The sequence below is a fragment of the Cyprinodon tularosa genome, unplaced genomic scaffold, assembly GCF_016077235.1.
Source record: "Cyprinodon tularosa strain WSP-4 unplaced genomic scaffold, ASM1607723v1 ctg637, whole genome shotgun sequence".
NCBI lineage: Eukaryota > Metazoa > Chordata > Actinopteri > Cyprinodontiformes > Cyprinodontidae > Cyprinodon > Cyprinodon tularosa.
In genome coordinates this window covers 432,616-636,987 of record NW_024039382.1, presented here as the reverse complement: position 1 = coordinate 636,987, position 204,372 = coordinate 432,616, and the positions used below count along the sequence as shown (strand labels likewise).

At 40.9% G+C, this 204,372-nt stretch overlaps 7 protein-coding genes across 12 annotated transcripts; 2 read left to right on the top strand and 5 right to left on the bottom strand.

Moving 5' to 3' along the window:
• Nucleotides 1–3,326: 3,326 nt before the first annotated feature.
• Nucleotides 3,327–6,669, bottom strand: LOC119798799 (acidic leucine-rich nuclear phosphoprotein 32 family member E-like). The gene is made up of 3 exons (XM_038308413.1): nt 6,575–6,669; nt 3,977–4,633; nt 3,327–3,885 (listed from the first exon to the last, which is right to left on the bottom strand). The coding sequence occupies exons 1-2, from the start codon at nt 6,621–6,623 to the stop codon at nt 4,128–4,130; spliced, it is 555 nt and encodes a 184-aa protein (XP_038164341.1). The 5' UTR covers nt 6,624–6,669; the 3' UTR covers nt 3,327–3,885; nt 3,977–4,127.
• A 5,612-nt stretch (nt 6,670–12,281) lies between these two features.
• On the top strand, nt 12,282–27,336 carry LOC119798817 (SWI/SNF-related matrix-associated actin-dependent regulator of chromatin subfamily E member 1-like). Of its 4 annotated transcripts, none has more exons than XM_038308443.1 (11): nt 12,282–12,383; nt 12,927–12,985; nt 16,115–16,158; nt 16,603–16,701; nt 20,012–20,092; nt 22,631–22,762; nt 25,174–25,345; nt 25,455–25,627; nt 25,708–25,809; nt 26,657–26,888; nt 26,959–27,336. In XM_038308443.1, exons 2-11 carry the CDS (start codon nt 12,979–12,981, stop codon nt 27,291–27,293), a joined length of 1,377 nt encoding a protein of 458 aa, XP_038164371.1. In that variant the 5' UTR covers nt 12,282–12,383; nt 12,927–12,978; the 3' UTR covers nt 27,294–27,336. The 4 variants fall into 4 exon arrangements, with proteins under 4 accessions (XP_038164371.1, XP_038164370.1, XP_038164368.1 ...); XM_038308442.1 differs by having other exon boundaries at nt 20,012–20,104; nt 26,962–27,336; XM_038308440.1 differs by having other exon boundaries at nt 20,012–20,104.
• Nucleotides 27,337–34,055: 6,719 nt separating this feature from the next.
• On the top strand, nt 34,056–49,030 carry si:dkey-283b1.7 (von Willebrand factor C domain-containing protein 2-like). Its single transcript, XM_038308427.1, has 3 exons — nt 34,056–34,427; nt 41,251–41,380; nt 48,320–49,030. Exons 1-3 carry the CDS (start codon nt 34,056–34,058, stop codon nt 48,547–48,549), a joined length of 732 nt encoding a protein of 243 aa, XP_038164355.1. The 3' UTR covers nt 48,550–49,030.
• A 1,396-nt stretch (nt 49,031–50,426) lies between these two features.
• Nucleotides 50,427–54,448, bottom strand: rpl23 (ribosomal protein L23). The gene is made up of 5 exons (XM_038308420.1): nt 54,318–54,448; nt 53,576–53,659; nt 52,702–52,830; nt 50,816–50,929; nt 50,427–50,543 (listed from the first exon to the last, which is right to left on the bottom strand). Exons 1-5 carry the CDS (start codon nt 54,328–54,330, stop codon nt 50,461–50,463), a joined length of 423 nt encoding a protein of 140 aa, XP_038164348.1. The 5' UTR covers nt 54,331–54,448; the 3' UTR covers nt 50,427–50,460.
• Nucleotides 54,449–64,544: 10,096 nt separating this feature from the next.
• Nucleotides 64,545–88,654, bottom strand: LOC119798801 (all-trans-retinol 13,14-reductase-like). The gene is made up of 13 exons (XM_038308418.1): nt 88,398–88,654; nt 83,255–83,437; nt 82,545–82,683; nt 81,591–81,693; nt 79,453–79,648; nt 79,177–79,374; nt 77,840–77,959; nt 77,619–77,757; nt 71,576–71,685; nt 71,231–71,397; nt 66,943–67,102; nt 64,825–65,001; nt 64,545–64,726 (listed from the first exon to the last, which is right to left on the bottom strand). Exons 1-12 carry the CDS (start codon nt 88,573–88,575, stop codon nt 64,829–64,831), a joined length of 1,866 nt encoding a protein of 621 aa, XP_038164346.1. The 5' UTR covers nt 88,576–88,654; the 3' UTR covers nt 64,545–64,726; nt 64,825–64,828.
• A 7,384-nt stretch (nt 88,655–96,038) lies between these two features.
• Nucleotides 96,039–135,659, bottom strand: mpp2a (membrane protein, palmitoylated 2a (MAGUK p55 subfamily member 2)). 3 transcript variants are annotated; one of them, XM_038308448.1, is made up of 14 exons: nt 135,428–135,659; nt 118,343–118,391; nt 118,096–118,196; nt 117,827–117,982; nt 113,138–113,308; nt 110,534–110,641; nt 108,086–108,205; nt 107,812–107,943; nt 105,149–105,251; nt 101,711–101,779; nt 101,466–101,627; nt 101,061–101,263; nt 96,975–97,103; nt 96,039–96,893 (listed from the first exon to the last, which is right to left on the bottom strand). In XM_038308448.1, the coding sequence occupies exons 2-14, from the start codon at nt 118,371–118,373 to the stop codon at nt 96,717–96,719; spliced, it is 1,662 nt and encodes a 553-aa protein (XP_038164376.1). In that variant the 5' UTR covers nt 118,374–118,391; nt 135,428–135,659; the 3' UTR covers nt 96,039–96,716. The 3 variants fall into 3 exon arrangements, with proteins under 3 accessions (XP_038164376.1, XP_038164378.1, XP_038164377.1); XM_038308450.1 differs by lacking the exon at nt 135,428–135,659 and adding an exon at nt 135,283–135,304; XM_038308449.1 differs by lacking the exon at nt 135,428–135,659 and adding an exon at nt 135,208–135,286.
• Nucleotides 135,660–148,588: 12,929 nt separating this feature from the next.
• On the bottom strand, nt 148,589–154,782 carry pyya (peptide YYa). Its single transcript, XM_038308445.1, has 4 exons — nt 154,674–154,782; nt 152,079–152,257; nt 149,033–149,113; nt 148,589–148,957 (listed from the first exon to the last, which is right to left on the bottom strand). Exons 2-4 carry the CDS (start codon nt 152,255–152,257, stop codon nt 148,933–148,935), a joined length of 285 nt encoding a protein of 94 aa, XP_038164373.1. The 5' UTR covers nt 154,674–154,782; the 3' UTR covers nt 148,589–148,932.
• Between the last annotated feature and the right edge of the window lie 49,590 nt (nt 154,783–204,372).

Sequence of the window (204,372 nt, the reverse complement as noted above, 5' to 3'; positions counted from 1 at the left end):
GAAACATAAAAGAATTCAACACAAACATCCAGTTAGATCCTATTTACAACACGGTGAAGATAAATTCAGTTTTTATGGCGTTTAGAGAAACATCTTCAATCCAGTTTCTTCAGTTTGGTTCTGGTCGGTTTGTCGGAAGCATCTTGCTAACCAGTTAGCAACTTAGTGCTAGCCGGTTCCTAATGGGAAATTCCATTGGGACCAAGTAGCACTAAATTGGTGACTTAGAAACGACACTGTCAAGGAACGCTATGGAGAGTGGAAACATGCAAGAGGAGGAAAGTTTAGTGTCGGAGGTCGTGGATGAGTCTCCTCCGTCATCCATTTTTTATTTAGAGGAGGAAAGCGGGGACGAAGATGTTGTGGAAGAGGACGCCAGGGTGGCAGAAGCTTGGTTTGGTGTTAATCCAGGATTAAAGGACTAATGTCTCAGCATGATCTGTAAAAACTAATCCATGCGTTTATTTTTAGTCGAATTGATTACTGCAACGGTGTTTTCAAGGGTCTGCCTAAAAAGTGGATCAGACAGCTGCAGCTGATCCAGAACGCTGCTGCCCGTGTCCTCACTAAGACTAAGAAAGTAGAGCACATCACCCCAGTTCTAAAGTCCTTCCACTGGCTCCCTGTATCTCAGAGAATAGACTTTAAAATACTTCTGTTAGTCTATAAACCTCTGAATGGCTTAGTACCTAAATACATCACAGACTTGCTATCAGTGTATCAACCCTCCAGACCACTCAGGTCTTCTGGCTCCAGCCTGCTCTGCATACCTAGAACCAGAACTAAACATGGAGAAGCAGCATTTAGTTCCTATGCTCCACTTATCTGGAACAAACTTCCAGAAAACTGTAAAAGTGCAGAAAGCCTGAGTTCCTTTAAATCAAGACTAAAAACACATTTGTTTAGGATTGCCTTCGACGGTTCTAGTTAAACAGTTCAACTAAAACATATTTTCTTTAGTCCAACTGTTTTTAATATTCTTTTTTGTTTCAGCATTTTGTATTTTATTTTATTTATTTTTTTATTTTTTCCTACTTGCTTTGATTCTGTTTTATCTTCCTGTATTTTAATCATGTAAAGCACTTTGCATTGTCTGTGTACTGAATTGTGCTATACAAATAAATTGCCTTGCCTTGACTAGAAGGCTTCCAGCCGTCCATGTTTGAGCCCTTGCCTCGCAACGCTGCCAGTTCTGTTAGCTCTACGCCTGCCGAAGACACAGACGTCCATCCCCGTGAACACTGGGACGCAACTCAATGGGAAAGGAAAGGATTCTGATTTCAACCGTTACATATTAGCTGCGACATGAATCAAGATGCTATGACCAAAAACATTTCATTGACAGACTGTTGATATATGATTGGTTGATTTTAGGTGTTCAGGCTGACGTAGAACTAACTGGTCTGCAGAAGATAACGAAAAAAAACACAGATTTTAAGACAGGATTTTTTTTTTAATAGAAGTTTTCTAACTTTTGGGACAATTTAATCTGATAAAGAGAAGATTTATATTAGTGTTTAAGCAAGAATGATTTGACATGTAAACATAACTTCCCTACCACTTTAAAGTTAACAGCTTTGATAATTGTAGACAACGGATGCTTGGAAAAAATGCCTGAAAATGCTGCATTTGTTGGAGTCTTCAGTCAGTTTCATCAGGGTAATTTCTCTGCTTTAATAATAATAATAATAATAAATTTTAAAAAATTAAATAAACCTCAGAGATCAACCAGGGGGAAATTCTCCCATATTGGATCAGAAGCTGCTCCTTAACCGTTTATCTGTGGTCTAATGGAAAAGTAAGAACCTTCTGGTTCTGGTAAAGGTTTGTTTCCAGAGATAAACACTGAGGAGAACATCCATTCATGATGGAAAGATAACGATTAAAGGTTAGAGCGCCTTGTTGTGGCTTTTGAATCTGTTTGTTCTGGATCGGTTTTAGTATCTTCACCAATACTGATGAGCTTCTGGAAGCAATAAAAGTTTGTTACCTTCTCTGACTGGATGTAGCAGACTGATGGTTTAGCTGCAGGGTCTTCAACGTTTTTCAGTCCAGGACTCCAGAATGTTGGAGAGACGAGCAGGGGAGCCATGTTTCTCCTCCTTAGTGGTCTGTGTGCTCCAACCTCTGCTTCAGCTCCTTCATCAATCAAAGCAAAGCGTCCTCAGAGTCTGAAACTGTCTGCTTGTGATGCCTCTCTAGTCAAAAATCAACCAACATTCCTCCAAACATATGTGGATGGACCTATTTAAATGTGGCACAGGATGTTGTTTTTATAGTAATCTTGGTCTTTCTATGTTTCAATGACTGTTAGCCTTGAATCAGGCCTGGGAAGCTTGAGTTGTCGGTTTGTCAAGTTCATAAAATCTGACTCACCTTTTTTGTCCTGTCCCAGTCTTTCTCTGTCGTCTCCTCAGGTGAAGCCGGGGAAGCTCCTCGCCATCCTTGATGTCCCGGGTTCCTCACAGCAGTTCTGCTTTTGGACGTCTACAGAGTCTGAACAAACAGAAAATGAAGTGAGGCCACCTGAAATGTTGACTTAATATTTAAATGATGGATTCTTGTTGCTCCTTACTGAACATGCTCTCACTCTTTGTAAAAGTCAGCAGCTCAGATCTTGCTCCTCTGGTTTGGTCGCTGTAGATCTAGTCAGCATCTTCTGAAGGCCAAAAACTTGTGGAGGCTCGATCAAAAGAGACAGAAGAGATCGGCTGCGGTCAGAACAGGCCTAGATCATATGGAGAGAGTTTCTGCAGAGGGTTCTTTCCCTCAAACTAGGCCTGAGAACAAGTTAACCAGAGGAACATCTAGAACCAGATCAAGTCACAGCTGAAAGCGGTTTCTAACAGTCTGCGCCATTCACCACCCAAATCCCTACATCAGTCCTGTCCTCTGCCTCAAAGTGATCTGGAATCAATGAGTCCCTCCAAGCCTTGTCTCTTTACCTTCTCACCAACATCCCAGAGACCAGTTCAACTGATGACCACCACAAGCTGTCACTCTTCCATTCTAGGTCCAGTTTGTCGCCAGCAGCATCGTCTAGATCAGGGCTTTCCAACTCCACTCCTCCAGAGCTGCTATGCTGCAGCTTTTAGCCATCTCTTCTCCATCAGACCTGAATATAATGGCTGAATTCCCTCATCAGTCATTCAGCTCTGCAGAGGACTGGTAAGAGGTTTTTAGTTTGATCCTGGTGTGTTGGAGGAGAGATGCATCTGAAAGCTACAGAAACACTGGAGTTAGGAAGCTCTGCTCTAGGGGGCGTCTAATCGGTCCAAACCACAGCCTTGTCCCTCTGCTGTCCCTCTGCTCTAGACTTTAAGGTGTCCTCAGCTCCACGTTTAGACCTTTAGGATTTTAGTCTGACCTCCTGCATTTTAGTCCTAAGCAGTGCCGCCTCACTCCTTATTGGTTTTGATGCGTCCCCAGCAGCGATGTCCATCTATTGCCTTGGTTTGCCTCCTTGTGGTTCGTCTGTTTGTTGTTCGTTTGCTTCCATTCTGTGTTTCTTCTTCTTCTTCTCTGTTCTTTAATCAAGCCTTGGATTGTTTGGGTTGCCTTTTGTTGCTAGGAGATTGTCTCGTGTTTCACATTAGATGTAGAGCATGTTAGGATTGTTTCTGCCTTAACCAGCTCTCTTGTTCCACACCATTTAAAGTTGATAGCATGTCCTCAGTCTCTGCTCAGATGTTTGTGCTGAAGGCAAATTCTTAAAATCTAAAACTTAAAACCAAATCTAGCAGCGGGGTAAAGAAAAGCCACGGTGCAAGTCGCTACCTAAGGCATCCCTAGACCTGCCAGACTCCTTAACATCTAGAAAACCAAATCTAGCAGCGGGGAAAAGAAAAGCCACGGTGCAAGTCGCTACCTAAGGCATCCCTAGACCTGCCAGACTCCTTAACATCTAGAAAACCAAATCTAGCAGCGGGGGAAAGAAAAGCCACGGTGCAAGTCGCTACCTAAGGCATCCCTAGACCTGCCAGATATAAAAACAATCAATAAATTCTATCTACATTCTGTGACTGTTTCCAGTCTTTCAGCCTTTCCACCTCCAATTGTCATCAAGTACATCTAGATTTTCCCGGAAGATGATCCAAAGGAAGATGGGAAGGGTTTGGTTCTTCTGCTTAATCCTCAGCTTCTCTTCTACGACAAGGCCTCTTCCCAGACGGCTCCTCTTCATCATCTTCCTCTCTCGTCCTTCTCCTGGAGACAGAGCCGGTCCCTCCAGGTGGGTGGTCTTCTTGGCCTTCCGGGGATTCCTCTGGCTGCTCTTGGTTCGATGGGGGTCTGCAGTTGGGGGGATTCCTCTGGGTGAACCGAAGGCGTAGTGAAAGGAGGACATCGTCTTCATCGTCTTCTTCCTCAGAGGTCACGGTATCATACCCAGAGAACTCACTAGACACCTCAAGAGACTCCCCAGAAAAAGAGCTGACATCCTCATCCTCTTCATACTCAACCTCCTGTACCGCTTCGACGTCTACCTCCCCCTCCTCATCTTCATCAGTAAAATCATCCTCATCATCAGTAGAGTACAGCTCTATGGTAATATTAAAATAATGGAAATGAACCTGATCCTCCGTCTGGACCCGGGGCTCCGGGGCAGGATCAGATGGAAGCGGGGCGTCTGAAGCTGTGAGGAGAACAATCATTAGACCAGGAGCGTTAATTAAGGAGCATTAAATGACAAAACTAAAAGCTTTAATTTAGGTTGCTGGATGTGAATTTGACAGTTTTAAGCTGATTCAATAAGAACATCAATCTGTGAGCTAAAACTACTCATTAAAAACATAGAAACAATGCTAGTGGTTTGGTTAGTGTTAAAAGAAAAACTGATACATACATCAATATATACATACAAAAATACACACGCAAGAATAATCACAACATTACCATTTCACTTTAGCTTTATTCTAAATGTAAATGTTTATTTTACTGCTTTATAGGGTTTAGAATTTATTTCCAGAATGTTATCAAAACAAAAAATAGACTTAAAATGGTCGATTTATTTATTTCTATCAGTTCTCTAATTTCTCAGAATCAGAGGCTCAGCTTATCAGAGCCCTTCATCAGAGCATCCAAGAGTAGAAATAAAGACCTTCATTAAGACACAGAGAAAGCAAAGAGCAGAAATGGACATTAGCAAACTTAATTAAAAAACTATTTAGAGGAAATTGTATTCTTCTTCCTAAAACTCTAACAAAGAGGTGTCCTATAGAAAACTTTTAAAGGTTTAGGGGAAACCATCCAGTGTTGAATGTTTTGAAGATCTAGAACATGATAGAGTCCTCTATGAACTAATATTACTACTGGTGACAGATGGGATGAAATAATTTACATTCACCTGAAATTCAAACAAGGGCTTCAGAAAAATTCAGATTCAGCTCAGAAAAACCTTTAAATAATGGATTGTTCCAATTGTTTTAATTCTACCTCGTCCCTGTTAAATAAACGTATCATCCTCCTTTCTAAAATCTAAATAAAACATTTATTCTTTATTCTTTCGTCACACGATCAGTTCCTCAGTCAGTTCTAAACATGTTACAGCCTAAAAATGTAAAGGATCTGATTTTTAATCAACTGCTAAATATTTTGGGTTCATTTCATTTATATAACCTCTGACCGAAGGGGCCAGATCCCACCTTGTTTTCCAAGGATTGAACATCAAACTCACCTAAAACTGACCAGAAAGTCACTGAAACATTTTAACACCTTTGACCTTCCATTAAAATAAAAATATATGCCCTCTTTAAAAAGTCCTAAAGTTGTTTAATGCGTTCTACTGAAGTATCCATGGAGACCAAAATGTTTGCACCTGCATGTTTTAAAAATACCTGCCTTTAAGTTCAGGTGTATTTAACAGAATCTGTTTTATCCTTAAACTATTTATTTTGCATTTCTTTAACCATTTCCACATTAAATTCATCAAACAATTTTTTTATATTTTGCATGATTACATCTCTGTTATCATTCCTCCCTTTTCCAACCAATGAAAATCAATTTAATACATAATACCCCTTATAAACTTTATTTAATAAACTAAAATATAACAAAGAATTTCCTAAATCCATTTACTAAACTAATAAACCTGAGAATCCTCATCTCCTTTTTTTCCAGTTGTAAAATTCAGTCAACTTCCAAAATACTCAAAATTATCTTTTTTTTTTTATTAAATGGGGAAAAATAAACATTTTCTTTCAAAAATATCCTATGTTAAATGTCCTTTAAATGTCTTTTTTATATTTATTTAATGTAATTTCACCAACATATCCATAAAAAACAAACATATTTTGGGGCATTTTTTAAAAATAGTAGACCTATTGCCACCAAGTTTTTAAATATTTCACATCAAATTCAACAAAAGTTTTTCTCTCAAACAGAAATAAGTTTTTTTCCCCAAATTATTAAATAACTTTTAACATTCCTGACCAATTTCATTGACTAAGAAAAACTTTAATCTCTGACATGTCAAAGATGCTAGATGCTAGCTGACACAACTTCATGACGAAAACAGGAAATTAATAATTTTCATGCAACATTTTTTTCAATAACATTGCAAAAGAGGGATATAAACCTTCCGGATGATTCCCCAACAAGTTGTCGTCTTCCGATCCGATGTTCATCTTTGGCGGGTCAGCAAAGCACAGACTGCAGCAACTTCAATCTTCAATGTCCAGGTTAGAAAGTTAGAAAGACCAACTGCAACTTCTAGACGGTGACCGTTTCCATGGCAGCGCGCGAGCGTGCACACTAAAATAAATTAGGAAGAGGGGACTAACTGAAATTCATCCAATAAATCGGACAATTTATTCGCTGTAAGGTTTTGCATAACGACATTTATGGATATAATATTTGGTTATAATCATCAAAGTATTAACTAACAATTCCACCTTTTTTTCATTAATATATAAACCAAACTGAATTAGTTGTAAGGAATTAAAGTCCACATTTATAGATCTAGAAGATAGAAAGATCTAAAGTAGATCCCATAGGTTTTTAACTTCTTTACATCCATAAAACAAATGATTAGTAGTTTCCAATTGAAACCACAATTCCCAACATTGAGTTTAAATCTCTCTCTTAAGTACTCATTTGAAGGATATATGTCATTTATTATTTTAAATTGTAATTCTTTATATTTAGGAGGAATTGGGAATTTCAAATAATTTGTCCTAATTTTGATTATTGTAGATTTGTTAAAATGTTGTAAGAGAAATGTACGTTTAGTTCCACCAGGGTACATATTATATATAAAATATTGATTCAAGAACCTATTGGTGCATTTATTATCTCTAATGTCCACATGCTCAATTTGAAGCTAACGGAGTCTTGGAATTGAGAAATTAGATATACTGTTTTTAACTGACATAAGGAGAACATTAGGTATACAACGCAGTGGTGGCCGGTCCATAGGGGGCGCTGGGGCACCGCCCTCCCTGATAAGAAGAGAGAAACGTAAAATATATTTTTACAAACTAACTCATAAATGTCAGTTTTACTCTCTAGAGCAGGGGTCTTCAATGTTTTCGAGGCCAATGACCCCCAAACTGATTGCGAGATGGAGCGGGGACCCCCTAATTATATATATTGTATGAAATTGTGTTATATAAAACAGGTCCTATAGTCACATATGGAGTCCTGTAACGAAAGTAATTTCTCCCTGGGATTATTAAACTATTTCTGATTCTGATTCCTGGTTGATGGGACAGGTGTTGTCAATGAAACGGTGCCCAGGTTTGAAAGAGCTCCTGTGTGTCGCTGAATGTGTGCATTGATGACTGAAAGACATCTTCTGCTTTCATTTATCTGTTTACTACAGTGTGTTGAATTCATGTTAATGTGTATTTAAAGACATTTTAATTAGTGCAAAAAATTGCAGGAGGGAATGTTAAAAAAAAGTAATCAACCAAGACTTTCGCGACCACCATGCAGTACCTCCGCGGACCCCCTTGGGGTCGCAGACCCCCTGTTGAAGACCTCTGCTCTAGAGTGTGTACCTATAAGCAAAACAAATTATATAAACTACATTTCCTTATCTACTGTCATTCATTTGTGGATTTCCACAGACAGACTCCTACCTTCTCTGTCTTGGGGTGCTGCCCCCCAAGTGCAGAGAATCTGCCAATCATGTACTATTTCTAGGTCAATTTAATAATTTAATGGCCAATCAGCGTCTCAGAATTGTATGGTCTTGGGGCTCTGAAAATACTGCCCTTTAACAGGCTTCTGCACCCAATGTGCAGGTGCAGACAATTAGAGGGACGATGGCGAACGTAACGAGCGAGGTGCAGCTTCCACCAAATTCGGTGAGATCCTTATTTATCTACCCGTTTGCCAGAAGAACATCCCTGTTGAAGGATATGAAAATTTCATGTCATGGTTATTGTGACTGTGACAAATCCACCTCGTCACTTAAAACAACCTCTCTAACTCTTACATTACAAACTTTGCCTCCTCACTCACCAGTGCATACATGGAACTGCCCCTGCTTACCTCAAGGAACTCCTCACACCGCCTCCAGAACCCTCCGCTCCACCACCTCCACCCACCGACTGCACCAGCCAAGAGTCAAGCTCTGCACAATGGGAGATAGGGCAGTTGCCCCACAACTCTGGAATGGCCTCCCAGAGTCCCTTAGGGTCCCACAGAGTGTGGAGGCGTTCAAGAAAGGCCTCAAGACATTTTTATTCAAAATGGCCTTTGAACATTAGTTAGTATTTTATCCGTGTGGTTTTATGGTTATTTTACTGTTTTGTTTTTACTACGTATGTTATTTTATTGTAATGTCTCGTTTTAACTATGTATACTGTTTTTATTGTACGGTTTTGTTTTAACTAGGAATTTTGTAGCCCTTTGAGATTTTTTTTTTAAATGTAAAGTGCAATACAAATAAAATGTATTATTATTATTTTTAACTTTGTGTGCCACACACACATTCCTGTTATACTGTGCTTGTGAGGACCAATACACTCGCGCTGAGCCCAGTAGCTCCATTAACTGAAAACACACAAGCTGTTGCTGGTTACCTGCTGGCGCATTGAGGGTGCACACTTAATATTTCAGTGGGGTTAGCCGTGTGTGTGTGTGTGTGTGTGTGTGTGTGTACGTGTTTATGCTACGGGGACTTGTCATCTTCAGTCTGGTGGCGTCTTTGCTGGGTTCAAACCTGAGGCAACGCTCAGTAAGCGGTTAAAACGCCAGAGTTGTTGGAATGCGGAAGTGACGTCACCAACACGTGACTCGCTAAATGTTTGTCAGATTATATATTTTTTATTTTATGTTTAAAAGTTTGGTGTAATTGAATAAGTCAATTAATCTTTGTAAAGGAATTAAGTTGTAAAAATTATTTGTTTTTGTACATCAATTGTTTGTGGAGGTAATATATGGACAAAACTGATTAATGAGAAGAAATCAGAAATAAGAGAGCCTGAGGGGAGGGGCTTAAACTATTTAATGAGGGCTGTGGGAAGAAGAGCGGCCATTTTTGTTTTCTGTTTCTTTGTTACATTGCTGGTAACTGGAGGGAGGCTGAGGCCCAGAGTATCTTGTACATGTTTAGTTTCTTTTGCACCCTGTTTTGAGTTTTTTAGCACAATAAATCACCAACACCGGTAACCCGACTGAGCCTGGATTCTTGGAGGCCAAAGAACCCCGTCACAGTGACCCAAATCATCACTGTTACTGTTATTATATAGTAAATTAAATCATTACTGTTAAATTGTATTTATTGTCCAATTGTTTATTTGAATTCTTATTCTGGATTAGTTGGAGACATACACTAGGCTATATCAGCCCCACCAAAAATATTTTTCACCAGCCGCCACTGCTCCTTATCCTACTTGAAATTTGGCATCACTTTTGTGAAGGGAATGAAAAATCTGATTGAAAAAACTATAACAGCTCTGTTGAATTGATATATGGTACAGCTCAGAGATGTCTGAATTTACATCTTCCTAGTAGTTGCCCAAACCATGAACTATTAAATATTAAAAACTTCTTTCACTGGAATTTGTGTTTTTGACAAAGAAAAACCAAAATTTCCCAGTTAGCAGATGATTCTACTTCATTCTGCAAAAGATAAATAAGTTCCTCTAGAAACTACAGACCTAAACATTCTTCCAATGATCGAATTCATTCATTCTGTGTTCAGTTGTTGATCAAAATCTTTCATTAATTAGAAAGCAGTCCTGCCACTTGTCATTCCAAATTAATATTAGCTAGTCAGTCCCAAATGATGGTCTATAAAGGTGTCTCTGGGATCAAACAACAAACATCTCATGATGGGTAAAATTTAAGAGTTTTCTCATCATCATGATGGCATTGGTTACAAAAAGGATTTCTATACTTCTGAATGTTCCAGTGAGCACAATAGGGCTATAATCCAGAAGTGGAAGGAACAGAATTTCACCATAAGCCGACCACCGCCAGGGGCTCCTCCTAAGAGTTCTGACAGAGGAATGAAAAGAATTATCAGAGGATTTTTCCAAGAATCAAGGACCACTAGTGGAGAGTTTCAGAAAGACATGGAAATAACATATACAATCTTTTCAAAGAAAACAATAAGTAATGCACTCAACCTCCATGGCCTGTATGCACGCTCACCACAAAAGACTCCATTGCTGAAGAAACAGCAATGTTAAAGCTTGTTTAAAATTTGCTGTGCAACATTTAGACAAGCCTGTGAAACAGTGGGAGAATATAGTCTGGTCAAATGAAAACAAAACTGAAGTCTTTTGATGCCATAATATACATCATGTTTGGAGATCAAATGGCACTGCACATTACCTCAAAAACACCATAGCAACAGTGAAGTTTGGAGGTGGGATTATCATGGCGTGAGAGTGTTTTTCAGCATACGGTACTGGCACACCTCAAGTAATTAAAAGAAGGATGAAAGAAAAAATGTACAGAGACATTCTTGATAAAAGTGTGCTGCCATCTACCAGGATGATGACGATAAACGCACAGCCAAGGAAATGCTCAATTGGTTTCAGAGAAAGAAAATAAAGCTGGAAATAAACATGTTTTTTTCTTAGCAAATTAGTATTTTATTGTCAATAATTGGAATTTTTGCAATCATTTAAGTATAATTTTATCAAATATTATCTCAATGAAATTATTTGGCAAAAAAAAAAACATACCCTACTGTTATATCTTTAAAATAAAAGATCTTAAAATATATTGGAATGCCATTATAAAACTAGAAAAAAAATATAAATCAATCATTTCATCCGTTTTCCATCACACGGATGCTGGTGTCTATCTCCAGCTGTCTAAAGGCGGGAGGCGGGGTCCACCCTCGACAGGTCTCCAGTCCATCGCAGGGAAACACAGAGAAGAAAAGGACAAACAACCATTAACAGTCACACTCACACCTAAGGGAACTTTAGAGATGCCAATTAACTTAACAGTCATGCTTTTGGACTGTGGGAGGAAGCCGGAGTACCCGGAGAGAACCCAACTATGCTCAGGGAGAACATGGAAACTCCATGCAGAAAGACCCTGGGCCAGGAATCAAACCCAGAACCTTCTTGCTGCAAGGCAGCAGTGCTACCCACTGCACAACTGAGTAGCACTAATAAAAAAATAAAATAATAATTGTATTGTTTTCATTGAATAAATCAATCGAAATAAAACAATTATTTAATCATTTTAATTTACATGTAGCAGACCTGTAGGTGTTCTTTTTTGTTTTGTTCTTATATTTTATTTTGTTCTTGCATTTGTTCCCTATAGTTGTGTTTCCTGTAAAGTGTACAATCAATCATCAACTTATATTATCTAAATTGTATTTCATTTAAAAAAACACTCAACAAAGTTCCATACTATATAAAAAAAACAAATCCCTCTTTTCTTTTAGAAAATTGTATATATGTGTGTGTGTGTGTTTTTGATTTGTTTTTTTATCTGGTAAGTGATTATTACCTATCTCAAGATATCACATCATTAAAAATAAAGCGACTTCTAGACGTACGAAGGAGTATTAGGGTCAGGCTAAAGATTTTTTTTAATATATATTTTGAGAATTAAGTAAATAAATTACGAGAATAAAGTCATAAAATTATGAGAATAAAGTCATAAAATTATGACAATAAAGTCATAATATTACGAGAATAAAGTAATAAAATTATGAGAATAAAGTCATAAAATTACGAGAATAAATTCATAAAATCTATTATAATAAACTCATAATATAATAATAAAGCCATAAAATTATGAGAATAAAGTCTGAAACTCCAACCAAACATGATTGTCTAGTTTCCCAGCTCTTATTCTGAAAGGGTCGTTTCCCTTCTAGGAGAAAAACTAAACACTTCCGGTTTGTGTGTGATAGGGAAAAAGGCGGAACAGGAGGCCTCTCAGAGGGAACAAAGGCTGCCGGGGTGAGCGGTTTAGGAATTTATTTATATTTATTGAATAATATATTTTATATTATAATATGCTATTGTAAACATATTTTAAATTGCAGTCGCCTTGTTTTGTGTCGGTAGTTTAGCATGACAGTTAGTTACTTAGCCATCTGGGGTGGATACTTTCTGCTAACTGCTAGCTTAGCATTCTAACAAAATGACTGCATTCTTCTGAGGTTGGACTGTACGTCTGCAAGGAGTTTGTTAAGATTATGTTTGTGTTTCTGTTCATAAGTAGTGTTGTGTCAATGAGTTTAGACGGTTAGTGTCACAGAGGTGTAATATTCCTCTGCTTTAGTGTTATCTTTTCATCTTGTAGGCCAGGCCTGTTAGCGTTAGCCTACATTGCTAGAACTCGGTCGTTGTTCATTGATGCTTTCCAAAGATTTTGATACCATCTTTCAGTCCATATTTCGTTTTGTATTTTCGCATTTAAACATTTTTACTTTTAAATGTTGACTTTTAGTGGTTGCTAAAATAATCTGTGTTTTTTTATTTTATTATTATTATTTGTAGATATTAACCAACATGGAAACAGTCTGATCTTTGTAATCCAGTGTCCAGCAAGATGTCAAGTAAGTATGAGTATGTGTAAATAAAAGTACCTGGTTCATGTTTTATATAGTAACTTTAGCTAGTTTTCCTTATCTTGCCGCTGTAATGAAATTTTGTTTTGCATCATTGGTGCAGTTAATAACAAGGTTTAAAGTTTTGTATGATAAACTCTCTCTGGTCCCCCTCAATGCTAAAGCAATGAGGTTATGCAATATCTCCTTGGTGTTATTTCAATACAGGACAGTTTTTAAAGCTCAGATAAAATCGACAAATTATTGATAATAACCTGATAATAATTGACCCATAATTGGACTGTGAACTAAAAAGGAGCAAAAAAAAATTTAAGCTTCACTAAGTGTTCACCGCTGTTACCTGGATCTATTGTCGTCTTGATTAAAAACAAAAATCACTGCCTTCAGACACACTTGATATTAGAATTTTTTAATTGGCTATCAATATTCTTAAGTATTCTATAATATAAATATTCAATATTCTTTCAGCTTTAATAGCTATTTTCTCCTTTTTCTTTTAATTCCCTAAAATAATGGGGGTGATATGCATTACTTCCACACTGTTGCTCGGGTAGATGGCACCTCTGAGCCCTTTGTCATACTGTGGTGTCTGTAGTAGAGGCAGACGTGGAATGACTCAAACCCAAAACAACATGGTTTCTAAAACTTACATATACATATATACAGCACTTGCTATTTTATCTTTACTTTTCATTGTGATATTAGCTGGGTAGAATAGCCCAACATATTATAATAATGTTGTATCTCATCCCAAGTATTATGATGCGTATCGTGTCACAACTTGCCAATACTCACCCCATGTCAAAATAATTGGGATCAACCTCATATAACCCTCCATAATTTGAAGCTTTGGATTATTATATGTAATCCAGACAACCCTGCTCTTTTTGTTCAACAATCTGGAGTCTTTCTGCGTTTTAGTTTTCCATTTGATGAGTATCTTTCTTTTTTTGCTTTGATAAAACGATATAGTTGCTCCACACAGGCCATGAATAAAAAACAAAACAAAAACTAAATAATAGATCAGCAACCTCTTGCTTCTTTTAGGAATACGATCAATTTCAGTGGAATTCACAAATTTGACATGAGAAATGAAGATGATTATAATAAAACGTTTCAATAGAGCAATACGGAGATTATCAGCTGCCTCCTGTGATTAGTTATAAATAGACTGAGAGAGAAAAGCTGTTGTTACGAAGCAGTACGATAAAAATGCTGTTTCTGGTAATTCAAACAAAGTGCAGTTATGGAACCGAAGCTGCTTTGAGTCTAAGCAGGCCATTGGCTGGGCCTGGGACAGAATTGATGAGTCGGGCGCATTAAATTCAGAATTTGTATGTAGTGTATTTAGATACGGACACGCACATATATGAGGTCTCAATTTTTTTAAATAAGCTTTTCTGGAAGCAAGAGAAACATTTAATAGTTAAATAAGTGAAAAATATTTATTGATTTATTAAGGGTAAAAACATGTATTTATTTAATTGAAGTGTGTCAGGTAAAATTTTAATGTTTACAAATAGAGATCTTTCCAGTTTTTAATTTATGAAATATGCGGCACGTTTGGCTTTCCATTATTGTCATCCGCGCTTGTCGGCTACCATTCATTCTTCCTGTCCGCTGAACTGCTGCTAGTTTTCCTCACATGCCTGGAAGATGTCTAGTGCTGCTACCACAGATGATCTCGCTCTCCAAATGGAATTGAACGATTCAGATTAGTTAGAATGAATAGAAGGGGTAGAGCGTAGCCGCCTGTGGCCCGGGCTGCCTGTCACAACTCCATTCCAGCGCTCGGATGACGTCATACACACTCCGCTTTGTTTAAAAAATATAAATATAACAAATATAACCGCGGATGTCTGGGGGACAGTGATTGGCCTACATGTTCTGAATGCTGGCGTACCATAAAGAATAAATGATGAACAGTTTAGTTTGTGCCTTCAAGTCGTTGCCCATAGGAAGACGTTACTGGATATAACCTAACGGAATATCTTCAGGACGGCTCCAAATGACACAAAACTTATATAGGTGAGTAGAACATGATGGAATAACGTAAAATCAAAGGGCCAATGTAAAAAAAAACAAAAAAAAACTGATCCTCTTCAACTTAAAGCTGTACGGCAGGATTGTCTATTTTTCATGTGCACATCAGCAATGTTGCAGCTGCGGACGCGCCATGCAGTCACCTTAGTCAAATTAAAAACTTCTCAATCTCTTAAAAATACCCATTGGACCGGGCTTAATTATAACTTTATCCAGCAAAGATGGGGAACAAACCCTTGACAGAATCTGTAAGGAACAGAAGGTGAAAATCAGAGCGCTTATAAGGTGTGACTGCCTTCTCAGGCTTTAGCAGATGAGGGCGATCTAGAGCTGTTCCAGCAGCTTCTTCAGCGGAGAGCTGCTGTACCCTTCATGTTAAAGTGATGGAGCTGCTGCCTGATGGTGTACGCAGGGGAAGATTGAGCTTCTGTATTTTCCTGTCTCCACTTTATGTATAGCAGCTTGACAAACTTCAGTGGCACTGTGTCAGCAGCATAACCAGTTAGAAGGAACGGCTGGTGGGGGTGTTTCCCAGTACTGCAGTGGATAATCGAAAGATAGTAATAATAGGAACAGATTTTATGAAACTTAAGAATAAAGTTCCGATTTCCTTGCAAACATTTTTAAGAACATCAGCCGGCGTGATCCTAAGTGTGGTTAGCACCATTAGCATGACAATTAGCGGTCAGGTATATCCCTGTATCTTTAGATGAATACGATTTCCAAAAGACCTCATGTTAAAGTGATGATGGTCGTGGTGTCATAGCAACAGTCTCCTCCAGGCTCATCTGGTCCCCGTTCCTTTATTATGGATATTTTTGCCTCAGAAACCTTTGAAAACAGATGAAACGGAGGGCTAATGGGTTCAGGGTTCTGTTGAGCTTCTCTGTTTATGTTACAGGGCTTTGCTCTGTAGCAAATAATCTAGAAACCTCCAAACATCTAACTGATGCTAATATAAATTCCTATGTTGGCTTTTTGTTCTGAATTTTATTTTTTCAAACCAGCTGGAATTTAGAGCACTGTGATCATAACGCAGGTTGTCTTGCTTTTCTTCTGTTTTTTTCCCTGCAGAGCGCCCATCCTACGCTCCACCTCCCCCCCCTGCCCCAACCGCAGTAAGTATTTCAGTGATGGTCTCAGCTCCGTTGTTTCTACTCTGAGGCCAACAGCTGTGCTGCTTTTCCACTCTGCCCTTTGCTTTTCCATTTCTCCTTCTCTGTCTAAAGTTGCCACCAATTTCCATCACCGCTTTCTCTCCTGCTTCTCCATCATAAAACTATTTAGGTGCTCAAACAGAAATGAGCATAATCCTGATGGGGGTGTAGTTAAGCCTGGAAGTTCTCCGCTGTAGCGTTAGCAGACCCGAGTGCTTGTTTTAGACTTTCTTTTCCTTGCTTGCTCGTTGGCTAGTCGTGTCTTTTTGCTCTGCATGATGAGGTCATCAGAAACAATGGCTCATGTTTTCCACTCCTTTTTTATTTCACCTCGTTTGTTCCTCTTCCTCCTCTTGTTTGTGAGCCATTTCTCATTCGTGTTTTGTCTCATTTGTCTTCCATCAGCAAATGCCTTCCACCCCAGGGTTTGTGGGCTACAACCCTTACAGCCATCTGGCCTACAACAACCTCCGGCTGGGAGGGAGCTCCGGAGGCTCCAGCAGGGTAATGAACGGATGGAGGATCTGAGTTTGGGAGGGAGGGAGGGTGGGGTAGGATGCTGTATTTCTTTTTAAGGAATAAAACATTCAGGGAGTTTCAGGGAACATGCTAAAGAGGTTGTTGTTGCTTCTCTCTACATGATTCATTGTTGTTGTAGGCAGTCCTTCCATTCATTTTACGCCGTTATTCCAGACTAGCTGACCTGGTAAAAAAGCTGTTAATCGCAGCAATGAAGCTTTTTAAAAAGCTTACTGTTTTTGTGTAATTTGTTTTTCCTGCTGTACGGATGAGGCATGGGCCGCTGTGAACTTCTCTACATATTTATTTAGTATTGCTTTGGTAATAAAAATCTTTTAAACTGATAGGAAACTTCTAATTGTTTTTATTAAAAGCACCAAATGGCTTATCAACGCCTAGGTCACTAACGCTTAAAGTGTTTCAACTTTAACACAGAAAGTCTGAGACAGAAGATGAGTGTGTGACATTATTAGTTCCCCTTGGAATACGCTGAAACACGCCGCTTGCATCCGATTCCTCCTGCTTCAATTAAAAACAAATAAAAATAAATTGGCAGGTGGAGGCTCGGTCTACGGATCACTGATCTTTGTTATTTTCTATTAGGGCTGGGCGATATAGAAAAAAAGCTTATCGATAAAAAAAAAATGGATATTGATCGATATCGATAATTATTGAAAAGATTTGAAACCATATTTTATGTGCAACTCTGCCTGGACTTTTTATAATATTGCTAAATGATTTAATTTTAATAAAACACACAAACACAGACTTTGAATTAAATCTTTATTTAACCAACTTTTTTAACCATAACAGAATTGTTTTAAAGAAAAATAACTTAAGAGACCTGAGTTATGTTATTAAATACTGACAAAGCATAAACTAAAGGGACCAGAAAAGTGACCAAAATAAATATAACAAATAAATAAATGCCCCCCCACCGCCGCCCCCGTTTCCTGCTTTAACCTGAGTTATTACTTTGAAGTTTCTGGCCCCTCAGCATTTTTATCTCAATTGTTAGAACTACGTGGGAAACTGCCCAGAACTGAAAATATATATATATTTTCCCGAAATTCCCGAAGATTCCTCGGAGGAGAGCCGCGTCGGGGCCTACACAGCTCGTACTCCTGCGGCTGTGAGCGGCTGAGATGATAAAAAAAAAAAAAAGTTGGTTTCGTTATCAGACTTGGTTTTCACTGGTTCCCTACGCATTTTCCAGATGACTGTGGTTTGTTTTTGGTCCGACTTGCCATAACCGAAATACTGCCAAACTGGCGAACTACAAAAACCTTTCTTTAAAACAATTTCCTCTGCCTCTCCTTGCTGCACAGCTTCATGTGCTCTGTGTTGTGGTTTGAGAGGGCGGCGCTTGGTGACAGCGTGCCTGGGTCCGCGATTGTGATTGGTTGAGAGGAAGCAGTGACTAGCATAAACCTACATGCTAGGCTACAATGAGAAGGAAGGAAAACTGCGTTTCTTTTTTATCGAACTTTTATCGACCCTCTTTTTTTCTATTGCGCCACACGTCTATTGATCGATATATATCGTTATTGAATTATCGCCCAGCCCTATTTTGTATATCTTGTGGAGCTGGGAAATAACATGATGGGTTAAATCAGCGTTTCTGGGAGCATCCTGTAGTTCTACTGAATTTCTGGCTTCAGGATTGTCAATTTTAACCTTGAACCTCCAACCACAATTAAGCCATTGTATTAAAAATAGCTTGAAAAGGTTGTTTAGGGGAGGCAAAAGTTTAGATTTGCTCAGAAACTATTTTAAAACTCAGTGAATCATTGAAAAAGCTGAAAGAAGATCACTCTTTGATTTTCCTCTGGTTAAACTCACTGTTTTTTTTCTCTCAAATGCCTATTGGTTGTAAATGTCATCACCGTCTGCCCCACTTAAACACCATGTGGTTCCAGACGGGGCGAACGTAGCAGGTTTAGGTTTTCCTCCAAAGCCGATGCTTTTTACTTGGTCATCATGTTTATCTCTTGTTAGTTTTCTTGAAATCATGCAAGCCTACATGAAGGATTTATCTGCCCAGTGGAGCTGGCAATCGGTTTTTAAATTGAGCTAGCTAATTTAAAAGCAATCCACTGGACTTTGTTTCCAAGTCTGAAGATGTTTCTCTTCCCATCAGGTTTTCAAAAACCTACAATGCAGCAATTAAGTTGATCTCTTACTGCTATCATTGCAACCCCAACCCCCTTTACAGGCGAACTGAAGACTTGGCCTATTCATTCAGGCCAGCAATTCCCTTTAAAAAAACCCTTTCAAAGACAGGTATGGGGCATGGTATGGGGCGACCCCCATTCCTAAGGGGTGGACCCGTTCGTCCATTTAACTTGCATGTTTTCTAAGCAAAAGATTCGAACCAGGCGCTTGCAACCTTCATAGAGCACTGCTCTAACTCAGTAGGCTAACTCCCCATGAGCCACAATAGAACCTCATATTTCACCCTTTCAATGTGTGATGATAATATAGAAAGAAATGGGAAATACTGGATGCAGTCAAGGTTTACTGGATGTGCAGAAAAATTTTATTTTTGCCAAATAACACAAAACTTCAGAAACATTCAGGTTCTGCTGAAAAGATCTTGATTTAAATAATTTCTTCCATTCCTCATTCAGTAGCAGATATTTCCTCAGATAGCTCACGTGCTTTAACTTCATGTCTCGCTTTAAAGTTGAAGTGGACATGGCTGATGTACGGACTATTTTTAGTCCCGGGGCCACAGTTTGCACTTAAAGCTAACTTTTTTCCTGTCCCAGTCTTCCTTTGATCAAACTCTGCTAAACTAGCATCAGAAATCCCAGCAGCTGAGTCTGAATGGAGCAGACTGGTACTAGCAGTAGACACGCTGCTCTGTCAGGCTGTTTGCTGTAATAGGTGCCGTAAAACCTGATGTTATCCAATCAAAAGTGACCAATTGAGCGCCTATGTGGGCTGTGTTTGTCGCTCCATATTCTCAGTGAACTTCGCTTTCGCTCGTGTTCATTACTTTAAAACTGAACGCCGTTCATGCGCAGAACTGACATACACACAGCTTCCTAACTGCTCATTATTAGCTTGATGTAAGTATGGGGGGTTCAGGAATCATTTCAGCAGTTCCTCTGCCATCCTAGGTAAAGTTTAGTTTTTTTTCCCCTTTCATAGCAGACACCGGCCCATTCCTGGTTCCAACCAATGAGCTACCTTTTTACGGTGTTTTTGTCTGCCCTCTTCCCCTCCCTGTCATGCTGTCCCATCTGAAATACCATCCTCCTCTCTTCCTTCCTGTGTTTTTTTCCCACAGAACTCCTCAGGGATCACCGTCCCAAAGCCTCCCAAACCTCCAGACAAGCCTCTGATGCCATACATGCGGTACAGCCGGAAGGTAAGCAGGAAGGTAAGACACCCATCTACGGTGTCTGCTTTTACTGCTTGTCCTCCCCTCCCCTGAAAGGTCTGCAGGGGGATGAGGGCGGGAAACAGCCAAGCCATGACGCCTCACCGCCACCTCCACCCAGTGGAGCTTCTTCACTCTCCTGTTCTGTCAACTACAGTCCCTTGCTCTGCTGCCTCTTCTCTGGTTTCCTCATGTCTGACCTGTGGGGTCAGAAAACCACTAGCTGCAAATTTCATTTTACGAGTGGATCTCAGTAAATTAGAACATCAGTCAAATGAACCAGCTAATTAAAAGCCGACTTGAATAACTTTATAAGGGTTTTTTCTGTGTGCTGGAATTTATTTCCACACTGGGCTCCTTTGGCACGCACTGTGACACCAAGGAGATCCTTCTCTGGTTCTGCTGAGGTGTTAAGCAGCCCAGGTGGGTTCAGCTCATCTGCCATGTTGCTTCTGATCTCTCTTATAACAACTCTAATGCTACATTCAGACCGCACGTAGCAAAAACGCTCCTTCGGTTTTGATGCTTGTACAAGTTTATCTCTGGCGCGCCGCTGAAGCATCTTTGCTTCTCTATCTGCGCGGTCGAAAAGTGGGTCTGATGCGCATTGTGAGGAGCTACTGTTTGCCTGTAACAATGGCAGCTATATATTTGCTGTGATCAGTGGGTAAAAAGTAGTTTTAATGTGTTTTTAATTGGAAAAAATCCACCTGAAAACATTGAATCTGCAGTCAGTTAATCAGGATTACCATTCTGCCTTCAAATGTTATTTCACTGTCAGAGCAGCTCAGACCCCCGTACACCGGCGGTGCGCTGTCACTGGGAGTCCCGTTCTACAGCAGCCCCTTGCACAGTCCGCTACTGTTGGTGGCGGCTGGAAGTAGAGGTTAGTTATGTTTGCTGGAAGGTTTTGACATTTTAAGTCAATTTAGGTCAGCTTCTTTGATTGGTTGATGTGGCGCGTCGAGCAGCATAAGTACAATTCTTCCAAATCCAGCTGCTGCTGCTTCCAAAGAGCCTCAGATGCTCAGAAGCTCATGCAGGACCTTTAGCTGTGCCTTGATGCTCGTCAACCACTGACTTTGCTTTTCTGCAAAGCGGTCTGAACATAGCATAAAGGCTGATTTATACTTCGAAACTAGGTCGTCTGCGTGTGTGTCGCAGTGAACGCAAAGTAACCGCAGACAGTGCTGCAGACAGGAGGCATCTGATTGGTCAAATCTACATCTGCTTTCCGGTTTGTTTTGTTTGTATGACCGCAATTACGGAAAACAACTCGTGAAAGTTGGACCAGCTAGAAGAGCGGGGTGCGCGATTCCCGCTGTTTTTCGCCCTCATGTCCCTCCTTTGTCGGACAAACTTGCCCCCACTTCCTCACCCCCTCGGCCGCATCTAGACCCACAGCTAGTCTGTGACTGCTCTCTTACGTTGTGGCGTGGAATAACAGCACAGACCACGCTTCAATATTGAGCATAAATCAAAATGTCTGCATCAAGCTCACTGCGACACACTGCTGCAGGAGGATAACCAGCCCTTAAGGCTTCGCCTTCGGGCAAGTGACTTTAACATTTCATTTGCCCAGAAACAATTTTTACTTGCCCAGTATAATGTTTGATAAATATAGTTCCTAATTTTTATTTTTGTATCTATATCAATGAAACATGTTTGTTTTTTTTTAATGTTTTTTGTAATTCAGTATTTTTTAAGCTTCCAGGTTCCTGGTGTGTATCTGCATGCATCAGATAATGAACTCAAGCCTACATTACCGTGTTAACATGCTTTTCAATCCTTCCTGCACATTCTTTTCAAACTAAACTTTGCTTTAAACTGTTGTGTGCTTGGAAATATATAAATTGTAATGTTAGAAATCTAAAAAAACTTGACAGGTTAAAAACTTAAGATAAATCACAAGACAGAAGTCAATGTCACAAATGAATAACTTTTATTTTAGAGTCACGTTTATATAAGATGATACTATTAATATAATGTGACTTTTCTAGAGAATGATTATAAATAGTTATTTTATTCAGGGTTTCCACAGTCTGACATCATTTCAGAATTCCCTGACTTTTAACTGACTCAGGATTAGTTTTCCCTGACAAAATAAATGCAGCTGTATTGTCGTTTTGGTTACTACATCAAAATTACCGCCATCTGGTGGAAAATCTCCCGGCTTTTTCAAATCATGGGCCTTTTCAAATTACGCGAGAATGTGTACAAAACCACAAAAATGGTGCTGGCAACGCTTCTGCGTCGTTTTCATCGAATGTCGGTGATTTTAAAATAATTTTGAGTGATAAATATTTTATTTTGCATTTGGCCGGCGGGCAATTTCTGATGAAATTGTAATTTATTGAGATCAACTTGTAGATCTATTTACTTGGACAGATCTTTCAGCAGAGATTTAGAATAAAAACACTAGTTTAGTTCCTTTCCTTGGTTTTCCTCCTGTGTTTTTCTCGCTTCCATGTAAGCTGCTGTGATCTGATGGTCTGTGTTTGTCTGCATCTTTCATACCGACTGAAGGTATGGGACCAGGTGAAGGCCTCCAACCCAGACCTGAAGCTGTGGGAGATCGGGAAGATCATTGGAGGAATGTGGCGGGACCTGACCGACGAGGAGAAGCAGGACTACCTGAATGAGTACGAAGCTGAAAAGGTGAGCTGCTGCTGCCAGGAGGCCGTGCACAGCGTGGGAAACGTTTAGGGTCACATGATCGCCTGACCGAACTGGAACAGAACTGCTGCGTTTTCTCATGTTTGGATTGTTTTATAGATATTCTTTAAATCAGCAATCTGCTTCCAATCCTTGAAGCAACGCTGTGTAACCTCTTAACCAAATGTTTAAGATGCATTACATGAGTTTTAGGTTAGTAGTCATGACCTGATCTTCTCTAAACCTCAGAGGGTCGATCTGGTCTGAGCTCCCCCTAAAAACCAGAGCTAACTAAGCTAATAGGTGTTAGCCGATCAAACAGCTCTGACCCTTGACTAATCTGACATATTCCCGATGCAGGATTTAATCCAGAGGGGTGAATGTTTCCTCGTCTGTTGCTTTGACTTTTGGATTCCTGCAGATCCGGATACTTTCTGTTTGTTGTAACGTTATCAAACTCCTCTATAAGCCAGTTTATGTAGGAATCCAAACATGTAAATCCCTAAAGGTGATTGAGGCTAGAAGATCAGAAAGGAAATCACATCGAGTCAAAAACAATTATGCAGCTGTAAGCTGCGAGGTTTTCTGTATTTAATAATCAAAAACGGATGACTATAAAGAGTTAAACTCTTGCAGCTGTTTGAAAGATTTTAAACTTTGCTTAAAATAATAGACATAGACTGAATAGAATTGCCTCTAGGAGAGAAATTCAGGAACTAGCTGTGGGTCTAGATGCGGCCGAGGCGGTGAGGAAGTGGGGGCAAGTTTGTGTGACAATGAAGGAACATGAGGGTGAAAAGGAGCGGGGATCCAGGTGGGAAAATGGTCGCAGCGTTCTCGCGCACTTCGCTCTTCTAGCTGGTCCATCGTCACGAGTCGTTTTCCACAATGGCGATCATACAAACAAAACAAGTCGGTAAGGAACCAAACAGGAAATTAGGGCTGGGTATTGTTAAAAAAATTTCGGTTCCGGTACCAATACCGATACCTTCACTTCGATACCGGTTCCTGAACGATACTTTTTTCGATACCAGGTTTATAATATCAATTCGGAAAAAAAGAAAATTACACAACATAAAAAAGTACAAATCTTGAGTTTTATTTTAAGCTCTGATTTTTCCATTTACATTTTTCCTCTTACATAAAAAAAAAAATTCAGTATCTAATATTCACTGTTACATTGTGAGGACCTTTTTACTTAGCAGTTTTCCTTTAGAAAAATTACCATGTCTGACAAACAAGCCTGTTGAATGGGATCCTACTGACAGCGCACCGCTGGTATGTGTTGGTCTGAGCGGCTCCCACAGAAATATTGGAAGGCAGGATGAACTGACTGCACTGATTAAGTTTTCAGGTGGATTTTCCCACTTAAAAACATAATAAAACTACTTTATTCCCACTGATCACAGCAAATATAGCTGCAAGGCAAATAAAGGATAGAGTAGCTCCGCCCAACGCGCGTCAGACACACTTTTTGACCGCGCAGCCAGAGCAGCAAAGCTGCTTCAGCCGCGCGTCAGAAGCTGGTACAAGCAGCAAAAAAGGAAGCAGCAGACGTGATTTTGCTGCTCCTGCTGCGTCCAGTTTGAAAGCAGCATTCTCCAAGAGTGTCTCGCATGATTCACTCCGCTCTGGCTTTGCTCCGCCCACGGGCTGCTGAGAGGAGGATGGTCGCGCCGGCTGCGGTCCGCTCTTCTTGCAGTCAAACACTGGGCGACTTTCTGCTCTTAAATAGTTTCCGTGCACGATATATTGCATTGCGCACTATTAGCATCAGTCTTAATAAAGTGAAGCCGCACTTTTGACCTGGGGGGCATTTTAAAGGGGTTCTGCGACGCTCACAACCAGTTCACATGAACCCTGGCTGTAGGCGTGACGACCTGTGTATTTTTCCTGGATGACGCAATCACGTTAAGTGTTACAGCCAATCACCGAAACTTGGTACCGAAAGACGAGGCATGTTTCGATACCCTGTAGAACCGAAGCATTTCGGTCGGTACCATAAAAGTACCGAAGTTCGGTACCCAGCCCTACAGGACATACGCATAGAGTAGAGCGGATGTAGATTTGACCAATCAGAGGCCTCCTGTCTGCGGTCACCTACAATTGTGGAGAGGTGCAGCAAAGTGTCTGCGGGAGGGGCGGGGCATATCTGCGTTCACTGCGACACCTACGCAGACGACCTATAGTACGAATCAGCCTTAAGCTTTCCTTTCACTGGTTCTGTTTGTTATTCAGGCTAATAGTCTAAGTCTTTGAAATCTAGACTGTTCAAAGTTGTCAGATCTTTCTGTTTAGCCTTTCGGATCGTTCTCAGCGTCTGTATCGCTGCGTTATCCGAATGGAAACATCTTTTAAGTTGTCCGATTTGACAGGTTTGAGTTAGGCTCTTTCTTTATCCTTCCTGTTTGCAGATCGAGTACACGGACTCTCTGAAAGCTTATCACAACTCTCCAGCTTACTTAGCTTATGTAAACGCTAAGAACCGTGCCGAGGCGGCCATGGAGGAGGAGAGCCGGCAGAGGCAGAGCCGTTTGGACAAAGGGGAGCCATACATGAGCATTCAGCCGGCTGAAGACCCTGATGGCAAGTTCATCTTCAAAACGCAGAACCGAGGGATCCGGCTGATGAACCAACATGCTGAGAGCTGAGCTGGATGGTGTGACCTGAATGAATCTAGTCTTTGTCTCTGCAGACTACGACGACGGCTTTTCAGTGAAGCACTCTGCAGCCGCTCGCTTCCAGAGGAACCATCGGCTCATCAGCGACATCCTCAGCGAGATCGTCGTCCCCGACGTCCGCTCTGTGGTCACCACCGCCCGCATGCAGGTCCTCAAGAGACAGGTCCAGTCGCTGATGGTGCATCAGGTTGGTTGCCGTTCAGCAGCTGTGTGACTGGGCGGATGATGATGGCTGCCGCTGAGCTCTTCGTCTCTGGATCTTTTCAGAGGAAGCTGGAAGCAGAACTTTTGCAGATTGAAGACCGCCACCAAGAAAAGAAACGCCGCTTCCTGGAAACTACTGATTCCTTCAACACTGAGCTGAAGAGGGTAAGAAGCGTCTCACATCGATGCATGGCTTAGTTTAGTGGAAGGGAAGGCATATTTAATTGTCAAATCATTCTGGTATGGAATTAAATCTGTGTCGCTGGGATTTGAATTAAAAATGCCACTGAAATTTAAATGTTGTATGTTTGTACTTACTGTTTTAGCGTTAGAATATATTCAGAACAATTTTTTGACCTAAACAAAAAGTTCATTGTCATTATTTCTACAGCTGAAATTTCATTTATTTTCTCTTCAAGTTAAAAATTTGCATTACTATTTCAAAGTGATTACATTTTCAATACTTATTTTTCAGTTTAATTTTTCTGTGTTAAAAAAATCTGCATATAAAAAAATTCAATGGTGAGTTTATTACTTTAACTTTTCTGTAGTTGAGTTAGCGTTAGCTTGCGCGACCAAGTTGCTAACTGGTTAGCAAGATGCTTCCGACACACCAGCCACAATCGAACTTGCTTGCGAACGTTCCGCCACAACATTCGCACTTCTAGATAATTGACCAATCACATTCACTTTATCTGGAATTCAGAAATGCAACGGTTGGAACAGCCGCTTCCCTACGACTTAAAAGAAATGTTTCCTGGTGTTGATTCAGGGCAGGAAAATATGTCGAGGTTATAAAAATATAAAAATCTTTTCTTTGTTTCATTAGAATATTACTTCTTTCAGCCATGTTTATCTATAGATGTTTGTTAATAAAAAACTTTCTAACTCCTGGATTTGTTTCCACTCTTCCCAATGATGAGACGGAGTGGAATCAAGTCCAAACTGGGATTTGACTCAGATGTTCCTCTGAGGAGGAGTTTGGCTGCTGCTGACCGTTCCTTGTCTCCAGCTGTGCAGCCTGAAGGTGGAGGTGGACATGGAGAAGCTGGCAGCAGAGATGGCCGCTGCAGAGGAGGCTGCGAGGCGGCGAGCCGAGGAGCGGGAGCGCGAGGCCGCCGAGCAGGCGGAGAAAGCGGCGCAGCAACAACAGGAAGCCGCTGCTAACAAAGCTGCCGAGCAGAGCGGCGCGGACTCCGCCTCAGGGACCAAAGAGGAAGACAAGCCCACGCCGATGGAGACGGGTACGGTTCTCTGCACTGGAGCTAAATGTTTGCTTTTATCTGGGAAGTTTCATGTTTTTCTTCTGCCCAGCAGACGAAGCGGCGCCTGCAGAGACCCTCTCGGACCAACAGTCCGCTCCCCCTCCTCCATCAGACCCCCCCTCCCCCCCTTCCGATAACGCAGGCCTCCTCCCGGAGCCCCCAAGGGAGAGCAGCACTCCTGTGAGCAGCGCCCCCAGTGACGACAGCAACAGCATGCCCCCTCCGGTGGATGGAAACCCCGCAGCTACGGCGCCGTCGGACCCCTCAGGGGGACAGGAAGCGGCTAACCCTGGAGCTGCAGCGCCCCCTCCTTCTTTGGATGACGTGGTCCCCCCACCACCACTACTTCTCCCTAACCAGAGCAGCCAGCAGTACGACATGTGAGAGTTTAGTTAGAGCCTGAGTGTAGCTGTAGAGGTGGAGCCTGTAGCCATGGGCTCCCGGGGGTCCGGTTCAGCTGCTCTGAGTCCCCCCCCCCACCCTGCAAACCAAAGGGGCTCATTTACTGCCTGGATCAGCCAATAGAAATGCTCCCATCCTTCTAGTTTCTTTAAGACGCAGAGCTGCTGCTGTTGCTTTTGTTTTGACGGATCTGCAGGAGGCGACGATCAAACCCTAAACCTGCCGTTTACTGAAATCTCATTTTTCTAAATGACTCAGCCGATCAGAGGAAACTCTGAGGTGTTTGATCCGTTTCATTGGCATTACCTCCTAACCTTCTGCATGCAGCAACCATCCTCCTGTATTAATGCAAATGAGTAGAAACCTTCAGAATGTGGAATAAATCGGCCTCCCTGGAATCTTCTTCCTTTTACCTCTAAAGCTGCCGTAGATGTTTGCTCACCTCTGCTGATTGTTTTTTTGTTGCAGAATGACCACATATGTGCTCCATTATTTACACCCACTACCTTTTATTTGCCCGTTTCTGCTGACATCACCACGTCAGAGAAATCAGTTCATTTATACAACTAAGGACTGATTTCCTACTTCAAATGGACCTTTTTAGTAATATGCCTCTTTTTTTGTACCGTCTGATCTTATTCAAATAAATTAGCTTTTCCCAATGTGTGGATTTTTTTTTTTTTCATCTGAAAGTCTAATTATTCTGGATTGTTTGCTGCTGTAAAGCACTGATGTTTTCAGGGTTTCCACGGGTCATTAAAAATAATTAAAAGTCATTAAATTATTTTTTAAATTAAGGCCTTAATTGGCATTAAAATTCATTAAATGTGTTTATTGTGGCATTTAAAATGCTTTCTTTAAAAAACATTTATAAAAACAATATCGTCAGAGATATTCTATCACAATATATTTGCGTGGAACTGCTTCCAGTTGATCGCAAAGACGCATGTTCGGAAAGGAAGCTTAAGATGGAGAAAAGCTAGAGGATGGGGAAGAATGCCAATTTCAACAAAAGGAATTCGGGCAATGGCTGCAGCCTGTCAACAGGTACCTTTTGGTGGCATTAAAATTATTTCTAAGAGCATTAAAAGAAATAAAAAGCATTAAATTAGAGTTATTCATTCCTGTATAAACCCTGGTTTTAGTGTTTGTAGAAATGGGGCTTTGTGTAACTGGTCTGGGCTTAATGGGGGGGGCAGGAAATGAGAGTATGGGGAGAAATGGATTTCAAAATTGTATAAATTCTATGTCAAAAGCTTTTTACATGAGCCTCCTTTTGACTAACCTTAAACGTTTGTCGCTTTGGGACGAACACCTGGTCAATGCCAGTCTGAAAAATGGGATTTTTTTTACTTTAATTATATTTGTAGGCCTTACAGTGCCGCTAACTGAGAGAAAAGGGGTTTTTCTAACTCATTTTTTTCATCAGGTTGATTAACATTAAGGAGAAATATTTAGCTATTAAATGATTCCAGTATCACAATAAACCCATGGATAGATCTGAGCGTTTGTCTTCAAACTATTACTACAGATTCAGTTTAATACTGAATAATTTGGATAATGAACGTTTTTGAGAATTTTCTAACTCCAGAGGCGCTGATTTTTATTCACGCTATAAACTAACAAGAATAGGACTAAACTTCTCCAGCCCTTTAGGTGGCGCCACAAAGAAAGGTAGAATTGCAGCAGATCTATGAAACACTTTTTTACATAAAGTCCTGTAATGATGGACTCCAGGAAAGCAAGCTTTGAAATAAAGCCTAGAGTGAAACATCTACATGTTTGGGGTTAGTGCGAAGAAAAACTGAAATAAAATTGTTCAGCCCTAAACCTCCAAATGGTAATTAAGACAACCCAGGTTGTGTTAATAGTACAAAGATCAATAGAGAAGTACAAACCATTTTAAAATCATAGCCTGGGAATTTTTCGAGGCACCGCTTCCTCTGATTCAAGACATTGCAGAAAGTTACTGCCTGATCAGAGGAATATAGTCAGCAGGTTCAGAACCAGGACCTGTTTAGCTTCTGAGGTCAAAGAAGGAACTACAGCGAGTCTGTAGAGAAAAACTGTTTAAGTTTCTGAGATGCAGTAATTGAGTTGATTCCTTCCCGCTATCATCGCAACCATCACCTCCTCACAGGGAAACAAAAGACCTCACCTGTTCAGCCAGGCCAACAATTCCCTTTAACAACCCCCACTTTAGAGACAGACAGGTATGGAGCATTGCAGGCTAACAAAGAAGCCAAACGACCCCCATTCCAAAGGGATGAACACATTCGTCCGTTTCAATTTGCATGTTTTCCAACCCAAAATAAGACTTTGTTGGGCTACTGTATAAAACCTCGAACTCACCACTATTTTTGACATTTTCAATTGAAAAAGCTTCCTGGATGGGAAGCGAAACGTCTTCAGTGGATTATTTTTAAACTTCTTTAGAATGACTATGACCTGGAAGACTGAGTATCTTCACCAGCATACTTCCTTAGACCAGCCTTCATCATCTTCATCCTCCACCTGCTGGAAGTACTACATGTTTGTATTTTGTATTAATCTCAGATTTCATTGAAGACTTTAATTATTTTCTCTTTACCGCGTGAAACACAAAAGCTAATTGTGAAAAGAGCTTTCATTCTGTATTTGTCATCTTTAATATTAGTATATTGATGTGATTAATAAACCAAAGTATGCCTAATGTTGGTTTGTTGTTAATACATGAAAAACTGAAATATTAAATAAATTAGAACATTCCACCTGAAAGTATTACTGCTGCCATGGTCTGTATTAGAGAGGAAAAATGGCAGCGGGGGCCAGTGATTGACCATGGCCACCCCTGCCCTCCCATCTAGATCCGCCCCTGAATAGGTTGAGAGCTGAGATGCATGTGAGGTTGACAAATGTCAAATATGTGGCAAAAACAAGGGAAAAATCAGGTATAAATGCAACTAATATCTCCCATTTTGCATTAAGGAATGAATGTATGATGACTAACGAGATAAAACAGCTCTGTGTATTCAGATGGAAACAGCTCAGCTCAGGATTGCTGTATGGTTCATACAAAAAGATGACAGAAAATAAATGAATACAAATCAAAACATTTACACTAATTCATTTTTTATCCTGAACATGTAAAATAAAACCCATAAAATTAAATCCTTACATTTAGTTTAGTGTTGGACTGTTTGGTGCTTTGAATCTGAATTATTCCCCAACATTTATTTCACAAAAAAAGGAGGCAGATAGATGACTTTGGATTTAGTTTGAACATGCTGGTGAAGATTCTCAGTCATCCGGGTCACTGTCATTACAAAAGAGTTATAAAACAATCTACTGGACTTTGTTTCCAAGTTTGAAGATTTTTCAATTCAAAATGTCAGAAATAACTTTGAATTTGAGGCTTTATAGATTGGGCCAAAAACAAAGCCTTGTTTTGGTTTAGAAAGCATGCAAATTGAACCGGATGAGGGTCCGCCCCTTTGGGATGGGGAGTCATTTAAGGGCTAACAAAGAACCCAAACCTGGTCTATGCCCCAGAGGCATAGACGGATATTGCAGGTCAACAAAGAACATATATACACTATATTGCCAAAAGTATTTGCTCACCCATCCAAATTATTGGAATCAGGTGTTCCAATCACTTCCATGGCCACAGGTGTATAAATTCAAGCACCTAGGCATGCAGACTGTTTTTACAAACATTTGTGAAAGAATGGGTCGCTCTCAGGAGCTCAGTGAATTCCAGCGTGGAACTGTGATAGGATGCCACCTGTGCAACAAATCCAGTCGTGAAATTTCCTCGCTCCTAAATATTCCACAGTCAACTGTCAGCTGTATTATAAGAAAATGGAAGTGTTTGGGAACGACAGCAACTCAGCCACGAAGTGGTAGGCCACGTAAACTGACGGAGCGGGGTCAGCGGATGCTGACGCGCATAGTGCGAAGAGGTCGCCAACTTTCTGCAGAGTCAATCACTACAGACCTCCAAACTTCATGTGGCCTTCAGATTAGCTCAAGAACAGTGCGCAGAGAGCTTCATGGAATGGGTTTCCATGGTCGAGCAGCTGCATCCAAGCCATACATCACCAAGTGCAATGCAAAGCGTCGGATGCGGTGGTGTAAAGCACGCCGCCACTGGACTCTAGAGCAGTGGAGACGCGTTCTCTGGAGTGACGAATCGCGCTTCTCCATCTGGCAATCTGATGGACGGGTCTGGGTTTGGCGGTTGCCAGGAGAACGGTACTTGTCTGACTGCATTGTGCCAAGTGTAAAGTTTGGTGGAGGGGGGATTATGGTGTGGGGTTGTTTTTCAGGAGCTGGGCTTGGCCCCTTAGTTCCAGTGAAAGGAACTCTGAATGCTTCAGCATACCAAGACATTTTGGACAATTCCATGCTCCCAACTTTGTGGGAACAGTTTGGAGCTGGCCCCTTCCTCTTCCAACATGACTGTGCACCAGTGCACAAAGCAAGGTCCATAAAGACATGGATGACAGAGTCTGGTGTGGATGAACTTGACTGGCCTGCACAGAGTCCTGACCTCAACCCGATAGAACACCTTTGGGATGAATTAGAGCGGAGACTGAGAGCCAGGCCTTCTCGTCCAACATCAGTGTGCGACCTCACAAATGCGCTTCTGGAAGAATGGTCAAAAATTCCCATAAACACACTCCTAAACCTTGTGGACAGCCTTCCCAGAAGAGTTGAAGCTGTTCTAGCTGCAAAGGGTGGACCGACGTCATATTGAACCCTATGGATTAGGAACGGGATGTCACTTAAGCTCATATGTGAGTCAAGGCAGGTGAGCAAATACTTTTGGCAATATAGTGTATATACAAAGAGGCCCATGAGACAATCCGCCACATAACTGCAGGGAAAGATGCAATGAGCGCCATAACCAAAAGGCTGGAATAGTGTACAGGAACATCTGTGCAGAGTGTGGGCTGGAAACCGCAAGGTCAAAGTGGGAAACACCTCCAAAGATGGTAGAGAATGACAGAGCATAGATCCTGTGGGACTTCCAGATACAGACGGACTGAATGGAAATGGCAAACCAAAAGGAACATGATAAACTAGAGAAATACCAGGGGTTGAGAGAAGAGCTGGAGAAAACATGGAAGGTCAGGCATCAGTGGTACCCGTGGTCATGGGGCCCTCGAGGCAGTGACCCCCAAACTGGAGGAGTGGTTACAGCAGATCCCTGGAAATGCATCAGACATCTTGGTCCGTAGGAGTGCAGTTCTAGGAACAGCTAAGATGCTGGCAGAACCCTCAAGCTCCCAGGCCTCTGGTAAAAAAAACAGTTTTCTCACCCCTCGTGGGGTGGTATGTGTCATCCTCAAGCTCGGGTCCTCTACCAGAGGCCTGGGAGTTTGAGGGTTCTGCGCAGTATCTTAGCTGTTCCTAGGACGGCGCTCTTCTGGACAGAGACCTCTGATGTTTTACCTGGAATCTGCTGTAGCCACTCTCCCAGTTTGGGGGTCACAGCCCCCAGTGCTCCAATTACCACTGGCACCACTGCCGCTCTCACTTTCCACATCTTTTCTAGCTCCTCCTTCAGTCCTTGGTATTTCTCAAGCTTCTCGTGTTCTTTCTTCTTGATGTTGCTGTCGCTTGGGATTGCCACATCTATCACTACTGCCTTCTTCTGCTGTTTGTCGATCAACACGATGTCTGGTTGGTTAGCCATCACCTGTTTGTCAGTCTGGATCTTGAAGTCCCATAGGATCTTAGCTCGGTCATTCTCAACTACCTTAGGAGGTGTCTTCCATTTTGACCTTGGGACTTCCAGCCCATACTCACGGCAGATGCTACCTGGTTGTGGCGTTCCATGTATGCACTTCCTGCCTGCATTTTACACCCTGCTGTTATGTGCTGTATTGTTTCAGAGGCATCTTTGCACAGTCTGCATCGGGGGTCCTGCCTGGTGTAGTAGACCCTGGCCTCTATTGATCTTGTACTGAGTGCCTGTTCTTGTGCTGCCATGATTAGTGCCTCTGTGCTGTCCTTCAGTCCAGCCTTTTCCAGCCACTGGTAGGATTTTTTGATATCAGCCACTTCTTCTATTTGTCTGTGGTACACGCCGTGCAGCGGCTTGTCCCTCCATGATGGTTCTCTCCTTCCTCTTTCTTGTCCTCACTTTCGGTTTTCTCCTGCCTGAGGTATTTACCAAGCCATTTGTCTTTGGGGGCCATCTTTCTGATGTACTCCTGGATCTTAGTTGTTTCATCCTGGACAGTGGTCTTGACACTCACTAGCCCTCGGCCTTCTTTGGCATATATATATATATATATATATATATATATATATATATATATATATATATATATATATATATATATATATATGCAGGTTAATTGGGAACAAGCTCTGATCAAAACTATAAATATTTGAGTCATTTTTCTTCAGTTTCTCAACTGTGAACTAGACCCATTTTGTTAACGAGAAAATCTGACAAACTTTGTCAGATTTGTCCAACTTGTGGTCTGAACCTGACAAATTAAGAAGAAAGTTGAAACAATAATATTCATTTATTTTTATTTACTTGATCAGCAGATTGTTTCAAACGTCACAGAAGAAGTCAATTTCCTTCTAAGTTTAGTTGGATCTTCATCCAGTGGATCCATCCTTCAGCAGGACGCGGCGCGACAGTGACGCGCACATGGGCGTCACCGCCGCCCTAATGATGGGAGGAGACGCTGGCGGCATCTAAGCAGCGGAACAAGCCGCTAACTTCAGAGGAAACTGGTCACCATGGTGAATCGCGCGCTCTCTGGCCTCTCCATCGCGCTCGCGGCGCTGCTGCTTGTTCCGCCGCTGCGCGAGCTCGCGGCAGAGTTCTCCACCAAAAGCGAGCCGGACTACGAGTTCGGAGACTACAGAGGCAAGTGGTGCATTGACGACCACGGGTTCGTGTACAGCATCGGAGAGGTTTACTACCCGAGCCCCACGGCGTGCCCGTGCACGTGCACAGTGGATGGCCCCGTGTGCGTCCGGCCACGGTGTCCCCGCATCCACCCGCGCTGCACGCGGATCAAGTATAAGGAATGCTGCCCCGTGTGTGAGGCCGTGGCCAGGGTCTGCGTCTACGGAGGGAGAACCTACAGACTGCTGGAGGAGTTCAGGGTGAGACGGTCACTAACTTCTCCATCCCTGCAGCTCAGCATCCTGCCAGGGCGCGCGCCTCTCCATCTCCTTACCTGTTGACATCAGCAGTAAAGTCTTCCCAGAATCTAATCTAACCTCTTGGATTAAAAACACTTTGTGGCATTTCATTCATGGGTTCACACATGATTTTGAAGCGTTTTTATATTGAGACCACAAAAGATTAATCAAAAAAGAAAAGAAAAAAAGAAGTTGTATTTGCCATTTTAATAACAACAGAAAATCAAAATTATTTACACAGACTGTACAGAGATAGTTGTTAAATTATTTTCGTACAGATTAAGTTTGCTTTGACTAGGCCACATCAATCTGCTTTGATCTAAACCATCTTATTTTAGCTGGAAGTTTTGGTGTGTTCTCAGGTTTTTGTGCAGCTTTTCTTCCATGGTGGTCTATAAATGATCTCTGTCATCCTCCTCTAAGCTTTGACCAGCTTCCCTGTATAAGGAGACAACAACTGTCCAGGCTGGGTGGTAATGCTGGACCTAAATCTCTCACATAAACCAAACATCCAAAAAATAGCAGTGATTTCAGCCGTCAGTTTCAGCAGCTCCTATTGCTGAGCTGACGCAAAACGTCTCAATCACATATTAAAATCTAACATCTGCAATATATGCAGAGAATAAACACTTATCAGAAGGGTTCAGTTGGAAAAACCTCCTTCTCCTTCATCACTTTCCTATTCATTGTCTTCTCTCTCAGACTGAAATATTCGTATCTTCACGACTCGTACCAATATTTTTTTTCCTCATCCTCACTCATATCCTTACCTGTTGCACACTCACTGGTCACCTTCACACAACGTGACAGCCTCCTGTCACGTTGTGTGAAGGTTTGTTGAGGACCCAAATGCAGAGACAGAAGCCGAGGTGATTTCTTGCAGATTTAATATTTAATTGGGGCAACAGAAGCATAATAACTGATCAGAAATAACTGATCAAGGAATACAGAAAGCAGAAAAAAAGGGGAACACATCGGTCAATGACCCCTCACACCGCCAATATGGGCAGTTCTTCCTGCTATTTAATTCATTCTGCAACAGCTTCTTCCCCACCGCCATCAGACATCTTAACTGTTGAAAAAACTCTAAATCATGTCACAGACTCTGCATCACACTGATAACACCAAACCAAAATACTGCTTATTTGCACCATATATATTAATGCTCTGAAATTCCATATCAATGCATTTTTTGCAACATGTTTTTTCTCCCACACTGTTTACATTTGATCACTGCAGTACTTTATGGAATGGAAATGTTCATTTATTATCTGGAAAGCTGTACTAAACGAAATTTTGTTTTGTATGCACTTATGTATACAAAATCACAATAAAAGTTGTCTAAGGCTATGTTCACAATGCAGCCTGAAGTGACCCAAATCTGATTTTTTAGCCCAAATGCGACCTGGATCTGATGTTTTCATGGCAGTCTGAAAAACACAGATCCGATTTTTTCCAATGCGACCCAGGCCACTTGGCTCTGTGGTCCTGAATCCGATACGAATCTGATCTTTTCAAATGTGACCAGTGTGTGAGGTCGCATTCATTCGACCTGAACGCCATTAATACTCGACAAAGTGTCATGATGTATTTAAAGCTGAAGTCTGTAAGTTTTTAAAAATCCCTTTTTTGTCATATTGGCTAAAACTGTCCCTATGCCCAGACAGCAGTACATGTGATATGTAACCTGTGAAAAAAACTGCTTCAATTGGTCCCGCATACTGCCTGTATTTCAATCTGGAGATAATAATCGGGACGAGTCAAAACAACCAATCACAGCCAGAGGAGCGTCTGATGGAGTGTCAATCACAGCTCACACACTCTGATTCCCCCACCCTCACCGCTTAACCTGCCGCTGCTGCAGTCAGGAGGACGCGCGTGGAAGTCATGGCGGAGCGACAGCCACCAGCGAAAGACAAACTGCCCTTACTGCCCCTGCCGACAACTGCTTACACGGCAAACTTCGGTATAACCAGCATCTTATATCTAGCTGCTTGGAGGTGAGTATTATCGCTCTTACCGGTTCACAGTCCATGCCGCGCAGATGCTGTGAGAGGGGTGGAGCTTGGAGGTGGGGCATGAGTGAAGCAGAGAGGGTGGGGGAGTGGCTTGAAACCTGTTTTTCTTCAAATTTTCAGTCGAAGTCTGCTCTCTTCTCAATGTTACAGACTGCAGCTTTAAGAGATCTGACCCACATGCAGAAAACCACTCAGGGAAACCAGAGTACAAGTTCAAAAGGTTTATTGAGGAGCTCAAATGGGTTGGATGCAGGGGAACTCAGAGAGCTGGTGTACAGGAACTAGAAAGTCTGGAGAGGATATCACAAAGATTAGTTCATGGACCGTGGGAATGTTGGATGCCACAAGGTTAATGCTAGTGAGGGACTCAAGTCTGGAGGGGTTCTTCTCTCACTTTGAAATCCAGTCAGTGTGGGTTGATCCAGAGAAGAAGGGAGTCGTTGGAGCAATAGAGCGGACTGCAACTTGGAATTCCAGAACTTGAATGAGACGTGTGGAGGTTAATCCCCTGCTCAGTGTGAAACACAAAACAAGCCTTCCAGGGGAAGAAGGCCAAACATCCAGCTTGCAGGATGGCTTCCTGCCGAAAGGCAAAGACAAAAACAAAGTTAGGCTCAGTGAAACAAAGACTCAGGTTAGACTCAGCTAATCTCAGCATGGCTAGAGTACCCAAACTGGCAAACACTCTGGCCTCGAGGTAGTGACAGTCCATGGCTTAAGTACTCCTCCAGATAATGATCCAACGAGACGCAGGTGTGCAGGGAGGACCAACGAGGACAGGGCGCCACCTGGTGGTGAAGGGGGAGACAAACACAAACAACAGACCACACAAACTGGATTCCTGACACAAAGGTCACTATTCTGTGTCTTGCTACACAGAAGCAGCAAGAAAAACAACAACCATGGCGGACGATAAGTCAGAGGGCAGCATTCATGTTTAACCATATTGAAAAGATTGAGTTTTTATGGTTGGAAAAGATCGCTAGATGCGCGCTGGCACTACCATCCATGTTTACTTCCACCAAGGCCTGCAGTGTGAACGTAGCCAATGTCTAAGTAGGCAATAAGGAGAATCCAGAAACTGTAACTGCAGGATTGAGTATGTCAACAGAACATAGAATGGCCTAATCAACTGATTGGGAGCAGGTGTGGACAGAAGGATCTAGACAGGAGCTAGGAAAGAAGACTGACACAAGGGTGCGACAGAGAGTAAACAAGAAATACATAAGAACTCAAAAATACAACCAGAAAACATCTAAAATGACACAAAATTAAAATGAAACCATTGACCAGGAAACACAGAATGACATGAATCTAGGTGTATCTGAAAACTCAAAACAACATTTAAACAGAACAAACTTGATTAGAGTTTCAACAGTTCAACTGTCTGATGGCGGTTGGGAAGAAGCCGTTGCAGAATCTGCTGGACCTGCATTGAATGCTGTGAAGCTTCTTCCCAGAGGGCAGCAGGGAGAACAGTCCATGGTGGGGGGGTGAGGGGTCATTGATGATGTCACGGGCTCGGGACATGCAGCGCTGGGATGAAATGTCTTTATGGGAGGGAAGAGGAGCCCCCATGATCCTCTCTGCTGTTCTCACCTTCTTCCAGTCTGAGGCACTGCAGCCTCCACACCACACAGTGAGACAGCTGGTCGGAACGCTCTCTATGGTGCTTCTGTAGAAGGTGGGGAGGAGGTGGTGTTCACAGATCAGGTGAGGCTGTTATCTCTGCACCAGCGAACCAGCTGCTCCACCTCCTCTCTGTAGTTCTGGTCGTTGTCGTCTCTGATGAGGCCCACCACCGTGGTGTCGTCTGCAAACTTCACCATGTGATTGGTGGTGAACCTGGGGACGCAGTCATGTGTCTTCAGGGTGAACATCAGGGGGGTCAGGACTGAGGGGAGCCTGTGCTTAGGATGATGACATCAGAGGTTTCTGACCTGTACCGACTGAGGTCTGTTGGTGAGGAAGTTTAACAGCCAATTGCAAAGGGGTGTATTGAATTGAAGCCCAGCTGTTCCAGTTTACCCATCAGATGCTGTGGAATGATGGTGTTGAAAGCTGAACTAGAACCCAGGAACAGCATCTGCATGTCGGTTTTTTCTTCTCCTCCAGGTGTGCCAGGCTCATGTGGAGAGCAGAGGAGATGGCGTCCTCAGTGGAGCGGTTTCATTGGTAGGTAAATTGGTAGAGGTCGAATGTTTGGGGGAGACTGGAGATGGTGTGTTCTTTAACCAGCCTTTGGAAGCACTTCATCATGATGGGAGTCAGTGCGACAGGCCGGTAATCATTTAGTGAGGTGACCTGAGGCTTCTTTGGGACTGGAATAATAGTGGCAGACTTGAAGCATGTTGGCACTATGGATTGGTCCAGCGAGGTGTTAAAGATGTCTGTAAGGACACCAGCCGGTAGATCTGCACACTCCTTATACACCCGCCCAGGTAAGTTATCGAGGCCTGGGGCCTTCCATGGTTTGACTCTCCACAGAGTATCACATGTTCGATGTGTCAGGGTTGAGTGCTTCCTCTCCCTGACGTGGAACGGCTTTCATTGCTGCAGTGCCGTTTAGTGCCACAAATCCTTCCAAAGAAGTTATTTAGTCCATTTAGGAAGCCAGCATCAGCTACACCCACCGGGGGGAGGGTATGATGCAGTCACTAATCACCTGTATGCCTTGCCACATGCTGCTGGTGTTGTGAAAAATATCCTGGATCTTCTTTCTGTGGTTCTGTTTCACTGATCTGGTGGTATGGTTTAAGTTGGCTCTCGCTGTCCTCAATGCCTCTTTGTCACCAGACTTAAAGGCAGATTTTTTTCAGTTCTGTTATCAATCAGGTAACGCGGACATTGTGTGATGTTATTATCGTTGTCTGAGAAACCACATCATCATGTGGCAACGTTCAGCCAATCATGTAGCGAACGTAACTGGCATGAAGCAGGACCCCAGCAGATCTGGTAGCTACACCGGATCATGCTAAAGATCTCAGTGTTGCATCAGAACCAGAGAGAGAGGAAAATATGAACTTATATCCAGAGGTGATTATAAACAGCAGTAAAAGTTGTCCTGCTATTTGTGATAATGTCTCCTTTCAGCTGCCTTCAAACAGTTTGAAGCTGCCTCTTTTTCACTTTTAAGGACTGCGAGGAAATATCTGAAACTTATAAGCCATTCAAACACTTTCCTCAACTTTATTTCATTCTAAATATTGATCAATTTGACTGTGTGATCTGGTTGAGTTGTAAAGTGCCTTGAGATGACATGTTTTGTGAATTGGTGCTAAAGAAATAAACTGAATTGAATTGATTTGTAATAAAACCTTTGCTCCGTTCAGGTTGTGTCCAAACGGCCTCATGATGTGGTGCCGCTCATAGCATGAAAGGTTCAGAGCTTCTACTGTTTGTTTTCACATTTCAGGCCTTTTATCCTTGAACATTTCCACAAAGTTTATAACTTTACATAATAAACAAAATTTCATTCTTACTTTGGTAACGACCTAACCCCCAAAACTGTGCTTGGAAGACCTTTAAACAATCCTATTTCAATTGCTGACTGGCAGCCATCTTGCTTGTCTAAGGTCTGAGTTTGTAGATGGACACAAAAAAGTATATAATGTCCTGATGGCTGGAACATTTGATGGATAATTGATTATTAAAACTTTTTATTTTTACAGTGGTTTAAATCTTAATGGACCGTAGGAAACTTGACTGAGGCTTGAAAACTGATGGAGTGGGACTCAAGTCTGAGGGGGTTCTTGTTAATCCTTGAATCCAGTCAGTTTGGGTTTATCCAGAGAAGAGAGAACTCGTTGGAGAGCGGACAGGTAGACATTTGTTGGACCCGGAGGAGCAATGGAGCGGACTGTCACTTGGATCTCCGAAAGGGACTTGAATGGCACATGTGGATGTTTTCCCCTGCTCAGTGTGAACTCAGTTAATCCTTCCAGGGGGAGAAGGCCAGGCATCCAGTTACACAGGAAGGCTTCCTGCCGAAGAGCAAAGACAAAAACAATGTTAGACTCAGAGAAATAAAGGCTCAGGTTAGACTCAGCTAATCCCCGCTTGGCTAGAGTACCTAAAACTGGCAAACACTTTGGCGCTGAGGTACTTCTTTTACTTCTGGTGAAGTTTTATGGTGGTTGGCAAACTAGTGAGAAGTGCATTACCGCCACCAACTGATATGGAGTGAAACAGGAAACGACTCTGGTGCCGAGGTAGTGACAGTCCCCTGCTCAAATACTCCTCAGGTGTGAAGGAGGGCCAACGAGGACAGGGCACCACCTGGTGGTGGAGAGAGAAAAACACACAAACAACCCACACAAACTGGATTCCTAACACAAAGAAAATACCTTCATTAATAGAAGTTTAAGAAAGAATGTTTGATGTTATAAAAAAAATAAGGAATAAAGATTTTTTTTTTTTTTTAGAATTTACCAAAACTAAGCAAATCTGAAAATATCGAGAAGTAATTAGGATATTTTATAAATGACGAGGATGTTAAAACCAATCCTGTTTTTGATGTGAAAATATAAAACCAGGATATAATGCAAACCAAGCTGTTTGCAATTTTTTTTCCATCACATAAAAATGCTTGAATAATGGCGACACCAAAGGTGAGAAACAAATGAATGAAGGAATTAATTATTTAATAATTATAAGAAGAGTAACAATTATTCAAACTCGTCCCTCAAAACAACCAAGGTTGGAGTTTATATGCTATATAACCTTAAAATAAAGTTAACATTGATGAAATGTTTAATTCCTTTCAGGTATCGTGGTGTGAGTGGTGCCGCTGCGAGGCCAACAGAGAGGTTTACTGCAGCATTTCTGAGTGCCCGGCTCCTCACTGCGTTAACCCCACCTATGAGCCCAACCACTGCTGTCCCATCTGTAAGACTGGTAAGACTCGTTCAGCACAAAGTGTCGCAAGTCTTTAGGAAATGCTACGGGCAGCCCGGAGTTTGTTCGACTCGCTGCCAACAAAACCAAATGATTCTCAAGGGAAACAAGGGATTAAACAATTAGACAATAAACATAGAAGCCGTTTTACAAAAATAGTTTGCTTTCCCATGAATAACCTGAAGAGGCTTCATCCTCCATGGAGGATATTTTATGTTGCGCAAAATAGCGTTGATCATTCATTTCAGTTAACTTTTCTCATTACTGCCAAATGGGAAAAGAAATGTTGTTTCTTCTGATCCAAATTTCCTCATAGAGCCATTATAGTTCCTGTAGGCTTAAGGCAGGAAGGATTTCAGGTAGTTCTCTGTCTTGCAGTGGATCTGGGGCCTCTAACTGAATACAATGATGCGCCGAATGCTCTGGGATTTCTGGAATTTTTTTTACTCTCTGAAGAATTCTTTCTTTCCTGTTTCAACTGAAACAATTTTGAATGACTTTTAATCTTTGATTCAATTTTTTCCATGTTACACTGACTGCACTGTGAATAGAGACTCTGACTACGCAGGGTGAGCAGATCCTGATCTGTGCAGATTTTCTTTACTCCTGTCTCTGTGCTTAATGAATGTAAACAATTTCCCAAATTTTACTTGGACAGATTATGAAAAGTCATTTAAAAAGAAAAACAACCTGCTCAGCTGAAAAACATAGCTGCAAAGCTGCTGATTGCTGATTCTTAGCCACAGCCGACTGAAAAAGAAAATGTGAGGGTTTCCCTTTTAACAATAATTTATTGCAAATACTGTTTTCATTTTATGATGAACCTTTGAGGCAGTTCAGCTATAAATAGCAGGTGTTATTTCTTTTATAGAGTATAACAAAACGAGATGGCTCCTAAACCTCTGCTATTTTTTGTTTAGAAAGCATAATTACTGTTCCACATAATGTTGATATTTCTTTGAGTATTTCTACTTTTAAAAATAGGATAAAGCCAATAACAAACAGAGGAACACTATTTACATTGATTTTATTTTACATAGATTTCCAAACAGTCCATAAGTTAATTAGTACAAACATTAGTGTTTGGTAAAAATGCTTGAATCCGGCTGTTCATTAAGGATATTATTACATTACAGACAAGATGGTGTTATATTTTCCTTTAATAATTGTTAAAAGTGATTTTATATTGGAATAAATTTAGTCTCGTTCTTAGTCTTGTGTTTTTAGATGATGCCACTAAATGTAAATACAATAAATGTATTTGCATCCCTTGAATGTGTTATTTTGCATTGGTTCATGATACGGAGAGCATTTAAAAAAATAAGAGTGTGTTTCACCTGTTTACCTTTGCACAATTATATATCTTTAAAAGAAAATACAGGATAAATCCACATATAAAATTGGTTAAACTGGCACATATTTACCTACTGTCTTAGTCACTGCTTAGTTTAAATGCAAACCTTTTCAAAGTGGAAAAAAGTCCTAATTCCACATTGATCAGAGCCAGTGATGTTTTAAACATTGATGAACAGCATCTAGTGCGTGTAGTGCTTATAAAATTAGTATAAATGTAGCAAGAAATGCTGCTTTTCTCTTTAAACGAAATGCTTGATGCTTACTTCAAGCATAAAAAAGCATGCATATTTCTGCATATTTAAAATGACATTAATGAATCTTAGGACCAATAGTGTCCCTACCAAAGTGGAAATCAATCCTACGCCCTTGCCGCTGCATGGCCATTTAAAATGATCCTAACACTTGAATTAAGTGATTATACATCCAGAAAGAGTTGCAGTTTAATAAGAAGTGAATATTAAAAAAATTCATTGCATCATTATCTCTAAAGTAAATAACAACAGACTCCCAATCCCTAAAAAATTCAAATAATTACTTCACACTATATGTATTTATATATATAAAACTTAGTAATAAAATTTTACTATAGTTACTGATTTGATTAATCTATTAAATGTATTCTTTATAATTGTACTGGGACATTTCATTGTTTAGTTGTTTATTTTGAAATTTAACAGAATGTTTATTACCTGAATCACGTATTAGATAAATAAATAAACACACAAATTATTATTTCATGATACACCAATTTATTTTATAGCACATTAATATTTATGTATTTTGATGCTTTATTTACCTCAGGGGTCATATTATAATGTTTTTAAAAATAATCCTGGGATCACTTGGTGACGCCCCCCAGGGTGTGTCGACCCCCACTTTGAGAGTGTTGCCCTGTGAATAAGCCTAAACCTCAGGGGTAAAATAAATTGGTGTATCATTACCAGTGCAGACCCACACTAAACTAGCAGTGTATCTAGTTTAGAACAGAACATGTTGATCAGAACCAGCTGGAAATGATCCGTTATTACCTCTAATGACTTTCATAGTTTCCTTTAAAGTGACTTTATTCTTTAAAATGTCGCACTCCTTGTGCTAAACAACGCTTTCATGTCTTCATTGCATCCTGCGTTTGTGAGAAAATTGAGATTTTATTTCGATTTCTCTTCACACTAACCCAAAGCTTGTAGGTGTTTCTTTGCGGACTTTCAGTTTTTGAGAGCCTACTTGAAAGGACCCATTGTTGCATGATTTTAATGTAACGTTTGTGTAAAAAAAGTGCTTACTTCTATTCAATGCAATTCAGTTTATTTCTATATGGCCAATTCACAACACAAGTCATCTCAAGGCACTTTACAGTTCACCAGATCATCCAGTCAGATTGATTCAAAGTTTCCTTCTAAGGAAAACCAGTTGATTGCACTGATTCATTGACTCAAATACAATCCCTCACACTAAGCATGCTTGTAGCGACAGTGGAGAGGAAAAACTCCCCTTTAACAGGAAGAAACCTCCAGCAGAACCAGGCTCAGTGTGAGCGGCCATCTGCTGAGGCCGACTGGGGTTCAAGGAGACAGAAGCAGACAGAAAAAGAAGCAGCTGTAAAAGGCGGCCCCGTCCAGGAAACACACAGCCAGGCAGACGAGCTCCGAGCCAGCTCCCATGTCAGAGGATGAAGAGAGCACATCCAGTTAGTCACAGTCAGAGAAACAGGACTACACTGAAAAACAGGTTGATCTCCAACATCTATAAACAAAGGTGTTGATGGCAGCAGCACAGCTGACATTTCTCTCCAGGATGGAGTCACAGCCAAACGGAACAGACGAGGCAAAGCTACTATGAGCTACTTCTAGTTGCATGGATGGATCTGCATGGGAGCTGCTCCTCTGTCGGCCTTTCTGTGTGGCTTCGACCCCCATTAAGTATTTTACTGCTACCTAAAGACCTGGAGTGAGACATTTTGAGTTTTATTTTTGTTAAGTGTAATGAGGCTAAAATTGAGTCTCTGCAATTTAAAAATTGCATCTTATTAAATTGTTATTTTATTGCAAATGCAATTCATTGCCCAACCCTACTCCTTTGTCCTGAATATAACTGTTAGCAGAAAAAGCAAATGAAAACCAGCAAAATAGTCAAACAGTTCTCACTCTGATGCCAAAGCAGGAGCCCCCGCCTCTTGTTAGTTTGCTGCTGTTGTGTGAGTGTTCACCCTGCAGCACTGCCTACGTCACTTTCCTCTCCCTGCAGCTTACAGAAGCTTCCCTGTTATGTCATTTATGCTCCAGCAGCCTTTAAGTCCCTCTTAGATATTGGTGGAATTAGTGTGTGTCTGTTGCAAAGCAGGAGCTGAAATGTAAGCATTTTGCACTGTTGCATTCCCATTTTTCTAATTTCAGTTTGCAGAAAACTGAATTATGACCTCTCTGCTGGATCACGGACCGTAAATGTTGTTTTCATTTGTTTTGGACAGATTGAATTTGTAACCTCTAGTTACCCCTGGACAGACAGAGTAACAGATGGTTTAGTTTGTTGCGTCATTATTTTTTTTGCTTGTTTTGTCATTGCTCCAGTTTCCCTTGTGTCAGCTGTGTCTTAGTGCACGCAGTGGGATTTGGCATCAGACCCGCTGAGCTTCCTGTCCTCCCTCTGGCTGCTGCTGATAATTGTTTCAAAGGTAGCTGCCAAAAAAGGAATCTCTACCTGTGAGGGAGAGATGCAAATGATAAAAAAGATTTGATCCACGCTTTAAATCTACAGATTTGTTCTGATTTTGCTTTTCTGTCAAAGCTGTGGTTATGTTCAGCAAACAAATGTTCATATCAAAGAGAACCAGAGGAAATACAGAAAGTGCTGATCAGATGGTCATTTCATTTATTATCAGAAAACAGAAACCTCTTAAACCAACCGAGGCTAAGGAAAAGTAAATACAGTAACAGTAACAAAATACACACAAAAACAGGACAAATTTTATGAAAGAAAAACTCACAATAGTCACTAAAAGAACCCTGATCTGACAAAAGCAACAATAGATACAAATTCTATGATAAAAAAAAATGAAACTGAGAAATTGCTCTTCAACCACGTTTCAAAAAGATGGCATTATCCCAGGAAATTACTCAAAATAATGTGACCAAATGGTCATGTTGCTTCAAGGTGTGTGCACTGTTAACATCACAAGTGTCTGCAATCTTGTAATCAGTTAGTGGGTCATTATATAGATCTACAGGTAGACAGTGTGCTGTTTGGTGACATGACGGCTCTGTTATACTCTGGGCCTGCTGTGCTTCATCTGCTACAGGGTGTCTAGAATCTCTGCAGTGCCCAATGGATTCTCGGGTCTATGCCTAAAGTCAGAAAGCTTGGTCTTAGTTGCAGGTCATGGGTCTTTAACGGGATAATGGGCTGAAACACACAGCTAGAAACAGAAACATTGGACTGTGCTGAAGTGGCCTCTAGGAGCCCTGACATAGATCCTACTGAGCATCTGTGGAAGAATCTGAAACAGGCCGTCTGGAGAAGACAGCCTTCAATCCTGAAACACTTGGAGCAGTTTACTGATGAGGAGTGAGGCAGAAAACCTGCGAAGAGGAGCAAAGGTCTGACTGACAGGAACAGGAATCACTGAGGGACTTTAAAGGTTCTGCAACAAAATATTAAATTATGGTTCTTTTGTCTAATTCTGTGGCCATTGTGGGTTTTCCTTACATTAAACAGGAAATGCAGTAATTTTGTCCACGTGTATCTGCCCCCATTTAGATTGTGATTACAAAAAAATGGCCAAGCTCCATCAGAGATCTGATTGTTCCTTATGTTCCTAACAGAGCACTTCGCTCTCAATCTGCAGGTTTACTAGTGGTTCCTAGAATTTCTAAAAGTAGAATGGGAGGCAGATCTTTTAGTTATCAGGCTCCTCTCCTGTGGAACCAACTACCAGTTTTAGTCCGTGAGGCAGACACCCTGTCTACTTTTAAGGCTAGGCTTAAAACTTTTCCTTTTTGATAAAGCTTATAGTTAGAGTGGCTCAGGTTATCCTGATCTATCTCTATAGTTCTGCTGCTATAGGCCTAGACTGCTGGAGGACATAGGGACCCCTTTTTCATCATTCTGCTTCATTCTATCTCTATTCTCCCACTCTGCAGAATCTGTTAGTTCAATCTCTAACGTTCTGCTCTCTCTGCTTTTTCTCATAGTAGCTTCATCTGGTCTGTTCCTGTTTGGCTGTGACTCCATCCTGGAGAGAAATATCAGCTGTGCTGCTGCCATCAACACCTTTATTTCTAGATGTTGGAGCTTGGCCTGTTTTTCAGTGTGGTCCTGTTTCTCTGACTGTGACTAAATGGATGTGCTCTCTTCATCCTCTGACATGGGAGCTGGCTCCGAGCTCGTCTGCCTGGCTGTGTGTTTCCTGGACGGGGCCGCCTTTTACAGCTGCTTCTTTTTCTATGTCTGCTTCTGTCTCCTTGAACCCCAGTGGGCCTCAGCAGATGGCCGCTCACACTGAGCCTGGTTCTGCTGGAGGTTTCTTCCTGTTCAAAGGGAGTTTTTCCTCTCCACTGTCGCTACAAGCATGCTTAGTGTGAGGGATTGCTGAAGAGTCGATGCAATCAGCTGGTTTTCCTTAGATACAAAACTTAGAATCAAGTTGACTGTATGATCTGGTGAACTGTAAAGTGCCTTGACATGACGTGTTGTGAATTGGCGCTATAGAAATAAACTGCACTGAACATGAAGACATAAAAAAATATCAGAAAGCAGCGCATCATGCTGAAATATTGATGAAAGTCATTCAAAACCAGATGAAATCCAACATCTTTCCAAGTGGAAACACTAAGCATGCTTGTAGCGACAGTGGAGAGGAAAAACTCCCTTTTAACAGGAAGAAACCTCCAGCAGAACCAGGCTCAGTGTGAGCGGCCATCTGCTGAGGCCGACTGGGGTTCAAGGAGACAGAAGCAGAGATACAAAAAGCAGCTGTAAAAGGCGGCCCCGTCCAGGAAACACACAGCCAGGCAGACGAGCTCCAAGGCAGCTCCCATGCCAGAGGACGAAGAGAGCACATCCACTCAGTCACGGTCAGAGAAACAGGACCACACTGGAAAACAGGCCGATCTCCAACATCTATTAACAAGGGTGTTGATAGAAGCAGCACAGCTGATGTTTTTTTCCAGGATGACGTCACAGCCAAACAGGAACAGACGAGGCAAAGCTACTCTGAGGAAAAGCAGAGAGAGCAGAAGGTTAGAGATTGAACTAACAGATTCTGCAGAATAGGAGAACAGAGAGAGAATGAAGCAGAATGATGAAATGGGGGTCCCTATGTCCTCCAAAAGTCTAAGCCTATAGCAGCATAACTATAGAGATAGCTCAGGATAACCTGAGCCACCCTAACTATAAGCTTTATCAAAAATGAAAGTTTTAAGCCTAGCCTTAAAAGTAGACAGGGTGTCTGCCTCACGGACTAAAACTGGTAGTTATGAATGTGTTGAATGAATGAATGTGTTATGAATCTATAGATGTGTTTTCCTTTTGGCATAAACTCGGGAGCAGACCTGAAGCCTTGCCGTACTGCCCCTGTTTTTTTCTCAGGTCCCAACTGCTTTGCTGGCAGCCGGGTGATCCCAGCAGGAGAGCGCGTGAACATGGATGAGCAGACTGTGTGTTACTGCACCTACAGGGATGGAACGTGGCACACCCACCCCCATGCCACCTGCGAACGGCATCCCCAGCCCAGCCCCACACTCAGCACGCGCACTGAGGCCCCCAGGGATGAGGACTTAGGCCGGAGACAGTTTCCTAGACTAGATCTGATTCCCTAAATTAGCCGTTTTCAGTTACAATCTCCAGTTTTCAGGTAATGGGACCCAAAGAAACTAGTTTCTAACAATCATAACTTTTCGAATGTCTGTCAGTCCTCGTGTAGATTTCTCATTTAGAAGGTAGCTGTTTAGGTTTGAAATGTCTTAACTTTCATTTAGCTTTAAGTTCAACATCACTTAGATACATTTTGAAGTGCAATCTATTAATAAAATGAGAGTCTCTAAGATAAAAATCTAATAATAGAATTAAAAAAGGTGTTAGAAACAGCAGAAACCAACCACAGTATGAAGCTGCAGCATCGCAGAAATCTGCAGTTTACCCAAACTAAATCTGTTTTTTCTAAATAGACGGTCAAATTAATTTTGTTGGTAATCAGATTAAAAATGATTTCTCTTTTCACCTTTTAAGGATCCTGATCCAAAAGGTGGCTTAGCTCTTCTCGGGTTTTCAGACCTTTTTCTGGAGCTAAAAAAACAAACAAAAATCTATAGAAATTATAATGCATAATACATTTTTACTATTTTAATTACTAAAACAAGCCATATGGGAATGTTAAAAAATACTTAGATTGACAACAAGTTGCATCCTATCATGACCTTTTATTGTCATGTGGAGTGGGCGGAGCTACATCTGACCTGATCAGTATAAAATGAACCTTCAGTCCAGGTTTACCGATCTGAGCAACGCTGAGCTTCAGTTCTGTTACGTTAGATTGCATGAAAACATTTTAACATGTATTCTGAAAATGTGAACATTTACTCCCCCCATTTCATGTATATATTATGCAAAACCATATATTCTTTAAAGCAGCACTGATGAACAGGTTTTTAGAGAGAAATTCACCTCTGCATTTAACCCCTCCCCCTGCAGAGCAGTGGGCTGCCATGGTGCAGCACCCAGGGAGCAGAGACTTAGAGTGGCAGTCTGTGGGACTTGAACTCAGGATTCCAAGCTATATGCCCCGACCACTAGGCCGCAACCCCCCCATTTAACTAGAGCCTCGTTAAAATCTTCTCTGTTCAGAGATCTATTTGGAAAATAGAATTTAACTTTATCACATTGTCAAGGACAAAGCAAGGAAATAATTGAACTTTGATCTCACATTGGAGAAATTCACCTCTGCATTTAACCCATTCCCTAAGGGAGCAGTGGGCTGCCACTGCGCGGAGCCTAGGGAGCAGTATGGGGTCTTGGCTGGATCAAACCGGTTACTTGCAACCTTCTCAGGGCACACTGGCACTGCTGTAACCATTAGGCCAACACTACATGATGCATTGGCTCATTTGATCTGTTCTTTATGATTGATTTTAGCACCCATCACTTTTACCCCCCCTCCCCTTAACCTCAGAGGGTTTCATAGTAAATTGATGACACTGATTTTTAAGTTACATAAACTTCATCCCTGACATACAGGTTTGATCATTGGACACTTTTTTTTGCATCAGATTCTGTTTCTGAATGTTCCTAAACAGCGCTCCTTTACCTTTATACCGTATAAAACCACCTGGGGTTCAGCCTGTTTTTAATGGCCTTTCAGCTTATTTTACTATCTATCCATGTATTGAAATTGTTTATTGTGGAAATGTTAAGGCATGTTTCTGAGTATTCAGCAACAATAAATTTACCAAACAGCCAAATATGTTCTTAGTACCAGCTGAGGAAAGGGGGGGGCTGGGAGTCCAAAGCTTATGCTTTATCACTCACTAAAATGTTTGTCACCTTTTAGCACCATCTAGTGGTGGTAGTGAAGTAATTGAACTCTTAACAGTTTTAAAAGGAAAGTAGAGGAACCTGTTTGATGGAAGTTTTTAAACTCTGCAGACCAACATCGTTCTTTCCACTATCAAGGTTGAATTAAACGACCAGAAGAAGCGGCTTGATTAACAGTTTTTATTGAAAACAGGTTCTGCTCAGGCTATGCTGCCAGCATTGGAGGCGATCCTGGGCCACAGGTCAGCGCACTCTTTGGCCACTGGTCCTGTGATGGCTGATCCTGCAGAGACACAAACAAACCGTTATGCTGGTCAAACAGACATCATTGAACGCCGACTAAATAAATCTGTCTCATCCCTGATTGAGATCAGTCAGTCACAGAATCACCGCCGTCTCACCCACAGAGGTGAATTTAATGTTCCCTTCATCGACAACTCGCCCCGCCACCGAGCAGACAGAGCAAGTGCTTTTGGAAGGGTAATCTGGATCTTCAACAGCTCCACCATGAGGCTGATTAATGACCAGGAAACGGTTGTGTAGCAGAAAGCCTACCTTTCATCTCTCCTTTGTTGTTGACTATAACACCAGCGTTGTCTTCAAAGTACAGGAACACTCCATCTTTTCGCCGATACGACTTCCGCTGCCGGATCACCACCGCAGGATGCACTGAAGACAAGAAGGAGTCGGTTAGAATAGAAAACATCTTTATTGTCCCACAATGGGGAAATTGTGTTACAGCAGCAAAAGGTTACAGTAGAAGTGGTCACACAATGTGGAAATAACGACAGAGTACTGGACAGTATTTTTACAACATACGTTTTAGCATAAGGAGTGTGACATTTTAAAGAATAAAGTTACTTTAAAACCGGAGAAATCATTAGAGCTGGAAGGGAAATGGATCCTTTCCAACATGTTTTGTTTTGAACTACACTGACAGAAACCAACCCATCACAGACAGCATCCTACAACGGTCAGTACACCTTCACAGTATGGTAAACGATTTAAAGAGACCTTTAAGTTATGAAACTATCATTAAAGCTAATGAGTTTAGTTCATTTAATTTCCCTCAAAATAACACGATCTGCCGTAAACGGCTCTGATGTGTGATAAACGATTTGAAATAAATGTCCTTCATGAAGGTGGCTGAGAAGATTTTATTTTTAACACCAAGACTTTCCTAAGGTTGGACGGGTTGCAGCAGAGAGCATGAGGTCAGCACCAAATCCAGAGTTTGTCTTTTCAGATGGGACCAATGAAGGCTGCCAGCTCTGTGCTACACTTGCATGATCTAGATCTGCAGATCTAACATTTCAGAGCAAAAGAGAAGCACGACAATGCAGGATGGACCAGCAGTACACACAGCCCCAAACCATGACACTCACACCACCATAACTGACTCTGATCTAACCGGGACATTGGAGCTGCAGTTTATGAAGTATAAACATGAACTGAAGCAGATCGGAAACCTGAAACTGACCTAAACCTACACAGCTTCTATTGGGTAAAACATACGGACTGTCACACAGGCTGACAACTTCCCACTAACATGGGCTCACATCTTCAGTGTAATCCTATCAAAATGCGACACTGAATGGAATGATCATCTGACAGACATTTAAAAGGAAAGAAAACGGCACCAAAATCAGCTTAATTTTTCACTTTTAGCTGATGCCGTTCTTCCCTGGGCCTTTGATGAGGGTCATTGGTTAACACCTCTACATCTTTTTTTAACGCAGCACATGATCTTTGATAAAGGAGAAGCCGCCAGAGTGTAAGCCGGTCCCAAAGTGGGGCCTGCTGCCACAGACGGCTGTTTTATTAAGTTGGCAATCCATCGACGAACCCGTCCGTGGAGGACAATGAATCGGAAAGGTGAAATAACTTTCCCCCCCACTTTTACCCGATGTATTCCAACATCCATACACATGGGAGAATGGTGCTAGGCTTACCGCACCATGACTGCCGGAAGATGGCAGGAGTGAGGCGAGATTACTATATTTAAAAATATTAAAAATGGCCGCTCCCAGACTGTGATTGCAATGAAAATTTTTTTTTTTTTTTACTGATTAACGCTAAATTAATTGAATCATTGTGAACATATCAGTTTTAGCATTTACGACCCACTGATTATTCCTTGCTGACTGGACTTTTCCTTAAAAAAAAAAAAAAAAAAAAAAAAAGATTTATCTGTAAAAATAAACATGATCTAGAAAAGCATTTTATTTACGGGGGGCCTGGATTCTTTTAGGTCTATGAATGAACACATTTCAGTATAAAAGCCTGACAATAGAACTTCTCTAAAACATATCATTGGTTCATTTATCTTTGAGTTCTCTTGATAGAGCCCATTCGACCAGTGAAACTGAAAAATAAACATCACAATAAAAAAGCCTTATTTGTCCCTGGCAAAGATGCGCCGTCATCGGTCAATCCCTTACCCTTCTTCCTGAGCTCTGGCTTGCCTTTCTTGACTGTAGCCATGACCATGTCACCGACTCCTGCAGCTGGCAGACGGTTCAGACGCCCCTTGATGCCCTTCACAGAGATTATGTACAAGTTTTTGGCGCCTGTGGGACAGATTGAGATAAAAAAAAAAATTATTGGAGATAAGAGGATATTAGAAACAGCACCTCCTGATATTTGATTGTCTCATCCCTGATTGAGATCAGTCAGCCACAGCAGACGCCGCCGTCTCACCCACAGTGATGATTTTACTATTCCCTTCTACGACAACTCACCCAGCCACCAGACAGACAGAGCAAGTGCTTTTAGAAGGGAAACCTTTTACTACTTATCGTTTCCATCAGTGACGGTCAGAAAACAGCTTCATGTTGCAAAACCAGCCAAATGTTCTCAAATTGAGAGTTCAAATTTTTGAAAGCTGCAGAGAGTTTTTTAAATCTTTGTCAGCAGATTATGCCTTCTAGACTGGGAGTCCAAAGTGTTTTGGACCATAGAGATTCCTGGAAGTGTGGAAAATCTAAAAGATATTAGAGGAAAGCCTGAATTTGTTACAATTTGCTTAAGGAAAACCTTATTTAATTTTATAGTGAAGATCAATTTTATGTAAAGTTTCAGCCTCAAAGTTTTCATCAACCGATGCCCATCCTGAGAGCAACACTTGAAGATCACAATATTTATTAATTCAAGACATTTTTTTAGCTTTAAACTTTTTTAGGAATTCACATCCACAAACATATTTATCCCTTCAAACCTGTCAATACATTAAGCTTCAAAAGCTGATTTAAACAACATTTAGTGCTTGAAAGTATCACTAGGTGCTTAACTGATTTTGGTTTTATTTCTACATACCTGTGTTGTCTGCACAGTTGATGACCGCTCCCACTGGGAGACCCAGTGAGATACGGAACTTTGCACCAGATGAACCACCACGTCCTGAAATGAAAAAAAAAATAAAATACATTCTACCAACCATAATAACCATTTACTTGAACTTAGAAAAAACAGAGCAACAATGAGCGAATAAATGAGCTACGCATAAAACTATTTAAGAAACTAGCTTAATGTTGATGATCACAGAAACATGAGATGTTTCCAGCTCGCTTAAAGGTTTCGTCTGCTTTAATCATTTAACTTACACAGACATCACAAAGCAGCGTGCTGCTGGTTGACATTTCTTGATAAGCTAGCAACAGAGCAACTCTACACATTTCCATCTTACTGCTAAGCTAACTTTAATACGATAGAATATGTAGCGGTTAGGTCATCATCACCCAATTCAGATTAAACGATTTAAAACATACTGCAGTATATTTCTACTAACTCTCAAAGATAAAACACGAGATATATACATATATATGATAAGCCTCTAGTTTAGCCGCCATGCTACATGCTAACCCGGACAGCTAAACATGGCTTCCGTCGCCTGGATGGCGAAATGCTACATTATTTTAATCATGAACTGTTACAAATTCGCAATGAACATCAGAAATGTCTCCTTATCAACACTTATTCGCATTAATGTAAGATCGGATGCTCTGCACTATGATAAAAACAGCAGATGGAGGTGGATTTTTCAGGTCGGCTCTCATACCTCTCTTGGACATTGCTGCGGCAGGGAAAGAGGAAGACGCAGAAAGGAATTATGGGATATAAAGTTGAACACAAATCCATCCGGGTCATTAGGGATGCGTTCAGGTACTGTTACAAAAATAGAAAAAAGACTATCCAATTTAATTCAACTACTATTGTATTAAAATACAAGTAGTATTTTAATACAATATTCCCTTATTTGAAATATTTTTAAATGTATAATTAAATAAAGACGAGTTATCAATAAAGAAAATCAGATATATGTGTTTTGCTATCCGTAGTCGCGGGTGGCCGTTTACATTTGGCTTAGTCTACTACCCATCTACTTTTTTTTTGTACTTCCTATATGTTTCCTCTATAGGCCGTCGTATGTTTCCTTCTAAATTTGCACGTTTATAATCTTGTTAATTTGTATGCTTATTCTCGTAAAAATGCCACTTTAAACTCAAAAATTCTATTTTTTTTCGTCTTTGAATGGCCCTAATATGCCTTCGTAGAAAAAAGTGGTAAATCTACGAGAATAAATGAGCAACTCCACAATAAAAAAAAACAACACACAAATTTACGATTTTACATGTAGAAGGAAAAGGTTGAAAATGTATAACACTAAAAACGAAAATTTACGAGAAAATTATTGCACATTTACGAGATTGTAAGCATGCAAATTTATGAGATTTTAGGTTAGCAGATTTAGGAAAATTACAATTTACGAGAATACACATGTAAAGTGACGACATTAAACATGCTAATTTATTGTATAATTAATTTTAGCTTTAAAAACTTCCATGAGGAGGCCATTGTACTCATTCTATCGCTAAAACCCAATTAATGATGGATTTGCATGTGCTTTATTCAGCATACTTTAAAGTGTACTCTCATCTCTCACTGTTCCGCAAATCGACATGTTTAAATCTTGCAAATTTACTGCTTTTTGTCTCCTAAATTGGCGTGTTCTTTTTTTCTTATTAATTTGCTACCATTTCACTCATGTTGTGTTTTAATTTCGTAAATTTGCGAGTTTTTACTCGTAAAAATAAAGATGTTAATTCCATTTTTTGTTCAAGCAGATTTTTCCCCACAGCTGAATCAGCTGCGTCAGAGAGAGAGATTGAGGTAGAAAAAAAACTTAGAGTTTGGAATGACTGGTGTGGGAGGAACCATCAATGAAAAGATGCTTTGATGTTTGTTTGTCTGGGTTTATAGCCGTCATGGTTTTGTTTTTGTTTGTTTGATTGGTTGGTTGTAGAGGAATGGATTAATTAGATCTGGGTGGAGTTTTGTAATTAGTATCACTGGGTTTGTGGCCGTTGTATTTTTTTTAGACTTAGAGAACATTTATTGTCATTTTTTATATATGTATACAAAACGACGTTTCATTTTGTACAGCTCTCATGACATTTCCATTTCGTAAAGTGCAACAGTGATCAAATTTAAACATTGGGAGAAAAAAATGATGCAAAAAAAAAAACACATTGATATGGTCAGTTTGGTGCAGAGACAATAACATGATGTAGGAGTTTTTTCAACATTCAGCTTTTTTTACCCATTTTTTACAACAGTTCAGCTGTCTGATAGCAGTGGGGAAGAAGCTGTTGCAGAACCTGCTGGTCCTGCATTGAATGCAGTGAAGCCTCTTCCCAGAGGGCAGCAGGGAGAACAGTCCATTGTGGGGGGGATGAGGGGTCATTTATGATGTCACGGGCTCGGGACACGCAGCGCTGGGATGAAATGTCTTTAATGGAGGGAAGAGGAGCCCCCATGATCCTCTCTGCTGTTCTCACCTTCTTCCAGTCTGGGGCGCTGCAGCCTCCACACCAATTCAATTTCAATTCAGTTTATTTATATAGTGCCAAATTCACAACACATGTCATCTCAAGGCACTTTACAGTTCAACCAGATCATCCAGTCAAATTGATACAAAGTTTTCTGTCTAAGGAAAACCAGTTGATTGCATTGACTCATTGACTCAAATACAATCCCTCACACTAAGCATGCTTGTAGCGACAGTGGAGAGGAAAAACTCCCTTTTACCAGGAAGAAACCTCCAGCAGAACCAGGCTCAGTGTGAGCGGCCATCTGCTGAGGCCGACTGGGGTTCAATGAGACAGAAGCAGAGATACAAAAAGCAGCTGTAAAAGGCGGCCCCATCCAGGAAACACACAGCCAGGCAGACGAGCTCCGAGCCAGCTCCCATGCCAGAGGACGAAGAGAGCACATCCACTCAGTCACGGTCAGAGAAACAGGACCACACTGGAAAACAGGCCGATCTCCAACATCTATAAACAAGGGTGTTGATGGAAGTAGCACAGCTGATGTTTCTTTCCAGGATGACGTCACAGCCAAACAGGAACAGACGAGGCAAAGCTACTCTGAGGAAAAGCAGAGAGAGCAGAAGGTTAGAGATTGAACTAACAGATTCTGCAGAATAGGAGAACAGAGAGAGAATGAAGCAGAATGATGAAATGGGGGTCCCTATGTCCTCCAAAAGTCTAAGCCTATAGCAGCATAACTATAGAGATAGCTCAGGATAACCTGAGCCACCCTAACTGTAAGCTTTATCAAAAAGGAAAGTTTTAAGCCTAGCCTTAAAAGTAGACAGGGTGTCTGCCTCAAATTCTATTCTTGATTTAACAGGAAGCCAATGAAGAGAAGCCAGGATAGGCGAGATATGATCTCTCTTTTTAATTTTCATTAGACCACACAGTGAGACGGCTGGTCAGAACGCTCTCTATGGTGCTTCTGGAGAAGGTGGGGAGGAAGAAGTACGGTACATATGCTTTTGTTGACCGCTAAAAAAATCAATACATTTGACAAGACATGTGAATAAAGTTCACCTCAGAACCAGGGGCAGATCTAGAAAAATATTTATGGGGTGGCAAGAGGGGGGCAGGAATTTTTTAGGGGTGGCAACATATGGCATTTGTTTACACTGAATTTAATCACAGTTATCACAGTTTGGTGAGAATAGTATGTACAGTACTAGTGTTTCATGTGAAACAGTTCATATTAATAATACATCGTACAATGAGATCTCACTTAATAGGAGATAGAAGAATGATTACACTACTTCTAGAGGGGCATTATGACAGGAAAGGTATTAAGGTAAGACACAGGTGCTTAGTCGCAGATGTGTGAGATTGACTATCAGAGAGGCAGCTTTGCAGCATTTGCACAAGAAGAAACTATAGAAAGAAAAAGTTACCCATCAGAGATCTATGGACTGAGCTGGACTAAAGTGAGCAGAACTACACAGTAGAAATAAATGGGTCAAGGCACCCAAACAAGGTACTGGACATCTATGTAATGTTTACTCTGAACACACATTTACCCCATTTGTTCCTCAGTAACTTGACATACAGCAGTTAAGGCAACATGAAAGGGACATTTCATGCATGTAAATATGCTGTAGATAGAGCTGCATATGGAGGACCAACTCTGCCATATTTAAAAATAAATACAGAAATAAATAAATGCTCAATAAATAAATAAGCATACAATTAATTGCCACCAAAAATAAAATCAACAAATAAATGTAATTAGAAATTATATTATAATGGCAGGCAGAAATGTTAAAAGGACAGGCAGAAAGAAATAGCGGCGAAGAAATAACTAGGGTAAAAAAATACAAAGGAAGAATAAAACAGACAAAAATATGATAACATGCACATAAATAAATACTTAAAAATATAAGTAATTAAAAAATTAAGTTGAAGATAATAAATGACAAAAAAATAAATAAGGTAAATATTAAAAAGGCAAAGAAATAAAGAAGCCAATTAAAAGAGTTATGTACCTTTATGACTAGCTGTATAATTTAATTTCTACTTACATTTATTTGTTGTTTGTATTTTTGGTGGCAATTAATTGTATGCTTATTTATTTATTGAGGATTTATTTATTTATGTATTTATTTTTAAATATGGCAGAGTTGGTCCTCCATACTGCTGTATCAACAAATCAACAAAAAGGCGGGTTCTGTATGTTACATCAAAATCTCCACAAATCTGAAAAGAAGCAACATAAAAATACATTTTGCTTGTGAGTAGGTTCATACGGGTCATTTCTGGATAGTTTCATACTATATATACAAAAAAAGAAACAACAACACTGCTTCATATTAAGCAGGATTCACACCAGTATCACATTTTTAACTTTTAACACTTTTGGTTTTATTAAAGGAAATATCAGATTTTCTCAGGTGCCAAAACAAAATGTAACGGCTCTGTAAAGGCTCACCAGAGAGCAGAACATAAAGTTAACATGACTATAACAGCTGAATGCAGCGATTTCCATGTTGCCCAGTAAAACGCTTCACAAATTTATTTAGATCCAATGCCTTTGTGCGTTTTGATTTGAGTGCAACCAAACTTGATTGTCCCTTTTCTATCATAGTTGACCGCAAATATGTCTTCATGAGCCTGAGACGTCAGGCCGAACTAACATCATAGATAGAGAAATAACGTTCTGCAACCTGATTTTTATCATCTCAAAATCAGCATTGCAGCTATGCTAGAGACATTGTGCTTTCATTATGATTTCATTTCTCAATAGATAGTCAATCAGTTTTTACCTGTTTCATCCCGTTTCTCCTCTCCCCATGACCCCTGGCTCCCTCGCTTTGCCCCATTCGGTTTTCAAAACAATCAGTCTCAGTCGCTCTCTTGTCATCTCGTGCTGCATTCACTGCAGTCCGACATTGGAAATTAGCGGTCGTAATTCTCAAATGATCCATAATTTATAAGCCTCGCCACCCCTACCGCCAACTGGGGTGGCAGCAGGGGTGGCAAGGCTGTCATTTAGGGAGGCATTTGCCACCCTATGCCACCCCAGTAGATCCGCCTATGCTCAGAACCATATTGATCAGACAAGGAGCGGCCTGACCTCAGCCTCTCAGCATCTGTTTTTGTTTCCTGAATTTGCTGCAATAAATGGCATTAAGGACAGAAAATAACTATTAGAAACTAAGTTAATGTATTGACAGGGATTTATTGTAAGCCATTTCATGTCGCTCTCTGTCCAACAACTGACCCATAGAAGATCATCGAAATGGATTTGAACGAAATAAAGCTCCTATTTATTTTTTTTTATGTGTTGAGAATTTTTACTTAAATAAGTGAGCATGTAACAAAAAGACTTGAGTGAGAGAGGAGCAATGTTTATCAACAATATTATTGCAATAATGATATACAGCTCCCTGTCAGCTTAAAAAATGCATTGTAAGGCTACAAATGTGCAAAAATGTATTAGGTAAGAATAAATAAGGTGAGATGTGTCATCCATGATAGATACCAGGTTTCATGTCAAATCAGGGGGTCAGGCAGTTTTTGATCATTATAAAACTACTGTACAGTCACTGCATAAAGTTTTAATAGCCTCACATCCCAAGTCAAAAGCAGATCTGAATACTGTGACCACGTAGAGTGAGTACTACATGATAGCCAGGGAAGATACATCTTTAATTAGAATAACAATAAAAATGTCTAATCCCCATAAACCTGCAAGAATACTCAAAATGAGAATCTTGTTTTATTGGCTGAAGAGGAAATTCAATTGATACATAGAATATAAAAAAGAACAGATGCTCTAATTGTGTGATCCTATGATGATCATAATCTTATGATGCCCCCATGTGCTTGTTTTTCTTGGCTCCCTCCTGGTTGGTCTTGCCCACACCTGCTCCCAATCTCCTGATTAGCCTGTCTTGGTTCAGTCTCCTCATATATACACCACCTCTGCAGTCACTCAGTGCTGGTTTGTTGTTTTGTTGTTCTCTTGTCTCTGGCTTCCCAAATCAGTTTTTCCCAGATGTAATCTTATTTTTAGTTCTCAGTGTTTTGGATTTTTTTGCATTTCTGCCCCAGTTGCCTATTAAATCTTTAGGACTCACCTCTGCCTCCTGATCTCTGCATTTGGGTCTTCAGAAACCTCCAACCAACATTGATTGAAAGTTACATGTCTGTTTCTCTGCTCTACATAAAAACCTGGATAGTCTAACCGTGGTGAAGAGAGTACTAAAGAAAAGCTTTCAGATGAGACTAATTCACCAAGATCTGCTGAAGCTTATATACCTAGATGGACTTTTTCATTGTGGTTTTCAGAAACTCTTAAATGAAACCAAGACCCTAAGATGTTCTACTCAAATAGTTTGGACCTTACAATAGTTCCACAACTTTGTTGGGCCTAAATATACCTGAACATGACAAAAACAGCAGCTGTAAAACTCTATAACCAGCACTGTTCCCAACAACCTCAAGTAGTTGTTACATTCATGTTGATTTTGCACAGTTTCTACCTTAGTCAGTTAAATAACCTGCTGCTGTCATTTTGCACATCTCTGATGTTGCTACTATTTTCAAATATCCATTACTGTAAAAATAGCTTTATATTGAAAAAGCTTCCAGGATGGGAAGAGAAACATCTTCAAACTTGGAAACTAAGTCCAGTGGATTGTTTAACTTTTTTGGAAGAAGTATATTGGTTATTTATTTTTCAGGTGCACAGTTTTATATTGTTAAAATACTTTACAGTACAGTATTTTATTGTTTAAATTCAAAATCTTCACTATTATGTTATTCTTATAAATTTTTTTAGGTCCACATTTGTTTGACCATTTTTTCTATTATCTTTTTCCTGCTGTAAACACCAGAACTTCCACATTGTGGGACAATAAAGGGATTTTCTATACTGTTCTATTCTATTTGTTCCTCTCCGTTCTATTCTATTCTAAGCAAACTATAACTACAGCTCAAGCATGTATTTCTGCGATTTACACTTAGCCTTGCAGCTCTGACATCACACCTCCAGTGATAGATGGTTGGGGAAAGCCACGCCCCTTTTCTTACCTTGACACTTAAATAGATTTCACCTACAGCAGCACCAGTGTTTTAGCAAGAACATAGGTCAGAGAAACAACTCACATACTAACCGAAAACCCCCACCTAACCAAACCAATGTATTGAAACTAAATAAAATAGACTCAAACTCTGCCTGAAAACAGAACAACAAATGGCTCCTATATATGTAAAGAACTAAAGATTGTTTTTGTGGAAGAATGGGCCAAAATCACACCTGAACAATGCATGTGACTCATTTTCCAGACAGAAGGTATCTTGAAGCTGAAGGCTTTTCTACAAAACATTAAATACATTTTATTAAGTAAGTTCAATTCTTTTTTCCCTGTGTCATTTCACCTTATTATACATATCTTAATTTCTGCACATCTATGGTTTAATTTCTTTGTATTGTTGATGACATCTGGTGAAAATGTCATATCAATAGCACCTCTAGAAATGGCTGCGTGTTCAGTACTTATTTCACCCGCTGTATGTAGAGAAAGCTCAGGGGTTTTACTCTAACCAGTGGGTTGCCGGTTCTGGTCCCCAGTCAGTCCATCTCGGTGTTGTTGAAGGGCTGAATATGAATCACTTTCAGGGTGCTGAAGAAAGCACGCATAAATAAATACAGGCCATTGCAGTGAATTAACACACGTCTTTTCTATTTTTGCTTCGGTTAAAGTTTGACTCTTGTGGCCATACTTTTTATAAAAAACATAAATAAATTATGGAAACTGAAAAAGTTCAGATTACTTTTATTATGCTCTGTTAAATGAAACCACTGAATTAAAACTGCATATCAATTATTTTTCCTTTTACTGTATTATGAATCAAGGACTAGCAAAACAGACTTATCCTGTTTGATCGTCCATTTTTAAGTCCTTTTGGATAACGCTGTCATTAAGGTTACATCTGACAGAGGATACAATAAATATGACATAGTGTATGAGAAGAAAAGTAAGGACCGTTAGAAACAGTTAGTGGCGGCCTAGTGGTTAGGGCATAGAGCTTGGAATCCTGAGGTTCTGAGTTCGAGCTCTGGTGAATTTCAATGGTGAAGTCCTCTGGAAATCTTCAATAATTGTTGTTGATTGCAGATGTGTCTAGTAGTTCCCATTGATTTTGGGTTTTTCCCCACTCCCACAGAGGTATGGAGAGCCATTTTAGCCAAAATTAAATAAATAAATAAATAAATGGGTGAAATAAATAAAAAATGAGTAAAATAAATCAAAAAATGAAGAAAATGAGTGAAATAAATAAAACATTTGTTAAATAATTTAGCTTTTTCATTAAACCAATTTTTTATTTATTTATTTTTCATATTATCAATTTCCCAATTTCTCTTTTTCATTTATCTATTTGTCATTTATCCCTTTATCCATTCACAGCGCTGCAGTTGCATCTAACCAACCAATAGGCTGCCATTGTAGCCTGAAGACACCGGCCCTCATTATCATATTAAAGCAGAAGCGAAGAGGGGAAAATAGAATGTGATAAATAAAAAAATAAGGAAATACTTAATGAATAAGGGAAATTGGAAAATGGGAAAAATATATTTTTTTAAACAAATGGTAAATGAAAAATAGATAAAAGAAAAATTGGTAAATAAAAAAGGGATATATGAGAAATTGATTAATGAAACCGGGAAATAGGAAATCGGGTTAATGGAAAAAGGAAATTGAAAAATGGTTAAATTAAAAGATAGATTAATGAAAAATGGGTAAATAAATAAAGGGATAAATGAAAAATGGACAAATGAAAAACAGATAAATGAAAAATAGATAAAACAGAAATTGAGAAATAGATAATCTGAAAAATAAAAAAATAAAAAAATTGGCTTAATGAAAAAGCAAAATTATTTATTTAACAATTTTTTTATTTGTTTCACTCATTTTCTTAATTTTTTGATTAATTTTACTCATTTTTTATTTATTTCACCCATTTATTTATTTATTTAATTTTGGCTGAAATGGCTCTCCATACAGAGGGGGATCCTGAGGTTCTGAGTTCAAGTCCCACTGTCACTCTGGGTCTCTGAGCTAGACCCTTAGCCCCACACTGCTCCCGGGTACCAGACAATGGCAGCCCACTGCTCCCCAAGGAGATGGGTTAAATGTAGAGAATGCATTTCATTGCTCTGTACTTGTGACTTTATAATGACAATAAAAACTGGAAAAAAAAAGAAACCAATATGCAGGGAATTATTGATGGTCCTGATCAGAACTGAAAAGTAGATTAACATTAAACATTAAGTCCGCTCAAATTCAGAATTCAAACTTCTGGAAGTACTTTAAATATGAAATCATTACATGCTGTTCAATAAATGATCAGTGTTTTTAATTCAGAGTAATTTTCATGTGAATGTGTTTTACTGGAGGCATCCATGTTTGTCAAAGAACACTACTGCCACCTACTGGTTGGTGACGTCACGGTGCGGTATCGGCTGTTGATCAAGTCCCAGTGCTGTATCTGGTGTTTGTCACAACGCGCTATTATCCAAGTCATCTTGAAAACATTCTTCTTCCAAATGTTGGCTACATATTACGGGTTTTTTCTCCGGCCAGAAGTTCGATGGCAAATCCTCCCTCTTCAAGTTGGCGATCCAACGACCAACCCGTCCGTGGAGGATCAGGAATCAGAAAGGTGAAATAAGTCTTTTTTTTTCACTTTTACCCGATGTATTCCAGCATCCAGCTGCCATGCACGTGGGTATTGTCAGTTTCACTATAGCTCTGGTGAATTTCAATGGTGAAGTCCTCTGGAAATCTTCAATAATTGTTGTTGATTGCAGATGTGTCTAGTAGTTCCCATTGATTTAGCTTGGAAAGCGGGGAGAATGGCGCTAGGCTTACCGCACCGTGACGTCACTGCTGGAAGATGGCAGGAGGGAGGGGTTACTATATTTGGGCAAAAATGGCCGCTCCCAGACTCAGTGATTGCGACGAATATTATATATTTTTTATTTTTTTACTGATTAACGCTAAATTCATCAAATCACTGCAAACATATTAGTTTAAGGTATAAATAATGATCCATTGATCATTCCTTGCAGACTGGACTTTTCCTTTCACTCTGTAAAGAAACATAAAAGTTGAACATAGAGATGAGGGTTAATTCTAGAAGGTTTCTAATATTTAGTAAAAGCAGGACATGAAGCTAATGGTCCTCTACTGAAGACTGTTGTACATGAAGTGTTTGGAACACACAAGAAGAATAAATCTTCCGGTTGAAGGTAAAGAAGCTCAACATGTGTGTTTCGTCTTTCTCATACCACAGCACCACACGTTGAGGGAAGATCATCGCACACATTACCCTCAGCCATCCGAGGTTGCAGGGTAACACAGGACATAAATAACATGATCACATAATGGAAGAACCAAAATAATGATATTTTATATGTGTGCATGTCGATGGTTTAAACAGAGTTTATTGATGAACTGGTTTCTGATGCCGAGGACATTCAGAGGTTGATCTGAAGACCACTAGAGGAGGTCAGAGGTAGCTGAAAGGAACATGGCAGCCTTTTAAAGGTTGAGCTGATCGTATTTGGACCACATCCCCGGCCTTCAGTGACTCTTCAGTGACCCTTCAGTGACTCACAAAAAAACACAAAAAGAGCTTTTCTGACTGGATAGAAGAAGAAAAAAATGAAACATTAAAAGCTAAGATATTTACCTTTTTATTTATGCTTGTGAAATTCCAACCAAGACTTCTTTGTCTTGGTGTTTTGGCGCTTAAGGCGTGTTTTCAGAGCAAAAAGATCGATGTAGAGAATTTGGTTGAGCACAGCCGAGGCACAGAGCAGTCCGCCGTGCAGAGCCCCAGCCAAGCCATTGCAGAAAACGTCCTGACCTGAGCCCAAACAATGACAACTTATGTCAGTCTGCTGTTCTCTAACAGAAAGAAGACAATCTCTCACCTTGTAGCACCTAACCTGACTCCGCCAGATCGATTTGCTCCGCATAACCATCTGGAAACCCTCCGTAGAAGTAATTTTGGGACGGGGCGAAAATACTGGTTAGCTTATTGGCTTATGTTGGTGATAGGCGGGCCAAATAGACCAATCAGATCAACGAAGCATATGACGTAACAGAGCGACGACAAAGAGGAGCCAATTGATAGATCAAACTCTTACCGAAACCAGTCAGGAGAAGAGCAAAAGCATCTTTTTCTCTGAGAAAAGCCTCCAGAGCAGTGTTTTGCTCTTCTTTCAGTGAAGAAATACTCTGTAATTCCGATAAAACTTGCTCGATAGCCACGCTAACGCTAGTTTCATCGGCTGAAGACGCCATGTTCTTTAGACTGAACTGTCGCGCTTCTCGTTGCGTCACACCTCAACCCGCCTCAAAGCCAACGCTGATTGGACGTTCGTTTGGTGAACGGCTCCAGATTTTCTTCAACAGAGAGTCTCCAGACTGATTAGCGAGTGAAACCTTGAAAGCTCCCAAGATCAGGATGGTCTCACGAGGCTAGTAGCACCGGCAGCAGAGAAACAACTGCCACAGTAAATTTGACAATTTAGATTAAAATGTTCCATAATCTTGATTCTAAAATTGAGATTATAGGAAAATAAAATCATTATAGACATGAGGGAAAATATAGAACAACAAAAAAAAAAGATCTAGGCAAGTAGTTTTTATAGTTTTTATTGTTGGGAGAGTACAAATTGTGCGATCATTGCACTTGCCAGGCGGGCAAATGCAATGATCGCAAAAATATTATTTATCACTCAAAATTACTTTAAAATCACCAGCATTCGATGAAAGCGGCCAAGAAGCGTTGCCGGCGCCATTTTTGTTGTTTTGTACACATTCTCACGTAATTTGAAAAAGGTGCGTGATTTGAAAAAGCTGGGTGATTTTCTGCCAGATGGCGTGATTTTTGTCCACCTAGCGGTAATTTTGATGTAGTTACCAAAACCACAAACAAGTTAGAAAGCGCTATTGTACCAGTGTTTTTGTATCATTTTATTCGCATAATCACTCAAAAATCACCTACATTCGAAGAAAACGACCCAAAAGCGTTGTCGGCGCTTTTTTTGTTGTTTTGTACACATTCTCGCGTGATTTGAAAAAGGGTTAGGGGTTGACCTTAAGGATTTTTACCACTTGCGCTAAAGTGATCTAAGTAGGGCCATCTCTCTGCAGAGCTGAGTCCGACATGGTTTTTAGATGTACAGTGTGAGCAGGTAGATCGCATCAGAGCGTCTTGCTGCACAGTGTGAGAACAAACATCGTGAGCTGTGAACTCTCTGAGCTGTAGCTGCGTGCAACGATTGAAAAAATCACACACTGTATGCCGGGCTTTAGAGGCTGATCCCCCCTCATTACCCCATGTACACTACACGACGCACGATCAGGCTGAAAGTCGGCCCAATCGAAAGAGAGTCGGCCAGAAAAGGGCCAAAAATCGTACAGTGTATGCCCGGCTTTAGCCTAAATAAAAATCTTTCATACTAATCCAAGTGTTTCTAAGATATAAATAATCTTTGCCAACCAAAACAGGAAATGTTTAGTCTGATGGTTACAGTTGTTTTCTTTAAACAGACCCAATACAACCACTGTGACTGCACTGAATTAAATGTAAGTGTAAGTGCAGTAACTAGTTCTGAATGATTATAACTGCTTACTGTATCATTTGTCTTTTTTGAAATTTGCTTTAATGTTTTTTCTTTTTCAAAAAAAAACTGAACATTTCCTGTGGATCAGCTTCACAGCAGGAGAACTTAATGAAAACTTGAACGTTTGCCATCTTCAAACATCCCCACCGTCAATGGGAGAACATACTTCATACCTGTTAGGTAGAGGCCACTGACTGGTGTCTGTGGTCGTGTCTTAGCAGCAATCTCTGGACTGAAGCGCTCCAAGTTGTGCTCAGCACCATACATCTCCCCTCTTGGAGCGCCCAGGTAGTGGACATTAGTCAAAGGGGTGGCGGCTTCTACCATCACCACCTAAACATAATCATACAGACAATGTCAGACACCTGAGGGATTTTTAAAACATGGTCATTAAAATCCAAAAAAATAAAAGGTTTTAATAGTTTCAACTAAACTTTTCGGACGAAATGTCTTGCTTATGAAGAGAGGTATTTGTTAGGCCTACATAACAATAAAATCCATTTATAATCTGAATAAGATTGTTTTGCCTTACTTTTCTGATCAAATTGATCTTCAGGTCGTATATGGTTTGTTTCTATATTAATATATATATGATTAATTAGTTATTTCTGTTCGCTGTGTTTTATCTAAGTACAACCATACTACAGTGTCCTGTCCCTGAAGTTCTTGTCCAGCTTATTAGATGTCCAGAAATTTGTTTTTAAAAATTTCGAGCACCGTTTTATGTTTCTTCTTCTATTGTCTTGTTGTAAACCTCTTTGAAAATGTCTAAAAGATAAACTGATGGTTTTGTATCACTCTAAACTCCTGTTAAAAAACAAAACAAATAAAAACCCAACAGTTTCCTACTCTAAGGCAACATGTTTTGTATTGTTTAGAGTGAGTTAGAAATGTTATCCTAGTTTTGCTGTTTGCTTAAAGCTACAGTGTGTAATTTTCAGCGACATCTAGCGGTCAGACTGCAGACTGCAGCAACATGAACGTCTCCCCCCCCACGCTTCTCCCCCCCAACAGTACGGCGAGCGTTACAGGACAAAATGTCTTCCATGACGTCGGAATCACCTACCTTCTCAAGTGATGATGTTTGTTCACATAGATAATTTTACAGATAGTATTTCATTAGTCTGTGTAGGGTATAGATTTCATGTAGACTTTAGATAATAAATATACCCGTTATTTTTTCTACGTCGTTGTGACGTTTTGGCGAGCTGCTTTGCATGGTGATATAAACAGACGAAGTAATTGTAGTCATTAGTTTAACAGCGAGATTGTGTTCACTGGAAGAATATATATTCCCCGTTTACAGAGTCCAAGTCTTGTTTGTGGCACGGGGGTTACAAGGCAAGGAAGAGGGAAAGGAAGAGTGCAGAGAGGCCGGGGTGGGTGTGCAGCCAGTGCCAGGCGATGGAGGGGTGCCAGCGGGGTGACTAGAGCAGAGCGGTGAAGGCTTGAAGATCTCCAAAGGAGCCGGAGAGAAGTAACCGAGGTATATATCCAGAAAATTATTTTACAGAAAATTACTGAGTCATTACCTGTGAAACGTCAGGGACTTTGCTGAATAAGTATACTGGAGAGTAACAGCATCATCACGCAGCATGTTATTGTTTTAGACAGGTCTGAGCATTCTGTACTCAAAAACTGCAGTGATATTAGACAATTGTGTGTGTAGGATTAATTACCTGTCCAAGAGAAAACTGGCAACTTGAGCGTCACTTTGAAAACCTTTTTCCTCCATCAGTGACTTCCATCGTGTAAATGCCGTGCCAATGTTGATCCGTGTTTTTTGTTGTTTCTTGTCACGCTTGCGTTTATTCTCGTCGTGTTTCCGCTTCTTAGATGACGGGGGTTCGGTGTCCGCCGCTTTTCGTTGTGATACAGAGTAGGCATGATCCTCCATTCGTCTGATGTTTGGCCACACAGTGCCAAACAGTTTGCAAAGGCGCTCACGCCTGCCGCCTTGTTCACCTTTCTTGTTACTGAGGCGCAGTATACCTGCTTCTTCTTCTTCTTTGGTTTCAGGCAGACTAAACGCTTCTCAGGCATAATACTGCCATCTATTGTTCAGTACCGTCTCAGTTAATCTCTCTCAACTTGCCGTAGTTATTTTCGAGCGTAATGGGAGATCTCGCAATCGCTAGTTTGTTGCCTCTGCGCTTGCTGTAGCGCAAAGATGTCTGCCCCCATGGCTGCGAGACCCGCTCCTATGTAATTATAAATAACGAATTCTAAGGCAACGCAAATATTAAGGTTAAGAGGCTGAGCTCGTAGATGATGATAAAATAACATAGTTATGTAAAATATATTACATTTCTGACTTTATATCCCTGTAATTATTACACACTGTAGCTTTAAAGGAACATAGTCACATTATATTCCTATGCAGGAGGACCAAAAATCATTTAAACCTGATTAAAATGTTTATATACAGCAACTGTTTGTCCTGATCACTGATCTCTATTTATTCGCTGTTTTGCTGATTGGCCGAAAAAAGTGAAGCCACCTCCTGCCATATTGGTACTCCCCATTCCCGCGGAGATGCCCAGTAAATATGCCTCCCTGTGCAGCATTTGGCTGCAAAAACAAGCAGTTTTCTGGCTGTGGGAAGACGTTCCACAGGTAATTTCACAGTCAGTGGATGAACTAACCAAGAAAATCCATCTATACGCCAATGGATCCTGTAGTATGTAGTGTATCATTTGTCTGGCTATCTTGGACTGATTTGAAGATATTGACTGAGTTAGCCATCAATGTTGTGTCTAAATTTAGAAAATAGAAAGTAGTGTAAATATCAAGTAATTCATTGTTCTGTTATGTAGTCTTTTGAGTGTTTAGTTTTACTTTTCTCCATGTTTTTTAGTCTTAGTGGTTTGATTATCATTTTGTTGCATTTTCTATTATTGTCAGTGTTCCAGGTTTTTCCTTTGTTGCCCTCTGCTGCCCTCTTGTGTTCTCGTTTTTCCCTAGCACCTGTTTTGTTTCTGCTTCTGTGCTCACCTGTTTCCTATCTGCTCATTAGCCCCCTCTTTGTCTCTGTCTCCTTTAAAAGCTCTCTTTGTTCAGTTCCTCTTTGTTCAGTCTGCAGCAAAATCTCTTTTGCTGCAGACTTTAAGCTAATTATCTTGTTCAGATGTATTATTTATATTTAAAGCTTAATGCATAAAAGCATTCAGTGACTTACTGAGCACAAGTAATCTTTACAAGCATTTAATGTTTAAAGATGGCTAAGTTCAGGACTTGAACTAGGCCACTATACCACAATTCTCCTCTGATTCAGGTGGAGGATTGTAGGATCAGTTAGTTATAGTTCAGAGCCTCATATAGGACTGTAGAATGTTTTAAATGACAAAAGAGTCCCTTTAAAACTATGTACGCGGTGGGGGGATTTACCATTAGGCAACACTAGGCAGCTACCTCTAAAACTCTGTTTACCTGTATGGTTAATACAACTATTGCTTATTTGTGCACATTAATTATGTTTTTGATAAAAATGCTTTTGCTAAAATGCCATCAGAAGGCTTATAATATTAAGTGTGTCTCAGCCCCCCCTTCAGTGTCCACCATCTTGGATCAGTCCATTTGCTGCACATGTTCAGAAAGGTCCAAACAGACTGCAGCAAACCATTTGAAAACAAACGATGCAAAGAGCAGTGTTGCCAACTTAGCGCTTTAGTCGCTATATTTAGCCACTTTTCAGACCCCTCTAGCACTTCAACATTACTTCAACAGAAGGTTTCCAGATGGATATGCGGAGCAAATCCATCTGGCGGACTCAGGTTAACATTTAGGGACTTTTCAGACGCCTCTAGCACTTTGATTTCTAAAAAGCTCCTAGCGCCAAATCTAGAGACTTTTTTCTGCTACTGGAGACTTTGGAGACAACATCTAAAAGCAGCAAACTCTGCTCTCCAGAGCAAGTAGATTGGTAACCCCGCCTCCTGCTCTCCTCTATCTTGTCTGCTGTCATGATTCATGCAGCTATTATTTCATCCAAATGAAAAATGGAGAACAGATAAGCAGATCATGGCTTGTCTACAGTGAAAAGAAGGACTGGGTTATTTACTTTGGCCTTTTTGGAAACACAGGAAGGAGCAATAAGCTAAGTGAGCTTAGTGCTTGGAAAAAATCTTTCATTACTTTAGAGACAGCATGAAAAGTCAGCTGAGTACAAAACATAGAGAGGAAAACAAGAAGAAAAGGGACAAGAAGAGAGGGACACAACCTAGAACAGATAATGGATGTCTATTCTATAAACATTTCTCTATCTGTAGAATGGGTCTGTTTTATGTGTCGTCTTCTCAATTCAGAGGGGCCCCTGCCTGTCTTTGCCTAGGGCCCCAAATCTCCTAACTCTGCCCCTGCATGTATGTTTAGTTTGTGCCTTGTAATATGGAATCTCAGCATGTTTATGTGACTGATTCTGGATAAAATGCTCTAGAAATGCAGCACCAAATATTGCCCCACCTTATCTCGGAGCTGGGGGAAGATGGTTAGAGCCCATTCCAGCAGCTCTTTGGCCATGCTCTCCTTCATATCCTGGTATTCTTGGCCTCTCTTGCCAACCTTGGTCTTCTCCCAGTCCTCGAACCACTCATAGCGCGCCATGGTAAGCAATGTCATACAGGACTTACCTGTCAATTATTATACATATAAAAAAAACACAATAAAAAAGGAACATATGAAAGAGAAAGGTTTGGCGTGAGGAGGTTCATTTGGGGTCCAATTTAGCAAAAACACAAAAGTAAAAGAGGAGTCAGTCAACAATGAAGGAGCTGCTCAACAGTTCTGTGGTAAAGTGAATAGTTCTACCTGGTTGTCTGATGGTGGATGATGGGTCTTTAGCAGATGGGAAGGTGATGAACATCATGGGGATGTTTCCTAGAACCTGCTCTCTCTTCAAAGAACAGTATTCCTCCATACTGCCACCATGATAGCGTCCGCCCACAGGGAAATAAACCACACTTAATTCTTCTTGCAAATGTATCCCAACTTTTAACATCTTCACCTTGCAGCAACCAACTTTCCAAATATAAAAGTGCTATAAAACTATAAAGGAGATGCAAAAGGAAGAACTTTTAATTTTACACATAATAATCTATCCCTCCAGGTCTATAATCTACGTAACTACATTTTGCACCATTTTACAGTTGTATCTCTTTACCAGAGGTTTCTCTAAGCTTTACACTTTACAGACACACGTTTAGCCTGTTTTACTTCATGTGAAAAATCAATTCAGTCAGATTAGATCATTGTAATATGTTTTTAAGTCTCCCCACATATTTTCAGTTTTGCCTTTGAAATTGTTTCTTACTTCATAGGCGAGTTTATGGTGGAGATCTTTTTTTAATGCAAGAATGTGGATGATTTTATTTCCCTACTTAAATCAAGAGCAAATCTATTGCTTGTGTCAATCATTCTGTGCATCTGTGAATCTAATCCTTTATGTGTGGGGATTGTTTTATGTTTGCGTGAATCTTGCTGTGCACGTGTGGATCTTGTCCTCTGCATGTATGAATCACATATGTGTATTTATGAAAACTGAGACCAATCTACCTCCATATCCTTACTTTTCATCAACATATTTTGCATCTAGTTAAGACAGTTCCAAATATGCTATATGCCCAGCTCCACTACTTTCTGGACTTCAGCCAGCTCCTTAGGCTCCTTTCTTTCATTACTGCATAATCTGATTTATTATGATGCCGGTAACCATGACAATAACAGCCAGGAACACCTGGATTAATCAGTTTATCCAGTAATGAAGGACAGGAAACAAAGGAGCTGGATAAAGTAGTGGAGTTAAGCGTACAGCTGATTTGGTCTGATATGAAAATTGAGAATCTGATCAGCTGCATGTTACTCTAGCTCTCGCCAGGATCAAATGATTCTGAATGAGTTAAGCTGACCTCATCGGCATGTTTGCCTTAACTTAACGTGATGTATTTCTGCTAATTTTAGTTTTTCTGTCTGAATAATTTTGTTACTTTGAACACAGCTAATGTTTATTTTCTAAGTAGTAACTTTAATGTTGCTTTTCACTACTTAATATTACTTAAAGGCCATACCTACAACTTCTTTAACAAAGCATTTTTTCCAATAAATAATGCTTCCACAGAATACCCAGAGTGGTGCAGATTATTAGTGTTAATTTACAGCCAGGCATACACTGTAAGATTTTTTGCCCTTTTTGGGCCGATTCTCTAGTCTTGTTAGAATTTTTCGACCAGGCCTACTTTCACAGGGGGTACAGGGGGTAACGAGGGACGATCAGCCTTTAACTACCACCTCCACATCAGGAATCGTAAGGTTGGGAGAAAATCAAACATGTTTGAAAGTCAGTCGGCCGTCGCTAGGTGGTCGTGGGCAAATTGCTCAATGAGCAAACAAGGATTCTTCTTGCTGATGAAGGTTCTCAGTCATCCAGGTCAAAGTCATTCCGTAAAAATTCAAAAAATATCCACTGGACTTGGTTTTCAAGATTTGAAGACATTTCGCCACCTCTCCAGGAAGCTTTCTCAATTCAAATGTCTGGATCCGCAGTGAGTTTGAGTCTTATATAGACAACGCCTTGTATCCTTTGATAGTAGACTTCAGTCTACTATCAAAGGACACAGGGCAGAAGAGATTCTTAGGAATGCGCACAAAAAGCTGCTTAGTGAGAGGATTAGACAGACTCAGTTCACAATTGAAGCTATCTCGCACAAAATAGATCAGATAAGGCAGAAGCTATCCAAACTTCTCCCCGAAACCTTGTTTGAAGAAGTTGCTATTTTGGTCAATAAAGCCAAGCTTTCACAACATCATAAAACAAAAGAAAGACAAAAAGCCAAATTCAAAAGATTACAACAGAAAGCAGCAATTAAACAAGAGAGCAACATGACTCAGGAGGATAACATCAAGGTTGAAGACAAGTGGGTAAAAAACCTATCTAGCAGACCACTGACAAAACCAGAGATGGATGTACTGAGTAAAGGCCTGAATTTTGCCATTGCTCCACAAGAAGTACCCATTGTGGAACTGATCACGGCCACTGAATCGGCCATCAGGAACAACAACTTGGCTGAAACGGAGGCAGAGCAACTCAGAATGAAGGTAACAGCCACCCTGTCCAGCGCCAAACCACCTCCTTCCAACCTCACACCCCAGGAAATGAAAGCCATAACATCCCTGAGCCAGGACCAAAGCATCACCATATTACCAGCAGACAAAGGAAGATGCACCGTAGTCCTCAACACCTCAGACTACCAAGACAAAATTATCACTCTCCTGAAGGACACTAATACGTATGAATCCTTAAAAAGAGATCCAACCAGCGCCTACAAAAAGAAAATAATAGACTATCTCAAACAACTTGAAAAAGACAAGGTAATTAAGAGCACAGCCTATTTCAGATTATATCCAGGGGAGGAAATTCCATGCTTATATGGACTTCCAAAAATTCACAAAGAAGGGGCACCACTCAGGCCCATCGTCAGCAGCATTAACTCAGTAACATACAACATTGCTAAACAGCTTACTAATATCTTAGCTCCCTTGGTGGGGAACACACCACATCACATAGAAAACTCCAAAGACTTTGCCAACAAAGCCAAACATTTAAGGATGGCTCCAGGAGAAACCCTGGTATCGTTTGATGTTACTTCACTTTTCACATGCATACCTATAACAGAGGCAGTGGAAACAGTCAGGACACGTCTTGAACAAGATAGTGATTTAAACAACAGGACTAATTTCACTCCGGACCAGATCTGCACACTACTGGGCCTTTGTCTTTCCACAACCTATTTCAAATTCAGAGGTAATTTTTACAGACAGAAGCATGGCTGCGCAATGGGATCTCCAGTATCACCAATTGTAGCCAATCTTTACATGGAAGAAATGGAAAAGAGAGCTTTAGACACTTTCAATGGAATACCACCAAGCCACTGGTTTAGATACGTGGATGACACTTTCGTCAAAATCCAACTAGAGGAAGTGGAAGCTTTCACCAAACACATCAACTCTGTTGACCGTAACATCAAATTCACCAGAGAGGATGCCAAGGACAACAAACTACCCTTTCTGGACTGTCTGGTGAGCATGGAAGGGGATGGAATGAGTGAAATGGAGTTCTTTCTGTAGAATTCACAGACCATAGTAGCCACGTTTGTTCAGCCATGTCTTTGTCCAAATATGTCGTCGCCTTTTCTTTTTAGGGCTTTCGGCACAAAATTGCCCAAATTGCCAAGGTAGCGCGTTTCACTCTAGTGAGCTTCATATTCCTCTTCTACTTATTTGGCTTCCGGATAGACGGGTCCCAGTTGCGCTATCTCACTGCGGAGCTTTTAGACGTACAGTGTGAGCAGCTAGATCGCATCAGAGCGAGAACAAACATGGAGAGCTGTGAACTGCAGTTTTGTCGTACAGTGTGAGCTGTAGCTGCGTGAAACGATTGAAAAAAAAATTGTACAGTGTATGCCCAACTTTACTAGCGAAAAAAATCCATCTAGAATCTAACCAATTGTTTTAAGAATGTTGACGGGTCCAAAATATTAAAATATTTACTTCTGGTTAGGAAGCCAACATCCTGAAAGGATTCTGCATCAATAGGAACAGCAGGTTGAAGTCCTGTAAGCTGGAGTTTAGGTATTACCTAATAGCTCTGTGATAGAGCATATTTGTGACATTTATTTTTCAGATTCAAGCCAAAAAAACAAACAAAAACGAAGTAAAAGCAGTTTGAACATCAGTCAAGACTTTGAAAGCTGGGAGCAACTTAAGGAAACAAAGAGGCTCAGAAGCTACATAGAAGTTTCAGCTTTCCTTCTGAACAGATAATGTATTAATTGATTAAGTGAACCTGGTGATTGGTTTTGGAAGTAGGTAAAAGCGCGTGTGTGCCACCTAGTGGCCTGGAGGAAATAAACTTGTAGTTATTTCGTTAAAGTAAAAAGTATGGTTCCATAAAACTATTCCTAAAACGCATATTGTTCTCGAATATTCCTCCACAAATGTAACTGAGTAAAAGTAACTACTCAATATCCACCTCTGCCCGTTAACCCTGCAGATTTATACTCAGAAAGCAGGTCGTCTGCATGTGTGTCTCAGTGAATGTAGATGTGCCTCCACCCCCACCTTCTACTAATTAGGCAAAACTGGTGTAAAACGTTTGTGCAACAAAAATTTTAAAGATATGAAGAAATGTTTTTAGAGGTCATCAAAGGTCAACCAGCCCCCCCACCTTCTTCAAATCAGACGAAATGGGTGTCAGGCAACCAGATTGTCATATGTGCTTCTTTGGCCTTGAATATATTAATGAAAGGTTAAAGGTCAAAAGGTCAACCAGCCCCTCCATTTTTATGAAATCAGACAAAATTGGTGTCAATCACCTCGGCTTTGGTTGTGCTGGTTTGTGCAGCAAAAACTTTCATTTGTTCTCCTATGATTCTAAAAATGTAAAGAAAAATATTCTCAAGGCGTCATCAGAGGTCACCCACCCCAGTGGTCCTGCTCATATTTATAAAAACAAATAAATAAATAAGTTGTCAATCAACTGTGCTATGTTTGTGCTGGTTGGTGCAGCAAAATTTTTCGTTTGTGCCACTTCAATTTAATTATCCATATTTATAGGTTTGCAACTTATAATTTATAAGATGTAAGATATGAAATTTCAGCATGAACAGATGTTTACTGACCTTTGATGACCTCTACAAACTATTATTTATGTCATTAAAATGGTAGCAGTACAAAATTTTATATATTTTAAAATGTGCATTTTAAATATATATATTTTAAACATATATATTTAAAATACACTCACCGGCCACTTTATTAGGTACCCCATGCTAGTAACGGGTTGGACCCACTTTTGCCTTCAGAACTGCCTCAATTCTTCGTGGCATAGATTCAACAAGGTGCTGGAAGCATTCCTCAGGGAGTTTGGTCCATATTGACATGATGACATCACACAGTTGCCGCAGATTTGTCGGCTGACCCTACCATCCAAATGTCGCAGCAGAAATCGAGACTCATCAGACCAGGCAACGTTTTTCCAATCTTCTATTGTCCAATTTCCATGAGCTTGTGCAAATTGTAGCCTCAGTTTCCTGTTCTTAGCTGAAAGGAGTGGCACCCGGTGTGGTCTTCTGCTGCTGTAGCCCATCTGCCTCAAAGTTCGACGTACTGTGCGTTCAGAGATGCTCTTCTGCCCACCTTGGTTGTAACGGGTGGTTATTTGAGTCACTTTTGCCCTTCTATCAGCTCCAACCAGTCTGGCCATTCTCCTCTGACCTCTGGCATCAACAAGGCATTTCCGCCCACAGAACTGCCGCTCACTGGATGTTTTTTCTTTTTTGGACCATTCTCTGTAAACCCTAGAGATGGTTGTGCGTGAAAATCCCAGTAGATCAGCAGTTTCTGAAATACTCAGACCAGCCCTTCTGGCACCAACAATCATGCCACGTTCAAAGTCACTCAGATCACCTTTCTTCCCCATACTGATGCTCGGTTTGAACTGCAGGAGATTGTCTTGACCATGTCTACATGCCTAAATGCACTGAGTTGCCGCCATGTGATTGGCTGCTTAGAAATTAAATTTTAACGAGCAGTTGGACAGGTGTACCTAATAAAGTGGCCGGTGAGTATATATTTTAGTATTTTAAGTATTTCATATTTTAAATTTTACATTTTTTTATAACAAAAATGTTCATTTGTACTGCTGTCATTTTGAGCTGCTGCAAGGAGTATAACCAGCCCTTTACTAAGCACTCTTTAAGGGACTTTGTGTAGAAATAAAAATTAAATCTGAATAAACAAAACCTTTTCTTTAACTGGTTAAACCAATGTCTAGTGGTCTATCAGAAAGCAAACATACATGGAGTCCAAGTCATTGCCTTTATACATCCAGATGTTTTTAGAATTGATGTTCAACTCCTCCTTGGTTCCATCCAGACCCACAAAGACCAAAAATGAGCCCATACCATGTCGAAGCATTCCCAGCAGTGACTGGATTTCTGCAAACATAAAATAATTGTATGTAGTAAAAGCAGAGTGGCCAGAAAATCGGACGTAAAGTTAAATGAGGAGACATTTTACCTGGGTTTTCCTGTATATGCCGAGGCAGAAATTTCTGGAAGGTGTTAAAGATTCCAGCATCCGAAATGATGACGGGGGCATGGACTTCAATCTCTTGTTGTCCTTTAAGCACTGTCACGCCTTTTACATGTACCAAAAAAACAAAAACAAAACAACATGGTGTATTTTAAAGCAAATATCAAAAGTTGCTAACAGTGAACACATTTGGATATTTATTTTAGCTTCGGATGCTCAGTCAAACTGACAAAAGCTACAATGTATAAAATGAAAATATAATTAAGTCAAATATTAAGGTTTAGCAAAAAAATTCAGGCTTCCACATCATAAACAAACCTAAAAACACCCCTCTGTTTTAATTTCCGTACTTTTTGAAAAAATTCCAGTGAGCTGCAAGGGAGATGGCGCTAACGAGCCACGGGTTGGTGACCCCTGGGTTAGTTATGCACTGGTAATGGTTATTTTTAGGGTTAGGGAACAGAAAGGTTTTTAAAATGACAAAAAATCAATGGAAGTTAATGGGAGTCACCACTTGCTACTCACTAGAGACTGACATTTTTTCCGGAATCCCACGGGTCAAGGGATTCCCGTGGGATTCCCGTGGGATGGGAGTCAGTATTAGTAACGATCACGTGATTGGGACGGTACAGGATTAAACATTAACGGGAGCAGACGGGAGCGGGAGCAAACCAATAGTAAAAAAAAAAAAAAACTAGGATCGATGCCAAAAAATAAAATAAAATAGAAAGAAAAAAAATCCAGTACTGGCGCCACCATTTTGTAGTTTTTTTCCTTGAAGCCTACACTATAATGCGAGTCAAAAAAACTACACGACCCAAAAACCAGCAGTGCTTCCGCTCTGAGTTTTTCACCTGCGCTCAAAAACAACAATGGAGGGACCAACAGTTACTACAGTTAGAAACAGGAACTTAACTGACCCTTCATAGAAACTCAGATTCAATGTATTGGCAGAAATCTTATTGAAGACAACAAGAATGGGAGCGGTGAAGGAGCGGGAGTCATTCTGAATGGGAGCGGGAGTAATTTCACCAGGAGTGGGACGGGAAAGGATTTAGATTTCTACTCTGGCCCGGGATCGGGAGTGGGATGGGACAGGAGTGAAAATACACTCCCGTGTCAGTCTCTACTACTCACTACATATAGCAAAATGAGCGTGTTAGTGTGTGTCTTGGCACTCCTTGTGATCACACACACATATTTTATCCAAGCGTATGTGTTTTTCATACATTGTGGGGCCCATTTTCTGGAAATGCAACACGCTGTGGGGTCTTACACAACTTTCCTGAAACTTAGACAGAGGTCTTCCCTTTCCTGCTTACCACAGGCCTTTCCCTCACTGTTAATGAGGATGCGTTGAACAGGCGACCTGACCAGTACTTCACCACCTGCCTGCTGAATGACAGGAACCATGTGGAAGGCAATCTCACTGGAACCCCCATATGGATAGTATGCCCCACGTTTGTAGTGATGGAGAAGGAGAGCATTGATGAGAAAGCTTGACTCTTTAGGAGGAACACCTACAATGGAGAGGACATACAAACAGTTAGTAGTCCGAGTAGTGCATAACTTATAAGTACTTTGAGAGTAAAGATCACCATAGAAAAGGTAGGCAGAGAGAGCCTGCAGGTCTTTGTTCTGAGTGAGTCGGGACATCATTTCTGAATGCCTGGTTGTTGCTAGTTGAAAAATAGAAGATATTTTATCCAATAGGCCCGTCCAAATCAGAAAGTTCACCAATGGGTAGGGCAGCATCTTCAGTATGGCAAGAAGGGGAGCTCTCCGTGAAGCGTGCTACAGAGGAACAAAGTCTGATTTATTCATCAGAATATGATCAAGCTTTCCTTTCAAAGCATCTTTCAATGCTGACGTACAGCTAAATTATTTTATTTAAACAAAGACGCTTCTATGAAGTGAGCTAATGGAGTTAGCTCACTTCATAGACGCTTGTTTCCATATCTCCCTTGTAAAAAGAGATTGTAATTCTCATTAGGGATTTCCTGATTAAATAAACATATAATAAATAAAGCAAAAATCTTATTTTGGTGTGCTAATGTATTTCAATAATGGAGATTTTGAGATGCCTTCCTATCATATGCAGGATGTGGTCTCCAAACATCACTTTGGTATAATTCCTGATGCACATGTTCCTCAAATCTAATTAAAAGGCATTGGCATTAATGTAAAACCATAAATAGAATTTACTACTGAATGCTATCACCAAGTCCCCAAAGCGATGGATTAAATTACAGATATGCACCAGGCTGCACTCATAACCACATACCTTTTATAGGAGATTTTAATGTAGGGTAAAAAATAAAAAAGTAAATCACAACTAAAACATCCTAGTTGACTGAACAGATCATCCTCCATTGGACTCCCGTAATGAAACGGTGTTGATCAAATGCTTTTTTTTCGCAGTTTAGCAGCAAATAAATAATTCTCCAATTTAGTTTCAATCAAATAAAATTTGATAAACATTTTACAACAACTGCCTTTAGTTTTTTTTTAAGTTTTCCAAAATGTGTTTAAGATTTAGTCTTTAGATCTTAGGTGTTCAACTAAATAGTTGCTTATCAAACGGATTTACTCTCACTGTCACTGTTTTATTGAACACGCACATAAACTTAAAACTATCAGAATAAATATATGGTAAGTGGCCTGTGCTTGTATCGTGCTTTATCAAGTTAGGAGACTTGACTAAAGCGCTTTACACTACATTCAGTCATTCATCCATTCATTGGAGGAACCGACAACCGTCCGATTGCAGGGCAAACTCCTACACCCGACACCACTGTCACCCAAATAAAACTTTTAATGATTTAGTTCAAAATAGATGCTTTCACAACCACTTAAAGGGACATTTTACACACAGCTTTCCTCCTTGTTTCAAATGTGGAAATATTAGAAATAAAACATGACTTGTGTGTAAAAACCCAGAAAACATACCATGTTTCTCATTGGTTCAACATGTGGATAATCTGGCATGTATGAAATATGGATCTTATGTTTTTGGATCCGTTTTTTTCACATGGGCTTTTAGTTGTCATTACATGTTTTATAACTTGCTGCACTGCAAAATATGGAAAATATTCATAGAATAAGTGTATTTGGTCTTAATTTGATCATCCATCCATCCATCCATCCATCCATCCATCCATCCATCCATCCATCCATCCATCCATCCATCCATCCATCCATCCATCCATCCATCCATTCATCCATCCATCCATCCATCCATCCATCCATCCATCCATCCATCCATCCATCCATCCATCCATCCATCCATCCATCCATCCATCCATCCATCCATGTTCTTCTGCCTATCTGAGGCCGGGTCACGGAGGCAGCAGTCTAAGCAGAGATGTCGAGACTTCCTAATGCATGCACACCTCCTCCAGCTGCTCTGGGGGGACCCCGAGGCGACACCAGGCCAGCTCAGAGACATAGTCCCTCCAGTGTGTCCTGGGCCTTCCACGAGGCCTCCTCCCAATAGGACATGCCTGGAACACCTCCCGAGGGAGGCGACCAGGAGGCATACGAAACAGACCCAAGCCTCCTCAACTGGCTCGTTTTGACGTGGAGGAGCAACGACTCTACTCCGAGCTCCTCCCTGGTAACTGAGCTCCTCACCCATTCGGGAAGGGTGCACGCAGCCACCCTGAGAAGGAAACTAATTTGGTCCTATCATTGGTTAGTATCTGTGTTATTCCTGGAACATCATCATTATACACACCTTCATCAGTTTCATGAACTCATCAATGGCCTCCTCTTCCTCTGGGAACTGCTTCTTCAGAGAAGCGGCCATCTCGGCCTTTCCTGAATGAATGTGGTATTCCCTGAAAACAACCGGGAATATGAGGACAGTAAGGATGGGATCATAAACTGCTGCTGAAGGCAATGATTTGTTACTGAACTGTAAGTCCTTTAAAGTGATGTAACGAGAGTTTGCAGAGTTCATAAAGAAGAAAAAGAAGAAGACAGAAACCTAAAGGAAAAGTCCGGTCATAATCAGAAAATTCAAACTTCTGAAAGTCCTTTAAATATGAAATTATTCCATCCTGTTCAATAAATGATCAGTGTTTTTAATTCAGAGTAATTTCCATGTGAATGTGCTTTACTGGAGGCATCCATGTTTGTCAAAGAACACTACTGCCACCTACTGGTTAGTGACGTCACGGTGCGGTATCGGCTGTTGATCAAGTCCCAGTGCTGTATCTGGTGTTTGTCACAACGCGCTATTATCCAAGTCATCTTGAAAACATTCTTCTTCCAAATGTTGGCTACATATTACGGGTTTTTTCTCTGGCCAGAAGTTCGATGGCAAATCCTCCCTCTTCAAGTTGGCGATCCAACGACCAACCCGTCCGTGGAGGATCAGGAATCAGAAAGGTGGAATAACTCTTTTTTTCACTTTTACCCGACGTATTCCAGCACCCAATACACGTGGGCATTGTCAGTTTAACTATAGCTCTGGTACCGTGACGTCACTGCCGGGCGATGTCAGGAGGGAGGTATTACTATATTTGGGCAAAAATGGCCGCTCAGTGATCGCAACGAAAATTGTTGTTTTAATTTTTTAAATGATCACCACATATGTATCAGTTTTAGGTATAAATAATGATCCATTGGTTATTCCTTGCTGACCGGACTTTTCCTTTAAAGGGTTTTGGTTGAGGGGGGGCTACACCTGCACTGGCCAGGCTCTCCAAAAAGGACGGTATCATAATGTTGCTCCAGCTTCACAAACTGCAGCTGTCCCTCTGTGATCTGATCCACAGCAACCTTCAACAAGCTGTTCTCATGCAGTTGGCCCAGATAGTGGATACCTGATGGCAGAAGAAAAGGGGAAGCTTACTGATGCAACACCAAGTCTTTACTGGTCAGTTAAAATCTTAAACATAAAAGTTCCCTGAAAAAGTTTTGTTTTTTATCTGACAGAAAGAGGATTATCTCTATTTATGCATCAAGTCCCTCCTTTTCATCGGATTCTTATCAAATTCAAAGACTTTCCATAGTTTTTGGTTGAGGATTTATAGAACAACATGACAGAAGATCTTAGTTTTCAGGCATTTAATAATCTCTGATTCTTTTTCAAAGAAAGTCAGACAGTTTTTGTGAGCTTTACTCCCACATCCTGTTGTTTTTATAGAAAGGCTCTGTACTCTGTATCTGCTGACACTTTTATTGTTCTTGATTAGAATCATTACTGTTTTAATGAAGTCTACCAATATAATTCTATAGTCTATACCAAATAATTTTGGACGATAAACCCATTTTCCCTTTTCAGTAAATAGACCTGATCTCTAAGAACATAATCCAACTCCCTCCAGAAATAAAACCTTTTCTGCCAGAAAACATTCCACTCTCTACTTGTAGGTGTTTGCCGTGGAAACCTACCAACATCAAACTCAAAGCCCTCTTTCTGGAAGGTGTGTGTGCAGCCTCCGGCATGATCATGTTGCTCCAGGACTAAAACTCTCTTCCCGGCTTTGGCTAGAAGGGCTGCAGCTGTCAGACCTCCAATGCCGCTGCCAATCACCACCGCATCCAGATTGGGAGGAACCCGGTCCACACGAAAACCTAAAGGAAAGACATTTTCATCTTCATGTCGGAGAAACTGCTGAGGGGTGGAGCACATTTCTTTGTGTGTGCACTGCAAAAACAGTCCAGAAATAAGTACAAAATTCTTAAATTAAGTATATTTACCCTTAATTTGAGCAGGTAAATAATATGATCTGCCAATGGAAGGAGTATTTTTACTCTTAAAATAAGATAGTTAGATAATATTTACTTGAAATAAGACGATAAAATAGTTTTTTCTTATTTTAAAAGGAAATTCTCTTGTTCCATTGGCAAAGTGTCTTACTTACCTCCTCAATTCAAGGAAAAACGCACTTATTTTAAGAAAAAATTACTTATTGAGATTTCTATTTTTTGCAGTGTGTGAAAACAAATCAGAAAAAAAGATGAATAGTTGTAGTAAATAACTCCCTTTGCATATTCAATACTGAATCTGATTTAATTCTATTCAGTTTATTTCTATAGCACCAATTCACAATACATGTCATCTCAAGGCACTTTACAGTTCACCAGATCATACAGTCACATTGATTCAAAAGTTTTTTATCGAAGGAAAAACAACTAATTGGATCGACTCATTGACTGGAATACAGTCCCTCACACCAAGCACGGTTGTAGTGACAGTGGAGAGGAAAAACTCCCTTTTAACAGGAAGAAACTTCCAGCAGACTCAGTGTGAGCGGCCATCTGCTGAGGCCGACTGGGGTTCAAGGAGACAGAAGCAGAGACTCTTCTTTAGTCGGTCTTAGAAGCAAAGTCTGGAAGAAAACTAACAAAACTACTGCTCATACTGAGCACGATTCTGCTTCACGTTCCTCACTCTTCAGGTTTTCTACGCTACTGTCGCTACATGCATGCAAGGTATGGAGATTGCTGCAAAATCAACGGCAAAATGTAAGCAACCATCTGCTGTGGCTCATCCAGGAGAAATAAATCCTTCAAATAACTGGAAGAAATCACAAAACTTTAAACTAACTGTTTGAATGACTTGACACTATAAAGTTATTCCAAAAAACAAAAAAAAAACAGTTCCTTCTGTTCTGACTCTTGAAGGAGGCGGTCGCATTGTCCTGCTGCTCCTACACCTCCCTGCTCTGTCCCTGCTTTGCTGTGTCTTGTCTTTTCTGAGCAGTCTCTCATACCACCCAAACTCAAAAAATGAAATGAAATTGATCAAATTTATTCAACTGGAAGGCAGGGAAAAGGGGACTCATCCTGTCCTGCCGGGACATACTTCATGGGATACACCATGGACTCCTGGAAGGCTTGGGGGATGGTGTGTTTCACAATGTTGTCAGTGGAGGATACTGAAGATGTATGTAGTTTTGGCTCTATGATACTCAGATTTCCCCTGTTTGGATTTGGAGGATTCCTGATGTATCTACAATTACAGAGGATGTCGGTGGCAATTTGGGCATTGATCAGGCTCCCGGCAGTGGTTGACGCAATCACAAAGGCTGTGAACAAGCAAGATCGGGAGATGACCCGCATGCTGGGTGCGATTGAACGCAGGCTGGCTTGAACTTAAAGCTGAGATGGGATAATATCTTGGCGGCGCATGCTCGCTTCAAGGCGGGAAAGCCCAACAAATTTGGAATATTAGTCTTGCCACAAAGAGCCACCAAGGGAAACTCAAGGCTGAAGGAAAATTCCTGTGCAGCCTGATCTCAAAACAACAAGTGTTATCCTGGATTCGGCCTCCCCCTTGTATCTAATCTCCCCTGGATGTTATGGTGAAAGGGCACAAATGAACTGCTCCCCCCCTCCCCTACCGCGAACATCTGTTGACGTAGGGCTGGGTACCGAACATCGGTTCTTTTATGGTACCGACCGAAATGCTTCGGTTTTACAGAGTATCGAAACATGCCTCGTCTTTCGGTGCCAAGTTTCGGTGATTGGCTGTAACACTTAACGTGATTGCGTCATCCAGGAAAAATACACAGGTGGTCACGCCTACAGCCAGGGTTCATGTGTATCTGTTGTGAACTGGTTGCGAGCGTCGTAGAACCCCTTTAAAAAGGTCAAAAGTGTGGCTTCACTTTATTAAGACTGATGCCAATAGTGCGCAATGCAATACATTGTGCACGGAAACAATTTAACAGCAGAAAGTTGCGCGGTGTTTGACTGCAAGAAGAGCGGACCGCAGCCGGCGCGACCATCCTCCTCTCATCAGCCCGTGGGCAGAGCAAAGCCAGAGCGGAGTTAACACCGGACGCAGCAAGAGCAGCAAAATCGCGTCTGCTGCTTCCTTTTTGCTGCTTGTACCAGTTTAGTTCTGACATGCGGCTGAAGAAGCTTTGCTGCTCTGGCTGCGCGGTCGAAAAGTGGCTCTGAAGCGCGTTGGGCGGAGCTACTCTATCCTTTATTTGCCTTGCAGCTATATTTGCTGTGATCAGTGGGAATAAAGTAGTTTTATCATGTTTTATTATGCACCAAAGGCAGCGTTCTGAGGCATGCATGTAAATCAGTAAATCCATTCCCCTCTCAGCCCCCCACCCCGATGTATGTGATGAACGGTTTGTACTGAAACTGAAATCTCGATTGAAATGTAAATTTTAGTTGACAATAAAGATTGATTGATTGATTGATTGGTTGGTCTTTGTTTTCAAGTTTGAAGTCGTTTTGTTTCCCATCCAGGAAGCTTTTTTAATTCAAAATGTCAGAAATAGTGTTGAGTTTAAGGCTTTATATAGTGGACCATAAACATAGCCTGGTTTTGGCTTAGAAAACATGCAAAATGAACCTGACGAATGGGTCCACCCCTTAGGAATGGAGGTTGTTTGGGTTCTTTGTTAGCCTGCAATACCTAATACCTGACTATGTCTCAGAAAGGGGGGTCATTAGTGGGAATTGTTGGCCTGGCTGAACAGGCCAGGTCTTCTATACGCTATCAAGTGCCTTGAAACAGTAAATAGAAGTTCATAAACTAGTGTGTCGATAAGATAATCTGTGATTTTTTATATATAAGTTGATTTAAGATGGTAGAAGTCTATTTTGACCCCAGAATAACTTTATCCCCTCTAAATACATTTAAATGAGTAAACAAAGAGGCGCTAAATTAAATATGTGAAAGTAAAAATTTAATACAGGAAATATAATTAGGATGAATTTTGCAAGAAAAATGTAAAATCACATAGCATTTTATTTTGGTAAGTCATAGCAGCATGAATTTACCCTCGCCTTGTTATGGATCCACAGAAATGTATTCTAATTGATCATCATCAAAGGCATCCAGTAATAAAGTACAAATGATTCATTAGCTTACTTAAAGAGAAATGTTGGCTATCTATACTTTATTGGAGTAATTGTTTTACTTTTTACCTCTACTCTTTACTTTTTTTTTTCCAATTATCTCTACTTTCTACTCCTTAAACTGAAAAACCGTTTTCTTTCATTTAAGCAAATATTCGTTACGGCCCGTTGGTATTTAGAAAAAATAAAAACCATCAAAATAATTTGTTTCAATTAATTTCATTGTGGTTGGACGAGGTGCTGCCCTAACTTGCTTTTCACTACATATACCAAAACGAATTATGAATTCATTTAAAATGAATTAGTTATACAACTAAGAAAATGACGTCTAAGGAAGTTATCATCCAGAATTGTAGAAAATGTTCTTTTAATAGGGTAGAGCAGTTAAGCTTCTGTCCTTAACATTTCTTCCTGCATTATTTTAACTTTTATAATTTAAGTAGTTTTAAAAATGGTACTTTTACACTTTTAATGGAGTAAAAACATCAAGTTAATCCTCTAACTTCTACTAAAGCATTTTTTAATTAGTAGGATTTATACTTCTACTTGAGTAATAAACATTAATACTTTAGAAACCTCTGATCCTTGTAGTTTTAATACCCTTCCAAATTTGGCTTCAAGCATTTTTATACTGATCATAAACAAAAGTTGTTCAATTAACTGTAATAGATCACAGAAAAAATGTTTTGTGAATTTTGCTTTGTGTCAAATTTTGTATGTTTCTTTAAAACATGGTTTGATTATATGACATCTTTTGCATTTAATAGCTGCTTAGCTCAGCTGCTTATTAATTACCATGTCCTTTTTAAAAAGGCTCCTGGATTTGATTCACTTTCCTACAAACATTGAAGGATTTCTGAAGGGTGTCTTTTAGTTTCTCAATACTGTGCATTGTTCACTGAATGGATTATCTATTAAACAACTATCTGCTAAAGACTAAAAAAGAGAGTTACCTGAGAGTATATGGGATATTACATGAAGCTGTACCAAAATATTACTGATTATGTATAAACAGTAGTTCCTGCGGGTATACACTAGAAAAAAATCAAAATCTAGATAAGTAATTTTTTCTTAAAATATCTGCATTTGGTCTTAAAATGAGGACTTTTTGCAATTAGAACAAGAAATTTTACTTTGAAATAAGAAAACACTATAGCTTTGATTTATTTCAATTGCATGTTATCTAATTATCTTATTTTAAGAGTAAAAATACTCATTCCATTGGCAAATAATCTTATTTACCTGCTCAAATTAAGGGTAAATCCACTTAATTTAAGAAATTTTTTACTTATTTCTAGATAATTTTTCCCGTGTATAAACACTACAGCAAATTAATGCACTGCAAAAACGATCTAGAACATTTCCTAAATTAAGTGTATTTATTGTTAATTTGAGTAGATAAATAAGGTAATTTGCCAATGGAATCAGTATTTTCCTCTTAAAATAAGATAATTGGATAGCATGCACCTGAAATAAGATAATATAATTGTTTTTTTCTTATTTCAAATGTAAATTGTCTTGTTCCACTGGCAAAGTGTCTCACTTTCCTCCTCAAATTACGAAAAAATCACTTATTTAGATTTCATTTTTTTGCCGTGTGCTAAATACATGATGATAGAAACTGTTATGAAGCAAGTTAAGATAAATACAGTTAAAGTTCCAGCATTTACAGCCCTCTTTATAATCAAGATCATTTTCTTTCTTTTACCTCTCTTTAGTCTGGCATCCCTCTCTTTGCTGTCGGTGACCAGGGGTCCCGGCGGTTTCAGACACTTCTCACTGAACAGCTTATAGCGCTGCCCAGTGTTTAGGAGCAAGAAGCTGACCAGGGCCACCAGCAGACAGATCAGAACGCCAAACAGCCACCACATGGCAGGGAAGAGCATCACAGAGGCAGGAGAGGGAATGCATAGAGGAAAAATATAGAGGGTAGAAAATATATACTGGGGAGGGGTTAAGAGGAATGGGAGAGGAAGAGCAAAGCGGTCTGAAAAGACTCCACGAAAGAAAAAAAACAATCAAAAATAGATTTTATGGGGAAGATGTGAATGCAAGATGACATCAAGAAGTCATTAAGATGTGGTAAAACATGTGATGATCAGGATTTTAATCAGAACGTACAAAATCAGGAGAACAGATTCTGCATGGCAGGACATGAGACCAGCAGGAAAGAGAGAGCTGCTTGTTCCTCAGACCTTCAGTGGGGAGTCCTGACCAAAAAAAGGCCGATTCTAACCCAGAAACCGACTGCCTGGAGATAAAGGTTCCCCTTTCAAAAAATTTGAACTGTAAAACAGGAATTATCATGGCTCCTCCAGCTTTTCACGCTTAATGCAAAATAAATCAAATGGAGGCTGAGAAAAGGAAGATGGTTTTCCTCATTTCTTCTGTATTTGACAAAATACATCAGAGAAAATTGTACCCGTTATTTTGCATATCTACAGGGAGTTATAATTTCCACAAATTCATAGGGCAAAAAAAAAAAACTGGCACAATACAAAATTGCTCTAGGAATAAGTAAAAATTAATAAATAAAATAAGTGTATTTACATTTAATTTGAGCAGGTAAATAAGATGATCTGACAATGGAATGAGCATTTTTTAAAATAATTAGATAATATGCACATGAAATAAAACAATGCCATTGCTTTTTAATTTTACTTTGATTGTAAAATGTCTTGTCTTCAATTCAAGAAAAAATGACTTATTTAAATTTTTGCAGTGAGAGAAAATGTAATAATTTCATAACGACGTGGTTCGATTCCTGCCTGGGAACAGACATGTTCAGCCGAAGTGTTTCAGAACCTTGAAAGAAAATCACAGGATTGAGATCAAAACAAGAATTTATTCTGACAGGATAGAAAAACATTTTATGGCAAAATTACATTACCAAAAAAATGTAATGGTGTTTAGTCTGGCGTTCCATTTACAGTAAAACAAGAGAAGCCTTTCATGATAAAATAAGCATATCTGGCCTTCTGGCTTCTAGATAGTTTTATTTTTTCCACACTGAGCACAGCTCCTCAGTGTGGATGCTGCTGGTGCAAGAGAACTTAAAGTTAGCAGGTTTCAGTCGCAGTGCGATTCAGCACAGACTTCCAGATGATAATAGGAAAACTGAATGGAGCAAAGTGGATGTGCTTTAGTCATTAGAGTTTTTAATCTTGAAAATGCTGGAAAATCTCACTGAATACACACAGAATATTAGCAATGTGGGTGGTTAGTTATTATAAGATGGCAAAAACACTGCATAATTATTTTATTTTTCTTTTAAAACAGTAAAACATCTCTGACTGCTTTCCACTCAGTAGCTATAGTATAAATGGATATTTGAAGACAAGGCTTTCTTCAATTAGCTTTGCAGGACACATTTGCTGTTATAAAAGAGAATTAAAAAACCCTTAGAGCTTAGTTAATTCAAAAAGATACCGTAAAAAAATCTTGTAATGGATCCATTACATAAAAAAGGGACACAGTGAAATTCTGGAATGTCTTCAAGGGAGCAATATGGTTGGAACAGAAAAGCTGAGCGTTAGGAAGCGATCAGCATCCCTGGTTTAGGACGTTACAACAATGCTGTAGCTGCCAGTAAAACGCTTCTGAGCAGAAATTCAATAAGAAGAACAGCTTTTTAGAAGTAAATCATATAACATCTCTGTTGTTGGCACCAAGAACAGGGCGGCAACACAAGTGAAAGTAAATAACCTGGGGAAATGTGGAAAAGTCCAGTTTGTGTGTGATTCAACAAGCTGATAAAGAAGGCCTGCTCTGTTCTAGGAGATTATTTTACAGAAAAGAATTTGTCATAAAGTAAAAAAGATCATGGAAAACAGTGAGAATCCACTCAGAAGATTTGTAAACAACAACAGAGTGTCTTCAGTCAGTGGCTTCTCCAGACAGACCTCTCCAGAAGATCCTTCCTGCCTACAGATATCAAGACCTACAACACGTTTAAAAAAAATAACGTATGAATTACTGCAACATTTAATTTCCCTTTGGGATAAATACGGTATTTTTAATTGAATTTGAATTGAATTCACTGATGAGTTCTAAGCGGAGCCATTCAAACCAATATAAGCACCTATGAACATATAGGCAGGGGTGGATTTAGGGATTTTGGGGCCCTAGTCATAGACAGGCAGGGGGCCCTCTGAACTGAGAAGACAACACATAAGACAGACCTATTATACAGATAGAGAAATGTTAATTTTTTTTTTTTTAATCCATTTTAGATGTGATTAATCTATCTCTGTTACAGGGATATGTACCTAAAGCTTTTAAGGTTGCTGTAATTAAACCTCTGCTTAAGAAACCGTCTCTTGACCCAGATGACTTGGTCAATTATAGACCTATATCCAATCTTCCTTTCTTATCCAAAATTCTTGAGAAAGTAGTTGCCAAACAAGTTTGCGATCACTTCCACCATAATGAACTTTTTGAAGAGTTTCAGTCTGGCTTTAGAGCTCATCATAGCACTGAAACAGCTCTGGTGAAAGTCACTAATGATATTCTCATGGCCTCAGATAATGGACTTGTATCTGTGCTCGTCCTGTTGGATCTTAGTGCTGCATTTGATACAGTTGACCATAATATTCTTTTAGAAAGACTTGAATATTTTGTTGGAATTAAAGGAACAGCTCTAGACTGGTTTAAATCTTATCTATCTGATCGAATTCAGTTTGTTCATGTTAATGATAGATCTTCAACACGCTCAAAGGTTACCTGTGGAGTACCACAGGGATCAGTGCTAGGACCAATTCTCTTTACTTTATACATGCTCCCAATTGGTAGAATTATTAGACAGCATGGGATTAATTTCCACTGTTACGCTGATGATACCCAGCTATATCTGTCTATAAATCCAGATGAAGCTAACCCATTACATAGATTACAGGCATGTCTTGAAGACATAAAAACCTGGATGACTCTTAACTTTCTGCTTCTGAATGCAGACAAAACAGAAGTTATAGTCTTTGGACCAGAGTCTCTGAAAAAGAAACTGATTAGCCAGTCACTTCATTTGGATGGGATTAAACTGATTTCAGATAATAAAGTAAAAAATCTTGGTGTTATTTTTGATCAGGACCTGTCATTTAAATCCCACATCAAAGAGGTTTCTAGAATTTCCTTCTTTCATCTGAGGAACATTACAAAAATTAGAAATATCCTGTCCAGGGGTGATGCTGAGAAACTAGTCCATGCATTTGTTACTTCAAGGCTGGACTATTGTAATTCTTTACTATCAGGAAGTCCACAAACTGTAGTTAAAAGCCTTCAGCTGATCCAAAATGCTGCAGCCAGAGTTCTAATGAAAATTAAAAAGAGAGATCATATCTCGCCTATCCTGGCTTCTCTTCATTGGCTTCCTGTTAAATCAAGAATAGAATTTAAAATCCTCCTTCTCACATATAAAGCCTTAAATGGCCAAGCTCCATCTTATATCAGAGATCTGCTTGTTCCTTATGTTCCTAACAGAGCACTTCGCTCTCAATCTGCAGGTTTACTAATCGTTCCTAGAATTTCTAAAAGTAGAATGGGAGGCAGATCTTTTAGTTATCAGGCTCCTCTCCTGTGGAACCAACTACCAATTTTAGTCCGTGAGGCAGACACCCTGTCTACTTTTAAGGCTAGGCTTAAAACTTTCCTTTTTGATAAAGCTTATAGTTAGGGTGGCTCAGGTTATCCTGAGCTATCTCTATAGTTATGCTGCTATAGGCTTAGACTTTTGGAGGACATAGGGACCCCCATTTCATCATTCTGCTTCTTCTCTGTTCTCCTATTCTGCAGAATCTGTTAGTTCAATCTCTAACCTTCTGCTCTCTCTGCTTTTCCTCAGAGTAGCTTTGCCTCGTCTGTTCCTGTTTGGCTGTGACGTCATCCTGGAAAGAAACATCAGCTGTGCTGCTTCTATCAACACCCTTGTTTATAGATGTTGGAGGTCGGCCGGTTTTCCAGTGTGGTCCTGTTTCTCTGACCGTGACTGAGTGGATGTGCTCTCTTCGTCCTCTGGCATGGGAGCTGCCTTGGAGCTCGTCTGCCTGGCTGTGTGTTTCCTGGACGGGGCCGCCTTTTACAGCTGCTTTTTGTATCTCTGCTTCTGTCTCCTTGAACCCCAGTCGGCCTCGGCAGATGGCCGCTCACACTGAGCCTGGTTCTGCTGGAGGTTTCTTCCTGTTAAAAGGGAGTTTTTCCTCTCCACTGTCGCTACAAGCATGCTTAGTGTGGGGGATTGTATTTGAGTCAATGAGTCAATGCAATCAACTGGTTTTCCTTAGATAGAAAACTTTGTATCAATTTGACTGTATGATCTGGTTGAACTGTAAAGTGCCTTGAGATGACATGTGTTGTGAATTTGGCGCTATATAAATAAACTGAATTGAATTGAATTAATAGAATAGACATCCATTATCTGTTCTAGGTTGTGTCCCTCTCTTCTTGTCCCTTTTCTTCTTGTTTTCCTCTCTATGTTTTGTACTCAGCTGACTTTTCATGCTGTCTCTAAAGGAATGAAAGATTTTTTCCAAGCACTAAGCTCACTTAGCTGATTGCTCCTTCCTGTGTTTCCAAAAAGGCCAAAGTAAATAACCCAGTCCTTCTTTTCACTGTAGACAAGCCATGATCTGCTTATCTGTTCTCCATTTTTCATTTGGATGAAATAATAGCTGCATGAATAGTGACAGCAGACAAGATAGAGGAGAGCAGGAGGCGGGGTTACCAATCTACTTGCTCTGGAGAGCAGAGTTCGCTGCTTTTAGATGTTGTCTCCAAAGTCTACAGCAGCAGAAAAAAGTCGCTAGATTTGGCGCTAGGTGCTTTTTTGAAATCAAAGTGCTAGAGGGGTCTGAAAAGTCCCTAAATATTAACCTGACTCCGCCAGATGGATTTGCTCCGCATATCCATCTGGAAACCTTCCGTTGAAGTAATTTTGGGAAGGGGCGAAAATACTGGTTAGCTGATTGGCCTATGTTGGTGATAGACGGGCCAAATAAACCAATCAGATCAACGAAGCATATGACGTAACAGAGCGACGACGAAGAGGAGCCAATTGATAGATCAAACTCTTTCCGAAACCAGTTGGGAGAAGAGCAAAAACATCTTTTCCTCTGAGAAAAGCCTCCAGAGCAGTGTTTTGCTCTTCTTTCAGTGAAGAAATACTCTGTAATTCCGATAAAACTTGCTCGATAGCCACGCTAACGCTGGCTTCATCGGCTGAAACCGCCATGTTCTTTAGACTGAACTGTCGCGCTTCTCGTTGCGTTACACCTCAACCCGCCTCAAAGCCAACGCTGATTGGACATTCGTTTGGTGAACGGCTCCAAATTTTCTTCAACGGAGAGTCTCCAGACTGATTAGCGAGCGAAATCTTGAAAGCTCGCAAGATCAGGATGGTCTCACGAGGCTAGCTAAATATAGCGACTAAAGCGCTAAGTTGGCAACACTGCTCTTTGCATCGTTTGTTTTCAAATGGTTTCCTGCTGTCTGTTTGGACCTTTCTGAACATGTGCAGCAAATGAACTGATCCAATATGGAGGACACTGAAGGGGGGTTGAGATACTCTCAATTTTATAAGCGTTCTGATGGCATTTTGGCGAAAGGATTTTTATCAAAAACATAATTAATGCACAGAAATAAGGAATAGTTGTATTAACCATACATGTAAACAGAGTTTTATGGGGCCCCCAGGAACTTGGGGCCCTAAGCAACTGCCTGGTATTGCCTAATGCTAAATCTTCCCCCTGTATATTGGCTAGTTAGCAACGGTGTTCCAGAGGCTTCAATGCAACATTATAATAGCTACTGCAGAGAAGAACGGATTAAATCGAATGGGCACGTCAATTATAAAAAAAACAAAAACAAATGTTAACTGTAATTAGGTTTAGACCAGTCACACCGACAGAGGAGCTCTCTGTTATCTAAGCTACTCTAACCAGGCAGAACAAGCTGAGCTGCTCATATTGTTCATTTGGTTCACAGACAACAGATTTACTGTAAAAAGTTGCTTCTGATAAACCTCTAAAAAACACATGACTTGAAAACCTTTTGAATAATACTGTGCTTATTAAATTACTTGTTATGAAATAGATAGAATCGGGCAAAAGAATAACCCCTTGAGGCACAGACTCAAATAGACCCCTGGAAGGAGCCGCCTTGGAAATGAATTTGTTTTACAGTCCTTTCCACATAAATAAAGTGCTTAACACTATCAATATAAACCAAAATAAAAACAGGTTTAAATAAATCTAACAAAGTAGATAGAACCAGAGTTGCTGCCAAATAAAAAAAAAATCCTGCCTGAAAAATGAGCCTGAACCTTTTATGGGGTCAAAGGTCGAGTGGAAGCTGATTCCAGCCAAATATTTGGAAAAAACACAGGAAAATACAAGCTGTGATGCTGTAATTTGTACATTTAAACAGTAAAGCATGTGCAACAACAGTTTATTATTAATAAGATAAAACCCTGATGGATGTCAAATTAAAACAATTATTTTATAGAAGCCTTACTTTAAAGAGGCCGAGTCACATACTATGAATTTACAATTTAAGAGATACTTTCTGATTAGAAGTGGGTCTGGTTGGCTTATTACATTTTGTCCTACAATTCTTTTCTTCATTTATGACAAAATGATAGCATTCTTCATATTTACCGTAGCTTGATGAGTAATGATATTTAATATCATGAGTAATGATATTAAAGGAAAAGTCCAGTCAGGAAGGAATGATCAATGGATCATTAGATATACCTAAAACTAATACGGTTGCAGTTATTTAATCAATTTTGCATTATTCTGTAAACAGAAACTGACAATGCCCACGTGCATGGCAGCTGGATGCTGGAATACATCGGGTAAAAGTGAAGAAAAAAAAAAGAGTTATTCCACCTTTCTGATTCCTGATCCTTCACGGACGGGTTGGTCGTTGGATCGCCAACTTGAAGAGGGAGGATTTGCCATCGAACTTTTGGCCAGAGAAAAAACCCGTAATATGTAGCCAACATTTGGAAGAAGAATGTTTTCAAGATGACTTGGATAATAGCGCGTTGTGACAAACACCAGATACAACACTGGGACTTGATCAAGAGCCGATACCGCACCGTGACGTCACAAACCAGTAGGTGGCAGTAGTGTTCTTTGACAAACATGGATGCCTCCAGTAAAGCACATTCACATGGAAATGACTCTAAATTGAAAACACTGATCATTTATTAAGCAGTATGTAATAATTTCATATTTAAAGCAATTCAAGAAGTTTGAATTCTGAATATAACCGGACTTCTCCTTTAAGTAAAAAGAAAGAAATGAGCCACACATGTCAGTTTTTCCTCAAGTGTAAAAAGTGCAAAGAAATAATACCAAATTATTCCTTTGGAGTCAAAAAAGGACTAAGTAAACACTATGATTGGGAACAATAGGAATATATTGCTTTATTTTAATAAGCATAGATGGTTTTGGTGTTTTTTTTTATAGGCATAGTACGTGACATGGCCCTTTAAGGTGGGGATTTAAAAAAAAAAAAGATACGTTTAAAAAAAATCTGAATTAACTTTCTTACATTATTTTGGCTGAGTGTCAAAACATTTTAAACAGAAAGTATAAAAATATTTATTCTAGTTTGGGAAGATTCATTTTCTGTCTGAAATGAATCGTTTGGCACATGGTGACATTCTGACCCTTTGTGAAGGTCTGAGCTCCTTTGTGAAACGTAACCAACGGTACGATCTGCTGATGTTCAGAAGTAAGATGTAAATCTACAAAATGTTGAAGTCTTCAGGATAGCAGAGACATGCACATGCATGCACATACACAGTTTTTCTGAGGAGACATTTTCCAACAGAATCAACTTCTGGTATTGAAGGGATCCCCAGTCCCCACATTGAGACTGTCACTATATTCACACACAAAGTCCTAGCTGTTTGGTGGAGCTTTAGTTACAGAGGTCTAATCCAGTCTAATGCTAACACAATTCTTCTGTTGGAACTGAGAACAATCTAAATATGAGTACTGAGAAATGCAGTCGGTTTTCCTGGTCCTTAGAACACCCAGGTAACCGGGACCCATTGTGGGTTTTTGGAAACCGTTTCCAGGGCAGCTTTGACAGTGCGATAGGTCTCATCAAGGTTGTCATTGATGATGGTCAGGTCAAAGAAGTGACCAAAAGCTGCTTTTATTTTGGCGCTCTCATCACATGTCCTGTGCAGCTCTTCGTCCTGCAACAGAGAACGCACAGCTTGGCTTTTTCTCAAAATTCTGAAACACACATGATGTGAAAAAGCTGCGTTCTGCCATACCGTCAGGGTCTTGGTGACCACCCCCGCCTCCACAGCTGAGCGATTCATCGCCTGTAGCACCTCGAAGTCAGGAGACTGAAGGAACACCACATAGGGAAGGAACTCTGACGTCCGCAGCACTTTCAGAGACTAAGAGGAGCAAACATATGCATCACATCAGATTTAGGTCACATGTTGCACAACAGTTCATACTTTGGGCCTTAGATACACTGCATTACGGAGGCTGAAATCATGACTAAAGCAAGTTTTTATGACTTTAATCAGTAATTCCAACATCCAGCTGCCATGCACGTGGGCATTGTCAGTTTCACTATAGCTCTGGTGAATTTCAATGCTGAAGTCCTCTGGAAATCTTCAATAATTGTTGTTGATTGCAGATGTGTCTAGTAGTTCCCATTGATTTAGCTTGTAAAGCGGGGAGAATGGCGCTAGGCTTACCGCACCATGACGTCACTGCTGGAAGATGGCAGGAGGGAGGGGTTACTATATTTGGGCAAAAATGGCCGCTCCCAGACTCAGTGATCACAACGAAAGTTTTTATTTTTTCACTGATTAACAATAAATTCATTAAATAACTTTGAATGTATTAGTATAGTATTGACAATGATCCATTGATCATTCCTTGCTGACGGACTTTTTTCTTTAAACTGTGTAAAATGTTACACTAATAGTGATGTTCTATATAGTGTTTCCAGCTGGTAGCAAACTGTTAGAAAAACACAAGCTCGATGTCTTAATACCGTATTTTTGTTTATCCCCAAGAATAAATAAAGCTCAAATTAACTTAGCCAATTTAGCTTTTATCCCGAACTTCTGCAAATCCTTATGATTATATGATTAACATGTGGGGAAGTATTTGGATCCTCACAGACTGTTTTTGATGTGCTACTCCTAAAAGTTTCAGATTATTAAGCAAACTTTACATCTATATCAGACACAGATAACCTGAGGAAATACTGTAACATAACCACTGTGTTATTTTCTCTTTTTGTATAAAGTACATTGAAGTGTACCAATAACAAACTGTCTTGTAGAACAGTTATGTCATTGTTAATAGTATTTCAAATCTCCACTGGTTAAAAAATGATGATGGGAATTATTTTACTGGGTTATTTTGGTGAGGAGAAATTTCTTAATAAAAAGGGGCGTGTGCATCGGCGCACGCGGCTTGACAGGTGAGGAAGACGCGCACTGACAGGTCTGTGCAGCGGGAGTTTTGGTCTGGTTGTTGTCATGATCTGGCCTGTTTGCTCCTCCCTAATTAGTAATTCATCTCACCTGCCGTTTTCCCTCCCTGCCTCAATTACAATGTATTCCTCTCACCTGTTTCCTCTGGTTTAAATTCCCTTCAGCCTGAGCATTCAGTGCCGGATCATTTCTTGTCTTTCTGTCAGTCTGTTCAGTTTTACTCCTTGGTTCATGTCCTGGATCCTGGCAGCCAGTGGAAAGAGGGTTTTAGTGTTTGTCTCGTCTCCTGATTGTCTACTGTTCCTCCCCCGCGGAGTCCTCTGGGTTTTGGCTCATTATGTGGGGAGGTTCAGTTTTTATCAAAGTAAGCCTGGCTCCAGGGAGGAGACCAGTTTAAAGGAATAGTACACCCAAAACATGATTAGCCTTCATTTTCTACTCACCCCCATGCTGAACAACACTCTGGAGTACTTTTTTGATATCTCAAATGCATCTGGAGACCTGGGAGGCTTCTTGCTGTCTGCTGACATTCAAATAATGGAGGTCTATGGCGCCCGAGACAGAAAGGTCCATAAAAGTCCACAAAAAACGTGTCAATATTCCTCCATACTGCTCGTCCAATGTATTCCAAGTGTCCTGAGTGGGTAGCATCCAGAATTTACTCGAAACGAAGTCATTTAGAATGTTTTTAGAGCATAAACAGTAGTGTATAGGATTTCCTGAAAGCGCGCACCTGCGCGTTCATGACGCTACGGAAACCGCGGCAGACCAAACCAGATGAAAGTGCGCATTCAGCGTCTGCTCTTCCAATAATGCAAGCGTAGAAGAAAAAATGTGCTGTTTACCTGTGCAAAGAAAGCAACAACGAAAGAAAAATGTCTGAGGACTTCAGTGTTGAGGAAGAGCATGAGTTCTTTGCCGAGCTGAATGCGCACTTTCATCTGGGTTGGTCTGGCGCGGTTTCCGTAGCGCCGTGAACGCGCTTTTAGGAAATCCTATACACTACTGTTTATGCTCTAAAAACATTCTAAATGACTTCGTTTCGAGTAAATTCTGGATGCTACCCACTCAGGACACTTGGAATACATTGGACGAGCAGTATGGAGGAATATTGAAACGTTTTTTGTGGACTTTTATGGACCTTTCTGCCTCGGGCGCCATGGACCTCCATTATTTGAATGTCAGCAGACAGCAAGAAGCCTCCCAGATCTCCAGATGCATTTGAGATATCAAAAAAGTACTCCAGAGTGTTGTTCAGCATGGGGGTGAGTAGAAAATGAAGGCTAATCATGTTTTGGGTGTACTATTCCTTTAAAGTCCTGCTTCAAGTTCCGGTTCTACATCCTGTCTCGGCTACCCTCTTCCACTGAGCCTGCCTGTCTGCACCTCATCCTGTCTGCTCCTGTGCGTGACCACCTGGTCATGCTTCTGGTCCCAGTCAGACTCTGAACCCTCCTGGGAGCCTCCCCGCCAGCAGTGTCCGCGAGCCACAGCTCCGCTTTTGTTTAGTTTGTTTATTTAATAAACGTTTTGAACTTTCCTACTGACTGTCTCTCCTTGAATACTGGGTCCACCTGTCCCCGGTTCTTGACAGTTGTCTGTTAAAAACAAGTCAAAAAATTATGAAGAAAGATAAAACACAGTCAGAGTTTGTCCCAGCGCCGCAGATCACCCATGTAGAAAACTGATCTGAGTTTGCACCCAGAGGACGCAGATGGGTTGTCGTTTGGATTTTTTCATCTTGGAAAGGACTTTGGGCTTAAACGCTTCCAGGATTTGACTTTGGGTTCGGAGCATATGGAACTCCTGTTTGGACATTATTATTAAAAATAAAAAGAACGGACAGTTTTGGACTTTCAGTTATTAGGGTTGTTTTTGTTTGTTTTTTGCAGATATAAATTGAGATTTTGAGTTTACTTATAAATTGGTTGTGAAGGTTTTTGGGTTATTGGTCATTTATACTGAATATTATTGAATGAAACTTTGGATTCTTGGTAGCAGTGCGATTTTTTCATTATTATTATTTTTTTTTATAAATCTTGGTTTGCTAACAAAATCAACATAATCCTACTAAGTGGTTGGATATTTTTTCCTTTCGTCTCAGATTTATAATGTAACTCTTATTGCCTGTTTTCCTGTGAAAAAACTCCCCTTAAAGGCATACTATGCAACATTTTTCAGTTAATTAATGTGTTCTATAACGTTTTGGATGATTAAATGAGTTATTTCAGGTCGAACAAAGGTATTCTTGGCCGCCCTGGTGGTCTGTAGGGGAAATACCGCACTTGCAATTGCAGGAGCCCTCGGCCCGCACCCACAGGCTCAGAAGTCTCGTGCATCGCGAAAGTCAGTCTTGCTTTACGGCGAGAATTTGGCTAACTACAATCTTTGTTATTTAGACACATGCATAACAAATAATTTATGAAAACAAAACAACAAAATAGTCACTTACCGCAGTAGACATGGTGATTCGTTGCATTCGCCTGTCTGCTAAGCTCAAAACAACCGCGCCTGGCTTGACGGAGAAACCAGGAGAACAGCTGAGCATATTTACGACAGTGCACTTTTACTTTCGCCCTCTGGGGGGAGCCTCGCTGGAAAATCAACACCGGTTGCATAGTATACCTTTAAGTATTTGTGTGTTCTGCTTTTAATCAAGCCGAATTTAACAATATGAATGATGATTTCATCAATGAGAGAAGGGAAACTATCCAAATAAAAAATGGCCTTTTTTTGCTTTAGAAATGCAGTCAATAAGTCTCTGTTCCGTCCTGTTTTATAATAACTGGCAAGGAATCGTTTAAATAGCTGCAGATGAATTTAGACTCCCGGGTCAACCAAACAGGAGGATACATGTGAAACTTGTGAAACGGACCCCCGGTATGCGTCTCCGCCTACCTGGGGGTTGGCGTCCAATATGCAGACTCGTCCTGCCTCCACCACCTCGTGTATCGAGTCCACCTTCAGCCCATACAGGTTGCCTTCATACTCTCCATATTCAAGGTAACGCCCATTCTTGATGTCGGCCTCCATCTTGGAGCGACTTGTGAAAGCGTACATTCGACTCTCACGTTCACCCTTTTTAGGCTTCCTGGACGTGTCTGGATGAGATGAAACCACAGCTGATTCAAGGGTTCTAACCCAGGAAGCAAAGCTTTTCTACTTGGGATTTTTATCATAGTATTTAAAGATGAAACCTGCAGCTAAAAGCAAAGAGTCCAGGCATGACAGACATTGTTATCAATGCATCGAATAATCCTCAACATAATAGATAAAATCCTTTAAACTAGTCAGAATTCATACATGGGATGGTGGTGCCAAAAAGTTGAGGATCTCTGAGCAGAAGCTTGGCTTTTAGCCGACGCCTCCCGACGCCCTGAGCTCCAATCAGAACCAGGGTTTTCCTTTTGAATGGTGGGACCTTTGCCACCTCCTCATACAGCAGGATTTCATGTCGGTCAAACTCTGGTTAAAGGAGACAAACAGGTTAGAAAAAAATAAAATCCTGAGGAAATTAAAAAACAAAATCACAGAAAAAAACCCTTTACCTGCATTTTTTGTGGTCACATACATCATCTTCTTCTTCTTCTTTACTCCCAGACCAGTGCAAAGATTTCCTGTCACATGACAAAGCAGCGTTCGCATTAGTTTATCAGTTACCACCAGAGGCAATGCGGGACAACCTACAGTTCAGCCTGTTTTCTTTTTTACTCAATTATGATCAGCTAAAATACAGAAAGAGCAAATATTAGGAGAGAAATGAACAATTTAAGTTGATCTTCATGATATATGTTAATATTGTTCTCTTATATTAAATTTAAAAAACCCTGAAAACTAAAGTATTTTGGATTCAGTGGTTCCCTTAAAGGAATAGTACACCCAAAACATGATTAGCCTTCATTTTCTACTCACCCCCATGCTGAACAACACTCTGGAGTACTTTTTTGATATCTCAAATGCATCTGGAGATCTGGGAGGCTTCTTGCTGTCTGCTGACATTCAAATAATGGAGGTCTATGGCGCCCGAGGCAGAAAGGTCCATAAAAGTCCACAAAAAACGTGTCAATATTCCTCCATACTGCTCGTCCACTGTATTCCAAGTGTCCTGAGTGGGTAGCGTCCATAATTTACTCGAAACGAAGTCATTTAGAATGTTTTTAGAGAATAAACAGTAGTGTATAGGATTTCCTGAAAGCGCGTTCACGAGTCTACGGAAACCGCGGCAGACCAAACCAGATGAAAGTGCGCATTCAGCGTCTGCTCTGCCGATAATATAAGCGTAGAAGAAGAAATGTGCTGTTTACCTGTGCAAAGAAAGAAACAGCGAAAGAAAAATGTCTGAGGACTTCAGTGTTGAGGAAGAGCATGAGTTCTTTGCCGAGCTGAATGCGCTGGTTTGGTCTGCCGCGGTTTCCGTAGAGTCGTGAACGTGCTTTTAGGAAATACTATGAACTACTGTTTATGCTCTAAAAACATTCTAAATTACTTTGTTTCGAGTAAATTATGGACACTACCTACTCAGGACACTTGGAATACATTGGACGAGCAGTATGGAGGAATATTCACACGTTTTTTGTGGACTTTTATGGACCTTTCTGCCTCGGGCACCATAGACCTCCATTATTTGAATGTCAGCAGACAGCAAGAAGCCTCCCAGATCTCCAGATGCATTTGAGATATCAAAAAAGTACTCCAGAGTGTTGTTCAGCATGGGGGTGAGTAGAAAATGAAGGCTAATCATGTTTTGGGTGTACTATTCCTTTAAGGCTGAAAAACCTGTTTAAACCCAGGAACAATCGTCTTTTAGTGTCAGTGGGAACAGCTCAGTGACGCGTGTCTACCCGGGTCTAACGACTCGGCAAGTGACCCGCGTAAAAACTGCCTCGGCTCTCATCCGCATGCTATGGGAAGACCAGAGCCGCTGACCCGCTAAATCACGTGACATCATGAGCTCAACATTCTGACGTCAACACACATTGTCAGTCGCCGAAACATGTCAGCTTCCATTCGATAAACATGGAGCAGCTCTGGTGAGAAGGATTCAGACAGTTAATAGAGCAAAAAATAAAGCTCACTGACTACGCTCTGGCTTCATTTAATGTTGCTCTCCATTGTTTACTTTTTGGTTTTTCGTAGCACTGGTGACATCATGAATGGAAACCCTGCACGATGGTGTCACCAGACACCCAGTCGCAGGGGGACAGAGGCCACGCAGCTGCCAGCGGGTGGTTAGACCAGCTTTTATTGCTAATGGGGAGGGAGCTGAATGCCCTTTGTTAGCGGATCGACCCATGTTTGAAAAACACTCGTTAACCCGCTATTTTCAGTGGGAAATATGCTCTATGGTAGGAATCCTTTTGAAACTCTGTATTTAAAAATGTTTAGTGCTTTTCACTGGTGTGTTAAATAACTAAGCTGTTAATATGGCGACTAAGAAAACAAGTAAAGCTAAAAAAAATCAGAATGTCATAATAAATGTCAGTATTTCCAGCCACTCCTCATAATATAGATTACATTAATGGCAGACTAAACTAATCCAAGCCTAGGATTAGTGGTTAACCTACCCTAAGCCACTCCTTAGATCTGAGCTCCTGTTTGCGTTTCGACACAATTGGCAAATTGTTTTGCTATTGTGTCGATACTGTGTCACTGAATACTGACACCTGCTGGACATTATAATCACTACAGGCAGCCTCTGACAGACTAAACTGATTTGATGACCTATAACATGATTTGAGCCATTGTTTGGTATAATGTATTATTTCATATCTTTGTTTAAATTGAAAAATATAATTCATATTTTAGGATGTGGGCTGCTCAGTGAGTAGCACGGCTGCCTTGCAGCAAGAAGGTTGTGGGTTGGATTCCCAGCCTGGGGTATTTCTGCATGGAGTTAGCATGTCCTCCATGAGCATATGTGAGTTTTCTCCGGGTAACCCGGCTTTCTTCCATAGTCCAAAAACATGACTGTTAGGTTAATTGGCTTCTCTAAATTCTCCTTAGGTATGAGTGTGTGTGTGAATGGTTGGTTGTCTCTGTGTTGCCCTGTGATGGACTGGCGACCTGTTCAGGGTGGACCCCGCTTTTCGCCAGTAGAAAGCTAGAGATAGGCACCATGAAATCAATTGTAATTCAGATTAGTTGAGTGATAACTGAGAGGATTACACAAGAAAATTAAAACAAATATGAGATCAACACGGTCACTCCCACTCAGCCAAAACCTTTGTTTTGCCTTGAGGCTGCATCATAGTTCTTGATTAATTTAATGATAAACCGCAAAAGATCAGACATTTTTTGGCAGATACGCTGCGTTGACAGATGTACTTATAAACACAGTTTAGTGCGTCAGTGAGTTTGAAACAGCTCCTGTATCGGTCATGTGACTTTCTTCAAACGGTACGCACACAGACACAGGCTTTTGCTGTTAGAGCACCACCAGGACCTAATAAGTTTGTTCACTAGGCTTAACTTATATGAAACAAACTGATCTTTCTGAGGGACAAACTAGGTTGTAGTTTAAAGATTAATAAAAAATAAAAAAATCATGTGACTATTTTATACAGTTTATTAATGGCCGGGTAAATTATAATACTAATAATACATTTTATTCATAAGATATTTACCAAAGTGTTACATTCAACAAAACAATTAATATTCTAAAACCAAAAACCTTGCAGATAAAAAACATGAGAATAACAGTAAAAGGCAAAGATCATTTAAAACAGGAGAAAACATTTAAGAGGGAGCTCATTAAATTCCTTTTTTAGATTTTCTGTATTAAAGCAGGCTGTCTGTGGATGTTTAAATGAGGTGTAAGAAGAAATAATAATAATAAAAAAAAGAGATTTTGAATATTGTGGCATAACTTTTAATGCATATCTATGCTGCAGACACGGTAAGCTGAACTTTTAATGCATATCTATGCTGCAGACACGGTAAGCTGCCAGTAGAGGGCAGAAAACCCTGATCTTTGGAGTTCCACCTACCTGCAGGCGCCAGCTCCACATCCTTCCTCACAAAAGCTTTCCTTTTCTCCTCCAACATCTGACTGGGGATCAGCCCTGCACTTCCACCCTCCACATGACGGGCCTGACAGAAACAGCAACACATACGGTGGTCTGTTAATGCATTTATAATTCACAGTGTTCAGTCAGAGTTTCTCTGCACACATACAGAGTCTTTAGGAACCATGCTTTTTACTCATGTAAAAGTACCATTTTTAAAATACCTAAAAGTATAAAAGTAATGCAGGAAAAATGTTAAGAACAGAAGCTTTATTGCACTACCCTATTAAAGGAACATTTTTGTACAATTCTGGATGAAAACCTCCTTAGACTTAATTTTCTTAGTTTTAAGTTTTATAACTAATGGTAACAGTGTCAAATTTAATGTTGCATCATCTTGAAAAACTATTTATTTTGGTACGTGATAAACAACAATAAACAGTGTTTAGCTATTCGCTATGCTTCATCTGGTCTGTTCCTGTTTGGCTGTGACTCCATCCATGAGAGAAATATCAGCTGTGCTGCTGCCATCAACACCTTTGTTTATAGAAGTATTAGAACGTCCTGTTTTTCAGTGAAATCCTGTTTCTCTGACTGTGACTGGCTGGATGTGCTCTCTTCATCGTCTGACATGGGAGCTGGCTTGGAGCTTGTCTACCTGACTGTGTGTTTCCTTTTATACAGGTGCTGGTCATAAAATTAGAATATCATGAAAAAGTAGATTGATTTCAGTAATTCCATTTAAAAAGTGAAACTTGTATATTATATTCATACATTACATACAAACTCATATATTTCAGATGTTTATTTTGTTTAATTTTGATGATTACAAATGACAACAAATGAAAATCTCAAATTCATCATATCAGAAAATTAGAATATTACTGAAGACCAATAAAAACAAAGGATTTATAGAAATGTTGGCCAACTGAAAAGTATGAACATGAAAAGTATGAGCATGTACAGCACTCAGTATTTAGTTGGGCCTCCTTTGGCCTGTATTACTGCAGCAATGCGGCGTGGCATGGAGTCAATCAGTCTGTGGCACTGCTCAGGTGTTATGATAGCCCAGGTTGCTCTAATAGTGGCTTTTAGCTCTTCTGAATTGTTGGGTCTGGTGTATTGCATCTTCTTCTTCACAATACCCCATAGATTTTCTATGGGGTTAAGGTCAGGAGAGTTTGCTGGCCAATTAAGAACAGGGATACCATGGTCCTTCAACCAGGTACTGGTAGCTTTGGCACTGTGTGCAGGTGCCAAGTCCTGTTGGAAAATGAAATCTACATCTCCAAAAAGTTGGTCAGCTGCAGGAAGCATGAAGTGCTCTAAAACTTCCTGGTATGTGGCTGCGTTGACCCTGGACCTCAGAAAACACAATGGACCAACACCAGCAGATGACATGGCACCCCAAACCATCACTGACTGTGGAAACTTTACACTGGACTTCAAGCAACGTGGATGAAGTGCCTCTCTTCTTTTCCTCCAGACTCTGGGACCTTGATTTCCAAAGGAAATGCAAAATTTACTTTCATCAGAGAACATGACTTTGGACCACTCACCAGCAGTCCAGTCCTGTTTCTCTTTAGCCCAGGCAAGACGCTTCTGACGCTGTCTGTGGTTCAAGAGTGGCTTGACACAAGGAATGCGACAGCAGAAACCCATGTCTTTCATACGTCTGTGTGTGGTGGTTCTTGAAGCACTCACTCCAGCTGCAGTCCACTCTTTGTGAATCTCCCCCACATTTTTGAATGGGTTTTGTTTCACAATCCTCTCCAGGGTGCGGTTATCTCTCTTGCTTGTACACTTTTTTCGACCACATCTTTTCCTTCCCTTCGCCTCTCTATTAATGTGCTTGGACACTGAGCTCTGTGAACAGCCAGCCTCTTTAGCGATGACCTTTTGTGTCTTGCCCTCCTTGTGCAAGGTGTCGATGGTCGTCTTTTGGACAACTGTCAAGTCAGCAGTCTTCCCCATGATTGTGTAGCCTATAGAACTAGACTGAAAGACCATTTAAAGGCTTTTGCAGGTGGTTTGAGTTAATTAGCTGATTAGAGTGTGGCACCAGGGGCCATCAATTTTGAACCTTTTCACAATATTCTAATTTTCTGATATGATGAATTTGAGATTTTCATTTGTTGTCATTTGTAATCATCAAAATTAAACAAAATAAACATCTGAAATATATGAGTTTGTATGTAATGTATGAATATAATATACAAGTTTCACTTTTTAAATGGAATTACTGAAATCAATCTACTTTTTCATGATATTCTAATTTTATGACCAGCACCTGTATTTGCCTTTTGTATCCCTGCTTCTGTCTCCTTGAACCCCAGTGGGCCTCAGCAGATGGCCGCTCACACTGAGCCTGGTTCTGCTGGAGGTTTCTTCCTGTTCAAAGGGAGTTTTTCCTCTCCACTGTCGCTACAAGCATGCTTAGTGTGAGGAATTGCCTTTGAGTCAATGAGTTGATGCAATTAACTGGTTTTCCTTAGATAGAAAACTTTGAATCAATCTGACTGGATGATCTGGTGAACTGGAATGTACCTTGAGATGACATGTGTTGTGAATTGGCGCTACAAAAATAAACTGAATTGAATTGTATTTGAAACAAGCAAAGTTAAACCTGTAAAACCTGAACCAACCTGCCACCAGTTGACATCGTCTTGGTTGACTATCTGAAGGATGTCTCCAGTTTCAAACCTTAGGCCTGCTTCCTTACAGGGGATCAGGGTGTCATTGGATGGGTCGTAGTCATAGTGACACTTGAAAAACACCTGGACCAAGTAGAACAAAGAGAAGTTGATGTTTTATTTTCAGTTTATTGATGAAGTAGTAATAGTTTCATTCTGGATGAGAATAACTGGAATGAAATAATAAACCAGTGATGATGAGGTGGGACCTGTTGGTATGAGTCACCTGTCTTGGTGGGATGGTCTCATGGTAACTGGGCAGGATCTTCAGTACAACAATCCCACTGGCTGCCTGCAGCTCCTCCAGCAACACTCTGGGGTCCTGGCTCACGTCTCGCCCGTTCACCTGTTAGAAAAAAAAGGTTTTTATTATTCACAGAGTAAATCCAAATCTGGAAGCAGAAATCAACATTTTCTTTTTCCATTTCTGATCTTTGGGACAATAAATACTATTCCCATAAAAACCCAAATTCTTTCTCAAAGTTTATTCATAACATGTTAATGTTTACCAAAGTGTCTGTAATTTCTGTTGATTCTGACACAACCTTCACAGTATTTCCACTGTTATAAGTAAAGGAGACAAATTCTGTCTAGATCAGAACATGGCTGAATAAATACATCTATGACGTCTATTGATTTCCATTCATTTAAAGGGAAACACTGTTTTTTTTTTCACATTGGCCCCTTGATTTTACGTTATTCCATCATGTTCTACTCACCCATATGAGTTTTGTGTCATTTGGAGCCGTTCTGAAGATATTCCGTTAGGTTATATCCCAGTAACGTCTTCCTATGGGCAACGAGTTGAAGGCACAAACTAAACTGTTCATAATTTATTCTTTATGGTACGCCAGCATTCAGAACATGTAGGCCAATCACTGTCCCCCAGACATCCGTAGGTATATTTTTTATATTTATATCTTTTAAAAACAAAGCGACTGGAGTAGTGACAGGCAGCCCGGGCCACAGGCGGCTACACTCTACCCCTTCTATTCATTCTAGCTAATCTGAATCATTCAATTCCATTTGGAGAGTGAGATCGGTAGCCGGCGCGGACGGATGACGTCATACAAACTCCATTTTGTTTTAAAAAAATATATAAATATAAAAAATATAACTGTGAATGTCTGGGGGACAGTGATTCACCTACATGTTCTGAATGCTGGCGTACCATAAAGAATAAATTATGAACAGTTTAGTTTGTGCCTTCAAGTCGTTGCCCATAGGAAGACGTTACAAATTAAACTGTTTATAATTTATCAATGATACGTGTTTTAATCATTTCATTTGAATGTGCTTTACTGGAGGCATCCATGTTTGTCAAAGAACACTACTGCCACCTACTGGTTTGTGACATCACGGTGCGGTATCGGCTGTTGATCAAGTCCCAGTGCTGTATCTGGTGTTTGTCACAACGCGCTATTATCCAAGTCATCTTGAAAACATTCTTCTTCCAAATGTTGGCTACATATTACGGGTTTTTTCTCTGGCCAGAAGTTCGATGGCAAATCCTCCCTCTTCAAGTTGGCGATCCAACGACCAACCCGTCCGTGGAGGATCAGGAATCAGAAAGGTGGAATAACTCTTTTTTTCACTTTTACCCGATGTATTCCAGCATCCAGCTGCCATGCACGTGGGCAATGTCAGTTTCACTATAGCTCTGGTGAATTTCCTCTGGAAATCTTCAATAATTGTTGTTGATTGCAGATGTTTTTCATGTTTTCATTTGCAGATTTTTTCATCACAATGTTTTTATCACTGCTGCCTAACTTTATTAGGGCCGCACTTTAAAAATGAAAGTCTAGAGAACTGTACTTAAAGAAATTTCTTTTTGTTTACACTTGTGTGTACAAAATGACAAAATAATGTCTAAGTCATGTGTCTAGTAGATCCCCTTGATTTTGCTTGTAAAACGGGGAGAATGGCGCCAGGCATATCACACTGTGACGTCACTGCTGGAAGATGGCAGGAGTGGTGTAGAAGGCTTCCAGCCGTACATGTTTGAGCCCTTGCCTCGCAACGCTGCCAGTTCTGTTAGCTCTACGCCTGCTTAAGACACAGACGTCCATCCCCGTGAACACTGGGACGGAACTCAATGGGAAAGGAAATTATTCTGATTTCTTATTTCAACCGTTGCCTATATTAGCTGCGACATATGAATCAAGATGCTATGAGCAAAAAAATTTGATTGACAGATGACTGTTGATATATGATTGGCCGAATTTAGTGTGTTCAGGCTGACGTATAACTAACTGGATAAGATAACGGAGAAAAAAGACACAGAATTTAGGACAGGATTTATTTTAAAAATAGAAAATGTCTAAATTTTGAGACAATATCGTCTTATAAAGAGTACATTCATATACACCAGAATGATCTGAAATTTAAATATGACTTCCCTACGACTTTAAAAAGCCAATGTCTAAGGATGCATAAACACCTGCATTTTATTTCCCTGTTAAATGCTGTTTAAAGTAACGGATACTAATTTCAAATTTCTCTGGACCTTTACTATTTCTTGATTTTCTTTATTCGGACCCCACTGATTTTTAATTGGTTGCCCCTGGATTAGATGAATACCTCTTTCCCACATCAGAAAACACAAATAACGTCAATGCATTATTTTTGATAATATAGGGAAAAAGGGAAAGAAAGGTAGAAATGAAATAATTGCCTCTTTGATGACGTCTCCTACGTGCAGCAGGCCTTGCTGGTCTATGATCCCACCATGAAGGATGCGGGCTATCACCAGCTCTCCACCTTCAACCTTGAACGTCACTCCCTGAAACAATGACAGAGCTTCATGGGAGAATTCAGGAGTTGATCACAGACTAAAACCATCATAGAACGGTGACACTTTCAGGTTGTCACAGAAGAAAGTAAAAATACAGGAAAGAAGAGCGGGATTAAAATCTAGGGTCAGCGCATTTTACCTTACTAAAGTTAGACTTCTTGTTATTTCACACTGTCACACTCCGGGTTCTATCCGGGTGCAGGCCAGTTTTTCTCTCTCTCTCTCCTCAGCAGGGATGGACGGGCAGGTGCACTACATCTGAGGTGATCACCACCCTTCTTAAGGAGCTGGAACCAGGAGGAGGGCGTCAGTTCGTTAACGCCACAGCGTTGGTAACAGACCAAACCCAAGCCTAGTCCTAGTAAAAGTTAAACCCTAGTCTAAATCCTTTTTTGATCCTTTTTCTGCAGAACCCTTGTTTCTGACCCCTGGACCCAGCCGTGAACCTTAGATCTTGGACCCTCCGCCTGAGAAACAACCAGGAACCCAAATAGGATCTCGGGTTAACAACCGTTCAGCCCTCCTACCTGCGATCACCTGCCTGTCCACCCTCGAACCTCCAACCAGGGAGAGAGTACTGGTCAGCACACGGACCACCGGGGACACTTCCCCCCCAAGACCGGACCACAGCCTCTCTACTGTGAGTGTCACCCCCACCAAAATCCTCCAGCACAGTTTCCTCTCATTCACCAGCCTCTTCTTCTCTGCAGAAGCCCAGAAGAACCTGACCTGACCAAACTGCTTCCTGTTCATGTCCACTGCCTTGTTTCTCAATAAAACCTCTTAAACCTTCTCCAGCCTCTGTAGTTGCTCTCGTCCAGAGTCACCTTCAATTATGACACACACATAAAACTTAATCTAAAATTCATGTCTTAAGACTGAGACATGGTGTCATGAAAAAGTATTTGCCTCATTCAGATTAGTATTGCTTTGACTTTTTTGACAGACTGAAAACAATTTAAATACTTCTTTATATTAAACAATAATAATCTGAGTTATCAGATCAGTTATCAAAGTTACCAGTTTGTATTCTCTTGGCTCCTCCCTTATTCAGGGCTTCCAACAAACAGACTGACAGACTTGCCTCAACTGAGATTCGAACCAAGGTCCACCATAATATTCAGAGACTTGGACCATCCTTTAAACATAAAGAAAAAATTAAAAACAGGACAGGCCACCATTTAAAGGGGCCTAGTTAATAAAATGGTTGCAGCCTGTGGAGCTTTGAGGGATGCCCTATTTTATTTAGAAACGGAAATAATAACTAAATAATTTTCTGCTGGAAAAGACGCACCATGTTTCCCTAAATACTAAAGGTCATCTAGTTACTAAACACCAACAGGGTAACCATGGCAACGTGTTTTACTGTTAGTAAAATGTTCTTCTATTTCTGCATTCAGAGTTAGTTTTTCTGTAAAACCTGTAGACCGAATAAGGACCGGTCTCCTCATGACTGAGCAGGAATATAAGTATACAGACAATGGATGGATGGATGGATGGATGGATGGATGGATGGATGGATGGATGGATGGATGTGGGATGAATTGAGGATGGGTGGACTGATGGATGAGGGATGGATGGAGGATGGAATGGATGAGGGAAGGATGGATGAGAGATGGTTGGATGTATGAGGGATGAATAAGGGATGGATGGATGAGGGAAGGATGGATGAGAGAAGGATGGATGAGAGATGGTTGGATGTATGAGGGATGAATGAGGGATGGATGAGGGATAAGGAATGAATGGAGGATGGATGGATGAGGGATGGATGGAGGAAGGAAGGATGGATGGATGAGGGATGAATGAAGGAAGGATGGATGGATGGATGAGGGATGAATGAAGGAAGGATGGATGGATGAGGGATGGAAGGATGAGGGATGGATGGAGGAAGGATGGATGGATGGGGGATAAATGGAGGATGGATGAATGGAGGATGAATGGAATAGGGATGGATGAGGGATAAGAAATTAATGGATGGATGGATGGATGGATGGATGGTGGAAGGAAGGATTCCCAATGTGTGTAACATTAATTGTGCATAATATGGAACCTTTAAGGATCACTTTGTGTGATTAATACTATTTACTTTGCCTCCAATCATAAACGATCAAACAGTTTATGTATTAAAAATTTAAAAATAGTTTATGATGTAAATATTTAAGTCTGAATAAAAGAAATAATAGAGAAATCTATAAGGGGAAAATGTGCTTTTTTAAGGCCGATTTTAAACATCTTACTCAGGATTATTCACAATATGCTGTTCAAACAAAGGTTCTTGTTATTTTTTGACATAATTTAGAAGTTTAACACAGGACCTATGAGATTAGAGATTTTTTAAATGTAACATAAGAGAACATCAGAAATCAGGACAAAAATATTCTCAAAGAAAAAATAAATAACAGACAATATCTGATAGGGCTCTCCTTAATAAAGCCCTTCATAGCTGTATTATCACAGACAGACATGATTAAAGACATTTCTTACCAGATGTTCTCCGGCTACTTTACGTATGCCAACCATGCGTATAGCATCAGAGGGCAGGGTGGGATTAGTAGCCTGGCTGTCTTCTTGTTCATGATCAACGTAATCACACGGGCTGGGAGGCTGGCTATCACATGCCTGGGAGGCAACTGAGTCATGAGTCTCCAAAAGAGACTGGGGGGGGACAAAAGAAAGGGTAGTTTGAGTTCTGTGTAATATTCATGTAAGGAAATCCAAAAGACAAGCAGCAGAACATGATGGTGAGAAGATTAAAAGCAAAAACATCGGCATCCCATATGTTGCTGGACTCTGAAAAAAATTCCAGAACATTTCAAACCAAACAAGACCCTTAAGCCGAGACCAGTCCTAAAGAAGAAAAACCCAGACCAAATATGAGTGGAGTTGTGTCTGCAGTTCAATGCAGTGAGGAATGCTCTGATCTATATCAGAGAAATATGCTGATGAAGGTTCTCAGTCATCCAGGTCATAGTCATTCCGTAAAAGTTCATAAAATATCCACTGGACTTGGTTTCTAAGATTTGAAGACGTTTCTCCACCTCTCCAGGAAGCTTTCTCAATTCAAATGTCTGGATCCGCAGTGAGTTTGAGTCTTATATAGACAAAGCCTTGTATCGCTTGGAAACATGCAAATGGTAACTGATGAATGGGTCGTTTGGTTCCATTGTTAGCCTGTAATATCTGCATTAAAGGGGGGGGGGGGGGGGGGGGGGGGTTGCCGTTAAGGGGGGATTGTCTCCTGTAATACCTGAAACCTGTCTATAATTGTGAAGGGTCAGTCGTTAAGTGATACAAGTGATACAAGGCTTTGTCTATATAAGACTCAAACTCACTGCAGATCCAGACATTTGAATTGAGAAACCAAGTCCTGTGGATATTTTTTGAACTTTTACGGAATATATTAGAGAACCCAAACAAGTCAACCTCTCCACAGACGCACGGTCCAACACAGAAGAGCGCCCTCCTCTGGATAAGACTCTGATGTCCATCTACACCTTATGGACAAAGGACATTCTTTGGAGGACCAGAATGTTCACATTTTGGACAAAGAAGGCAGGTAGTTTGAGAGGGGCGTAAAGGAAGCCATCTATGTTAAGAAAGGCCTCAGCCCTAATACTGTTCCAATTCACAAGAACAGCAGCCCGAGATCGGACAAAGTTCTCGCCCCTCCCTCTTTACCCAGCATGCATCAGAGCAGAATTGTCCATTCTTGAGATTGAAAGCTGTCCCAGCATGCACTGCAGCAGCAGCAGCTTTCAATGGAGCTCTCACAGAGCCTGTTGTTCCATAAAAGTACATTTTAAGTTTATTTGAGGCGAGAACATTATACTTTAAAGCATCACTATATGGCCCATTTACTGATTTAATGCATAATAAAAAAAAAAAAATCAAAAGTTGAGAGGACTGTGGCCACCAGTGGAGCTCCTAGGCTAACCGCAGCCCGTCTGCAGCAGCCCTTCCTCGGCATAGCCGTGTGTCAATTACCACTGGTTCTGATGGCGAGTTTTTGTTTTATTTGGTAAAATGCTCATTTGATTTGTGTTTATCTGACTGTGTTAATTATTTTTCCCCCAATAAAAAAAAGTTTGAATTTATTATTATCTAGAGACTATTAATAACAGGAGAAACGCAGCTTCAGACGAGTCGAGCCTGTGGTGATGTCATCAGTACGCTTCTGTTCCCAACTGACCCAGATTTATGCTGCGTGACCCCGTTCTCTCCAAGTCCACAGTTTTCTGTCTTCTACACAAGAACATTCTTGGCGAGGACACTAGTCCGTAGTCGCGTTCTAGTGAATTGAGAAACGGCCATAGACAGGCATCAGGTGTTGCAGGCGAACAAAGAGCCCAAAGACTGCCCATTCCTAAGGGGTGGACCCGTTCTTCCGATTCAATATGCATGTTTTTTTAAGCCAAAACCAGGCTTTGTTCTACATATAAAGCCTCAAACTCAACACTATTTTTGACATTTTGAATTGAAAAAGCTTCCTGGATAGCAAGCGAAATATTTTCAAACTTGGAAACAAAGTCCAGAGGATTGTTTTTTTTTTTTTTTTTTTTACTTTTTTGGATTGACTATTGCTACGTTCACACCGGACGCAGCAAGAGCAGCAAAATCGCGTCTGCTGCTTCATTTTTGCTGCTTGTACCGGTTTAGTTCTGGTGCAAAAGTGTGTCTGACGCTCGTTGGGCGGAGCTTCACTATCCTTTCTCTGCCTTGTGGCTATATTTGCTGTGATCAGAGGGAATAAAGTAGTTTTAATATGTTTTTAAATGAGAAAATCCACCTGAAAACTGAATCATTGCAGTCAGTTCATACAGATAATTATCCCACCTTCTAATGTTATTTCTGTTGGAGCCGCTCAGACCCCCACATACCAGCGGTGCGGCGACAGTAGGAATCCATTCAACAGCAGCCACTGGCCGGGTCGCCTCCTCGCGGTTCACCGCGGCAGCTGGTAGGTGTTTTTCATCTAAATAATCTAAACTGCAGGAACCAGGATAGTAAAAGCGAACATATTCTGCCGGCAGATTTCTGCATTTGAAGTTAATTTATGCATCAATAAACTGTTTCAGAGCAGTGATCACAGCGCTTTGTATCATCAGCGATGTGTCTCTCTCCCTGCCAGCTCCCAGATCAGCTTCTCTGATTGGTTGACGCGGCGCGTCGAGCAGCAAAAATTCAATTTTTCCATCACGAGCAGCAGCGCGTTTGCGTCAGATGCTTAAACGCTCCTGACGCGCTGCTTCAGCTGCTCAGACGCGCTGCGCCTGCTGCTCAAAAACGCGCTGTGAACTTTTGGTGCACCTTGACGCGCGTCAACCATTGTCTTTGCATGTAAACTCGGTGCTTCTGACGCGCCTGCTGCGTCCGGTGTGAACGCAGCATATGACCTGGATGACTGAGAATCTTCACCAGCATATTCAGCGAAGGAAAGTTTAATTATAGCACAATTCAGTACAAAAACATTTCAAAGTGCTTTATATGAATTAAACAGTTAAATATAAGTGAAAAAGCAGAATATAAGCAAGCAAATATAAAAACATGATAAAAGCAGGTAGCAAAGCAAATAAAATATATAAATCTAAACTAATAACACCTCAGTTAAAAGATTTACTAAGGCAGCTCTAAACTAATAGGGTTTTTAACCTTAACTTTAAAGAACTCAAGCCATCCATCTGAGAGTTTGTTCCAGATCAGTGGAGCATAGGAACCACATGCTGCTTCTCCATGTTTGGTTCTAGTTCTGGGTGGACAGAGTAGACTGGAACTAGAAGACCTGAGTGGTCTGAGAGGTTGATCCACTTACAACAGATCTGTTATGGATTAAAGTGCTGATCTATTCAATGATTTCTAGGCCTCATCTCTGAGCTACAGGGAGCCAGTGGAATGACTTCAGAACCGGGGTGATGTGCTCTACTTTCTTAATTCTAGTGAGATCATGGGCAGCAGCGTATTGGATCTGCTGCAGCTGTCTGATGGACTTTTTAGGCAAACCTGTGAAGACACTGTAGCAGTGATTCTACTAAACATGAAGTCATGGGTGAGTTTTTTTTAAATCCTGCTTTGACATTAACCCATTAATCCTGGAGATGTTCTTCAGGTGATAAAAGGCTGACTTAGTAACTGCCTTTATGAAACCAAGATTTCAGCCAAAATCAGTGGTTTCTAGCTTTAGTAGCTGTAGCTGTGAGCTAACTGGATCTCTCCTTCTTTGGCCCAAAAATGATTGCCTCATTTTTTATTTATTTATTTGGAGTCTCTGATTTAAAGTTCCCTACTTAGTCCCTGTTCGTCAGGTAGGATTTAAACCAGTCCAATGTGGTACCAGAAAGGCCGACCCAGTTGTTCAGATGCTGTAATAAAATCAAGTGATCATCAGTATCAAATGCAGCACTGAGGTCCAATAATACCAGCACCGTCATTCCGCCACAGTCTGAATTCACACGGATGTCAATGAACATCTAATTAGGGCAGTCAATGTACTGTGGTTGGCATGGAAACCTGACTGGAAGACATAAAAGCAGCTCGTCATTGTTAAGAAGGGATTTAAGTGTTCAAAAACAACTTATTCAGTAATCTTACTGATTAGGCGGAGGTTTGATATGGGGCTGCAGTTCTGCAGGATCCATTTTTCAACAATGGCTTGATAAATTTTGCTTTTGAAGCCTGGAGGAAAACATCAGACATAAGAGATTTTTTAATGCTTTTACTTTATATTAGACTTAAACCAGGTAAAACCTTCATAAAACTTGTGGGTTAAACATCAAGGCAGCAGGAAGAGGAGCTTCGCTGTTGAACTGTTTCCAAATTGCCAGAATTTGGGATTTTACCAGAGTTTATTCTAACTGGAGACGGTATCGGTTCTGGAGTTGGCTTTGATGTACATACTGCTTTTTCATACCTTGTGTTTTCTCAGTAAAGAACTTTGCAAAGTCATTGCCAGGCCTTTTAAGATTGCAATCCATCGGCCACAGATAAAAGAGGGTCGATTGTAGATGTTTTTGTTGATAATCTCAGAGAAGAAAAATTCTCTTGCATCTTTTAATTGTAAATTATATCTATGAAGTACCTCTTTGATATCAGATCTACTAACATCCAAATGAGGCATGATTGAGGAGGGTTTTCACAGTGAATTATGCCAGTTCCTGTGTGTTCATATTTATTCCACACCTGGAAATGAGGCTGTGTGAGAATGTGGGCGAGCTCAGCTGCTGTGTCAGAGCGCTGTGTGAACGGGTCCAGATCTCTGAGGATCTCCTGCAGAAGCTCGACATTGTTCTCCCTCACTGGTGACAACCGGGGCTCCTTTGGGCTCTCCTCTTGTTCCTAATGCATTAATCAACAGTGGCAGATTTTGTTAATTGGGCTAAACAATACAAATGTCTTTAAATACATACATACATCTGTTTCAAATATTCATATCTGAGTGTAAATCCCACCAAAGGGCTTTCCATGATGCCTTTGAGGTAGATGAGGTCCAGGTCATTGGCAATGGTGGAGCTGGTGGTGCTGTCACTCATTGTGTCCAACCCCTGGGGAACTGACACAATCATATACAGCAGCAGTGCAAACATTAATTTAGAAGATAGAAAACTTCATAGAGCATCAATAAGATTAAAAACATTAGATGCACAGAGAAGAGTGTTGGTGATAAATGTTGACATGAAGAATGCAGTCGGGTCTCACCAGGCTCTGTCCTGGTGGAGGCCACAGGCATGGCAGAACTTCAGGCAGTCTTAGAGACAGAGAACGAACAAACAAAATCAATGCAGTAAAATCAGTATAGTTTTAGCAAAAGACATAAGAAAATAAGCTTGCTGTTCACTTTTATCATCTGCATTCAGCTAAAGAAGAGTTTTCATATCTTGGACTTCTTTAAAGGTAGAAAAATCAGAATTACAAACATTCAAGGGCATTTTACGTGTTTGACCAACTTCATAATGTATAAATAAGGATAAATAATAATGTATGTTTGTAAGAGAGAACCTTCTGGTTTAGCTTAAAGCAGGCTTATGTTTTTAAACAACATCCAAAGCTTTAGACATATCACCTGAACACGATGAGTGAATGACTGGCTAGAATGATGGCAATGAGACCCATGGTCACTCTGGAGGAGCTGCAGGATCACCTGCTCAGAAGCTGCTCATAGGAAAGCACTCTGTTAGACTCCAATTCAATTTAATTCATTTTATTTATATAGCGCCAATGCACAACCCATTCAGATCATACAGTCAACACACACAATGCTAACTTTCAGGATGAGTAGCAGGAAGTGCTAAACAAAACCCAAAATAGGTTCACACCATGGAGAAGACCATGAACAGATGAGGTAAGGGCTGTTTCTATCGATTGTATATTGATTAATCTATCGATCAATTTAGTAATTGATTAATTAATCAGACTAGTAATTGATTAATTGATTGGTTATTGTATTAACGGATTAATCTATTAATCCTTTTAGTAACTGATGCATCAATCAAGGATTTTAGTAATTGATTATTTAATTGATAATTTTAGTAATTGATTAATTGACCCATAATGTTTTTTTATAAGTTAATTAATCTAAAAAGAGATAATTTTAGTAAATTACAATAAAAAAAAAAACATGAAATACAGAAAAAAATGCTTTATTGCACGTTTGAAATGAACTGTAAATGGAAAGCATGTAACAAATATTCATTCATATACATTAATAATATAAATATATCAATAAAGAAAAGATTTAATCTTTAATGGAAAAACATTCTGTATTTATACATGATTTTAGATTATAACTAGAATTATGTCTCAGTTACTGCTGTAAGTAGGTTATTATTTTAACATATGGTAAGTTTTAGAGTCTGTGTGGCATTAATCTGTGTAAAGATCAGATGAGGATTAATTCAATGATTGATAAATCATAATTAATCCAATGAATTGTTTCCATCTGAGAATACATCAAAGCTTTTTTTTGCCTGCATAACAATTGACTGAAGCGAGCTCAATACAAAAACATCCCTCAGTTCACTTTTATTATTGGAAAGATTTAAATCCATATATCCTCTTCACCTCCTTCCACTTAAATATGATGAATCTCTTTCACTAGAAAATAAAATCCTATTTGATAAGGTTTATGGTTTCAAGGTGAAAGAACAGTTTTCAGAATGCTGGATCTAAAACATCTGACAATAGTGGAGCTTTGGAAATAATCTAGATTAACCTGATTTACCAACAGCCGGGCACAAGGATTTTTCTTTTCTTTGGTCAGACTTATGTTAAAATCAGAAGAAACATGTTTCTTCTGGACAAGTGGAAGAAAATGGAAGAAAGTTTTTGGAAGAAAATCCTGGTAATAGATTGAAACTCATTATATGCATCAGGCTACATAAGAAGAAATCTTTATGAGAATAAAAACAGACACAAAGAATTTAGAATTTCTATAATTCATTAAGTGTATAAAAAAAAAAATGAGGTTAGGTTAGGAAGGATGTACTGCCTGTGACAAAGTGGTTTAGTTTGTGTTTAGTTTACCACTTGTCCCTTATTCTTTCTTCTAATTGTTTGTAATGCTTAAATTTAAACATTAGTTAGCAACTTTGCTTCACTTACTATCCCGGGTTTGTTTGTGTTAGCATTATGTTGCAGTTTCCATCTACTTATGTTTAGGTTAAAGCTTTTACTTCAGGATTATTGGATGAAATTTTTTATTTTGTTTCAAATTATATTCATGGTTTTTGTTTTCCTTTTTACTCACCATTGTTTAAGTATTTCCTGCTAAATTGACTAAATAATGTCATCCATTACCTTGCTGGGTTCTACCATTTAGAGGGTTTCCTTTTGAGTTATGCTTTGTTTGTTTTTCTTTAAAGTAACTTTTTGAGTTATCATGTTTCACACTGTTTATTTTGCAGAATCTTTCTTTATGTAGATGAGTTAGTAAATTAAATTAAGTTTATTCCTGTTTCTCTGTTTAGACTAGGCTTGTTCCGATCAGATCCACGTATCGGATCGGACGCCGATATTGGCAAAAAAATGCGTATCGGCAAAGCATGTGAAAATGCCGATCCAGACTGCCGATCCAGTTTTTTTTTTTTTTTGTCCGGTCCGTATTTTCCAGTTTCGCCGATTGAAACAATCCATTCCACTATTTTGCGCCAGTGTTCCCCGAATCCGGTCCGTAGTTTCCAGAACACCTTCAAAACACCCACAGGTCCTTTTGGGTCTGTCTCCCGGCCTAACCATTAAAACAGGTGAATTGGAAGATAGCGGGGAAAATGTCAGCCGTGTGGGATTATTTTATCCTGCACGATGTGTAGATGGAGACTAGGTGTGGAGGACATTGGGGAGTATAAGGCATTATTGTGTAACTATTATTTGCACTGATTTTTTTTAAGCAGTGTCTTTTTTCAAGAGTAGAGTCCTGATTCTAAGTTAATAGACTATTTTCCACTCTTGTCTGTTTTGCATTTTTATTAAAACTTACAGTAATATAGCACCTTTAACTGTTTACGGTTTTACTGTTCACTGTGCAATATTAGATTGCTATTCATAATTTTGTCCAGTTTGTGTTTATCTCTTAATAAACAGGTAAGTTTGTTGTTACCAAGCATTGTGTTTTATTCAATCTCACCTAATTCAGCTGGCTAGATGTTATCAAGAGTACTAAAACCCTTTTCAACATGAGTCTTACAACTAAGGCTAAATACTTTAACTTAAACTTAAATACATGCTCCGATAGGCTGGTATCGGCCAGTATCGGTATCGGAAGTCCAAAAACAATATCGGTATCGGATCAGAAGTGCAAAAACCTGGATCGGGACATCTCTAGTTTAGACTTTGTTTTTTTACCTGTTTAATTGAGGCTTGGTCCACTTGGTCCACTCAAGTGTTGCCACTTGATTATATAAGCCCTGAGCTCTTGGAAGCTCGAGGAAAAATGTTTTGTCAGAGAGAAAAGGAATAAAAGACAACAGAGAAACTGGAACCGGTGGCTGAAGCTGTTTTTTTTGGTTCACCTTATTGACCCTCGACAAAACTACCTCACACTGTCCCTAGTGGAGGAGTTTAAGTATCTTGTGTTCTTGTTGACGAATGAGGGGAAGATGAAGCGTGTGATTGTCAGGCTGTGAAGCGAGTGCTGTACCGGTCTGTTGTGGTGAAGAGAGAGCTGAGCCAAAAAGCAAAGCTCTTGATTTACTGGTCGATCTATGTTCCTACTCTAATCTATTGCCATGAGCTTTGGGTCATGATCTAAAGAACAAGATCCCGGACATTAGGGGTGGGTATTGGCAAAGAAGTCATGATTCGATTCGAATCACGATTCACATGCCACGATGCGATTCTATCACGATGCATCACGATACTTGAAATATTGCGATGCATTGCGATATTTTCACTGAACACTGTAAGAACAGTGTTCAGTGAAACCAGTGGCTGACTGGCTGGGTATGATCTGGATAGTGTCTTCAATTGATACATGACTAAAAGCAACTGAATTCAAACATAGCTGTATTTATTGAAACGACTTTTGGAGGTGTTGCCATGAAAACAAATACTGGACAGAAATATTACTATTACTGGCGTTGGACACACTGACAAAAAGATCTTAGGATTCATCAAACTTAAAATAACAAAATAAGGATAATACATGGCCTCAGTGGTCCTTTAAACCAATGAAATGAAAACATTCAAATGTATATTTCCCCTTTTGCAAATTACGTGCATCATATCAATTTAGTTTTTACCTTCTTTGTTTTTAAAGCAAAATGCATCCAAGCATCTGACTTGAAATGATATGGAGCCGGGCGAATTTTCTCAGGCACCTCCATGTTTTGTTCACGAATGACTCATCTCAGTATCCCGCGGCCGGAAATGCTTGTGACACAAAGCAGCGGGCATCAACACATCTATAGCAACATCTGCTGGACTGGAAGTTGTATTCCACTTGATTTGGCTGATGTGCGCCAACCATTAATGTATTTTATTTGTTCTTTTTTTTTTTATTAAGAATCGATTCTTGCCATCAAGAATCGATGCAGTAGATCACAAGAATTAGAATCGCGATGCATCGATATGACGATTATTTTGCACACCCCTACCGGACATAAGATACAAAATTAGTTTTCTCCGTAGTGTGTCTGCTCTCTCTAATAGAGATAGGATGAGGAGCTCAGGCCCTCCCTCAGGGGAGGACTCAGAGTAGAGCCACTGCTCCTCCATATTGAGAGGAGCCAGTTGAGTTGGCTGGGGCATCTGGTTAGGATGCCTCCTGGACGTCTCCCTGGTGAGGTGTTCCAGGCACGTCCCACCAGAAGGAGGCCCAGGGGGGGACCCAGGACACGCTGGAGGGATTAAGTTTCTTGTTTGGCATGGGAGCGCCTTGGTATTCCCCCGGAGGAGCTGGCCCAAGTGGCTGGGAGAGGGACGTCTGGGACTCCCTACTGAAGCTGCTACTCAAGCGACCCGACCCCGGATAAGCGGAAGAAGATGGATGGATGGATGGATGGATGGATGGATGGATGGACGGATGGATGGATGGATGGATGGATGGACATAGACACAGAGAAGGGAAAACGCTTTCTTCTATACTCAGATTACACCAGCTGGCTTTCTTTTTCTATAATTCCCTCTGCTATTCATGCCCCCAAAACCCCTGATTCATAGATATTGAGTCCCACCTCAAGGTTATTACTGGATTTGGGCCAGCTTAAGGCAAATTATTCACCAAAAGAAACTAAACTTTCCAGTACATTTGATCTTCTGGTGGAAAAATCCTTGGGAAAAAAAGACATCCATACGAAACTTCCAACCCTGCTGACAATGACAACCCTAAACCTAACCATTACCAGTGCAAACCTGAGTCTAAGCTTAAAATAAAGGAAGTGAAAACCAGAAAAACCTCATTTATCTGGAACAAACGGTTCCCAATGTGTCCATGACATCTGAAAAATGTATCCTCACTCTCATAAACACACACATACACACACTCACACGGCAAGAAGTGATGTCAGCTAGAGAGGGTGGAGCTTCTGGGATTGTTTTCGAATGAAGCCCCCTCAGACTGATGATGACAGAAGAAATAAGGACCAGAAATTGATCAAAACTCATCTAAACATGACCATGACAACACATGCAGTTATTTGGATCAGATAAGAGATTAGATAACCCTCCATAGATACCTATCTGTGGGCGTTTCTCAATTCACGAGAACACGAGTACGTACTCGCGTTCTCGTCAATTCCGTTCTTGGCGAGAACGCAGGAAGAGCGGACTTGACGAGAACGCGAGCACGCAAGCACGTATGTGTATTGGAGCAGAAGTGTACTCGTGACGTCATCACATGCAACGTTGTTTAGCATTTCTTTAACAGTCAAAACTATTTATTCCCTACACAAAACATGTTGAAAACAATATTTTTAATTTCTAAAGCTTAAAAAACATTAAAAAAAAATTACCGAACCGCAAAAAAACGCCATCAGAACGAGCGGTAGTTCACACATAACTAGACCGAGATAAGTGCACTACAGACGGGGTAAATTTAGCCCTGGCTGCGGTTACCTTCGGAGGTCTGCTGGTCACTCTGGTCCGCTCAATGTCGGACTTTTTTTTTTTAATTTCGCACTAACTCTGTAAACAGACCACACAGGGAGGCTTAAATGTATAATGTTATCGCCTCAAACGATTTCAAAACGTACTTTTGAAGAACAACAGCAGCAGAAAAGGGAATGTTTAACCTAACACTGTGAGCGCTGTCTGGAATCAAGCTGCGTCCGCGGGGCATTCTGGGAAAGCGGTCAGTTTGAAGAACGCACAAGTCTGCTCTGATGCATGCTCGATAAAGAGGGCGGGGTGAGAACAACATCCGGGGATTTTATGCGTTCTCAATCTGGCGTTCTTGAGAATTGGAACGGTACTCGGGCTGAGGCTGATGACGTATCACGAGTACACGAGCACACGAGAACGCTCAAGAACGCATATTGAGAAACGGCCCTCGTCTCTGTTTTTGTTGTAAAAAAGAAGAGCTGCTCTGAACTCTCATGGCTGCCATGGCAACGTGTCCTCCATCAGTTTTGCACTCATCGCTGCTCATTGCTACAGCGGGATGTTATACAACACCTTAAGCAAAATCAGGACAGACTGGGAGGCAAAATGATGATCAAAATAAAGAAAATCAGGTTTGCCCTGAAGATTTTGTAATCTTTCATCCATCTTCCATCCATATTTATTTAAGCTGCTGTCAATTTGAAAATAAAACATTAGAGATCCAAACTCTTGTTGTAAGTTGAGCAAAATATCAAACTAATAAAATCTGATGAGGAAAGAATCCCTTGAACGCTAGTCTAGCATGAAAAATATAAAATGATTGACCTGCATTTATGACAATATAAAGGGAGAGAACAGAAAAACTAAGACATCTGTTGTTCAGTTCTGGCTTTTACCAGGTTCTAAAACATTCAACACTTTAGTACAAAACAACACAGAGCTGTTCTCATAGTGCCACACTAATATGTTCCAGAACAAAGGAACTGATGAAGCCTGACCAAGGCGCTGTGTGTGAAGGCCGGTACTGTGGGGGCCGTACTCTGACTGATGACCGTTTCTCTGCTGATTTAGAGCAGCTCTGAACTGAAACATTAGAACATGATGAGCACGATGAGTTTAGGTCAACAAGGCCTGAATGTTACAAACTGTAATATAACAATCATTCTCCCCCACACACAATAAAGGATACGTTTAAGTACAGGTATAATTATTCTGTGTTTTGACTGTTTCTGTCATATTTTTTTAGATTTTTGTATGGTGACCTTGAGTGTCCAGAAAAGCACCTTTTAAATAAAATATTTTATTACTATTATTAATGTTTATCTGCATGGGTTTGAGCTGATTAAAATCAGTTCAATCAGTTTCTACTCTGGCTCATGAAGGTCATATATTACATGTCTGGTACATTAATTATATACTTCCAAACCAGATTAACTCCTACTGTACAGAGACATGTCTCACTGTGTTACTTAAGTGAGAACCTTATACCAGGCTGTCATGATCGCAGCCCTGGTAGCTGATCTGATTACGCACTTCATTCACCTGCCCTCCCCTCCCCATTCTCTAATTATCATTCATCTTATTCACCTGCTCCCTCTGCTACGTATACGGTTCAGAGCAGCTATCGTGGCCAGATCATTATTCTTCTATTCTTAGTTAATTTGTCCATTCTTAGTTTATTCATGTTATGTTTTCGTACGTTATTCTTGTTTGTTTCTTAAGAGTTAAAGTTCCTGGTTCCTGTCCTATTTCTTGAAGGCCAGTGGATTGAGAGGGTTTGGTGTTTGTCTCCTGTCTCCTGGTCGTGTCCAGGCTCTTCTCCACTGAGCCCTCAGGGTTTTGGCTCGGCATGCGCGGGAATTCCCGTAAGCCTGGCTCCAAGGTGGAGACCAGTTTAAAGTTCGGCATTTATCCTGGTACCATGTCTTGTGTCTGTTCCTCTCTACCACTGAGCCTGCCTGTCTTCATCTGCGCATACCTGTCTGAGCTCGCTGCTGGACTATTAGAACTCTGAACCTGCCTGAATGCTCTGAGGATGCCTGGAACCCTTGATCTGTCTGTTCCTGTTCAGATCGGAACCCCCTGGTAAGACTACGGAGTACTGGATCTTGAAGTGTCTGGTTATGAACTGTTTCTCTGATCTGGATCAGTCACCTGCCTGCTCAATGGGGTTGCTGACACTTTTGACGGCTCTGAGCCACATCTTGTTTGGCAGTCCATTGGTTGAATCCTGCCTTCCTCGGAAAGGATGGACTGAACTGTTAAACCACGTAAGTGACTCACTTAGATAATCATCTCCTCTCGGATGATCATGGTAACTGTGTTTCTCCCTCATGAGTGTCAGGGATTGGGCGGTGCCCCGCCCTCCTCCTGCAGCCACTGCGGTCCCTTTATCTTGAGCAGTCCGCATCCCGTCTGTTCTATTTTATTATTTTTCGGTTATTAAACGTTTTTAAAATTTCCCATGGTCTGAAACAGACATCATAGCAATGGTGATGAGTATCTTATTTAAAGGAACTGCTGCTGCTTTTCCAGTTCAGGATTTTTGAAAGGGTCATACACGTTATCAGATGCCAAAAACCATTTGATGATAACAGAATAGGGTTATCTACACCAAGTGCTTTCTAAAGCCTCGTTCCCACTGAAAATATTACGTCAATGCTTGTTTTTCAAACATGTGTCGACCTGCTAACAATCGGCATTTGGCTCCCTTCCCCCTGGCAAGAAAAAAAGCTGGTCTAACTCCTCACTGGCAGCTGGGTTAGTGTTGATTAGGCTTGTCCCGATCCGATACGTGGATCGGATCGGGACGCCGATATTGGCAAAAAAATGCGTATCGGCAAAGCATGTAAAATGCCGATCCAGACTGCCGATCCAGTTTTTAAAAAAAAATCCGGTCCGTATTTTCCAGTTTGGCCGATTGAAACGATCCATTCCACTATTTTGCGCCAGTGTTCCCCTGTTTTGCATTTTTATTAAAACTTACAGTAATACTTGCACCTTTAACTGTTTACGGTTTTACTGCTCACTGTGCAATTTCAGATTGCTATTCATAATTTTGTCCAGTTTGTGTTTATCTCTTAATAAAAAGGTAAGTTTGTTGTTACCAAGCATTGTGTTTTATTCAATCTCACCTAATTTAGCTGGCTAGATGTTATCAAGAGTACTAAAACCCTTTTCAACATGAGTCTTACACCTAAGGCTAAATATTTTAACTTAAACTTAAATACATGCTCGGATAGGCTGGTATCGGCCAGTATCGGTATCGGATCGGAAGTCCAAAAACAATATCGGTATCGGATCGGAAGTGCAAAAACCTGGATCGGGACATCTCTAGTGTTGATATCACCAGTGTGACAGAGATCAGGAAAGTAAACAATGGAGAGCAACATGTTAGGAAGCCAGCGTGTAGTCAGAGTGCTATATTGATTCGCTCTTTTATCTGTCTGAATCTCGCTCACCAGAGCTGCTCCATGTTTATCAAATGTTGTTTCAGCTTGTAGATGAGAAGCGACTGGCGTGGTGTGTTGACGTCTGTATGTTGCACTCAATGGTATCATGTAATTTAGCGGGTCAGTTCTGGTGTTCCCACAGCATGCCGATCAGAGCCGAGGCAATTTTAATAAGGGTCGCTTGCCGAGTCCTGGGTCGACATGCGTCAGTGAGCTGTTCCAAATGCCATTAAAAGCCAGTTGTTCCCGTGTTTAAACAGGTTTTTTGGCCAGTGGGAAAGGGCTATTATAGTGTGCTTGGATCTGTTTTTGGAGCCTAAATAGAATAAGACTATGTTTACCAGTTGATCCGTTTAATAGATTAGGCAATGCATGGGACTAAGAACCACAGAGCAAACTCCAAAACCTGCATGACCAACAAGGACTTCGACCTGAGCTTTATCAATCAAACTGAGTCTATCAAACATCAGTCTCAACACGACTCAAAATATGTTCATCCATTTATCTTCAGTCGGTAAGATAGTTGTAACACAGTTGAAACGGGTCTGTGCTAAAAAAGACCCCAAAATAAAATCAATCATGGATCAGCAGCTCATCCGGTAGACCAACCAAGACCAACGATATGAGTCACATCAAGACTGTCCTTAAATCCCCCTTAGCTCACAATGCATGGATATCTTGATGCTCTATGGGGTATTGAAAGATACAGAGGATTAAAATATTTCAATAGATGCAGCTGGTCACCCTAAGAAAGCTATTCACTGTGTGTAACATTTAGTTCCTAAAAACCTTAAATCAATGCAAAAAAATGTAAGATTGATTGATCATTCTCCCATCGATCACATTTCCAGCTACTTTTTTGAAGTCCCATTTTACTTGTCCTTGTATTTTATCATCTGTTCTACTTTTTTGGGGCGATTCTTATTTTTTGTGTTGATTGATTTAGGTTTTTGAATCTGTTTCTTTGTTCCTGTGAAGCAATTGTGTAAAAATAGTACTTCATTAAAATAACTTTCCTTTGAAGCTGCAACTTCAATCTACTGCTGGAAGATCTGAATTCCCCAACTGAGGGACAATAAAAGTTATTTCTATTCTATTCTATAAACTGCCTCTTCTGTGTTGAGAAAGTGGGAAATTAGTCATGCTAACCCACCTGTCTATCAAAGAGCTGCATGGAAAAGTGTTATAGAGTTATCAGTGCTAATTTAGGGGGGGGAAAATTTCCCATTGAAAACAATAAAGCTCTACTGTTATTTAATACACAGTTGAACAAAGCAGACAATAAAAAGATTTATAGCAGAATCAAATAGGTCAGGAAATAATTTCTCAAAACAGAAAAAGTTTCCAAACTTTCTTTTTCATACTTATCCAGACATGAAAAACAATCATATAAAATAAATTCCATATTTTTCTACAGTTTGTGTATCTTGCATTTGGCCATTGTCTCCTCTAGCTTTTGTTCTCAGTGCTTTCTTCTTTTCTAACCCCCATGCTCCCATGACCCCCTCCTTCTCTCTCCATCCTCCGTTTTATTGCTGTGGTGTTTATGCAAACGCGCCCCCACCCACTCATTACTGCCCCTCCTCCATTCATCTCTCACTGCTATCCATCTGCTGTGCCGAGCCACTAAACCCATCTGAACACAGGCCCGGTTCCACAGCCCGCTTAGAAGTGCAAACGGCCAAACCTGGTTCACATTCACTATTTTTATATTTCTACAGAACATCATTGTTGGAAATCAGACACAAGGAACTCATCTCATTTATCATTTGCACGTTTAAAAGATAATGTCTAAATCTAGAGCTTCAAATATAGACATTGTTGTTGTATGCTAATTGTTCAGTCCATATATGATTTTTGCATTAAAGTCGGAACAAATTTGCACAGTAACAGGGTTGTCAAAAACTACATTTTAAAAGCTAATTTCATAATCAGTGAACGCAGAGTACAGTTAGTGCCATTAGGCTCTGCTGATAAAACCATTCTTCAGTGTGGAAGTGGTCACTGTGAGCAGAGAACTAACATTCTGAGAGATGTGAGAGGAAGTAAAAAAACAAACTGCTAAAAGCTAAAAACCAGGAGAAAATCATTAATAAATGATGTGATGACCAAAACCATGACCACACCTGGAATTGGTATTTTTATGCACTTGCATTTATCTATTTATTAATTCATCCAGTCTTAATTTTCAATAAGTTTAATTATTGGTTTAAACACATGTGTTTTATTTAGTTAATTCCTGCATTTTTCATCCATTCAGTTATCATTTTTCCTTGGTCATTATTAAACTTTGTGTCAGGGTCAGTCCTGATTAGATTGATGTCACTTTTATTACCTTGTCTTTTCACTTCCTGTTTTATTTTGGTACTCATTTCCTCTCTCGTTTTAGGCAACTTCACTTCCTGAGTTCCTTCCTGCAATCAGGATCTGCCACAGCCTAATGCAATTCACCTGGTGTATGTGCTCCTCTCTTGTTTGTTAGAGTATTTAGTTCCCACCCTTGCAGCTTCCCTTTGCCAGTTCGTCTTAGTCTTTTGAGCTTAGCGTTCCAGCCTTTTTGCCTGTTAGATTTAGCTTTCTTGTGTTTTGACCCCTGCTTGGATTTGGACATGCTTTGCTTCTGCTTTTTGATACTTCTGTTTCTGCTTGATTTTTTGTTGTTCAACCCTGGACTGAATTAAAAGAACTTTGAGTTTTAATCACTGTGTCAGGTCTTGCATTTGAGTCCTTCATTTCTGAGCCTTGTGACACTTTGTTTCTTTTATCTGGTCTTGCTATATCTTGAGATATATATATATATATATATATATATATATTGATTTATTTGTATATATACAGGTGCTGGTCATAAAATTAGAATATCATGAAAAAGTAGATTGATTTCAGTAATTCCATTTAAAAAGTGAAACTTGTATATTATATTCATACATTACATACAAACTCATATATTTCAGATGTTTATTTTGTTTAATTTTGATGATTACAAATGACAACAAATGAAAATCTCAAATTCATCATATCAGAAAATTAGAATATTGTGAAAAGGTTCAAAATTGATGGCCCCTGGTGCCACACTCTAATCAGCTAATTAACTCAAACCACCTGCAAAAGCCTTTAAATGGTCTTTCAGTCTAGTTCTATAGGCTACACAATCATGGGGAAGACTGCTGACTTGACAGTTGTCCAAAAGACGACCATCGACACCTTGCACAAGGAGGGCAAGACACAAAAGGTCATCGCTAAAGAGGCTGGCTGTTCACAGAGCTCAGTGTCCAAGCACATTAATAGAGAGGCGAAGGGAAGGAAAAGATGTGGTCGAAAAAAGTGTACAAGCAAGAGAGATAACCGCACCCTGGAGAGGATTGTGAAACAAAACCCATTCAAAAATGTGGGGGAGATTCACAAAGAGTGGACTGCAGCTGGAGTGAGTGCTTCAAGAACCACCACACACAGACGTATGAAAGACATGGGTTTCTGCTGTCGCATTCCTTGTGTCAAGCCACTCTTGAACCACAGACAGCGTCAGAAGCGTCTTGCCTGGGCTAAAGAGAAACAGGACTGGACTGCTGGTGAGTGGTCCAAAGTCATGTTCTCTGATGAAAGTAAATTTTGCATTTCCTTTGGAAATCAAGGTCCCAGAGTCTGGAGGAAAAGAAGAGAGGCACTTCATCCACGTTGCTTGAAGTCCAGTGTAAAGTTTCCACAGTCAGTGATGGTTTGGGGTGCCATGTCATCTGCTGGTGTTGGTCCATTGTGTTTTCTGAGGTCCAGGGTCAACGCAGCCACATACCAGGAAGTTTTAGAGCACTTCATGCTTCCTGCAGCTGACCAACTTTTTGGAGATGCAGATTTCATTTTCCAACAGGACTTGGCACCTGCACACAGTGCCAAAGCTACCAGTACCTGGTTGAAGGACCATGGTATCCCTGTTCTTAATTGGCCAGCAAACTCTCCTGACCTTAACCCCATAGAAAATCTATGGGGTATTGTGAAGAAGAAGATGCAATACACCAGACCCAACAATTCAGAAGAGCTAAAAGCCACTATTAGAGCAACCTGGGCTATCATAACACCTGAGCAGTGCCACAGACTGATCGACTCCATGCCACGCCGCATTGCTGCAGTAATACAGGCCAAAGGAGGCCCAACTAAATACTGAGTGCTGTACATGCTCATACTTTTCATGTTCATACTTTTCAGTTGGCCAACATTTCTATAAATCCTTTGTTTTTATTGGTCTTCAGTAATATTCTAATTTTCTGATATGATGAATTTGAGATTTTCATTTGTTGTCATTTGTAATCATCAAAATTAAACAAAATAAACATCTGAAATATATGAGTTTGTATGTAATGTATGAATATAATATACAAGTTTCACTTTTTAAATGGAATTACTGAAATCAATCTACTTTTTCATGATATTCTAATTTTATGACCAGCACCTGTATATCTTACACCTGGACTTCCTGCTGAGGAGAGCCCACCTGCCTCCACCCATCCTCCCCACCTTCTACAGAAGCACCATAGGGAGCGTTCTAACCAGCTGTCTCACTGTGTGGTGTGGAGGCTGCAGCGCCTCAGACTGGAAGAAGGTGAGAACAGCAGAGAGGATCATGGGGGCTCCTCTTCCCTCCATTAAAGACATTTCATCCCAATGCTGCGCGTCCCGAGCCCGTGACATCATCAATGACCCCTCACACCCTCACAGTGGACTGTTCTCCCTGCTGCCCTCTGGGAAGAGGCTTCACAGCATTCAATGCAGGTCCAGCAGATTCCATAACAGTTTCTTCCCCACTGCCATTACACTGCTGAATGTTGTGTAAAATGGGTTATTTTATTTATAAAAAAATTTTATGTTAGAACTGTAAATATAGTCATAAATTTACTATTTTTTAAACATATTTATTAATGTTTTTCAAGGCTGCACTTTAAAAAATGAAATTATCTAGAGCTGTTTTAAATGAAATTTATTTTTGTTTTCGTTCGTGTAAACAAAATGACAAAATAAATCTGTCTAAGTCTAAGTCAATTCTGATTGTTAGCGGGTTGAAAATATGCATGGACCCGCCATTTTCATGGGGAAAGAGGCTAGAAATAGTCTCTCTTTGTTGAAGGATGGGACAGAATTTCTACTCTGGGAATAACAGAATGTTATTCAGGTTTTTCATATCAAATAACATTTATAAATTCAGGGTTTAATCCAAAATGTTCTGCTTTGAAAGCAAAGACTTAAACCAATAGATGTCGGGGCAAAAAAATTATGTAAAATAAACTGTGAGATCTGCATACATTCCCATATATTCCACTATTCTTTCAAAATGAAGAAGTAAATCCTTCTATTATAACGTTTTAAGAAAAGTGGTTAGAAAATTTGTGTTTTGTTTCTGTTTCTGGATTTAGTCATTCTGCTTTTGTTGGTTGATCAATTGACCTGGGATTGACCTCATGCTCTCTTGAAGAAGCTTGAATATTTACACCCGGCCTGAGAAAGCTGCAGCTGTGAACCTAGCTTGGTGTTTGAGGAACGGATGAAGCCAGGATCCGTTGATCAGGTTGGATCCATTAGATCATTTTCAAGGATTCCTGAATTCAGCTTTCGTGGAACAGGACCCTGGAATCTGTAAAGTGCCTTTAGATGACATGTGTTGTGAACTGCCACTATATAAATTAAACGGGATTGAATTGAATCAGATCCTGCTTGGTCCATGTCGCCCTTGTAGAGCTGAAGTTGGTATTCGCTTTGCAGCTACACAGTCGGCTTTTCAGCCAAAGGCCCCTGGACTCATCAGTGGTAGGTTTTAGTTTCAAATCTAAAATACAGTTTAAACCTGGGCTGAATTATTTCACAATGCACACAACAGAAAATCCATTGATATTCCCAGTTGGGGATAAAAGATAAAACAGTATTTTTTTGTAGTTCAGGTTATATAACTATCTCAAGGTGCTACAAGCAAAAATCCCATAATAAGAAGTTAATTTGGGACATATGTGTATTTTCAGGATTTATTTCCTCCCTCCACAAGCCTCATGAATCATATCACAATGGTTGGGGGTCTTAGGGGGTCCCAACCTGTACTTTGAGAAGCCCTGGTCTAAGGCAAACCAGTAACAATAACTGTTCATCTGAATGGCTTTTCATCTCATGTGAGGATCTCAGTAGATGATGTAGTGATGCTGTTATTTTAACAGCTTGGATTTAGTTACACTTGGAGTTCATATCAACTCGCAGAGGTACGAACAGAAATAAAAGCTTCTATAAGTAAATGTGGTCATTTATATCAAATTTTTATGAAACTAAATGGAAAGGAATCAGAAATGGAATATAAAAAATGTGATTTTAAGGCACATCAAGCAACCCCTCAGGCTAGGATTTAAACCTAGAGTCTCTGTCACCTTGAGCAATCTAAGACAGCCCTATAACCCCCCTGGGGGGGTTTAACATTATGCAATACTAGGGAGTTGCCTAGGGCCCCAAGTTCCTGGGACCCCCATAAAACTCTGTTTACATGTATGATTAATACAACTATTCCGTATTTGTGCACATTAATTATGTTTTTTGACATTAGTTCTTTCTCTAAAATGCCATCAGAAGGCTTATAATATTGGATCAGTCCATTTGCTGCACATGTTCAGAAAGGTCCAAACAGACAGCAGCAAACCATTTGAAAACAAACGATGCAAAGAGCAGTGTTGCCAACTTAGCGCTTTAGTCGCTATATTTAGCCACTTTTCAGACCCCTCTAGCACTTTGATTTCTAAAAAGCTCCTAGCGCCAAATCTAGCAACTTTTTTCTGCTACTGGAGACTTTGGAGACAACATCTAAAAGCAGCGAACTCTGCTCTCCAGAGCGAGTAGATTGGTAACCCCGCCTCCTGCTCTCCTCTATCTTATCTGCTGTCATGATTCATGCAGCTATTATTTCATCCAAATGAAAAATGGAGAACAGATAAGCAGATCATGGCTTGTCTACAGTGAAAAGAAGGACTGGGTTATTTACTTTGGCCTTTTTGGAAACACAAGAAGGAGCAATCAGCTAAGTGAGCTTAGTGCTTGGAAACAATCTTTCATTCCTTTAGAGACAGCATGAAAAGTCAGCTGAGTACAAAACATAGAGAGGAAAACAAGAAGAAAAGGGACAAGAAGAGAGGGACACAACCTAGAACAGATAATGGATGTCTATTCTATTTCTCTATCTGTAGAATGGGGCTGTTTTATGTGTTGTCTTCTCAGTCCAGAGGGCCCCCTGCCTGTCTTTGCCCAGGGACCCTAATTTCCTAAATCTGCTCCTGCTATGACCCGTCATATATTGATAACAGTTACATTAATTCTTTCATTCTTGAGGTATTAATTTCATGACTGTAGGTATGAATCCTGTGAAGTCATGCTTAGTAGATCAGTCACAGCAGGTGTAAGACGGGTCACATATTTTGTCTTAATAAAAGTGTTAAAACAGGTCCTTAAAAATTAAAAAGACGCTTCAGCCTTTTAGACAAAAAAAAAATCTATGTTGAATGGAAGAGAAGCAGAGCTCCTCCAATCAGTCCCAGGGGTCATAAATAAGAAAACATGACGCACCTGCTTCTAAAACGTAGACAATCTGAGCGACCAGAGAACAAAAGACGCTACTTGGCATCTTCCCTACAGCCTCACCATCAGCCCGCGCGCATCACGCATCCCTCTCATCATCATCATCATCATCACCACCTGCACCTTCCACTAGATCCACCAGCAGATCTCCACAGCAAACAGCATCTCTGCAGCTTTGCTCGTGTCTGTGGGAGAAACATCCTCCTACCTTTAAAAACAAGCAGACGCGCTTCCCGCTGACTGGATCCGCTGAGCGGCTCTTGACGTCTTGCTTGTTGGAGACGTGAAAACGGCGACGGTGTCAAAGTGGAGGAAATATACCCGCAAATTCCGCCGAATTTTTCAGAATAAAACTATTTTTTTTTTATAAAATACAAGCAATAATACGTAAGCTATAATAACACAGAGCTGTCCGAGGGTCGCTCTTCCGGTCCCACAATAATAAAGCTATGAATGGGGCCCCAGAGGGCCCCTCCTTCTGCTGCATCACACAATGAAACCCTCCCCAACAGACCGCGTTTGGCAAAATAGATAAATAAAAAAAAAAAGATGCACAGTCAAATGAATAAAAAGGTTATGATAAATGCCTTTCAATTGAATCTTGTTGATAAAATAATAATAATAAAAATTATATAATAATAAAAAAAAATGTACAGTCATTTTTACTATTTTTCAAGGCTGCACTTTTAAAAAGATGAAATTGTCCAGTGAGCTGTTTTCCAAACGAAATATATTTTTGTTTCACACTTGTGTAAACAAAATGACAAATAAAATCTGTCTAAAGTCTAAAACACAGAGAACCAGCTGGTAGAGGAATGTCTTAAGGTTTATTCCTACTGAGCAGTTAGTGGAGCGGGTGGTTAACTATGGAGAGCCTTTTCATTCAGAATTATATAGATATAAAAACCCAAAAAACTCTGCTATTGATGAATTTTTAATCAATTTTCTGTGTTATAAATAAATGTTACCATTAAGGTAAAACTGAATAATTATTTTAAGACAGTGTTATTTTAATCTATTTTAAATTTATGTATCTATTTCCAGATTAATTTATTTATTTCATAAAGTACTTTAAAAATAATACTTTTATTTTGTAAGGCTACTTTATGTCTTTCAAATACTTTTATTAGGCTATTAAACAGTTTTTTTATTTGAAGCGCATTTTATGTCCTTCACATGAGGGGCGGTTTTTTTCAGAGTGGCTTGTCTTGCAGGCTGCAGGGAGCCTTCTCAATGAGATGGATCAGGACCACTGATCTCTATTTATTCACTGGAATGCTGATTGCCTGAAAAAAAGTGAAGCCACCTGCCGCCATATTGGTACTCCCCACTCCCACAGAGATGCGCAGTAAAAATTCCTTCCTGAAGTATTTGACTGCAAAAATAAGCAGTTGCAGTTTTCTGGCTGTGGGAAGACGTTTCACGAGTAATTTCACAGTCAGTGGATGTACTAACAAAAAATATTAATATATACCCCGATGTATTCTATAGTATAGTATGTAGAGTAACATTAGTCTGGCTATCTCAGACTGACTCAAAGACATTGACTGAATTTTCCATTGTGACAAGGTTAAAAAATAGAGTAAATAGAAAGTGATTCACTGTAAAATCTCTGTGTAGTAATTATTTATTAAGTGGATGATGCTGTTTTTGTACTGTTTGTTGTATTTCTCATTTGAAAAAGTAATGTGCTGAAATATATTGCATGTTATATTGACGAAAAATAAAAAGCAACTCAAACACTTATAAAGGCTAATGCACAGACACAGCATAACAGTATATGCCATCATTCATGCATAATTTGCAAATAGGAAAATACTATATTATATACTATAGCCTTAAAAGACATGTACTAGTTATTCAGTCGATGTAAAAAGTTAATATCATAAATATGTAATTACCTTAACAATGTCATCAATACATACATATATATTACATGTACATAATCAATTTAGGACTTTTGGCACATCTGTATTATTATGCTCCATCAACACATTAACTTTATTGTGATTGATTTGTATAATATGTTACATTACATGATTTAGAGACTTCATTGACTTCATACTGACTATGCAATGTGATGGGCCTATTTTTCTACTTATGCTATAAAAACACCAAGTGTGTTTCAAACTGATGAATTAATCGTTATTTTAAAACTCTCCCTAAAAATGACATCATTTTTGTTTGATGCTTTAGCGCACATATCGTTTACATTGTGACCAGTCTAACTAGGGAGTACCAATATGGCAGCTGGTGGCTTCACTTTAACTCCATACTACCAACAGGCTATTAGCAATCCAGGGAATAAATAGAGATCAGTGATCAGGGTTATCCTTCTTCCCTCCCTCCCCCAGAGAAGGCGTCTGATTTCTGGCTAGAAAATTTAATATATATTTTTTAAATAAAAATGGTTGCTACAGAACATAACACCTGCAGCAGAGTCAGTCAGTTAAGACTTCTAATGGGTTTAAGCGCCAAACAGCTGCATACAAGCCATACATTCCCAATGACTTGAACACAAAGGTCTGAGAAATGCCAAGTTCAATTCTAACCCCCATAGCAACGGCCTTAACAACGGTACCCATGTGACATTCTGACATCTATGTGATGAGACACAACAATCTTTAGCAAAAACTAATAAACAGATTATCTACATTTAAAGAACAAAGATTATGAAAATAACGTTTACTCCTTGATAGAAATTCCATTATAATGCAAATAAAAACAGACACGTTCTAAATGTTTGTTTTTCTTCACATAAAATAAAGGAAATGTGGGTGAAATTTTTTTTTTTTGCTTGAAGAATCTTCATGTGTCCTGGATGCGATCCAAAGTGAACAACTAGTCCAAATGATCCATAGTTTTGAAACATATCAGCCTGTTTTTCCCGTGGAATGTGGTGGAAAAAAAATGGAAAGAGTACAAAGAGTACGCGAGTACAGACTAGAGTCCTCGCCAAGTATGTTCTTGAGAAGAACACAGAACCCCTTTCCATGCTACCGCTTTGGAATGGCGGTTGGTTGGCTTCCTTGTTAACCTGCAATACACCATACCTATGTCTCTGAAAGGGAGGTTGTTAAACACCTTTTAGAGTAATAGACAGGTATGAGGTATTGCAGGGTAACAAATGACCCCCATTCCAAAGGGGTGGACCCGTTGTCTGTTACAATTTGTATGTTCTCTAAGCAAAAACAAGGCTTTGTTGGGCTACTGTATAAAGCCTCGAACTCAACGCTATTTCTTACATTTTGAATTGAAAAAGCTTCCAGGATGGGAAGTGGAACGTCTTTAAACTAGAAAACAAAGTCCAGTGGATTGTTTTTAACTTTTTTGGAATGACTTTGACCTAGATAATTGAGAATCTTCACCAGCATTTCATTTTATGGTTTTGTAATTCTTCTGTTTATACTATGAATAACTTCATTGTCAGGGCTGCGCCTTGTGATCTTGTCTGTGAAAGATACTTATACTGGTAAAAAAACTAACATAGTTAATCCTCTTCCTTTTATAGTTTAGCTGTTTGGTTTCATAGCAAGATGCTTGGCCTGTATTCTGTTAGCGCTGGTTAGACTGGGGCTGTGACCGAATGTCCACCCTGACCACAATATAGGGCACAATATAGTGGTTACGCCATTTTAAATGAGTGTCTAGTGGATGAAAAATTAATAGACTCAACGTTTCTCACAATGCATCTTGAAAAGTAGTGATCATCCATGGTGACTAGAAGAGCAGATAAATCCCATGAAGCTCTCCTCCAAAGGAATCATGGGATTTGTTGTCACATCGCCCGACAGATAACAAATATGGCGCAGGCACTGTGCAGGGAGGTGGAGTTACGTGACCTACGGGGATCAAAAGATAGTGATCATCTGTCCAAACGGTCAGTTAACTGAGTTCACGATAAAGTCCACTATATACTCCCAGCTCTATATAGTGATTGAGGGATTTGGGCGTTAGGGCAGAAAAGTGGTGCTGGCATAGGGTTTGACAGGGAGCTGTTGTCCTCAATTTAACAGCTCTGCTCCCAGCTGTTCTGAGAAGTTTTCTCCTGAGCTCAGGTAAGACCCTTTCAACATCTATGGTTTTGAAGTTGCTTGACATGTCTATTATTCATATGTAGAGTTCAAACAAAAAAATACTGCAGAATTGGTGAATAGAAGTAGAATGAAGCAGAATAATAAAAAGTGTTCCCTATGTCCTCCAGCAGACTAAGCCTATAGCAGCATAACGATAGAGATACTGTAGCTCAGAACAACCTGAGATATCTCCAATTGTAAGCTTTATCAAAAAGGACGGATTTGTAACTTGTCAATTCAATTAGTTAATAAGCTCCAGCATGTCATTTCAAGGCAACTTACAGAGACAATTAATTCAAATCATCCAGACTAGTTAAAAGTTTTTCATCTAAGAAAACAAGTGGATTGCATCAGTATCCTCATCCAGGACGATTCTCTCTGTTGCAAGTACTGCTGGACAGCACCAGGGCACTGATCAGAGGTGTCAAATAACAAACTAAAAATACTTTATTACCTTACCTAACTACAATTTTGGCTATCTATACTTTATTGAAGTAATTCCTTTTTTAGACAACTTTTTACTTTATCTCCTTACATTTTTTTAAATTATCTCCAGTTTCTAAAACTATTTACATTTAAAAAAGAAGTAATTAGTTTTGTTGGTATGTAAAAATGTTCTTAAAAAACATCAAAATAATTTGTTTCATCCAGACAATTAATTTCTTTGTGGTTGGACTTGGTGCTGCCCCAACTTGTTGTTCCCCACATATCAAAATACATTTTTTTTTTTCAAGATCACACAAATTTAAATTTGACACTGTTACCATTAGCTATAAGTCAGAAAATTAAATTGAAGAAAGTTAACATCCAGAATTGTAGAAAAATGTTCCTTTAATAGGGTAATACAGTAAAGCATTTGTTCTAAACATTTTTCCTGATTTTCTTTTCCTTTTTTATTAATTTTTTTTTTTTTTTTTACCTTAAGTAGTTTTAAAAATGGTACTTTTACAGTTTTACTTTAGTAAAAATGTTAAGTTTATACTCTTCTACAAAAGTGTTCTTAAACAGTAGGATTTCTACTTGAGTAATGAACATTAATACTTATGACACCTCTGGTTACGGTTAAGAAGAAGCCTTGATAAGAGTGTCAGAAAAACACAATGAGACTCTGTAGATCTTTCTGGATTCTTCCACGTCATCAGGCGTTATGAGATGAGAATTGAGCTACTCACACTCTACCACAGTACCGCAGTGCCACCCCCTGGCCTAAAATGCACATAGCATCTGTCAATTCTTGCCTCACAAGATAGTTTTCCCTGACTCTTCTAGGGTGCAGGCAGATATAAATCATACCAATGATTCAATACAAACAGAGATAAAAAATAAAATAAAAAATACCCTGCAGCAACACACATGACACACATGTCACAACTCACATCTCCTCCCGGATGAACAGGTACCACCTGGGGAAATTTGCTTGCATTATGGTCTGTAGTGACAGTGAAGAAGACAGCCTCCTTTAACAGGAGGAAACATCCAGCAGAACCAGAACCCGGCTCAATGCGAACAGTCTTCTGCCATGATGGAGTGGAAGTTTGAGAGAAATGAGAAGAGACACAAAAGGAACATAGAAGTATTAATCCAGCAGTACTTTAGACAGGGACGCCATATTGTGGGGAAAAGTTAGGGCGATTCTAAGGGCCCATTACTGAGGGGCCCAAAAGAAGAAAAAAAAACATTTGTCCTGCTATATTTTTCAAAAAAGAAAAAAGAAAATCCAGCAGTAAAATAAATAATCTTCATGTTCTCCCTCATTTTCAGCAGAAACTGAAATAAAGAATGAATACATTGATACCCCCTCCCGTGAAATTGCAATAAATGGTTTGGTCCTCAGGCCCTGTATAGCATCAGATCTCCCCATCTGTCACTGGCAGTTTGCTCGTACCGGGGCTTAAATGCCATGCACATGTCATTTGATGTAGAGATAACAAAAGAAAAATTTGTAAATAAGCAACAGTTTGGTAAAAACGTTTGCAGCTAAAAATTGCAGCATTCCAAAGTCTGGGTTTCCAAAAGGAAGAGACCCAGTGAACATTGAGCCTGGTTCTGCTGGCGGTTTCTTTCTGTTTAAAAGGGAGTTTTCCTCTCCACTGTCACTACAAGCATGCTTATTGTGAGGGATTGCCTTCGAATCAATGAGTCGATGCAATCAACTGTTTTTTCTTAGATAGAAAACTTGGAACCAATCTGACTGGATGTTCTGGTTGAATTGTCTTTGTAAAGATGAGGTGTGCTGTGAACTGGCACTGCATAAATAAACTGAATAGAATTGAATACAGTAGGACTAGTGTAACGTTGAAATGTTCGGCTTTTCTAACCAGCAGCACCCAGAAATGACCAAGAAAGTAGCAGCTCTGTGAAGCAGGACAGGGTGAGGCGACTGGAAGCTCAGGAAACTTTCTTGTCCAGATTGCTGATGAAGATTCTCAGTCATCCAGGTCCTAGTCATTCTGTAAAAGTTTTAAAAAATCCACTGGACTTGGTTTCCAAGATTTAAAGACGTTTCGCTATTCTCAATTCAAATGTCTGGATGCGTTGACTCAATCTCACTGCAGATCCAGACATTTGAATTGAGAAAGCTTCCTGGAGAGGAAGCGAAACCTCTTCAAATCTTGGAAACCAAGTCCAGTGGATTTTTTAAAACTTGTCCAGATTCAATTGTTGCAGGGCTTTACTGTTACTGATGTGTGGAAAAGCGTTCCCGTCTTCATGGAGCTCTCTCCTCCCTTTTGCCATTTTGAAAATTGCTTTTCAATAGGTTCAACATATTCTCATTATCAGTTCGTATGAAATCGTACGAAAAGTTACGAACAGTATTTCGTACGTTTTGGACGTTTTTCCTCGAAAAAACAGATCAGTGCGCATGCGCAGCCAGACAGACGAAAAAAGCAGATCCGCGGACGGACGTAAAACTGGGAAAAACAGTGCAAAAATTACTTCTTGATGTCTCTCACTAGGTTGCTTGCTGTTTTGTATCTTAGGGTTAGGGTTAATTGTATGTGAAATTCTATGTTATTGAATGGTGCGTAAGATGCGCATGCACAAGGATATCTTGTCTCGAGGCAAGACGTAAAAATACGACGAAATATGACGAAAAAAACGTCTAAAACATACGAAATTACTGTGCACAACTTTACGTACGATTTCATACGAACTGATAATGAGAATACACTGATAGGTTGAGTTTTTATTGAAAAAAATAAATTAACTGCCAAGTTTGCTTCCTAGCCATTGCCCAACTATACAACCAAATGATCATTCTCCAGGAGGCAGATGAAGGTATCCTACTTATACCTACCCTCTCTATGACTAGCCTGGAGATAATGGGAATGCTGGTGGGTCCTCTGCTGACTGTGGGCCTTAGCTTCCACTGCCACCACTCTTTAAGCTGCTGTTGCCCTCAGCCTACTAACTGAGTTGCTTTCTTTCCTAACCGCCTCCCCTTTTTCATAACAATTAATGGTGGAATATTTGGGATGGAGGAAGTTTCTTTTTTTATAAAGTGCTGTATAGTTGGCATCCAAGCCGCGGAGAGGGACCCCTTCTTTCACAAACATTTTACTCACCTGTGGCCACTGAGGCTCAACCATCGTGCCAAAAATCAAAATTACAATATTTTTAATCAAATGTAATTTACCTTTGCACTAACAAGAAGCATGTAAATGTTTCACTCTTTTTTATTGTTTTCATGACCTTTTAAGCTTGCTTGTCCATAGTCCATATTTTCAGGACTTCACTGTTACCGTTGTGTGGAAAAGTCCTTACTTCTAATGGCTCTGCATGCTAGTGCCAGCTCTTTCTTTCCTTCTGTGTGTCGGCAAACCTGCTTTAAAGGCACACTATGCAACATTTTTCAGTTAATTAATGTGTTCCATAACGTTTTGGATGATTAAATGAGTCATTTCAGGTTGAACAAAGGTATTCTCGGCCGCCCTGGTGGTCTGTGGGGGAAATACTGCACTTGCAATTGCAGGAGCACCGACCCGCACCCACAGGCTCAGAAGTCTCGTGAGAGTCAGTCTTGCTTTACGGCGAGAACTGCTACACCCCCCAGTTAAAAGCGTTCTCGTTGCTAGCACAGTGGCGATCTTTGTGCAGTTATGCTACGTTCACGCAGCAAAAGAAGCAAAATCGTGTCTGCTGCTTCCTTTTTGCTGCTTGTACCAGTTAGTTCTGACGCGCGGCTGAAGCAGCTTTGCTGCTCTGGCTGTGCGGTGCAAAAGTGTGTCTGAGGCGCGTTGGGCGGAGCTTCACTATCCTTTCTCTGCCTTGCAGCTATATTTGCTGTGATCATTTGGAATAAAGTAGTTTTAATATGTGTTTAAATGAGAAAATACACCTGAAAACGTAATCAGTGCCATCAGTTCATTCAGATTATTATCCTGCCTTCAATATTTTTTCTGTCGGAGCCGATCAGACCTCCACATACCAGCGGTGCGCCGACAGTAGGAATCCCTTCATCAGCAGCCTCTGGCCAGGTCGCCTCCTCGCGGTTCACCACGGCAGCTGGTAGGTGTTTTTCATCTAAATAATCCAAACTGCATATTCTGCCGGCAGATTTCTGCATTTTAAGTTAATTTAGGCGTCAATAAACTGTTTAAGAGGAGTGATCATAGCCTCTGATCATCAGCGCTGTCTCTCTCTCCCTGCGTCAGATGATTAAACGCGCCTGACGCGCTGCTTCAGCTGCTCAGACGCGCTGCGGGACCTTTTGCTGCGCCTTGACGCGCGTCAACCATTGACTTTGCATGTAAACTCGCTGCTCTGTCGCGCCAGCTGCGGTGTGAACGCAGCATTAGTCATTCGTTGCGTTCGCCTTTCTGCTAAGCTCAAAACAACCGCGCCTGGCTTGACGGAGAAACCAGGAGAACAGCTGTGCATATTTACGACAGTGCACTTTTACTTTCGCCCTCTGGGGGGAGCCTCGCTGGAAAATCAACACCGGTTGCATAGTGTACCTTTAAGAGTTTTACTGACAGCTAAAAGGCTGCAGCAATAATCTGAGTATCTTACTTATATTAAATGTAATGTGACCAAAATTGAGTCTCTCTGCGATTCGAAAATTGTATTAATTTAAATTGCAATTATATTGCAGTTGCATTTAATTGCCCAGCTGTAGTTGCCACAGATATAATATGAACATCTGACATTACTAGCATAATATTGCATTTCCTTCTCCTAGGTTACCATGGAGATGTACTGTTACTAGAGCAGGTTGCTTCATACTAACCAGGTTAGCAGTCTTTAAAGTTTTATTGCAACTGTTCATGATGTCTTAGTGATCATTTTTATGTCGCACTGCATCTTAAATCTCTGTTTTTGGGAAGGTGTTGCTTATTGTACGTCTCGTACCATGTCTTTCGGTTGTGCTGTTGTTTTTGCATCTCGTTGCAGGTGATGAAGCAGACTGAAAATGTTTTGTCATTGTCTCCTTTCCATCTCCTCTTTCTTCCATCTTTTCTCATTCTTTTTTTTTTCAGTTTTTCCTCTTCTGTTCTATTTACATCGCAGTGTCCATATAAACTGTAAAACTCCCTGCATAATTATAATAAAGCAATTTATATGCATGCATATGGCAATTGCCGTACTGCTACACTTGTGAAAGTAAAATCTGTTGGGCTCTTTTTGGCATCAAGACAATTATTCTTATTGCCACATTGCCAGACAGGACACTGTTAAAAATAAAAAATGTAGACCAAGCAGAGGAGCTCCAGACTATGACTCTACCATCACCATATCTGACTATCAGTCGGATAGTGTGTTTCTAAAAACTTAGTTCTAGGACAGATGACACCTTCCTGGTGCCTGGCTGTGTGTTTCCTGGGGCGGGGCCACCTTTTATAGTTGCCTTTTGTATCTATACTTCTTTTTCTATGTCTGCTTCTGTCTCCTTGAACCCCAGTGGGCCTCAGCAGATGGCCGCTCACACTGAGCCTGGTTCTGCTGGAGGTTCTTCCTGTTAAACAGTGTTGGACACGTTACTTTGAAAAAGTAACGTGTTATAGTTACTAGTTACTTCTCCCAAAAAGTAACTGAGTTACTAAATGAGTTACTCCACAATAAAAGTAACTAGTTACTAGTAAAAGTAAATATTGCATTACTTTTGCGTTTCTCGCCCCCGTAACCCTCACCACCCGGCCCCCACCTTCTCGCAGTGTGTTTCTAAAGCCAGCTGAATAGAGCGGACAACAAAGACAAGAACCTGCAGAGAGTTTAGCATTTATTGCAACTCAACGTAAATGACATCAGGGGGGAACGCGATGTGAAGTTTTTTAACAGGGCGTTCAGATCTGGTGAAATTAATAACTGGGGATGTCTAATTCTGAAATCCTGTGTGTTTGGGTTGTTATAGATACTGCAGCATCTATCTATCTATCTATCTATCTATCTATCTATCTATCTATCTATCTATCTATCTATCTATCTATCTATCTATCTATCTATCTATCTATCTATCTATCCATCCATCCATCCATCCATCCATCCATCCATCCATCCATCCATCCATCCATCCATCCATCCATCCATCATCCATCCATCTCTTTCTCCATATAGGCTATCATTTGATCGTTCACGCTCTCCATAGTTCTCCTGTGGCGTGAGCACAGGGTGACTGTTGCGCGCCTTTAGCGAGCATCCGCGTTTCCTGTCGCTTGCGCGGTGAATCGTGCCGCCTGCGCTGTGCGGAGTTGCAGGGGAAACCGTATCTGATGGGGAAACGCAGCTCGACGTAACACCGGTATTTCCATCTGGAAAACGCTGTATTGCTGCTGGAGTCCTCCTCACTCTCCATCTCTCTGTGTGTGCTGTACGTTAACACCCACCAGCAGAAACACCCTCCTACCAACTGACAGACGGAATCTCACTATACATCAGCCATTCTCATCCTCCCCTCTCTCATGACAAGGGGCGCACGAGTTCTATCATGAAAAAAAGGTTCATTGTGCGACCTGAGTAACGTGCAGTAACGGGGTGTCTGCAATGGTAACTGCGTTATAGTTACAGTCAAAGTAATTAGTTAGATTACTGGTTACTAAACCAAGGTAACGGCGTTAGTAACAACGTTACTTTCAATGCCGTTACTCCCATCACTGCTGTTCAAAGGGAGTTTTTCCTCTCCACTGTCGCTACAAGCATGCTTAGTGTGAGGGATTGCTGAAGAGTCAATGAGTTGATGCAATCAACAGGTTTTCATTAAATAGAAAACTTTGAATCAATTTTTACAGGATGATCTGGTGAACTGTAAAGTCCCTTGAGATGACATGTGTTGTGATTTGGCGCTATAGAAATAAACTGAATTGAACTGAATTTAAACTGAGTTTAACATTTTTGGGGAAATATTATCAGGACAACAAAAAAGAGAGAAAAGGGGCATTTTTGTAAAGTGTGCATCACCTTACACAAAACTAAAAACAGCATCAGCAAAATAAAAATAATAAATGTATGGTATTAGCCTGATGGTTTGGCCACCACTTGCTTCTTTTGAACCTAAACAATTGAACCATGAATTCTGCAGTCCTCCTGAAAATCATAATGGAAATCCAGGAACCTTGGAAGTATACAACTTCAAGACCTACAAACACCTACCACTCAACCCAAGGTGGTGGAGGTTCTTACACTGATCTCCCATATGCTGGTATGAATAGTTTTTTGTCCGTCACTAAAAACAGCTTTTTGCATTTCCTTAAATTGTCTTTATCTGATATTAAATTAATGGCAACTTTATTTAAACAGAAGCCCCTGTATTACCAACACACTGTACTTGGAATTAGAAATAACTTGTTAGGGTCCAGAACATTAATTTATATGGCGTATACATTATGTAAAATACATGATGTATACATTATGTATTTCTAAAGAAGAAAGTTAAAATGGTGAAACTGTATTTTGAACTCTAAATATTGATAACAAAAAAAAAAACAATCAATTTCAGAATGTCAGGTTTCTGTTTCTGTTATGTTTTTCATTTGAGTATTCAGTCTTACTTTACTCCTTGTTTTCTAGTGTTTAGATTTCTTTTCTCCATGTTTTATAGTCCTTGTTATTTGATTATCATTTTGTTGTTATTTCTAGTCTTCCAGGTTTCTATTTGTTGCTCTCTGCTGCCCTCTTATGTTCTCCTTCTTCCCTAGCTATTTCCCTCTCTTGTTCTTTGCACACCTGCTCCCAGTTTCCTCATTAGCCTCCTCTTTGTCTCAGTCTCCTTTAAAAAGCCCTCTCTCTTCAGTTCCCCTTTGCTGGGTCCTCGTCAAACACCCTCTAACATGCTCCAACTTCTTCTCTCTGTGCCTTCCTCCTTATGATAGCGATTCCCCTGATGGCTTCATGGTTTCTGGTATGTTTAGACTAGTTTTTTTTTGGACTCCTGGTTTCATGTTTGTTTGCACTTTGTTTTCTTTTTGGATAACCTGCCTCTGTTTTCTGTTAAGTCATTATTAAATCCACAAGAGATTCACCTCTGCCACAGAAGACGGTAAGCCCGTGGTTTAGACCATACATTCATCACACTATTGCAGGTGAAGATTCTCAGTCATCCAGGCCATAGTTATTCCAAAAAAGTTAAAAACAATCCACTGGACTTTGCTTCCAAGTTTGAAGATGTTTCACTTCCCATCCAGGAAGCTTTTTCAATTTAAAATTTCAGAATCAGCATTGAGTTCAAGGCTGTAACTCAAAGCTACTATCAAACTTTAGTTAACAACCTGAACTTTTACTCACATTCCACTGATAGAAATGGAAAGTAGTCTCAGATCTTATGCACAATAGCTGCTTAATGTCCCCTGGTGTAAGGACTGGTCAACTTTTACGACTGTTGTTCTCTATAAATAGAGTGTTATAGACTTAGGCTGCTGGAGGACCCAGGGGCCCCTTTTCATCATTCTTCTTCTTTTTCTCTTCATAGTAGTTGCATAACACCTGGTTCTTAAGCTGTGACACCATCCTGGATGGTGGCATCAGATGGGTTGGGCCTATTTTTCAGTGTTTAGTCCTGTATCTGCTTACTTTAATAATTTTTGACCTGAAAACTGGATCAGAACTCATCTGCTTATCTTTTTCCTTTCTAGACAGAGCCACCTAGGGAGCTAGTTTACCGCTAACTTTTCTAACATAGAAAGTATTTCTGTATCAGTGATCCTATCCACCTTTTATATATCTGCTTCTTTCTCCTTGAACTCCAGTCAGTCAAACAGCTGCTTGCACTGAGCCTGGTTCTGCTGCAGGCTTCTTTTTCTTAAAAGGGAGTTTTTCCTCTCCACTGTTGCTGCATGCATGCAAAAAGGACACAAGAAAGGGATGTTTATCTCACAGACAATGTTTTTATTCACATCCTCTCTTTTTACAGTTGACAACAGCAAGACAGAATGTTTCCACGACACAGAGATGGAGAAGAACAGAGTTCATGAACACAGAGTTCCACCTAATGTCAGGCAGGTCTGATCTCATGGGTTTAAATTCAGGTTCTTATGGCACAGCACGGTCGCTATTGGACAAGACAGGAGCTGCGGAAAGAGCTCCAGTCAGTGATGGTCATCCTGTTGGCTTCAGAGGAGGTGAGAGGCACCTGTTGGCTCCTCTAGGTGCATTCTGGGAAGTCCCCGGACGGAAAGCACGATGAGGAGGTAGGAGAGCTGTGGAGTCACCACATGAAGGAGTCATCGTATCTGTTGGGAGGAAGAGAAGGCAGTCAGAGTCTGTTCATATGTTCACATAACCTCTGGGTGAATTAGGAGCTTCACCTCGATCGCTGATCTCTGCTGCTGTCGCCTCCAAACAGCAGCTCTCCAACCAGGTCCTCCTGAGCTGAACGCTTCCCATATCTGAGGAGAGGAAAGTTGAAATTCTGTAAAACCTCCATTTTCCCAAAAATTCTGTAAATCCATTTTCAGAATAAGTCCTATATGACATAACTGGGTGCTGCCAGCCATACTTCCTGGAGGATGTTCACTTTAATTCAACTCTACGTTTGTTAGGACCGGTCTGAAGGCTGGGATGCAGAGTTACAGACGGATATCACAGCATTTAGATGTCTGTCTAATTGAACTTTTATATAAAAATATATACTATATAATATATTACTTTTTTTATTTAAATATGAAGTATTATTATTAATGGGATAAAAGCAGGGTATCAGGGGATTCTGGGAATATCAATGCAGTTTAAAAGGGAATGGGGTGATGGTGGGGGTGGAGTGTGTGTATGTGTGTGGGGGGGGGTGATACAGAGCTTACCAACTGCCCCCGAACAGAGCGAGCAGCTCTTATTTTCTCATCAACAGACCCCATGACCACTGCATCCAATCTTACGCTCCGATTCTTCCTCTTGGAAAGCAATGATGCAAGCAAGCAATACACATGTTGAACCCCAGCTGGTACCATTTCACACCCTGAGATGTTTTCCATGTCCGACAATGGCCAGTTATCAGCCATAAATCTGCAAAGTTGGTGCCTCTGATATTTTCTATCAGCAAAACAGTTTTTATGTGAGGTAGCGGAAAATGAGGGCTTCCAAGTCCGAGCGGAAACAAGCTCACCTGACGCTAAAGGGAGACCTGATGAACATTATTAGAATGTAGAGATTCACCAATAAGGCTATTCTGACTGACTTGTAATCTCAGTTGTTTGAGTGTTGACCTATCAATGCACATTGATATATAAAAGTACCTTTAAAATAGCATCTGTGTTTCCTCTGATTTTATTTCAAAACATCTGGAATGTTGTGAAAAATAGGGCTGGGCAACTAATAGCATTTGCATTTTAATGGTATAGAGGACAATCTTTTATTTCCAGGTGGATCATCTAAATAAGTGGTCCTCCTAATGTCAATCATTCTGGTGATATGTTCACGTTAGACTGTCCTTCGTGCTCTTCCCATTAGCTATCTGTCAGGTGTGGTGAGCAATGGTTTCAGACAGTCATTGAAGCTCACATTTTTTGCCGCGGGTCTTTGAAAATAGCCGAGGGAATGCTGTGAGAGAAAAGGTGTCTACGAAGTGTATGAGAAGAAAAGAAAGCTATAAAGGCAGATATATCCCAGAATGCTTTGTGTGAAGAGCTCTCCACGCAAAACATTATGGGATTTGCTGTTCGGACGGTCAGTTAACTGAGATTACTATAAAGTCCACTATATAGTCCCTGCTCTATATAGTGATGGAGGGATTTAGGGATTATGGTGGATATTCAGGTAGAGTAAGCTTGTATGAGCTATGAGAACAGCAACCTTTAAACAGAGTGTGCACGAGGACAGATGGGCTTGCACGCTATTAATAGGCGTTCCCTCTCCGGAGCAAGTACAGGGTTTGTGCATGTGTTTTTTTTTTTTTTTTTTTTTTTTTAGTGGAAAGGACGGGTCTTCTAAATTATTCCCCAAAATCCTCCAATATCAATTATGGTCACCTTACATTTTACAAGACCATGAGATCAATATTTTCTTACTCCAGCCCTTTAATTAGTAGTAATACGTTTAAAGTTGGTTTGCTTCCACGATAAAGGAAATTAATTTCCTGCCAGCGTGCAGATCGAGGCACGCAAGTAGTATGTGAGCACTTTTCCAGACAAAGGTCACAGTAAAGTCCTGCAACAACAGACTCTTGATTAACGAGCCTTCAAGGAAATGAAAAAAATCGAAGTAAAAAATCTACCTGCTTGAGGTTAGTGCAAGGAAAGATCCAAATAAAATCAAAATCTCAATATTGGTTGATTTTTGGTAAAATTACCAAAGTTTCCTAAATGTCAAAATAAGTCAATGTCATTAATCTAAGATCTTTGTTTCCTTTTTTATGTTTTCCTTTCCCATAGAAAGCTGATTAAGAAGGTTTCTCTGATTTATTCCATCAGCATAAAATAAATCATATGTTTTGGTTTTGTTTAATTCATTATTGAATCAAAGAATCTCTAGAACTCCATAAATTCAGAGGGAGCCGACTCTTATCTGCAAAAAATAAATCAGTAATTGTGCTCTTATTCTGTTCCCAACATAAAGGCTCCACTATTTACATCCAATGGTTGCATATGAAGCAGGGGTATAGGAGGACTAACCTATTCTATGGGTCATGATGTGTTTTCATAACCAATCCTCTAAATGTGTTTTTCACTGCATTCTTCTCGCCTTCAAATATCAATAAGCTATTTAACTTTCATGAATGAGAACAGATGCCCCATGAGCCAGACTGCTTTGAATAAAAAAGCCCAACACCCAGAGTCCCTACATAGCAGAGGTTATACCTGAGAACATCAGGCCTGGTCTGGGCTCGCTAACTGAATTTGGGATTCTATCCGGGTCCATCTTTATAACTTTTATTGCTCTGCTGCTGTTGATTTAAAGGCCTGGAGGTTAAGAGATAAGGGTGTTAATCAAATCTGTGGGACTCCAGGTAGGAGCTATAAGAAGAATCTGTGCTCATAAAGCTGTAGGCAGGAGCTGGAATGTGATTCCTGTTGTGACTTAAATGAAGGAAAATATCTGCAAAACTAAAGCAGAAAAGTTTAAACCAAACCTAATGCTTCTGTTGTAATATTATTTTCAATTTTTTTCAAATCCTTAGCTTTTTATTCCCCCTATAGTAGAAAACATTTAGTGTTAGCAATAAGATCTAACAATGTTTGTTTCAATCAGGAGGGATTTCTCTGTCGTCTTAAAATCGGCAAAAAAAAAAAAGAAGATGGAAATGTCCTCAGAATAAGAACTTTTTTAAATTCTCTCATTCTGGTTTAAAAATAAAAACAAAACATTTTGTTTATTAATCATCAATAAAATGAGTTGGATTTTCCAGCTGTGCATACAGACCTCTGCCTGGTGATCAGGTTGATATAGTGTCTCAGGGCGGTGTAGTACTTGGCCAGCTCTTCGGGGGCGGCGTCCTCGCCAGGGTTCTCTGGCTTTGGAGGATAGGCGTCTGCCAGTGCTCCCAGACACACCAGCACACACAGCACTGTGGCCACAAGCATCGTCCATGGTTTCAGCATCTGTGGCGGGCAAGAGATCAGAGGTTTTATTTATTACATCTTTCATCTAAGAGAATAAAATGGCTTCAGAAATTAATCTTGCTTCTTGTCAGAGCTGTATTTATACCTAGAATTTCCCCATTGTGGGACAATTAAGGGATTTTCTATTCTATTCTATTTTTCAAAAAAAAAAATAGCTATTAAAGATTATGTGGAGGATTTTCAATTTTTTTTTAAAGACCCAACCTTCCCACTTAAAAAAAAAAATGCACATTCACAACCCTGTAAACTTATCAAACACTGCAAGAAGATGCATGAGGCTATTTCAATCTGAAAAACTCACACAGAAAGAAAAAGAATTAGAAGAATTTTGGTGATACAATCACTTTGAGGCTTAGACCTAAACAGTAAATATTAGCGCTGAATTTTGCGTTGATATGCATAAGCAGGAGTATAAAAACAGGGATGTTTCCCCCCAGGCTTGAAACTGGTGGTTAGTAGAGAAAGATGAAGTTGGATCATTCCATAGACTGCTGGTCGGCGAGACGGTCTTCTTGAGCTCTGTTGGTGGGATCCAGCAGACTGAGTGAGCTGATACTAGTGTTTCACCCAGAGTCCTGGGAAGACGGAAGTCCAGCTTGGATAAAGACAGCTGCCTATAACCTGTCCATGATGAGCAAGCATGAGGCGACAGTGGAGAGAAAACCGGCTGAGATCTGATGGGGATCATACCCGGACTGCCGTATGGAGAACTGGGAGCATTCCCAAAGTGCCGGCCTAGGGTTGGCATGCTGGCCTGCATCTCTCTCTCTCTCTTTTTTTTTTTAAAGTTTTTTTAAGTCTGCCGATGCAGCGGCGGTGCGCCTGTCAGCGAGAGGGAAAGACCAGGACACTTCAGCCAGTAGCAGTTGAGGAGGGACACAGACTACGGATTGTGGAGGAAGGTGTGTGTGAATATGTGAACCGAATAAGGAAACGTGTCAGCCGGGGATGGAGATCATAAAGATATCTGTTCTCCATCATCCCACCCTGTTCAGGCACTGCAGATACACAGGATCTCTCTGCAACAGATTGACTCAGGGTGCTGTTCACTTAATAAAACACATGAATCCATCTGCAATCATTGTTTATAAGCAGCTGGAAAAATTATAATTATGAACGTGGGTGACACACACCTGTCTCCAGTTGCAGAGCTTTTAAAAGGTGTTTCTCTCTATTAAGGACTCCTGTATCTGTTCTTTATATTATTCCTGTTTACAATCTTGATCACTGCTGCACTTTATAAATAGTAATGTTCATTTCACTGTTGAAAACTGTTTGGAAGTTTATCGAAGTCCCATTCTAATTAGAAAATTCCAACCGTTTGGTTATCATCTAAAATCTATAAATTTAAAAGTCTCTTAAATCCTGCTTGATTTCTTATGAATTTAAAAATAAGCTACAATCACTCACAACCATATACCATGTTCAAACTAAATGCATAAAATTATAAATCCTAATAAATAATACCTTATTGTTTCCAGGTTTTAAATAGGAGTTTGGCGGACTTCATTAAAGATGATTGATTTTATCAAATAATTTCTTTATTGAAATCTTGCTGCCTAAAAGCGGCTTCCTGTCATTATTACCTTTTAAAATATTAACTTTGCATCTAACTAGAAACCAACAGAAACAACAATCAGTCTGATAATAATAATTATAATTTGTGCTTTTCATCAGGCATTCTGATTATTGGTCAATTTGAATTCTTTGCCTGTGGCACAATTTTAATTGATCTTTTTTAAATAGAAAAATCCAAATTATCAAATCTCAGCTTCAGATGCTCGCCCGTTTTTTTTTTTTACTTCTGAAATCACAATCTGTCAGACATTCAACCAAAATCAACTTAAATACGGTATAAAAAAAAAAAACGCAGATAAATTTAAATGAGGTGATCGCATTTACTTGACTTTTGAAATAATTCCAAGAAAATTGTTCCTGCTATTAAAACAAGCATAAAAAGTATTAAAATCTAACTAAAGGTAAACCGTCCATGTTGGTCTTAAAACTTCCGCTATGATTAAATTGTTAATAATGTTTCGTAACAGCAGGGTGATGGAAAAACGTTCATTTCAATCATTTCTAGACGAATTTAAGGCCCATCGCGGTCTCTCTCTCTCTCTCTCTCTCTCTCTCTCTGTCTGAAATGACGGCAGAGAACTGAGAAATGGATCCAAACTGAATCCGGTTCGGTTCCGATTGGCTCCCAGGAACCTCCTGCTAACGGACCCCTGAGAGCCCGCTGGGTTTAAGCTGCGTCACGTGCGCTTTAATTAACATGTTAAAGTAGCCTATATATAAAAAAGGGAAAGTAAAACATCACAACATTCGCTCATTTAGTCTCTCCTTTCCAAAGTTAGAATAATTAAACATCTAACGATTGTTCTTGTAGACTTACTTTTAGGAGTTAGTGGTTGGAGCCACAGGTGGTTCTAAGAGCAGCACAGCTTCTGGATTCTGTCCTCGGCGGGTTTCACTCTGCAGGTCGCTGCACCTTGCATCCAACCTGCAGCTGAAGTGATTTATATGGGTTGGTTGCCAGCGGAGAAGGGAGGGGTTACTGGGAGGTGTGTGTGTGCGTCAGATGGTGCTGATGATAGAGACATTACTAATGCGTGGTGACTTTCTGATGCAGCCAACAGATGACATTTGGGGCCAAGAAATCCTGAAAGCGCGAGGAAAAAGTCGTGTTCATTGGTGATTTCATGCTTGCATCGTGTGAAAAAAAGTTGAAAACATCTGGCCAATCATGGAGGTGGTTAGTGGTCAGAGGTGTCAAGTAACGAAGTACAAATACTTCGTTACTGTACTTAAGTACAATTTTTAAGTATCTATACTTTACTCCATTGCTTATTTTTCTTCCTAATTCTGACTTCTACTCATTACATTTTCAGACAAGTATCTGTACTTTCTATTCCTTACATTTTTAAAACAAAGGTTACTCGTTACTCTTGGCTTCGGTTTAATGTTTATAAATATTTATTTCATGTCATGTGCGCCATCCAATGCAATTAATCGGCGCCATCCACACCTAGTAAAAACTAGTGTGATTGGATGAGTCATAGAACGCAAACACTCATTGGTTAGCTAAAGGAAATCATCAGAAGCAAGCAGGTGTTCTTCAAACTGCAAACGTGAATTGTCTATGCCATGCTACAATGTGGGATTCAGAAAAAGATGTTGAAATGTCTGAAAGGTCGGACACAGGCGAGAGCATATCTAGACACGGAGACCAACAAGACCTCCATCATCCTTTAAATGTTTTGAAATAGTTGAATAATTTAGCTTTCAATTCATATAGTGGCATCCGGCTGTTTTTTTCAAAGGTTACTTTATACTTTTATACTTTAAGTAGTTTTTGGAGCACATACTTTTTCACTTTTACTTGAGTAAAGAGGTCAAGTTGATACTTCAACTTTTACCAGAGTGTTTTCAAACTGCAGTATCTATACTTCTACTTAAAGGCACACTATGCAACATTTTTCAGTTAATTAATGTGTTCCATAACGTTATGGATGATTAAATGAGTCATTTCAGGTTGAACAAAGGTATTCTCGGCCGCCCTGGTGGTCTGTGGGGGAAATACTGCACTTGCAACTGCAGGAGCACCGACCCGCACCCACAGGCTCAGAAGTCTCGTGAGAGTCAGTCTTGCTTTACGGCGAGAACTGCTACACCCCCCAGTTAAAAGCATTCTCGTTGCTAGCACAGTGGCAATCTTTGTGCAGTTATGCTACGTTCACGCAGCAAAAGCAGCAAAATCGTGTCTGCTGCTTCCTTTTTGCTGCTTGTACCAGTTAGTTCTGACGCGCGGCTGAAGCAGCTTTGCTGCTCTGGCTGCGCGGTGCAAAAGTGTGTCTGAGGCGCGTTGGGCGGAGCTTCACTATCCTTTCTCTGCCTTGCAGCTATATTTGCTGTGATCAGTGGGAATAAAGTAGTTTTAATATGTGTTTAAGTTAGAAAATACACCTGAAAACGTAATCAGTGCAGTCAGTTCATTCAGATTATTATCCTGCCTTCAATATTTTTTCTGTCGGAGCCGCTCAGACCCCCACATACCAGGGATGCGCCGACAGTATGGATCCCTTCATCAGCAGCGGTTCAGCGCGGCAGCTGGTAGGTGTTTTTCATCTAAATAATCCAAACTGCATATTCTGCCGGCAGATTTCTGCATTTTAAGTTAATTTAGGCGTCAATAAACTGTTTAAGAGGAGTGATCATCAGCGCTGTGTCTCTCTCCCTGCGTTAAACGCACCCGACGCGCTGCTTCAGCTGCTCAGACGTGCTGCGCCTGCTGCTCAAAACGAGCCGCGGGACCTTTTGCTGCGCCTTGACGCGCGTCAACCATTGACTTTGCATGTAAACTCGCTGCTTCTGTTGCGCCAGCTGCGTCCAGTGTGAACGCAGCATTAGTCATTCGCTGCTAAGCTCAAAACAACCGCGCCTGGCTTGACGGAGAAACCAGGAGAACAGCTGAGCATATTTACGACAGTGCACTTTTACTTTCGCCCTCTGGGGGGAGCCTCGCTGGAAAATCAACACCGGTTGCATAGTGTACCTGTAACAAATTTGTGTACTTTTGACACCACTGTTAGTGGTGAACATCAGAGGTGTCAGAAGTATTAAACGTTTATTACTGAAGTAGAATTAGAAATACTGCAGTTTAAAAATACTTCTGTAGAAGTTAGAGGATCAACGAAAGCTTTTTACTGCAGTAAAAGTATAAAAGTACCATTTTAAAAAGTACTTAAAGTATAAAAGTAAAAGTAAGGCAGGGAAAAATGTTGAGGACAGAAGCTTTACTGCATTACCCTCATAAAGGAACAGTTTACTACAATTCTGGATGATAATTTCCTTATAGGCTGTAACTAATGGCAACAGTTTCAAATGTAACTTTGAAATCTTTAAAAATGATTTATTTAGGTATGTGGCGAACAACAAGTTGGGGCAGCACCGACCCCAGTGACGCTGCTATAGCCTTAGACTGCTGGAGGACATAGGGACCCCTTTTTCATCTTTCTGCTTCATTCTATATCTATTCTCCCACTCTGCAGAATCTATAAGTTCAATCTCTAACGTTCTGCTCTCTCTGCTTTTTCTCATAGTAGCTTCATCTGGTCTGTTCCTGTTTGGCTGTGACTCCATCCTGGAGAGAAATATCAGCTGTGCTGCTGCCATCAACACCTTTGTTTCTAGATGTTGGAGATTGGCCTGTGCAGGGGCGGAGCTAGATGGGGGGCCAGGGGTGGCCATGGCCACCCTTAGCCAATCATCGGCCACCCCTGTGGCCACCCCTACCATTTTTTCCCTTCTAATACAGATGGTGGCAGCAATAATACTCTCAAGTGGAAATTTTCAAAACATTTAAATTTTTTATGGTAAATTATGGTTAATTATACTCATCAATATACTAACATCAAATATGATAAGTACAGCGTTCAAGCTCTTTTCAGAGCTAGATTTTGTGTTATATGGGTAAAGAGAGAAGGATTTGTCTCTGCAAGTCATCTAGGAGTCTTCAGTGAAATCAAAGATGAATAACAATTTAAATAAAAAAAATATCAAATAATCAATTTATGTACATATTAATGCTTGTAAATATCCATTTTATGCAGAATATTTGTAAACAAGTAGGTAAGTAATGACAATGATTGATTTACACCGCAGAACTCAAAATTGAGTTTTATTCACTATACCTTTTATCTAGAAATTACGGATTTTTAAATATATGCATCTACTTGTTAGCAAAGGCTGTAGGAAAGTACAGTTAGACTTTATTTAGAAAATATGGATGTTTTGCTCATTAAATTTCCTGTTAGAACAGTGAAGATTGACCCTGAGATTCTGGTGCCTATCCGCTGTCGTCCAACCCTCAGTTTACATTGGTTATTGCCTGGCCACCCTTATAAAAATTTTCTGGCTACGCCTCTGCTGCCTCGGAGCTCATCTGCCTGGCTGTGTGTTTTCTGGACCGGGCCGCCTTTTATACAGTTGCCTTATGTATCTATGCTTCTTTTTCTATGTCTGCTTCTGTCTCCTTGAACCCCAGTGGGCCTCAGCAGATGGCCGCTCACACTGAGCCTGGTTCTGATGGAGGATTTTTCCTGTTAAAAGGGAGTTTTTCCTCTCCACTGTCGCTACAAGCATGCTTAGTGTGAGGGATTGCTGAAGAGTCAATGAGTTGATGCAATCAGCTGGTTTTCCTTAGAAAACTTTGAATCAATTGACTGGATGATCTGGTGAACTGTAAAGTGACTTGAGATGACATGTGTTTTGAATTGGAGCTATTTAAATAAACTGAATGGAATTTAATTGAATTAAGTTTAAATAAAATAAAACTAATGAGCCAATTTCCAAAATGTGATGAGTAGAATTGAAAAGTTCTATAAGAATAATTACCCCAGTAAAAGATAGGCAACATTTCTACCTAAGTAAAGCGATGAAGTATTTGTACTTTGTTACTTGACACACCTGGTGAAGATCTGGTTCAGCTGGAGCACACGCCATCATCCGCTTATCATCTCAGGTCCGTTACATCTCTTTCGTTAAACGTTACTTTTTGTAAGCCGTCTCTCCAACATCCATCTGTTCCATTTGTGCTGTAATTTTGTTTGCTATAGCTTAGCAAACAAAATTATGTTTATAACTTGGAACCAGTTAATTACTAAGATAATCTGAGTTTGGGTTAAAAGCATTTTCCAAACTCAGCATTTTCAGTGACCTAAGCTTGTTAACAGCATGATCGAAAGGGCGGCCATATTTAAAGTGCTTTTCTTCTGCCAGATCAGGACATGCACTGGAGATTTGCTTTAACGGGTCCAATAACATAAGTGCCACTGCCTCTTGGTTATGAGGCTGCTATTTACTGTCTAATTTCCTTTTATTGATTTTACAGTTGTAAAAATGTCGTGTTTTTCAAACCCACTCAGCCTCAGTGACAGACACAGGAACATTTATGTTGTAGATCTTTCCCAGGAGTCTCTTATCTTATTTTATCCACACAGCCTGCTTTCATTTCTGCTTTATTCAATCTAACTTAAGTCAATCTTCTGCTCACTTAATTGTAATAAAACTAATATTTAAAGTTGTTGTATTTTCATAATCCTCTAATTGAGTAAAAATAACATTTGATTGAATTTATGATTCTTTTGGGGTTTAAAAGAATGTATGAAGAGACTTTAGTCAAAGTACATCATTAAGTCATGAAAATATATGTATAATTTCTCTGGTCATTAATGTCTGTTAGTTTGGTGTTAATGAAATCATCCACAGGTGGATTAAATTGAAAAGGCACAAACAAAAAACACTCAGTTTTGACTGCTTTTCATTCGCTTTTCGATGCAGCTAAATGTTTAGGCATGATGGCAATACTACACCTTTATTGAAATAGGTTAGAAATCTCCTACGATTAAAGGTGATCGGGAAAACATAAAAAAATGTTTTTTAATTTTCTGTTGCAAGAAACAAAGAGAATTTTAGGTACATTCATAGCGAGAGAAACAAATGTTTCCACAGGTGTCAAAAGTATTCATGTTTATTGGGCAAGTAAAAGTAGAAATCCTGCTATTTAAAAACACTTTGTAGAAGTTAGAGGATCAACAAACACTAGTGTAAAAGTACCATTTTTAAAACTACTTAAAGTATAAAAGTAAAGGTAATGCAAGAAAAATTTTTAAGGACGGAAGCTTTACTGCTCTACCCTATTAAAGGAACATTTTTCTACAATTCTGGATGATAACTTCCTTAGACTTTATTTTCTTAGTTTTATAAGTAATGACAACAGTGTCAAAATTATCTTTGAATCATCTAGTAAAACAATTTATTTTGGTATGTGGTGAGCAACAACTTGGGGCAGCACCGTGCCCAACCATAAGGAAATTAATTCTCTGGAGGAAACTAATTATTTTTTTGGTTTTATTTTTTTTTTGAGTACCAACAGGCCATAATAAAACTGAGCTTAAATGAAAGAGTCTATTTTTAAAATGTAGAAAGTAAAGGTAATTGGAAAAGAAATGTATGGAGCTCGTCTGCCTGGCTGTGTGTTTCCTGGACGGGGCCGCCTTTTACAGCTTCTTTTTCCATGTCTGCTTCTGTCTCCTTGAACCCCAGTGGGCCTCAGCAGATGGCCGCTCACACTGAGCCTGGTTCTGCTGGAGGTTTCTTCCTGTTCAAAGGGAGTTTTTCCTCTCCACTGTCGCTGCAAGCATGCTTAGTGTGAGGGATTGCTGAAGAGTCAATGAGTCGATGCAATCAACTGGTTTTCCTTAGTAAACTTTTAATCAATCTGACCGTATTATCTGGCTAACTGTAAAGTGCCTTGAGATGACATGTGTTGTATAATGGCGCTATAGAAATAAACTAAATTGAATTGAATTGAAGTAAAAATTTGTCTAAAAAATAATTACATCAGTAAAGTATATGTAAAGTAAAGTATATGTAACAAAGTATTTCTACTTTGTTACTTGACACCTATGCATGTTTTACATAATAAAAAGATAAATGATAATAAAGAAGTCATTCTCAGAAAAGTACCAAACAGCATTCATTTTAGCCATTGCTTTCAGGAGAGATGGTTTTGCTACGCAGTGAAATATTTCACCTAGAGAACCTAAATTCTCTGGACTGAAATGAATACCTGATTAGGCTTAATTCCCTGATTCTATGCTTCTTTTTACCTCAACCTGTTTCCATCTTTTTATCTTTCACTCTGAAACCCTGTCACCTTCATCTGAATGCCAACATAATTTTCCTCCTCTTCACTCAGCCCCCCTGACCTAAATCCAATAAAAACATCTCTGCAGCATAATGTTTAGGTCCATCCGACACCACTGGTCTAAATCTCAGAAGCTCAGAAGTGTCCTGGTTTGTATCTTGGAGGTGATAGGACATCATCCGTCATCTGAAAAGGAGGTTAGCAAGGAGGATAGCAAAAAGCAGATGTTAATGAGTACAAACTATTGGCTGCAATGACATTTAAGCAAATTGGGCTAAACTGCAGCTTCCGTTCATCAGAACATTTCTATATAACTTTGCATTGAGCACCTTCTCTCATAAATGAGGAAGAGGGACCCAATATTCAGGTGAGACGGTGGGAAGTTTCAAAATGTTTATTCAAAATACCAGACATGCAGAGCTGTGGATCTAATGGGGCTGCAGGGCAAGGCGAGGCACCACCCATCACTGACACTCTGGTTGAGGGAGAAGCACAGGTAAGTGACCACAATTATCTGACGGAACATAATTATCCGTGTGAGTTACTTACCTGGTTTAACAGTTCAGTCCATCTTGTCCAGGCGAGGCAGGATCCAGCCAATGGACTGCCAGCGAGATGAGGCAGGAGCAGCGCAGATGCAGCAACCCCAGTGAACAGGCAGGAGTCTGAGCCAGGTCAGGCAAACAGCTCAGAAAATGACACTTCTGAGATCTAGGAGTCCACAACCTGGCTAGGGGTTCCGATCTGAACAGGAACAGACAGATCCAGGGCTCCAGGTATCCACAGAGCATTAAGGCAGGTTCAGGGCTCCGATATTCCAACAGAAAGACCAGGCACACATGCCTGGATGCCGAAGAGGCAGGCTCAGTAGCTAAGAGTCAGAAACATGACACGACACCAGGAAAAACTGCGGAACTTTAAACTAGCTCCCTGCACTGAGCTCAAACAGGAACAGGGCACGCTCAGTGGACAAGAGCCAGAAAACACCAGAAAAAACTGTCAGTCCTCTCCAACCACTGGCCTTCTAGATGAAAACTTGAACCAAGGCCTTGAAGTCCAACTCAAAAGCACAAACTCAAACTTAAACAAATGAGGTAACATCAATGATCTGGCCCTGATAGCAGGACTTGATCATTATTGACCGGGGAGGGTTTGGCAGATGATTGAAGTGAGCAATTAGGCAAGCTATCAGGGTAGCAAACTATTGATTTAAATTTTAATTAAATGATGTGAATTCCAACACATCTACTGTTCCTTATTGACATGAGTGGTTATTTTTTCCAGCTGATATCTGCCTTTTAAAGTGTTTGTAGAAATGTTAGGCTAAATGAATGATTTGGTTTTGCTTTTTTTTGTTACCATGGCAGGACTCCAAGGCAGAATATGCGGCTTAAAACGATAAAACTAGGAGCTACGGTCACAAAATGTTTTAAATACAGACATTATTGACTGTTTAAAAAGCTGTGGAGTGCTACGGCAGATCTCAACAACACAACAGCGGAATGTAACTGCCGCAGGAAGAGATGCCTGAGAAGGAGAAAGTGAGGCTGCAGAGGGAGGCTAATTCCAAAGCTAAAGAGAAATCCCCACAGACCTCTGCTTCCATCAATCCTGCTCTCCAATGTCCGTTCACTGGAAAACAAAATGGATAATCTTCGACTGGAACACTCTTTAAAGAAGGAGATTAGTAACTGCTGCACCATCATTCCGACGGAGTCATGGCAGCATCCAGCAATACCGGACAGTGCTGTTAACCTGGAGGCGCTAACACTATAATGCTTCGATAGGAACAAAGAATTAAGCAGTAAGACACAAGGTGGTGGGCTCTGTGTTTACATCAGCAACAGCTGGTGTAAAAATGCTAGATCGGTCGCCAGCTTCTGCTCTCCTGATATCGAGTTTCTAACTGTTAACCAGAGATGGCAAAAGTACTCACTTTCCGTACTTGAGTAAAAGTACAGATACTTCTGTTAAAAATACTCTGGTAAAAGTGGAAGTACTGATTAAACTTCTTTACTCAAATAAAAGTACCAAAGTACAGGCTTGTAAATTTACTTAAAGTATAAAAGTAAAAGTAGAAACCACTTTTTTCATGCTGTTGCCTACATTTTAAATGGATGTCTGCCAATAGGACTAGATCTCCGTTGTGTTCATTTTCAATCATCTCGTCGTCCATGCTACTATGCTAACGCCACCGCCACCAAGCTGCAATGATTTGCCGCCAATGAATACCGCCGAATCTGTCGATTCATCTTGTACAACCCAGTGCGTCAAATGCAATGTAGATTCCCATCCAATTAGATTGAATTTGGTATTGATGACGTGAAAAATAATAACGGTAACTCCATTGAAATGATTCAAAACTAAAGTAACGAGACAATTTTTTAAAATGTAAGGAGTAGAAAGTACAGATATTTGTGTAAAAATGTAAGGAGTAGAAGTAAAAAGTCGGCATAAAAATAAGTAGTAAAGTAAAAATATCAGAAAAATCTACTTGAGTACAGTAACGAAGTATTTGTACTTCATTACTTCCCATCTCTGCTGTTAACTGCAGGCCATTCCATCTGCCCAGAGAGTTCAGTGTGGTTAGCATCACTGCTGTTTATGTGCCCCCCAGTGCTAACACTAAAGAGGCCATGAAGACTCTACACCAGGCAATCTCTGAGCTCCAATCTGCACACAGAGGGTGTTTTCATCACTGCTGGGGATTTTAACCAGGCTAACTTGAAGACTGTTCTCCCTCCTTTTTACCAACATGTGGACTTTGCAACTCGGGGTGAAAACACTTTCGACCTGGTTTACTCTAAAATTAAAGATGCATTCAGCATCAGCAGCACCCCACCCCCAACTCGGGTTATCTGATCATCTCTCAGTCATGCTTATCCCTGCATATAAGCCCCAGCTGATCAGAGCTAAACCGACAGTAAAAGAGGTCCGAGTGTGGTCTGAGGGCGCCATGGAGACACTCCAAGACTTTTGAATGCTCTGACTGGAACATCTTCAAGGCTGCAGCAACGTATGACAACTTATTAAATATTGATGAGTATGCCATGACTGTGTCAGCCTACATCAACAAATACATTGAGTATGTCAGCATCAAAAAGAACATCAAACCCAGGCCAACCAACCACCCTGGATAAATGGAGAGGTTCAGAAATCGCTAAAAGCACGGATCTCAGCTTTCAAGTCTGGTGATAAAGAGGCACTGAGAACAGCGCATGCAAACTTAAACCGTGCCAACAGCAACACCGGGAGGACCCGGTGCATCTACCCCCCCCCGTTGATGCAGCAAACACTGGCTTCCTAAAAGAACTGAACAAATTCTTTCAAAGGTTTGAGGCACTAAACAGCACTCCAGTAGTGAAAGCTGTCCCACACCAGGGGGAGGAGGCACTAAATCTGGACGTGGCTGAAGTGAAGAAAACATTGAGGAGAGTCAATCCAAGGAAGGCCCCAGGGCCTGATGAAATACCAGGGCGGATGTATAAGGACTGTGCAGATCAGTCGGCTGGTGTCCTCGCAGACATCTTTAACATTTCGCTGGATCAATCCATAGTGCCAGCATGCTTCAAGTCAAGTCTGCCACCATTATTCTGGTCCCAAAGAAGCCTCAGGTCACCTCACTTAATTATTAAAGTGCTTCCAAAGGCTGCTTAAAGAACACATCATCTGCCGCCAACATTCGACCCGTTCCATATCGGCTACCGACTGAACCACTCCAATGAGGACGTCATCTCTGCTGCTCTCCACCTGAGCCTGGCACACCTGGAGGAGAAGAACACCCACGTGCGGATGCTGTTCCTGGACTTCAGTTCAGCATCCCACAGCACGTGCTAGACTTTCTCACCAACAGACCTCAGTCAGTCCGGGTCGGATAGAACACCTCTGATGTCATCACCCTAAGCACAGGCTCCCCTCAGGGCTGCGTCCTGAGCTCCCTGCTGTTCACCCTGATGACACACGACTGCGTCCCCAGGTTCACCACCAATCACATCGTGAATTTTGCAGACGACACCACAGTGGTGGGTCTAATCAGATACGACAATGACCAAGACTACAGAGAGGAGGTGGAGCAAATGGTAGACTGGTGCAAAGATAACAGCCTGATCCTCAACGTGGAGAAGACCAAGGAGATCATCTTGGACTTCAGGAAGAACCGGCCTAACCACGCTCCACTGCTCATCAACAGCTCAGCTGTAGAGGTGGTCAACAGCACCAAATTCCTGGGGGTGCACATTACCATAGGTGGATTAATGACCGGGCCTACCGGGCCCAGGCCCAGGGGGCCAGAGGCCCCAAGGGGCCAGGCCAACTTGGCCCCGCGGCCAGGATCCATAGAGGGTAAGAGGCCCCAAGGGGCCATGATCCATAGAGGGTAAGAGGCCCCAAGGGGCCAGGTCAACTTGGCCCCGCGGCCACGACCCACAGAGGGCCTGAGGTCCTAAGGGGTCAGGCCAACTTGGCCCCGCGGCCATGATCCATAGAGGGTAAGAGGCCCCAAGGGGTCAGGCCAACATGGCCCCGCGGCCATGATCCATAGACGGTCAGAGGCCCCAAGGGGCCAGGCCAACTTGGCCCCGCAGCCACGATCCATAGACGGTCAGAGGCCCCAAGGGGCCAGGCCAACTTGGCCCCGCGGCCACGATCCATAGAGGGTCAGAGGCCCCAGGGGGCCAGGTCAACTTGGCCCCGCGGCCACGATCCATAGACGGTCAGAGGCCCCAGGGGGCCAGGTCAACTTGGCCCCGCGGCCACGATCCATAGACGGTCAGAGGCCCCAAGGGGCCAGGCCAACTTGGCCCCGCGGCCACGACCCACAGAAGGCCAGAGGCCCCAAAGGGCCAGGCCAACTTGGCCCCGCGGCCGCAAGCCACAGAAGGCCAGAGGCCCCAAGGGGCCAGGTCAACTTGGCCCCGCGGCCGCGACCCACAGAGGGCCTGAGGTCCTAAGGGGTCAGGCCAACTTGGCCCCGCGGCCATGATCCATAGAGGGTAAGAGGCCCCAAGGGGTCAGGCCACCATGGCCCCGCGGCCATGATCCATAGACGGTCAGAGGCCCCAAGGGGCCAGGCCAACTTGGCCCCGCGGCCACGATCCATAGACGGTCAGAGGCCCCAAGGGGCCAGGCCAACTTGGCCCCACGGCCACGATCCATAGAGGGTCAGAGGCCCCAGGGGGCCAGGTCAACTTGGCCCCGCGGCCACGATCCATAGACGGTCAGAGGCCCCAAGGGGCCAGGCCAACTTGGCCCCGCGGCCACGACCCACAGAAGGCCAGAGGCCCCAAAGGGCCAGGCCAACTTGGCCCCGCGGCCGCAAGCCACAGAAGGCCAGATCCCCGCAGCCACGATCCATAGACGGTCAGAGGCCCCAAGGGGCCAGGCCAACTTGGCCCCGCGGCCACGATCCATAGAGGGTCAGAGGCCCCAGGGGGCCAGGTCAACTTGGCCCCGCGGCCACGATCCATAGACGGTCAGAGGCCCCAAGGGGCCAGGCCAACTTGGCCCCGCGGCCATGATCCATAGAGGGTAAGAGGCCGCAAGGGGTCAGGCCACCATGGCCCCGCGGCCATGATCCATAGACGGTCAGAGGCCCCAAGGGGCCAGGCCAACTTGGCCCCGCGGCCACGATCTATAGACGGTCAGAGGCCCCAAGGGGCCAGGCCAACTTGGCCCCACGGCCACGATCCATAGAGGGTCAGAGGCCCCAGGGGGCCAGGTCAACTTGGCCCCGCGGCCACGATCCATAGACGGTCAGAGGCCCCAAGGGGCCAGGCCAACTTGGCCCCGCGGCCACGACCCACAGAAGGCCAGAGGCCCCAAAGGGCCAGGCCAACTTGGCCCCGTGGCCGCAAGCCACAGAAGGCCAGAGGCCCCAAGGGGCCAGGTCAACTTGGCCCCGCGGCCACGACCCACAGAGGGCCTGAGGTCCTAAGGGGTCAGGCCAACTTGGCCCCGCGGCCATGATCCATAGACGGTCAGAGGCCCCAAGGGGCCAGGCCAACTTGGCCCCGCGGCCACGATCCATAGACGGTCAGAGGCCCCAAGGGGCCAGGCCAACTTGGCCCCACGGCCACGATCCATAGAGGGTCAGAGGCCCCAAGGGGCCAGGCCAACTTGGCCCCGCGGCCACGACCCACAGAAGGCCAGAGGCCCCAAAGGGCCAGGCCAACTTGGCCCCGCGGCCGCAAGCCACAGAAGGCCAGAGGCCCCAAGGGGCCAGGTCAACTTGGCCCCGCGGCCGCGACCCACAGAGGGCCTGAGGTCCTAAGGGGTCAGGCCAACTTGGCCCCGCGGCCATGATCCATAGAGGGTAAGAGGCCCCAAGGGGTCAGGCCACCATGGCCCCGCGGCCACGATCCATAGACGGTCAGAGGCCCCAAGGGGCCAGGCCAACTTCGCCCCACGGCCACGATCCATAGAGGGTCAGAGGCCCCAGGGGGCCAGGTCAACTTGGCCCCGCGGCCACGATCCATAGACGGTCAGAGGCCCCAAGGGGCCAGGCCAACTTGGCCCCGCGGCCACGACCCACAGAAGGCCAGAGGCCCCAAAGGGCCAGGCCAACTTGGCCCCGCGGCCGCAAGCCACAGAAGGCCAGATCCCCGCAGCCACGATCCATAGACGGTCAGAGGCCCCAAGGGGCCAGGCCAACTTGGCCCCGCGGCAACGATCCATAGAGGGTCAGAGGCCCCAGGGGGCCAGGTCAACTTGGTCCCGCGGCCACGATCCATAGATGGTCAGAGGCCCCAAGGGGCCAGGCCAACTTGGCCCCGCGGCCATGATCCATAGAGGGTAAGAGGCCGCAAGGGGTCAGGCCACCATGGCCCCGCGGCCATGATCCATAGACGGACAGAGGCCCCAAGGGGCCAGGGCCCAAAATTTGGGCCCCGCGGCCCCGATCCAAGACGGTCGGGGGCCCCAAAGGGGGCCGGGCCAATTTGGGCCCCAGGGCCCCACGATCCAAGGGGGGGGTCAAAAGGCCCCAGGGGGCCCGGGTCAACTTGGCCCCTGGGGCCACGACCCATAAGGGTCAGAGGGCCCCAAGGGGCCAGGCCAATTTGGGCCCCGGGGGCCCCGACCCAAACAAAAGGCCAGAGGCCCCAAAGGGCCAGGCCAACTTGGCCCCGTGGCCGCAAGCCAAAAAAGGCCAGAGGCCCCCCAAGGGGCCAGGTAATTTGGGCCCCCGGGGGCCAAACCGCCCCACAGGGGCCCTGAGGCCCTAAGGGGTGGGCCCAACTTGGCCCCGCGGCCTTTGTTTCCAAAAGAGGGGTAAGAGGCCGCAAAGGGGCCCAAGGCCAATTTGGGCCCCCGCGGCCAGGGCCCCTTAGAGGGTCAGGGGCCCCAGGGGGCCGGGGGGGGGGTTCAACTGGGCCCCCGGGGCCCCCACGACCCATAGAGGTCAGAGGCCCCCAAGGGGCCGGGCCCAAATTTTGGCCCCGCGGCCCGACCCACAAAAGGGCCCAGAGGCCCCAAAGGGGGAAAGGCCCAAAATTGGGCCCCCGGGGGGCCCGCAACCCCACAAAAAGGCCCAAAGGGGCCCCCAAAGGGGGCCAGGTCAATTGGGGCCCCGGGCCCAAAAAACCAAACAGGGGCCTGAGGTCCTAAGGGGTCAGGCCAATTTGGGCCCCCCGGGGGACATGTTCCCATAAGGGAAAAGAGGCCGAAAGGGGGCCCGGGCCCCAATTTGGGCCCCGGGGGCCCCACAAACCATAGAGGGTAAAGAGGCCCCAAGGGGCCGGGCCCAAAATTTTGGGCCCCCAAAGGGCCACGACCCCCTAGGGGTCAAAAGCCCCAAGGGGGCCAGGCCAACTTGGCCCCGCGGCCACGACCCACAAAAGGGGCCAGGGGCCCCCCAAAAGGGCCAGGCAAATTTGGGGCCCCGCGGCCCGGGAAAGCCACAGAAGGCCGGGAAGGCCCCAAGGGGGGTTTTCAGGCCCAACTTGGGGGCCGGGGGGGGGGCCACCCCCACGGGGGGGGCCGGGGGGAAATTCCTAAGGGGTTTTCAAGGCCAATTTTTGGGGCCCCGGGGGGGGGCCAGGGGTTCCTAGGGGGGGGCCAAGGGCCCCAAGGGGTCCAGGGGCCCCCAAACATTTGGCCCCAAACCCCATGGGGAAGGGGGTCGAGGACCCCAAGGGGGGCCCCCCGGGCCCTTTTGGGGGGTGGGGGGGCCCCGGGGGGGGGGGCCACGACCCACAGGGGGGCCCCGGGGCCGGGGCCCCAAAATTTGGGCCCCCGGCCATGCATCCCCGGGGAGGGAGAGGGTCTAAATTTATTAACCCCAAAGCTAATTCTCAAATTTTGGATGGAAAATTAACACAACCCACTCCCCATATTCTTTATCAATTTTTAAAAAAGGGTTTTTTTTTTTTGAATTTTGGATCACAAAACCCTTAAATTGCATATTTCTTGTTTGGGAATTTGACCAAAGAAAAAACCCCAAAAAAAATTTTGAATAAAAACCTTTACTCGGGACACAAATTAAACTCTTTATCAAAAAAAGTCTTTCAAATTTTGGGGAAAAGGCAGATTTTAAAAAACAGCTGGCCCTCCCCAATCAAAATTTTTCAAAAAGGTAGTTTTTGGGGTCCCCCAGGGGGTTTTTGAACCGTGAGTGCCTGAAATTTTGGTTTTTCCCCTAGCGGGCCTCCAGGAAGAAAATTTTAAAATCTTAACAAGAAATTTTAAATGCGTAAACTAACACAACACAGAGGTTGAAGCTTAAAATTTTGGGAAAAATTTCTTTAAAAACCCCTTTTTTGGGCTCAATGGGGATTTGGGGGGGGGGGGCCTTTTTTTAAAAAAGGGTTTTAAAGCTAAAAAGCAGGGGGTTTTGGGGTTTAAAAAAGGGGGGCTTTTAAACCCTTTTTGGGGAGGGTTTTGATTGAGGCACGGGGAAACTTTTTGTCTGGAAAAAGGGGGTTTTGTTTATGGGGGTGGGAATGGTTGTTGGGGGATGGGAAATTTTTGGGGTGGGGGGGATAATATTTAAAATGGGGGAAGTAAAAAGGAAAAGTTGTTAAAATTTATTTTTTTTAAAATTTTTGTTTTTAGGGGTTTTGGGTTGGGGGGAGGGATTTGGGGGGGGGTGGGGATTTTTTGTTTTTGGAGGGGAGGGGTTTTAAAAAATTTTTTTAGGGTTTTTGGGGGGGGTTTGGGGTTGGGTTTTGAAACTGAATTTTGGGTTTTCCCCAAAAATTTTTGCCAAATTTGGTACTTTCCCACTCTTGTTGGTCACCCCCGGGCTTTGTCCCTCCCTTCAGCTATTTCACTTGGCTCTTTTGGAATATATTTCACTGAAATTTGGCTTTTCTCCCCTCTTTCTCCCATACAAAAACAGTCTGTTCCCTTGCCATTTAGAAAATTTTTTGATTCGATAAACCCACTGCCCCACTCTGTTTTCCTGTGTCTTTCAGAAAAAAACAGTTGATTCTCTGCTCCAAAATTTGGGCCCTTTTGTATTTAACCCGGGTTATTCTCTGTTTTGGGAAAGTGTTGATGCGGGGTTTTGCTAGTTTTCTAAATCAACCCTCACACCCCTTAAAGGGAAAAAGCGCACCGTTTCATAAACACACAAAAAAAACTCACACACACAAACACCACACATATTTTGGTTTATCGTTGTGATAGGAAAGACCCAATGTGAAAAGGGAAAAAAAGGGAAATATGGATCATAAACTTTTAAGTGGAGGAGTTAAAAAAAAATCGCAAGAAAAAAAAAAAAAGGAACAGTTTTTACTTGGGGAGTTTTCCAAATATCCCCCACTTTTCAGTAAAAAGGGAAATCTGCTGAAAGAAAATTCTATAAATGCTACTGCAAATTCGCTAAGGTTACCCAATGCCCCTGACTACAGGGTAGCTCCCAAGATCCTGAACCCCCTACAAGTGAAAGGACACTGAACCAAATGTTTCTGATGCTTTTGATTCAAAAAAAAAAATTTCAGCTTTTGCCATTTCCCGGGATGAATTTTTGGGTAAACTGCCCCTTGGACAGCTTTAGAAAATGAGCTGAATCTTTTTTTAAACCCCATCAACAGTGACAATTTAAACCTAGGGGGATCCCGCTAAATGGGCGGGAGACCTTACTGATCAATAAAAGGAATTTTCTTATTCAAAAAAGGTGCAAAATCATTTCACAACCGTCACAGCCAAAATTCCAGCTTCTGTGGGGGAACAGTGGGAAAAGGAGGAAAAACCCCCGATGCCTAAAAAATTTTGAACTTTTTTACTTAACATTTTGCCCAATGGAAAGAGTACAAAGAGAGTGGCTGATGTACTCTCCCTCAAACTGGTAATGTTTACTGTTTTGCATGCAAACTGTTTTCCCCCCCAAAACGCAATTTTTTGTGACGGGGCTATTTTTGTTTGGGGAAAACATCAAAAAGTTTTTGGTAAAAACATAGCGAAGTGCTAAAGACAAAACCCGGGCATGCAAGAAAGTTTGAACGGGGCCAAAAAGGTGCCAAGTTAAATCCCAGCCCTTTTCAAACAGTTTCGGGGAAAGAGAGCAGCAAATTGGGGGGCAAGTGTTAAAAAGGGGTTGTTGCAGCCCAAAAAATTTTCCTTGCAGAAAGGGGCCTTCATTTAGGGGAAAAAAATTAATCGTTGGGGTTTCTCCCCCAAAAGGGGAAACTCCCTTGGTTTTTTTGGAGGTCCGGGCCCTGAATTTGACCCCTTTTTCAAAAAGGGAAACCCACATCAGAAAAGTTTGGGCAGATGGGTCGAGGAAAAACCCTCATATCTGCCCTTTCCACCATTTGTGGGGAATTTCTTTGAATTGATGGGTGCAAAAAACCAAAAAAGGCTATAAACAGAAAGAAAATGCAAGCAAGGAAATACTACCTATTTATTGTGGATTCAACCCCCGATTTTTTCTCATGGGGACCAAATTTACATTCATATTCCGTTTTTGGGTTAAACAAAAGGGCAGGTGTTGAACCCTTTGTGGGGTTTTTAGCCCTTTACTGCCCCTAAGGTGAAAGTTTTTGGGTTTAAATGTGTTTATTCCCGTGTTGGAAAAACTAGGGTTAGAGATGTCAAAAATTTCAGGGGGGGGAGGCTTATGATAATGCCAGCAAACCCTGTCAGGGAGGTATAAAGGGGTTTCCCGGGGTCACTTAAAGAAAAGCAAAAACCCTTAAAACACTATAATTTCCCTGTGCGGCCCCTCTTTTAATTTGGTGGGAGTCAACGCATTTTACAGATTGGAAATGAAGGTCTTAAGTATTTTGAAATTGATTCAGCCCATTTTCAAAATTTTACAAATTTCCTCCACACACCCAAGGGACAGGGGATTTGGGGAATTCCCCAAAATAGATTCACACTTAAAGCTTTATCCCAAAACGCGTTGGAGTTGCCGTTTCAGAATCTACCAAAGCACTGTGGCAGAACTACAGTAAAATAAAAGCAGCACTACAGGTTATTTCCACTGATGACACAGAGAAACGAGACACACGAACTGAAGCTGACAGTCTAGTGCGGAAGCTGGATTCACTTGAGATGGCCTTCATGGCAGGCTTTTGGGACACTGTTCTGTCCAGATTTCAGGCCACAAGTCTGCAACGTCAAAAAGCAGACATGGACCTTGGTACAGCAGTTAGATTGCTGGAATCTCTGCGCACCTTTGTTCTCTCCCAAAGAGATCTATTTGATCATTTTGAGCAGAAAGCCTTAAACATGTTGGGTGGCACCCCATCTTACAGGGCTGAACGGACGAGGAAACGTAAAAAGTTTGCTGATGAATCAGCATCCCCAGATGTTGTGCTTGAGGGAAGGCAACTGTTTCAAATAGAGACATTTATTGCCTCTATTGATCAACTGAGTTCAAGCCTTAATCACCGTCTGGAGGCCTACAAACATCTGAACAATTTGTTCAATGTCCTTTTCTCTTTGGATACAGAGTCCAATGCTTCAGTCCTTCACAAGGCCAAGATTCTCATTGAATCATACCCATCTGACCTCAATGAAAGTCTTGGACAGGAGCTTATACAGTTCAAATCTTTTATACAGCTCAACAACACTGATGAGGAGAGGACCCCTTCAGGACTGCTCAAAACAATAATACATTTTGGACTACAGCCTACGTTTCCTAATACATACATTGCGCTACAGATTTTTCTCACTCTACCGGTCAGTAACTGTGAGGGAGAACGCTCATTCTCTCTTTTGTCAAGAGTAAAAAATGAGCTGCGCACAAGAATGACTCAGAAAAGATTAAATGCGTTATCTCTAATGGCAATTGAGAGTGAGCTGACAAGAGAGTTGGACTTCAATGATGTGGTGGATGATTTTGCAAAATTGAAAGCACGAAAGAAACCCCTTGCTTAAAGGTGCACTTTGTAAAATTTTTAGGTTATTTCCAGAATTCAACCATTCACTAATGTTAGGCTACCTGTTTTCATGAATACTTACCACCACCATAAAATTCTAAGTATCCATTATGACTTGGAGAATTGCACTTTCGCCATTTCTGGGAAGTGTCACCTGGATTGTGAAGATAGGATTGACTTTAGGCAGAAGCTTGGTGCTTTCTTTGGCAAACTGAACCTCAAGCTTCATTCTCTGCAGCTTTGCATTCTTGTGCAGACTTTCATCCACAAGGAACTTTTCAACTTCCCCACTATCGTGAAGGGGCCATCAAAAGATTTCAGTGTGTCCAGCATGTCTAGTCTCTTACTCTCCTTTCTTTGAGCCATCTCTTGTTTCTCATCTGCCCTACTCTCGAATTTTGCCTTCATGAATTTACTCCAGTTGAGTTCAACCTCCCTTTTTGCTTGTGCTGCTGCCTTGAAACCTCTGAAGCTCCTGGCACTTCTGTAAAATTATTGACCTATTGACTGCGTTCAGTGTGCCCAACTTCTTCAGTTTGTAGTCCACCTTGCCACATTGTCTCTCCATCCCAATGTTGTGCACAGGGGTGCCATCAATGTTACTAGCCTGTTCACTGACAGGGTCCATTGGGAAGGTCTCCTCATCCATCTTCTGCCTGGCCAGGACAGTCTTCAGATGGGGCAGCGTGAGATCTGTCAGCTGCTTCACTTCATCCAAGTATTCGGCAGCCACGTCTGACACTGAGTTCAGGACATGTCCAGTGCCTGTCCAGCCACTATAGCATTCTTGGAAATGGGCTATCTTGACCTGCATGCAGCCCTTGTACCATGAACTGGCCTACACCTTTCTTTGTGGTGCTCTCCGATGCATGTTATCATTTTACCTTTCTCCTTCTCCTCAAGCTTAACCACAAATAGATACAGACTTTGAGCCTCAATTTGCTGCACAGCTGCTGTTATGCCAAAGTGTTTTCCTAAGATATTATTTTATTTTTAATGATAGAAGCGAGGAAAAGGGGGCAAAAATCATGTTCGATTTAGTTTTTTGGGTGGGGTGGGGGGTTTATTTCATGATAGCTACCAACTTCCAATATACAATACATAATAAAATACAATACATAATATCTCTCAAATGACCCAATGCACCATCACTGAAGTGGGCATAATGATTTTCCAAAATGTTTATTTTTAGGCCATTTATCCCCTCCCCCTGTGTCTGCGTGAAACCTGTGCTTGTCAGTGTCTGTGTGGTATACCTAATAGTGTGTGTGCAGTATGTGCACTCTTCTGTACAGGACAGTGTGCATGTCTGTTCACAGTATACAGTATTTCTTGCGCGCGGGGGGTTGAGGGGCCAAGACCATGTCAGGCCCAGGGGGCCAAAATTTCTTAATCCGCCCCTGCACATTACAGACACCCTCACCTGGACTGGAAACACCACCTCACTGATCAAAAGGGCACAGAAGCTGCAGAGGATTAAGAGAGCCCACCTGCCCCCACCCATCCTCCCCACCTTCTCCAGAAGCACCATAGAGAGCGTTCTGACCAGCTGTCTGACTGTGTGATGTGGAGGCTGCAGCGTCTCAGACTGGAAGAAGGTGAGAACAGCAGAGAGGATCATGGGGGCTCCTCTTCCCTCCATTAAAGACATTTCATCCCAGCACTGCGTGTCCCGAGCCCGTGACATCATCAAAGACCCCTCATCCCACCCCCACCCCCCACCATGGACTGTTCTCCCTGCTGCGCTCTGGGAAGAGGCTTTACAGCATCCGATGCAGGTCCAGCGGATTCCACAACAGTTTCTTCCCCACTGCCATCAGACTGCTGATTGTTGTGTAAAATGGGTTATTTTATTTCTTTAAAAAAAATACAATAAAATAATAATAATTTTAAAGTAAAACTGTAAATACAGTCATATGTTTATATTACTTTTTTTTTTTTACTGTTTTCAAGGCTACAATAAAAAAAATGAAATTGCGTAGAACAGTTTTAAACAAATTTTTTTTTGTATACACTCGTCTATAAAAAAAGACTAAATAAATCTGTCATTATGGTTGCCCTGCAATGGGATGCGACCTGTCCAGCGTGTACCCCGCCTACCACCTATTGATGGGCACCAGCACCCCTCGCAACTACAGCCGGGGTACGCATGATGGAAAATTGATGGATGGATGGAATGATTTGGTGTTAATTACACTCCGATAATTAGTTGATGATTCACTGATATTACATTTCCAGCACAAAGCATCTGCCAGAATCAAAGAATCTAATTCCAGCTGGAACTCTTGAGGATTTCCTCATTCGGATCAATACTTGGGATTGATCCTCCTTTATCAGGAGATGTCATTAAGGGGGAGGCTGTCGATCTCAAGCTTAACACAAACTCTGAACATGTGGGTGATTCATGGGGGAGGGAGCTAAGCTGGAGATCTTTGTTTAGTTTTTAAAATAGTGTGGATCCACGAAGCAACAGGAGCTTTCTCAAAATTACATTTTTAAGGCTGTAAACAGAAAGCCTTATCAGGAGCAGCCTGAGATTTTAGTCAGTGTTCAGATAAGAACACATTAAAAGCAGGAGCTAAAGAACTGGAGGAGAAGCTCTATAGCTTTGGCCAAAAAACTCGTTTAAAATCAACTCATGATTTCAACAGTTTCACATGTTTTCATTTTAATGAAATTAGAGCCATGTAGTTTTAAAATGCTCATACTTTGATCATGTTTGCCTAACTGTACAGAAGAGTGTTTGAAGATCCATTTCATTTACAGTAGTAACCAACAGGTCAAATCCAAAGCCTTCCTGTTTTGGTACCCACTGAAACTTGCAGGGTTGTTAGAGCGCTGGTGCTCAGTGGGGCAGTGGGAGGAGGCCAAAGTGCCCTGAGAGAAGTCATACATGCATGGGCTGAACACCCGAGGCAACAGCGTGCTGCTGTGCAGCTCAGTCCAGACGCTGTCATTACAGTCTATCCTAAGATGTGTTTCTGTTAAAGGAATATTTTCCAGGAGTGAATTTTGTTTTTTCTTTGGCCTGAGATCACCCATCTCCTGTGACTCTACTGCATTTATCAGGATAAGTAGAGATTGTAAGGGTGGAAAATATTGATATCAACCTGATAGGGAGGCGGTGGTTTATATGCAGTAGGATGCTTTGGAGGATTTTGTTTAAGGATAGGGAGCGCTGAGGGGTTTTGATATGCTGATGATACCCAGCTATATCTGTCTATAATCCAGATGAAGCTAACCCATTACATAGATTACAGGCATGTCTGAAGACATAAAAACCTGGATGACTCTTAACTTTCTCCTTCTGAATGCAGACAAAACAGAAGTTATAGTCTTTGGACCAGAGTCTTTGAAAAAGAAGCTGATTAGTCATTCACTTAATTTGGGTGGGATTAAACTGATTTCAGATAATAAAGTAAAAAATCTTGGTGTTGTTTTTGATCAGGACCTGTCATTTAAATCCCATATCAAAGAGGTTTCTAGAATTTCCTTCTTTCATCTGAGGAATATTGCAAAAATGAGAAATCTCCTGTCCAGGGGTGATGCTGAGAAACTAGTCCATGCATTTGTTACTTCAAGGCTGGACTATTGTAATTCTTTACTATCAGGAAGTCCACAAACTGTAGTTAAAAGCCTTCAGCTGATCCAAAATGCTGCAGCCAGAGTTCTGATGAAAATGAAAAAGAGAGATCATATCTCGCCTATCCTGGCTTCTCTTCATTGGCTTCCTGTTAAATCCAGAATAGAATTTAAAATCCTCCTTCTCACATATAAAGCCTTAAATGGCCAAGCTCCATCTGATATCAGAGATCTGATTGTTCCTTATGTTCCTAACAGAGCACTTCGCTCTCAATCTGCAGGTTTACTAGTGGTTCCTAGAATTTCTAAAAGTAGAATGGGAGGCAGATCTTTTAGTTCTCAGGCTCCTCTCCTGTGGAACCAACTACCAGTTTTAGTCCGTGAGGCAGACACCCTGTCTACTTTTAAGGCTAGGCTTAAAACTTTCCTTTTGATAAAGCTTCTAGTTAGAGTGGCTCAGGTTATCCTGAGCTATCTCTATAGTTATGCTGCTATAGGCTTAGACTTCTGGAGGACATAAGGACTCCCATTTCATCATTCTGCTTCATTCTATCTCTATTCTCCCACTCTGCAGAATCTGTTAGTTCAATCTCTAACGTTCTGCTCTCTCTGCTTTTTCTCATAGTAGCTTCATCTGGTCTGTTCCTGTTTGGCTGTGACTCCATCCTGGAGAGAAATATCAGCTGTGCTGCTGCCATCAACACCTTTGATTATAGATGTTGGAGATGGCCTGTTTTTCAGTGTAGCCCTGTTTCTCTGACTGTGACTAACTGGATGTGCTCTCTTCATCCTCTGACATGGGAGCTGGCTCGGAGCTCGTCTGCCTGGCTGTGTGTTTCCTGGATAGAGCTGCCTTTTACAGCTGCTTTTTGTATCTCTACTTTTGTCTCCTTGAACCCCAGTCAGCCTCAGCAGATGGCTGCTCACACTGAGTCTGGTTCTGGTTCTGCTGGAGGTTTCTTCCTGTTAAAAGGAAGTTTTATTCTCCACTGTTGCTACAAGCATGCTTAGTGTGAGGGAATGCTTTCCTGAAAATTTAGTTGATGCAATCAGCTGGTTTTCCTTAGATGGAAAACTTTGAACCAATCTGACTGTATGATCTGGTTGAATTGTCCTTGTAAAGTGCCTTGAGATGACATGTAAATGTAATGTAATGTAAATCCCTTTATCATCCCACAAATTCACTCTCTGCATTTGACCCATCCCCTCGGGGAGCAGTGGGCTGCCTTCGTGTGGCACCCGGGGAGCAGTGTGGGATTAAGGGTTTTGCTCAGGAGCCCAGAGTGGAGGCTGTGGGGATCGAACCAGGTACAGGATGGGGGGGGGGGCTGCGCTGACAGCGCCTGTCTTTCGGAGGGGGGGGTGGACTGTGCTGGAAACCCCCTTTTTGGTACTCCCAGTTTTAATTACACCTGAGAGCAACACGCAACAACACCACATTGGAGCAGGCGCAGGGAGGATCGGGGTCTTCTCACACCCCTGTTCCCCGGCTGCCTCCCGGAGTCTGGGGCCTGGAGGAAGGGCAAGCTGCCTGGTCCGTGGTCTTGGTGGGGGGCTGCTGCGGAGCCTGGGTGGCCTGCCGGTACTGGTGCTGTAATTTCTGCTCTCCCCAAAGGAGGATGGAGGGAGGGGCGGTTAGCATTTCAGGGGAGGAAGTGGCTTCGTGAATTAGTTAGGGGGGGTGGGGGGCACTGGTTGGGTAGCCTGTGCGGGGCATGTGGGCACCGATCCTGGGGGGGCTTTTGCTGGGGGTGGTCTGGTCCGGGTGGGGGGTGGGGGCCGGGCCCGAAAAAGGAACGAGATGGGTTGGTGTGGCGGTGTCACCACTCGCCTCTCCCCTCTCCCCCATCCAGATTTTAGGTTCACTTATTGGGTCATCCGATAATCCAGGTACCAACCACCGGTGCCGCCGGGTCTTTGGTCCTGGGATTACTGGATGTGAGTGTTATGTGTGAATGCTCGTCCGCTTTTTTTTTTTACTCATCTCTACAGAGTTTGTGTGGTGTGAGTGGGGGCACTAGGGTGGGAAAGCGTGATTGACACTGACTTTTTTTTTTCCCAGGTTGGGATCTGAACTGCTCCCTCTCCCAAGCACATCTCAAGTCTCAACCAAGTGTGAAGCCCATTTCCCCCATCCTGCTCTCCCTCCGCTGGCTGGTGCCTGGGCTCGCTGGTGCACTGATGGAGCTCGGGGTTTGGGGGTGGGTTAGGATTTGACGGCTTCTCCGCGGGGCCTGGCAAACCGGGGCCCAGCTGGGGCTTCCGCCGTGGGGGTGGGGCACCCCTGGGGCCTCGGATCCCTGGGGCCCATGGCTGGATTCACTCTGGGGTGGCTGGCTGCCGGCGGAGCCCACGGACTTGTCCCCATGGCTCCTGGGGGCTCCGGAATTGCCGTGGCTGGGAGATTTCCTCTGGGCTGTCTCCTGTGTTGGCTTCTCCTTCGCACCTTCGCTCTTGGGGTCCCTTTGGGCATCTGAGGCTTTGGGTCTCCCAGCAATGGACTCAGTGCTCTGTAGGGGTAACTCTTCTGCTCTTCACAACCACTATTGAGCATTTTTCCTTTGGATAAACTTTACATGCACAAGTGTACTCACACAAACAGCTACAGGTGCTTGGTTCCAGGTACTTAGAGATTCACTTCCATACAGAAAGCCCACATTCATATCTTCAGGTAACACAGTATACATGTCAGATTAAATAATACTACTAATACTTCAGCGATAGTATCTAGGTGTTACTTTATTGTATGTCCGTTGGTTGTGCTGTTCTTTTTACATCTCTTTGCAGGTGATGAAGCAGACTGAAGATGTTTTATCATTATCTCCCTTTTATCTCCTATTTCTTTCATCTTTTCTCCTTTTTTCTGTTTTTCCTCCTCTGTTCTACCTACATTGCAGTGTCCATATAATCTGCAAAACTCTCTGCATAATTATAATAAAGCAATGTATATGTATAAAACAAGCAGAACACTATGGCAATAGCCCTACTGCTCCACTTGTGAAAGCAAAATCTGTTGGGCTATTTTTGGCATCAAGAAAATTATTCTTATTGCCACATTGCCAGACAGGAAACTGTTAAAAAAAAAAGAATCAATTACTAATCCATCCATCCATGCAAATATTTTTATTCCAATGACATGCAGACTTTTTGAAGAGCAGAGGCATAAAAAAAAGTTATTAGTAATATATAAAAATAATAATCATAATTTTTTATCATTACTAAATCCAACTACGTTATCTAAAACCTCTGCTTTCTTTTACAGATACTCTTAAGCTGCAGGTAGAAAACTCAATCTGCTCATTTTAATGTGTTGATCCAAACCGGTTTGCATGTTTTAACATTTGCGCAGCAGTCATTGTAGATCACGCACAACACGGCTACTTATTACACGTCCCAATAAAAACTTTGCAATCGCAATTTAGCACCTCTTCTTTGGACTCTTTGAAAACTATGACTTTTGTGTGCTAGTCATGAAAGTCATAAAAGTCATGTTCATATCAAATATATATAAAAAAATGTTGTTTGCATTGCTCTGTAACCATTTTCATTGCGGTAAGCCTAGCGCCATTCTCCCCGCTTTACCAGCAAAATCAATGGGAACTACTAGACACATCTGCAATCAACAACAATTATTGAAGATTTCCAGAGGACTTCACCATTGAAATTCACCAGAGCTATAGTGAAACTGACAATGCCCACGTGCATGGCAGCTGGATGCTGGAATACACTGATCAGGCCCGAAGTCTAGGTGTAGTGCTGGATTCAGACTTGAACCTCCAAAAGCATTTAAAGACAATTACAAGGTTGGCTTTCTATCACCTGAAGAACATTTCCAGGATTAAAGGACTAATGTCTCAGCATGATCTGGAAAAACTAATCCATGCGTTTATTTTTAGTTGAAGTGATTACTGCAACGGTGTTTTCACAGGTCTGCCTAAAAAGTGGATCAGACAGCTGCAGCTGATCCAGAACGCTGCTGCCCCTGTCCTCATTAAGACTAAGAAAGTAGAGCACATCAGCCCAGTTCTAAAGTCCTTCCACTGGCTCCCTGTATCTCAGAGAATAGACTTTAAAATACTTCTGTTAGTCTATAAATCTCTGAATGGCTTAGTACCTAAATACATCACAGACTTGCTATCAGTGTATCAACCCTCGAGACCACTCAGGTCTTCTGGCTCCAGCCTGCTCTGCATACCTAGAACCAGAACTAAACATGGAGAAGCAGCATTTAGTTCCTATGCTCCACTTATCTGAAACAAACTTCCAGAAAACTGTAAAAGTGCGGAAAGCCTGAGTTCCTTTAAATCAAGACTAAAAACACATTTGTTTAGGATTGCCTTCGACTGTTCTAGTTAAACAGTTTAACAAAAACATGTTTTCTTTAATCCAACTGTTTTTAATATAAATTTTTTGTTTCTGCATTTTTTATTTATTTATTTTTTTTCCCTACTTGCTTTGATTCTGTTTTATCTTCCTGTATTTTAATCATGTAAAGCACTTTGCATTGTCTTTGTACTGAATTGTGCTATACAAATAAATTTGCCTTGCCTTGCCTTGCCTTGCCTTGCCTTGCCTTACATCGGGTAAAAGTGAAAAAAAAAAAGAGTTATTCCACCTTTCTGATTCCTGATCCTCCACGGACGGGTTGGTCGTTGGATCGCCAACTTGAAGAGGGAGGATTTGCCATCGAACTTCTGGCCAGAGAAAAAACCCGTAATATGTAGCCAACATTTGGAAGAAGAATGTTTTCAAGATGACTTGGATAATAGCGCGTTGTGACAAACACCAGATACAGCACTGGGACTTGATCAACAGCCGATACCGCACCGTGACATCACTAACCAGTAGGTGGCAGTAGTGTTCTTTGATAAACATGGTCCAGTAAAGCACATTCAAATTAAAATTACTCTGAATTAAAAACACTTATCTTTTTTACAGTATGTAATAATTTCATATTTAAAGAACTTTCAGAAGTTTGAACTATAAATATGAGCGGACTTTTCCTTTAAACCTTTGATTTAAACCACATTTATCACAAACTTCAAAGTCCTTAGATACTTCCTCTAAAAGGTCAACTTGGGATTTCGTATTTATGGTCTTTATTCTTCCGTTCATGGTAGATTTTCTGACAGGCAAAGAAGACTTGAAAATGAGCCATTAAATTACCTGCAGCATGACAATCAGACAAACCACAACTGTTAGGTTCTGGGTCTCTGCAGGTTTTGGCACCAGGTGGTGTAACCAACCAAAAGAAATCAGGATCCTTTGAATAGCTTAATTATAAAGCTATCACTTACTAGATATCCAACAAGTCATGGTTATTCTAAATCATATTTAATTATTTCTCCCACTTTTATTGTGAGACTGCCAGTAATTGCATATGTAACAGTAAACTTGAATTAGTAGAGAGATGCAATCAGGTTTGGGTTTCCATATTAAAGGATGAAATCTATCATTGAAATGAGATCATTTGTGCTGCAATATAACATAATCTGAATAAATAAAGACAAGGCACACATATTTAAAGCATGCCAGGGTGTATTGAACATCATCTGTTATGAGGAACTCACTGTAATCTGAAGAGCAAGACGGGATATGAAATATAATGTCAAGTTGGACCATGATTAGATTTTATGCATTCTAAGCAATGCAAGTCTCTGTCTCTCAGCGTCTCATTTTTTCTCATGTGGTGACACACCAGCATAAAAAACATGTTTCGCCTCTTCATCTTTGTCTGTCCACTGAGCAAACTCGGGAACCAAAAGATTACTAAGAGAGAATTAATGTGTGTGCTTAATGGAGCGTGTTGGTCTGTTTGGAGAAGCCGGGAAACCATAGTTCCTTCCTCAGATACTGCCTGTAATAACCCACGGTCAGAAAGGCTATTAAAGATGATAGCTTCTGCGTTTGTGTCTGTGTGTGGTTATTTTCCTAAGAGCTCAAGTTTTTTTTACCTCAGCCGTTTTATTGGTTTCCACCTTGAGCTGTAAAGGATCAACCAATTAACGTGTGTCTGTCTTTTCTATGTTTTTTTTTAACAACATCTTCAGGAACGGCCGGTCTGCTTCGGACAGAAAAAGCACCCCAATGGAGGACTTTAAAATTAAAAAACAAACTGGTGATCTCCAACGGAGGATTTTACACGGTGCCATCGCCACAAAATCTTTTTTATCGGGGGTGTTTTAAACAAGTGTCCTTTCTGTGTTCTATCTGAATATGTGTTCCATGTTTTTATGGAATGCACAGGACTAAAGATAATTTTTAGCCTTTTATTTGGGTTTTTAGGGTTTTACAAACACTCTTTTTATAGGAGGATTTTGCCAAAATAGGAAAAATAAGCTAAAGGCCCAACTTTTAAATATTTTAATCAGTGAAGCAAAGATTATATTTACTTGTCCCGCAGAGACAGACCGCAGGAGGGAGCTCACCTTGATGCCGTGGCTCTGTGGAAATGCAACGTTAAAGCAAGAATAAGGCTGGAGTTTCACTTCCACAGAGCCACACAGAACTTGGAGGATTTTATTCAGTTGGGGGGTTTTAACAACATTTTTTGACAGTGTCAGATGACAGATAGCTACAATTTAAAAAGCTCCTCATTTAAGGATTTTTAGCTGACACTTGTTTTTACCTAAATAACTGATGCCATTGTTTCAATTGTGTAAATAAAGTGTTATTAAAATCCAAAGTCTTTTTAGCTAAAATACAACAAAAAAACCCTACCAAGATCCAAAACACTCACATAGGTCCCTAAAACCCTTCATAACAAACTGAGTCTACATAGCCTGCTCGATGGTTGTGGCATTTTGCCAAGGAAGGCAGACAAGGAAGTCCAAATGGTTATTAAACTACAAAACAGCAAACAGTCCGTCTGCCCAAACCAGTGAAAGGTCTAGAAGGTAAATTGTGTCACACACAACATCTAAAATCTATTCAGCATTTACAGTTTGCAACAGGACTAACGTACAGAAAGTTAAGCAATAAATACTTTAGGGTCATCTAGACCAGGGGTCTTCAATGTTTTCCAGGCCAAGCACCCCCAAACTGATAGCGAGATGAAGCTGGGACCCCCTAATTATACATATTGTATGAAATTGTGTTTTATCAAACTGGTCCTATAGTCACTCTATTACAGATGGAGTAATGCAACGAAGGTAATTTCTCACTGGGATTATTGAAATATTTCTGATTCTGAATCCTTGTTGATGGGACAGGTGTTGTGAATGAAACGGTGCCCAGCTTTAAAGAATTCAATGAATGTGTGCATTGATGACTGAAAGACATCTTCTGATACTATAGTTTGTTGAAATTATGTATTTAAAGAAATTTCAATTAACTTCAATTCAATTCAGTTCAGTTTATTTCTATAGTGCCAAATTCACAACACATGTCATCTCAAGGCACTTCACAGTTCAACCAGATCATACAGTCACATTGATACAAAGTTTTCTATCTAAGGAAAACCAGTTGATTGCATTGACTCATTGACTCAAATACAGCCCCTCACATTAAGCATGCTTTTAGCAACAGTGGAGAGGAAAAACTCCCTTTTAACAGGAAGAAACCTCCAGCAGAACCATGCTCAGTGTGAGCGGCCACCTGCTGAGGCCCACTGGGGTTCAAGGAGACAGAAGCAGAGACACAAAAAGCAGAGCGTAAAAGGCGGCCCCGTCCAGGAAACACACAGCCAGGCAGACGAGCTCCGAGCCAGCTCCCATGCCAGAGGACGAAGAGAGCACATCCAGTTAGTCACGAAAATTACTGGAAAAAAATTCAGGGGGAATATAAAAAAAGTCTAATCAACCAAAACCTTCGCAACCCCCATGCAGTACCTCCGAGGACCCCCTAGGGGTCACGGACCCGCTGTTGAAGACCTCTACTATAGACAACAAACGTACCCCCTTTTGACTAAAAATGAAAACAACTTCTATCTCAAAAATAAAAAGTAAACTGCTTTAGCTCCCCTCATGCTTACAAAACAGGAGAACAAGGAAAAATAGAAGAGATACTCCAAAATAAATCACTTCACTAAAGCAAGATCTATTTACAAAAGCATTGTCAAAACTCTTAGTAAACAAGATTAATGTGTAGATCACAGATTACCCAGGAGAAGGTGAAAACCTGAAGCTTTTATACAGTCCACTGATGGTGTGACCGCTCATCTATCTATATATCTTTATACTTTTTTTGTGAAATTATGGATAATGCATTCTTGTTCTTTTAGACCTGTGTTAAAAACAAAAACAGAACAGAAAACCGAGATGAGGCTCATTTCGTGGGTGGACTGGACTGTGCTGGACACCCCCTTTAGTACTCCCAGTTTTAATGACACCTGAGCAGAGGTGTCAAGTAACGAAGTAGAAATACTTTGTTACTGTACTTAAGTACACTTTTTTAGGTATCTATACTTTACTCCATTACTTTGTTTTCTTCCTACTTCTGACTTCTACTCATGACATTTTCACAAAAATATCTGTTCTTCCTATTCCTTACATTTTTAAAACAACCGTTACTGGTTACTCTTGTATGGAAGAGGATTAGGGCCACTGAAAAAAAAAAAGTTAACTGATTTTAAAATTTTATTTCAGTTTAGTATGGGAAAAAAGTCAGAATTCTGACTTTTTTTTCAGAATTCTGAGATTAAAGTCATGCCTGCCGAGATATGCATCCCCAGTAGTGGGAGCGTGCCTCACTCTGTACAACTGTGACTATCAACGAGGAAAACTGATTAAAATATGACCAATGGAGCTACTTGTTGTTACATTAATGATATAAAAACATTTAAATATACCTCTCATAGGAAAAAAATGTGGTTATTTGGCAGATTAATTTGCAAAGTACGGGTGTTATGAACATTTTCTCTGAGCTACGGCTGATTTATTTGTTGTAGTCTCTTGTTTCTCGCACAGTTTGGAAACATAGGCAGATCTACTGGGGTGGCATAGGGTGGCAAATGCCTCCCTAAATGACAGCCTTGCCACCCCTGCTGCCACCCCAGTTAGCGGTAGGGGTGGCGAGGCTTATAAATTATGGATCATTTGAGAATTACGACCGCTAATTTCCAATGTCGGACTGCAGTGAATGCAGCACAAGATGACGCGAGAGCGACTGAGACTGATTGTTTTGAAAACCGAATGAGGCAAAGCGAGGGAGCCAGGGGTCATGGGGAGAGGAGACATGGGATGAAACAGGTAAAAACTGATTAACTATCTATCAAGAAATGAAATCATAATGAAAGCACAATGTTGCTAGCATAGCTGCAATGCTGATTTTGAGATGATAAAAATCAGGTTGCAGAACGTTATTTCTCCAACTATGATGTTAGTTAGGCCTGACGTCTCAGGCTCAGAAAGACATATTTGCGGTCAACTATAACAGAAAAGAGACTATCAAGTTTGGTTGAACTCAAAACGCACAAAGGCTTTGGATCTAAATAAATTTGTGAAGCGTTTTGCTGGGCAACATGGAAATCACCACATTCAGCTGTTATAGTCATGTTAACTTTATGTTATGCTCTCTGGTGAGCCTTTACACAGCTGTTACATTTTGTTTTGGCACCTGAGAAAATCTGATATTTCCTTTAATAAAACCAAAAGTGTTAAAAGTTAAAAATGTGATACTGGTGTGAATCCTGCTTAATATGAAGCAGTGTTGTTGTTTCTTTTTTGTATATATAATATGAAACTATCCAGAAATGACCCGTATGAACCTACTCACAAGCAAAATGTATTTTTATGTTGCTTCTTTTCAGATTTGTGGAGATTTTGATGTAACATACAGAACCCGCCTTTTTGTTGATTTGTTGATACAGCAGTATGGAGGACCAACTCTGCCATATTTAAAAATAAATACAGAAATAAATAAATCCTCAATAAATAAATAAGCATACAATTAATTGCCACTAAAAATACAAACAACAAATAAATGTAAGTAGAAATTAAATTATACAGCTAGTCATAAAGGTATATAACTCTTTTAATTGGCTTCTTTATTTCTTTGCCTTTTTAATATTTACCTTATTTATTTTTTTGTCATTTATTGTCTTCAACTTCATTTTTTAATTACTTATATTTTTAAGTATTTATTTATGTGCATGTTATCATATTTTTGTCTGTTTTATTCTTCCTTTGTATTTTTTTACCCTAGTTATTTCTTCGCCGCTATTTCTTTCTGCCTGTCCTTTTAACATTTCTGCCTGCCATTATAATATAATTTCTACTTACATTTATTTGTTGGTTGTATTTTTGGTGGCAATTAATTGTATGCTTATTTATTTATTGAGCATTTATTTATTTCTGTATTTATTTTTAAATATGGCAGAGTTGGTCCTCCATATACAGCTCTATCTACAGCATATTTACATGCATGAAATGTCCCTTTCATGTTGCCTTAACTGCTGTATGTCAAGTTACTGAGGAAAAAATGGGGTAAATGTGTGTTCAGAGTAAACATTACATAGATGTCCAGTACCTTGTTCCGGTGCCTTGACCCATTTATTTCTACTGTGTAGTTCTGCTCACTTTAGTACAGCTCAGTCCATAGATCTCTGATAGGTAACTTTTTCTTTCTATAGTTTCTTCTTGTGCAAATGCTGCAAAGCTGCCTCTCTGACAGTCAGTCTTGCACATCTGAGACTCAGCACCTGTGTCTTACCTTAATACCTTTCCTGTGATAATGCCCCTCTAGAAGTAGTGTAATCATTCTTCTATCTCCTATTAAGTGAGATCTCATTGTACGATGTATTATTAATATGAACTGTTTCACATGAAACACTAGTACTGTACATACTATTCTCACCAAACTGTGATAACTGTGATTAAATTCAGTGTAAACAAATGCCATATGTTGCCACCCCTAAAAAATTCCTGCCCCCCTCTTGCCACCCCATAAATATTTTTCTAGATCCGCCCCTGTTTGGAAACTGCAAAGCTTTGTCTTCAGCTGAAAATCAAATGCGCATCTACACAGACCAGCGTTCACAGACCAGTGTGATGCATTCGCGCGCATCAGATAGCTATGATGCATTCAGGAGCATGGGACATTTCACACTTAGAAGGAAAGAGGCATAGACGGAACAGAACTTAACTCATGCAATAATGTATTTATTCAGAAACAGTGTGGACTTTTTCACAATACTGAATGCTCTATAATTGTATTTCTGTTATTTTTTGGATTATGCACATCTGCTATTTTTTATTCTAAAAAATCTATAATATTACAGCAGCAAATTATCAAAGTTTTTCAAAAGCCTGTTTAAAAGCTCCAAATGAGGCTTCGGATCAGACAGCGACTTTTATGCTGTCATTGTTTTACAGGCAGAATTTGCATTGGCTGACCGTTGTCCTTTAACTACTGATGGATATACAGGAATACAGTGTAAACTCCTCTGAGATGCAATTTTTTGCAATTATCTTTTTAATTCAATGTATAACATGAATGCATAAATACCTCATTTTATTTCAGTATTAAATTCTGTTTAAAGTAAGAGATCATTAAAAACGTCATATGCGTCATCCAATGCAGATCATTGGCTCCATCCACATCTAGTGAAAACTAGTGTAATCGGATGAGTCATATAACGCAAACACTCATTGGTTAGCTATTCGTCAAATTTGTGTGTTTTTGTAAAGGAAATCATCAGAAGCAAGCAGGTGTTCTTCAAACTGCTAACGTGAATTGCTAACGTGGGGTTGGCTCTGGTTGGGTGGCCTGTGCAGGACATGTGGGCCCCATCCCCGGGGGGGCTTCTACTGGGGGCTGTCTGGTCCGGGTGTAGAGTGGGGGGCCTAGATGGGATAGAGTGGAAGGCATGATTGAGACTGTTTTTTTTTTTTGTATAAATTCTTATTTGTCAGGTCGGGTTCTGAACTGCTCCCTCTCCCAAGAACATCTGAAGTCTCTGCTAAGAGAAGAGCCCATTCTCCCTCCGCTCGCTGGCGCCTGGGCTCACCGGTGCACTGGCGGTGTTTGGGGGTGGATGCCCGGACGGGTACTGGCTTATTCCTGGCAGCTGATCCGCATGGCCTGGCCCCTCGGGGCCCAGCCGGGGATGGGGCACCCCTCGGGCCTCGGGGCCAAGCTGGGCCTGGTTATTCTGGAGGTTTCTTCCTTTTAAAAGGAAGCTTTTCCTCTCCACTGTCACTGCATGCATGCTCAGACTGAATGTAAACAAAAAACTAATGTTGCCACATGCTAATGCAATTGCAGAGAGTATTTATGGATAACATTGTGACTGGGTGGATGTGCTCTCTTCGTCCTCTGGCATGGGAGCTGCCTTGGAGCTTGTCTGCCTGGCTGTGTGTTTCCTGGACGGGGCCGCCTGTACAGCTTCTGTCTCCTTGAACGCCTCAGCAGATGGCCGCTCACACTGAGCCTGGTTATACTGGAGGTTTCTTCCTGTTAAAAGGGGGTTTTTCCTCTCCACTGTCGCTACAAGCATGCTTAGTGTGAGGGATTGTATTTGAGTCAATGAGTCGATGCAATCAACTGGTTTTCCTTAGATAGAAAACTTTGTATCAATTTGACTGTATGATCTGGTTGAACTGTAAAGTGCCTTGAGATGACGTGTTGTGAATTTGGCGCTATATAAATAAACTGAATTGAATTGAACATTGTGCATAAAAAATAACATAAAATTCTGTGCATAAGTTTTATAATTTTTTTGTTTGTTTAAGTACAATGTAAAATTTAGTTCAAGGTCACTACATATAGAAGGCTGGACATGGCACAGGCAGTTCACAGTCATTAATCATTCTGCGAAGCCAGGATGTTGTGAGGCTGTGTGAAGTATGCATTTCCTGGTTGAAGGGTGAAAAACCTTGCAACATCAGCACATAAAAGCAGTATGGGGTGGATGCCCTTGGTTACCAAAGGTAGCAGCAGCCCCGGGTCCTTAGACACTGGGTAGTCCCACATGAAGGTCATGTGATTGACACAGGCCTGAAGAGAAGCACATAATGAGAAGCACCCACACAAAAGATTCACAGGGAGAAACACAGGGCAATGAGCCCTGCGACTCAGCCCAACAGCCAAGTCCTCCAACAACCCCAAAAGGACCCAAAATGAGGGGGCACAATGCCAACCTGCACGATGAAGTAGCCCAAAGGGGGGTAAACAAGAAAGGATATTTACCAGAGCCCAGCCCAGTCATTGCAGCCCCACAGTTAGTCAGATGCAAAACAACAGATACTATCCAGAAAGCCACTACCCCACTGGACCCCAGTTCCTTCACAAACAACAGCAGCCCAAAAAAAACTAAGGGGAACAGAGGGTATATCCATTAATAGTTTCACAAGGCCGAGCTGTACAGCAATCAAGACCTATCCTGTGATATTTAATCACTTTAAGTTCAATATGTTTTATATGTTTTTGACCTCTTGGATGTTTTTCACGTTAGTAAACCTTTTTCAGACCTAAAAAGGAACTGCTTAAATATGCTGTAGCAATTAAACTGCTGTTTGTTGTTTTACAGGTGACTAAACTGGAATGATCAAGTAGTAAGTAAATGTCAGTATTCCCTCAAAGGTCAGGTCTCAGTGTGCATATTTACCATATTCAGTATAAATAGTCTGCTTTAATTGCCCTGATTGTGTCAATGCAGTGTCCAAGAAAAAAATATTTTTGGTATTTTTTGCTTTTTATAACCATCATTACATAAGGCCATGTTGTTTCTGGACTGAATCAGCATGACAGTATATCATTCCCAAATCAATTTTAAGGCTGTGCAGGAAGGTGGAAGTGGTTGCAGGCTTCTTCATAATAACTGGGCCTAGAAAATTATAAAGGAACTACACCTGTCAACGACGGGGTTGAGGTTGCTTGAGGACCCAAATGCAGAGAAGAGTGAGGCAGAGATGAGGTCCTGTAAGTTTAATGACGCAGAATCCAAAAATCCAATTACAAAATACAAGAACCAAAAATCTGCAAACGTCAAAGAAAAACTAATGTGAGGAGCCAGAGTTGTAACAAAAAACAACAAGGAACCAGCGCTGAGCGACTGCAGAGGAGGTGTATATAAGGGGAACAGAACAAAGAGTTGACTAAAGAGCTGAATATGGAGCAGGTGTGAATGGAACTAACTAGAAGGAAGCCAAAGGGTAAGGAAACAAGCACAAGTGAGCAACAGAGAGTAACTCAAGACTTAAAAATAATGAAAAAATAAACCAAAGATCAACAAAATAGAATAACTGATAACTGAAAACTAAAAACTCAGAATCCCAAAAGGGGAGAACCAAAGCAACGGCAGTAAAAAAAAAAAAAAGAAAAGAAAAGAAATTAAAGGAGAAAAATAAAAAGATTAACTTTTGCATATTCACCAATATACAAAAACATAATCTCACAGTTTTACTAGAAAAAAAATCTTGATTTAGAGAAAAACTATTAGTATGTAGGAGACTAATTTCAACTCTGCCATGTTGTTAGATATGCATGGAAACCCGGCTAACTGCATCAACTTCATTAATAGTGTTTTTAATATTCCCTCTGTCTTTGGTTTACTGGTTTCACTCTGCCGGTGAGGCTTTAGATGCTGTGTTTTATTGTACATTCATGTGTTCTATTTATGTCCTTTAATATACAGGAAACCCTTAGGTCAGACTGGGTGAGTAAAGAGCTCAATAGATAAAGTTTGACTGATTGATTAATTGAACCCGTCTTACCGAGGACGGAGTGACAGTAGAATGGAAAACTTCATTTTCTCAGGAAACAATGCTCCAGCAGAGCATGCCTCAGTGTGAACAGCCTTTGAAAAACTCCTGGTTTGAGAAGACAAAGAATAGACACCAAAAAGCCCCACATACACTCAAAAGCTAGGTCAGTGGAACAGGAGAGAAGCTAAAACTGACCATTAGCAGGGAGCTTGTGGTCTCCATTTGTAAGTTCAATTATCTTGGCCCATCCAACGCAAAAGAAGGCAGAGAAGCAATCAGGATGTCATCATTGAAATGGCCTTTCTGTATTGTCAAACTAGGTCAAAACACTTCAAGCATGCTAGCAAATCTTTTCTTGGGTTTCATTAAAGCCAACTAGCGGACCCAGGGAAAACACCTGTCCTCAGAATTCATCCAAGCAGCAAACTGAATCCAACTGGAGAAATGTTATGTCACTATGCTGCTGTTCTAAATCCAACCTCACATTTTAGAGGACAATGAAAACAAACGGTACTAAGAAACAGGAAAATCAGGGTTTGGTTAAAGAGCAATTTCCCAGGCTTTGAATATCTCCAATCACATCGTTCTTACCATCATCTGAATAAGAAACTAGGAAATCTCTCCCCTATCAAGACAAGCCATCTACCCAAACTAGTTAAGAAGAGAAGCATCAAAGCAGCCCTTGGTAACTCTGGCGGAGCTGTAGAGATACATAGCTCAAGTGGAAGACTCAGATATAAATAAACTAGTCCAGAAATCCAGCTTTTATAGAAGACTGGCAGAAAGAAAAAAGCAATGAGAGCTGCTTTTTGAAAGTTGCTACAAGCTAAGTAGGAAGCACAGCAAACGAAAGCTACCCAGGTCAGAAGAACGGAAATGGAATATCTGTCAGGGTTGGGTTAAGGTTTTGAGGACCCAAATGCAGAGGAGGCAGAGGTGAGTTCTTGAAGATTTAATGAGTAACTGAGGCAAAATGCAAAAAAAACAGAAAACATCAAGTGAAACTCATGTGGGAAGCCAGAGATGAGGAAGCAACCAACAACAACAAGGAACCAGCACTGAGAGACTACAGAGGTGGAGAATATAAGGGAAACAGCACAAAGGATTAGCTGAATATGGAGCAGGTGTGAGTGGAAATAACTAGAAGAAAGCCAAGTGGAAAGGAAACAAGAATAAGGCGGCAACAGAGAGTAACTAAAGACTGCTTGAATATAATGGAAAATAAACCAAAGATCAATAAACCGGAATAACTGATAACTGAAAACTAAAACCTCTGAGTGCATAATGTTATAAGGAGTGGAAAACAATCACTTTGTTGGTCCAAACACTAATGGAACAAATGTGATGAGAGCATCGTTCAGCATCGTACAGGGTAAGTAAGAAGACTGATGGAGCTAATTATTAAACATTCCTGGAAGAAGGTTCACTTTCCAACAGGCCAGTGATCCTAAATATGTAGCAAGACTAATAGTTGAACGGTTTGGAGCAGTTCTGTCTCCAGGAATTGATATTCTGGAACTTCTTGACGCTTAGTTTATCCACCACATCAAACCACATCAAAGCAAAGCCTGATTACCAGACCTGACTGATTGGATGTTGAGGGAAGTTTCATAGATGTAGGGATTCATCCACAAGTTGCGGCATTGTAGCTCCATAGAACTAAAGTTTTGAACTCCTTGTTTAGATTAAAGCATATTCATATGTTACAGTAGTCTGGTTGAATTTCAGGATTTTTACAGGTTATCTGTTATCTGGCAGATCTCAAATTGTTTTACAAAAATAAACAAAATAGGAAAGGTTCAAGTTTACAACCACTATTTATTAATAGTTTTGGTTCATCAAATGCTGACTGATAAAAATGAGAGTCAAGTTTTCCTTTTTTATTAACAAACAAAAACATCAAAAACAAATAGTTGCTTAATTTAAGACTTAACCTTGCCCCTGTCTGAGTACTCTGTATGAGTTTCTAAACACCAACACAATAAATGTGAAAAAATAATAGAAACTTTTCATAGTAAAAGGGGAGCCGATCCCTATTTAGACTTTTCTGTACAAAGCAATTGTTTTTTTCTGGGATCCATTTTCTTTAATCCAAATGTAAAGTGCTTGGAATAATCCTAGATCACTCATATGTCATTAATAGGATACGAATAAAAAGACCAAATGCACATTTCAGAAACACCATATTACTGTCTGTTTGTCAATGTGTGTGTTTGTGCGAGAGCATCAGATTTTTATCATAAGCAACGTCGTAAAGGTTGGAAGCGCTCAGAGCAGGAAATAAGAGTGGCAGGAAACATTTAAAAAGTACTGATAAACCCACAGGACAGTCTCTGTCACTGAGCATCAACCCACACACACCCACACACCCACATTAAGAGTCACACAACTTACATATATCTTAAAACATGAATTGAACCTTTAAGGAAGCTAAAAGGTGTAATAAATGTTACTAATGTTATTTCTATATAATGTCTGGAGCAGGGATGTCAAACAAAACTCGCAGCCACAGATGCTTTTATAAACTGTCTCCTGTCTGGATGCTCGGGAGCATTTCAGTGTTTATTCAAGTCTGGGATGCTTTATCTACATCTCTGCTCTGTCAAGACAATATGTCATCCATAGTCTGCTGATAAGCCATATCAGCCCCAAGAACAACACATCACTCTGACTGATCCTGGCCTGTGTGTGTCTTTGCTTGTCATTTGTTTAAATGATTTCGGTATGCAGGTGTTTCTCTGAGTGAAAAGAGTTTTCCCTCTTCTGAACATCTGTTTTCCCCAGCAATCAAAAGCATATTGTGTCCTCCAATAAGCTGCAGAAAAAAAGCTCCCCAGTAAATAGCAGAAGGAAAGATATTATTAAATCCAGAATTAATGAGCTCAAGTTTCTTCTTACATATTTTGTTTACCTTGACATCACCAAGCAGTAAATGAATTTTGTCTAGCAGCCAACTTCATCATCTGTTCCTGCTGATTGCAGTTGTTAAGCTTTCTCATATTATCATACTGCAGCTCAGTACTTGTCAATGAGGACGAAGAAGTAAAATAAAACAGAACATTACTCTGTCATGCAATATATTTCAAAGATTTTTATTCTACAAACATGTCTTACAGGACTTGTCATGGGCAAACATCTGCAATTACTATGTTTTTATCCTAATAACAAGTAATTAGTTTATTTCATATTTTGAGTCATTGATAGAGTTTGGTTATTTATGCGTGCTCGCTTTTGAGGTTAAAAAAAAAAAGTCCAGGTAGTGTAACTGTGTGTAGAATAATAGAGGAAACCTTTATTTATAACTCAAAAAAAATTCTCCCATTGCTAGGAATCCAGTTTGTGTGGGTTGTGTGTTTGTGCTTTCTCCCTCCACCACCAGGTGGCGCCCGGTTCTTGTTGGCCCTTCCACACACCTGCGGATGGTTGGTTAATTATCTGAGTACTCTTAAGCAGCTGACTGCGAGTACGTCGATGCCAGACTGTTTGCCAGTTATCGGTACTCTAGCCAAGCTGAGTTTAGCAGAGTCTAACTGAGTCTTTGTCTCCCTGAGACCTAACCTTGTTGTTTTTGTCTTTGCCTCTCGGCAGGAAGTCATCCTGCAAACTGGATGTTTTTGGCCTACTCCCCCTGGAAGGATTGTTTGAGCTTCACACTGAGCAGGGGATAAATCTCCACGCGAACCGTTCAAATACTTCAGGAAATTTAAGTGGCAGTTAGCTCCATCGCTCCTAAGGGAACCAACCAAACCCAAGTAAACCCTGTCCGCCCTCCAACGAGTCAACCAAGTTCTGGAACAAACCACACCGACTGGATTCTGGGAAGGACACCTATTTCTGGAAACGTGAGTCCCGTTTCAGTTTATATTTTTGCACGTCGTCGTTCAAGTTTCCCACTGAGCCTGAACTAAACTCTAAACTTCCCTTCTCACTTTCAGCTCCGGTTCACCAGTGTTCTGAGTAACACTGGATCCAACTCATCGTGCTTTCAATAAACCTGTTAAATCTTTTCTCTGGTTCTCTGAGTGGTTTCCTGCATGTGGGTCAGATCCCTTAAAAAGATCATGACACCCATGAAAGCGGACATCTTACAGATTCCAGGAATAGAAGTTTTGTCACAGTCTACTCACAGTTCACTAGACCAGCAGCAAAACGCCAGAATAATACTCGCATTTGAAAAACATAATCTTTACATTTAGGCTATTTTTGTCCAAATCCTAAATCTGCCGAAATACAGCCACAGTTTCTGAACACGTTCGTCTACCAATGTGTTTTACAAGTTTTTGACCATCTATTTTTCCTCTGGCCTGATTACAGCTGTTTGATTTGCAATAACAAAAATATGTCAGTTTTCTGAAAATGCTTTTTTTTATCTGTTTCCAGTTGATAATTTGTGGGACATGTTAGATATAACTTAAGTTCCTAGAACTGAATCGTCCTTCTTTATTAGCTTGGTGAACTTTTTTAAGTCATTTGCTGTGATGCTGTTACCCCAGCAGATGATTGCAGAGGAGATCACACTCTCCACAACAGACTGATAGAAGATATACACATGTTGATTTTATGTTTACACATGCATATTTTTTATCCTGTGCGGGCAGTGCTTTTATTTTATTTTATTTACTTTTATTTATTTTTATTTATTTTATCTTTTTGTGCAGCACTTTGGAAACCTTGTGTTTATTGAAATCGTGCTATATAAATAAAGTGGATTGGATTGGATAGAAGATCTGCAGCATATTGCTGCAAATGCAGAAGGCCTCTTCAGGAAGTCCAGCTTGCTCTGTCCTTTTTCTCAGGTTCTGTTCTTTCCTTAGATTACTTCACAGTTGTGTCTCCAGTCTAGTTTGGTCCAGGTAAACACCGATGTATTTCTACCCCTCCACCACCTCCACTTCTCCTCCCATGATATTAATCTACAATCATCTCCTTCCTTTGTTGAGATGATTGTTTCCACATTATGCCACAAAGCGGTTCACCAGCTCTCTCTGCTCAGCTTCTTGTCGATCTTTGATCAACCCATGACTGCAGAGTCATCCCAGTATATCTGCAGATGACAGGACTCTGTCTGGTCCTGGAAATCAGAGGCGTTGGCACTGATGAATGTCTTAATTATTCATTCCATTCACCTGTTCAACTCTGCCCGTTTTCTAATCCCTGCTCATGTGATCCACCTGCTCCTGCTTCTATTTAGGGTGCTTGCATCCAGTTAGCAGCGCCAAATTATTCTCGTTCTCTCATGCCAGTGGTGAGAAGGTTTTTAATGTTCGTTAGTGTTTCTGATTTCCTGATCTTGACCTGTTCTGGACCTCAACCACTGAGCCTGCCTGTTCCCGTCTGAACGGATTGCCTGAACTGTCTTCAAAGTCCTGGACCTCTGAGCCTTCCTGTTTTGATCTGCTTTCCTGACCTGGCTTCGGACTCCTGCTGGTTCTCTGTTCTCCAGAGCTGCAGCGTCTTGGAAACTCTGGGGAGAAACTTGTTGGCAGCCCACCAGCTGGATCATTGCTCATTCTCAGGACACGGGCTGAATTTTTAAACCAGCGTTTACTGTAATAGACACCCTAGCTACTGCTACTCTGATCATCCTGTGTTTAAATAAATGCCTTTTGAGTTATCCCACTGTCTGTCTCACCTTGAAATCTCAGTCCTTCTGTTCTGAATCATGACAGATTGATGGAAATGATTTGGGAAACGTTAAGGGGCTAATTTACCTCCATCCTTAATGTCTAAAAAAGCACAAACAAATACTTCATCTTACTTTATCACAAAAGTATTGAAGTTGTCGACACATTTTGTAAATCTAGAGGGACTGGTTGACCTTTGATGACCTCTGGAACTCTGGGTGTGGGGAACCTGAAATAAGGTTGCAGGCAAACCGCAATTCCTCTACACAGAATATCTGATTTAATTGGAAATAGCAGATACTAAACAACTTTATATTTTTTCAATACATGTGGCTCTAACTATTCCACTCTTAAAATAACTAAATTCTTCAGGTAAAGTTGGCCCGGTTTTGCTCAGCTAAGCAGGAATCTGCTTTGGGACATTTTCAATCTGGTGGTTTATAATTTCCTGAGTCTGCACATATTTTTAAAAGCCAACCAATGGAACCAAACCCCAAATGTCTATCTCTGATTTTGGGGGGAGCATGTATGCTCAATATTGATGCTGGTACCCCCCAAACAACAGGCATTATTTAGATGTTGGTTTTTTTTATGCTAAAACTGGCCGGTCTGTCATATTCTTCTTGTTTTAGTCCAGAAATAGTTGTTGAAAACTTGCCTTTAGTGGCTGGTCTGATTTTTTCCACTTTAGTCCAATAATAGACGTTGAAAAAACGTTACAAACCAAGTTTGCAACATCTTTTAAACGATCGGAAAATTACAGCTTTTCACCTTTACTTTTCTTCCAAATATAGATGTTGTTTGGATGTAAATCATGTCTTCTTTCAACCAATTTCTGCTGTGTGGGTAAGATCACCCTGGCTCTGGGACAACATGTTTTATTCCAGCCTCCTCCTGGATGATGTTGCGTTACCCCAAGTTGACTTCCAATCTGTGTGTGTTGCATATAAGCGTAGAAGTTTGATAATGTTGGGAGAGTTGAATGTGACTCGACAATAAAAGCTTTGAATTATCGTCAAAGCCAGAATACCATTATAAATCAGGCCATTTACCATTCTGAGACATTCCTTTGTGCCGCTGCTCAGGACAACTGATGGTTTCTGTGATTCATTCTTTGGCCTGACACTCTTATTGCAGAATCTGAGCATAATGCCCTCCTTCTGTTGGGATTTGTCTAGTTATGACTAACCTAAATGCCAGATATGCTCCTCAGATAGTTAAAATCCCAACTGGTTTGGGACATTGGCTATAAACTTTATTAACCAGGTGACATAATTGAGAGGTTCCTTCATATGGTTTATAGTTATTTATTTGAATTTTTTTACATCATCTAAATCAACTGCTGGTTTAAAAATGCCTCTCAGGACCAGAAAAGACAACAGCAAGGAAACTCTCCCAGTATTGAGGGTATTTACAACAAACATGTAATTAAAAAACCATCACAGTTTACAAATCCAACCTCCCTCAGCTTCCTACCATCTGGGAGACGGTACATTTCTTCTCCCTTTTAACAAGAAAATATTTAAAACTTTCATTTGTTTCACATTCTGCCAGGTATGTTAAGAACAGCCAAGGTCAGCAGCGCACCCGACTATCTTCAGGAAACTCCTAAAGACCCACCTCCTCAAACATCATCTCCCACACTAACTCATTCCCAGGCCCTGTACCCTTCTACTACTCTTTCTGTACTTCCCTCTATCTCTTTGCTGTCATCCCTGAATCTCACTAGAGATTTTCCTCTAGAGAACTTATTGTTATATTGATGATAACTGTAATATTGTGTCTACTTTGTAAGTCACTTTCGATAAAAGTGTCTGCTAAATGCATAAACATAAAGTATGTGGATATGTGCTGTTTATATAATGTACAAGGGTGAAACGCCTGGTCGGTCTAGTGAAATTTGCTCACACTCATCATTTTATCTGATTAATATTTCATGGGAACAAATACAAGTTATCTGTCATTTACTATGGTGCTCTGCGCTCCTCCACCCTGGGAAATTTCAAGTCAAGAAAAACAAGTACATGTTGTCTTTTTTTGGTTAATGTGATGTAGAGCTTTAGAGAATATTTAACTGGAAAACCATTGGCAATTCTGTGCTGTTGGATTTCTCAAATAATTAAATATAATTTAGCTGGTATAAAAATTGGGGAATGAGGGAATGAACCAATCAAAATGCAGCTTCCAGGATCTCAGATAGGCAAGAAACTTTTTTCAATTAAGACTGCTATCATCATGACAATCCAAGGTGCCTTACATGCCTTACAGTCCTGCATGCTTTAGGTTTTTCCTCGTTTTATCACACTGGAAAAGAAAATATTATTAACAGACTTCTGCAGCACTTAATTACAGAAAAAAAGATACCTTATACGAATCAGGTCTGCTGGAACAGTGACATATCTAAAACATGCAGGGTCCTTGAGGACCAGGGGTGGGAACCGCTGCCTTTCATTATGAAAACATAACGTAAGAAAAGAAAACCCTTACATTTCCTATATCAGTAACAACTCTAGGAATGAAAAAGAAAGAAAGGGAAAAACACTAAAGAATGTGGAAGAACAGAGGCTCCATGCCCTCCCCAATCGGTAGGATCTCTGATTTTTAATTGCTGTGGTCACAAGCCTCTTTCCCATTGAAAATAGCAGGTTACCGCATGGTTTTCAAACATGGGTCGACCCACTAACAACCAGCATTTCGCTCCCTTCCCATCTGCAAAAAAAGCTGGGTCTAAACCCTCGCTGGCAGCACCCTACCCACATCACGGTGGATTAGCGTTGATGATGTCACCAGTGTGACAGAAATCAGGAAAGTAAACAATGGAGAGCAACATGGAAGGAGGCCAGGACGTAGTCAGTGTGCTTTATTGTTTCACTCTCTAATATCTGAATCCCTATCACCAGCGCTGGTCCATGTTGATCAAACGTAAACAGATTTGTTTCCGCTTGTTAGATCAGAAGCGACTGGTTTGGTGTGTTGACATCTGTTCGTTGTGCTCAAAGGTATCATGTAGATTAGCGAGTCAACCCGGCACTGGTGTTCCCACTGCGTGCCAATCAGGGCCGATGTGATTTTAACGCTCGTTGCTTGCCGAGTCATTGACTCAGGTAGACACGCGTCAGTGAGCTGTTCCCACTGCCACTAAAAGCCCATTATTCCCAGGTTTAAACAGGTTTTTAAACAAGTGGTAAAGGAGTAACAGAGAGGCGTGGGGTGAGCAAGTTTAAAAACATCAGGGTCACTCTATAAGTAAGCCACTAAAGCCTACTGGTGGTCTATGCATTACTGTTCAGGTAGGTGTCTCTATTGTTGAGATGGCTGCTTTCTAGGGAGAGGTCACTGGTTCCTTGAATTGTGGTTAGTGTGTGATTTGGTTGGTGGGTGATCTTGCTAGGGATGTCTGAGAGTGTTGATAAAAGAAAGGTCTGCGTCTAAACACTTTCATCGAGGGTTGATAGATAGTGTTGCATAAGATGGCTGTTATGCTCAGCTGTGCCACTATGGTTATGAACCAAATTTGGACCCTGAGGGATACTGGTGGCGGTGTCCCTATATTGCAGCTTAGATCTAATTCAACCTCTTCACCACTAAATCCACAAAATAAATACATTTCTTGAATGTCATAGTATAGCCCAGGGCTGGATCTTATTTGACAGATTATCTAATGTGAACTGCTTTGGTGTAAGTAGTGCTAAAAAATTCATTCTCCAGGCGTGTAATCTTCCTTTTCTGTAGGTACTGCAATAAAAAAGAAGGTCATTATTTCAACCCAAACACCAGTGGGTCTGTCAGTCTGCCACAAGCTGCCCAAATCTGAGTGATGACTTAAATTAGACTGAGGTCTTTGTAGCCTGAAGGAGAGCCTCCCGCCATGCTCATTGTTGAATAATACATTCGCCGTCCTTGTCTGATGTATACAAAGTCCTCTGTGAGTGGGAGATGGTATTAGTGAGCAGAAAAAGCGAAATGGACTTTTGTCTGATATTATGGCTCAGTTTGGATGGAAATGTTCAACAAATGGTTCAGACAAGATGGGAGATGATTCATGCAAGAAAACAAATGTTGCATAGCCAACAGCAGAGCAAGCTTACAACAGAGTGTGTTCACAGCAGGAAAAAGATACTTCTGCCATTGTACAGTACAAGAAAGCGGCAGGTTTGTTGTCTGTTGGCGTGCATCTGAGAATGTAGGAGGCAAGACTGTGAACAGTCATTCACCTCTGTGGTGTGTGTAGGCTCTGGCAGACTGCTCATAGGATTCATTAGTAAAAACAGGTCATGTTATTTCTTGCCGCTGCCTGGGAGCATTAATCGTTACAGTGTTTTCACCAGGCAATAAAACCTTGATGTGGAGCTATTTTTCTTAATGATCTTAGTTTGTGGAATGACATAGTATTTACATTTTATTTGTTATTGTTTACTACCAAGTCTATTGTATGGAGGCTTCAAATGAATTTTAAATTAAAGCATCTGGTGAACAATGCTATATTAATTCCAAAAATGTTTTAAAAAACAATCCACTGGACTTTGTTTCCAAGTTTGAAGATGTTTTGGTGAAGCTTTTTCAATTCAAAATGACAGAAATAGTGTTGAGTATAAGGCTTTATACAGTAGACCAAAACAAAGCCTTGTTTCTGCTTAGAAACATGCAAGTTGAACCTGACGAGTGGGTCCACCCCTTTGGAATGGGGGTCGTTTGGTTACTTTTTTAGCCTGTAATACCCAAAACCTGTCTATGTCTCTAAAAGGGGGGTAGTTACAGGGAAATACTGGCCTGGCTGAAGGGGCAAGGTCTTCTGTTCCCCTGTAAAGGGGTGGGGCTTGTGATTATGATGGGAAGGTATCAACTAAGTTGCTGAATTTTAAGTTTTTGAAAGCAGAAACCTGAGTCCACCCCCTCTGTTTAAGGTTGTTTTTTCTTTCTTAACATATATGGTTTCCGTCACACCCCTCTCGAACCGCCGGTCTTCAATGTCCAAAATGTGAACCTTCTGGTCCTCAAAATAATGTCCTTTTTCCATATGGTCTAAAGGTACCGCAGAGTGTTGTCCCGAGGAGGTCGCTTCTCTGTGTTGGGCTATACGTCAGTGGGGATGAAACTTACCTTCTAAATTTGATGTTCTTGTAAATTGTTTTTGTTAACTTTTGGCTTTGGTAAAGTTTTTCAAATGTGTTGAACCAATGTTTCTTGGTCCTTTTCCAAGAACAAAGGCTGTGTCCAAACGTCCACCCTAACCCCCAAAACCTTCAATCACTATATAGAGCGGGAACTATATAGTAGAGTTTATTGTGAACTCAGTTAACTGACCGTTCGGGCAGATGATCACTACTTATTGTTCCCTGTTAGTCAAGTAACTCCACCTTCCCGAAAGGTGCCTGTGCCATCTTTGTTATTTGTTGTCACCACAACAAATCCCATGATGATTTGCAAGGAGAGCTCTCGCAAAGCATTCAGGGATATATCTGCTCATCTAGTGGCCATGGTTGATCATTACTTTTCAAGGTGCATTGTGGTAAATTTGAAGACCACTACTCATCTAAAATGGCGTTAGGGCGGACGTTTGGACACAGCCAGAGTCTTGGTCTCAGGGTCTTGCTCAAGGACCCTAAGTGGCACTCTGTCGGTATCAAACCAAGTACCTGCAACTTGCTCAACATGCAAGTGCTCTGTTGTAACCACCACTAACCTTTAAAGTACAAAGAGTCAAAGTGTGAGTGTCTGAAAACGGGGAAATAAACTGCCTGGGAAAAGAAGCTGTTGTTTGGCTTATTTATTTCGGATTTAGGGTTCTTGTAATTTTTTCCTGGTGGAAGTGGATAAAACAATGCATTACCCAATTGGGTGAAATCTGTGACAGTCCAACTGGCCCTTTTCTGGACATCTGCAGCAGAAACCAAGTCCAAGTTTTTTATTTTATTTCTTCCTAAGAAAAAAGAGCTGTTGTTGTATTTATTTATTAATAGTTATTTTTAATTAATCATAGGGTAAACTGACTGTCTTTTGGCTGTTTAGTCTTTTCTCTTGTGTTATAAGGTTAGTTCAAAGTATTTCTTTTTTCTTCACTTCTGGAAAAGTTGCATGTTGTTTTTGCTACTGCCACCTTTTTGTGTTTCCTCTTGGAAAGGCTAGAAGGTGTATCCAGAACGTTGGGATATCAATGACTGAAATGAGCTTATCGATCAAGACAAAGGCTGACAAAGCCTCCAGGCCTTCCTGTTCCCCTCTTTACCCTTTTCTTTTTCTCAGTGGTTTTCCCCTTTAGCACTTCTTTCCTCCCTACTTAGTTTCCTTTTTGTATATTGGACCTACCTTTCTGGGGCAACAATTAAATGTTAGTTTTTTTATCATTTGCTGAAAAACACCTAACCTGCACAGACCATTTAATTTTAAAGACATGTAAATAATATAATACAGAAAATCTAAGCAAAAAAAACAAGAAAGGGATCCTCAACTCAAGGGTTAGAGGTACCATTACATCAAACTTTTACAGAACAATTCCATTTGGGATAAATAAAGTTTTTTGCTCATTTTTTTTTTTTTTGTCTTATATTGTACTTCCCTGGTAATTATGCAAACAGAAGGGTGGTACTGGTTGGCTTGTGCTACCAGTGGCAGATTTACGAGGACCATTTTTCTTCTCTCACCTTGTTTTTCTCTAACATTTAAGTTCAGAACTAAGATGTAAATCGAGTTTATCACTAATACTCATAAGGGAGAATGCATTCATTTAAAGAAATGTTCATATATTATTTACATCATTCCTTATAGTGTAAACATATGTTAAGGATCTTTATGAAAGTAAAACAATGAATTCTACAGACTTCCACAGGAGATACCTGCTTACCGAGGTGAAGCTGATACGATAATGTGGGAGAGAAAAAAGCACTGTCCTCTCAGGAAGCGTTTTCCTAGTTGTCCTCCTGAATGGACTGTAGGATTCATCATAGTGATGACCACATACCTGTCATCCTGGAAAATACATATATAACACATTGATTGGGAAGCTACAGGGGGTCAACGTCACGTCTCATGCAGACACACTTACGATGGAATCACTTGCTCTTATTCCAGAGGACGTCACTTTGAATACGTACGTGCATTTATTCCACTAAGGTTTTACAAACATCCCAGCTTACGCACATTCAGACTCACTCACATTTATACACACCTACACTAAGATCATGCCATTACAAATAAACATTATGCCTTCAGT

Bases quoted from the DNA above. Each gene is read 5' to 3' on its own strand.
- si:dkey-283b1.7 (XM_038308427.1), top strand. From the start codon at position 34,056: ATGGTGAATCGCGCGCTCTCTGGCCTCTCCATCGCGCTCGCGGCGCTG. The intron at 34,428-41,250 runs GTGAGACGGTCA...AATTCCTTTCAG, and splicing joins GACTGCTGGAGGAGTTCAGG to GTATCGTGGTGTGAGTGGTG. The intron at 41,381-48,319 runs GTAAGACTCGTT...TTTTTTTCTCAG, and splicing joins CTGTCCCATCTGTAAGACTG to GTCCCAACTGCTTTGCTGGC.
- LOC119798801 (XM_038308418.1), bottom strand. From the start codon at position 88,575: ATGCTCTTCCCTGCCATGTGGTGGCTGTTTGGCGTTCTGATCTGTCTG. The intron at 83,438-88,397 runs GTAAAAGAAAGA...TCTTTCCTTTAG, and splicing joins GGATGCCAGACTAAAGAGAG to GTTTTCGTGTGGACCGGGTT. The intron at 77,960-79,176 runs GTAAGCAGGAAA...TACATGTAAAAG, and splicing joins CAGTGAGGGAAAGGCCTGTG to GCGTGACAGTGCTTAAAGGA.
- mpp2a (XM_038308448.1), bottom strand. From the start codon at position 118,373: ATGCCTGTGGCCTCCACCAGGACAGAGCCTG. The intron at 101,628-101,710 runs GTAAAGGGTTTT...TCCTTTAACCAG, and splicing joins TGTGACCACAAAAAATGCAG to AGTTTGACCGACATGAAATC. The intron at 97,104-101,060 runs GTAGGCGGAGAC...TGCTCCTCTTAG, and splicing joins TATTGGACGCCAACCCCCAG to TCTCTGAAAGTGCTGCGGAC.
- LOC119798799 (XM_038308413.1), bottom strand. From the start codon at position 6,623: ATGAACATCGGATCGGAAGACGACAACTTGTTGGGGAATCATCCGGAA. The intron at 4,634-6,574 runs GTTTATATCCCT...TTCTCCTCACAG, and splicing joins GTTGGGGAATCATCCGGAAG to CTTCAGACGCCCCGCTTCCA.
- rpl23 (XM_038308420.1), bottom strand. The intron at 52,831-53,575 runs GTATGTAGAAAT...TCTGTCCCACAG, and splicing joins CAACTGTGCAGACAACACAG to GCGCCAAAAACTTGTACATA. The intron at 50,544-50,815 runs GTAGGCTTTCTG...GTGTCTCTGCAG, and splicing joins CAACAAAGGAGAGATGAAAG to GATCAGCCATCACAGGACCA.
- pyya (XM_038308445.1), bottom strand. From the start codon at position 152,257: ATGCTGAAACCATGGACGATGCTTGTGGCCACAGTGCTGTGTGTGCTG. The intron at 149,114-152,078 runs GTCTGTATGCAC...TCCTCTCCTCAG, and splicing joins AACCTGATCACCAGGCAGAG to ATATGGGAAGCGTTCAGCTC. The intron at 148,958-149,032 runs GTGAAGCTCCTA...TCCTCCCAACAG, and splicing joins AGCAGAGATCAGCGATCGAG to ATACGATGACTCCTTCATGT.
- LOC119798817 (XM_038308440.1), top strand. The intron at 16,159-16,602 runs GTAAGTATTTCA...GTCTTCCATCAG, and splicing joins CCCCCCCTGCCCCAACCGCA to CAAATGCCTTCCACCCCAGG. The intron at 20,105-22,630 runs GTAAGACACCCA...TACCGACTGAAG, and splicing joins GCCGGAAGGTAAGCAGGAAG to GTATGGGACCAGGTGAAGGC.